The 285643-nt window shown below is 48.7% G+C and overlaps 5 protein-coding genes, 2 long non-coding RNA genes and 1 pseudogene across 22 annotated transcripts in view; 6 read left to right on the top strand and 2 right to left on the bottom strand.

The window, feature by feature from the left end:
* ALX3 (ALX homeobox 3) overlaps window positions 1-585 on the bottom strand; it is a 10582-nt gene extending 9997 nt beyond the window's left edge. Inside the window, exon 1 of the mRNA XM_005542426.5 lies at window positions 284-585. Within this exon, the coding sequence (XP_005542483.2) occupies window positions 284-560 (277 nt within the window). The 5' untranslated portion in view covers window positions 561-585. The remainder of the gene's footprint in view (window positions 1-283) is intronic.
* A 40398-nt stretch (window positions 586-40983) lies between these two features.
* Window positions 40984-43754, top strand: UBL4B (ubiquitin like 4B). The gene has a single exon (XM_015431497.3). It carries the CDS (start codon window positions 42214-42216, stop codon window positions 42736-42738), a length of 525 nt encoding a protein of 174 aa, XP_015286983.1. The 5' UTR covers window positions 40984-42213; the 3' UTR covers window positions 42739-43754.
* Window positions 43755-67853: 24099 nt separating this feature from the next.
* On the top strand, window positions 67854-70049 carry LOC123567557 (uncharacterized). The gene is made up of 3 exons (XR_006690569.3): window positions 67854-68189; window positions 69006-69113; window positions 69775-70049. It is a non-coding gene; the product is annotated as an uncharacterized lncRNA (long non-coding RNA).
* Window positions 70050-82473: 12424 nt separating this feature from the next.
* Window positions 82474-134227, top strand: SLC6A17 (solute carrier family 6 member 17). Of its 2 annotated transcripts, none has more exons than XM_005542424.4 (12): window positions 82474-82814; window positions 98680-99052; window positions 104201-104358; window positions 106098-106224; window positions 106904-107085; window positions 108783-108893; window positions 124051-124292; window positions 124577-124769; window positions 126664-126856; window positions 127663-127822; window positions 129510-129672; window positions 130159-134227. In XM_005542424.4, the coding sequence occupies exons 2-12, from the start codon at window positions 98767-98769 to the stop codon at window positions 130525-130527; spliced, it is 2184 nt and encodes a 727-aa protein (XP_005542481.1). In that variant the 5' UTR covers window positions 82474-82814; window positions 98680-98766; the 3' UTR covers window positions 130528-134227. The 2 variants fall into 2 exon arrangements, with proteins under 2 accessions (XP_005542481.1, XP_065404282.1); XM_065548210.2 differs by lacking the exon at window positions 82474-82814 and adding an exon at window positions 97869-97937.
* Window positions 131552-132625, top strand: LOC135971856 (uncharacterized; annotated as a pseudogene).
* Window positions 134228-135706: 1479 nt separating the features above from the next.
* On the bottom strand, window positions 135707-145543 carry LOC102134748 (uncharacterized). 3 transcript variants are annotated; one of them, XR_010588182.1, is made up of 4 exons: window positions 143078-143253; window positions 142324-142384; window positions 141898-142016; window positions 135707-136820 (listed from the first exon to the last, which is right to left on the bottom strand). It is a non-coding gene; the product is annotated as an uncharacterized lncRNA (long non-coding RNA). The 3 variants fall into 3 exon arrangements; XR_012416661.1 differs by lacking the exons at window positions 141898-142016; window positions 143078-143253 and adding an exon at window positions 145438-145543; XR_006690560.2 differs by lacking the exon at window positions 141898-142016.
* KCNC4 (potassium voltage-gated channel subfamily C member 4) lies at window positions 143312-230885 on the top strand. 12 transcript variants are annotated; one of them, XR_010588181.2, is made up of 5 exons: window positions 143312-145337; window positions 156137-157073; window positions 159141-159344; window positions 216194-216315; window positions 230525-230675. XR_010588181.2 is itself a non-coding variant. In XM_073999431.1 (4 exons), the coding sequence occupies exons 1-4, from the start codon at window positions 144669-144671 to the stop codon at window positions 230728-230730; spliced, it is 2016 nt and encodes a 671-aa protein (XP_073855532.1). In that variant the 5' UTR covers window positions 143312-144668; the 3' UTR covers window positions 230731-230851. The 12 variants fall into 12 exon arrangements, 11 of the variants coding, with proteins under 11 accessions (XP_073855532.1, XP_073855572.1, XP_045221566.2 ...); XM_073999431.1 differs by lacking the exon at window positions 216194-216315 and having other exon boundaries at window positions 230525-230851; XM_073999471.1 differs by lacking the exon at window positions 156137-157073 and having other exon boundaries at window positions 230525-230710.
* A 41159-nt stretch (window positions 230886-272044) lies between these two features.
* RBM15 (RNA binding motif protein 15) lies at window positions 272045-280160 on the top strand. 2 transcript variants are annotated; one of them, XM_005542409.5, is made up of 2 exons: window positions 272045-275787; window positions 279790-280160. In XM_005542409.5, the coding sequence occupies exons 1-2, from the start codon at window positions 272925-272927 to the stop codon at window positions 279834-279836; spliced, it is 2910 nt and encodes a 969-aa protein (XP_005542466.3). In that variant the 5' UTR covers window positions 272045-272924; the 3' UTR covers window positions 279837-280160. The 2 variants fall into 2 exon arrangements, with proteins under 2 accessions (XP_005542466.3, XP_065404257.1); XM_065548185.2 differs by lacking the exon at window positions 279790-280160 and adding an exon at window positions 279019-279244.
* The last annotated feature ends 5483 nt before the right edge of the window (window positions 280161-285643 follow it).

The following is a 285643-nucleotide window of genomic DNA, read 5'->3' as shown; positions in this document are numbered from 1 at the left end:
CCCGACTGGACCCCGGGCCGTCGCCACTGCACCTTCCCTCGACCTCCCGCCTCCCATTCCCGCCGCCGAGGAACGGTGGTTCAGCCTCCCGCCCCGCCCTGGCCTTTGCCTGACCCGGGCCAGCGCCAACTCGGCTTCCGTGGGAGCCGTGGCGAAAGGCGAGAGAGGCAAAAAGTTGAGAAATAGGCGAGCGGGAGAGATAAGCAGGAAGGCCCGGGTGGGCCCGGGTAAGGAAGAAGGAGAGAGGGTCGGGCTGCGCGCTACGCCCCTCGCCGCGCGTTACCTTCCGCGGAGCCCTCGTAGAAGTGGCCGCCGTTGAGCGCCGGGCCGAGCCCAAGGTCCTGCAGGTACTTGGCGGGCGGCTTGGCCGGCTCTGGGAGGTAGGGCTCCAGGGTCCCGCAGGCCGGAAAGCGGGTCAGCAGCGGGCCGCGGGGCGGCGCGGGGTGCAGGTGAGGCGCAGCGGCTGGGGTTCCCTGCGGGCCCAGAGGCTCGTCCCCCGAGGCCACATAGGGGCCGGGTGCAGGCCCCACGCGGAAAGGCGCGCAGTGCTCGGGGTCCATGCCGGCTCAGGGTACACAGGCCTCCGGGGCTCGCGTTGCCCGCGCGGCCTGTGAGCGCCCGCCAAGGGGGAGGGACCTGGGCGCGGGGGCGCGGAGCCCCCGGGAGCGGCGCGCGCCGCGGGGGGCGGGGGGCAGGCGAGGGGGCCGCGCCTCTGACTTAATGCTGGAACCATCCACGTCACGTGTGGCCCGGTGCGGGTTAACCCCTCGGAGCCCGGGAACCCCCTCCCCCCATTCACCCAGAGCCCAGTCCCAGGCAGCTCTGGAGAGGATGAAGCAGCCTCCTCTCTAGGGCGGAATCCCTTTGTCTACCCATCCAGGTGAGTCTTTTGCTCAGAGCACACCCGTGGTCCTGATATCCAGCCTAGAGGCTCTTGCCCCTAGAGGGGTGAGGCCGTGTGGGCATCCCCCCCAAACACTTTTAGGCCTGGACTCCGGACATCAGCCTGGGATGAGGGCCTGGGCAGGCAGGCAGGCAGGCCTTAGGCTGCAATTTTACCTAGGTCTCCACTGGGAGCTGGACAAAATGTTGCCTCAGCAAAAAAACACCTCCCTTAGAGATCTCTTGTTTCTCACAGTGAAAGGAGCTATTGGGAGTGTTGTGTGGGAGCAGATCTAAGCTGGGAATGGGGTGCTGGGGAGCTTGGGCCTGGACACTATCGTTCATTAGCTATGGGTCCTTGAGCCAATCATGAGTGTCCTCATCTGACTGTGGAGGTCGGGCCAAAACAACTCTGGGTCTTTCTATGTATTTGAGGTGTGTTTCAGAAGTAGAGGCAGGGCCAGAGCAGACAGGAGACTCCCACCGGCAGCTCAGGACTGACCAGTGTCCTGCGGGGGCAGCCTTTGGAACAGGTGGAGGATGAGCAGAAGGGCTGGTGTTTCCTCTGGCAGCAGCTTGGAGTGAATGCCTTTCAATGGGCAGATGACCCAAGTGTCTGGGGATCCACTGGAGAGACTGTCTGCACCTCAGACCTCAGGGCTGTGCTCCCTCAGGCCTGACGATTCAGAAGGGGTGAGAGTAGAACTGCATCTTCTAAGAGTTGAGCCTCCCCAGCCAAAAGGAAACAGGATTAGAGCAGTAGCTTAGAATTTTGGAAAAGAGAAATAACCACCACCCTACCTAAGATCTGGGGAGAAACACCCAAGGAGCCGAGGACCCTGCTCGCTTCCCATGGATTGAGGAGCCTGTAGGGCTGGGTTAAACTGTTTTTATTTTCAATGCCCCCGAGACTAGCAAGAGAGGTGGAGAGTCAACATCATTTGTATTTCATTTGAATTCTCAATTTTTAAAGGAATCCAAGAGTCCTGGTGTGAACACCTCCCTCTTCCGCTGGGGGCTTAGAAGGGGTTTCTTGGCTCCTCAGCCAGAGTTGGGCTGTAAATCAAGACCAAACAGGAACCAGAAGCCTTGCATCTCACAAGGAGTCATTAAGCCGTTATTAAACATACCATAACTTCTCTGAAGCCTTATTGGTTTCAACACCACATTGGAGGCATTATGGCCATTAGGGCCCCTAATCACGGAATGCAGACTGGCCAGAGAGATGGGAGCACCTGGGGCTGGTATTTCTAGTCAAGAGGGAGGTTTGACTTGAAATTAAGCTTCCCTTCTGGCCTCACCAGAGGGATCCTTTCTCCAGGATCTAGTGGATCCAGCTCTGGGCAACCAATTTCAATCGATCACCTTTGCCCATTAATAAGGTTTTTCAATAGTTGTTGATTGGATATCTTTTCTCTCTCTCTCTCTCTCTCTCTCTCTCTCTCTCTCTCTCTCTCTCTCTCGCCTGTACCTGTGAAATTGGATATTGTTGACTTTCTAGGAGGAAGTCAATTCAGGATACCTATTCTATTCAACAGAGTTATCAAGCAGTTTACTGTGGAGGATGCAAATATCACCCAGGAAAATGTCACCAACAATTTAAACAAGGCAGCCTGAATCAAAGGCTGAGTCTTTGCCTCCTATGACAACCTTGCTGAGCCTCAGTTTTCTCATCATAAAGGTGGGCCACACATGGAAGTAGGATATTTGCAACACATTCGTGTTTTGATGCACTATATTAATTTAACAGATGGTGGATGATTACCATCTCCAGTGGATTCCATCACTGATTAGGTAGAAGGCTTCTGACTTCAGACTGAATGGGCCTAAGGCTGGAGCTGAGCAGAGAGATGCAAGGACCTGCATCCACTTTCAAGCCCAGAAGTTTCTCTTGACATGCTCCCACTCTCTGAACAGAGCCAATTTCCATGCTGGGATGGTGTTACCAATTAAACTGAAGAGAGAGAAAACCCTAGACTACATGGGAGTTTTGTGGGTAAGTGGAGTTGCCCCTCCTGGGAGAGTTTTCTTCCAGAACCACACAAATCAGCACACTAGGAGGAGACTTTTCCACTGTCTTTTAAGCCATTTATGCAAACTTTTATCTATCTCTGTGTGGTCTGGAAAGAGTTTGATGGAGCAGGTGCATAGCAACTCAAAAACAGCAATCTCAGAGTTAATAAATTTTCCTTCTTAGGGAGGCTGGGAGATCATGGAGTGCCACAAAGGCCCTCATATTATAGGTAAAAACAACAGCTAACACATATATCTACAGTGTGCTAGGTGCTAGCTCATGTATTCTACATACATTGTTTTATTAATTTTTATTTTATTTTATTTTTTTAGATGGAGTCTCAGTTGCCCAGGCTGGAGCACAGTGGCCATGATCGCAGCTCACTGCAACTTCCGCCTCCCAGGTTCAAGCGATTCTCCTGCCTCAGCCTTCCAAATAGCTGGGATTACAGGCATGTGCCACCATGCCTGTCTAAGATTGCTTTATTTAATCCTCACAGCTAAATGAAATAGGCACCCTGTTTTCTAGAGAAAGAGCCTGAGGCCAGGAGGGAGCCATTTGTTCAGGCACAAATGGGGTTTCTTGGCTCTTTTGTGCCAGTTTGTGCCAGAACCAGAATTTATACTCAGATCCACGGTCCCCCACTCCGCATGACTCCTCAGTCCTTCTTTAGTTAACGAAGCTGAAATCTTCCACTGTGCACCCTCATTTTCCCAAGGAGAAAGCTGGGACTCCTTCCGGAAAGGAAGGCTGAGGCCAGAGTGGCCTGAGGACACTGCACTGCTGCTTTCACGATCAGCAGATGACATCTGTCGAGACTCACATGCCTAGCTTCGGCCGCTGGTACAGTAGGTGGAGGGTGGTTTCTGCTAAGCTGAGACCAAGTGAAACAGAGTGCTTAACACTTGAGAGGTTTATGACCAACACAGCCAGGTGTGGGGCAGAATTTCAAGATAATTTGTGAGTTCACCATTCATGCTGTTCAATAACCAATTGAATTATAACAGCATTTGTCACTGAAAAATTGTCCGTGGAGTAAGAGATGAGTGGATGGCAAGATCCAGATAATTCCAGGCCCTATAATGAAAAAACTGAACAAAACCCCTCTCCATCTGCTGAGAAGAGCTATCTTTTAAATGGAAATGATACTTACTAGCTGTTTTACACTGGCTGAATGTTTAATTCATTCATTTAATAGGAGAGCCTACCATGTGATCCCCATTTGCTGGTACCAGGATACAGTGGTACACACGACATGTGATCCCTGCCTTCACAGTGCTTACACTTTGCTGGAATGGAAGTGTCTCATCCACATTGAAGAAAATCATCATTTGGATGTGAATTAGAGTAGAATCTGGTCTTGTGAGAAGAGTTTCTGGCTCTGGGCCTCAACTGTAAGGTCAATTCTTCATTTAGAGAAACATCAGCCACGGCACCACATTCCCTTTCATTCTCTACTTCCCTCAGCCTGCACCACAGGAAGGACAATGCGCTCCTTTCCCCCCCAGTGGATTTCCAGAAGGGATCGGCACGATGAGAAAGAGGTAACCTCAGATCTGAGATTTGCTTGACATATACAAAACTTCTTTCCGACAGGGAAAACTCAGTTGCTTTTTTTTTCCTTCAAAGGAAAGACAGTTGGTATTATGTTTGTCCTGTTTAGATACTGAAATCCTAAATTGATTCATATAAAAATTCTGGGTTTGGGAACCCAAGAAGATTGTTTCTCATTAGTGACATTCTTCCTGGAAGGTCAGGCTGAGGAATGGTAAATAAACCTGTGGGTCTGGTGCTTCCTGCTCACTCATGATGAGAGAGAGTGAGAGAGCAAGAGGGAGAGCGAGAGCGGAGAGGAGAGGAGGAGAAGAGAGGAGAGAAGAGAGGACAGAGGACGGGAGGAGAGAAGAGGGGAGGGGAGGGGAAGTGAGAGGAGGGGAGGGGTAGGGAGGGGAGGGGACGGAAAGGAAAAGAAAAGAAAAAAACTTTGTGTTGTAGACACCCAGACTCCTTGGCTGTGATTCTAACAACCCAGGCTGAAGTCTGCTTTGGAGTAAAATTTCTGGGAAGTTTTTTCTCTTTCATTGATGTGATCTGATTCATTGGGAAAGACACTTAACCTCTCTGTGCTACAGGTTCTTATGCGAAAATGGGAAGAAATGGTTCTGTACTCCAGCTTTGTGGGAATGAATGTGATAGGAATGATACACATGTTTCTTGAGCCTGAATTCACCACTGAACCTATGGTTTTCTGCTCATTCTCTCTGCCCAGCTCACTGAGATTGGGTTGTAATGGAGGGAGGGGCCAGAGAGGCGGAGCTGTGTCTCTTCTGTGGTAGACCTGAGTTTGACCTGTTGCCTTTGTGTGAAGGTGAATAGATTCTGTGGCAAGTGCTGGCATGGACCATAGAGAAGTCATTTTGTAAAAGAGTTTTTTTTTTTTGTTTTTTGAGATGGAGTCTCGCTCTGTTGCCCGGGCTGGAGTGCAGTGGCACAACCTTGGGTCACTGTAACCTCTGCCTCCTGGATTTAAGCAGTTATCCTGCCTCAGCCTCCTGAGTAGCTGGGATTACAGGCATGTGTTACCACACCCTGCTAATTTTGTATTTTTAGTAAAGACAGGGTTTCACCATGTTGTCCAGGCTGGTCACGAACTCCTGACCTCAGGTGATCCACCTGCCTCAGCCTTCCAAAGTGCTGGGTTAACAGGTATGAGCCAGCACGCCCAGTTTTGTAGAGGAGTTTTTGATGAACTATTTCTTGATATAAAACAGACCCTTCTGTTTTAGGTTAGACTTTTTGGCAATTTTAACAGTTTGATTAATTTTTGTGCATTCCTTTATTCACCAAGCATTTATTGACTGCCTGCCATGTGCCAGATAGTGGGGTCGCACAGTGAGAACAGATCCTGAGAGAGCACCACTTACTCCCAGGGCTTTTCCAGATAACAGAAGAAAGACACAAAGCAACAGGCATTTACGCCATGGAGTGTGACTGTGCTGAGGGTGGGAGAGCACAGGGGGCCTGGGAGCTAGGAGAAGGGCAGCTGTCCCAGCTTTGGGCTGGAGGCAGCTGGTCATGGAATGCTTTAAGTTTGAATCTGGGAATCTGGAAAGTTGAGTGGGGGGTGCCTGGGTGGAGGAGTACTAAGGGGCAGAGAGAGAGGGCATTCCAGAGACAATGGCCCAAGAGTGAAAGCGAGGAAGCCAAGCTCAGGGAACTCAATTTGTTGAATATTCCTGGAGCCTGGAGAAAGAAGAGAGGTTGGGGTGGGAAAAGAGAGACAAAGTCCACAAGAATCTAGAGACTAAACTCTGGGGTGGGGAGAATGGCACTATAGGCATTGGGTCTGCAGTGTCTGCCAAGCACAGCTTGAAGTACCGACTCACTAGTGGGAGATATGGAGGAAGCCCCAGGCCCAGGGAAGCACCCCTACTCTAAAGGGGGGACCCAGGACCCACACCAGCAGGATACATTAAGAAAATACAAAAACAAGAACACCTCCAGGAAGAACAACAGAAAGCACGTTTGTTTGCTGGGAGTCACGAGGTGGAGAATTGAATGGATAGGGCAGAGATGAGTGACGTGGGCAGGGCGGTGCAGTCTGTGAGGCCTTTTGTAGCCATATTTTGACTCTTACAGGCAATGCTGGCTAGGGTACCCCTTGAACTCATTTCACCAGGAAATCCATTGGTTCCAGAGTGCAGATTCCAGATTTGTTATTTTACAGAGCTAATAAGTATGTAATTATCACATTTGGAGCCTTTCAAAGGAAATGCAAACACACACCACTGAACACCCTGAAAAATGTGAGTGAAACCCACTCCAGAGTTCTGGAAGGAGCTCCTCACCATGTCACACAGAAGCATCTACCCCAGCCCAGGGTCTGCTCCTACACTGGAGGAAGAGAGAGGAGGGAGATTGGGCCTGAACTTTACAAGGAACTGAAAGAAAAACAAGATAAGAGGGTAGAAGGGCCTCTGCCCAACTTCCAGACTCCTCTGGAGTCTCCAGGGAAGGAGAGGTAGAGGGTAGGTAATAATGATAAAATCTACTATTTACAGAACACTTACCATGTGCCAGGAAAACACCATCTCATCTAATCTTTACAGTGTTATAAAGTTGGTGTTCATATTCTCATTTTACAGATGAAGAAACTGAGATTGGACTGCGTGTTAGTTGTCTAATGCTGCATAACAAATCACCCAAAACACAGTGATTAAAACAACAATAGGCAGTGACTGTGGGTCAGAGATTCAGGAGCAGCTTGGCTGAGTGGTTCTGGCTTGAGGTCTCTTAGGACGGCAAGTTAAATCTTGGCTGGGCTACAGGATTCTGCAGGCTTGACTGGGCTTGGAGGACCTGTTTCCAAGGTGGCTTGCTCACATGGTTGGCAAGTTGGTGTAGGCTGTTGACTGGAGGCCTCCATCCTTCTCCACGTGAGTCTCTCCCCAGGGCTGACTGAGTGTCCCCACCACCTGGTAGCTGGCTTGCCCCACAGCAAATGGCCCAAGAGAGCAAAGTGGAAGCTGCAGTGCTGTTTATGGCCTGGCCTTGACTCACTCACCAGTACTGCTGCCATAGTCTGCTGGTCACACTGGCTGGCTCTACTTTAGCACGAGAGAGAGGATTATACAAGGTGAGGCCCCTTGAAGGTCATCCTGGAGGCCGACTACTGGTTCAGAAACTCCCCCGTATCCCACCACGGATAAGTGCTGCTGGGATTCAAATCCAAGTGGCCTGACTTCAAAGGCAAGGTTCTAATGCTAATTATTGGGTCAGGAGTAGCTATCTTGATGGGTTAAGAGGAGTCAAAGGTTCACAACTGTCACAAATAATTACTGGGCAATGACAGTCATGTTGCCTATCCTGAGAAAGACTGGGGAGACCCTGGAATTGGACCAAGGTGTGTCCTGGCTTTCTCTATGCTGTGGCTGTTCGGCTGTCATAGCAGGCAAACTCCTGGAGGGCTCCCTCAGTACTGAGAGCTGACCTCAGGGGTGCTTCAGGTCTTTCAGTTCATCTGGGAAGAGGAAGGAAAACCTACTTACCTTTTCTCTGTGCTTTTCAGAGGAGAGCTATGAGAAGTGCATTAGGATTCCGTATTTGCTCTGCTGTTAGCTCACCAAAGGGAACCCTGGCCTTAGACCTTGAACTGAATGACAGGGAAGGGAGATGTTGTTGAGAGCCCACCATAAGTTAGGTCTGAACTGGTCACTCTCATTTTAAAATTTCATATAATTATGTTAGGAGGTAGCTATTATTATTTCAATTTTACAGATGAGGATACAGAACTCAGGAAATTAAGCAAACTGTCCAAAGTGTCATACTCCTCCTAAATGACTGAACCAGGAGGGACCTCAGGCAGGTGGCCTAGTAGACTTGCACCTTTGCCAGAGTCCCATGCTGCCTTGAGCCATCTCAGATGGACAAGGACTGTGCCTTCCTTTCCTCCTGCCATTCAGGAGATCTGAGCATTCAATGGGGCAGAGACTGTGCTCAGCAGAATGAAGGGGCTAAAAAGGTGCCTCCATTCCACAGCCTAGGTGGATCCTTCTTACTACATTTTTTTTTCTCCTGGGGAAGCAAGATTTGGACCTATGAACAATTACCCAGAAATACAAGACATTTAATAAGCATGAGACGGCCTGCCCTTGCTGAGGGGCAAATGTGAGCAGGAAGGGGCTAGAGTACTCCCAGGTCACTTTCAGGTAGAGAAGGAAACCATTGTGTGGTCATGAGCATGTTAGTACCAATCGCTGGAGTCCCAGCTGTATGACCTTTGGGACCAAGGGAAAGGGCCATTCCCCCTCGCAAAGAATCCTCAGAGGTCTGCGAGCTGCAGCCTGAGAAAACGCCAAGGGCCAGGACAGTGGGGACAGATGGAGAGGCAGGCCGGTGCTGACCCTGGGAAGTGGCCTGGGGCGTCAGCACAGGGAGCTTGGTGCCTCTAGCTGGGGGTTCTGTGAAGGAGTAGCAGAGATGACAGCAGCAGAGACAGACAGACAGGGTGAGACGAAAATGTGGCAGGTGCAGAAAATGCAGCCAACTTTCTTTTGGGCAAGGAGGAGCCATTGAAGAGTGTTGAAAAGCACATGGGGCAGGGCCTGACCTGTAGTAAGTGTTCGATAAGTGTGAGTGTTATTACTGCTGCTGTTGTTATGTAGCAGGAGAATGAGAGCTGTGCTTTGGGAAGATAATTTTGGTAGCTTGACCAGAATAATGACAGTAAATGATAATTTATATTTGTTGAACACTTACCAGGGGCCAGGCCCTTTAAGTACATTATTTTATTTAATTTTAAACTCCTTAGGAGGGAGGTACCATTTTCTCCATTTTACAGATGAGAAAACTGAGGCACAGAGAGGGTAAGTAACTTGCCCAAGGTGTGGCAGAGAAGGGGAAACACTCAGCAGGTAAGGGATTGGTTCAGATGTGTGGTGACAAAGGCCTGCACAGATATGTGGTCGAGAGAATGGAGAGGGATGCCTGGAGGGAAGAGGTATTAGAGGGAAGTAATGACCAGACTTATTGCCAGATCCGGGTGGGATGGGGGCATGTGTGTGGGTGACCAGCAGCCCAGAGAATAGGGGCCACAGAGGCCCCACACTGGCATCAGTGGAAGGGATAGCATGTCTCCAGCGGACATCATGAATCTCTCAGCCAGATTTCTATGCAGGAAGAAGTTCTTCATCCAGTATTGTGAACTGAAAACTCAGGGCATCTACAAAGCCCCAGGCTACTCTCTGGACTTTGGGGATCTCTTTAAAGGAGCAGAGGGTAGAGGGCTCAGAGTAGACTTTCCAGGCTCAGGAATCCTGTGATTGGGACAGCACTGGGCATACTAAGTACTAAATGAGAGTGGGCCAGGCTGCTGGCTCTCCTGTCCCTCAGAGAGCATGAGCCACCCCCAGCCTAGGCTGAGAGGCCCCAAATGGGGTTAGAGAGAGAGAGCCCACCCCTGGGATTGGGATGATTGCTGGGAAGCAAGCAGGATGTTGGCACGAAGAAAAGGGAGATGAGGAGTAAGGGAAAGACCAGGCCTGTGGCTGCTTGACTCTTCCTGTGGAGGCTATGAAACACGTGGACGCTTTAACGGGGTGGGGCGGTGGCTCTCTCCACGTAGGTCCCAAACTTTAGGATTGAAGCAGTGATAATTATTCTATTCTATTCTATTCTATTCTATTCTATTCTATTCTATTCTATTCTATTCTATTCTATTTCAAAACAGAGTCTTGCTCTGTTACCCAGGCCGGAGTGCAGTCGTACAATCTCAGCTCACTGCAACCTCTGCCTCCCAGGTTCAAGCAATTCTCATGCCTCAGCCTCCCAAGTAGCTGGGATTACAGATGTGTGCCACCACACCTGGCTAATTTTTGGTTTTTTTTTTTTTTGTTTTTTTTTTTGAGACGGAGTCTCGCTCTGTCGCCCAGGCTGGAGCGCAGTGGCGCGATCTCAGCTCACTGCAAGCTCCGCCTCCCGGGTTCACGCCATTCTCCTGCCTCAGCCTCCCGAGTAGCTTGGACTACAGGTGACCGCCACCTCGCCCTGGCTAGTTTTTTGTATTTTTTTTAGTAGAAACAGGGTTTCACCATGTTCACCAGGATGGTCTCGATCTCCTGACCTCGTGATCCACCCGTCTCGGCCTCCCAAAGTGCTGGGATTACAGGCTTGAGCCACCACGCCCGGCCTAATTTTTGTATTTTTAGTAGAGACAGGGTTTCACTATGTTGCCCAGGCTGGTCTTGAACTCCTGACCTCCAGTGATCCGCCACCCAGGTGTGAGCCACTGGCTTTGCCCATTGATGATTTTAGAAGTGGCTCCTGTCTTTGGGACAGCCCTATGCCAGGCCAGTTGAGTGGAGGTGTAGACGGAGGCGAGCCTGCTGTGGGAGAGGGGGGCTCTGTTAGTGGGGTGCAAACAGAGCATGTACATGCGTGGAGTATCTGTGTCTGTGTCTCCCTATTTGGGAGATGACTTGAAGCCCTACATCTGCTTTGGGGGCCCCTTGCAGTAAGAAGCAGGCAAGCTCTGGATCGTGCAGGGTCCTCACAGGGGAGGTTATTTGTAACCACACACAGTCCCTGGGACGTCTGGGGAAAAGCAGCTCTGTGGGCACATTCACACCAGATTCGTTGGACAAAGATGCTGAATATTTTGCTGTTTGATAAACTTCATAAAACAGTGGAGCTGAGTGGTTTTGCTGTTGTCTGAATGGAAGTATCCTAAGAACCCATGCCAAGAAGATAAATAAAACTGTGGCTGCAGGAGAGGAGCTGAAACAAATGTGCGGCAAGAGGTACATCAAAGTAAAACTAGTTTTCTTGACAACTGAGTGCTCTGTATGTGGGGAAGTTTGTGTGCATGTGTGTGCATGCGAACATGTGTGTGTGCACATGTGTGTTTGTGTGTGTTGGGGCAAGTGTTTGGCAGATACTAGGCCATGTTGAGGGGCCCGGAGATGTACCCTGGGCTGTTGCCAACCCTTCTGAAGGCAGCCCTTTACACACCAGGCCTGCCTGGGATTTAGCTAGGATTAGGCCCAGCTACGCTTAGCATAAAAGAAAACCAGCATTAGCCACTGTTGGAGGATTTGGGCGCTGTAGTCAGCCAGCTGAAGGAGGAGGTCAAATTGGAATATCTGCCCTGAGAGGTCAAGAATCCCTCAGTGGGCAGGGTGACCAGTCTCTGTGGGGCAGCTGAAAGATTTATTCTGCATTGATGACAGGGGGCACAAGCTTGGGTGTAAAAACATCGGTCCTCTCATATTTGGCTCTAAACACTCCAGGGGGTGTAGGGGAAATAGAGGAGCATGGGATAGAACAAAATGTTAGTTCTGGATGGGAGCTTAAACATCATCGAGTCCAAAGGTTCTCAAAGTATAGGCCTCAGGCCAGCAGCAGAAGCAACAGCTAGGAACTTGTTAGGAAGGCAAATTGTGGCCAGGTGAGGTGGCTCACACCTGTAACCTCAGCACTTTGGAAGGCCAAGGTGGGTGGATCACTTGGGGTCAGGAGTTCATAGACCAGCCTGGGCAACATGTTGAAACCCCGTCTCTACTAAAAGTATAAAAATGAGCCAGGCATGGTGGCAGGCACCTGTAATCCCAGCTACTCAGGAAGCTGAGGCAGGAGAATCGCTTGAACCTAGGAGGTGGAGGTTGCAGTGAGCAGAAATCTTGCCACTGCACACCAGCCTGGGTGACAGAGCGAGACTCCTTCTCAAAAAAAAAAAAAGCGAATTGTTGGGCCCTACCCCAGAGCTACTAAATCAGGAACCCCTGGGGTGGGGCCCAACAATCCTTGTTGTCACAAGTTGCTTCCAGGTGATCTTAATGTACTCTAAAGTTTGAGAGCCGCTGATCTAGTTTGCCATCTTCACTTAGAAATGAGGGAACAGAGGCCTAGAAGGGAACTTTTGCCAAGAGCACACAGCTAGTTAGGATACAGCCGCTTTCCCCTTCACCCATATGGTCTCAGCTATTTATTTTGCAAATAACTTGGGGGGATTTTAATACATTTTTTCTTAGAGGCAATTGTTGTGTGGTTTATATATTTTCCATTTGTTAATCAGCTACTTAGATCAGTAGTGTCGCTGGGACCCAAACTGTGGAATTATTTTCCATTAAAGTTCAGGCTCTTTAGTGGACTTGGTAGCTACACGGTCCCTTTCCAGTCTGGCCCCAAGCTCAGGTGGACAAGTCATGCTTCCCTGGCTGCTCCCCAAGACAGTGGTACCATCTTCTCCTATCTGTCCCCAGATGCTCTCCCTGTAATGACATCAGTAGCACCATTCTTGCTCTGTGCAGATGTTTTGGTCAATAATCCCTCCCTTAATTTATCAGGCCAAGTGAGGGTGGATGTGGCAGGAATAGTTTTGCCCACTGGCCTTTGCTGCCTTCCTGGGAAGATCTGCCTCTTCTTCCGGCTCTCACAGTGGGCCCAGCATGTTTCCAATATTGCATCAGTCTTTTCCCCAACAGATTAACACTTTAATGGGGCAGATTTGTTTTCTGCACAGGAAACTTGTGGGCCCTTGTCAGATGCTGCATCAGAGTGAGTTGCCCTCCACCAGCTTCCTAGACCTGGCTGTGTGAGGAGGCATGAGGAGCCCTCTGAGACTTTGGGGTGAGTAACTCTTCTAAAAAAGAGCAGAACCATAATAGACTGTGTTTACATCAGTTCTGATTCCTGAGAAATTCATACAAAAGTTGTGTCGTGGTCTGAATTTTCTAGCAAACGGAGAAGGAAGCAGTTTGCTTTGTCCAGTGTAACTGGACCTTACTGAAGGATTTTTATATGTGGTGGGAAGGAAGAAACCCACTCCCTTCATCCTCCAAAAACTGGAATGGAGATGGTTAGCAAGGGGGTGTGGGAGAAAGCCCAGGGTAGGACAGAGTCGCCAGTCCCTCTTGTCAGTGAGAGCCTTCCTTGACTCCAAATCTTAATAAATTAGATCCCCACTCTCCTGGGAACTTGGTTTTCTTTTCCTGAGCCCCGAAATGCTGAAGCCAGCATTCCTCACCTCCAGGGAGCTGTGACACCCTGGGATAGTTTGTTTGATTCACCAACATCCTCTCTACTTCCCCTGCCCAATCAGGGGTCTGTAACTTGCAGTTAAATAATTAAAGTCAATTAAAGTTTATTTCATTTTGAGCATTTCCCAAAGCCCCAGAGAAAATTAGAGGCTCCCTGGAGTACTGCAAAGCCGGGTTTGGAAACCTCAGATGAAGAGAATGTTGGGCAATGGATGATGGAGGAAAAGGAGAAACAAAGAGAAAGAGGTCAGTTTCACTGGGTCTCCGCTTGGAGAGGATCTGGCTGGTTTAATGGTGATTCGATGCAAAAACGGTTGATTCCATTCTGATGTACTCCAGAACAGAGATGGCTGGAGACAGAGACAAGGAGAGTCGGAAAGCGACAGAAAGAAGGTCTCTCCGGGCCTCCCCACCCAGCCAGTGACAGTATCACCTCAGGAAGAGACACTCCCCGTTCCCCAACCTAGGTTCCCCTCCGCCAAAACCGTCTATTTTTAGGGAAGCCCCTCTTTATTCATTAGAAACCGGCCGCTTTGAGTTTGGCCCCTAAAAACTTGCCTCCTGCCCCGGAAGATTTATTTTATTAAGTGGTCCACACCTGAAAGTAATTGAGTCTCGGCGTGGGTGCGGGGACTGCGGAGGGGAGGCCCAGAAGCGGCGGCTGTGGCGGCGGCGGCTGCCAGCTCCTCTTCGCTTCGCACCCTGTGCCTCCGGGCTCCCTAGTCTCCCCGTCACGCCGCGACCTTGCACCGGCCTCCCGCGCACTCTTTGCGGAGAGGTCCGGGGCCCGTGTAGGGGAAGCAGAAAGAGGTATGTGGGGCGAGCGGGACTTGAGTGTGGATATGGGGAAGGGGGTGCGTCCTGCGTCGCCCCCGCACCCTCGCGTGGCCGGGCGCTGATCCCCGTGCCCGAGTCCCTCTGCGCACCCTCGCCAGCCCGCAGGGATTGTTCGCCGCGCTGGTGACTCCTTCCCAAAATGCGAATAAAAGATCAAAATAGCTGGTAAGCATGCGAAGTTTAATGTCAACCTCAAGTCTCTATAAAACCAGATCAAAGGGAAAAGGCGTTTGGTTTCTTCCCGGATCGCTGGGGGGCCTCGGGGCTCGTGGAGCCCCAGGAGTCCAGCTCGCGGCCGCTCACCGCGCTCTTCTCTCCAGCCGGGTCCAAAGGCTGGAGCACCGCAGTCTGCGGCCTGAGTTGGACCCGGGCGCACGCAAGGGAAATGCACGCAGTGCCCTTGAACTTGGGGCCTGGATAATTGATAGCAAACCGCTGGGTGCCCGTCGCGCGACCAGGCCTGCCGGGAGCCGAGCCGGAGGCAGCAAGCAAAAGAAACGCACGAGCCGGGAGCGCGGGCGCGCGGGGCCACGAAAGACAGACAGACTGTCCGATGGGCGGCGGGACAAGACGACGGATGCCGTGGGGGCCCCCCGGAACCCGCCGGCACAACTCCCGGCCCACGATGGTCGCAGCCGCCAGCCGTAGGGAGCTGCAAGAGCAGCGACGTTCCGCATTCCGTCGGGTTCCCGCGCCCTCCTAGGGCTCGTGCGGCGCGGGGCCTGCGTGTGCTTTCGTTTTCTCGAGTCCATTCTGATGAAACATACGTGGTGGTTCCCTTTCTTTTCTCAAAATGATTCTTCAAGGCGAATGACTCGAAATGGAGATTTCTTCTAACCTCGCGTGATCACCGACAACTTTTGCAGGACGGAATGAAACTCCTCTGGGTTTCCAGTGAGATGTGCGAGTGGGCTCTCTAAATTGTAAACCTGCAGTCTAACAGAGCCTTCAAGGTTATGGCCATAAGAAATGTGAGTGGAGATAAAACCTCACATCTTGAGGATTAACGTGGAGAATTTTTTTAGTAGCAAAATTATATTCTCTTTCATCCCACATAAAAAAAGAATTGTAAATTGTGGACTTTTTCTGCGTGTTATCAGTTTTATGTCCTGTAGAATTCCACCCTTCCTGACAAATTTCCATGCCTGCAGAGCTATGTCTATTTTCTGTGCCTGCATGTGCTGGCACAGTTATAACGAGGCAATGGACAGTTCTTGGTGATGGACCTTGGGAGAAGGGTCCCTAGATGGGTGGACACCTGGGAAAAATACCCAGGACTCCTATTGGTAAATAAATCAGCTGAAGAGGAGCTTCACCACTTCCACAGTCTGAAATTGCAGGAAATTCACAAGCAGAAAAAGGGCAGAAAAGAGGCCAAGGAAAAAAGGTTATTGCTGACAGAGAAAGAATACAAAATATAAAGACAGATACAATGCTAAAATACACAAAAAGGATGGAAATTCACAAAATAAGATTCTGAGAGGGAAACAGTACACAGAAAAAGGACAGAAAGATGGAATACTGTTAGAAAAAGAAAGAGGACAGGAGAAGAGACAAATGGAGAAAGAGAAGGTACAAAAAGATGTGGGAGAAGAAATGCATCAAGACAGATGAAGAGATAAAGAACCCCAGCCCAGACTAGGGGGAGGGAGGAAAGGATAGAAGCCTTGGAAGCTGGGAGCCTCCCCAAGACCAGGCACCTCCCCAGGGCCTTGCTTCTCAGGTTTCCCCAGTGCGAGGAAAATCCGGGGAAGCCTTTGTGGGCGCCGTTTGTTTGCTCCAGACCTGGATCTGATGATGCTGTTGATTTGGTTTTTAAACAGTGAGTTTGCAGCCTTCTGGGCGGGGGCAGGGGTCTGCTAGCCATACTTAAACCTGAAGATTGTATTGAATTTCGGCCACTTTGATGGTCCTGTAATTGTCTCCCAGTTTTCCAATTTCCAGTCCCCTCCACCCGGCTGGGGGTTGGAAGGGGACTTTAAAAACGCCTTTGATAACGTCTCACAGTTACATATTTCTATAACAATTTTCTCTACCAGATCGTTATGTTTGATGTTCTGGGGGAGAAAAAGGGAACCAGTTCCTTCTGTCCCAGCCTGCCAGGCACGGGAAGCAGGCGTGGGCGGCAAGCTCAAGTACTGCAGGATGAGACCCTCCTCTAGCGTTTGTCTCTCCCGCCACCCCTACTGCCACCTCTTTCTCAGCCACACTTTGACTCTTTCACAGGGCCAGAGACCCATCCTGTGCATGCAGCTGTGGTACCACTGGGGCCCTAGATGTCTCTTTTCACCAACTCTTCCTTTTCCTGGATCCCCTTCCATTCTCTCTGCTTGGTGACAGTTTGCTGTATATAAACTACTTCATGCTAATGTCATAGTAGGTCAAATTGGTTCCAGCTGCTCTCCTGGAGACACAGCGTCCTAAGGAGCATCAGAAGACCTTTCTTTCTTCCTCAAACATTTATGGAACGTTACTGTGGGAAGGCACTGAGATGGATGCCTAAGTCAGTCAAACATCTCCCACCCTGGAGCTGTGCAGCATCCACACCACTGGGGAAATGAGACATGTATGTCAGGAACTTAGGCAGAAGCCTGAGTGAGTGTGAAGGATGCAGGAGAGAGAGGTAAACAAGTGGCTACAGCGTTCAAGGGCAATGAGATGAGTCTGGCTGGAGACATCTGAGAAAGCTGTGTAGAGGAAGTAGTGTTTGCTCTGGGTCCTGAAGGACATGCAGGGTTAGGCTGCATGGTGATGGGGAATGTTAGACACTGCAGTAGGCTGATGGGGAGGATATCCTGAGGCAGAGACACTTTTTAGTGCCCCCTCCCCAAATCTGACCTGAGTGGTGTTTGGAACAAGTTCATCTCATTCAGTACATTTCACCCAGCATTTGTTGAAATGAGGAACCAAACTGGGCATGTGTTGGTCACTGGGGCATAGGAATGGAGGAAATAGGTTCCTGCCCTCCTGGCCCCTGATGGTGTCAGTCATATTCCACAGATCTGCCAGGGGCTAGTCAGGGCTGCTGGGGCAGTGGACTAGGAGGCCAGGTAGGCGGCGGGCAGGCCCCACCTCCACTTCAGCCAGACCAGTTTCACTTTTTCATTTTTCATGTACTGGGTTTCCATGAGGAGCTTCCTTTGGAAGAAAAGCATGGTTTTGTGGCAGAGAGAGCAAAAGAAGGAAAAGCCCTGGTCTACGGGCACCTGTGCATTATGAAAACTAAGTGAATAATCCCTGGTTCACGGGCACCTGTGCACTATGAAAACTACCTAAGTGAATAATTAGCTAAACGAAAGCACAAGAGCCTGTCAGTAACCAAAGACTATGACTAGGCCACAATCCAGTTCTGGACACAAGTTTCCATTTAACCCCCATCCCCACCCCACATTCCCCCTACCCTGTCCCAGGGTGTGTTCTGTGCCTTCCCTGTGTGTCTGTGGCCTGTGGATAGAGAGTGTACCAGATCGCATGCTGCCCTTTTCTCTGGCATGGTCTTCCTGAGTCCTGCTCTTTTCTCCCATGCCCCAGCTGGTTCGGAGTGGCTGGGTTCCAGCTATTCCCAGAACACTCAGGAGTCCCATCCTAATGATATCTCAAAACCAGACTCCAAAGACGGTCAGACGTCCACTGGGCTGAGCTCACACTCCCTCTTCTGTAATATCCCATGAGTTGCAATATGATAAAATGCCACCAGGGTGCAGGACAGAAGCATGGGGCTCCGCTGTCTGAGGGCCAGGCTTGTTTTCCACATAAAGTGTGGAGAGCTTACTATAAGCACTGCCCTGTGGCCCCCACCTGCAAAAAGCTGATGGTCCCTCAGTGGCTTCAATGATACAATCCCCTACTCCTTAACTGGGGAGAGGAGTCTTGGAGTTGTAGCTGGAACCCCCAGTCTCTTCCAGCACTGCTCCACTTCCTTGCCCCCACAGCAAGTCTCTGTGTGTTTCACCTACTTAGCATCTACCCAGGGTCCCCACTGGCTTCTCCACTGGCAAGGACAGAGGCCAAAGGAGCCTGGGCTTGGCTCTGCCTCCGCAAGGAGCCCCCAGGCACACATGGGGCACATTGACTCTTGTGGCTTCTCTTCATGTGCGACCTCTGAGGGAACAGGATGCTGGAGCCCAAGGCCAAGGCCTCTCAGCTCAGGGAAGACAAGCCAGCTCCTATCTCACTCCTCCATCCTAGAGACCCCCACCTCCACGCTAGACTTGGGTCTGCCCACGGGCCTGTCTACTTTCCCCAGCTGAGGAGAGGACAGGTCAGCCCCACTGTGCTGGGGCAGGGAGAATGCTGCTTGACAATGAGGCGTGCCCTGTGCATATGTGTGGGTGCTGGCAGTGGTGGTGGGGGGCTGCGAGCATTGACAGGTGACCGAGGGACCCCCATCTCCAGCTTGCCCTCAACACCTTAGCTCCTCAACCAAAAGACATGTATTAAGGACCTCCCTGCACAGGGCCCTATGCGAGGCACCATGGCAGGCGGGACAGTGATTTAGATACCGTCCCCACATGTGTCTGTGGACCCCACACGGGTGCTCCCATCTGACTCTGGCAGACAGTTGTGTGTGTGAACCACCTAAGACTGTTGAGGGAGGGCTCCCTAGAAACACGCCCCGGGGGATGGGCTGGGGAGGCAGGCAGCAGGGGAGTAAGGGTCCCATGTGGCTTTGAAGGATGGATAATCTCCAAGCTGTGGATCACAGAGGGCATGCCTGTCCTTTCACTGCTGAATTCCCAGAGGCTGGCAGCAGGCCGGACACACAGTAGGCATTTTGTTAATGTTTGTGGAATGAATAACCAAGGGGGAGAAGGAGGCATTGAGACAAGGTGGTGGGTGAGCCTGGGACTCTGGAGGGGGTGCAGGTGGCTGGGTTCTGACAGTCCCCGAGCCAGGGCTGCTCCCTGGGTGACCAACCATCCCAGTGTTTAATGGGAAGTTCCAAGTCCTGGGAAGCCCCTCAGTCTGGGGCAAGCCTGGGTGGCTGGTCACCCTGCTGCTCCTCCCCTTGGGAATGAGCATACAGGTAGTGCTCCCAGCCCTTTCCCTCCCTGGCCCTTCCTCCACACCCCTTTCTCTCTCTTCCCTGCCCAGCGGGTCTCATCTCAGGAGACCTAGCCTAGCCTTGCCCCAGCCACAAACTCCCCGGCCTGACCTCCGGGGCTGCCACTTCCCTTTCACTCGGCTACTCCTGATAAGGAGACTGGAAACAGGTTTGCCCTTTCACCTCTGCATATCTCTCCTCCAGCCTGCGGGTCCTCACATCCTGGGTCATATCCTGCGGGGGCCTGTGCACCACTGCATCAACCCCTGCTCACTTGCAGGCCACCAGCCCGAGGCTTTAGGTGGCAGAGGAGTGTGGCATGAGGGGCAGCAAGGCCATAGCCCTTGAGAGATGGGCCTCTCCTGTCCTGGCTGAGGACGGTCCAAGGGCCTGCTCCCAGGGCACAAGAACTGGCTGGATAGGAGGGCTGAACTGACTGATCCCTCCCTGGGATTTTGACTGACATTCTTGATGGAATTGGCCGGATGTTTCTCCTTCACAAGAGACACAGCCTCAGGCAGGACAGCTGTGCCTTCCTCGGCCCAGCTGCAGCTGGAGGTGCTGAGAACCCAGAACCCACACTTCCTACTTTTGGGATAACATTGCTGGGCCAAAAGGTCTCCTGAGAAGGGCTGTGGGGGCTTCTACAGGGTCCTGGAGAGGCCGCAGGAGTCACATCTGATTATCTCCTGACCTCATTCCTCCGGAGCTTTGGTCTCTGCTTGTGTCTGTGGACCCCACACGGGTGCACTCATCTGACTCTGGCAGGCAGTTCTGTGTGTGTGGACCACCTAAGACTCAGAGACCCCTCAGGGTCGGCCCTAGGCCAGGCACTGAAACGTGCCAAAACCCGCTCATTTTTGCAGAATGCACCATCTGGGAACGCTGCTGTCCAGAACTTCTGCTCCCATCAGAAGTGCGATTAGTTGCAGTTATTCTTTAAAAGAATAATCAGTAATCTTTGCTGATTCAGAAGTCATTTCATGCATTTGCAGCATTTAGGGGGATACCATTGGTAACAACATCAATTTTGTGGCCTTGAGATGGTAAGAACTGTTTATCAGAGAACTTCTCCCTTTGGTAAAATCCCTGCACAGCAAATCCCAAAGCGGCCTGGAAGAGGGGAAGTTATCCACCTGTGGCCTGCAGGGGGCCGTGAAGGGAAGGGGGATGTTCCCATCCTTGGTCTTAGGGTGGCTTGGGTGATTATGAGATTTGTATATGAATATGAGGCTCAGAGCATATATATATGTGTGTGTGTGTGTGTGTGTGTGTGTGTGTGTGTGTGTGTGTGTGTGTACAATGAGTTAAAGAAAAATGTTAATGATACAAGTGGCACTCAGATGTGGCAAAAATCGTGAAGGTTCTACTCAAGTCACTAAAGTCTGAAAAACATAGCTCTAAAAGATGCTAAAACAAAAATATGAGCTCTGTCTGTAATCCCAGCACTGGGAGGCCAACACAGGCAGACAGCTTGAGCCCAGGAGTTCGAGACCAGCCTGGGAAACAAAGTGAGACCCCCGTCTCTACAAAAAATACAAAACCATAGCCAGGCATGGTGGTGTGTTCCTGTAGTCCCAGCCACTCAGGAGGCTGAGGTGGGAGGATTGTTTGAGCCTCCTCCCTACCCATGTGCCGTATTTTTGGTGACCAGATGTAGCTATCATTTAAAGGGCGCATTATAATCAGACAGGAAAGAGGACGGGAGAAGAATGACTTTCTCACTCTGTGTTGAGGGTGCCAGCTAAGATTATCTCAAGTTCTGCCCAGGGTTACTGAAGGGTTCCATGGGCCTCTCCAGGAGGAATATTTCCCTGGCCACTGACCTAAAGCGTCCCTCTCAGCTCGTTCCTGACTGTCCTTTCCCCAGAGCACCCTGCCATCAGACATCTGCTCCACTGCAGCCACATTCGCCATCCCACAGGGGGAAAACGAATGGAGTTGCTGGAGATGGGGGGTACTGATATTGCTCAGAATATTCCATATTTAATGAGGCAACCCCAGAAGGATTGTTTCCACATTCCTCAGTGGAGCTACAGAGAACTTCCCAAATGACTGTGCGACAATCCCAAGCATGAGAACACGCAGAGAATTCAAGCAACGCTTCCTCTGTGGACAGTTGTTAAATGATTTTCTTAGTTCCACATACTCCCCTGCCTTCTAGACTTGAGTGTCCCGCTGTCCATTGGTCCTCCCCATTGGCAGGCCTAGTGGGCATCTCAAACTTAACCTGTTCAAACAAAGCAGCAACTTTGATTTTTGCTCCCTCAGGTCCCTTCTCAGTTAAAGGCACTGCCAGTTTCCAGATGCTCAGGCCCAAAAGGCTTACATGTCCTTTTATTTTGTCCCCACACTCCAGATCTAATTCAATCATCTGTCCTGTTGGCTCCACCTTCCCAGAATATCCAGAATCCAGAGACCTCTGCTGCCCTCCTGATCCAGTCCGTGCCCCCACCATCTCTTGCCTGGACTACCCCAAATTCCTCCCAGCTGGTTTCCCTGCTCCTCCCCATTTGCCACACACCAAAGCCAGAGTGATCTTTTGAAGACTTAAATGTGATTCTATCACCACTTGGCTCAAAATCCTCCAGTGGCTTCTTGTGACACTCAGAGCAAAATCCAGTCTCCTTCCATGCTTTGACTCTTGCCTGCCTTTCCTTCCTGACCTCACAACCTCTGTCCTGGCTCAGCACATGCCAGTCAGGATGAGCCAGCCAGGCTGGCTTCCTTCTGCAGCTCTGACACTCCATCCCACCTCAGGGACTTTGCCCTGCTGTTCTCTCTGCCTGGACCACTCTCCCCTGATCCTCACATGGTTCCTGCCCATCAGCTACACTTGGTTGGAATATGAATAATAATGGTGAACCATTTACTGAGTAACTACTTCATGCCAAATGTTATTTGATGGTTTTCACATGTGTTAACTCATTTACTCCTCACAAGAGCTCTTTGAAGTAAGTATGATTATTATCCTCATTTTGGAGATGAAACTGAGGCATAGAGAGGTTAAGTAACTTATTCAAAGTTGCACAAATACTAAGAGGTAGAGCTAGAATTTGCATCCATGACATATGGCTCCCGAGTCCGTGAGCTTAATGTCTGACTTCTGCTTCTGTTTACTTTTTCATTGAGATGCATCTTATGCAAGCAAGGTGCAGTGATCCCAGGTGCGCAGTTCAGCAAATATCTGCGTGTGTTACATCTGTGTATCTGCCTCCCAGACCTGGAGCCAGAACTTGGCCAGTGTGCCCCAGGCCGCCTGCTATCGCTTCAGTCAGTTGCCTTGAGAGTAACTCCTAGTCTAACCCCTGTCACTGTTGATTGATATTGGGAAAGACTATCTTTTATCTAATCCTGTTTGTTTTCTTAAAAAGTGCTGAAATACTTTGCTTTTGTTTGTTCTTTAATGCTCTTGCTTGATTCAATGAAAAGAAAATTAAAGTATTTCATGGACTGGACTGGGCACAGTGGCTCATGCCTGTAATCCCAGCACTTTGTGAGGCTGAGGCAGGCAGGTCACTTGAGCTTAGGAGTTCAAACCCAGCCTGGTCAACATAGTATTGCAACTGTCTCAACAATTTCTTTTTTTTTTTTTTTTTGAGACGGAGTCTCTCTTTATCGCCCAGGCTGGAGTGCAGTGGCACGATCTCAGCTCACTGCAAGCTCTGCCTCCCGGGTTCATGCCATTCTCCTGCCTCAGCCTCCGAGTAGCTGGGACTACAGGTGCCCGCCACCTCGCCCAGCTAATCTTTTGTATTTTTAGTAGAGACGGGGTTTCACCGTGTTAGTCAGGACGGTCTCGATCTCCTGACCTCGTGATCTGCCCGCCTCAGCCTCCCAAACTGCTGGGATTACAGGCTTGAGCCACCGCGCCCGGCTTTTTTTTTTTTTTAATGAGTGTAGTGACACCTGCCTATAGTCCCAGCTACTTAGGAGGCTGAGATGGAAAGATTGCTTGAGCCCAGAAGTTTAAGGCTGCAGTGAGCTCTGATCACCACTGCACTCTAGCCTGGGTGACAGAATGAAATCCTGTCTCAACAACAACAACAAAAATCTGTTAATACCAAATTTGGGAAGCAGCAGTTTAGAGCCCTCACCCCCACCCTGCCTACCTCAGCAGCACCGTCCTTAGTCTCCTAGATTGAGGGAGAGGTGGGCTGTTTGGGGACAATCCTGCATGTTTGTCACAGCGCTGGGCCCCTGGCAGGTGTTTAGAACACCTGCTGATGGGTTGACCACCTGTGGTAGATGGTGCATCGCTGCCCTTGGAGTTCCTGGAGATTGAGCTTTTTTTGTCTAAGGAGGAGGCACCAAATTGCGGGATGCTGAGGTTAGATGCTCCAGCCTGCCAGCCTTGTACCAGGAACTGTCCTTTCTTTCTGGGGGTCCCTGGGTGGACTCCCACTGTCACCAGCCCATTCTCACTCAGATGCGCATCACTCTTCCTCACTCCATCTCCATCTGGTGGCCCCTCCCCACATTCCACTAGACCTACCTCTACCTCTGACCTTCCTTGTCTTCCTGCTTGGGACAGTCCAGATTCAAAGCTATGGGGATGTCACAGCCTAGGAATGAGGGCTTTCAACTGGGGGGATGGGTGTAGTTCAGAAGGAAGAGAAATCCACAGATGTTTCTTTGCAAGCGGGTTGGGCTCAGCCACTTACAAGTATTGTACTTGAAAGCCCCAGAGTGCTCTGTGTCCCCGGTCATTCTGTCCATGTGCGTGCACACACGCACACACTAGCATGCATACACACATATGCATGCACGTGCACGCGCGTGCGCGCACACACACACTTCCTAGTGTAGAACAGGGAGCGGGTGGTAACAGTTGGGTGACCTGAATTCCCAGTCTGAGGATCCCTCCCCACCATCTGCCATTTACCCCCAGCCCCCTCTGTAGTTTCTTTCCAAATCTTTGAAATGCTCAGAGGTGCCTGGGAGCCAAGGCATGTTTTTATTGTGACAAATACAGCACAGAAGAGAGACAAGCGGGGAAGTGAGAGAGAAAAGGCTGGAGTACAGACCCAGGCTGAGGACATGGAGCAGGCTGCCAGGACATAGAGACAGGCCAGGGAAAGACACCATCCTCCGTAGGTTAAAGCTGCTGGGGGACCTTTGAGTGTGCACATGGCCCAGCAAGTGTGGGGCAGCCCTGGCTTTGCCCTAAAGGAGGCTGAGAAGCAAGTTTGTACAACTTTGGGGTTGGGGATGTGGAAGAGTCCTGGGTCCTCAGATGATGCTACCCCTTTCCCTCCATGCCCATCTCACCCCACGTGGCCAAGCTGGTCACAAGCTCCAAGGTTCCCCAGCCTCCTGGGGCGATCCCAGGAGGGACAGGACAAGGATGGAGAGACTCAGGGACCCAGCCTGCATGGCGAGAATCCCTCTCAGACCTATAGCTATCTCCCCTGCTCCAGCCCAACCTAGCACTTGCTTAGAACTTCACAGGCTCAGACTTCCCAATCCCTGGCCTCCCTACTCCTGGGGCCTTTCCCCAGGTGTCAGCAACAATTTCCTGCCAGGCCTGGTGACAGGAGCCTGAGCCAGCCCAGGGGAAACCCAATGCCATGGTGTCAGCAGCGAGCGTCCTTCAGTGTCTGGGGAATGGGGCTGAGAATGTGCAGATCTGAGCAGCTCGAGGGGGCAGGGAGGACGGCCACCGCCCCCACCCCATGAACCCCTGCCCCTTCCACACTTAGTGGAGAGCACTGTGCCCACTCCTCTTGCACCCAAGGACCCTGGCAGAGACACCTCTTTCCTGCCTCATAACGACCAAGGCTGGAAAGAATCACCCACACCTGGGAGACAGTGCCTGGGTGGGCAGTGTCCTGCTCTGGGCAAGCTCATCCTTCCCTTTCCATAGTGATATAAGGATGCTGCTTTGGGGTGGAGTCAGAAGGGCCTTACCCCATCCCCTCCCCTCCCCATTCTAATCTAGCATCAGCATCTGAGGGAAATGTCATCATCTCAGACTCCTTTGATGACCCGCAGTTCACATCTTCTGCCTTTGGTTTTGCCTAGTTGCTAGATGTGTGCAGGGCACCCACCTTCTCCTGGGGGAGGCCTGGGTCTCCTCTTTCCTCTCCATCCCCCTTAAGGTCAGCAGGGCTACTTTCTAAGAACTGGTCCTCAAGCATAGAAGCTGATCACACTCATGTGTGATCTGTACCCTGCTTCCTTTCCCTTTGCATCTGTGTGCTCTCTGTACCTGGAGCTGTGCTAAATACGGACAGAATCTCTGTTCTTGGAGGACCCATAATGTAGTGGGGGAATCAGACTGGAAAACTTATATAATAGAGTGAGAGAAAGGCTGTAATGAAGAAAATGCTGGCTTTAGGGCCAAACATTCACCCTGTAATAATGTGAGCTTGGGAGATTTGTCAATGGTACACATAACAGCATAACCCAAATGAGATATTTTATTTAGTCTAATTGCCTCTTAACAGGTTTGGATGCAATAGATACATTGAATACATAGATTCAAAATGTACATTTTGTATCCCTAATATATTCAGTCTTTTCCTAGATATTGAATGTGTCCCCCACCCTTCGCACAGAGTAGGGGCTAAGTCAAGGTTTGCTGCATTGGATTGGATTGACTTACCTACAGTGGAAGCAGAAAGGGGAGATGACTCATGATTGTAGGAGACACTCTGAGAAATGAGACTGGTCTCGGCCAGGAGGGGCTGGGAGATGCATCCGGAGGCTTGGGACAGTGGGCAGGGGGTCTGGTCCCAAGTCCTGGCTGATGTCAGATTAGCTCTTTTCTCTTGGTTGGCAGGCCTTTTGTTGTTGTTGCTATTAGAACTTCTCTTGCATAGGCTGCCTGAGTGAGTGTATCCCCTGCCTCCCTTCATCAGAAGCCTTCTGCCTGGGGCACAGCTCTGTGCTCAGTGCATGAGACTGGTCCGGTACCTGTTTTCCATGAGCTCAGCTGTGGAATGCTGCTGCTGGGATTCATCTCAGAGGTCACCTTATAGTCCTGTCTCCTCCTTTTGCAGAAGAGGAAACTGAGGCTAAACATAAAGTAATTTGCTCAGGCCTGCCCACTTGAGGTTCCAGATTCTAGAGCTCCCAATCCAAGGCCTTGCTGACCCCAGGTATGATGTTGCCCGAGAAAGTCATTCTTCTCCCAGCCTCTTGCCCCGCCAGGCCTTTATTCCATCAGCCTGGTCCTGACATTTATTAAGTACTTATATCACGCAGCACTCTGGACTGTGCTTCATGCTAGGTGAGAATGTCTTCAAATAAAACAATGTAGTTGTGGAAGAATCACCTGGGCCCAGACAGTCAAGGCTGCAGTGAGCTGTGATTGTGCCACTACACTCCAGTTTAGGCGATGGGATCCTGTCTTGAGGCCACCCTGGCCAACACAGTGAAACCCTTCTCTACTAAACATACAAAAATTAGCTGGTTGTGGTGGCAGGCACCTGTAATCCCAGCAACTCGGGAGGCTGAGGCAGGAGAATCACTTGAACCCGGGAGGCAGAGGTTGCAGTGAGCTGAGATCGCACCACTGCACTCCAGCCTGGGCGACAGAGCGAGACTCCATCTCAAAAAAACAAAAAACCAAAAACAACAACAACCAAAAAGAGAAGGAATGATATCATTTCAAAATTTTAAACTAAAACATATAAAATGTAGCTGTACAGAGGATTCACTACTTATTTTTCTGCTTCACCTCAGACTGGTACAAGCATTATCATGGGCCAAAACACTTCTGTGGGCCTGAATTAGACCCAGATCTGTCCCAAGGAGCCCATGCTCTGGTCTAAGGTGGGTCCCCCAGCCATCGCCACACAGTTCCCTCTGGGAAAGGGCTTCGCAGAGCATAAGAGTCAGGTTGGGGCATGGGTAGAGCCAATACAGGCCCTCCTCCTCCTATCTGGTAAGGGAATGGAGGGCTCCGGGAAGGGCCTCTAGGAGCTCTGCCCTCAATTGTATGACATCATTGTTTCTATCCAGATCCTTTGACCTGCACACTAACCCAAGGCCGTTCCACCCTGGGGTTGGGGCACTGGCTGGATATGGGCATTTGTACCAGCTGCTTTTCACACCGGCTGTGTGACCTTGGACCAGTCCCTGAACCTCTCTGGGTCCCTTTCCTTGCCTCACTGAGCTAATGTTAGGTTAACCACGAATGTAGCAAATGTACAGTTGTATGGCCATGGGGACTTTTTAAGAAGTGACTAAATGTCCCAGTATCCCACAGCACTTAGCTTGCACCCCACTGCTCTGTCTTACGGGTAAAGAGACCAAGGCCTAGAGGGGAACAGTGACAGAGACCCGCTGCTAGAGGCAGATACAGAGTTGATGCTGGGGCCCAGGTTCTTGGCTCCCACTTCAGAGCCCTTCTCCACACCCCACAGCCTCCAGGTTTCATCCAGCTTGAGATCTGCCCAGGAATGTAGTTTTTCTGCAAGCCTCTTGCCCTACCAGGCCTTTGTTCCCTCATCCTGGCCTTGACACCTTCCGCTTTCCACTGGATTCTGCATGTTCAGCTTACTCAGCTGTGTCCTCTCGGTGCCAGAACATCTAGGCACAGAGCTTGAGTCCAGATGCCATTGCTCGGCTGCCACTGGGTGGTGGAGACCATTGTTGACCCCCTCCTCACCTCCTTCCCATCATCCCTTATTCCAAAGGCCAGGAGGTAGCTCCTCCTCTGGAAAATTACTCTCCATTGGCTCCTCTAGGTCCCTGGGGTATCCCATGGCTTTCCATTGTCACCTCCCCTCCTGCCTCACTCCAGGACAGGGATTGTGGGCAGCCCTGGTCCCTCTGACTCTCAGGAAAACCCGTGTCTTCCCTCCCTCCTCCCCATTCTTTTTATCCTCCCTCTGCCCTTGGCCCCAGGTCCTCTCCCCCAGCCTTATCTGCCCAGGATTTGACCTGCAGATGCACTTACTGCTCTGCGTGCTCCTGACCCCAGGATGGCATCACCGCCCAGCCTGCCTGCCCTGGGGCCAGCTCCGGCCTGTTCTCCTTTCCTCTAAAAGCCCCCATGTCTTGAAGCTGATTAAAACAAACACAGCTCGTATTTTTGTTCTTAATCCAATTCTGTGCTGGGCTAGGGTCGGAGAGGGAGGATAGGATGACAGAAGCACATTCCTCACTATGCCAGAGGGGAGAGGCAGGGCCAGGTATCTGCCAGGAAGTACGCAGTGCTGGGGAGACCATGGTCCAAGTGGGGTGCTGGTGGGCAGAGGTAGATGGGCTCTTCCCTGGGCGGGACTCAGCTGCTGCTCCCCGGTGAGGGGAGCAGAAGGGTCAGAAGTTCTCCAGGGCTTTCCCAGCGGCGGGGGCAACAGGCCTTTCCAGGAACAGCCAGCAGGGGTAGGGGCTCCCAATAGAGGCCTTTATTCTCTCTTGTCTGGGAAAAAGACAGGATCCTCTTGTCTCAGCCGACCCCTTCCCATGACATCCCTCCTCAACACTTTGCCTTAGGGTTCCTCAGGACACACAGACCTGGATATGTGCCATGGACACCTTCATATCCTGTAGGCAGGGCTCACAGGCCTCTGAGTTGGAGGAGAGGGTATGCGATGGTGCATACAGGCTGGAGGCTCAGCATGTGACTGGGTTTGAATCTTGTTCTAAGACACTAGCTGTGTGACTGTGGGCAAATTCTTTAATCTCTTTGCACCTCAGTTTCACCATCTGTAAAATGGATGTGGTATTAGTACCTACCTCATAGGATCATTGTGGAGAAGTATGGACCTACAGCATGGACACTAAGAATAGTGTCTGGCATCGTACTGCAGACTATACTAAAAGTGCCCTCTGAAAATATAATAACAAACATGAGAGTGCCTGACACTGTGCATGGCACGTGTTGATTGGATCTTAAAGTTGTGTGATTACATTGCTAACTGGAACCTTAAGAGACATTTTTGTCCAAGAGAGAAGGGAAGAGATAGTTAACGCAGGTAAAAGGGAAAAGGAGAAAAAGAAAAATTTAAAGAAGTAGAGTGATTTGGAGGATAAGAGGAATGAGACTACAGAATATGAAAAGGGAAGAGTGAGGAGGGACAGGAAAAACTGCCAGGAAGGGAGGGAGGGAGGGGCCAGCAAGGAGGGAGGGAAGGAGAAGAAAGCAAACTAGATACGAGGATAAAGAGGGGAGGGGGTAGTGGGAGAAAGATGGGAAGGGGCCCAAAGAGAGGAGACTGCTGGTAAGGGGCCTCAGTGACTGCCTTGGGAATGTGCAGGGCTGGGATTTCTTCCCGTCCACCAGAACATAAGATTTCTTCTTCCCCATCCCCTGGAACAGCCTCATGCCCACCTCCAATCCTCCACCTCCACCCCTGCCTTGCACTTCGAGCCAGGATCCCTGCGAGAGGTTCCTGGACTAGCTAGAATCAGAGGACCAGCTGGGGAAAATCTCTCTTGGGCAGTAGGTTTATAGTAGGTTCATAGAACTGTAAATTCATAATCTTTCAGGGCTAAAAAAAAAATGCTGGCATTGATAGCTCACCTGCCTGGCCTCCTCCAGAATGGCCTGTGTACCTCTCAGGACAGGGCCCTCACCACCCATTCGGAGGTGTTTCCTGGGCCCCTTCCAAGGCTGAGCTACAGCTGCTGTGGCTGCAAATCAGTCCAACGATAAAAGTTTGTGAGTACTTATTTTTTGCCCCACGAGAAGGACAGAGGGCAAATCAGAGGGACCCTAGCATATGCTGGGTCCACAGAGGGGGGCTGCATCGTCAGCCTAACTGGTCATCCTTGCCTCCCAAGTTCCAGGGGTCTTTCGTCCTCCTTCCACACCCCATGGCTACTTGGCTTGGGCTGTGACAGTTCCCCACACCACAGCTGGAAACCAAGATGTGTCAGCAGGTCAGAGGAAGGGGGACTAGAGATGGCCCATAAAAATCTTGGGCTCCCTGTAAACAGAGAGAGTCTTTGAAAGCCCAAAGCACTTTTATGTGCTAGTTAAAGGGCCTTCCTGTTGTGTCGCCAGGATTTATAGGGACGTGGGTTGGGGAATGGGGGAAGGTGAGGCCACGTGCAGCCTCTACCTACTGATACACCTCACTCCCTGGGCTTTTTGGAGCTGCTACTCTCTGGGTTCCAGGGGAGAAGGGAGGAAGGGGATATCTTAGTAACTTCTTGGTTATCACACCCCACTTACCAAGCAGGGACTGTGAGGCTCCTCCTTGACGCTTTAAGATCCTGAACCAGCCCCCTGGGGCCACATTGATGACCAAGGCAGCAAGCACATATTCCAGGCCAGCAGTGTCTACAGCTAGGGGGAAGGAGGTGCCAAGACAGAGCCAGAGCTCTCGAGGCGGAGGCCAGGCTACCGTATGCGTTGTAAGGGTGCAGGACTAGGAGAATCCCACTGTTTCATGGCAACTCTTTCCCATGCCCTGTGCCTGGTGCTAGCACCAAGGGATCACAGGGAGTGACCAAGTGTCAGTCCCATCTTGATTCTGTCAGTTAGGGACGCCCATCCATCGACCTGCCTCCTCGTGACACTTCGTAGGAATGTGATATCCATGAATTTAAACTTAAAAAGACTGGGCACAGTAGCTCACACTTGTAATCCCAGCACTTTAGGAGGCTGAGGCTGGTGGATCCCTTGAGCTTAGGAATTGGAGATAAGCTTGGACAACATAGTAAGACCCTGTCTCTGTTACAAAAAAAAAGAGGAAAAAGCTCCACACAATCAATGTGTTATTCCAGCCCACTCTCCCTCTTGGAGTTATGAGCAGCATATTTACTTTCTTTCTGGGAGAGGAGGACCCTCCTGTCCAGTGTCACGGGAGGAAGCTGCCCCTCCCTGCTGTTCCACAGCAGCCTGCGCTTATACCCTACTGGGCCTGTCACAGTGTCACTTACAGACCATGGGTTCTCCTAGACTGAGCTCAGTGCCAGTGTTCACTGCTGTCCCCAGAGCCAGGCGTGATGCTGGGGGATTTCTGCACACGGCCCCCTTTCACCCTCCCTCTGCCCTGCCGGGGAGATGCTAGTATCCTCCCCATTTTAGAGTTCAGGATGGGGAGAGCTGGCACCTGCCAACCTCTTCTCCTTTATCAGCCCTCTTCAAGAAGCAGCACATGCATTATCTCCTTTAATCCTCTTGGCCTTCCCGCTGGGTCATATCCACCCCAATTTGTACATGAGGAAACTGAGGCTCAAGGAAGTTAGGTAACTGGGGAAAGTTCCAGCCAGGTGCGGTCCAGCCCAGAGCTGTTTCCCTGTCCTTTTATTTCATCTGAGCTGTAGGTTTCCTGATCTCCTCCTCCCAGGATGCCGGAACATGGAGAAAATCCCTGCTCCCGGCTGATATCAGAGGCGCCCCAGTGTTTGCCGCTCAGGCCTGCGTGTGTCTGTCTGTCCTGCAGCCCATGCCCTTGGTGGTCCACTCTGGCTGCTCTTCCTGACTTTCTTCGTCCTCATGGGGATCTCCCCTCCCTCCTGGGGAGCAGCAAGCAGAGCCACACTTGGCCTCCTAAGTCTGGGGCCCCGGGCTCTGTACCCAGGCTGGAGGACTTCTGTGCTGGCCTCACCGTGACCTCCGTCTCCAGCCTGCCAGCCAGGGGTGCCCATCGTGGCCTCAGGCCTCTGGCATTCTTCCTTGATGCTGCAGTTCCCCTCTGCTCCTCTGTGACCCTATTGAGTTTCCCCAGGTCCGGCCAACCAAACACTGCCATATGGGGGAGAGTTACATTTCCTGTATATGTGTCAAAATATCTGAGCGGATGTGAAATAGATCAGACATGTATAAAAATAAACTTTTACAGGGTGACTGACTACTCCCCTCCAGGGAGAACCAGCGATTCGCTCTTCATCTGGGGCCCAGAAACTTGGCTGGGGCCTTGGGGACCACTCCCCATGCCTGGCTCCCCACGGCCATCCTGCTTTACTTCCTTGGGCTGGGGGCCAGCTCCTCTCCTGGAAAGCATTCTCTCCAGTGCTCTGCTGGCATGGAAACCCCTCCCCAGCAGGCATGGAGTTAGCAAGTCACCTCTCTGGGCCCCAGTTTCTTGATGGGGGTGGTAGGGGTTGCTTTTTCAGCTCGCCGTTGTCTCTGACAATCCACGACTCTACAACCTGTGAGTCCCCAGTCTAGGCTATGGCAGGACCATCCAGTCACCTATTCTGGTTTGCAGGAAGCAACATCCCCAGCCTTATATCAGAAATTTCTCCCTAAATGTAATTCTCGATCATTCCGGACTCAGATGCCACCCCTTGTAGAGAAGTAGGGGAGCGGTCGGTTGTAAGTGGGAGCTTGAGGGGGTGCACTGCGGTTTTGGATAGCTCCGGAGATTCCTGCCTTGACCTCTCTGAGACCCTGAAGCAGCTTGGACAGAAGACCCTATCTGTTAACCTGTGTGATTCCTACCAAATCCCATTCTAGGGCTGTTTCTTCCTGTCTGGTAAAGAATCCAGTCTGGCCGTGACATCTGCCTTTGCCCAGCCAAGGGGCTGGAGGGTCCCAGTGCTGAGGACCCAATGCCTGGCACATAAACTTAGTCAGGACCCAGAGGCTGGGTGCTCATTTCTGTTTTCCTGCAACCCCATCCTGGTTGGAGGTCTCTTCTTCCTTCCCAACTGGGCTACCAGGAGGCAGGGAGGGAGGCCAGGGCTACCCCCATGACTCTTCCACCCTGCTTCCTGGCCTCTGGGACATCACTGCAGGTGTACCACTCCCAACAGAGACTGGCATTGATGGGCACCTGCCAGGAACGTGGTGCCCCCAGAGCTTGGGCTGTAGGACTGGCCCTCAGCCTCACTTCAGCCAGGCCTTCCCATCATCTGACCCCTGTCCACTGCCTCTCAGGCCTCCTTTGAGTACCTAGTGTCCAGGCCAATTGCAAATGCCAGAGATAACTTCAGGCCAGCAGTTACTGATTCTGGGGTCCAGGCTTCTGCTGGGTGGGAGACAAAGGGAGGCAGTATTTTGGAGAGGCCAAAGGAGAGGCAGGGCTGATAGCTGGCTCTCTTCTCTCTCTGTAGTTCTCTGCAGGGCAAAGACCCTGTGTAACATTCTTGCCAGCCCCTGCCACCTCCAATTCTGGTGCCAGATGCTCTATACACCCCACCTTACCGTGAGTCCTGTCCCTTCCAAGACACTTACCTCTAAATCAGGTCCCTGTTAATGAAAGTAATGGGGTGACTTGTCTGTGGGTCCTAGGAGCATTTATTAGGTAATATACTTAATGTACAAAAGGTAGTGCATTGTGATATTCTTGCAGTGAAGGAGGCACTTCAGGGCAGAAGCTTATATTGGTGACCCCTGGGATGGCCATCAGCTAGGATTTGAGGCTGCTGGTCCAACAGGTAGTCACTTGGGTTTTGATACCAGGAATGACTCCACTGAAGTAGTTCTGATGGTCTACTATGGAGCTTGAGGCAGCCCCTGATCAGGCCAGTTTTTCCATACAGTCCATGCTGCTTGTAGAATCATCCAATCAGTGGTTGGCTGGATTTAAGTATTCTCCGTCTTGCTTTTGGCTCCAGCTTCTTCTGATGAGTGGCTGCATGTAGTTAGTGCTACCAGCTAGAAGAGCAGGAAGTCAAACAACATAATAGGCCAACCCTAACTGTAACCCTAACCCAACATCCCACCTGCCAACTGGACTTCCTTAGGGTTAATCAAGCCTAAGTCAAATCCAAGTTTACTAGCACCTTGTTCAGCTGTAGTTCGGTCTCTCTTCCCTTAGCAGAGATCTGTCTCACAAGTAGCTCAGTTCCCCCAAGCCCAGCTTCACTCTGTTCCCAGCTTTCTCACTCTTTCTCCCTTGGTCCTTCAATTTGGTCCCAGCTTCCTCTGGGGCAGAGGCCATGCAGCTTGTTCCATGCCATCTTCTCTGGCAGGAGCCTGCTTTCCTCAACTGACAGAAGGGGTCTTGTTGGCAAGAATCTCACCCGAGGACTGGCCTTAGCACCTTTAGACAAACAAGAGTCAGGCTGAAAGGCTAGCACAAGCTGCCCTGGTGAACGCCCAGCCTTTGTATCTCGCCAGGAGCAACAAGGACTCTCTTTGGTCCTGCGCGATCCATGTGGCAGCATCTTTAGATTGGCCACAGGCTTCTCCACCCAGACCCGGCTGTAGACTTTCAAGACCAGCAAGAGCAGGAGGTGTTCCGGGTGGGGATTTGTGGGCCCCTTCTTGGTCCTGGCTTTTAATGCATCATGTTTGATCTTTGCCACATGGTGGAGGGTTCCTGTCACTGTGGTTGATGACACAGATCTTCAAGGAAGCAGTCACCCCTGTAGGAAGGGGAACATTTATCAAAGCCATTCCCAGGGGGGTGCCTGCCAAGTCCAGGCCCTCAGCTGGACCTGTGTAGAATGTCCAGAATATAGCTACCATTCTGCCTGGCCCAGGAGGCCCTCTGCTTCTCCATCTAATCTGGCCTAGATGGGAAGAAATCTTTTTTTCCTTATTCTTGCAACCAAGATAAAATTGTAGATTTTTCAGGAAACACTTTAAGAGGAAACAAAAGAGGAAACTAGTACTCAAGAACCAGATGGAGGCCAGTGGCTCATGCCTATAATCCCAGCACTTTGGGAGGCTGAGGCAGGATAATAAAATTGTAGTGATCCTCCTGCCTCAGCCTCCTCAGTAGCTGGGACTATAGACACACACTACCACGCTCTGTTAATTTTGGTATTTTTATACAGATGGGGTTTCACCTTGTTGCCCAGGCTGGTCTTAAACTCCTGGGTTCAAGCCATCTGCCTCTTGGCCTTCCAAAGTGCCAGGATTAGAAGTGTGAGCCACTGCACCCAGCCTGTTTGGTATGTTTAAATGCATGGCAGTCCCACGGCTACAGGTTGAAGCAGACTACTTTTTGTCAGCTGAAATCACACAGCTCAGAGTGCAGACGGGCACAGGAGATGCCCCTGTGTTGATCATGATTAAAGCACCCTTGACAGAGATAATGGGCCACCAGCCAGTGTCTCCTCCAGGGCACACCAGAGAAGGCACTGAGGGTGGGAGAAACTCACTCTTGGCACCATAACACTGGCTGGGGTCCTGGTGTTCTGAGAGCCCCAGTAGAACTCAGAGACTGTGTGGGAAAGAAAGCCGCCTGCTGATCCCAGTTTAGGTTAGCAGGGCATGTGTATGCATCCGTTTGCGTGTGTGTGTGCGTGTGTGTGTAAGAGAGAGAGGGAGCGATAGCTGTGGGCTGCTCCTTGGGGACTCCTTTGCTTGTGCACAGCAGGGATGCAGAAGTCTCGGCTCCAGGAAAGACTTTTGTGAAGGTGACGGCCCTGCCTGTTTCCTGGCTGCCTCGCCTCTCGCTCCTTTGCTGCACTCCCGCTCACCGAGTCCCACACTTCCACATGGACTTGCATGTGCTGGGTCCTCAGTCAGGGCATCCTTCTTCATCAGGGCAACTCCTGTTCCTCCTTCACACCCACCCAAGCTCCCTCCCAGGTGAAGCCTGTGATCAGGCCCCACCTCCTGCTAGAGTTAGAACCTCTTTGCCTCCATAGTAAAGTTTATGCATGGTGCTAAAATGACAGGTTTATGTGTCCTCCTACAGGGACGTGTCTTACTATCCTGTTCCTGCCTCAGTGCTAGGCGATGTCTGTGCTCAGACCATGGCCCCTAAAAGGAGGGCAGGTGGATGGCTGGTGATCTGCAGGAGGAGGGGGCTGGTCCCCACGTGAGACCTTGTGCCCAGGCCCCAGGCTCCCTTGGTTGGTGTCAGCCGCTGAAACTGGCTGGTGAAGTCACCAGTGACATCTAGTGGTCACAGCAGGCTACAGCCCGGCGAGGTTTTCCAGCAGTTGTGAATTCCATGTGGGCTCTGGAGCCAGGTTTCTGAGCTGCTCCCAGCCAGTGTCTGACTTCTCCAGGGCTCCAGGACACCAGCAGAGGGCAGGACTTAGGTTGTCTGGTGTGAGGACCGAGGACTTTCAGATGTTGGACTGCCCACTGTCAGCCAGCGAGGGCTAGGACTGTAAGTGATGTCCCCTCGGCTTCTGTGGTCCCATGGAGATCTGCTGCCTTCCTCCTGCTCCAGCTCCTTGGCCTTGCAGGCCCCAGGCTCAGGTTCACCTGGCCCTTGGCTCCCTGAGACCCGGGGAGGGAGGAGGCTTTAGGGCCCTCATGGGAGAAGCCAGAGACCCATTTTGGTGCAACTGCTGAGACAGCCAGTGCCAGTCAGTGGATGAGGGGCAGAGAGTGGGCCACACCTACTGAGCACCTACTGTGTGCCAGGCACTGTGGAGGGCAGCCTGGGTCAGGGGCCACCTAAAGAGCTCCCAGTCCTGTCCTGCGCTAGGCCTGACAGGGCACAAAGCAGCCCTTTTCCTCATCAGCAGCCCTGATGACAGCGACAGGAGGTGGCACAGGCTGAGTGGGGTCTCCAGCAGCAGAGTGGTGGGCCTGGGGCAGCCCTTGCCACAGGGCTGTGTCTGGGGACCTGCCAGTCTTCACCTCACCATTGCAGGTGCAGGCACATCATAGGCGTTCAAGACACACTGTTGAGTGATGTGGGTACATGGGCTGGAGGCAGCAGGCTGTGCTGGGGACCACAGCTTTGTGCTCTCAGCTTCCCAGATTCCACTTTCTCTGCTCAAGTTTCCCCATGAACCATTTGCAGACTGTAAGGAGAGCGGGGAGAAGGACTGTGTTCTTAGAAGGGAGGCCTGCAGCGCTACTGACTGCACTTGGTTTGCATGAACTGTCCCTTCCTGCTCCTGCTTCTCCCGCTCCCCTAACCCCGGTTCTTTCCTTTTCTACCTTCTTCCCTGGTGCTGCTCCCCTGCCTGAACTTTTTTATTTCATCCGCTTTTCCTCGTGTCCCTTCTGCTGTTCTCTCCTTTCCAAGCACTTCCTGTACTCAGCTTTCTTATTTTCCATTCCCTCTCTGTTTCTCTGTCTTGCTTTTGCCCTCCCCTGTCTCCCCAGGTTCTGCTCCATCCCAGGCACCTTCCTTGGAAGGCCAGCCTGACATCATAAAATACAATAACTTGATCATTTGCCAGGGAGTGAGGTGGGCAGAGGCCATAGTTTATCTTCCATATGAGCCTTTCCTGTGGCCCCTGGGAGTGGTGGTAAACTTCCCACCTCCTGGAGCCCCCTTAGCAGTCAGCAAAGGCCTCTCTCCCTGCCAACCTGTGCAAGCAGTGGGGCCACCCCGGCCTGTGGGGATTCACACTTTGGGCACAGTTCCAGGCACAGTGGAATCTTCCTTCACTATTGAGGGGTGACAGTAAGAGCTGCCATTTACATTTATAAATTAAATCTATACGCCTGGATGTCTTCATGGGTCAGATGCTATGTTAGGTTCTGGGGGCATGCCCTGCCTATTTTGACCCTCACAGCAACCCTGCAAGGGAGGCTGGGCAGTGACCACACTCCCGTTAGACAGAGGAGGAAAATGGGGCTCGAGGAACAGGATTGCTCAAGGCAGGCCCCAGGCCGGCAGCTGGACACTTGGCTTTTATCCTGAGGAGTTCATACCCTCAGCATTCAATGTCCAGTTTGTCTGCTCAGGAGATTGCAAAGGGCTTCTGAGGAACCCAGATGTTCACAGACCTATTCCAAAGCACCCTCCGACGCCCATCCATTTCCCTGCCAGACACTGTGCTTGTTTCCCAGTGACACAAATTGCATTTGCAGTTGTTTTCAAGAGGGGTCCAAGCCTAATACTATCCAGCACTGTCTGCACACATTGATTCCTTTCCCCAAGTCACCAGACCCACTCATTCCCAATAATCTTCCCCCACTAATTATGGCAATCATTGTCTGATTGCATGTTCCGATTACACAATTACATTTTCTAATGCTAATTGCATAATTATCACAAGCAATTACATGGGAAAACATAAAATTTCCAGGCTCCAAATGTGATTTGAGGGTCCAGCAAGGTGCCTCCACTGTCCCCCTTAGGAAAGGCAGTGGGGTCTCCTGGGCATAGACACAGGGGCTGGGTAGTGACCATCTCTCTTAGCTTCTCTAGGCACAACTAATTCTGAAGCTTCTGTCTTCATGGCCCAACTAGGACTCTCTAGAACAGGTAGCCTGGTTTAGAAAGTGTGACCCAGCAGATATAATTCTCTAAGCCCCGGTCACAAGGGCATCTGCCTGCACACAGCCGCTGGTCTTGGAGAAACAAAGCCTGAGCTGTGCTGCTCATGTGCTTCTAGAAGCCCAGGCCCAGTGTGTCTTCTTCAGTGGCTTCCAGTGTCCTAGGTAACATCTGGCTGGGTGGATGGGTCAGAGGAGGGGATGCTGGAGGCAGGCAGTTGATTTTCATCTTTCTGCTCTGCTCAGGGCATCACCCATGGTGTCACCCCAATCCTGTCCATCTGATGGTTTGTCCACCACAAAGTCCTCCCCTCTCGAGGCTGGGAGTGCCCACATGCCAAAGAGAAACCTCATCCATCCCCTTGCTCCCTCTGCAGGGAGGCCCTGCAATCAGAGAGTCCACAGGTCTCCCCCACACTGTATGTACAGGTACATTTACAAATTCTATCTTATTTCAAATGCACCAGAGGAGCTGGCTATTTAAAGAAATGCTATACAAGATCCTTTGGTAAAGACTGGCCTCACTTTCTGATTGATTTTTTATGTAATTTTGTATTTTCATCTCTCTAGGGCAGGAGGTGGGGGTGAGAGAGAGGCTGCAGGTGGGTTTATATCTTTCCACAGCCTGCTGCACTGGACCTGCCCTGCATGCCCCTGGATGGCTCAGCATGTCTCAATTTTATCTTCTTCATTTGACAAGCAGGTGGTATTCAAGGCATTCTGTGTACCAGGCTCATGGTGGAAATGTGGGATCCAAAGGCAGAGAAGACCTAGTCCCAGTCTCTGAGAGCTAATGAGCGAGACACAGATGTGTGCTAGGTGCATTCACATAAGTATGTTCAAGGGGAGCAATGGTTGCATGCAGGGAGGTGGGATTATCTCTTCCCAGGGCTGGGGAAAGCAGCGAAGCCTTCATGGAGGAGGTGATTTTAAACCTGAAGTTTCTTTTTTCTTTTTTTTGTCCTTTTTTTTTTTTTTTTTTTTTAAGAGGCAAGATCTTCTTATGTTGTCTAGGCTGGCCTTGGACTCCTGAGCTCAAGCCATCTTTCTTTCTGCCTTGGTTTCCCAAGTAGCTGGGACTATAGGCGTGCATTAACCTGAGTTTTGAAGGATGAGTTGGAAGAGTTCAAATGGGACAAGCAAGTAGAGGAAATGCAGATTGGTGCGGCTACAGTGGAGGATGCTAAGTGAGGAGACATGAGGCTGGGTGACAAGCAGGGCTCAGCCAAGGAGGTTGGTTTTGATCCCAAAAGCAGAGGAAACTAAACTGGATGGTGTTACTCAGAGGAGTACACAACCTTGCTTTTATTTTGGGAAGATCCCCTTGGCTGTGGTATGAATGAACCCAAGGTGGTAGGACTGGTGGAGGAGATGAACTATGTGCTGGAGGGAGTTGACAGCCTGAACCGGTGGGTGGTGGGGATGCAGAGGAGGAGGAGTGGATTTTGGAGGCATTTTCAGGGAAGAAGGGAAATAACACGGGGGCTCATTTAGTAGGGGAAAGGAGAGGAGGAAGTGACGAAGGGACAGAAGGTCAGGGAATTCCCGACTTGTGAGCTCTAGTTTCCCTATGGACTAGAATATAAGTCACCCGGCAAGAGTGAACATGGGGCTGGGGTGAGGGGTGAGGGCCAGCTGAGTTTGTGGCATCCATGGATATTTTCTCTTTTTCTTTTTTTGAGACGGAGTATCTTTCTGTCGCCCAGGCTGGAGTGCAGTGGCGTGATCTTGGTTCATTGCAACCTCTGCCTTCCAGTTTCAAGCCATTCTCCTGTCTCAGCCTCCTGAGTAGCTGGGATTACAGGTACGTGCCACCACGCCCGGCTAATTTTTGTATTTTTAGTAGAGACGGGGTTTCACCAGGTTGGTCAGGCTGGTCTCGAACTCCTGACCTCGCTATCTGGCTGCCTCGGCCTCCCAAAGTGCTGAGATTACAGGCATGAGTCACGGCGCCCGGCCCCATGGCTATTTTTACCAGCTACCCTTGGCTGCCAGGTTCAGAAGACAGGGACAGAGCTTGCAGCCACCTTTGGGCAGAGGTCAGGGCTGGGTACTGCGGAAGGGCAGTTCAGGAAAGTCCAAGGATGTTGACAACAGCATCATGCCACTGTAGCTTCCAGGCAGGTGGAAAAGGAAAGGAGGTTAGATGGGAGGGAGGGAGAGGGTGAGTGAGAAGAAGGGCACAGTCGAGCACAGAGCTGGTAAGAGTTGAGGGGATCCCTGACAAAATCAGCCCACTGGCTGTGAGATGTTATTCAGGTCTTCTCCAAGGTTGCTCAATTCTAAAATGAGACAATACTTTCCTCCCAGGCTTAAACGTGACAACATATGTAAAGGGCTTGACCCAGAAGGCCTTCAGCAATGCGTTGCACTGAAAACTGCCAAATGCAACAGAAGTTGCAGACACAGAGGAGGCCCAATCAGTATCCTCTTTCATATTCACCTTTGAGCTGAGGGTGCCTGCTCAGGGCCTGGGCCACAAAAGGCACTGAGCAGAGATTTGTTTAGGAGGCAACGTGAGGCACCAGTGAAGACATGAGCAATGCTGCCTGCTTGCTATAGGATCAGCCAAGCCTCCACTTTCTCCTCTGGCAGATGGAGATCATGGCAGTGCCTGCCTCGTAGGTTGAGGGGATTCAATTAGGCAGGCCTGTGATGCAGATGCTGTTGGTGGTCCTGCCTCATCACCTCAGCACTCACGTTCCTGAAGGCCCAATGGCTTCCTACTTTTCTCTGATCACAGGAGCATGCTGCTCACACCTATGGACCAGAAGTGCCAAAGAGGTAGCACTGCCATTGGCCAAAGACAGGAGTCAGGGCATAAAGACACAGCTTCAGCCACGTGCGATGGCTCACACCTGCAACCTCAGCACTTTGGGAGGCCAAAGCAGGCAGATTGCTTGAGTCCAGGAGTTCGAGATCAGCCTGGGCAGCATGGAGAAACCCGTCCCTACTAAAAATACAAAAATTAGCCAGGCATAGTGGCGTGCAGCTGTAGCCCCAGCTACTTGGGAGGCTGACACAGGAGAATTACTTGAACCCAGGAAACGGAGGTTGCAGTGAGCCAAGATTAAGCCACTGCATTCCAGCCTGGGCAACAGAGTGAGACCCTGTCTCAAAAAACAAAAAACAAAAAAACACAAAAATCCACACCTGGTGCAACTCAGGTGTGTTCCATGCAACTTCCCAGAGCTCCCCAGCAGGATAACATACTAGTTGCCCACAATGGCAGCCTGCTCATGAATGCACGTTCTGATTTCCCTCCATTCCTCATCTCACTTCCTCACTCCCCTCCTGGTGCCTCCAGGGATCACCTCCTAATTGAGTATTTGTGCCCAAATCCCTGTCTCAGGGTCTGCTGCCAGGAAGCCCAATCCAAGAGAGCTTGTAAAGTGCTTGACAGAAAGAGGACACTTGATAAATGTTAGCCGGCTCACTAGTGTGAAAGTGAAGGCAGAAGGCATCCATTTGAATACGACTGTCTCCCCAGGTCCAGGTGCTGGCACAGAGATGGCACCTAATACACATGTGTTGAAGAAATCGATAGACATGCTCCTCCCGCCACCCTTCCCTTTCCCGCCCTCCCTTTTCCTAGTCTCACTCTCCTTTCTCTCAGTCCCACATTTTCTCTCCTGGTGCTCTTTGTCTCCTCTCATGGAGGAAGGATGGTCTGGGCCCAAAACCCCTCTGCTGTCCCTAAAGTTCCACTCCGGAAATGAGCCCTCCTGCAGCATTGTGACATCACTGTGCACTAGCCAATGGCTGCCTGCCTAAGCTGGGTTCCTGGTCTCCTGGGACCACTAGCCCTCTGTTGATAGGGAGAAGCCAACATCTCCTGCAGGACCCCCTAATCTTCAGGGCAGCTCCCAGAGCATGGGTCCCTCCTGATTCCACTGTTAGCCTGATGTTCCTCACAGTCAAGCTGCTCCTGGGCCAGAGATGCAATCTGAAGGTGTCAGGGCAAGAGAGTGTATCCACGCTGAAGAAACTGGTGTCCAAGCGGCTGAAGGTGCCTGAGGAGCAGCAGCACCTGCTTTTCCGCGGCCAGCTCCTGGAGGATGACAAGCGCCTCTCCGACTACTGCATTGGGCCCAATGCTTCCATCAATGTCATCATGCGGCCCTTAGAGAAGACGGCGCTAAAAGAGGCCCACCAGCCCAAGACCCAGCCCCTGTGGCACCGGCTGGGACCTGTCCTAGCTAAACACTTTGAACCACAGGATGCCAAGGCTGTGCTGCAGCTGCTAAGGCAGGAGCACGAGGAGCGCCTGCAGAAGATAAGCCTGGAGGACCTGGAGCAGCTGGCCCAGTACCTCCTGGCAGAGGAGCAGCATGTGGAGCCAGCTGGAGAGAGGGAGCTCAAGGCGAAGGCACAGCCTCAGAGCTCCTGCGACATGGAGGAGAAGGAGGAGGCAGCAGCTGATCAGTAAACGGGCCATCCTACCCATTTGCACTCTAGAATTCTCCCGGCCTCATCCTTATGTGTTCCCTGGTGACTTTTCCTACTACTTCCTGCTGGTGTGGATGCGTCCACACCCCTTTTTGAACCTTCCAAGCAGCTGGAGGGTTTTTGGATCCCTGTCCCCTCTTGGGCCTGAGGTCCTTCCTCTGAAATCCAGAGTGACCCGACCCTCATCACCATCCTTCCCCCAGAAGGGTTCTGATCACCGGAGGGCAGCCCCAAAGGCCACAGTCCCCTCCTGTGCCGGCAGCTTTGCCCACACACACCCAGCAGCTCCCCAGGCTGAAAGCAGCCCTGGCCCAGGGTCTCCATGGTTCTAGGCAGACCCTCTTTCTCCTTTGCAACAGAAAGACAATGTGAGTTCGTTTTCCTCCATCCTCAGACCATGACGTGTCCCCTAGGCTCCCCAGCAGCCAAGAGGAGAGGAATGTCAGGTAGCTGCCCCTTGCCTTCTGGGTGAGGCTGTCCCTGATGTTCTCCTGCTTGTGCTTCCAGCTTAAGGGACAGGCACAGCAGAGGTGGGATTGGGAGGAGGGCATCTACCGGGTGCCAGTCCTGGAGCCCTCAGGGAGACAGGCACAGACCAAGAATAGCAGGAAACTGAGCCTTGGGCAGAAAAAGAGTTCAGCAAAGTCACACACTCCCTGTGGCCAGCGTGAACAGAGCCATGCCCCACCCTCCCAGACTGATCAGTCAGTAGGTATCACAGCTCACAATACCTGCCAGCGCTGCCAAAGGCTCCCTGGAAGGAAAAATGGTATCGTCAGTGAGGATCCTTGCCCTCACAGAGCACACAGCCTAGATGCAGAGAACTGGTATACACAAGAAAAAAGTGGTGACATGAAACTAGAGTCTAGCCTCTGTGACTGAATGCCCGGCGCCTCACAGGGCCCTGGGTTCAGCATAGAGGGGCCAGTCCCCTGCAGACTACAAGGAAAGCCAGGCCCTTTACTCTGTTCTTGGAGTGAGAGAGTGGCCCTTGCAGAGGCTGAGGAGTCCCACACTCTGTGTGTGGGTGGGAGGAAGCGGGGAGCTGTGGTCCCCTGTTCACTGCTGAAGCCCCTGAAATGCTGTTATTGCAAAAGTTTCAGCCCTGAGTGATGGGGATGGAGGGGAGGGGTGGAGGAAAATGTCTTGAACAAGCAGGGCCCCCTTCCCTAGAAAGCATTCTGTCCTTGGCCCGCAGGCCCCTCGTCCTCTCTTCCAGTCCTAGTCCAGCTGTGTGGCCATGGGTAACCTGCTTTTCCTGTCTGATGCTCAGGTTTCCCACCTGTTACATGGGTATCCTTATAATAGCATCTACTTACCCCATGAGGGTTTGTGAGGGGGGCAAAGACTGTCCAACTGGGAGGGACGTCTTCTAGCAGTGAGCTCAGCGGCAGTGACAAGGATGGATGCGGAAAGCATTCTGTTTGTGGGAGCCTGCTTAGCGGCCACCATTCCCTCACTTCCCAGAATAAGACAACCTCGTTCAGCTTATGGCCCAGCTCCTTTCCCGGTGTCCCACCCTCTGTCCCAGCCAAGAGAGGAAACCAGGGGCACTGAGGAGACTAATGACCTCTCCCTGGGGCACCAAGGACCCAGCACGCACTGGCTGCAACCAGCACTCCCAGGCTGGGGTTTAGGGAGCCCCAGCCTGCTCCTTGGTTCCTGTCCTGGTCCTGCTCCTGGGCCCTGCGTCCTCAGCAGGGGAGCCCTCTTGACAGTTCTGTGAGTGTTTTTATGCTGGGTCTGTGCCATTTGCCAAGGGAGACGAGCCTGTTATCTTTACATTAGGGGAACTAATAGCCCATTTCCCAGGAAATCCGTGAGCGATAAAAATAAGTGGGCCGTTTTATTCCTTTTGCTGAGAAGCTGGCATGAAGGACAGGGGAAGCCTTTGTTTTCTCTCTAGTTAGTGGGAGTGTCAGGGCTGGCTGAGAGCAGGCCAGGAGAGGCAGTCACCTCCACTGTCTGTCCCCAGCACTGCAGGGGAGGATGTCTCCAATCCCAAACAGGGAAGAAGGAAAGTTGGTCTGCTCTTCCATGCACCTCCCACTACTGACTTCCCCCTTCCCAAGGGCCCTGCTGCCTCTGTTCCTCCCTTCAAAAGCAGGAGACGATGCACTGTCACTTGGAACTTAGCAGGAACTTGCATCTGTGTGTCACTGCTCCTAGGAATAGTCTTACTCAGTGCTGTGTTTCTCAATGAGAGGTGACAGGTGTTGTCCCCTAAAGGATGTTGTTATAGTCATCAGAGAACAGAAGTTAGGGGTGTATTGAGGGGCTAGGGGCAGGACCAACCCCTAATACTCCAGCGATGGGTTTGGATCCCATCTGTGTTGAGAACCCTAGCTCTTGGGCTGCCTGCCATGGGACCCCTCACCGTGCCTAGTTTTGCCCTATTTCAAACTGAAGCCTGTACTAGTGCATGCGTTGAAGGCTCCCTATTTCCTTTCTGCTTCACTAGGGGGAAGGCACTTTTTCTAAACTTCAGCCTTGGGCAGAAACTCTTCCCCCTAACTCCCCACAGCACTTCTCCCCTACCTACCCTACAGATAACAATTTTGCTCATATTGGGGGCATTTCAGGACACCCACCACATCCAGTAGCCAGCTTTGTGTTTCTATCCACAAATCTAGCTTCTCATCCAAGCTCCTTCCTGGGTCACCTGCAGGCCAACACCCCTCAGTCCACTGGTCCATGGCAAAATAGTCTTTCTGATGGAAATAGGCAGAGCATCCTGGCCCATGTACTATTTAGTCAGTCCTTTGCTTTTCGATCAATAAACGTATATGGGCCTCTGTCTCAGTCTGTTTGCGCTACTGTAATAAAATACCTTAGACTGGGTAATTTACAAACAACAGAAATTTGTCATTCACAGTTCTGAAGGCTGGGGTTCCTGAGAGGAGGGTGCCAGCAGATGTGGTGTCTGGAGAGGACCTGTTCCTCAGTGACAACGCCTGCTGTGTTTCCTCACATTGCAGAAGGACAAACATACTCCTTTCAGTCTTTTTTTTTTTTTGATAGGGTCTCCCTCTCTCACCCAGGCTGGGGTGCAGAGGCGTGATCTCAGCTCACTGCAGCCTTGACTTCCCAGGCTCAGGTGATCCCCCCACCTCAGCCTCCCAAGTAGCTGGGACTACAGGTGCACACCACCACACTCAGCTAATTTTTGTATTTTTTGTAGAGACAGGGTTTCATCACATTGCCCAGGCTGGTCTCAAACTGCTGGGCTCAAGTGATCTGCCCATCTTGGCCTCCTGAAGTGCTGGGATTACAGGTACTAATCCCATTCATGAGGATGAGCCGTTGTGATTAATCACTTTCCCAAAGTCCCTACCTCTTAATACTACCACACTGGGGATTACGTTTCAACATGTGAATTTTGGGGGACACCAACATTCAGACCACAGCATCCTACCATGTGATAGGTTTTGTGCTGAGATTTAGGCTGGTAGACAAGAGTCCTGTCTCCTGGACAGACAGTAGTGCACCCCCTGCTGTCCCTTGCAGCATGGTGCAGCAGAGGGGCTTCGGAAACCCCTGACCTCCAGTCCTGGCCTCTAAATAGGATGCGGTGATGTGTTCGTAGGTAGCTGTGTTGCTTTTACCACTAGTCCTGAAAGATGGGGCAGGCAGTGGTGTGTCAGGATGAAGTCTTGCAGATACGGAAGAAGCTTTCAATGTTCCAGGGCCCCAGAAACCCCGGATGCCTGATTTTAGAAGCAAATCCAGTCCTCTCCTCTCTTTCCACTCTGACTTGCTCCCCTCCATCAGTCTTTGTTCAGGGTTAAATGAGATTTTAGTTATCATATAAAGCTTCCAGCCATTTTAAACTGGGGAAGAGAGGCCTGGGTAGAAGGAAGTGGAGGGCAGGGCTGCACCTCCTCAGAAAAACAGCAGACTCCGGTTGACGTGTCTGAGGGAAGACATGGTGACATTGTATTGAGATGTACACAGACAGGATGGGTGGGCCCTGGGCATCTTCCTTCTGTGCTGGATGGGCAGGCTCTGGGCATCTTCCTTCTGTGCTGGGAGAGGTGCTGTTATAATGGGCAAGGACTAGGGTAGAATGTTAGTGGTTTGTTGTTGTTGTTGTTGTTTTTGAGACAGTGTCTTGATCTGTTGCCCAGGCTGGAGAACAGTGGTGTAATCATGGCTCACTGCAGGAGCCTTGAACTCCCAGGCTCAAGCAGTCCTCCCACCTCAGCTTCCTGAGTAGCTGGGACTACAGGTGTGCACTACATGCCCAGATAATTTTTTTAAATTTTTCTTTCATAGAGATGGTCTTGCTCTGTTGACCAGGCCAGTTTCAAATCCCTGGCCTCAAGCAATCCTCCTGTCTAGACCTTCCAAAGTGCAAGATTACAGGTGTGAGCCACTGTACCCAGTTCAGTTTCTATTTCTCTATCTGGGGCTTAGCTTGAACACAACTTTGCTTTTGCTAAATGAAAAATATTGACGCCATAATAAATGCAGTAAGCTCTCTTGGACGCAGTTCTAAAACTGTTGAATTCTTCATACTGTGGGGTGGCCCCATTAATAAGAGAATCACTGCAAATGGAAGTCCAGAAGTACTGAGTCTAGGTCTTCACATCGGGACTAGTTTGACAAAAGCACTGGCTGTGAAATGGAATGATCAGGCCGTCCCCTGAGTAGGTGCACTCTGACAGCCAGAGATCCCAGTGTGGGAAGCCCTGCACTGAACATGGACCTGGGACCCAGTCTTGGCTCTACCATTTGCCTTGAGCCTCGGACAAGTCACTTCATATCTCTGGACCAGTGACTCCCTCATTTGCAAAATAGAAGAACGGATTGGACTTGACCCCTAAAGTACCTTCTGACACTAAGGTTCTGTGATGGTGTGAAGTCATGAACAGGAGCTGCCGATGCCCCAGGCTGGGGCAAAGAAACAGGAGCTGGCCCTCACGGGGGCACTGTGAGCCCTTGAACACACATCAGGGATGGCCGTTTATTATGAGGATAGACAATGGCAGGATGGTCAGGATGACTTGCTACCAAATAGCATGGACAATATAAATGTATTTTTGTAATGAAATATGAAGCTCAAAATCATACAAAACAACATTATAGATATTATTTAGGGACATATGCCTAAGAAAACTTAATAAATGTTTGGTAGGAAGGGAAATGCAACTAAGGAAACTTTCACGAGGGCTTCAGTTATAAAGTTTATTGTGTCAAGTGGTGGGTACATGGGTGTTAGTTTTCTATTACTGTACAACGAACTATAGTCATCCCTTAGTATACACAGGGGATTGGTTCCAGAACCACATCCCCTCCCCGCTTTATACCCAAATCCACACATACTTAAGTGGGCCCCGAGGAACTCGAGTGTACAAAAAATCAGCCCTCTATATACACGGGTTTTGCATTTTGTGAATATTGTATTTTAAATTTGCAGTTGGTTGGAAAAAATTCATGTATAAGCAGATCTATTCAGTTCAAACCCATGTTGTTCAAGGGTCAACTGTACTGCAAATTTAGCAGTTTAAAACAACACGCGTTATCTCGCAGTTCAGTGCCTTGTCTTACCTGGGTCCTCTGCTTAGGGTCTTAGGCTGCTGCTGTGAAGATATTGACTGGGCTGTGTTCTCCTCTGCAGGCCTGGCAGGGGAGGAATTGGCATCCAAATTCCTGTGGTTGGCAGAATTGATTTTCTTGCAGTTGTGGGACTGAGGGTCTGGGCTTCTTGCTGGATGTTGGTGGGAGGTCACCCACAGTTCCTAGAGGCTGCCTGCAGTTCCTTGCCACGTGAGCTTTTCTAGCATGGCTGCTTGCTTTAGCAAGGAAAATTTCTAGAGTTAGCTGGCAAGGCCAAGTCTTCCACAACATAATGTAATCATGGGAGTGACGCCCCACCACGTTTGCCAGTTCTATTAGTTAGAAGCGAGTCAGAGGCCCTGCCCACATTCAGAGGGAAGGGATTATACAAAGACTTGGATACCAGGAGGTGGAGATCACGGGGGCCCTCCTTATATTCTTTCCAGTGCCGTAGGTGTTGATTATGTCATTACATAATTTTGTATGTACAGAACCATGATTCATAAACCAATTAAAGTGGTCTGTGGCCCGGGAGCTGTGGGAACATAGCGTAGATGAGGAGGGACTGCTCTCAGATGTGGTCAGGCAGACTTCAAGGTAGCATCTGAGCTGGTGACTACCAAGTGACTTTTCCTGACACCCAGGGGCCCACATTTACACCTGGAGAATTGTTACTTGGCTCAACATGCCCAGCATATGACCTTGCTGGATGCCTCATGACACCCAGAGACATATGGACACACCCGAGGCACATATCCACAAACACACAGACAACCCCTCCCAACACCTCAAACCCGAAGCGTGGGGGTCTACAGTGGCAGAGCCGGGTTTGCCGTAGTGAACTTTAGGTTCAGCGGCATTTATGGTGTCAGTGGTCCAGACCTTGCCTTTTTGATTTTAGGCTGTTAGAGCCCCACTGACTCAGCCCAGCCCAGGCAGTCCAGCCAGAAGATCTCACAGAGCAAATTCAAGGACAGAAGAGGAAGACTTTACGGATTCAAGTTCAGGAACTGCTAGGGCTGCAGGAAGAGGTCCCTTGGACCACCTTTGCTATCTTCAAGTGATGCATCATGTAGTCAGGACAGGAGTGTTCATAAGAGTTTGCAGAGAGGTCTCCAAGCATATGGAGATGGATCTATGTGTGCACACATTCACGCATTGGTTTCTAGTAGACTTTCAAGGGTATCTGCACATGCACATCAGTCCATGTATGTCTGAGGGCAGAGACCGCCTTCTCTGTGTGAACTCTCCAAGGTGGCATGTTTGCTTTCCTGATTCCTGCTCCAGTCTGGCTCACTCTCCCTGTGCTCTGGGCTGGACTTGGGTGCTGCTAGCCTGTGGCAGAGGAGTGGCCAGAGGGCAGGCTGCCCTGGCTCCTGCTGCCGAGTCAGCTATAACTCATGGAGGCAGCTGAGGCATGAACAGCTGCAAAGCCCACTTCCTGGTGCCTCTGGAGCAGATGGTGCTCCCTACTGGCTGCCTCGCTCTACTTCTCTCTTAGGTCACCTTTCTCCTTTCTCTGTATTTTTTGCTTTTCTTCTTGTACCTCTTCACTACCATTTCTCTCCTGTCCTCTCTAGTCACATTTGGGGCTACTTTGGCTGCATTGTATGGCTATCTGGGTGCTTCCTTTCAGTTCTTTATCTTTCTGTTCCTTATATCACTTTCTATCCACGCCCTGCCCACCTTTCTTTCTCCCATTTCTTTCAGCCATCAGTAGCTGCCCTTCTGTTAAACAGCATCATCACCACCATCACCATCACCATCACCACCATCACCACCACAACTATCATGATCACCACCATCACCATCACCACCACCATCACCATCACCACCACCACCACCACCATCACTACCATCACCACCATCGACACCACCACCACAATCTCCACCACCACCACCATTACCACATCACCACCACCATCACCACCACCACCATCACCACCACCACCATCACTACCATCGACACCACTATCGACACCACTATCACCACCACCACCATCATAACCACCACTATCACCACTACCACCATCTCCACCACCACCATCACCACTACCACCACCACCATCACCACCATCACCACCACCACCACCATCACCATCACCACCATCACCATGACCACCACCACCACCATCACCATCACCACCCACTACCACCACCACCACCATCACCACCACCACCATCATGATCACCACCACCACCATCACCACCATCACCATCACCACCCACTACCACCAACACCACCACCATCATCACTACCATCACCACCACCACCACCATCACCACCACCACCATCATCACCACCACTATCACCATCACCACCACCACTACCATCACCACCATCACTACCATCACCACCATCAACACCACCACCACCACCACCACCACCACAATCACCACCACCATCACCACCACCACCATCATCACCACCACCATCACATCACCACCCACTACCACGAACACCACCACCACCATCACTACCATCACGACGACCACCACCACCATCACCACCATCACCATCACCACCACCACCACCATGATCACCACCACCATCACCACCATCACCATCACCACCCACTACCACCAACACCACCACCATCACTACCATCACCACCACCACCACCACCACCATCACCATCACCACCCACTACCACCAACACCACCACTACCATCACAACCACCACCACCATCACCACCACCACCATCACCACCATCACCATCACCACCCACTACCACCAACACCACCATCACTACCATCACCACCACCACCATCACCATCACCACCATCACCACCACCACCACCACCATCACCACCACCACCATCACCACCACCGCCACTGCCACCACCATCACCATCACCATCACTACCACCACCCACTACCACCAAAACCACCCCCACCATCACTACCATCACCACCATCACCCCCACCACCACCACCGTCACCACCACCATCACTGCCACCACCGTCGCCACCACCACCACCATCACCACCACCACCATCACCATCAGCACCACCACCATTACCACCACCACCACCAACACCAGCACCACCGCCACCACCAGCACCACTACCATCGCCACCACCATCATCACCATCACTACCACCATCGCCACCACCATTGCCACCACCAACACCACAATCACCACCACCACCACCACACCGCCGCCATCACCGCCACTGCCACTACCACTGCCACCAACACCGCCATCGTCACCACCACCGCCACCGCCACCACTATCACCGCCATCACCATCACCGCCATCACCATCACCACCACCACCATCACCATCACCACCGCCACTGCCACCACCATCACCATCACCACCATCACCATCGCCACCACCATCATCACCACCACCATCACCACCATCACCAGCACCACCATCACCACCACCACCGCCACCACCACCACCATCACCACCATCACTGCCACTACCATCACCATCACCACCACTACCATCACCACATCACCACCACCACCACCGCCACCACCACCATCACCGCCACCACCAGCGCCACCACCACCATTGCCACCACCACTGCCGCCGCCACCATCACTGCCGCCACCAGCGCCACCACCACCACCATTGCCACCATCACCACCACCACCACCGCCGCCACCACCATCACCACCACCACCACCGCCGCCACCACCATCACCACCACCACCATCGCCACCACCGCCACCATCACCACCACCACCATCACCGCCACCGCCACCATCACCACCACCATCACCACCGCCACCATCACCACCACCATCACCACCGCCACCATCACCACCACCACCATCACCGCCACCACCATCACCGCCACCACCACCATCACCACCGCCACCATCACCACCACCACCATCACCGCCACCACCACCATCACCACCACCACCGCCACCACCACCATCACCACGACCATCACCACCGCCACCATCACCACCAGCACTACCAACACTACCATCACCATCACCACCAACACCATCACCACCACCACCACCATCACCGCTACCACCAACACCATCACCATCACCACCACTACCATTACCAGCAGCAGCAGCAGCAGCAGCAGTAGCAGCAGCAGCAGCTCTTCTCCTTGTCCTCTTGTGTGTCCTCTTTGTTTTATTTTCCCAGACTCACAGTGAGCAGGCATGTGCAGGGATTCAGAACCCACTAGCTTTGAGTATGTGCCTGACCCCTCAATCCCCACTCACTTACAGTACTTGTTCGTAAGTACCCATAGCCAGCCCAGTGCTCCAGTACAATAAAAAATGGTCTTATTGTATGCATGCACCTATTTGCTGATGTATACCCCTGAACAGACGTGACACATACCCAGAGAAGGGGCACAGACACCTGCACATTCTGGGCCACACATACACTGGGGGCATCTGACCAGGCAATCTCCCACAGCGACAGCAGACAGCAGGGTGGGTGCTGGGTTCTTGCGCTTCCTCCCATGGCTCTGCCCCTGCCAGCCCAGCCCTCATTCTCCTGCAGTTCCTCCTGGTTCTTCCCCAGGGATGCTGTATGGCCCTGCTGGGTTCCAGGGCTGTAAATCCCCTCTGGAAGGGACTGTAACCTGAGGAGCCAGCAGGAAGCCTGAGCCCCCCGGATGGCTCCTACCTAACCCTCTGCTCCCTCCGACAGCATTTCCCATCACTGTGATTTAAGGGCTCCCTGGCAGCCTTTAGCAGTTCCCAGTGCCCTTGTAGAAGGGTGATAAATCTGAGGTAACTACTGTCGGTGGCTGGTCATAAACCCGTCACGGCCTGCTGCAGTGGGGCCAGGCCTGCCTGCTGCAGCCCGGTGGAGTCTGTCTTGTCAGCCAGTCGCCCTTGGATGAGTCCCAGGGCACCCGTGCCTGGGACATTATTTATGAGCCTCAGACCCCAGGATCAAAGTTGCTGTCCATCAGAGAGGGTAGGGCAGCCCTGCTGGTCCCTCCTCTCACCCAGACAACCTCAGGCTGCTGCTGCTACTTAACCTTGAACGGTAACACGTTAGACAAAGCCTCAGTACTCCTGGCTTCCCCTGAACCCACTTCCCCACCATCTCCAAGTGCACCCCACCTTCTGCACCCATCAGGACAAGGAGTCTGGGGGAACTTTGGTGACAGAGTTGGGGCCAGGGCTTCAGCTGGAGAGGGGCCTTTCCTGACCCACTGCTGCCTCTCCCTGCAGCCCAGCCTGGCTAGAAGGAGGGAAGCATCGGGCCCCCAAGGCCCAGGATTTTGTCTAAGCAGCCCTAAACTTCCCTCACTGGGCAGGCAAGTTTGAGGAGGAGGCACTCATCCTAAACAAAGAGAGGGGTGTGTCTCCAGACTCTAACTCTCTGGGCTGCCTGATTTCCTGAGGCCGATTTAGCTCCAGACCCTCCCTCATTTATGCTCGGAAGATGGCAGTCCACAAGGAGAAGGGGGCGCAAGGCGGTGACAGAGAACAGCATTAGACCTGGAATCTGAAGACTTGGGAGTCAGTCTTTAGATACTTCCTAACTGTGCAAATTTGGGTGGGTCACTTGGTCTCTGTAACCCTCAGGGGCCTCATCTGTACAGTGGGGATAAGAGGGCCCTCCTTGTGGAGTAGTTAAGAGCACCCAGTGATGAGGTATGGGAAAGTGTTTTGTAAATCCTACAGAGCTATGCAGAATTTAGCCTTATTTGTATCCTCCTCTTTCTCTACAGAAATCTCTACTGCAATCAACAGAATGCACTTAGGCCCGTTTATACATAGAATAATTTATTGCAGAGGTGGGTGGTTTATTGGGAGGGCCAAAGAACCAGACTTGGACACTTAGCCAGAGCACTGCAACCAAGAGGAGTGCCTGACACACCATGACCACCTCGCCTGCTGCTCGGCCCTGTGGTTCCAGGGGTGAGAGCCCAAAGCCCCCAGCACAGGTTCTTAGTGGACCCCAGTGGCCCAAGCAGCACCCGGAAGAGCCGTCTCTCACCTGACTTTCTTCCACCCAGAGGTCACATACAGCAGCGTCTGACTGGGAGCAGCCAGATTGCAATGAACCCTAGCTAAAAGGGAGTCCTGGAAATGTAACTGCTTTTTTTTTTTTTTTTTTGAGACGGAGTCTGGCTCTGTCGCCCAGGCTGGAGTGCAGTGGCCGGATCTCAGCTCACTGCAAGCTCCACCTCCCGGGTTTACGCCATTCTCCTGCCTCAGCCTCCCGAGTAGCTGGGACTACAGGTGCCCGCCACGTCGCCCAGCTACTTTTTTTGTATTTTTTTTTAGTAGAGATGGGGTTTCACTGTTAGCCAAGATGGTCTCGATCTCCTGACCTCGTGATCCGCCCATCTCGGCCTCCCAAAGTGCTGGGATTACAGGCTTGAGCCACCGCGCCCGGCCTGGAAATGTAACTTCTAACTTTCCAACAAACTGGAAAGGGCGTTGGGCTGTGGGAAAGCCTGTGCAACAAATGACCCAGTTTCTTCGTCAAATCAACTGCTATAGGAAGAAAGAGAGAGAGAGAGAGAGAGAGAGAAATCTGTAGATTAAAAGTAATTGAACAGACATAACAAATAATTGCAATGTGTGGAGTTATCTTCATTCTGATTTGAACGAACTGTTCCAGAAAAAAAAGCAAGACAATCAGGGAAATCTGAACATCGATTCACTATTTGATGCTAGTAAATATTAGTATGCATTTTTAAAATGTGTGATGATAGTATTATAGTGATGATTTTAAAAAATCATCTTTTAGAAATGCACAGTGAAATATTTTTGGATGAAATGATACATAAGATTTGCTTCAGAATAATCTGGTGAAGTGGGACAGAGGCAGTTTCTGGAGCCATGGAGTGTCAGTGTGATCACCTTAGAAGCTGGGTACAAGGTGCATAGGGTTGTTCATACTACTTTATTTTTGTGTTTGTTTGAAATGTTTGATAATACAAGATTTTGACAAGCTTTACCTCAGTGCTGCTCAGTCGCTGAAATCTTGCCTCTGACAGGTGCCATGCTACACAGCCTCAGTCCCGTCAGTAATGGTTTCATTACAGTGAGCCACCCACCACCAGCAGCCTGTCCTCTGACGCTGACCAGCTCTCTGTTGCCTCCAAATGCAACGTGTTCAGAAAACCAGTCCTAGATTCTCACTTCCTTGAGAGTTTCTTGCTTAGAATCTCTTCCGGTATGAGTTACTGTTCTAAACTGGGGACAACAGATTTCACTCTGGCTGATTTAAGCAGAAAGGAATTTATTAGAGGATATTACATAGAATCTTGGAGAGGGCCAAGACACTGCTACATGGCCCGGAAGAGCACAGTCAGGAGAAATACCCGAGCGTCTCACAGGACAGATCTGGTGGAAATACCGCTCTGCTGCCCACTCCTCAGGGGAGACATGATAGAAACCCCCACAGCTGGCCTGGGGGACTTAATCCCCTTGACCTACCACTGCTTTCCTTTTTTTTTTTTTTAAACTCTATAGTTCCTCTCTTCATCCCCTCCCCAGGTTCACATGGGAATTCTCTTGGTGGAACTTGGTCTCACATGAACCCTACCTGCAAAGGAGTCTGGCAAATGTGGTTACACTCTTTCCAGTCTCTTTGGTGCAGGAAAACAAACTCTGCCTTTGTCTCTAAGACAGCTTTTTCCTTGGTCCTCCAGCTCCCAGCAGAGGGACCTGCCCTCGCCACTGGGCGTTCTTTTGTTGTTGCCTGCCAAAGAAGGGGTTATTAAACCCAGGCATTGTCGGGGCAGATGTTCTGCTCAATGTCCTTAACATGTAACATCTTCACAGTTGTAGAGCGTATGAAGAGCTCTCCTATACTTTTTCTCTGTTAGTCCTCTCAGTAAGCTTGAAAAGTTGTCATTATCATCCCCATTTTATATTTGAGGAGATTGAAACTCAGGTTAAGTGAGTTCCCAAGATCATAGAGCTGGTACATAGCAGATCCAGTATCCAAATTCTTTACTTCCATTCCCTACTCCCCACTCACATAGGCGGAACAATTTATTGCAGCTTTAGTTTGTGGCTTGATCTCGCTTTTATAACTAATCATCCTTCCCCACCTCAGGGCTGCAGCCAGTCCTTTGTGCAGCCTTGCCTTATACCAGATTTTGGTGAGAGATGGCACAGAGTAGCAGTTAGGGCATAGGTCCTTGAGTTAGAATGCTGGGAGCTGCTTGTGAGCTGGCTGACCTTGGGCATGTTACCTTAACCAAAGTGACTAATAATAGTGGTGTTATGGTCTGAATATTTGGCCCCAACAAACCTCACATTGAAATTTGATCCCCAGTGTTGGAGGTGGGGCCTAATGGGAGGTGTTTGGGTCATTGGGATGGATCCCTCATGAATGGCTTGATGCTATCCTCATGGTAATGAGTGAGTTCTCGCTCTGTTAGTTCCATGAGAGCTGGTTGTTAAAAAGAGCCTTCCTCATTTCTTTTGTGATTTTGCTCTCTTGCTGTGTGATCCCTGCATGCACCAGGCAGGGATCCCACCATGAGTGGAAATAGCGTGAAGCCCACACCAGATGTAAATACCAGCACCATGCTTCTTGTACAGCCTGCAGAACCATGAGCCAAATAAACCCTATTTTCTTTATAAATTACCCAGTCTCAGGCATTCTTTCTATAGCAACACAGACTGAGAAAACTCATGATACCCTATCTTGTTATCATCCAGACTGAGACAAGTAGCATCTATTACCTTAGTGACTTATAGATAGGATTAAATGAATGATCACAAATGAAGAGCTTAGAACATAGTAAAAGTACAGTAAATTTTACTATTGCTACTGTTTGGGGTGGTAGAGCCAAAAGCAGCAATTGTTAATCGCTCAGAAGACTATTCTCACACATTCCTGGCTTTTGTTTTGCCAAATTCTAGGTTCATTGATGAGATTGTGCTGGATTATCTTGGAGAAGGGGGCAGTGGGAGGAAAGTTTGAAGGAAAGCAGACTAAAGGGACATGTTGGAGGGGGGTCCACGGTAGCTGGGACTGGAGCCATCCTTCCTTATGGGACCCCAGGGAGGTGACAGGGCCTTAGGGCAATGGCTGCAGGGTATCCCAAGAAGATTGACACTCAGCAGAGACCCTTCCCCAAATTGGCCCAGAAACAGGGACCCATCACCCTTCATGAATCATGAGAATTGGTCAATGAGCATACCTGTGTAGACAGAATGTGCAGAGACCAGCAGACTCTCCTCTAAATGTTCTGCAATGTGGGAGACCCCAGAGTCTTTGCTTGCCTCTGATGGTGCATGGACAAGGAAGCTTTAATATGGCAAATTGAATTTCCCTCTGGACTGGCAGGATGGAGGCTTGGAGCGGATTACATTTAATCTGGAGGAAGAAACGAGACTTTTTAAACATCATATGTTGGAGAGCAAAATCTCTTACTCATGATACCCTATCTGGTTATCATCCAGCATGAAGTCCCAGCAAAACCAAAATTTAGGCAAAGATTGCCTTGGAAACCTAGGTCTCTATTCCTCTGGCCTTTTCTGGGGTACAGCCAGAAACCAAAGCTCTTTTCTCTTCCCTCTCATTATCAGACTCGCACCCCAGTGAGGACCTGAATGAGTCAGGTAAACACAGATTCAGATCCCAGCTCTGCCACTTAGCAGCTGTGTGTGAGGTTAAGTCACCAGTAAAATGAAATAATTAAATTCCCTTCAAAGATCTGTCATGAGGATGGTGCAAGACGACGGAACTCAAATGCTGTTTGTAAGCTATGCCTGTAGGTCGACGTGCAGTGTGGCTACTGTGCTCTTGTGCAGATTTAAGCCAATGAGGTATGTGAGGGCTTTGCAGTGTGTTAGCTTGGCCGGGCAAAATTACATTATCCAGAATTCATTTTCCAGGGTGCTTCTGGATAGGGTGGGCCACAAGTGATAGTCTCTCATGGAAGTTGGGGGACAGAAGGAGGCAGGGCCATTTTGTTACATATACTCCCCTTCTTATTCAGTCAAACACTAATCTAGGTGCTGCTGTAAAGGGATTTTGCACATGTAATTACAGTCCCTAATCAGTTGACTTTAAATTAGGGAGATTATCCTGGGTGGGACTGACTCAATCAGTTTGAAGCCCTTTAAAAGAAGGCTTAGCCCTTCCCTGAGAGAGACTTATGCCTGTGGGATTAAGCCTGCCATGACTTTCCCTTCCTGACCACCAACTCCTCACTTGCATAAGCCAATTTCCTGCAACAAATCCATACACATCTCCTACTGGCTCTGCTTCTCTTTGGGTCTCTGACAGGTACAGGGTGCCTCTCCTGGGACACAGAGTTGTAGGAGGCATTGGGGAACAAGGAATCAGGTGTGCCTGGTGGAGGAACCCCTGTGGAAGCCCCTGCAGTGGTACCAGAGGGATGCATAGGCTGTGGTAGGGCAAGCCCTGCCTCTGCCCACATGTCTATAGCATTTGTGGCACCCTTGCTGTCCATCTGCTGGCCTGGCACAAACACAGGGCCACATTATGGCATTTAAACACTGAGTGAGATAGGCATCATTATCTCTGCTTTTCAGATAAAGAATCAGACTCCGAACTGAGTGACTGGCCTGAAATCACTTGGCTAATAGGTGGTGGAAGTGAGTCCTGGCTTACCCGAGGGGCCCTCACAGCCACCCAGCAGCACTGCTTGTCTTCTTAGCTGCTTTATAACTGCTCTGCCCCCGAGTGTCAAGTGTCTCTCATCCATGGGCCAGGCCGGAACTGGGGACGGAGACTTAATAATGTCGGCCAGACCCTTTCCCTGCCCTCCTGGGGCATCTAGTCCAGGGATGCCTCTCTGGGGAAAGTGTGGCTGCATCAGAGCTAACACTGGACCTGCAGGAAGCTGCAGAGCTGGCTGTCCTAGCTGGTCCTGGTTGCCCTGAGCAATACTCAGGCTTACTGCCTTCAGGTGAAGCCTCTGAGGAGGTAGATACTCTGGGCCTGCAGGAAGAATGGAGCCTCCTGGCACCAGCAGGAAGTGGGTGGCAGTATCCCAGGGTCCCCTGGGCCTTGTTAGAAGCACTGATAATGACTCTGGAAAGTGCCCTCGCGAGGGAGGCCTTGAGGAAGAGGAGTGCAGGATGCAAGGGATTACCTTCCACCTTTCCCTGCACGCTGCCTCCAGGTAAGCCCTCCTGCCCATCCAGCCCTGAGGGGGCCCTTCACAGATGTGGGGAAACTGAGGCAGGTAGATCTTCAGCATCGGTCAGAGTGATGTGTCTCAACACACATCACAGCAAAACTGACAAGAGAGTATTTCCTGATCTGGGTGGTAAATTGCTTAGTTTTAAAACATTAAAAGTTTATCTGTTCTGGCTATCTGTATAAATAAAAGACTAGCCCCTGGCTTCTCCTACTTAGTATGATATGTGTAGACCAGCTTCTTCCTCACTGACTCAGTAAATATTGTTTGAGGGTCCATCATGTGCATGCAGCCCCACCCAGGCAAGGCCCCACAACCGGCTGAGGTGCTTGCTGAGGGCAAAGGAAGCATGGACTGGCCAGTGGAAGCAGTGGTCATAAGCGCCTGCTAGGGCCACATGGCCAGTTGTAGAAACAAGGACTGTATTTCCTTATGAATATGTTTTTACATGTGTTTCCAGTAAGTACTTTTGTTTTCTTTCCCTCCCTCATTTCCTACCATTTAACATAAGATGCCTTGATAGTAGTTAAGTTTTTATCTGAGAACTTAAGTTACAGGATATTAAAGGGGGGGAGTGTGAATCAGGAGAAGAATGAGTGTCAAACAGTTAAAAGTTCCTACTCTGATTCAGCTTACATTCTAGTCAGGAAGAGAAATAAAGAAACAAATACATAAAATATATAGGTATCAGTTAGTGATAAATAATACAAATTAAAGCGGGGAAGAGGGACAAGGAGCATGCGTGTGCACATGTGCATGCATGTGTGTGTGTGTGCAAGTGCAGGTGTGTGCATGTACGTGTCTGTGTGTGTGTAATTTCAAACAGGGTGGGTGGGGAGAGAAGACCTTTCTAGAGGTGACATTTGAGCAATGGGAGAGAGCAGGTGCCAAGGTCCTGGGGGAGTGGTGTTAGAGGAGGCCTGCTGTGGCTAGAACAGGAAGAAGGAGGCAGAGCACAGCCTGGCAACAGCTGAGGGGTCATGGGGGCTGGATCACACAGGGCTCATGCTGAGGACTTTGGTTTTTTACCCCAGGTGAGACAAGGAGCAGGACAAAACTTTGAGCTGAGGAGTGGCATGCTCTGACTGACTTAGGTTTTCATTCTAATGTCGTAGCTGCCCTGAAGCCTGACCCTGCACATGGCCATCTAGATAAGGAGGACTGTCCCCCTGGACAGTCACATGGTACTAGCTGCCTCCTGCTTCCCACCCAGACCTATTGCAAGTGTGTCAGAGGCCTGAGGTCCATGGCTTTGTGGACAGGTGGCTAGAGAAGGGGAGTGTGGTAGTGCCTCTGCCTCCTAGCCCAGGGCTCCAGCCCTTTGTTGGCTTTGTAAGGTTTTTGAAAGGCTGATGTGCAAATGAACCTTGTTTGATTCCATTCCATGAACATGAGCCAGGGCCTTCTTCTGGGCAGGGCTGAGCTGAACACTGAGGTTGCAGAGATGCCCAAGGTGCCTCTCTACAAATCGGAGCCTTGTAGAAGGAGACAGACCTGTCTGTGATACACTCACATGCAGTGTGGCGGGGCTCTTCACATCAGAGGAGGGAGCAGCCATGGTGCTGGGGGTGGGGAGTGAGTGGGGGATTTAGAGAGTGCATCACGCTGGAGCGGGAGTGTTACAGGCTGACCAGGAGGGAACACCGTGAACAAGACCCAGACATGAACATGTGTAGAAGAGTCTCAACCTCAAAATAGATGGGAAGTCAATCAAAGTTCTTTATTTTCTAAAACAGCTTAAATTCTTTCTATCTCTCCCTCTTTTTCTCTCTCTCTCTCTTTCTCTCTCTCTCTCTCTCTTTTTTTAAGACAGAGTCTCACTCTGTCACCCAGGCTGGAGTGCAGTGGTGCAAACTCAGTTCACCACAACCTCCACCTCCCGGGTTCAAGCAATTCTCTTCCCTCAGCCTCCGGAGTAGCTGAGATTACAGACACGTGCCACCACGCCCGACTAATTTTTGTATTTTAGTAGAGATGGGGTTTCCATGTTGGCCAGGCTGGTCTGTAGCTCCTGGCCTCAAGTGATCCTCCCACTTCAGCCTCCCAAAGTGCTGGGATTACAGGTGTGAGCCACCACGCCCAGCCTAAATTCTCTTTTGACTTTGTTGGTTCAGGGGAGTGAAAACTTAACCTTGGTAATTTTGGGTGGGGACATTTGCCTTTGCCATCATCTGGTCCTGAAGGCCTGATCTGGTTGCCTTGTAAAGCCCTAATCCCTGACTAGCCCTTGCAGCCTGTGGCTCCTCTGCTCCTTTGACCCCAGTCCGAGGGGGATGCTGGGGTCTCTGAGAGCAAGAGGGAGGGAAGTCTGGTCTCTGAGAACCACATGCTGCAGAGGATTCAGGGTCCCTCCCTGACATCCACCACTCGTGACTCTTTGGGCCTTCGGGGTATGGTTTGGGAAATCCTGTCCCCAGCACACTGTGTCCTAGCCAGATGCCCTGGGCAGGGGGTGGGGGTGGGGAAGGGAGCACTAGACCAGCTCTGAGAAATTCCCTCAGGTCCCCTCTTGGTGCCCCTTCCTTCTCTGGGCACTGGCCGCTCTCAGGAGTGTGTGTATGGTGGGAGCATATGGGGAAGGTGGTGGGGGGAGCGTTTGCAGATGTTCTGGCCAAGGGAGCCTCTGAATGGGGCATTGGGGACCCCGAGACCTCTCAGCAGGCATTCTAGAGGCTTGTCGGCTGCCCCTGCTGTTTGGAGACTCTAAAGAGCCGGGATTTATGTCCCTTCCCCGCTCCCACGCCTCTGGCTGGGGAGGGTGGCTCATTTTTCACGAGTGCCGCGTGACTTTCCAGACTGTATTTTCAGCCTCGGTTTGACGTCAGGCTCTCACGGTCCCAAAGGATGGGCTTTGTACATTTCCAGGCCGCAGGCCGGAGCCTCCCATCCCTTTGGGCCTCTTGGGCGGTCCCTACGGCCACCTCCCGCAGCTCCCTGGGGGCGGGAGGAAGCTGGATGAGGGAGGAGGGGAGGTAATGCCGGGAAGGGGCGGTTGGTGGGAAGGAAGTCCAGGTGAGCCAGGCCCAAGTTGGGAGGAGCGTGCGCGGTGTGTCGGCCGGCAGGTGGGGGTGGTCCGGGCGCAGGAGGCAGGCGGAAAGCAGGAGCAGCAGGGGGAGCCAGGCTGGCCGAGCTGGGAGGTGGGCACGTTTGTCTCAGGCAGCTCATTGCCTGACACCCCCGGGAACGGGCTCTGCCCCGAGGCCTAAAATGAGGGGAGGGAAGATGAGGAAATGGGGGTGGGGACGATGGAGAGGATGGAAGGGGCGGGGGCTGCGGTGGTCTGCTCGGAGCAGCTGCGTCCCTGCGGGTTCCCCTCATTTAGTCCTCAAAACAACCTTGCCGCGGGTTGTGGTTGTCTCTTTTTCACAGACGGATAAAAATGTTTGCGGGGAGACTGCTCTTGGCCTCACCCCAGCTTTTGTTCAGCATTGAAGGGGCAACATGTGCTCTCTAGTTGGGCACCCAGGTGTGCCTGAATTTCATCACAGCGGCCCCAAAGTGCTGGCCATGCTGTATCTGGGTGTCTCCATCCTCATCCGTCTGTGAACTAGGGCTCCATCTGTGCCAGGTACCCCAAATACTGTCAGGAGACGTCAGTTCCAGTTTTTGCCCTAACACTTTCTGTGGGACTCCAGGATAGGCATTTACCTGTCTGGGCCTCGACCGCCCCATTGCTTTGTGCCTGATTAGGTGAGCATGTCCTGGGCTGAGGAAATTTTCTCTGCAGCCTAGGCCCCATGCTGCTCCTCATCCCACACCTGCTCTCTGGTTAATGTCATCCTTGGCCCTTGGCAGTCCCCAAGCAGGACCTGGAGTGGTCCTTCAGCCCTCCCCTGCCTTACCCAATCCAGGCAACTGCCAGGTGCTGCTGAGTGTGCCCCTTAAATACCCTGCATTCAGGGTCCTGAATGCTGCCCTCAGCCCGGGCACTCACGGCAGCCATCTGACTGGCCTCTCGCTTCACAGTCGCGCCCCTCTCCAACCACCACCCGCAGCTCATCCTCTGGCTTAAAAAAATTCTCCTGTTCACCTATGGAGTAAATTCATTACCTACCTCAGCAGGCAGTGGAGGGGATTAGGTGGGATGATGGACAGAAAGTACTGCACACCAGGCCGGGTGTTTGGTAGATGCCTTTCTTCAAGGCTAGTTTTTGCTTTTCTTACCAGTCCCTCTTTCTGCTATGAAAAGTATCAAGTGATCTGAAAATGTGAGTGTCAGCCAGGCGCGGTGGCTCCATGCCTTTAATCCCAGCACTTTGGGAGGCCAAGGCAGGTGGATCACCTTAGGTCAGGAGTTTGAGACCAGCCTGACCAATACGGTGAAATCCCGTCTCTACTAAAAGTTTTTAAAAAATTAGCCAGGCATAGTGGTGTGCACCTGTAATCCCAGCTACTTGGGAGTCTGAGACAGGAGAATCACTTGAATCAGGGAGGCAGAGGTTGCAGTGAGCAGAGATGGCGCCACCATATTCCAGCCTGGGCGACAGAGTGAGACTGTCTTAAAAATAAATAAATAAATAAATAGGTAAATAAATAAATAAATAAATAAAAGAAAATGTGAGTGTCACTGTGACACAGCCGGATTCCTGAGCCTCCCTTCTCACCTCTCTACCTGTCATGGTACCCCAATCCCCACCCCAGCAGCTGAGGCTTTAAAACAGTCTGTCACCCAGTTCCCATCACATGGCCTGGGGCCAGGCTCTAGTGGCCCCCTGGGTGGTAGTACGCCAAAGTGGTTAAGCACAGAGGCTTTGGACTCCAACCCCAGTTCTGCCACTAACTAACTGTGTGATCTGGGCCAAGTTGCTTAATCTCTGTGTGCTTCAGCCTCTTTACCTGTAAAATGGGAGTGATACTAGATACTATACTTCATAGGCTTGTTACACGAATTACGTTAATTTATATACATAAAGTAGTTAGAACAGTGCCTGCCCCCCCCAAAAAAAAAGCAACCCACAAAAAAGCATTCAACAAATATTAGCTTTTGTAATTATTGCCTAGAGTACAATAATAACCTCCCAAATGGTGTCTTCCTGCTTCCAGTTTTGTCCCCTCCAATACATTCTCCACTCAGTGCCCAGAGAACTTTCTCTGTTGGTCCCATGCAGGACTGCCAGATAAAACACAGGATGGTCAGTTCACATTCAAATTTAACTGGATGTCTGGTATTCTTATTTGCTAATTTTGGTAATTCTACACCCATGCTTAAAATTTTCCCCTGGTTCTCCATTAGCTTTAAAATAAATCTAAGATTTGTAGCATAAAATTCAAGCTCTCCATGCTTCAAGCCCCTGCCTTCACCATTTAATCTCGTCTCTTTATTTCTTATCACCCACAGCCCCCTCATCTTCTGCTCCAGCCACTTCCAGCTGCCTTCCTGGAGTCCCAGAGAATGAATCAGAGCATTTTGGAGCTAGGCAGACCACTCACCACATTTTCAGCTGAGGCAGTTGGGGTCCAGAGAGGTGAAGGGCCTGCCTAGTGCCACACAGCCAGTGGGTAAGGTCTATAGTGCTCTTACCAGGACCTCAAACCTTCATTCTGAAACACCAAAAGCCACTGTCAGGCCAGAGATGGACCCTCTTGAAACAAACATATTAGCTTTGAAATCCCTGGCCTCAGGAGGACCAGCCATGTGCTTCTCATCTGGGGAGTAGAGGGGAGGCTGGATCTGCTGGCCTGGAGCAGTTCCTAGGGACTGGCCTGGCAGGCTGGAATGCCCAAGAGGTTTTGAGGGGGCAGGAGAGATGACCTGGAAGTATTTGGGACTCAGGTAAGGACACACCTAGGGTATAGGAGAGTGCTTCCGGGACTTGAGGCTGGAAAAGCAAGGCCCTATTTGCAGACCTGTACTTGGGGGTTCAGCCTTAAATGGAAACTTATTTCCTTGACTCCAGGCAGCTGAGAGTGAGGACACGTTAGGCTGGGGATTCTGAAATGGGCAGAATAATCCTCAAGGGCAAACACTGAGTGGAAGTCATCCTGATGGGACTGGACGCCTTTCCCACTGGGCACCTGGGCAGGTCTCACCATTCTGCAGTCACCCCCAGCATAAAATATGAAGTGGAGCAGCTTCCCTGCCAGATCCCTGGGAGGCTCTGGCTCCGTTACAGCGACTCGATGAAAATATCTCTGCTCAGTGCTGAGAACTTGGTCTTAGTAATTGACTTGTATAATGTCCAAAGACTGTGCATATAACTGGCCCAAAGTGATGCATCATCTTTCGCAAAAAGATTTATCATGGAATCTGCAGCAGCCTCCCGTTTGTCTGGAGCAGAAATAGGAACAACTCCCCTTGCCAGGAGTCATCCTTTGTCTTCAAAGCAAATTCTTCCATGGTTGGAAGCTTCCTGGGCCCAGGCTGAGGCCTATGGCCAACTTCCTGGCCAAGGTCCCAGAGTCCCAGCATCTCTATCTGAGGAACCTCAGCCACAGGCAGCAGCTCCACAGAAAATGGAGCACTGGGTTTAGGAGTCCTGAGTTCTAGGACTGACTCTGCCATCAACTGGCTTGTGACCTTGGACAAGTCACTGAATACCCCCCGGGCTTTTCCTTCTCCATCCATAAGATGGAATTTGTGATTTCTGCTTGAACTATCTCACAGGAGAAATGGATGAGGAATTACCCACCACCCAGTGTGTAGAGGGCCCTCATAGAATCATGGTTTAGAGCATGGGCTTTGGGATCCGAAGGATCTAGGGTCAAATCCTAACTCTGTTGTTTGGTTATGTCACATTGGACAAGTTTCTTAACCTGTCGAGAAAGTGGGAACACTAACACTATCTACTTTGTAGCGTTGTAAGGAATAAAATGAACAGATGCACAAGGAGCTCTTAGATTATGCTGCTATGCACTCAGGTATTAGCTGGAGCTTTCATTGTGTACCCAGCTGCCTGGGAGCAAACAGGAAGCGTGAGTGCAAATGTTTGTTGTTATAAGACAGCTCCATCACTACATGTCATATCATTTAAACAAACCCTTCAGTAACTCTAGATGAGGAAACTGTGATTTGGAGAAGGTAACGACTCACACAAGGTCACCCACCCAGTCAGTGGCAAAGGCAAGCTTTCAATCCATTCTGAACTGACTCCAGGGACTGTGTTTTTCCTGACACACACTGGCTTATAATGTAGCTGGAGAGAGTCAAGGTGTTCAAGTGAGTAACAGTAAGGATGTGGAGCAGTGATGTGCAGCGTGTGTAAGCATGGGACTATGGGGGCTTGGGCTTATTTTCCACTTTTGCCACCTTTTAGCTGTGTGATCATGGACAAGTCACTTACCCTCTCCAAGTCTCATATATGTCAGGTTCTTGGCACAGTAAATGGTGTTCCATGCGATACTTCTTACTGTTGCTGTTAAAGGCAGGGTGTGCTATGTGCTGAAGGATGGTGCTGTGGCCACTCATAAGTGCTGGCAGAGTTGGCCTGTGGAACATCACTCTGGTTTGGAGGTGATCAAGCCAGACAGGTAGGAGTGACATTTAAATGGGACTTTGAAGGACAGAGAAGCTTTGGATGAGTGGAGCCAAGTGGAAGGACCTTCTGGGCAGAAGGGATGATGCACAGAAAGGTGCTAGGTATGAAGTCTCAGCAGAATTCGAGGTGAGGTGGAAGCTGGAAACCCACAAGGAAATGCTCCCATTCATCTGCCTACTGTAATAGAAGCAACTGCCTTCAAAATCACTTTCTACGTGCCACTTTGTAATCATCACGTCTACTGTTCACAGCCATTCATCAGGGAGGTGACATTATCCCCTTTTGCAAGATAAGCAGTTGAGGCTCAGATAGACTGAAGAAGGTCCCCAAGGCCATGAAAGTAAGTGACAGCCAGGACTGAGATTCAGGTCTGTCTCCAAGGTGTGCCCTATCTGCACTGGCATGCTAAATACCAACCCCTCCCAGGCCCACCCAGATGACTTTGTACTTCCATTCAGTGCCCCCTGTTACAAGCCAGAGGAGGGGTTTATAGAATTAGGTTGGGCATTGTCTCAGGACTCCAGCAGCTTGCAGTTCTGGTAAACACACACAGTGTGGGTGCTCAACTGGTTGAGAAGCACAGAGGAAGTGTGGCATTCACACGGGCTGGCACAGCCTCCCTTATCAGACTACATGCTCTCACCCTTCCATGTGGGAGGAGGCTGTGATGGTCAGTCTGCTGGCAAACAGATGGTGGGGTGGGGGCAGGTGAGGTGCTCTGCCCTCTGCTTCACCCCTGTCTTCTGACCTTACCCCTAAGATCCACCAGGACAATCTAAGTGAAGAAGGAGGGAGGCAGAACCTCAGGCTGGGACACTCTGGCTGCTACCAGGCTCCAGCATGGGGAATTTTAACCTCTGTGAAGCCTGCTGGACTGCTGTCTCAAGACCAGGTGGTGACAGAGCTCACAACTGCTGCTGACGGTCTTCCGGCTTAGTGATGATGTCTGCTTTGTTCTTGGTCTCTTTCAGGAATATTTCAAAGCAAGTGTTTTTTTTGTCTTCTATGAATCCATCTCCTCCTGGACCCTCACTGCCAGCTGCTTGCGCCCACGTGATTGAACCATATGAATCAGCTATGCGGTTGGCAGCCGACCTATCTGAAGGCTTGGTCACCTCATTCAAATATACTCTCCCCTACTCCGCCCACTCAATTCCTGCCCCACTATCTGGTACCCCTGAGAATGCTCCTTCTCATCCACCTGCCGGGCTACCTCCTTCTCCTCACCTCCTCCTGGAAGCCTTCCCCAACTCCGGTGGCCTGTCCTATTTCTAGACCTGAGAACTGCCTGGAGCATAGCTTGTTGGGTAACAACATTCTCTTCTACTTACTTATCCATATGTACATAAGCATGGGAGGTCTGTGAAGGCAGGAAGTGTTCTTTTCTTGCCTCTTCATCTTATCCCCAACACCCATCAAGGAAGGGTACAGGACTTGGTGATGTTTGAGGGATTCAGCAGTGGAGGCAGATCTGAGACATTCTGATCAAAAAGATTTCCATGGATTACCAAGGATGACAGCTAGCTTTGCTCAATAATGCAAGACCTCTCATGATGTGTTAGCCACCGTCTCCCACATTTATTAGCCAAGGGGCCAGGACTGAGCCTTGGCACAGATGAAATGATCTGTTTTCACCTTCTTTGGAGAACCTATGACTCCAACTGTGTTGAACCACCTGGTGATTCAAAGTCCCACTCATCAGAGTCACATTTAAATCTGTGGCCCACCACAGACCCCAGCCAGAGGCCCCAGTTAGATGGAGAGGAATCTGACAATGACACATAGCCTGGTTCTTGCCCCAGTTTTGCAACTGACTTGCTGTGTGACCTTAGAAGAGTTAGTCTACCTTTCTGGGTCTTCTTGTTTTCATCTATATAAACAAGGGTAGTGGCCTAGAGGATTGTTACGGTGCTTTCCAGCTCTAAACCTTTGATTCCCTGACTCAAAGGCAAGGCTTCTTGAAGAAATATATTCCTCTCCTGCCAGCCAGCCTGGGGAAATCGATAATTCTGTCAGAGCATCCTTGCAGTAAACCTAGAGCTCTGCAGTCTCCCCCAAGACTGGAAACTTTATGTTTATTCATTGTTCATCCTCGTTCTCCCCCTCCTTGGCCCTCCCTCCAGCCCTGCTTCACTACCCCACCCCCAATCCAGGACACTGCAACCTGCCATGAATGAAGAGTGGCTGGTCACATGGCCCGGTCACCATGGTGACGGATCCCCGCAGACGAGGTAGGCATCAAAGTCACATGAGAACCCCGGAAAACTGGCTGAGGTATTTATAGAAGCAGCGGCTGGTGCCTTTATGGAAATGGGTCTATATTTGACTCTGATACTGAAACCTCCATGCTGTCCCTGGGGCAAGGCAGGTTTTGCATCTGATTCTCTCTCCTCGTGCCTGGTGGGGCAAACATTCCCCTCCCCTTCCTGTTGTCTCCTGGCACAACCCCCCACCCCCACTCCCAGCTGATACCGGTCCTGCCAGAGCTGACTCCCCTAGTCTGTTTACATTGAATGATGCTTCCTTCCAGGCTGGAGTTTGGGGCCCCAGGATGCTGGGTGTGTTAGGAATTTGGGACACCCTTTTCCTCATGTACAAACTGGAGGAATGTCCTTGCTGCTCTCTAAATATTAGAGGGATACTGTTTTCCTCAAAGCCTTTGCCACTTGTTTCTTCCTTAAGAGTTTGGAGGTTGCTGGTAAAGGGAGGGAGGATATTTCCAAGTCCAAGCCACAGAAAGGTTCAGCCACCTCTGCCCTTCATGGGTATGACAGTCGTGTTCCAGAAAAGCGAGCCAGCAGGAACTGTTGTTTTTGAGCACTCACTTTATAAGTTATCTCATGTAATTCTTACCACACCCTATAACAGACTGCTTTTATCCCCATTTTACAGATGAGGACAAGGACACTCAGAGTCAGTGTGAGAACCTGGATCATCCAATTCTAAAGTCTATGCTCTTCCCACGGTCCCCTGCCGTGGAGTGTGGCAGATAGTGTGCCCAAAAGGAGGAGGCAGGAGGGAAGGCTGGCGCTGAGGACAGAGTCACAGAAAGGGCAGTCTAGAGGAGCAGGGAGAAATGCATTTTGTTATTTTAATGAACAGGTAACACATGCACATAATCAAGAAAAAGAAATCGAACAAAATTAAAATAAATCCAATACTAAGTTTCCCTTCTCATGGTCCTCTAGTGTCCGGTCCCCCTCTGCAGAGGAAGTCACTGTGGCTGGTTTCAGATATTCTCCTAGAGATCTCATGTGCATATAGGAGCAGATATGGATGGACTGAATATATATGGTAAAGACATGTGGCATGAAATTCAAAAGGTGGATGATGAAAAGTAAATCTTTCTCCCATGCCTGCCCCCACTCATGCAGTTCTTCACCCTAGAGGCAAGCACTATTATGTTTCTTATGTCCCATTCCAGAAGTATTCAATGCCTCTGTAAGTATATGTATCATATACAAATGGCCATACCCTCTCTGCACTATTCTGCTTTTTTTTTCACTTAACAATACGTCTTGGAGATGTTTCCAGATCAGAACCTATAGGGCAGACCTGTTCACTTTAATGGCTGCAAAGAATTTCATTCCTGGAGGCACCATAAGTTGTTTAAATGGTTTCTTGTTGATAGACATCGAATTGTTTCCTTTTTTTTATTATTACCAACACTGCTGAAGGGGTATCTTTAAATGAACATCTTTAAACAAACACATGTGCAAAATGAGCATTGACTTCATAATTTTGATAGATATGGCCAAATGATCAATGGATATGTGCCTGTATAATTTTAATAAATATGGCCTAATTATCTTCCACAGAGATTGTATAATTTAACTCTTCTCTCATTAGAAACATGTGTGTTATTAACTTTTTGTCATTTGTTTTAATTATTTGCCAACATAATAGGTAAAATGGAATCTCATTATTTTTCAATTTGCATTTCTCTGATTATGAATGAAATTGAACATCTTTTTACATGTGTAAGGGCCTTTATATTTCATTTTCTATGAGATTTCTATTCATATCCTTTTCTATCTCTTTCTTACTTGATTTTCAGGAGCTTTTTGCTCATTAAAGAAATCTGTCCCCCTTCTTTAACAATCACTCAGTGAATATTTCTGAACACCTACTATGTGTCAGAACTGTTTTAGGCGCTAGTGATACGGCTTTCATCTAGTTTGCTTTCATCTTCAAACAAATGAACAGGAAAGTGAGTGGAATGCCAGATGGTAATATGTGATTTCAAGAGCAATAAAGCAGGATAAGGCAAAGGGGAAACCAGTGATGATGTCATATTTAGAGAGATCTCACAACCCATTTCACCCAACATGATAACAATTTTTTGTTTTTTTCTTTTTCCGTAGTATTTTTATGATTTTTTTAAAAAAATTGGACTTTGCAAAAAACACACTTTTTTGACACAATTGTACATATTTATGAGGTACATGGTGATGTTGTAATGCGTATAATGTATAGTGATCAGATCAGAGTAATTAGCATATCCATGATCTCAAACACTTATTTCTTTGTGTTGGGAACATTCAATATCTTTCTTCTAGCTATTTGAAATCATATAATATATTATTGTTAACTGTAGCTATAGTTAACTATAATGCTATAGACACTAGAGCTTATTTCTCCTATCTAGCTCCTGTTCCTCCCTTCCTCTACCCTTCCCAGCCTCTGGTATCCCCTTTTGCAAAGAACAAACTTCTGACTTCGGTAATACTTTCTATTGTATGTTTGCTTTCCTATTTGATTAATTTCTGCATTCCCTCCTTCTATTTCCTTTGGGTCTATTTTGTAGTTCTTTCCCTGCATTTTTGAGATGGTTGCTTGGTTCATTGATTTCAACCTTTCTTCTTTTCTATTTAAAGCTATAAATATCCCTCTACGTACCGCTTTTGATGCATTCCTGTGGCTTAATTTTTTCATTTATCAATATTGATATATCTACAATTTATTTTGGTGTGAAGAGTAAGGTAAGGAGTCAAACTTATTTTCAAATGACCACATCAATATCATTGATTAAAAATCCATCTTTTCTCTGCTCGTTTAAAATATAACCTTTATCATGTTCTAAATGACTATATCTGAGTTTATTTCTGGACTGTGTGTTCTGCCTCTTGTATTTCTCATAACTAAGTCCATACTAATTTATTTATTTGTTTATTTTTGAGACGGGGTCTCACTCTGTCAGCCAGGTTGGAGTGCAGTGGTGCCATCTCTGAGTCCACACTAATTTAAACTTGTAGCTTTGTAATGTGCCTCACACTCTGGTAGGCTAATTCCTCACTTGACACCCACTAATTCTCCCTTTCCTAATCCCCCTGCTTTTTCTTTGTTTCTTTTTCTATATGAGTGTTAGTTTAACTAGCTTGTTTAGTTAAAAAGAAGAAAAGCTTTTGTTATTTTCACTGGGGTCATTTTAGAATTATGGATTAATTCTGAGAGAATTAACATGTTTCTTCTGTTTTGTCTCCCACTCTGAGGACATATAATTTATTTTCCTATGTTCACACCTTCTTCTGGATCTCTGAGTAGCATTTGGAAGCTTTCTTCACATAGATTTTCTACAAATCTTTTAAAGTTTATTCCTAAGTATTTTTCTTTTTTGTTGTTCTTGCTATTGTAACTGAAGCATTTTTTATATCTTCTCACTGGCTGTTGCGTATCTGAAGGTGTAGATATTTAATAAGTTAATTTTGTATCCAACCATGTTACTGAATTATCTTGTATAAGTTTTTTTGTTGTAAATTATTTTTTATTTTTATTTTTATTTTTTGAGACGGCGTCTTACTCTGTAGCCCGGGCTGGAGTACAGTGGCGCGATCTTGGCTCACTGCAGCTCCACCTCTCAGGTTCAAGCGATTCTCATGCCTCAGCCTCCCAAGTAGCTGGGATTACAGGCCGCACCACCACACCTGGCTAATTTTTGTATTTTTAGTAGAAACAGGGTTTCACCATGTTGGCCAGATTGATCTTGAACTCCTGACCTCAGGTGATCCACCCGCCTCGCCTCAGCCTCCCAAAGTGCTGGGATTATAGGCATTAGCCATTGAGCCCAGCCAGTTGTAAATTATTTTTTAAATGAAGCTTTCAGCCTTTAAGGGAACAATGCACATTATATTTAAAATCCCCAGGGTAAGTGGCTATTTAAGAATTCAATAAGCTGATGAATGTAAGTTGCTTAGAGTAGGGCCTGGCACATCTTATGAGCTATCGCTAATAGCAACAGTGATAATGCTGCCTTGAGTTTACAGAGTTTCATCTCATTTAATCTTTACAATGACCCCCATGAGGTTAGAGGACAGATTTTACTTCCATTTTCCAAATAAAGATTCTGAAGTTCACACATAGTGATATGTCAAAAGTCACCTGTTAGGCCAGACATGGTGTGGCTTATGCCTGTAATCCCAGCACTTTAGGAGGCCGAGGTGGGCGGATTGCTTGAGTCCAAGTGTTTGAGACCAGCCTGGGCAACCTAGCAAAACCCCATCTCTACAAAAAATAAAAAAAATCAGCTGCGTGTGGTGGTGTGCACCCGTGGTTCCAGCTCCTTGGGAGGCTGAGGTGGGAGGATTGTTTGAATGTGGGAAGTGGAGGATGCAGTGAGCCGAGATTGTGCCCCTGCACTCCAGCCTGGACACAGAGTGAGACTCTGTCTCAAAAAAAAAAAAAAAAAAAAAAAAAAGGGTCATCTGTCAAGGTAGTGCTTGGGTGAGAACCTAAGTTTTTCTGACTATATACATCACATTGTCTTGAGGAAAAGCAAGAAAGGGGTGAATCTTTTTGTAAAGTCGAGGGTCCCTTAGAATCACTTGTTCCAAAGGTCTGCTTTGATTTTCACTCTGGATGTTCACACGTAGGTATGTTTAGCTGGGGGCATGCCTGCTCTGCTCGATAAGGAGTCTGCGGAGTCAGATTCTCCAGGGGCAATGTGCTGTGCCTCTGAGCTCCAGCAAGCCAAAGAGGCATGGCTGCCTTGGGAGTTTGGGCAAGGGGGCCTGATCTTTATATGCGTGTGCCTCTTGCTCCTGTGAAGAGTTGTCATCTCCTTCATCATTGGGCATGGTGGTTCAGAGGCTCCTCTGAGTCACGCCGGAGGAAGGTGAGGTGGCGGGCACGGGAAAGGATTTGGAGGCACTTCCTCTTGTCCTCCAGGGCCTCTGACCCCTCTCTGCCCCTCTCTCTCCTCACATTCCACCCCATTTCTCCTCCACCTCCCCCAACCCTGCTCGCCACTGGGGTTTATTAGGGTCAGGAATCCTCCTCGGGCCCTGCAGGGAGGCTTCCATTTTGCAGTCTGAATGAAGAACTTTCTAGAAGTTGCTGTGAGGTGGAACCTGGGAGTAGAAATTGATGTCTCCTCTGAAGGAGCAGGGATGCTTCTGAAGGGTTCTGAAGTTTCCACCTCCCATTTAAGCCTAGATAGAAAGTCGTCCCCACAATGTCACTATCATGATCTAAAACTTTCAATGGCTCCCTATTATCCTCTGACATAAGTAGAGGCTTTCCATGTCAGGCTTTCCATGTCAGGCCTCCACATTAGAGAATCAAGATCACCTTCCAGCTTTAGTTTCCACTAGTTCCCTAAGCCCACAGCTTCTCAATGGCTCACCTGGATCCAGACCCAGTTCTGTGAGATCGGGGACATGCTGATCTTCCTGAGCTAATCCCTGCTTGTTCTCTGTTTCTTTGCAGTGGTTTCCTAGCTCCAGATAGGAAGCTAGATGTACTTGTTTAATCCTTTTTTTGTCTGAAAAAATGTAATTCTATTAATGCATCTCAAATTTAAGTTTGCTGTTTCAGTGGCTGTTTCACATTGTTGCCTCACTTTTCTTTAGCTTGAAATAAACTAAAACTCTAGGTAGTTTTCATATAAACTCTGATGGAATTGAGAGATGTATATGGAGAGAGAGAAAGAGAGAATATCAATTTTATATCCTTCTTCAAAGCAACATAATAAAGTCCCCTTGTCACTGCTTTAGGAAACATCAGGAAACATCTCGTATATCTGAATGAAGTTTATCACTGTCTCCATTTCTCTAGGGCTGCTTTGGGGCTCTTACTAGGCCCTGGTCCCTACAGAGGCAAGTTGTTTAGCTCCTTGACATCTTCCAAGTTGTCCTTGGATGACTATATAAACCTTTCCTCTGGATTCTGCCAGGGGCTGGCTGAACTTGGCACAGTACATGACGGACAGTAGATTTCCCCCAAATATGACTTGCTGGACTTGAAACCCAGACCACTGCCTGCAGACAGGAGCAGGTGGGCACGGACCTGTGGGAAGGGCTGCCACACCCAAGCTTGGCACCAGGTGGGCCAGGGGAGGAGGGGCAGCTGCCCACTCTCTCCTGACTCTGCCCAAGGAAGTCCCTGTCCCTTTTCAGATTTTCACTGCTCCCTGCTCAACACACGGCTCATGTTGGGACAGATGACCTTCTGGATGGCCTGGCTTGCAAGGCAGAGCTCCCTCTGTGAGATCAAAGTTCTGTTCTATCCACACAGGATCCCGGGATGAAGAGCTCTGACCTGAAGCACCCCTCCCCACCAACCCCCCGCCTTCTAAGCTCCTGATCCTGCCCCTCACAATGTTGTCATCTTCATCTTCATCATCATCATCATAGCAGCAGCAGCAGTTTACATATATTGCATCCTCATGGTGTGCCAGGCTGCTGTTATAAATGTGTTGCTTGGAAAAATCTCATTTATTAACAGCCGGTGAGGGAGGGAACTGTTATTATCTCCATTCCACAGGTGAGGATATGCAGGCCCTGCGACGTCCCAAGCTGCTAATAATAGGGTGAGACGATGAACCCTGGTGCCTCCACTCCTGGGTCGAGTTTTTAACCACACCCTCAGTGTGCTGTCACACTATGCTGCCCCCTCGTTCCTGCCTCTGAGAGTTGAAGCTTCATGTCTCCTCATTTTCCAACCCAGGATGGCAAACGTGCTTCATGTCTTCTGCTGACTCCAACTGATTGGTGACATAATGAGGCCAAGTAGGGTCTCAATGGGAAATCAAACCAAAATGTATTAGGGATGATGGCCATGGGCAAGGAAAGGGAATGAAGGAAACAGAAGTGTCATGGATGTGGGTTAGCCCTGCAGAAGCATGGAGCTCATGTTCCAGGTTCCAGTTTCTACTTCCCCCAGGCAATGACACTGGCATTTGCATCTTCCTTCAGGTAGAATGCCACCTACCCACACAGATCAGCTTTTTCGTCGGAGGCCACAACAGGATAACCATATCTCAAGGCACCACATAGCCTAGCATTCATTCTACAGATACATTTATACAGTAACGATGGTGGCTGGGGACTTTCTTATCAGCTGTGTTTGAGATTTCGAATGCTAATTTGGTGAGGTTTACTCATCCTCTTTGCTGATCTAACACAATCTAGGAGGATGGGGTTCCTATGATGGCTATGGGAAGAGGCCCCACTTACTGCTTCTAAGCCAGGGGTGAGGGAAATCTCAAAGGTGTGGAGGAGCGGGTGGATAAGTGGTCCCTGATGATCTTGCTACTTCCACACTTATTCAATGATTACATGGCTGTTCTGGTTAGTTACTGCTGCCTAACAAATCCTCGTACAGTGTAGTGGCTTAAAACAACAGTCATTTTTTCTCCCTCATAGTTTCTATGGGTCAGGTGTTTGGGAAGGACTGAAGGGCAGTGGTTTCTGCTTCATGCAGTGTCAGCTGTGAGGCTTGGCTGGAGGCTGGAGGAGCTGCTTCCAAGATAACTCACTCACATGGCTGGCAGATTGGGGATGGCTGGAGGTCAGGAGCTCATCCAGGGCTGTGGGCTGAGGGCTCAGTTTCTCTCCCATGGGCCTCTCCATAGGCTGCTTGGGCTTCCTCACAGAATGGTGGGTAGATTCCAAGAGCAAGCATACCAAGACAGGGATAATGGAAGCTACTGTGTTCTTATGATCTGTGTCCAGAAATAAACATGATATTAATTATCTTGTTTACATAGTCTCAGAGGGTAGATTCAAAGGGAGGGAATATAGACTTCACTTCTTGAAGACGGCATTGTCAAAGAATTTTGAGGCCATGTTTTAAAACATACACAGTGAGGAAACTCTAATAACGGTGCCACCAAAAACAAAGGAGAGGGCGTATCTTAGCATCTGTATGTTTAAGACACTCAGAAACACAAACACGACTTAGGTGAATTGCAACTTGGGTTGATTCCATGTCCTGGGAAAAGGCCAATATGTCCTCCTACATCTTCCTACTTAACATGTTTGGGAATAGTATCTTTGAGGCTTATGTAGAAGGAGGGAAACATTAGGAACATCACTTCAATGTCTTTCTTTTCAGGAAAGCAAGCTTGAGTGTATGGGGGATAGCTGGGAAGGAAAGGTTAGCCATACATGTGTCTCCTCTTTCAAGGAGGACCAGTGCTGGGATGAATGGATTAGGTCATCGTGTTGGACCCACCGTGTTTGACAGGGCTGCCCAGCGTGTAAGCTTTGAGTACCTACTGTATGTAAGTCACTGTGCTGGGCCTGTATGGCATGGAGCTATGAAAAAGAAAAGGTCCCTCCCCTGTAAGGAATCACACTCTGATTTGAGAGGAAGCCATAGACACGTGAAAGCAGACCTATGTTATAAGGCCCTGAAGGCCAGGATTGAGAACAAGGGCTTTAGACCCAGGATACATCTCACTGTATGACTTGGACAGATTATTTAACCACACTAAGCCTTGATTTCCCCTTTAGTGAAATGGGAATTTGAGTAATATTGACCTTATAATATTACACTGTATAAGTTTATGTATTTCCATATGCCATAGAAAAGGAAGAATTTGTATTCTAGATGCTCAGAGGAGAGCTGGCCACCGAGAGCTGGAGTGTTCAGGAAGATTTCATAGTGGAGGCCTTACTTCCCGTTTCCATCTCAGCCCCTTCCTGTGGCTTCAGGCCCACCTCCCCATGAGTGCTGTCACCGAGGACACCTCTCAGGCTTCATCTTTTTAACTTTGCTGCAGATTTCAACACTGTGAACTATCTTTCCTTCTTACAATTCTCTTTCTTCTGTGATACATGTCATCTTCTCAGCTCTTGACTCTTCTTCTCTGTCTTCTTTCCTGCCCCTTCCTGCCCCTCCTCCCCCTCAGAAATAAGCACTTCCTGCCAAGCCTCTATCCTCATGACTGTCTTCTGCGTACTTCCTCCAGAGGGTCTCACCTTCCCCCAACCCCTTTATGGTGATGACTTTCAAGTGTGTGTCTCCTGCCCTCTTTCCTGGACTTTCCACCCATATTTCTAACCACACCTTATGTATTCTTTCATCAACTATTTATGGACAGTCCACTGTGTGTTAAAGTTGGGCATGGCCTCTGCCCTGTGAAGCTTCCACATCAACCAAGGAGACTGTCCCTAAGCAACCAGTCATGCCATCAATACTTAATTACAATTGTGGCAAGGACTAAAAAGGAGGAGAAAAGTCCAACTGGGAGGTTGACCCAGTTCTTCTGCATGGTCAGAAGAGGATCCAGTTCAAGGTGAACTCTGTTGGACGAGTGGGCAGGCAGTGAGGGAAGAGGACAAGGGGGACTGAGCAGATCCCTGTCAGAGAGGGCTTATGGGCTAAAGTCTGAGTCAGGAAGGAGTGGGAGGGTGGGAAAAGCTGAGAGAAGGGCGGTGTATTAGGGGGCTACAGGAAGGCCATGGGGGGAAGGGTGCGAGATGAGGCTGGAGACAGGGAAGGTCCCTGAAGGACATGCTAAAGATGTGGGTGCAACTTCTGCAAGCTTGAAAAGGGTGCGATTATATTTGTACTTCTAAAAGATCACTCTTGCTGCTATGTGGAGAGAAGGGAGTAAGACTGGAGTTAGTGTCAAGAAGGGACTGTGAGAGTTCAGGTGAGTGATTATTATGGTTTGGAATAGACGGTTGGGGGCAGGAGCTGGTGGCAGCAGTATTAAAGAGAAACGACCAGATCCCAGAGGTATGTAGCGAGTAAGATCTCCAGGATTTACTGATAGATTTTATGAAGTGGGGAGTCTCAAGGGTGATTATTGGGTTTTGTCTGGCTCAACTATTCACAGAACCATGGAGCACAGGAGGAGGAGTAAGAAGCCAAATGCTGACTGTTCTGCAGGGTAGATCTTTGAATGGTGAGTTCATTTCTTGAACATGTGTAGCTCTGTGGAGCAACTGGAAAGGTGGAGTTGGAGGGTGAGTATGTGGAGCTCAGAAGACTGTCTGGAATGGAGGCAGACATGCAGAAGTCATCAGTGTAGGAGATGGTCTAGGAAGGGTACAGAGTGAGAAGAGGGTTGGGCTGGGAGATGTACAATACTTAAAGATCAGCAACGGAGACTGAGGGGTGAGCAGAAGGCTAGGAGGAAAACCTGGGAGTGCAGAGTTCCAGAAAGGGAGGGAAGAGAGTGTCAGAAGGAAGGAGCGGGCATCCATGATAAGCATTACAGAGAGGCCACTAAGATGAGGACTGGAAGATGTCCTGTGGATTTAGTGACACTGGTGACCTTAGTGAGACACTTCTTGGCAGCATGATGGGGCAGAAGTGTGTTAAGGAGTGTGTTGGGGTGAGGAAATGGAGGCAGAGAATGCGGAAGAAATGAGGGATGAGAGCCTAGTGACTTTTTTTTTTTTGAGACGGACTCGAGTGACATTTTAAAGGAAGACATTTGCATATGCTCACGAGCTGCTAAAAAGGATCCAGGAGAAAGGGAAAGTTGATGAGACAGACAGGAGACACTGGATTAACTAATGGGTGGCTGAGGTTCTCAAGAAGGTGTGGGGCCATAGGACCCAGGGGACAGCTGGGGGCTGGTCTAGAGAGGAGAGACTCTCCCTACTGTATCTGGGGAAGAGGGAGAAGAGGGTATGTGAAGATGGAAACGGTTTAATTCTCATTGGAAAACCAAGGGGTTTCCAAATGAAGTAAGGCAGTTCCTGAGACAGCAGGGAAGTATGCGGCATCGGCCGGGGGGCGGCGGGGGGGAAGTAGGATGAGTATTTGGGGAGAGTTCTGGTTGGAGCGGTCTTGATCAGAGTGGGGAAGTAAGTTGACCAGAGAATCATAGGGAAGTCCTTAGGAAGCATGAGGAGCCCACTTGAAGTTGGTGGCCATGAAGGCAGACGGAGACTGGGCTGTGGTGTGTTTCTGTCTAGAGAACTTGGCACATAGAAACCAGGTATTAAGTTCATTCAAGGTTGGGGTTTCACTGGGTGGATGTGATAAAAGGCAGTGAGACAAGGCATCTTCTGGTTGTCACCTTGATATCCCAAGGACATGCCATTTTCAGTATGTCCCAAATCCGTTATCTCTTTACCTTATTCTCCAAATCTGCTCCTCTTTCTAAATTCCCCATCTTGGTTAATAACAATACAATCATCTAGTAATACCCCTAATAACAGTTATGTATTAAGAACATGGTATCAGATATGATAACAGATATTTTACTATTTTTTTTTTTTAGAGATGAGCACTTGCTATGTTGCCCACGCTGGTCTCGAATTCCTGGGCTTAAGCAATCCTCCCAACTTGGCCTCCTAAAGTTCTGGGATTGCAGGTGCAAGCCACCATACCTGGCCAATACCAGATATTTTAGAAGAATCATCTCATGATCATCATAACAACCTTATGGGGTATGTATCATTCATTTTACAGACACGGAAACAGAAGTTCAGAGAAGTTATGTCACTAACTCAAGGTCTCTAGTAAATGGCAGTCAGGATGAAAACTCAGATCTATGAGCCTCCAAAGTCTTTCCCCTTTCCCATGGCCATACCACCTGTAAGTTCTCTTGCCTTAACACTGCCTGTCTCTGATAGGTTCCTTCCTCCCACCTCCCACACCACGTCCGTTGTCACATTCTATTTGTTCATCTCTGTCCTGTCTCTTGCTACTTCCTGCTATGCCATTCCACCCCATCTGCTTCCCTGGTTGGTTCCACCAGAATTAAACCCTATAAGGGCAGAGATTATTATCTGTCTCATATTTTGCTATCTCCTCAGGGCCTGGAACAGTGTAAAGTAACCATTAGGCTCACTAAATAGTTGTTGAAATAATCTTTCTATCGGGAGATAATTCTCTATGGGTGTCTTGTGTTCCCACAAGTTTTGTGGGCAGGCGCACTGATGGCTTTTTGTTCCCATTATCTTTTGGAGGATGTTTGCATAGCAAACAGCCTCCAACGAGAGCATCTCCCTCTAGCGGAGGGCAGTTCTGTTTGCTGTCTAGTATAATAAAGATATGTCTAGGGCAAATGTCGGCCAAGTTTGCTTGCAGCACATTATAAAAGATTGGGGTTTCCTAAACTTGGAGTTCCTCAGTGTGTGTGGTCCAGTCTCATGTCCCTCCCATGGGACTTCAGAGTTAAGGGAAGGTGATCTGAATGTGAAGCTCTTGCAGCCTGCTGTGCCATGAGTAATTAAAGTCCTTTGTGTCTGGCCCAGAGTTTCCTGTCTTCTGCTGGCATCCATGAAACTGGCAGGCTAACTTAGATTGTAAGTGTAAAATCCCAGACCATTCAGAGTTCTTGACAATGGCCCTTACCACCTTTCACTAAGACAGCTGAGACAACCTCCATCTCCCATTCCTCCCAAACACCTGCCTTGGATGCCAAAGGTCCCCTTAGTGTTCCCTAGAGGAGAGAGAATTCATCCAGACTTCCATAACAGCCACCCAAGGCCCTGGCAGGATGGCTCCTGTTTCCCTCTCTAACCTCACCTCTCATCATCCCCACCCCTGCTCCAGTTTAGGCAACCACTACCCCACCCCACGCATGTTTCTACTCTCTTGCATCTATGCCCTTGTCATACTGTCCACTCCACAGGGGTCATCCTTCTCCCCTTCTGACTGTCCATCCGTTAGGCCAGGATCTTCCAAGAGGCCTACTCAGAAACCAGTCAGAATTTCCCTGTCACTGTCTCCCCACTTTACTCATCTTGTACGATTCTCCAATCCTTTTGCTTTGTATTGTGAAGACCTGGGTCAACCCACATTGCCTCTCTAGGAGGTTCTATTCCCTCACCTCTGTGATCCTTTCAGCCTCTGCAGCCCCTGGCACACAGTAGGTGCTCAACAGATGAGTGATGTCCTGAAGAGTTGACCTGCACAGGGAACAGCCTTTCGGAATGGTAGGATGGATGGACAGAGGAGTGGAAGGACATCTCAAGGAAAGGGAACAGAAGCAGGGAGGTGGAAATGTCCAGGGCAGGGGAAATGACCACATGAATTGAGATTGAGTTCATGAAGGAAGGCCGAAAGAGGTGAGTCTGAAAAGAACAAAGTGAGGCCCAGGGTCCAGGAGGGCTTTAACCATTGGGACCCCATTCCCATCCCAGGGCAGAAGCCCTGGCGAGGGCTCCAGGGTCTGCATCTCCTGATGAGTGGCCTCAAGAAGCTAAGCCCCCTGGCAACTCCCTCTCCCGCCCCCCGCCCACCCTCTCCGCCTACGTCGGCCATCAGAGCCTCGGTAGCTGCCCGAGAGCCTCGCATTGACGCGGGCCCGCGCGTGAGTCAAGCCTGCGTCACGGCGCCCCGCCGCCAGGGTGGCCTTTCGGAAAGCGAGGGAACAGTGCGCGCAGCGCTCCGCCCAGCTCCGTTCCGCTCCGCAGAGCCGGCGCGGGCAGGGCGCAGGGAGGGCGGCACTCGGCCCCAGTTTTCGCAGCCCCGCGTGCTCTCTGCCGTGGGACCTGGGTCCCCGCGCCGCTCCCCTGAGCCCTGAGCGCGCGGCAGGCGGGTGCCGGGTTGGGACTGGCGGTGAGACAGGGAGTGAGGAGCGAGCGGAGTCGCGTGCGCCGCCGCGCAGCTCCGTGTCGCCCCAGCCCCAGCCGGGGGCCTGTGGCCCGCGGGAGGAGCTGTGCGTCCGCGACCTGTCGGGGACCGCAGCTGCTCTGTCGGAGTGCACGGGCCGAGTCTGCGCGACTACCCACGCGTGACAGGTGAGTCGCTGGCCGCGCCCCGCCTGGCTTTACCGGGCCGGCCACTGCAACTTTCCCTGTTCTGGCCCCGCCCCAGTCAGGGAGGGCTGAGAACCAAGGTGCGAGGCGGCGCTGCCCGGGTATCCGCCCGACCCTGCGCTGGTCCCGGGCTCCTCTCGCCGCTCCAGCCGCGGTTGCCTGGCGACGGAGCCCCGGGGCCCGCTCTCCTTCGCGCATCGGGGTGCCCGGCGGCGCACGCAGGGGTTGGACACCAGGCTTCAGCTTCTGGTGCTCAGAAGGGCCCAAGAACTCTGGAGGAAATTGGGCTGACCTGCGGAGGCAACCGCCCGCGGAGAACCGGGAGGGGGCCTGCCCAGCCCATCCACGGCTTGAAACTGCGCGCCCTGGGCGCAATTCCATTGGGAGCCTCCTTCGCAGCTGGAGACCACCAGCCCCAGCCGCTCGGCCTCAGGCCTGTGACCTTGACAGTAACATTGGCAAGCGAAGCAGAACTCTCACGTCCGAGATGAATATTTAATTCTCAGTCCTGGGGCTGGTCCTCGCTGGATTCGGAGCTAGCAGAGAGCCCTTCCTCCCTCGTGGGAAGCGCATCTGGGGAACAGAATGGCTGAGACAGGGGACGTGCGTGGGGTGCCCATCTGGAGGGGGCGCCGTCCTGGCCGGGCGAGAGGCCTCTGCTGCATTTGTGCCTGTGTGTGCCGTGTTCTGAAGCGATGCTGAATGCTCGCAGTACTACAGGGAGGGCCGCTCCCCCAGGGGCGCGGCCGCCTTGGAAAGAAGCGTAATGTTTCCTTTTAAAGCCCAGACAGCCCTGTCAGAAATCAAGTTCAGAAATCCCAAGGCCATTCACCTTACAGGACCTAGGCCCTGTCAAGTTGGCTTTAGAAAATATTTTTTGATCCCATTCCTCTCTCCTTTTTTTTTTTTTTCTTTTCAGAAATACTTTAACAGGCGTTTTGGATTAGGAGATTTCTAACCAGAGCTACCTTTGGGGCAATTCAGCTGTAAACTTGAGGCAGGTGGGGGTGGGTTGGGGAGACAGGGAAGTGGTAATGAGAAAGAAGATTCTTTTCCGGGCATTGTCCTTGTTAGCAGGAACTTCAGGAACAAAGACAATCCTGTAATGGCTCCAAAAAAATTCAACCAAAAGTTTAGTTAGCGCCTGTTAAGGCCTTGCTGGACACGCTCACTTATGTCTGGAGAACAAGGTCAGAGTGTGTTGAGGTTTACAGTGGGGAGTTCTTGTGTCTCGTTCTCTGCTTACGTTATCCCATGGCTCTGTGAGGCAGACCCATCACCTGGGCAGGAAGAGCTTTGAGGTCACACCTGATTGTCCTTGGCCATGGCCCATCCACGGGGACCATCAGAGGCTTTAGCTCCACTGCCGGATTTTTCTCTAATGGAACATCTGTGGCTAAGTAGGTGGTTGAGTTTCAGCGAATCCCTGCAGCTCAGCCTGGAGGGTGACTCAGTGCAGGAGGCAAATCATGCCCACCAGCTCTGATTGGAGTGAGTTTGTTTGGCCTGAGTCACACACAGAGTCGTGTGTCAGCTGTTTGTTAGTTGAATGGAGTTCTTTAGCAGGACTCGTGAGCAGGAATGACCTGAGCCCAAGTGTTTTGGGCAGAGGTGGGCAAGTCCTCTGAGGGAGCTAAGCACAGCTCTGGCTGCTGAGCAAGGGTCCTGGAGCTCTGACTCCATGGGAAGGTGAGCAGGGCCAGGCTGGTCTGGGCAGGGAGATGGGGAGAGGTGAAGGGAAGGGTGAGGAAAGGCTCTGTGATTGTGGTCAAAACTGGGCCCAGTGTTCTGCCATGTGCCAGTGGGGTGACCTTGGGCAAGTCACTTCACCTCGGGAGTCTCAGTTTCCTCAGTTGTAAAACAGGGATGCCTGTGATATTATTTCTGCCGGCTTATTTTGAGCCAGGTGCTAGACACAGCAGGTGCTCATTAGATGTTACTTCCCCATCCCTTCCCTTACGGGCCTTAACCAGAGGCAGTTCTTTCTCTCATTGCCCCTGCTCCATCATGAAAGGGGATGTGGGGAGACATGAAGGTTCCGTGCTTCCCATGTGATTAAGAAGGACCCATAACTCAGCTTCACATAGACCTGTTTCCAACCCTCAAGTCTCCCCATGAGACCCTAAATTGGGAAGCCTGATTAAGAGCAGGATTAGTGTTGGGGTAGGGGTGGGGTTCAGCTGTGCTGGGTCTGCTGGCTGCTCTTGGCCACCTGCAACAGCTCTCGGGTGACTCCAGCACAGACCTTGACTCCTTGGGGTTGTTTCTGACTGTGGCCTGGTCCCAAGCTGCTGCACCTGCTGGGTGGACTTCAGGAGTCATTTCTCTTTGTTCAGGTCTTGCCATCCTCCTCCCCACCCATTATATCCATAAAGAATTGAAAGTTACAAGAGAACTGTTCAGGAGAGCTGAGGCTGGCCTCTCCTGGAGAGGAAAGTGAGGTATGTGACTCCTGTTTTCCTGAAGGACCCTGAGTCCCTAGTTTTCTCTGTCTGTAAAATGTCCAGATTTGGTGCTGAGCTAAGATGTGTGTGCCTTAAGAGTGAAGGAAAAAAGGGGATCCCCACTGCAGCAAGAAAGAAGCCATGCTGGGTCAGGGGACTCCAATCTGCTACTGGCAATGTGTGTGTGTGTGCGCGCGCGTGTGCACGCGCGCACTCGCGTGCACGTGCATTGCATTCACCATTCATTCTGGAGCCAATGCCCTCCGCATTGGATCCAGGAGCAAATTCCAAGGATGACGGAAACAGAGATGAGAAGATTCCAGAGAAGCAGGTTCCTTCTGCCTGTATACCCTCCCTTCCTTTATACTCCTTTTCTGTCCAGGTTTGCTGCAGCAGGACAATTCATCATTAATCCCTTTAAAGCTGCTAAGATAAGCAGCAGAATAGTTTGAAGGGAAGATGGATTTAAGCTTTTTTGCTAGAACTAGCTCTGAGTTATCACTCGCTCCCAGGCTGAGCTACAAGAAGTCCTCACAGCCAAACATCTGGAGCACCAGGATGGGGGAAAAAACCTGTCACCTCAGCCCCTGTGTTTCCCTTCCCTGACTGATGTTGCTGGCTGCCAGAGGTCAGAAGCACAGTGCCATAGGTAGAACTGATTGCTAGAGCACTATCCCAAACTCAAGTGGGGCAGTGATCTGTGAGGAAATGCCTACTTTGCATGCTTTTAGGAGGGGCGAGTGCAATTCTGGATTCCAGTAGCTCACACTGTGCTTGGCACAAATTGATAATATCCAGTTGCTTATTGAGGCTTCTGTGCTGCGCTAAGTACTTTATTCCCAGACCATCTCATTTAATCTTCACTACAATCCCAGGAGACAGATATTGCTATCTCCAGTAAAATTTAAATTTAAGATTGTAAAATTTAAGGTTCAGAGAGGTTAAATGATTTGTTCAAGGTCACACAGGTAATGAGTGGCGACCAGAGAATTGGAACTCTATCAGTCCAAACTTCATGTTCCTAATCTGTATGTGATACTTTTCCACAATACATTCTTAATAAACGCTGACAACCTAGGCATTTACCCAAACAAGATTGTCTAGAGCTGTGGGTCCAGTTTTTTTTTTAAGTTAATGCCCCGGGAAAAGGGGAAATGGGCCTGTACTAATTGGAAATTGGTGGAAAACTAACATAACCAAATGTCCAAGGTTTGGGGAATATGGTATTTGGCTCCAGGTGGGTTGAAATCCAGAAAAAGATCCCAGGCTCCATCTTGGTGCTTTCTTGTCCTTTCCCTGTTCTTCTCTTCCTGACCTCTGCTGCCCTTGACTTCATTCCCTTAACATTTGTCCAAGCTAGGGGTTCGTGTGTAGACCAGTGAGAGGAGTCAGAGCCGGGTAGATGTTGCCCTGAGAATTTCTGCATATGCAGAATCAAGGACGGCCACTTGCTGATGGGAGCTTGGCAGGTCAAGTGTCTGCTGGAGAGTATATGCCAGGGATTTGTAGCCGTTTCTGGTGAGGCCCCAGACCCCAGAGAAAAACTGCGAACACTTCAAGGTTATTTACAGCAGCTGCTGGCAGGGCTGCTTGGGGAGATGCCACTTGCTTCTTCCTGGTCTTGTCCCATGGAGAGCCCACTTTCTCCTCACTCCAAAACTCTGCCACGCGTGTCCGTGGCCGTTCTGGGAAACATGGCACCTGATTCCTCCAGCTTCTCTGTCTCTTCTCTTTCTCTGAAAAATCGCCATCCCCAGAACAGGTCCATGCTGTCCTAGCCTGCCCATCATCTCCAAACCACCTGAGATCTCAGTGGGGAAGTTCCTGAAAGTGGATAACTGAATGTAAGTATTAATGTTCCTCACTGGCAGTGGACGAAGAGGACTTCCCAGAAACCCTTGCTTCATAGGCAGCCATTTTGTGGAGATAAGTCCGTTGATAATTCTCATTCTCTTCCTCCTCCTCCCATGAGTGATTCTTAAAACATTGCTCATTTATGGGCAAATCCAGTTTTTTTTTTTTAATATATAGTTAAACATTCAATATGTACAGAAAATTAACATGTGAGAACATAAGCTCAGATGCAATGTGAATTACTGTATACACTTAGTCTCATGTTCAGAACCAGGTGTGTTTTGTTAGAGAATAATTCTGGGTCAGGTGAGTCCTAGGCTTCCTGAGTCCCCAACTAGGGAGTTGAGGCACAAAGCCCTGTCCATTCTGTGTCCTCTTGTGGAGTGGGAGTGAGGCACATATAGAGTCAGGGGAGTGAGTACACCAGCTCACAGCTCATTAGCTGCAGTTGTCCCACTGAGCTGCCACTCTGCCTTCCCGAGCCTACCTAGCAGTTTATTTGAAGATAACAAGTTGCCTGTCACTGTATGCCATTGTTTCTAATTACTGGTTTAATTAGAATTTCTGCTGAATTCTGTGTACCACTAATTTACCACCTTCTATTTTGCTTACAAATGGAATTCACTGGTCCACACCCCAAAATTCTGCCAGTTACATTTTTCTTTAATTACAAGATTCCTGGGTTCCTGAGGCTTTGAATCCCACACCAGCTCTAAATGGGGCAGAAGCAATGTTTGCTAAAACTACCTTGCAAGAGGAATGAATAGTCACTCCATAGGGTGGTTAAAGAATGTACTGCCAAGTGAGTATTCATTGAGGACATGGGTCTCCCTTACTTTGCCCAGATCTAAAGGAAGAAGAGCAGATGTTCTGTACTGCGTGTGCAACCTGGGGCTGGCGCTCAGAATGACCGGGTGGGCGCTGTCCATGGTCCTGCCACACTACGGGGGCCATCTGCCTGCTAGTAATTTGGGACTCCAAAGAACAGCTGGAAGGAATCTCCTTGACCAGTTCCCCAAATTGCTTTATATTGTGAGTTTTGGAAGAGAACTCAGTCAAGTGAGGAAGATCCTGATCTCTAGGAGAAATGGTAGTAGATGGGTTCAGTCCACGGTTGACTTCCTGAACGTATCATTTTGCAAGGCTGCGTGGAGCACTGCAGAACTTCCCAAACAGTGCTACAGATGGGTAACATGTGGCTCAGAAATAATGATGCCCTCATTCCTTGGAGTAGCCTGGGATGGCCTACCATGGTGGCGTCCCCTCTATGTACCCCAGTGTGCCATGCTAATGTTATTTTCTGTGTCATGACATGCAAAAGATCGGAACGTACCAGTATGTCAGAAAGAAAATAGCTACAGTTTGGTAGATGACAGTCTGAATCCCTGCTCTTCCATTGTATGGCTGGGTAATCTTGTACATGATAGAGGCTTCTTTGTCTTGAAGATAAGAATTGTATTTTATCTCAAGTTGTTGTGAGGATAAATAACATATGTAAGCACAGTGGGTCACCTGTGGCTTGTCCCAGTAGGATGCTTTTCTGCCCAACACTCTACAGAGCTTCACTGAAGGCTGGTGAGGAAAGAGACATAAACCCTTCTCATTTTCAGGAAAGAGATATCATGTTGGGACTGTAATTAAGGGTTTCTGATCACTATTCCTTCAAGAGCTCTTCAGCAGTCCGTTTGGTAACTCAGGTAATTGGACACCCTTGGTTCCCTCTGTCTCTTTCTGAGACAACAGAAAATAGTGGTTTTAAGACAATCCGGGTCAGATGATTTTTGGCAGATGCCGTGAGGAGTCATCTGTCCCCATGGTGGTCCCCCCATGAATGAGGAAAGAAGGGAATGAGGCTTTCATTAGTTGTTCCTGGACTTTTATATGCATATCTGGTCTTTAAAATTTTTCTTTTTCCAAACTGGTATACTCTCATGGGTCCTTTATCTGTCTGAGACCTGGTGTGCCCCTCAGCACCTCAGGTCCTCGGTTTCCCTTTCTCTTCAAAACTCAAGTCTCATCTACAGCCTGATCCACATCACCAATATTGCTTACCTACCCTCCCTGTTTCTTCACTTGTCCTACCAGCAGCCATTGATCCCTATAAAAATAGTCAGGTCAGGCGAGGCGTGTTGGTTCATACCTGTAATCACAGCACTTTGGGAGGCTGAGGCGGGTAAATCATGAGGTCAGGAGATCCAGACCATCATTGCCAACATGATGAAACCCCGTCTCTATTAAAAATACAAAAATTAGCCAGGTGTGGTGGCCTGCGTCTGTAATCCCAGCTATTCAGGAGGCTGAGGCAGGAGAATTGCTTGAACCTGGGAGGCGGAGGTTGCAGTGAGCCGAGATTGTGCCACTGCACTTTAGCCTGGGCAACAGAGCAAGGCTCCATCTCAAAAAAAATAAATAAATAAAAATAAAAATAGTCAAGTCACGTTACTCCCCTGCTTGAAAACCTCCAATAGCTTCCTATTAACCTTGAAAGAAAACCCTAACTCCTTTCCATGCTCCATGAGTCCTGCCTGCTCTGAACACTCACTGTCTTCCTAGCCCAGCACCTCCCACTCTTCTGTTTTTCAGGGTACTCTAGGCACATGGCCGTCTGTCTGTTCCTTGTACTCACCAGGCATTCAGGTCCTGCCTCAGGGCATTTGCACTTTCTGTTCCCTCTGCTCTGAATGCTTTCCCAGGACATCCACATGGCCCACTCTCTCACTCTCTTCAAGTCTTTATGTCACCTTATCGGAGCATGCTTCCTTCGCCCCATCTCTGTTGCAGCATCCCTGCTGTGCTCCACCCCCTCATACTCTATACTGTATATGCTTATTTGATATACTTATATATACTATCAGATATAGTGTATGTTTGTATGTATAAATTATATATTTGTCTGATTTCTATTTGTCCCTCTGCACTAGAATATAAATCCCATGGGGCAGGGACATTATTTGCTCTGTTCTCTGTTGCACTAGAACAGGGCCTAGCACGTAATGTTCAGCAAATATTTGTTGAAAGAAGTAAAGGAAAAGAAGGAAGGAAAGAGATTTAAAAAACAGCAAGAAGAATATTTTAAAATCTCATATTTTAGCAGTACCTCTAGTTTATAGGAGTCGCTGGGCTCTATTCTCCTTCCAGGCCAAAAGGGGAGTAGAAGTCAGAGAACTGAGCCTCAGCATCCCCTGTCAGCCCACTGTGTCCTTGGGCTCACACGTGCATGTCCCACCCAGCTCCAGGGCATTGTGGAATGTGGGTGAGTATGCCTTGATTCCTGGCTAAGCCCATTTCCCACATGTTCTCACGTGAAGGTGGTAGTTGGCACTGGTTGATGGCATGCCCAGAGGGCTTGGCCTGAGTTGAGCACAACTCTTGTGTTACCTCATTTTATACTCATGACAAGCCCACAAGGTGTAGCATCCTTCATTCCTATCTCTTCGGGTCCAGAAGGTAAAGCCAAGAGGGGTTATGTGTTTTCCCAAAGACTAACATCTCATAAATGGCAGAGCAGGACTTTAGGTTTTCCTGGCTCTGAAACCCATGATAGCATTGAGGTTGAGAGTCAGGCTCCAGGGTCAGTCTGTCAGTGCAGATCCAGGGGCTTTGGATGACTTGCCTTATTTCATCAATTCCAAAATGTGTATTTTTGCACATTACCACATCTTAAAATCAGGACATGACATGCAATCAATAGCTGTTTCAACATGGCTGTGGGTCTATGACAGCTCACCCTAGTTGGGTAGAAACCTTCGATGGATCCTTTCTGGTAAGTTCAAGAAAGTGCTAGCATCACAGGATCCTAGATTCAATGAAATATAGGTAATTATCCCTCTGAGCTTCCATGTCTTCGTTCGTAAAATGGGAATAACAGTGGTATCTACCTGTTATAATTACTGGCAGGATTAAAGGAGCTAATATCTGTTTGGTGCTCAGCATGGTGGTTGCCACAGAGATGGGACTCAAGAATTATGGCCTATGTGCTGTGTTATCATTGTTATCCCACACTGCCTTCAGAAGTTCCCCCAGTGGATCCCTCAGCACCTGAATTCCAGTAAAGAGAGAATGCATGGATTGCCGGGGGGTGGGTCCTGGGGCTGCCCTTGTTTACATGCACACAGAGCATGCGTTCTCCCACGTGAGATGGTAAAATGGAACCACAAGATCTGTTTGCACTGGCCACACCCACATTTTTCAGTGCCAGTTCCTCCCCCTCTGGACCATCTGCCCCCTTTCCTGCTTCCCTTCCTTCTTGACTAAGAAAACAAGATATCGACTGAAGAGAACAGACTCGGCAAATGCAACAGGAAGGTAAGAAAGGGCTGCATAAGGTGCCACTGGCTCCTTGGCTAGATTTCTTGTTTGGAATGGTCCCACAAGTCCCAAGCCATGCTGTGCCCACCCAAAGATGATTTCCCTGAGGTGAGGATGGATTCTGTCTACAAAGTAGGGAAGGTACAGCACAAATACTGGCTCTTTTGAAAGTGGCAAAAAGTCACAAAGGGATGGCCAGGTTTCTTAGTGTATCCTGGCTTTCAAACTGTCACTTGGGGCATCCTTGGGGCATGATATGGTCTTGGCATCAGAATATCGCATCAGGAAATGGAAAAAACTGGGAGCTGGAAAAACACATCAGACTCCAGAAACTTTGGGGAGTTCAAAAATGGATCAATTCATTTATGCACTCATTCCATTCAATAATGTCATATTTATCATGCTCATATTATAATAAGATACCAGAATTTGGCCTTGCAGAAGCAAAGATGGTGTCAATTGAGGTATGAGATGGAAAACACAAACCCAACAAATCTGTGAAATGGAGTAAAAAAAATCACCACTCTGTTCATTTGACTATTCAATGAGCTTTTGTTTCTCTTTCTCCTTCCATCCATGTGGTAACCAGATGCAGCTGGTAGGTAAGCAGGCAAGCACAGCTCCTTATTTTACAGATGGCTTCCAAGTCTTGGGGCTCTCCCCATGTGTGCTACAGGGATGCACTGGATTAGAGTCCCCCTGACTGGGACATGCAGACTTCCGGTAGGTTCAAATGTCTCTCTAGTCACTGCTGTTAGTGTTTTACCCTACCTCTTTGTTTCAAAGGTGAGGCAGTAGTAAGATTTCTACATGAGAAGCAGGTTGTTCTCAGAGGATTGGAAGGCAGGGACGCTGGAACACCTGTAAATACCATGTTGTGCCCACAGATAATCTGTGTGTGTGAGGCACTGGGTGGGTAGGAGCAGTGAAGGGTGGGCACCAAGCTGAATGCACCTTCGATTCTGCCTCGAGGAGCTTGCTGTTTAGAAAAGGGATCAGGCATAACGACAACTGGTTGTACCAGACAGCCAAATAGTAAAATAGTGTAAAAGAGTGTTACGAGGAGTGTGCTGAGAAGGGCAGAGCGTTAATGCTCACTCACAGACTCGCAGGAGCTGTCATAGAGGCGAGGGGACCTAGAAGGCTTCAGCTGTCAGGGGATGGGAAGTGGTTAGTCTAGAGTGAGTGGTGAGTGGGCTGGGAGGAAGTGGAAGCTGAGGCCCAGGAGATAGAGCGGGCCCAAATGCCTTGGAAAGGGCCTTGGGCTCCCTTCAGTAGGCAGTGGGAGTGGGGCAGCGTGGCATTTCCAGAAGATGCCACCAAAGGCAATGTGTAGGATGCTGGTGGGGAAAGTGAGCTGGGAGCCTGCTGCAGGCATCTAGCCGGGGAGCAGGCTTGAACTAGAGCAGGGGGTGGGAAGAGGACAGAGCTGAGCACACTGACAGGACTTGTGACCTGGGTGGGGGTGGAGGAAAGAGAAGTCAAGAAGGGTGTGGGGTCCCTGCCTGTGTCCTGGGCCAGAACATCCAGGGGCAGAAGCCTCCAAGTCAAGGCCAGGCTCTGTCAGGAGCAGTTTGCCCCAGGTGACTGTCAGAAGTTTTAATAAAACAATTAAAAATAATTTGTGTCTCTGATAACAGTCCGGCCTGTTTTGGGCTCAGTAAAAGCTCAGAGGCTCTGAGGTAATTAGGAGAACAGTTTGGGCCACAACTGCCTGTCATGAAGAAACCAGGAAGCTGCCAAGCATTCTCTGACATGGCTCCTACTCACTGCCGATTCTACCTGAGTTAGATGTTGGCTTTGAGGTCCTGAGCAGGGACCACTTCCACTGCTCTCCTCTTCTTGGGGGCTCTTCAGGGTGCCTGTTGGATCACCCTGAAGAGGTGCTTTTTAAGGACGTGCTTGGCCACAGCCACTCTTTCCAGAGCCACAAGACCCAAGGGTAGCAAGGTCAGGAGCATGGGCAGGGGCTGGGCAGGGTGGGCCTGTGGTGTCTGGTCGTTGTAGTTAGGTGACTGCCTGCTTCCCCAAAATGGTGGCTCCCCCACTCACCTCCCCTGGGGTGTCTAACTCAGAAAGTAAATGATTCTCTTTGTCCTTTGAGTTACCTGAACCTCCCTAGCAAGAAACACCCCAGGCCCAGGAGGCGGGTGCTCAGGGAGCTGCCTCCATCATTACAGAAGGGCCCCGCTTCCCTTCTCCTCCGTGGCTGCTGTCGGCTCCAGGCTTTGTCCTGGTGCCAGCGTGAGAGCAGCCATCCCCCACCACCTTGAGCTAATTGCCGGATACTGTGCTTGAAAAATTTTCATGGAGACCTCACCCCTCTGGCAGGAGATATTTTTACCTGTCTGCCTCCCAGTCACACTATTTTTTCTCCTTTCAAGAAGATTCGCAGTTCACTTGCTCCGACCTGTTTCTGTCGCAGGAGCTATTCTGAGCTGCAAGCCACCTCTGTTGCTAAGTGACAAGCTGGCACCGAGGGCTTGCTCGGCACTCGCGCCCCTCTGCGCTGTGCTTTCAGGGATGGAGGCACTCCTTTCAGAGAGTACCTTGCAGCTTCATCATCCAACGTGTTGCTCATGAAAGTCACTTCACAACCCACCCCAGCTACTACGGGGGGATAATTAGAATACAGCTGGGCTGTCTGTCACCACATCTCTACCGTGCTCCAGTGGGCTCTCAGCTGATGGAGGGCGGCAGGGCAGATAGAACTTACCTTTCGCATCCACTGTTACAGGTGCCTGGGGCAGGTGGCTCCTTGCTCACACCCACAAGCAGGAGGGACTCTCAGTGGATATATGCTAGAGCTGAAAGGGGTCTTGGAGGCCATCCGTGCCAACCCATTTTACACACAGGAAAACTGAGGTCTGGGGAAGTTAGGGCAATGGTAACAGTTTGCACAGTAGGTTGGTCAAGCCCAGTACCTAGCTGGCCTGCTGATGTCTGGATCGTGGCTGGTTCCATGAGATGCATGGATATGGAAAGAGAGGAATCACCCCTCTCAGGGTCCTTCTCTGATCCTGATGCTCCTCACAGACAAGGCTTTGGGGTCATTGGCTGGGTACACTTAGGATTTCCAGGCCCTGCCTGCTGTAAAAGCTGACCTTTCACCGGCACATGGCTTCAGGGAACTGGGGGTGGGGCAGGGAGGGTTGTTCTAAGTCACAGCCTCCACTGGGGTATGAATTGAATGAGAGCTGAAGAAACGGTACCATTTGTGAGCGCCTCTTGGGTGCTGCAGGGTTCTAAGACCAGTACAACGTATCCTCCTCACAGTACGGTGAGGTAGGCACCACTGGCACCCTCCCTTGACATGAGGAAACTGCAGCTCAGGGAGGCTAGAAAAGTTGCCCAGGCCAGGTGGCTGGCACGCAGTGAGCCAGGGTTGGAACCCAGGTCGTCTTACTCCCGAGCAGGATCACCAACCCAGGTTGTAAAAAATAAAAAATGGTTTTAAGTGGTCTCAAGCTATTCCAAACATGAGGTACATTTTAATAACAATAATGCTTAACTTTTATTACAGGCCTTGTTTTTATTAATAATAATATTGCTGGTCTTTCGGATCCAAGCTGGGAGCCATGGGACCTTTGTCTGGCTTTCTTTGACACTGGGGTATGGTGTGTGGTAGGACTTTCTAGGGGCTGCCCTAGGTGGACACCAGTTCTGGAGAAGAAAGTGGGCATCACTGAGGTGGTGCAGGATGCTTCTCTCCACCCGCCTCCGCCCCCACGGTCAGCTCTCTTTGGCCTTTCTTGAGAAGAAATGGGATTGACGGGATCAAATATCAATATGGGGACTTACATATTTTTTAAATTTATAAAGGTAAACAATGCAAGACTTCCAGGCAGTGGCTGCTACCATTTGGGTCCTTTCTGTGTGCCAAGCTCTGTGCCAGGCACTCTGTGTGTGGCCGCTCCTTGGACCCTCACAGCAGCCCTCCCTGGGAGATGAGAGGCGTCATTAAATGCAACCTTTTCACCCATGAGGAGACGGATGCTCACATAATTAAAGTGCCGTGTCCAAGAGCACACAGCTAGTGTGTGGCCAAGGCCTCAGGGCTGCCCACCTCCTTCAGAGAGCCAGCCCTAGTCCTCACACACAGCACGGCCATGCTCCTCCCTCCCCAGCACATTTCTCCCCGTCTCTGCCTCTCATTCTGCCCCGCGGCTCTGGCCACCTTGCTGTTCCTGGAATTCCCAGGCCTGCTTCCTTTTTGGGAGCTTTGTGTCTGCTGTTCGCTCTGCCAATGCTCTTTCCTGTTATTCATGCCTCTGCTCAAATGTCACCTCCTCGGAGATGCCCTTCCTGACTGCCCCCCCAATCCCCGCATGCAGCATAAAAGAGCTGCCTGCCAGCTTGCTGCACCCCTCCGGTGTGATTTTCTTTACAGCGTATATCACCCCTGGCCATTATATTACACATCGATTTCTTTAATATTTGGCCCTTCCACATGAAATGCAAACTCCACAAGAGGAGACACTTTGCCTGTTTTGTTTGCTGCTGTATCCCTCACCTAGAACAGAGGCTGGCATATAGGAGGCACTCAGGAAATGTATGTCAGGTGAGTGAGTGAGTGAATGAACTCTCAACTCCAGGCCTGTCCGGCTTCACAGCCCATGCCTCACACTCCCACACCCAGTGGTCTTCTTCCTGTGTCCCCCACCCCTACTGAGTCTGACTGTGTCCCAGACAAGGCTCTGATCAGGGTGTTAGGAGAACCTGAGTAGCTTCGGGCAATTCAGTTCCTCTCTCTGGGCCTCAGTTTCCTCAGAGATAAAATGGGAACATTGAGCTGGACAATTGCTAGGTCCCTTAAGCTTTAATTTCTGAGTCTGACCCTGCTGTCACCTGGGCATATTCACTGGACACAGAGGGTTCCAGTCATGACTGCAGCCCAGCCCAGTGCCTCAGCCTGGAGGTTTGTACAAGCCCTTTGCATCCTGCAGACCTAATGGCACAGGAGTCCTTGGGCCCCCATCCCTCAGTGTGGGATGCGCATGGCATCAGTGACATCTTGGGAAAAAGGAGGAAGCTCCTGTTAGCTGATGCTCTGTGGTTGCCGGATGCTGCTCTAGGTATCCTTCTCTGGTTTACCAGAATGTCCTTGAGTCCTCCTTGTTTAAAATGATGCGCTTTTTTCCTCCCAGCCCTTTCTCATCTTGGTGACCGAAGCTGCCATTCACTAGGCTATTTATGGAGAAACATGTGCTCCGATTGGTCAGCAGCAAGATAAATTCTGCAGACTTGCAGGAAACCCCCTTGGTTTTCTCTAGTTGTGGCTTGATGATCAGTAAATCATACCTAATGCACTGCAGATTGCTCTGCTCAAACTGTGCTGCAGGCAGAGCGGCCGAAGACAGGCTCTGAGCCAAGGAACCCTAGTGATTTGTAGGCTCCAGAGGGACCCCCACCCTCTTCCCAGATGTCATCTTTAGTAACAGCTCTGGATGTAAGCTGTAGGGGAGGGGGGAGATGCCTTGACAAGCAGCCATTTCTCTGTACGCCCTGCAGACGGGGGACCTGCTGAGTGAGGAGAGGAGCCCATGCTGGCAGCCCAGGCAAGGACACAGGCCTCTCCATTGCGTAACTCCTAGGGCCTCACTTCACTTGTGTAGCACAAGCAACACGGCAGCCCTGGGGGGCGGGGCTGAGGGCTGAAAGTTCTACAGATGCACAAGTGCCACCCATGGGGCACCCTTTAGGACACAATAGAGTGTTCAACTTACCCGCTGTGAAGTGAGTCCCAGAAGAGAGCTTCTTATAGGGAATTCTGTGGTCCTCTAACCAGGCTGGCCCTGTCATCGATACTCCAAAGCCGAACCCTGTCTATTCTTGAGGTGTGAGGGGGCAGTCACTAAAGACTCACTGTCCCCTTGGAAGAGGAGGGTAGCAGGTGTCACCTGCTAATGTGGTCCAAGACCTGGCCGAGGGAGGGCTAGCCAACCCCATAAACCTCCCAGCTTCATTACATGTGTAACAGGGCCTGGCTGGCAGGTCTCCTTGACAGTCAGGCCTTGGCTGTGGTCAGCCAGGAGGTCTGGGTTGAGGCTGGCAGGAAGGACAGGCCTGGCCCTTGTACTGCACAGCAACCTTGCCTGTGCCATTCAGGTGGCACGCACCTACGAGGAGAACAAACAGGGAGCCCAGCTTCCAGAGACAGCTCTTTCCCTTAATAAAGTAATTACAGAGCTGGGTAAGTTACATCCCTAGAAAGATGCAGGGCAACCGCAGGCTGGGGTGTGTATGTTTAATTTTAAATCCTCCAACCTTCCCTTAATGAGGGGGTGCTTTGAAATGTAACAGAATGGTGGAATTCTTCAAAGGCTTCATTTTCGTGGTGCTTTATTTCTTTAAGGGAAAGCATGAAAGACAAATGAGGACTGGCAGGAGCAGGGGAGGGTTTTGCCTCCCCCGCCCGTGTTGTGCAGACATTATCTGCTGTAAAACTGTCGCCGAAGGATGGAGAACCAGCTCTTGGCTGCAGAAGTCCTCAGATAATGTCAGTGCTGAGCAATGACCCAAGATTCGTTGGCACTGAGCAAACAGCTTTTGGCTTCTGGTGCCAGAATCTTTAGCTGAGCCTGGTCAGCCACTCCGGCCAGGGGAATGGAGATGCCATAGGCACTGGTGTCCAGGAACCCCACGGTGATGGCTCAAGAGCCCTTTTTTTTTTTTTTTCAAATGTTAATATCCCTTTTAATCACCTGGGGATCCTGTAAAAAGGCAGAGATTGATTCAGGAGGTCTGGTGCAAGCCTGAGATGCCGCATTTCTAACCAGTTCCTGATATAATCCCTGCATTTTGAATGAAAAGGCCCTAAGGAAGGCAGGCACTGGCTTCCATGGCTCCCACCAGGTGGTTTTGGCTGAGCAGAACACCTGGAAAGGGAAGCTGTATGGGCCTCCAGAGGGGCTTGAGCACTCTAAGCTCTGCAGTATGGAAGAGAGAAATGTCTTCAAGAAACGATCTACTTGGGTTTGGCGTATGGCTTTGCCTCTTTTGCCCCTTTAGGTTTACTTTTCAAATAATGCTCGGGTAAAGCCTGTGGAGAAACTGAGTCTGTAGGCCTTGAGCTCCTCACCGGGCAGCCCCTGATGGGGAGGGAGGGCAAGCTCAGTATTTGAGGCCCTTGACCTGCCTCAGAGTGTGATGGGGAGTTGATTTGGGTTGTGTCCACGTCGGGCTCCTGAGCTTCCTAGTGTGGTCAGGGATAATCCTCTCCTGCTCTCCTGGTTTCCTAGGTCCCTGGATGAGAAGGAGCTGACAGCAGCTGAATTGCATCTTCTCTGTGTGCTGGGGAGCAGGGCTACACGCCCCAGGTGGCATCAATGCCGAAGAACAGCAAAGTGACCCAGCGTGAGCACAGCAGTGAGCATGTCACTGAGTCGGTGGCCGACCTGCTGGCCCTCGAGGAGCCTGTGGACTATAAGCAGAGTGTACTGAATGTGGCTGGCGAGGCAGGTGGCAAGCAGAAGGCAGTGGAGGAGGAGCTGGACGCAGAGGACCGGCCGGCCTGGAACAGTAAGCTGCAGTACATCCTGGCCCAGATTGGCTTCTCTGTGGGCCTTGGCAACATCTGGAGGTTCCCCTACCTGTGCCAGAAAAATGGAGGAGGTAAGAGACAGCTCTGCCTGCATCACGGGTCCCCTGCAAATAGGCCGGGCTGAGGGTGAAAAAGAACACCCCTTTGCTGAGGCAGAACTGGAGCCCTTGTAGGTTGGAGCTCAGGATTCCAGAGTAAGATGCCCCAGGAATGGCTATAATGATGGTTAGTAGCTACCAAGAGACTACAGGACATGATAAGAAAGTGGGCTCTGGCTCCAGACTGCCTGGGTTCAGATTCCAGCCCTGCCAATCAAATTTTGGACCTCCTACAAATTGCTTAACCTCTCTGTGCCTCATCTGCAAAATGAGAATAATAGCAGTTCCTGCCTCACAGGATAGTTGGGAGGATTAAATGAGCTTTACGTGCAGAATGGGCAACACACGACCGGACATGGTAAGGGGCACCTGTTGGCCATTATTACTAAATGCTTACAAGGTGCTAGGCACTGTTCTAAGGGCTTAATGGATATTAGGGCTAAGTGCCTGAAGCTGCTGATATTTAAGCATCTTAGAACAACCAAAGCACCAATTTTATGTGATTCAACCATCGAATCTTCCCAACAGCCTTATATGAAGGAGTTGTTAGCATCTTTGTTTTAGAGACTACAATACTGAGGCACAAATTGGTTAGATAACTTGTTCAAGGTTGTGTGTGACCAAGGTTACAGCTAGTGATAAAGTCAGGATTCAAACCTGGACAGGCTTGCCCAGAGCCTGGGCACTTAGCCTCCACACCTACTGCCTCTGGGTAAGAGGGGCCTTCACACTGTCCCCTAGGCTTGAATCCCTCTTGAGGGTGTTGCCCCTGGTATCAAACCACTACCACCACTTCCAGCCCCCAGGAATTGTCCAAAGGCAGCTTTTCCTGAAACCAGGGATCAACTAACTAAAAATAAAGAAAACCCAATAGGCTGGAAACAAAGAGATTTGCAAGCCCAGACCTCTGGTCCTGAGGAAGTCAACTAGCGAGGGCTCTTGTGTTCCTGAGTCCCTGTGCCTGGCGTGGCATGCTCCAGCCTGTTTGGTGGCCCCAGCTTGGCAGGCATTTTACTCCAGCTCCTTCCTTCCTTCCTTGGTTGTGGAACTCTTGCCATGTAGCCTCTTCCAAAGACGCAGTCCCCTCCTCTCCAGGATGCGCCTTTCCCTAGTTCAGAAGGCCACGTTTGACTGGGAGGCTTCTCCTCCTTTCCAGTTTCTTTTGAAGGGCAGGGAGTGAGAATGCCCACCTGAACTCTTGTGATTGAATTAGGCCAAAGGCTTCCATCTTTCCCCCATAGCAAGCTATATTAGCTGCATAGTCTCCTTGCTTGAAAGATCTTTTTTACTTTTTAATAAGTAGCTGTCGATCAGAGCTTGTGGCCTGCGTGGCATGATAACTGAGTTGATATAAGACTAGCCCAAAGCAAAGATATAAAAGTGTATGGTTTCCTTATGCACTGTGAGATGTCGAGAAGAGCTCCAAGGCGCCTAAAATGACTTCAAAGGACATGTGGCATTGGAGGACTTAGCTGGGAATCTCTAACCTTGTTCTTTCTAGCTTAGATGATCAGTTCTGCCTGGGCACTTGGTGATGAATTAGAGTCCCTTTCTATGCCACACACAAGCACTCACACCCAGGGCGGTGTTCTTGCCACAGTCTGACTGTTCACAATGACACCAGTGGTCACCATGGCACCAGACATAAAGAACTACCCTAGAGGAAAAGCATTGTCAGTTCTCAGAATTCTGAGCTTTCCATTCCACATTCCTGCCTTCCTTTTTCTATCTTCTCTGATTCCTGCAATCCCTTTTTATCTCTACCTTTAACTGTCCCATATTTTTACAGGTTTTTTTTTTTTTTTTTTTTTTGAGACAGAGTCTTGCACTTTCCGCCCAGGCTGGAGTGCAGTGGCCGGATCTCAGCTCACTGCAAGCTCCACCTCCTGGGTTTACGCCATTCTCCTGCCTCAGCCTCCTGAGTAGCTGGGACTACAGGTGCCCACCACCTTGCCTGGCTAGTTTTTTGTATTTTTTAGTAGAGACAGGGTTTCACCGTGTTCACCAGGGTGGGTCTCGATCTCCTGACCTCATGATCCGCCCGTCTCGGCCTCCCAAAGTGCTGGGATTACAGGCGTGAGCTACCGCGCCCGGCATTTTTTTTTTTTTTTTTTTTTGAGGCAGAGTCTCGCTCTGTCGCCCAGTCTGGAGTGCAGTGGCGGGATCTCAGCTCACTGCAAGCTCTGCCTCCCGGGTTTACGCCATTCTCCTGCCTCAGCCTCTCGAGTAGCTGGGACTACAGGCACCCACTACCTTGCCCGGCTAGTTTTTTGTATTTTTTAGTAGAGTCGGGGTTTCACCGGGTTAGCCAGGATGGTCTCGATCTCCTGACCTCATGATTCGCCCGTCTCGGCCTCCCAAAGTGCTGGGATTACAGGCTTGAGCCACCGCTCCCGGCCCTTTTACAGGTTTTTGTTTGTTTGTTTGTTGAGACGGAGTCTATAGCAAGTCGTCTTAAATATTTTTTAGGAGGAGGCAAATTATCACAGGAAGAAGACAGCTGTTTGGTCTGAGAGTTGAGTCTGTGCTTTTGAGCCATAGTCGATCTAATCAAACTTTGCATAGTTCTGGACAGAAACTCTGGAACACTCTCCTTAGCTCCACGAAATGTTGACATCTCCCTAGTTTGCTTTTCCTTCTGTTTATTTTTATGAGAAAAAGGCAAGTGTTCAACCATTGCTTACTATGGGTAAGCCACTCATTCAATCTTTGCAACAGCCTTGTGTGATAGGTGTTGGGTCAAAGCTTATGAAGTGGCCATTTTTGTAAGTCAAAAATGGTCAAATATCAGCAATTTTATATGTAACATTTTCATCCTCTTCAACCAGATGAGAAAACAGCAGCACAGAGAGATCAAATATTTTCCCAAAGTTGCACAGCTAGTAAGTCTTTAAAACCAGGAGGTCTGACTTCAGGACCTGGCTCTTACCACCAAGATGGTCTTTTAAACCCCAGGAATAACCTCAGGGTTTGCCAGAAGTGAGGCTTAGAATACTGACCGAGGCATAGATGATAAGAGATCCAGAAGGTCTCAGAGATCCTGGATCCTGGCCCTGTCCTGATAAATCTCCTAACATCCTGAACAGTGCTCCCCGCTATTTGGATGAACAACTTGAGGCTCCCAAAAGCTGTTGAAACATAAAAGGAAATCCAGTTGTGTCCCCAGGTTGTATTTTCTAAGGCAGAAGAGGGTGCCGTTGCATTTTCTAGTGATTGCAACAAAGGTTGATAAGAAAAAGTACCTCTGATTAACCACAGATTCTGCCTATCTTGACCGTGGCCCCCTGAGCGCTCTGGTTAGTTTAGGCTTTGGAGTGGTAGAGAGACCTGTAGTCAACTCAGGGCTGGCAGCCTGCCTGAGGTGGACAGAGCCTGGATGGTGAGGGGCCAGTACCTTGTCTTTGCACTCCCACCCCTGTCACTCTTTGGCAGCAGTTACCTGGAGGCTTGCCCTGATTCTTTGGGGAGAAAAAAGAGGCATCCATAGTAGGTGCCAACCCACTTTGCAGACACCCTGAAACTCACCTCCCTGCACATCTTGCCCCACCCAGAACACTGGGGCGAAATACAAAACCAGTGCGGCTGTCTCCCTTTGCCCTCCTGCAGCAGATCACTTAGCTCCTCTTCCATTTCCCCACACCCAAGACCAAGAGACTGAGTTAAAGACAGACCCAGGGGTCTAAGCATGTGGCCCTTTGGGCCCTCTCTCCTTTGAGCACCATGATGGGACTGCTTGTTAGTGACGAGTTGAATGTATGTGTGCATGTGTGCATCTAGTGAGTGAGATGCTGTCCTATAAAGCTCGGTGGGTTGCCTCCCCAGAAGGTTTTCCTGATTAGCTCCATGGGACCCTGGCCCTTTCCTCAGCATGTATGTGCTTGGTTGGCCTGTGTGACTAGTCTTTGCGGGGGGTGTGTGTGTGTATACACATGCGTGCTCATATTACTCATGTGACTCTGCCTGCCTCCCCGGCAGATCGTGAACCGTTCTAGGATGGTGTCTGTGCCTTCTGTTACTCCACTGTCCCCTGCTGCATGTGCATGGCACAGAGTGGACCTGCAGTAAATAGTTAATTGTTGCCAAGTGGCAGAATTTGTGCCTAGGAGATGCCCGATTGCCAGTGTTCATTGGCAGATTGGGCACATGTTGGTGAATATGTGGGATGTTATGTTATGGGGTCAGAGCAGTGTATCTGGGGGCTTCTGGAGGCTCTCTACTGGCAAGGCTTAGTCAGAGAGTGCTGGGTGACCATCAGGGCCCTGGTGACTGGGGCTGGCCTGACAGTGTTTGACAGATAGGCAGGGCCTTGCTAACAGGACTAGGTTGTTGGCACAGCTCTCAGCGGGGTGCACTCATCTGTGTCCAGACATGGTTTTAATTCTCCTGCTAAATGCCCTGTCACTTGGAATTGAGATTGTTTCTGCAGTGAGGCCCAGGACAGGACAGCAAGATTAATTTATCATCTGGAATCTTTAGCGAGACCCATTCTATCCTTTATGATCCTCCTGGCCACGCTTTTCTGAACTGCTAATTTCTCTCCCGTTCCTCTCAATTAGCTGGAGATTAATGGCAAAACTGGTCAGGCCCCCCTCTCCCTGGAGAGCTTCCAAGCTCTGCTTCCCTGGAGCTGCCCAGTCTGCTGCATCAGCGTCTGGTTCAGACTCTGGGAAGGCTGCACCCAGTGTCTGTGCGTCTGGGGGCGAGTAAGCCCCCATGCCATCTGCGGCTGCTTCTCTGTGGGCAGCAGGGGGTGTGAACAGGTGTCCACGGAGCACCTCATGAGGTGAGTGTGTCTGCCGCTTGTGACTTGACATGTGGATTCTGGAGAAGCAGTGCAATGTCTGTCTGTTTCTGAACCTAGCCTTGTGAGTTGACATACATACACTTCCTGCCTTAGTGTTTCAGGTCAGGGGAGCCAAGGGGGAGAAGGTGGGTCCCGGTGGGCTGCTGTGTGGTAGGCCACGCTTAGGGCCAGATCATTCACGGAGGAGCACCGGGACTGGTGACAACTTGCGGATGACCAGAGATGTGGCTGAGACTGGAGGACATGGCTGCAGCGCCTTCCCTCACTCTGCTGCTGTGCTCCAAAGCCCCTCTGCCATCCCTCTGCTCTCCCTGCAGGTGCTTACCTGGTGCCCTACCTGGTGCTGCTGATCATCATCGGCATCCCCCTCTTCTTCCTAGAGCTGGCCGTGGGCCAGAGGATCCGCCGCGGCAGCATTGGTGTGTGGCACTATGTGTGTCCCCGCCTGGGGGGCATCGGCTTCTCCAGCTGCATAGTGAGTCAAGGGCTGGGGCAGGCACTGAGCGGGAGGCAGGGGGCTGCTCCTGGGCATTGGAGAGGAGGTCACCGAGTTTCCAGGCCAGAGTCCTACGTCAGGACAAGGGCAGGGAGGGGGATCCTCAACATGGGAATTACAGCTGGGGTTCCAAGACCCCAGTCACCATGTTTCCTAAACTGAAAGTCGACCACATTGCCTGAAACAGTGTGGAAGATTTGCCACTGGTGCTAAGGAGGAAAAGCTGGGACATATTCACGTAGGGCCGCCTGGGACAGCTCAGCCAGAGTTCTCTGGGGACATATGGACTAGCCCAGATGCCCTTCTCTGCTTACCAGTCCCTCAGCTCCCCATGAGGGAGGTCCTTCCTCTTTCCTTGGTCAAAGAGTATTTTAATCAGGCAAGTAGGGAGCTCAGGAAAAGGCAGACCTGGGGCTCTGGGTCTCCTTGCCATTTTGCTGTGCCAGAGAGCAGAGTTGGAGAACTCACACAGGAAACTTAAGGTCAACCCAAGGCGGATGACGCTTTGGAAAGTGAGAGACAGGGAGACTCCCGTGGCCCTGGATGGAGAACTTTGTGAGGTCTCCAGGCTCGTCCACAAGGCTACAGACGAGACCCTGCTCAGAGCTCTAGGTGAGGAAACAGCATCCCTTAAGGACAAAGCCTATAGGGGCCCATGCTTACTGCTCACACCTGGAATAAAGACTGGAATGAACTTCTGGAAGGGACTAAGGATTCTGCCAGGCCTGGCAGTAGGGCCAGCCCAAACTTGCCTCAGGCAGAGACTGGGAGAAGGCCTATTGCAGCCCCCTGCTCTCATGTCAGCCATCAGCTTTGCACTGGCCAATGCCATGTACTCTGCTGGGGCTGGCTGTGTGCTGATACACAGGAGTGTGTGTATGGTCTCCCACTTGTACTGAAATCACACAAGTAAAGGAAGTGGGCGTCTCACTCTGTCTATGCTCCCAGAAAGTTCTGCTGTATGAGCAGCTGCGCCTGCACACACATGCTCAGGTGAGACTGATGAAGCAAGTGGCCCTCAGCTCTCACACTGACGCCCGTCTCACTGCCGCAGGAGACAGTCATGGCTCTGGAAGGGACCACTCCGTGTCCAGAGTGGATGCAGCAAATCCCTGCCCATAGAAACATTGCTTTCAGAGAAGCCCCTTGGACCCTCAGGCAGAGTCCATGCACTCCTATTTTAAATAAAATTCGACTAACGTTAGTGTTTCCAAGAAATGACAAGAGCCATCTTTCTAGAGGCGGGCTGCTAACACGCCCAAGAGAGAGTAGAATCCACAAGAAACACCCAGAGAGTCTCTAAAAGCACAGCAATCTGGATCTGTTTACCGTAGGGGTCAAAGCTGTGCGTGCCTTCACAGTCCTGGAGGGCATCTCTGCCATTACCATCCCGAGTCATCAGGAAATGAGGAGGAGAAAGGACTTCAAGTATCTTAGAAGAATTTCAAACTGGAAAGGATTAACATTTTAAGAGTTTGTTGCTTAAAAGAGAGAACTTTAACATCTGAAAAATTCCTTTGTGGATTCCCTGAATACCACCAGATCAATGGAGCACGAGGGGAGCTCCTCCACGGCCCACACCCCATCCCTCCTTGCCTCCCTTGAGGTTGTGCTGCTGTGTTCTGTGTTGCTGCCCATGCGCTGGGCCTCGGGTTGGGCGCGGGGGCAGGGTGGAGTTGCCTGCAGCCTCAGTGACCCCGCAGCGGGCTTGTCCCCAGGTCTGTCTCTTTGTGGGGCTGTATTATAACGTGATCATCGGGTGGAGCATCTTCTATTTCTTCAAGTCCTTCCAGTACCCGCTGCCCTGGAGTGAATGTCCTGTCGTCAGGAATGGGAGCGTGGCAGGCAAGTATGGGGCCCAGCTGGGGATGCCAGCCAGCCCTGTCCCAGGAAGGGGTCTCACAGGCTTAGCGCACACATTTGGAATTTCAGACTTGTTGTGTCACCTTGGATAAGTCACTTAACATCTCTGATCCTCATTTCACCTTCCCCAGTGGGAATGCTCTCTTTTCCAGCCTATTTCTGACAGGATTGAATACAATAATGAGTGTAGGTGAAACTCTGGAAAGTGTGACTTTAATTGTTATTACTCACCCTGTTATTCCACTGCACAGATGAGGAAACCGAGGCCCAGAAGCGACTTTCCCATGTTCACACCACTCATCTAACCAATGATCTGGGATGAGAATCCAGGTCTCTAGCTCCCAGCTCAGGACCTTCCCCAAGGAACTTTAGGCCAATTCAGCCTCACGTTTCCTCCCTTCCATGGAGAGACGTGGGCAGCGGGAGGCATGGGTGGGAATCAGCCAGGCCGGTGTGTCCTGAAGCCTCCCAGACCCCACTGGGAGCCTAGGATTCCTCAGGGTCTGCCAGATCCTGGCTAACCCAGAATGAGCACAGCCCCTCCCAGCTGCGCACCCTCAGCTGCTCCCTCACCCACTACTGCCCTGAGTGGGGGTCCAGCAGAGGAAGTGACCCCATAGTCCCCGCCACTGAGGCCCTGTGACCTTTGCTGCTATTTCAGTGGTGGAAGCAGAGTGTGAAAAGAGCTCAGCCACTACCTACTTCTGGTACCGAGAGGCCTTGGACATCTCTGACTCCATCTCAGAGAGTGGGGGCCTCAACTGGAAGATGACCCTGTGCCTTCTCGTGGCCTGGAGCATCGTGGGGATGGCTGTTGTTAAGGGCATCCAGTCCTCGGGGAAGGTGAGTGCTGGGGGGCACCCAGGACCCAAATGGGGAACAGCAGAAAGGCACAGAGGGCACAGGGCAAAGAATTCCAGGCTGCCCCTTACAGGGTCTTCCAGGGGGGTTTGGGCCGTGGATGGCTCTGGATGATGACGCAGGCCCCCAGAGGAGGGCGTGGAAGTATCATTTCTATAGTATTGCTCACCATGGACAGCCCACCCGGAATGGAATAGCTAGAAAGTCATTGCCCTGAACCCCAGCCGCTTCCATGCTCAGATAACTCAGGCCTGCTCTAATGCAAACATTAGAGAAGAGGAAAACTAGAAGTATTGACCCAGGGACATCTATCTAGATTCTAGACCCTCAGGTTCCCAAGAGCAAAAGCCCTGGAAGAACCAGCTTTGAGCAGTTTTTGGTGAAAACCAGCAGCTTGCCATGACTACAGCTAAAGGGCCCTTTGAGCAGGTAGATGCTATAAGTGAAAGGGGCCTTGGAGGTCTCAGGGGGCAGCTCCATAGCAGTCTCTGAGGGGTAGACCAGCCAAGCCCCACACCTCTTCCCAGCATTTCAGATCCCCTTTAAATAAGGGCCCTTTCTTACTTGTCACCTATCAGTATTCATGTGCTGCCAGGGATGGAAAGGACTGGATTAGAGGTCCTGTATCCCAGGCTACTCATTTTACAGATGAGGAAAGTGAGGCCCAGAGAGGGGAAAGCACCTCAGCTAACATCACGCAGCCAGTCAGTCTCAGAGCTGCAGCTAGAACCCTGGCTGTTTGAGGCTTCAGGTTCTTTACTGGATTTGATGAGCAAGGAAGCTAAGCTCTTGAAAGGTAGAGTGACCCCAGCCACTGACCTCTTCTCTTTCCAGAGGCTGAGATAGTAGCTGATGCTTCATGGCACTTCTCAGGTGCTGCCACCCATGAACGCATTTGGTCCACAGCAACGTTATGAGTTAGGGATGATTCCACCTATTTTAGAGATGAGGAGATGGAGGCTCACGGAGGTTAAATGAAATGCCTGAGGTCACATGTTGGTAAATGGTAGAGCCAGGGTTACAAGTCAGGCAGCCTAACACCAGACATGCATTCTCTTAGCCTTTACACCACCCTGCCCAAACAGCCCTCTTCCTTTGTTTCAGTGCAGCAAGCATTTTGTGAGCATCTGTTTTGTGTGAGGCTGTGTACCACGCACACAGGGATATAGACATGTGCGAGAAATGCGGTGCTAGAGAAGAGCACACGATTCATCCTCACAAGGGGCTAGGGACTTCTTCAGATGTCTTCTGCTTGGGAGCCGTGTCTATAACCTCCTGCAGGTCTTCCGTGAAAGGAGCTCTAAGGACAGGGGAGATCCTTAGGAGGCCCACTGCGGGAGTGAGACATGGGAGAATCAGGAGGGGACAGCAAAAGACTCCCTCACCCTCTTGGCAGCCCTCTGGGGTGAGGAGGCTGTTAGCTCAGCCCTGCCAGCTCTGGAAAGGAGAAAAGCAACCCCAGGCACAGCAGCCATGTAGACTCCAGCTTGTCCTGTTCCTGCTTCTGCCTTGGCTCCCTGCCAGATGTGTGGCAGGCTTGGCCCTATGCCCAGGGGTTCCAGGGCTCTGCTTTCTGCTGCCATCAGGGGCAGCTCATGTGCCCCAGATGTGAGCAGGGATGGGGGGTGCCAGCTGCAGGAAGGGCTCTGCCTGATGGGGGGTGCCTGTCCTCTCTGCAGGTGATGTATTTCAGCTCCCTCTTCCCCTACGTGGTGCTGGCCTGCTTCCTGGTCCGGGGGTTGTTGCTGCGAGGGGCAGTTGATGGCATCCTACACATGTTCACTCCCAAGGTAAGGGTTTGGGGCTCCCACATGCTAGGGAACAGCAACAGGTCTACTGGGCCTGGTCAGCTTCATGCAATTTCATGGAATTTAATGCACTCCAAATACCTGCTATATGTTGGGTATTGTGCCAGGCCCTGGAGAGATGCACAGGGAAGGGGCATGGGCCCTGCCCTCAAGGTTCCAAAGAGAGGCATGTCTTCGATTTGGGTGAAATTAGAAAAGCTTCAGAAAGGTGGTAACAACTGAAAGAGCCTTAGGGAACAGGTAGGATTGCAGTGAACTGCCAAAGGACATTATAATCAAAGGGAACTGCATGAGCAGGGGTGTGGAAAAACACTGGACATGCTTGAGGCAACAGTGGGAAGTCAGGTTTGGCTAGGGCATGAGAGTAGGGAGCTTCATTCATTCATTCATTCATTCATTCATTCATGGGGGCTTTCATTGTGTGGCAGCAGGAACCAAGAAGATGCCTAAGAGAAGAAAGCTCCTAGGAATCTCCCCTTGTATCCAAATCAAAGGAAAGAAGTTGCTATTTTATTAAAGATAATAGACTACATGAGTGGTGATTTTAACCTTAGCAAAGCCGTTCACACTTCCTCTTAATTCTCTCAATAGCCCAGGGAGCAAGATGAGCAGGATTACTGTTCACATTTCATGAAGGGTGCAGCAGAGGCACGGGCATCCTGAAGATGTATATGCAGGTTCCCTAAAGATGGTCTGTCTCCACCCATGGCCTTGCCTGTCTATGACCCTTCAGACCACTGGGCACAACTGGCATGCCTCAGTCCATGGACGAATAAAAGATTTTCAAATGCAGATTGGCATTCCCTTCAAGTTGCCCCAAGCCATGTACACTGGCAACCCCAGCTGGTCAGGCTGAGAGTCCATCTCTAAATGCCAGCTGATCAGTAGCAACCAGCAGGGACCTGGTGAGATTATAGCCCATGGGCACAGGGTCAGAGCTCAGCCAGGCCAGCTTGAATTCTTCAGTGTTCATTGGTGCCACCTTGCACATGTGTGTACACACACACACACCCCTTTACACAAACAGTTTGTGCAGGATGACACAGGAAGAAGAACCCAGATCTGATAGGGTTGAAAATCCCCGTAGGCTCCTGATGTTTCAGGTGTAGCACTGGTTAGGGCACATGCCACTCCATAGTCACCAGACAGTGCCTAAATGGTCCCTCAGCGTTCTTGGATATATTATCTGAGGTTTACACATGACCAACTTCAAAGATCCACTTTATGAAGCACTTAATGAATCTCCTGAGGCATGAATGTGAATCCTGAGCCATGTGGCTGGCCGTAGGGTTGTTGTAAACACATGATATCTGACAAAGAAAAAAAAATAACCTGGTTTCTTTGGGAGAAAATAGCCATGAAAAGAAAGCCAACTGTTTGTAACAAATTACAACTGTATCTCTAGAACCATGATCAGTCTAAAATGTTCACTTCAGTTTTCCAGTTCTACTTTACTAAACTTTAGGAGGAAATTATATGCTCTGGTGTTGTTCCTAAGTGTGGAACATCACAAAGGTCTCCAGATGGGCTCCTCAATGGTGTTAAGAGCCACCTGTATGTAACTCTAGGAGCAAGAGGAACAGAGTCATAGGAGCAGCTGCTGGTCTCAACACACACAATACTGCTCCCCACTGGATTCAGACACACTTTAAATTATCTCTTTAATTATGAAATATCTCAGGCATATAAACACATATCTAATAATATAATAAAAATTCTTAGGAAATAAAATATTACAGATGCCATTAAATTGCCAGTGTAGCTCTCCCTGATCCCATTCCCTTCCCTGCCCAAAGATAGCAACTGTCTTATTCCATTCCTGCTGCTACAACAAAAATTCTTTTTTTTTTTTTTTTTTTGAGACTGAGTCTGGCTCTGTCGCCCAGGCTGGAGTGCAGTGGCCGGATCTCAGCTCACTGCAAGCTCCGCCTCCCGGGTTTACGCCATTCTCCTGCCTCAGCCTCCGGAGTAGCTGGGACCACAGGCGCCCGCCACCTCGCCCGGCTAGTTTTTTGTACTTTTTAGTAGAGACGGGGTTTCACCGTGTTAGCCAGGATGGTCTCGATCTCCTGACCTTGTGATCCGCCCGTCTCAGCCTCCCAAAGTGCTGGGATTACAGGCTTGAGCCACCGTGCCCGGCTAACAAAAATTCTTTAGACTGGATAATTTATAAACAATTGAAATTTATTGCTCACAGTCCTGGAGGTTGGGAAGTCCAAGATCAAGGCACCTAGCTTCAGTATCTAGTGAGGACTCTGCTTCAAAGATGGCACTTTCTCACTGCATCCTCACATGGCAGAGGTTCAGGGGAACTCACTTGAGCCTCTTTTTATAGGGGCACTAATCCTGTCAGGGCTCCACTGTCATGACCTAATCACCTCCCAAAGACCCCCACCTCTTACTTAATACTATCACACTGAGTATTAGGTTCTGTCATGGGAATTTTGAAGGGATACTAACATTCAGATTATAGCAGCCACTATCCTAAATTTGGGATTTGTCTTGATCATACATTCTTTGAAATTTGTTATACATATATGTGTATCCATAAACAATGTTTAGCATTTCTGCATACTTTTAACCTTTACATAAATGGCATCATATTATATGTATTCTGCAACTTGCTTTTATTTTTGCTTCACATGAGTTTTTAAGATTTACCAATTTTGGTGTATAGCTCTAGTGCATCAGTTTTCATGGATGCATAGTATTTTGCTGTAGGACTAAACTGAAATTTGTTTATTCATTCTCTAGTTAATGATCATTTAAATTGTTTCCAGTTTTCACCATTGCTAATAATGTTACAATAAACACTACGCAGGTCTTCATGCGTACATGTTTCTCTACGGTATCTATGTTTAGGAGTGGAATTGCTGTCTCAAAGGGTATGCACATCTTCAGTCTTATTCGATGTTGACTAAATTGCACTCCCAAATGGTTGTATCTGCTATCACTCCCACAAGTTGTACATGAAAATCCCAGTTGTTCCACATTTGTCAGTCTTCAATTTTTGCCAATTAGATGGGTGCAAAATGGTTTATGTACACTTTCCCTTCCCTCTCCTCTCCTCTCCTCTCCTCTCCTCTCCTCTCCTCTCCTCTCCTCTTCTCTCCTCTCCTCTCTTTCCTCCCTTCCCCTCCCCTCCCCTCCCCTTCCACTTCCTTTCCTTTCTTTTTTGAGGCGGAGTTTTGGTCTTGTAGCCTAGTCTCGAGTGCAATGGCGCGATCTTGGCTCGCCGCAACGTCCGCCTCCCGGGTTCAAGCTATTCTCCTGCCTCAGCCTCCCGAGTAACTGGGATTACAGTCATGTGCCACCACATCTGAGTAATTTTGTATTTTTAGTAGAGACAGGGTTTCTCCATGTTGGTCAGGCTGGTCTTGAACTCCTGACCTCAGGTGATCTGCCTGCCTTGGCCTCCCTAAGTGCTGGGATTACAGGCGTGAGCCACTGCGCCTGACCTTGGGGTGCATCTTTCTAAAACGGTTTCCAGGATGTTCAGGAAACCATGTGAATCCACTTTGGCATTTGCAGAGGCCAGGGTCTTCATGAGACTTTAAAAAATCAAATCCAGGAGCCAGGCGCAGTGGTGTGTGCCTGTAATTTCAGCTACTTGGGAGGCTGAGGTGGAAGGATCCCTTGAATCTAAGAGTTAGATACCAGCCTGAGTAACAGTAGTGAAACTGCATCTCCAAAAAGTAATTAATCCATTAAAAATCAACATAAAAATAAAGTGACTCTCCTGAAGCTACACAGCTGGCAAGAAGCAGGGGAAAACCTGAACTCATGTCCACAGACTCCACATCCCATGCTCTCTAGCTGATAAACTGGCTTCATGAAAATTGGTGGCTGAGAGCCAGGTGGCAAGAGTGGAGGGTTAAATAAAAATGTCCCCTACCTTACAATTTCATCTAAAACCGATCCTTCTTATATTCCTGGGAATGGCTAAAAACAAACCCACATTTTGGGAGATGGGCAGGAGAGGTTTTGCAGGAACAAAAACCCCAGCACACTGCTGCTAATCTGCCTTTCCCCATCTCATACCCCATGATTGAGCTAAGCTGGCTGAGAAGGAAGCTCTGGGGGGCTCCATCCAAGCCCCCTCAGGGAGTCAAGCAAGTGAGGCCAATGGTGATGGCTGGGGTGAGGTTCCTATTTACAAATCCCTCCAAGTCATCTGCAGAAGGATGGGCCAACTCTCAGAAACAAATGCCTGACAGTCTATATGTGGCAAACTACTGTGGCAGAGCTGTGACTGTTTCAGCACAGAAGTGGGGAGATATGAAGGGTCTTAGGAGCCATTTCGAGTTCTTGCCCTAGAATGGTGCTATAAAGTACCAGGTCAATGCCCTAGCTGCCCATGCTGTGCACTGCTCCATTCATATAGACTATAATGTAAATGACATCCCCAAGGGTCATGCTGTCTGGTACCTCTGGCAGAGTCCAAGAGTTTTTGGCCAGGGCATCTCAGAATCCCTGTGGGAGAAGCATTGGCTTTCCATAGATTATGCTCAATGACCTGGAAGGTCTTCCCTTCCATAGAGCCTTCCAACATCGGAAATTATTCAGGCTATCAGATTTGGACTTTGCAGTCCATGTCTTCAAGCAGTTACTGGGTATGATGAATCCAATGTGGCCAGGCTGCCATGATGACCCACTAGCATCATTGATAGGACAGTAACTCGTGGTGACGGCTAATGAACTTCTTGAATTCCTTGGGCAGCTTTTCTCCTGATTACTTTCTTTCCGTGTAGGTAAAAACCCAGGTCAGCATGGGGTACCATGCAATTAAATTAATCATGTGATTTGTTCAATATAAAGTGGTAGACTATGGTAGGATTTTTAACCATCAAAATGTTCAGAGAATGTTTATCAAAATTACAACTGTTTGTGTCTTTCAGCCCAATTTAACTTCTACATATTTGTCCTACAGATGTACTTATACATAAGCAAAATGATTAGTGTACAATGTAATGTAATGACCAACATTGCTCATTACAGCATTTGTTTTAGTGGAAAAATATTGAAAACAACCCAAATAACCACCATTCACCTACTCATTCAACAAAGGTTTATTGAATGCCTGTAACATGCACTGTTCCGAGTCCTAGGATCCAGCAGTGAACAAAGCAGACAGACTTCCTGGTCCTCATGGAGCTTACGTTCCAGTGGAGGGAGACAGATGTTGTCAGATAATATAAGATAAAGAATTGTCATTAACTGTTGATTCCAAGGGGAAAAATAAAGCAGAGAAAGAAGATTTAGGGCATTTGGGGAGAAGAGTTGCACTTATGGACAGTACGGTCAAGGAACGCCTCACTGAGCAGTGACGTGTGAATGAAGACCTGAAGGAGGTCAGGGAGCAGGCTATGTGGATATTTGGAAGTAATGCATTCCATCCCGAACAGAGAGAACAATGAGTGAAAAGGGCTTGAGACTGGCTGTGGCTGGCATATTCAAGGAGGCCAGTGTGGCTTGAACAGGAGGGGAAAGAGGTAGGACATATGGTCAGTGGTAATGTACAGCCAGTTTGACATTTACTCTGGTGAAAAGGGAGCCATTGAGAGTTCTGAGCAGAGGAGCAGCATGATCTGGCTTCTGTCTTAGGATGATCATTCTAAGCCTCTTAAATGGCTTCTATAGAAAATCTGAGGGAATAAGGACAGGACAGGGAGACCTGCTAGGAGGTCCTCCGGGTGAGAGATGACTGGGGTGTGAGCCCAGGTGATGGCAATGGGAGTGATGAGAGTTAGTTTAATGGAAGATACGTTTCAGAAGCAGAGTCAACAGGATTTGCTGTTGGATTGGTTGTGAGGTGTAAGAGGAAGAGAGGAGTCAAGGATGACTGTGGCCCTTTATGTGAGCAGTTGGAAGGATGGAATTGACATTTATGGAGATAGGGAAGACAGTGGAGGGAATGGATTCAGTGGGGAACATCAAGAGTACTCTTTCAGACAGGGCAGGCTTAAAATATCTAACAGATCTCCACATGGAGATGCTGAGGAGGCAGTTGGATGTATGGATCTAGAGGTCAGGTGTGAAGGTCTACATTTGGGAGTCTGGGATAACAGAGAGAATTTAAAGCCATAGATTGGTTTCCAAACACCTAGAGAATGAACAAAGACAGAGAAGAGAGCTGAGCACTGGGGCCCTGGTGTTTAGAGGTTGAGGGAGGGATAGCTCTGGGGGGGTTGGTGGGGGGGTCGAAAAATAGGAGCAGAGAGAGAGACAGGCAGGCTGACAGACAGACAAACATTCTAGACGCAGAGTGAAGAAAATGTTTTAAGAAAGAGGGAACCATCAGCCGTGTCCAAAGCTGCTGAGAGGTCAGGCGATGAGGTCTGAGAATTGACCAAGGCACTTGGCAACAGAGGGGTCACTGGTGACCTCAACAAGAGCTACTTTGGTGGAGTGCTGAAGACAAATCTAATAACAATGGGTTGAAGGGAAAATGGGAGGTGGGGAATTGAAGGGAAAATGGGAGGTGGGGAATTGGAGACAAGTAATAGATACCAGTTATTCTCAGGAGTTTTGCTTTAGAGGAGCAGAGAAATGAGAAATGGGATGGTAACTGGAGAGGGCCATGGGGTCAAGGGTGTTATTTCACAATTTATATGATAAAAATAATCCGTCATACACCACTGGTGGGAATGTGAAATGGTATAATGGCTTTGGAAAACAAAGCCTAGCAGTTCTTCAAAAGGTTAAACAGGGTTAGCATATGACCCAGCAATTCCACTCCTAGGCACGTATCCAAGGGAACTGAAAGCACGTTCACACAAAAACTTGTACACAAATGTTCATAGCAGCATTGTGCATTATAGCCAAAACGTAGAAACAACCCAATGTCCGTCAACTGATGAATAAATTTTTAAAATGTGGTATATGCATACAATGGGATATTATCCAGCCATAAAAAGGAATGAGGCAGTGATACACATTGCAACATGCAACTGCTGAAAACTTTAAGCTAAATGAAAGAAGCCAAACACAAAAGACCACACACAGTATGATTCCAATGATATGAAATGTCCAGAATAGGTGAATCCATAGAGAAAGAAGGTGGATTAGTGGTTAGTATTGGGCTTGTGGGGGGATTGGGGGAGACATGCGGATTGACTCTACGTGTTTGAGTTTTCTTTTGGGGGTGATGAGGAGGTTTTAGAAATTGGGTGTGGTAAAAGTTACACAACAGTGTGATTATGCTAAAAACGATTCAATTGTGCACTTAAAATATTCAAAAAAGAGGAGGAAGTTTATGTTATAGGAGAGGAGAAATAAGCAGGAGGGAGAGACTGCAGTGCTCAGCTGGAGGAGTTGGTCTCAACTAGGACCACACATAGTCCCCATAGTAGCAGGAAGGAAAGGCCAGGCTGTGGCACATGGACGCTGGCAGGTAAGATGGTGTGGGGAGGAACTTTCTGCCAATTGTGTCATCTTTTCGCTGTGAAGTAGGAGACAAGGTGATCATTTGAGAGCAGGAAGGGAGGAGGAGGACTTGGAGGGCTAAGGAGGAGTGAGTGTAAAGTAACTGTGTAAGAGATGGGGGAAATGTGTGGGCAGTGGCAGCATGAAGGGCCCCCTGGAGGCTAGGGGTCAGGAGTGTGCAGTGGACTCTCCAGCATGGAGATCGCCAACACTTCTGCAACTCCAAGATGGACAGTTTTTCACATTTGAACATCTCTGAAAGCACGCTGTTTCCAACCATCAGTGAGGTAATTATACAAGCCTGTTTTTTTGTTGTTGTTTTTGTTTTTAGGTGGAGTCTTGCTCTGTTCCCCAGGCTGGAGTGTGCAGTGGCGCGATCTAGGCTCACTGCAACCTCTGCCTCCCGGGTTCAAATGATTCTCCTGCCTCAGCCTCCCGAGTAGCTGGGACTATAGGCGCGTGCCACAATGCCTGGCTAATTTTTTGTATTTTTAATAGGGGTTTCACTGTGTTAGCCAGGATGGTTCAATCTCCTGACCTTGTGATCCGCCCGCCTCGGCCTCCCAAAGTGCTGGGATTACAGGTGTGAGCCACCGCGCGCGGCCCACAAGCCTGTGTTTTACAATGGATGGTGCTTACTCTGTGCCAGGCACTTCTGTATGCACTTTGCACATATTAACCCATTTAAACCTCCTAACAACCCTGGAGAGGTCGGTGATCTCATCACCACTTTGCAGATGGGAAAACTGAAGCACAGAAAGGGTGGATAACTGTAGGGAGGAGGCTGTGAGTGGACAAGAGCAGAAGGGGCAGTGTGCCAGGAGCTCTGGGACTCTGTGGGTTCCCAACGTAGCATGTTGAGGAAGTGCCGAGGCTGGGAGCAAGGACAGTGGCCCCGGGAGCGTGGAGAGCTCCATGACAACCCTGGTGTGGATGGCAGGGAAAAAAAGGAACACACCCACACATATTCATGTGTGTGTATGTATATGTGCATGTAATGTATGTGTGAGTGTATACTGCTGGTATATGCATAAAATACGGGGGGTACACAGGAAACTGACATCATGTGTACATCTGGAGGAGAAGAACCAGGTGTTACAGGATACAGGGATGAGGAAAAGGAGACCAAGGGATCTGGGGTGTGCATCAACTCCTAGAGAAGAGAAGTGGGATCTCTGCAAGTTCTAAAGGCCCAGGGGTGGAGGTTAGGGGTGGAGCTTCTTGACTCTCACAGTTAGAGAGAGGGCTTCTCAGCAGGATGATGAAGGAGGCCCAGCCTCATGACCAGAGCATGGGCTCTGGAGCCAGACAATCTGGTTCAGACTCTAGCTCATCACTCAGCAGTTGTTGGGCAAGTTCCTTTGCCCTCAGGGCCTCAGTTTCCGCAATGGCAAGATGGGGTGGACAGTGGCACCTCCCCAACAGGGTTGTTGGGAAAGTGCTTAGGACTGCTCCTGGCAAGTGGAGAGCATGTGGTAAATGTTAGCTATTATTATCCTCGTCCCTTATGAAGGTGACACTGTTCTTGGGCAGCAGGAGTCTGGTGCTCCAGTGCCATCTGGTGCCTCGTGGCCCTGGCTGGCTCCACACCAGCAGGTGCACAGCAGTGCTGAGAAGCAAGGGCGTGTGCTCCTGTCACACATGCGCTCAGGCTAGGGCTCAGCAGCTGCTTGTGGATTCAAAAGCATCATCATGCCCGTGAGTCAAACCCCTTGATACACTTTGTTTCCCTGCGTGAGGAAGTAATTCAGCCATGGTGCTGAAGAAATGGCAGGAAGCTGTTCCTGTTTTAGAGCAGACACCCCGAGGAGGGGGTGAGCCCTCTTTTCTGAGGGAAAAGCCCATTGCCCATCCTCCTCTTGCAGTCACATCCTGATGCCTGGAAGAGGGGCGGGGTTTTCTGAGTCTGGCCAAGGGTTCATCCTCTGTTGTTGCTTGTTAGAGATCATGCACCATCACCCCAGGAATCCTGGAAAGAGCCCCTTAAATTCATTATGTACTGAAGGTGCCAGGCTCAATTTATCCCCAGATTAGCGCTGGGCATCTGCGGTCATCTCCATCAGCAAGAGTACCCCTCCAAGCTGCAGGCTGGAAGGGAGGACCACCTGCACCAGGCACTTTTCTCCTCAAAGGTCAAGTTCACCCTCAGATGCTTTCCTGGGCCCTATCAATGTCAGATTTGGTTCCATCAGTTTGCTGGGTGATGTGTATGTGGGTGATGGGTATTCATTATACTATCTTCTCTACTTTTGTACATTTTATAATAAATATTCCATAATTTTTTAGTGGAAAAAGAGCAGTCTTAACAAACAAACAAATTTTTGTTCTATCCAAAGTTGTTGAATATTCCATCCTCCAAGAATTCTCCAAGCTATATAGGGCCGGCTCTGATCTGCAGTTTGGCACTGTGATATCCTCCCAGGAGTGGCTGCCTCCATTTATGAAATTTGGCCCTGAACTGTGACTAGGCTGAGGAATTGATTCACGTCTTCATTTATCCTAAACCTTATAGGTTTAGGGAGTGATGGAAATCCTAATGATGGTATGAATTTGAGTTTCACAGGTAGTCTGGACCTTTTTGTAAAAATGATTGACGTAGATGAAAAAGGAAATAATTACCAAAAAAAAAAAAAAAAAAAAACCAGAAAAAAGAAAGAAAGAGAAGAGGAAAGGATAACAAAATGAAGCCAGTGTTAAAATAGCCGTGTTTTAGAAAGTAGAAGTTTGAAGTCCTAAGATCATCCTCTTGTTCTAGAAAACAGCGTCTTAGCCCAAAAGGCTGGTACGACTTTGCAGCCCCTTGTCTGGTCCCTCCTGCTCAGCTCACAACTCATAGAAAAAGGTCAGCTTTTGTCCAGTCTCTCTCTCTTGTGCTCCTGACTCTTTCCTTCTCTGCCACGTGCCAGGCACTATTCATACAAACAGGAGAGGAGATGGGCACCACCCCTAAGCACAAAGTGGTGAAAGGAAGACTAGACACATAAAACTATGATGCGGGTATTGACAAGAGCTGTGAGCTCAAGGACCAGAGGCAATCAGGAAAAGCTTTAAAGAAGAGATGATATTCATGCTGGGTTTTGAGAAATATGTAGGAATTTACCAGAAACTGAGTAGGAGGAAAGGAATTTCAGGAAACAATTACAGCCTAGGCAAAGGCCAGAGGTGTGAAAGACTACGGTGCTTTTGAAGAGGAGTAAGTCACCTGCATTTAGAATGTTCAGAATATAAAGGAATGGAAAAAGATTTTCTAGAAGACAGTGGGGAACCATCAAAGATTTTTCAGCATGCAAGCGACATGACCAGAGCTGTGTTCATCTTGTTAAAACACACCACACACACACACACACACACACACACACTTCAGCTGGATTAAATTTAAAAGTTTAATTGAACAATGAACGATTCGTGAATCGGGCAGCCTTCTGAGCCAGAGTAGGCTCAGAAACTCCAGTGCAGTCATGTGATGGAAGAAGACTTAAGGACAGAAAAAGGAAAGTGACTTATGGAAAACGGAAGTGAGGTACAGAAACAGCTGGATTGATCACAGCTCGGCGTTTGCCTTATTTGAAGTCGGTTCGAACAGTTGGCCACATTTGATTGGCCAGAACTCAGTGATTGGCACAAGAGTAGGCTACAGTCTGTTTACACCTCCACTTGTTATAGTTTATGATATACAGAGAAACCTTTAGGCCAAACTTAAAATATGTAAGGAGGCAGCTTTCGGCTAAACTTGATTTAATCATCTCAACATACCTTCTCTTAGAAAATTTCATAATTCTTCCTAGTTAGAACTCACCAAACTGCTCAGAGCCACGAGGTCCTGGTTTCTAGCCTAGGAGAAGCCCAGGCTCCAGCAGATTGCAATAGGGCTGCTGTGATTGACATTTGTGAATACCAGAGACGGCCAGCCAGCATGCCTTCCAGGCATAAGTCACCCTTATGCCCATTTCTGGAGTATGCTTGAAAAATTATTTTTCAAAAACTCACCCAAGCGATGGGAATTAACACAAGTCCTTTCCCAGTGGAACTATGATTATTTTCTTCTCCTTTTCTATTCTCCAAATTTCTACTAGGCACAGTGCAGGCCCCCATTTCCTTATCCACAATACCAAAATCCAAAGAGCCCTGAAAAACAAAAGTTGGTTTGGTTTGGTTTTGATCCTCCAGAACTCACTTGGAAGCAAAGTGACCTGCACAGATGTGAGGCTATTTATAGTCTTTATGGATTCACTTGGTGTGAATATTCATATTTTGCTGCAGAAATACTAATGTGTTTGATGACAGGGTGCTGCCCCAGACCCCGCTGGGGGTGTTATGTAATTACGTAGCATATGCATCACATTACCTCTCTAAAATTAAATTAGAAACAAAAGCTTGCATTCCAAAACCAGTCAGCCCCCAGGGCTTTTAGATAAGGAACCGTGGGCCTGTATTACTTTTGTAAAGAAGGTAACATTTCATCTTACTTTAAAAACCAGACATCCGCCTATGCAAGGGGGTGCGCCCCCAGCAGTACAGGACAGCCCTGCCCTGTTTCTCTGGTCACCTGCTCTCGCATGGCTCTCGCATGCTCTGCTGTGGCTATTCTAAACCCTTCCGATCCTCCACACCCTCTGACCTTCCTTCCGGCATACTCATCCCTAGCAGATGATTTTGCCTCCTGCTTTACAGGGAAAACAGAAGCTGCCAAGAAACTCCCTCAGACGACAGAGACAGAAACCGACCATAAAACCTGCCTGCAGCTGCCCCATCCTGTCCTCCCTCCCTCCTCTCTCAAATGAGTAGCCCAAGGGTGGTCCTATAGAGGACAGCTTCCCCCAACCCCGCCCCACCCAGCATCCCTACCCTCCAGCTTTTCAAGACACTCCATTGAAAGCAAAAACAAAAACGAAATCAAAACATACGAAAACACAACCCTTTGTGGATTTCGTAGCCGCCTTCTGATTCTGTTCTTCTGCTCCTGATCCGAGGCTTGCTTCTCCGAGGACCTGCTTATCCACATTGCCTCCATTTCCTCCCCTCTACCTCTCTCCTTTCTTCACTTCCCCTGGCTTCTCACCAGGGAGCAACTCCAAGGAAGCCCCTGCAGCCTCCTGTGCCGACTCCCTCAGGGTCTGTCACTGGCAGCGCTGACCCTTCCTCCTCCGTGCTCTGGGTTTTCTTCTTGCCTCTGCTACTTCTTCTCTGACTCCCTTTCAGGAGACTCTCCCTCTTCCCTGCATTCAGTGTTGGAGATAGGAGCAGGCTCTCGCTTCTTATCCCTCTGTAACTATATAGCCACAGCCTCAGCTCCTGCCGGCACACCTGCTACTCAGAAAGTCTATCTCCAGCTTGCCTCTCTCTGACTTCAGGTTCATCTGTCCAGCGGACCACTTAGCATTTCATTTTAGATGTCTTAAAGACACATTCAGCTCAACCTTTCTACAACTAATGTCTTGATCCTCCCTGCCCAACACCATCAACCTGTTCCTCTCCCACTGTCCCCATCTCCACCTGCTCAAGTATGCAGGCCGGAGACATGGCCCTCATCTCAGCCTCTCCCTCTCCAGCATCTCCCATCTCTAGTCCATCCCGAAGGTCTCCTTGGTTTGTCCTGCGAAGATCTCTCCATTGGCACCACCCGGCCCCTTAGCAAAGCCACTGTCCCCTCCAGCCTGGACCCCAGAAGCTGCTTCCTTGAAGGTCTGCTGCATCCACTTACTTCTTTTGGAAATGCACATGATTGTGCCGCCACTTCTTTAAATCCCTTGGTGGCTTCTCGGGTTACATGCTTTCTTAGGGTAAAGACAAGATCTGTACAGGCCTTTGATCTAACTTCTCTCCTCTCCCAGCCCCACCTGTGCCGCCCCCACCTCGCCCTCACTGCTTCAGCCACCCTGGCACCTTCCATTCTCTTTTACACACCATCCTCTGTCCCATCTCAGGACCTCTGTCTACGCTTCTTCCCGGATGCTCTACCCTCCCCTCATGGCCTCGCTTTCATCAGCTTTCAAATGTCAGCTTGAGGACCTCTTCCTCTGGGAAGCCTTGCCTGGCCTCCCAACTTGTCCAAATCCCCTTCTTATGGGCTCTCAGAGCACTGGGTGCCCAGCCTTCACAGCCCTTGTCACATTTGCAATTTAGCATTTGTTCGTGGGATCATTTGACCAATGTGTCTCTCTCCAACTAGAGTGTAAACTCGGAGAGCCTGCTTGCCTCTGTTCCCCATGGTTTCTGCATTGCCTGGCACCAGGCCTGGCCCACAGCAGGTGCTCAGAGATGGCGGCAGGTGGGCCCTGTGTCCTGGATGTTATTTAGGGCTGTGATATTAAAGACGGCTAAAGTCCAGATGGACCCTAAAGTCCAACACCTCACTGTTCAGATGTGGACTTACCCACAGGTACTCAGAAGGGGGGTGCCAGTACCCACACAGGGCTTGTCACCACAGGGAAGTGAACTCTCTAATTGGCTCCTTACCTCCTTAGTCTGTCTGGAGTGAGGTCACTTAGGTTCACCTCAGCAGCACAGGTTGCAGGGGAAAATGCTTTAAAGAGTATAAGTGATAGGCAAACTGAGTCAGGAGTTGGTGCTGGGGTCGGGGGTGGGGGCCTGGCCCAGAATATCTATATTTTAGTAACCACTCTGCCCCGACTAACCAGCTCCATTACCTTGAGCAAGCAATTTCATCTTTGGGGTCTCAGTTTACCCTTTAAAAATGTGAATAGTAATCCTTGCTTCCTGCACCCCCGCAAAACACAAAACACCCTGTCCTGACTAGGCCAGCATTATTCTGTTAGGATTGAGTGCCACTATGTACAGGCATTACTTGTTGCTATACATTTGATCCTCACATTCACTCAGAGCCTCTATTACCATTCCCTTTTTTCAGATGAGTAAACTGAGGCTCATAACACAGTCACTGCCACTTACTGAAGGCTTCATAGCCATTTAAACATGGGAGTCAGGATTTGGATCTGGATCTGTCTGAGACTCTAAAGCTCCATGCTGGGTCCAAGGCTTGGTCCCTGCCCCAAGGAACAAACAGTAAAAGGAAAATGGGTTGGAAATTGCTCCATGCCATCCAAATGCTGTTGCAGTTCAGGCTCCCGTCAGGTGTGAGGGCAGATGGAGGCTTAGGCGGGGGCCCTTTCTCCAGGAATTGTCTAGGCTCTGTGCTTCCGCTTGGGTGGTGGTGGGGAGAAGCAGGTGGTTTGTTTTTTTCTTCCATGAGGTAGAGGAGTTTGAGGTGGAGAAGGCATCATGGACATTCTGGTATCCTCAGTTTCCTTGTGCTGCTGTGCAAGCTATTCACTGCAGGACTCTAGGAGGCATCGGTCACAGCGTAGTCTAAGTGAATGGCACTCTCTAGAGCTGTGCACTACATGACCGTATGTGATGGCCTTGATGATGTTCCTTAGTATGATGGCTGCATGGTAAGCCATGGTAGCAGTTAAATTACTGTGGAAGCACTCGGCATGTATGTTGTCTTACCAGGGCTTCACAATCATCCTCTGAAGTTGATACTCTTGTGATCTGTATATTGGGGAAACTGAGGCTCAGAGGAGTTAGGGAAATTGCCCAAGTTCACACAGCTTCTTACCACTATGGGCTGCTGCCTCTGAACCCTGTTGAGGCTGAGAAAGGGGGTGTGCATGTGAGAAAGGGGGTGTGCACATGAATAAAACCATCTTCTCTGTGTCTCTTTTCTTCCTCCTGCCTTGGTCCTCTGCCACAGCTGGACAAGATGCTGGACCCCCAGGTGTGGCGGGAGGCAGCCACCCAGGTCTTCTTTGCCTTGGGCCTGGGCTTTGGTGGTGTAATTGCCTTCTCCAGCTACAACAAGCAGGACAACAACTGCCACTTCGATGCCGCCCTCGTGTCCTTCATCAACTTCTTCACGTCAGTGTTGGCCACCCTCGTGGTGTTTGCTGTGCTGGGCTTCAAGGCCAACATCATGAATGAGAAGTGTGTGGTCGAGTAGGTGGCATCTCTCCTCCTGTCCCTCCTCCTCCCTGTCTACCTTACTTGGGAGTAGGGGGCGGGTGTGTGCATGGGGAGAGAGGTCCCCTCCACTCAGGCTGAGGAATGGAGCTCAGAGGAGCATTCTGTCCCCACCAGCTCTGGGCTACAAGGACAAGCTCAGAAATGCCTCTGTCAGTGGCCCATGAGGGTCCCACCTGGGTGCCTGGGAGGAGCCTCCAGGATCTCACCCATTGCCCATCCCTTCCTTCTTACCTGGCTCCCTCGGTTTTGTACTGCAGGAATGCTGAGAAAATCCTAGGGTACCTCAACTCCAATGTCCTGAGCCGGGACCTCATCCCACCCCACGTCAACTTCTCCCACCTGACCACAAAGGACTACATGGAGATGTACAATGTCATCATGACCGTGAAGGAAGACCAGTTCTCAGCCCTGGGCCTTGACCCCTGCCTTCTGGAGGACGAGCTAGACAAGGTGCGGGGATAGGCTGCCCTTCCCAGGACAGGCAGGAACCCAGAGAGCAGCTGTCGCTGGCTGGAGCTTGGGCTCAGGCCTCAGGATGCTGACAGGTAGTCATTAGTTTACTTAGTAAGCAAGGATCTGCTATGTGTCCAGAGAGAGTGAAAGGGAAGAAAGGTATTGGCCAAAGTCCCTGCCCAGAGGTAGGCTTGAGCCTAGACAAAGAGTAGGGCAGACACACACCTCTCAGAAGTCACAGTAAGTGTATGGGATGATGTTTCCATTTACTGAGTGGGCTTCTCGTGCACCATCACTGCCATAGGTAATGCACTCAGAACAGTGCCTTGACTTGGTATGCATCAAAGAAGTGTTGAAGTTAGTGTTTGTCCGTTGCTATCTATCTCCTTTGATGCTCAAGGCAGTTCTATGAATTGAGTATTCATAGTGTTCCCTACCTTACAGATGAGTAGCCTATGAGGTGGGGGCTTGATCAAGGTCTCACAACTAGTAAGTGAGCAAGGCAGGGTTCAAATCCAGTTAGTTGGGTCCAGAGCCCATGCTCAGAACCACTCCTTCATGCTTCTAGCCCTCACCCCACTGTCCCCATTCCAATCTCACTGCCACGATGATACTTAGACTTTAGGGTGGTGCTGGGGGTGCTGACTCCTCCTTAATGCTCAGGCCCAAGTTAGGACACCTTGCTTCTATTTATACTTACATAGCTGGACACTTTCAAAATGACTGTTCTCTTAGAAGGGGTAACAGGAAAGGGACATACCCACAGCGTCTTCGGAACCAGGCTGGAGCCAAGGCTTACATGGGGCAGAGCCAGCTCCTGTCAGCCTGGGTCAACCCTGTCCTTCATGGGACCAGGGAAGAGGGTGCTTTCCCTGGGCTCCATGTTAAAAGTCAGCTCCATTGGACTGGCACCGTCCTAATGCTATGGGAGCTGCATCCTGCACCCTAACCCCTTCCTCGGGGATCAAGAGCAAGAGAGCCCAATCTCGGGTCCCCTGCCCTGGTTTCTTCCCCAGGTGACTGGCAGCATAAAGGACCTCCCCTTTTCACGTTCTCTAAAACCCTGCCCAGTTCTCATGGGCATGGCCTGGTTCTCTGAATAAAACTAAATTTATAGCAGTGTTTTCATAAAATACAACTCCGATAGCATTCAAATGACAAGAATTATACACTCACTTAGTGGGGAAGAAATGTTCCCTTATAATCACTGAATATTACAGGGCAATGTATAAGTGACAGGGGGCAGTGTGTGTCACCTGAGCCACAAGCATGGCCCAGTCATTAAAGCGGTGATTCTCTACCTTGGCTACCCATTAGAGTTCCTGGGTTTTATTTGTTTTTGCTTTTTAAAAAAAAACAAAAAAACAAAAAAACAAGTCCGACACGCAGCTTCACCCCAGACCAGTCTAGTCATTGTCCCTGGGGTGAAACCCAGGTGTCGGTGTTTTTAAAGGCTCCAGCGTGCCTCCATTGAGAGGCGAGGCTGAGACCACTGCATGAAGATCTGCAGTTCCAAAGTTCTGAGCTGGGAGCGGCCACAGTGTGGCTGGAGCAATCAGGAAAGACATCTTAGAGGAGGAGGGTCCTGAGCTGATGTATTTCTAAACATGAGCATCTTCATCTGAATCACCTAAGTTTCTGGTACAACCTGTAGATTCTAGGCCCCATAGGTGAACTCTCAAGTTGGTGTTTTTGAGCTACCTCTAGGGGATTCCAATGCCTGCTAAAGTTCGAGACCCACTGGCCAAAATCAACAGGATTTAGGTGGAGGTGGGAACCCCTGTGAAAGAGGGAATAGTTATTCCAAAAGTTCGAAGGGCAGAGGAAAGGCAGCAGCGGTCTGCCCGGGGAGGGGTGACCTCACAGGTCCTGCTTTCCACCCCGCCTTCAGTCCGTGCAGGGCACAGGCCTGGCCTTCATCGCCTTCACTGAGGCCATGACGCACTTCCCCGCCTCCCCATTCTGGTCCGTCATGTTCTTCCTGATGCTCATCAACCTGGGCCTCGGCAGCATGATCGGGACCATGGCGGGCATCACCACGCCCATCATCGACACCTTCAAGGTGCCCAAGGAGATGTTCACAGGTAACTCCTCCCTGCCCCCACGCCCGGGCTCTGCAGGCTGCCCTTGTGGACAACAATCCCGTTCTGGCTTCTGACTGGGTCCTTCATGACCCCACACCCAGAAGGCTCCACCCCGCACTGGGACACAGCTGGAGCCTGGCTGTGCCGCTCAGTGACGAGCACTCAAGCCAGGAAGAGAAAGCTACTTGGAAATGTGGAGCAAACATGAGCTGGGAGGCCTGCACCTAGGCCCCTTTGTTGGTTCACTTACCCCTCTCCCCAAGGGTCTGCTGAGTCATCTCAGGCAGGGGTGCTGAGTCGTCTTGGGCAGGGGCGCTCACTGGCCTTGCGCCCTATTCCATCTTTGTCACTCTGGTCCCGGGTTGTGTCCACAGTTCCCTTCGGGGTCTGCTGAGTTGATCTAGGGCCCATACAGGGATACCTCTCACCTGCATCCCTAGAGCGGGTATCTTTCTGTTCTCAAATGGGGAAACCGAGGTGGAGAAAAAAGACTGGGAACAATCAGATGAATCATTTAAGTTAAATGCAGCAATTAAGTAGAGCACCTGCCGCCAGGCACTGTTCTGGGGCAGAGGCATGGGATGAAAGTTAGACACAACGCCTTCCTCAGTTGCTCCCCGACTAGTAGAGCGGGGCTCAGAACCTGAGCATCTGGATCCCTCGTGCAGGACTGGGCCTGCTGGCAGGAGGGCTGCAGGCATGCGTGGGGGAGGGATGTGATGGGAGGGGCCTGGGTGCCCCAAGACCCCCAGGGCCCCACCCACCCTGCACCTTTGCCCCCACACCGGCCTCCCGGCTCTCTGTAGTGGGCTGCTGTGTCTTTGCATTCTTCGTGGGGCTGTTGTTCGTCCAGCGCTCCGGAAACTACTTTGTCACCATGTTCGATGACTACTCGGCCACCCTGCCACTCACTCTCATCGTCATCCTTGAGAACATCGCTGTGGCCTGGATTTATGGAACCAAGAAGTAAGGGGGACATGGGGGAAATGTGGGACGGGAGGAGGGGTCTGTCCTGTCATGACTCCCTGGAGAGGCAGATTATAGAGTCACAATGGCAGAGCTGAAAGTGCCCTTACAAGTCATTTAGGGAAATCGAGGCATAGTGCAAGGACGTGGCTGCCTAAGGCCACTTGTCCAGGGAGAAACAGAGCCAGTCTGAGGACTGGGTGTCCTGGGTGCAGGTCCTGGCATCATCCTTAAATTACCATAGCACCTTTCCTGGGTACCAACTCTTCAGAATTCTGTTAAGTTTTTATGAAGGGCTTAGTGGGTCTACAATAGGCCCTTGCCCTTGGAGAACGTGTAGACTTCAGCAGCCTGTTCACAGTTGTAAGGGCCTAGATAGGGGTATGAGATGAGGTGTGGTTTTGGCCCCAAGTCTGGGGTCGTGAAGAGTAAGAGGATTCAGCCCCAAGAAAGGATTGGGTCTCACAGCCTAAGCCTAGGGCAGTCGTATGCTTACTGTAAGCTCTTGGCCTCATCCCTCATGTTAGGGTAAATACGTGTTCCCAGGAGTTCTAGAACTACGTCTCTCTGACTCACTTAGCATCGACCGTGACCACATTGTCCTTGTCCTTGGCAAGACCCACCTCCACTAACCCTCTCGGTCTGACCCTCCCTGATGCCTGGACCCGGTTTGGCAGTGGGGCTCTTTCACAGGGGCCGTCTGCTTCCTGGGAGAGCACAGGAGGGGACAGGGAGTGGGGGAAAGGACACTCCTCTGCTTCCACCTGCTGTGGGCCAGGGCTGTAAGACACTGCCACAAGGGACTCTGGCTGATTTTTGTGTCCCGGACTCCTTCGGCAGTCTGGTGATGTCCCTGTACTCCTTCTGTTATTTTAAATGCATAAGATAAAATGTGTAGGATTATATAAGAAACTAATAATATTGAAAAATAGCGAAATATTGTTTAAAATCTGTGATATAGTAATTATGAGCACTTTATTTTTAATGCATTGTTACAAGATCTAGCTATAGATCTAATAACAATAGTAACTTTGAAGTAGTGACGAAAATCAACAATGACGCTATCTTCAATAGCTGGGATGTAATATGAAAATATCTGTCATCTATTGGCGACAGTCACGGGTATTGTTAATACTACTGTGGTTGCTTGCATTCATAATATAATAGAAAGTAATGCAATATTTCAGTTAGGGGTTACTGAGGTAAAGATGATTCTTTTGTATGCCATTCAAGCCTGCTGGCCGTCGGAATTCTGCTCACCCCTTGGTGAGAAACCTTTGAAAGTCAGGGCAGCTCTCTACCTTTGGACTCTAGAGAAGTGCACTTCTACGCTTTTCCAGCAGGGGGAGCCTTCAGCCAGGCCAGTGTGAAAGGGCTAGGCACTCCCTAAACACACAAGCTGTCTATACATAAAACAGACGTGCACCTGCCCAGGGTGTGTCTGCTGGGCCCTATCATATCTCTGGATGGGGTGTGATGTGACGGAATCAGAGGAGGTTAGAGGAGGACAGTAGAGCCTTCCCAGGGGCCAGGCAGACCACACACAATGAGCGCTGAATGTGAAGAATAGAAGAGCCCAGGAGGGAGGGACTGGGAAACGAGGACTTTCTGGAGGAGATGGTGAAGGGGGAAGAGGGAGGTGTGACTGAGGGATGCCAACTGCTGGACCCTCTGCTATGCCTGGCAGGTTCATGCAGGAGCTGACGGAGATGCTGGGCTTCCGCCCCTACCGCTTCTATTTCTACATGTGGAAGTTCGTGTCTCCACTATGCATGGCTATACTCACCACAGCCAGTGTCATCCAGCTGGGGGTCACGCCCCCGGGCTACAGCGCCTGGATCAAGGAGGAGGTAAGGGTTGGGGCCCCAAACCCCAGGGACATTTGCATCTTCTCAGGCCTTTAATGCAACCACAGATAGGGATACACCTTTCTAGGGCAGGTGCTATGTGCCAGGCCCTGCCAGGTGCCTCACACCTAAACCACAATCCTACAACAGCCCAAAGACAGAGGTGGCATCATCCCTGTAGCACAAATGGGGACACTGAGGCTTAGAAAGATTAATGCACTTATCCAGTCTTTCTAACCCATATTCTCTCTCCATGCCTGTGGAGTGGAATTAGTTCATTTTATAATAGTAGAAATCACCCTAGACCCTTTCACCAAGGTGACCAGGTAAACCCCTGTCAACCCCCATCCTTGGCTGTGCCTGGCCAGGATAGTGGGAGGGGAGAGGAGTGGAAGGCCATGGGTGAGGGCAGGAGAGCAGTCTTGGAGGGTTTGGGAGGGGAGGGCTGTCACAGTGCCGGCAGCAGCCCTTAAGGCAGCCCACCCGCAGGCGGCCGAGCGCTACCTGTATTTCCCCAACTGGGCCATGGCGCTCCTGATCACCCTCATCGTCGTGGCGACGCTGCCCATCCCTGTGGTGTTCGTCCTGCGGCACTTCCACCTGCTCTCTGACGGCTCCAACACCCTCTCTGTGTCCTACAAGAAGGGCCGCATGATGAAGGACATCTCCAACCTGGAGGAGAACGATGAGACCCGCTTCATCCTCAGCAAGGTGCCCAGTGAGGCACCTTCCCCCATGCCCACTCACCGTTCCTATCTGGGGCCTGGCAGCACATCGCCCCTGGAAACCGGTGGTAACCCCAATGGACGCTATGGGAGCGGCTACCTTCTGGCCAGCACCCCTGAGTCGGAGCTGTGACCACTGCCCCAGCCCTGCCCGCCTCTCCCCCCACACTCAACCTGCCCACTCGTCCAGGCCTGGCCTCTTCCTCGAGGTGGCCACCAGGCCCAGGCCAGGCCCTTTGCCCAAGAAGAGAGGGTCTGCCCTGCCTCACTCCCCTCTTCAGTCCCAGAAGACTCTGCTCCCTAGCCCTGAGCAGGAGGCTGGGAGCAGCTCTGTTTCCCAATTCAGGACCCCACTCATCTAGCCCTCCAAGAGCCTCCACCAGATTGCAGCCATGTAATTGGAACAACCCATCACTCCGGCTTCCCAGTCCCTGGGAGATTCCAAGTGGCCACTGCAGGAGTCACTCACCTCCCTCTCTTCCTGTAACTTGCCACCTGCAGTTCTTAGGGCTCTGGGGTGCCCTGAGCCACCAGATGGTGGTGGTGAGAGGCCTTGGGGCCGGGGAAGGAGAGTGGACTTTAGCTCACTCTGCCATGAGAGCAGGACACCATCCTGCCCAGCCCAGACGGAGTTGCTCCTAGTCTAAGAGGCTACCTGCTTGAAGGCAGAAGGGCTCAGGGCTCAGAACTGGGAGGGCGTAGGCAGAAGCCCCAAGTTCTGTTGTCAGAGGTGGGTGCTGCCCTCGGCTTGAGCATGAGCCTTGGTAGCAGAAGGTGAGGAACATCCTCTGCCCTGGTCCCTGGGTGGAATCTTCCCATGTCCTTGGCCCTGGCTGGGGTGGGTGGTGTGTGCTCCTGCATCTTGTCTGGGAGTGCAGTGACTGGGACCAGAACCTCCCCCACCTCAATTAGGGCCTAGCCATCTCCCTGTCCCCAGCACCCCTCCCCAGCCCACAGTGGTGGCCTCTGCCTCTCTCCTGGAGACAGAAGGAAACGGTGCAAGGAGAGGTTTCCAGAGCACACATTGTTGGTTCCCAGCACAAATTAGATGGTTTGGAGCACAATTGTGAAGCACACTTCCCGCCCTCCTCACCTGGGGTCCAATGTTCTGTCTAGTGGCAGCTTTTCCCCTGGAACAGGGGTCCCCGGAGTTCAGGGGCTTATCACTCCTGGGGAAAGACAGATAATTTCACTGCCCCTTTGAGCCGCCACTCACTCTCCTTATTACACAAGCACAGCCACCCAGTGTGCACATCATGTACAGACACCTTGGAAACCTTTCCCAAGCCTTCCTGGCCCATAGTGGCCAGTACCACAGGCAGTGCTGTGGACAGTAGAGGCTGCCAAAGACAAGGGCTGGTCGTCAGAATGGAGGCCAGCCTGTGCAGAAGGCTGCAGTTGACAACAGCGACCCCACCCTCCATTACCTTCAGGGCCTCCTCTGGAAGAGAACCCATTCTCAAGAGTGCAGCCAGGGAAGAACCTGACCCAAGAGTTAATGTCTGCAGAGGGATGGATGGATGGATGGATGGATGGATGGATGGATGGATGGATGGATGGATTGGGGGGTGGGGTTGGATGGATGGGTGGATGGATGGATGGATGGATGGATGGATGGATGGGGTAGGGGAAGGAAGGAAAGGAGGGATAAAGGAGGGAATACTGGCTCCATCTTTCGGAGAGCTCTGGTGGGCAGGGCAGAAACAGGCCACAGTGCTCAACCCAGACACCCTCACAAAGGGTCACAAGTCACTCTTGTAGCTCAGATTGCTCTTAGGACCTGGAGGGACAGACCAGAATCAGGGTGCCCTCCTTCACCCCCGAGTTCCTTACTGTCCCCCCAAGCCTGGGAGTGGTCTGTCCCCCAGCCCTGCCATCTCCCTTACACATCCCTCTTCCACACCTTCCCCTTTCTAGCCCCCTCTGCCCTACCTGTCTTTCCTGAGTGTTTGAGGGGAGAGAGAGACCCACCTCTCAAAGAGATGAGCTTTTGGGGCACAACATCCCACCATAGGCCCCCTCACCTGACCACACCTCCTACCTGGCCCCTTGCCAAATCCCAAGCAGAATTAGCAACAGGAAAAGCAAAGCCCCAGGAGAGACACTCTACTATATATACTCTTCTATATATTCTGTTTCTATTGTATATTCACTCTGTACATGTGGGTGTAAATGCTGTTAAATGACAAACCCAATATTATACTGTGGCTGGTGGACTATTTTCATCCTCAGTGCTGTACAGATCTATTTTCATTGTATATTTGATATATTTTTAATTTTGTAGCGTGTGGCTGGGCCAGGCCCCAGCGGGAGGGGCTGAGCTGGGGCTGTATGCTTGCTAGGTGTGGGCGCGCTAGTGCTCCCTGTAGCTTTTGCTGTGTCTTCGCTGTGTGTTAGACGTAGGGCCCAGAGCTCAGGGTGTGTGTGTGCGTGCGTGTGTGTGTGGTGTGCACATACGTGAGTGTGGGTGTGTGTAGCGTGCTGATCTGTGACTCCCAGTGTTCACCACCTTCCTGAAGACCATGCTCCCTCCCCCTGCCTCCTCCTCCTCTATCTATCGGGAGCCTCAGGGCCGGCAGGGTGCCTCGGGAGCCCCCTGCTATGGGGAAAGGCATGTGTTTCTTGCTGGTGACTCATTGCCTTCACACCACTGGGTTTGCCAGAAACAGGGAAGGAGGGCGTTAGGGGAAAAAAAAAAATCCTCAAATGTATTTACCAGTCAGCTTCTTGCTGTTCCCAGTAGAATCCCTAGCTCTTCTCCAGAGGAAAAGTACTAGGATTCTTAAGATGGCGAGACCCCAAGAGGGATCTCACAGCACTGCTGCATTTGCCCTTGATGCAGTCCTGACAGTGTTTGGAAAGGGCCGCCTGCCCCCTCCCCACTGTACTTCTGACGCCTTTGGAATCAAAGGCAGGTGGGGTCACCTGATGAGCTAAGATCCAGCCCCAGAATCCTGGAGGAGCAGGAGAGGACCAGGTCCCCAAGTCCTTTCACAGGGTCCCCACCCCCACTGGCTTTGGTGCTGTCCAAACAGTGCCCACCAGAAGACAGAGGGAACTCCAGGGCAGGGATGTGCCTGAAAGAGTCAACAGTCTCCTGATCCCTTACCTGTGCCTGCCCTCCAGCCCCATCACCAGCTTCTTGCTCAGGGAGCCTTCTGCCCTCCTCACTGAGGCAGCATGAAGCCCGAGGCCCAGATGGGGGCTGAACAGGTAGGGCACATCGGTGAATGCCAGTGAGGTCGGCTTCTGCCCTCCAGCAATACATGTGCAGGGGCTGCTGCTTTCCCAGTGCCAGGAGAACCCCCACTCTGAGTCAGCCTGTGTGGGTCATGGGACTGGGATGCAGGAGCCATGGTCCCAGGCACTGCACAGGTCTACGGTATTACCAGGCGGAAGGGCTGCTTTCCTGCCCTTCCTCACCCCAACTTCCCCATCCCACCCCCCCAGAGTACTCCCCACTGTGAAAAGAGCTGGAAACTGAACCAGTTAGAATGAACCTGGCTCCCTGAGCACCCCTGTATCCTTCAAATAGGCCCTGAGATGTGAGGTCTGCTGCTTCACTGGGGCCTGATGACTTCGGCTGGGGGAGGGGGCCTAGGGCCCCTTCTCATTGAAAGCTCTGCTTTGTACAGACCCAAGCACAGACACCAGGCTGTCACTTTGGGTTCTGGCATAAGTTCAGAACAATTCAAGTCCCTGTGTCCCATGGCTGGTCAGAGCCCTGGGTCAAAACCACTCAGCCCAGGAGAGGGGATGAGGCATTGTCACCCTAGACCCCTCTTCCTCTCTCCCCCACCATGGTGTGCAATAAAGTGTCTGTTCTTACCAAACCCTTCTTGCCTTTCTCACCTGCTCTTGCAATGAGGGAGAGGGATGGGTGGCCAAGGATCCTGTGGGAAGCTTTGGGGGGAAAAGCTTGGACTGGGATGGGTGGACAGGACTGCTGAGGGGGTTGTGGGTGCTGGCTGGCTGAGGAGCAGCACGGGAAGTGTGGGCAGGTTCACCTCTCTATTTTCCTAGGAACTGTCATAGGTATTAATAATGCATACACTTCATCCTGGCTAACACGGTGAAACCCCGTCTCTACTAAAAAACACAAAAAAGTAGCCGGGCAAGGTGGCGGGCGCCTGTAGTCCCAGCTACTTGGGAAGCTGAGGCGGGAGAATGGCGTCAACCCGGGAGGCGGAGCCTGCAGTGAGCTGAGATCCGGCCACTGCACTCCAGCCTGGCAGAGCGAGACTCTGTCTCAAAAAAAAAAAAAAAATAATAATAATAATAATGCATACACTTGCAGAGGGCCCTACTGGGGTCCAGCGATTCCACGTATCTAATTTCCTGTCATCTTTGCAACCATTTCCTGAGGGAGATCCTTTGCTGTCTAGATTTTTCCAGGTGAAACTGCATCTGAAATGAGGATGGTATTCGGTGGTCTTTTTTTAAGGACCTTTTTTTTTTTTTTTTACGCCCTTCTCCTGCCTCAGCCTCCTGAGTAGCTGGGACTACAGGCGCCCACCGCCTCGCTCGGCTAGTTTTTTGTATTTTTTTTAGTAGAGACGGGGTTTCACCATGTTAGCCAGGATGGTCTCGATCTCCTGACCTCGTGATCCGCCCGTCTCAGCCTCCCAAAGTGCTGGGATTACAGGCTTGAGCCACCGCGCCCGGCCTTTTAAGGACCTTTAACCACCTTAAGGTAGTTTAAGTTTTCTCTGTAGGGAAAACTCCTGTCCCGCCTGACTGCCAGGAAAAGCCATACTTGTCAGCCTGGCAAGGGCAGGGTGTGTGGAGGCCCACCCCAGGGAAGGACAAGGGTGGGAAGGTGCCAGTGTTCAGAGGTCTGAAAGCGAGGACTAGGAGGCAGGGGACTCCTGGGTGCTGCGGGGTGGACTCCCCTGGAATAGGCATAAAGTTCTGCCCCTCTCTTCGATAGCTATCCCTTTTGCAAACTTCAGTAGAAGGTAAAGATGAACTAGGGGATCTGACATCACCCCGTTCTAACATTCCAGCCCCAAGTATTCACTTATTAAACACCCACTGAATACTCAGCACTGTGAAGAACGGAATGTGCTGGGGCCTGGGGAAGCTCTTCTTCCTGCCTCACCCTCTAGGAGCACCGACGTTGAAAGAGGCAAGAAGTCAGACTCCTGGAGGAGGCCTCACCCCCACCCCACCCAGCTCCAGGCTGGAATGATGCTGCTTGCACTCACACACATACACACACACAGCCAAGGACCCTGACGAAACCTGTCATTTTCTTCTCTTGCCATAGAAAGTGTTCTTCCAGGAATAGCCACCAGATGGCAGGAAAAACGTTTCTTTCTTTCTTTTTTTAAAAAAATTATTATTATTATACTTTAAGTTCTAGGGTACATGTGCATAATGTGCAGGTTTGTTACATATGTATACTTGTGCCATGTTGGTGTGCTGCACCCATCAACTCGTCAGCACCCATCAACTCGTCATTTACATCAGGTATAACTCCCAATGCCATCCCTCCCCCCTCCCTGCTCCCCATGATAGGCCCCGGTGTGTAATGTCCCCCTTCCCGAGTCCAAGTGATCTCATTGTTCAGTTCCCACCTATGAGTGAGAACATGCGGTGTTTGGTTTTCTGTTCTTGCAATAGTTTGCTGAGAATGATGGTTTCCAGCTGCATCCACGTCCCTACGAAGGACACAAACTCATCCTTTTTTATGGCTGCATAGTATTCCATGGTGTATATGTGCCACATTTTTTTTAATCCAGTCTGTCACTGATGGACATTTGGGTTGATTCCAAGTCTTTGCTATTGTGAATAGTGCCGCAATAAACATACGTGTGCATGTGTCTTTATAGCAGCATGATTTATAATCCTTTGGGTATATACCCAGTAATGGGATGGCTGGGTCATATGGTACTTCTAGTTCTAGATCCTTGAGGAATCGCCATACTGTTAGGAAAACCTTTCTCGCCAGATCGTAGCCTGCTTGCCTTCCTTTCCTCTCCATCATTTATTCCTTTGTGGGTCAATTTATTTGTTGAACAAACATTTATTACGTACTCACCCTGGACAGGCTCCATGCCAGCTATAGATGAATAAAGATAAAATCAGCCCCTGCTGTCCTGAGTTTGGCAGAGGGAGGGGCCCTGCCCTATGACTCCACATCTCCCCATGTATCTTTCAAACCGGGAAATGGCCTGGTGCTAGAAAAGTCATTTCTTGTAAAGTATCAGTCTTTTGGTTGAAGATAATGTTTTTGGTTGAGATGTGAGCCCTTCTGCCAGGAGGGGCACACAGACCCGCCAAGATGCAGCATAACAAGGGATTTGGTTCGAAGGAGCTCTAGAGTCATACTTCTCAAGTTCAAGTTCAAATGCCACCCAGCTTCCTGCTTCCTGGGAGGCCTTGAGCAAGTCACGTAATCCCTCTGAGCTTAAATGTCCTAGTCTGTAAAACAGAGATAATAGATTCAGTGAGATAACACATGTTGGTCCAGTTATCTATTGCTGTATTCCAAGTTACCCCAAATCTGAGTGGCTTAAAACAACCATTCTATCACGCAGTTTTGTGAGTAAGGAATTCAGGCAGGACTTGTCTGAGCAACTCTTTTGGTGGCAACCGAGGTCACTCAGTGATATTCAACTAGCAGCGAACTAGTCTGGAGGGTCCAAGGCAGCTGCCTTCACATTCACTCAAATGCCTGGCACTCCAGTGAATGGCTGGAAGACTGGGTTCAGCTGGGCCTGCCGGCCGGAGTGAACAGCTACCACTGCCTCTCCAGCATGGCTACTCGGCCAGACTTCTGACTGAGGGGCTCAGGGTGCCCAGAGAGACCATCTCAAGAGACAGGAGGTGGAAGCTGCCAGGTTTTTAAGGCCTGGGCCTGGAAAATGGCGCAGTACCTCCACCATCTTCTGTGGGTCACAATATCTGCCCAAATAAAGGGGAGGGCACACAGAAGCCCCCACTTGTTGATGGGGGAGTGGGGAAAATCTGGCTGCCCATGTTATGGGCCGATTCTAGAGTGTTAGGGATCTTTGTCATCAGTCACCAGCACCTGGGCGGAACTTCCTCCTGAGGGGCTATCAGCTTAGAGACACAGAACTGGACACACAACAGGTCATTTCTGGTGGGGAGGTGAGTGGCTAAGTTTGGGCCCTGGGTGGAGGGAGCAGTCAGGGAGGAGGATGAGAAGGGCATGCGGGAGGACACGTGAGGCCGCCGCTTCTGCCTCAGGTTTGCCCCAGGGCAGGTGGCATGAGTGGTTTGAATCATGGGTCTGTCACCAACCATACCACCTTGGGGAAGCCACTTAAACCCTGGAACCTCCATTTTCTGATCTGTAAAAGGAGGATGACAATAAAATATCTTCCTTAGAGATGGTATGAGGGAAAAATGAACTTCATCAGTAACATCTACTGGAATACAGTATCGACTTCTTTCTATATGGGGATACAATAGGTGCTCATTAAATATTTCCTCCTTCTTGCCATCCTGGGCAAGGCCATGGGGCCTGCTTCATTCTGGGGCCCCATCACCCATGCAATGAGCCATCTCCTAAAGCTATTCACAAAGGACAGTTTCAGCCTAAAATCCAGAGAAGCCAAGGAAGGAGGGGAGGAAAGGAACTCTCTCCAGGAAAGGGAGTATCAGAGTGTGGGGGTCTCACTGATCCTGTACATTATCGTGTTCACCCCAGCAGTCACCACCAGACAGCTCCAGTCATAGGGACTTGGGCCAAGGCTAAAGTATTCCACAGACCACAAGGCTATGGTGGGGTTTTGTTTTTGTTTTCTTTGTTGTTGTTGTTTTAACAAAGAAAAGGCCCCAAATTCTTTTTAATACTTCTCCCATCAAAAGTGGAGTCTATCCTCCTCCTCTTGAATCTGGGTGAGCAAATGCCTCCTCTGACCAACATGGTATAGCAGAAATGATGCTATATGACTTCCAAGGCTAGATTCGGAAAGGCCGTTCCACTTCCACCTGGTGTTCTAGGGATACTGGTTCTAGAGGCAGCCAGCTGCCATGTAAGACGGCCAACCGCCCTGAGACTGCCATGGTAGGGAAGCGATATGTTTGCAGATGCTTAAGTTGACAGCTTCAGCTGAGCTTCGAGCCAACAGCCAGTGTCAACTGCCAGCCACATGAACACATCATACTGAACGTTTAGCCCAGCTGAGCTTCAGATGTTTGCAGCCCGCTGTCATCTGATTGTAGCTGCACGAGACCCTAATCAAGAACTGTTCAATTGAGCCCTTCCTAATTTCCTGACCCATAAAATAATGAGCAAAATAAAATGACTGTTGGGTTTATACCACCACATACTGGGGGTAATTTGTTTCATAACAATAGTAACCAGAACATGAACCTTACGGATTATCTGGCCAAACCTCCTTGTATAACAATGGGGAAAACTGAGGCCCAAAGAGGAAAAGACCAGATTTCCCACAACCAAGCAAGGGGAAGACTGGGGGCCAATGCCTGGGTTTCTTGACTCCCAATCTAGTGCATTCTCTGCCACACAGCAAGGAACCGACAGGGAGGACTCCTCCCCCGCCACCCCCCGCCTCATTAATTCCATGCATCAAGCAAGCATGAATCAGGTATTCTGAGTGCCTGGGATTGTGCTGAGCACTGGGAATATACAAAGGACTAGGCAAGAGTCTCTGGCTCGCAGAGGCAGTCACAACCTGACTTGGGTGTCTCCCCTCCTGGCACACTCACTGGTGCCAGGCACGCTGCTGCATTCTTTACTTACATCATCTTAGGTAGGAAGAAACCTGTGAGATTGGGAGACTATGCCTGTCGTTCAACCACAAACCCTTACAAAGATGGATCCACGCCAGGCACAGTGCTGGCTGCGGAGCATAAAGACTCAGTGGGGATCTGCTCTCTGTCCCTGGGTCTGAGCTGCCTGGGTTCTGGGTCCCTCCATTCTGCCCAGGGCTGACCCAAGCAGGGAAGAATCCCTGGACTTCAGGGGCACCCAAAAGGAACCTGAGTTTGGCCTGCCTCGCCAGACAGCTGCTTCCCCTTTCCCCAGGACATTGCTGGAGGGAACCGGCCCATCAGGACTAATTAACTACTCTAATGGAATGAACCAGTTTTTCCTGGAACTTAGCCCAGGTGGGAGGAATCTGTACTTTTATAGATGGAGAAATGCTAAGTGTCAAGGGGTCTTGCCTGCCGGACCCTGGGCTAGCGTGTGTGTGGTGGGCGGCCGGCGGGGACAGGGGGGTACTCTCTGGATGCAGGCTGAGTTCCCAGCCTAGGAGCCTTAAACAAGGAGGCCTCTAGGGTCCACTCAGCTGGTGGCCCCCACGTCGTTCTCTGTCCTTGGCCCAACCCCAGCCCTAGCTCAGTCTCTCAGAGTTCGCTGCTGCTGCTTAGGCCTGACATCCCTAAGTGGGGGGAATGTGTCCATGAGCTAACACTCAGGTCCCCTCCAACCCTATGACTCCATGTCCATAGTGTATGAGGCCCCGAGCCCTGCCCAGGCCTGAGCTTCTGGTCTCTTCGCTTTAAGAGCAGGGCCCTCAAAGGTTGCCTTTGAGCCCCAGATACAACTTCACTGGGATTATATTATCCCAGCAACCCAACCCTGCTTTCAGTCCTGAGGCAGAGCCCTTCTACTGATCTTCACAAGACCTGAATCACTGGGGCTAGATTCTCCCCAGAGCCTCCTCCGACCTACAACCCCTCCCCCCGCCGGAAGGCTCTCACTTTTGATTTGGAGCCTGCAAGTCTCTGCAGACTGCTTGGGGTGGGGGGAGGCAGGATGACATGAGCTGAGACGCAGACAGGAGGCTGCCAGCCTGCTCTTGCCTTCCCTTCTCTTGTTCCCCCCTGAACGGTGAGGCCCTATCACCCTCCAATGACTCTGATAAAGCAATTCAATTTTCCAGGCTGGGAGAGAGCAAGGTGTGCTGGGAAAGGATGCTGGCTCCTTGGCCTGGACCTGAAGGAGGAGGGTCAGTCCCTGGCAGGAGCTAGAATACCAAAAAGGGAAAGTGTGAGCACCACTGGATAGGACCTTGCCTTGGCCTACAGACCCTCACCACAAATGGGTTTCAAAGAAGGAAGATGGAGAGGAGATTGGATGGCTCCAGTAATTCTAAAGAGGCTGAGCCCATACAAAGCTCCCAGTGTGGAAAGGGGAAGGGTAAATGGCTTTGATTTCAGGCTCTCAGCTTCCTATGGACAGGGTCAGCCTCAGCATTCAGAGGGTGAGGACCTTATTATGGTGGGGGGGGGGCGGTGGGCCTGGAAAGGGTGCAGGTGCTTGACAGCCTCCATCGGTGCCCCTTTAGAATCTCCCATGGCCCTCTCTTCCTATTCTTTCGCCACACCCTCACCCCTGATGAGGGAAATCCGCTGTGGCTGACACTGTCTGTGAACTGGCTCTCAGACAGGTGCTCTTCCCTGACAGCCTGAAGAAACCAGGACACTCAGGAGAGGACAGAAGAGAAAAGGTGAAACTGAGGGAAAGAAGCTTGGGGAACTAGGAATTTCCAATAGTGGTTGCTTTGTGGTCTTGCTTAAGCCTGTCAGGCATCAAGGTTCTTGGAGGAATGAAGAAGGGAGGGGGTAGGCAGAGTCCCAATGGCAGAGTTAGGCTAGAAGAGGTACCTGAGGTCCTGGAATCAACAGGAAGCCCAGAATCAGCTGCCACCCCATCTGCCCACATCACAGCCCCCAGAGATCAGGGCAAGGTCTGGAGCCAGGACATCCTAGCACCACCAGGGGGCAGCACCCTCACATCCATAGGTTGTATCACAGTAGCCTGGGCAGGGGGCTCTCCTATCTTTCTCCAGCTGGGCTCTGCGTTTTGAGGGAACAGGAAGACCTCACACAAAGAACCGATGGGAACAAGTCCCATAGTGCTAACTGCAGCATAGCGACTCGCAAAGAGAGGCACAGGTAACAGGTGAGCCCAGAGCTCTAGAATGAATCTCCAGTAAGGGTGAGGCATTCTCTAGAGGCCTTGGGACTGAGCCTGAGCTCCCCTCTCCGGAGCTGGTCAGTGCACAGAGCCAGGAGACCTGGTCCCACGCACCTTTACCCAGCTGCCTCTCTCAGGCTGGGCCCTCTGTTTTTGTCAGCTCTTCCTAGGTTCCCATGCCCATGTCCCAGCTTTCTGATCTCCCTCCCTCCCCTCCTGGCCTCCTTTTTCCCTGGAAACTTTCTCCCTCTACCCATCTCCCCAGGTGCTCATCACCATCCACGAGCACTGCAGAGTGGAAGCACCAGTTGGGCAGATTTACTAGGGCGAGTGGCTGTTTTATTCACTGATGTATTTCCAGTGCCCGGAACTGCTTCTGGCATATCGTAGGTATTCTATAAGTATTCACTGAGTGAATAAGTCAATCGGGGTGGGATACTATGGATTTTTTCCCCTTACCCACTACACTCCCTTTCTTCCAATGACGGAGCTCAGTCATCCTGATTGACAGAAAGCAGGGGAGAGACCCCAAGGGACTTTGCCAGGACACAGACCAGATAGGACTTGAAAGGTATTCATTACATTAATATTCTGTGGTTCTTTCTTCCTCACTCCAGCTTCTGGCGTGTCCCGGGTCTTCTCTTCCCAGTTACTCTTGGGATATTTCTTTTCACTGCAGCAAATTCAAAGCCAGCTAAACTCTGAAATACAAACATCAGTTTCGAGGAGCAGGGACTGGGCACAAAGGGGGTGCCAGAAAATGTGTGTTTCTGATTAACACACCACCCCTGTGTATCAGTACAGATCATCAAAGATCATTGCCATTTTGGTTTTCTGGCCTCATTAATAACGAGACTTGCTTGTAAAACTCCCTTGCATTGGCACTGGGCTTTTAACCTTTCCTGAGACACACACAGGCCCTTGTCTTGTTATTCCCAGTTGAGCTAGGTACTGCCTGATCTGGAAATGGGAAGGTGCACAGCTGTCCAGGGTAGGTGTGTCATTTACCTTTCATTTCTGCCTCAAGATCTCCTTACATCATCCAGACAGGCATGGAAGCTGCCTGAAGCTGTAAAAAAATAAAAAAAAAAAACCATTGGGGATTAATATGAAGATGTAAAATAGGTTCTGGACTTAACAAAAACAAATGAATCTGGAAATTGCTCTTGGGATAGGGCCAGTAAAGTCCTGTTGGTGCCTATGTTTTGGGTATGGCAGCTTCTCAATCACTTAGCAAACAGGTTCTCAGAGGCAGGAACTGTGGGAGCTATCAAGATGGAAAAAGCACAATGCCGCCTGCAGGAGCTCAGGGTTAGGGAGGGGAGAGGAGGCATATACACAGGCAAAGTCAAATTTTAATGGGTGGAATAAGAGTAGAAGCAGGAGGGGGTCATGAGGCAGGACACAGGCACTTCCTATGTGGACCCCAGAGCAATGACGAGCAAAGGCTTTAACTAATGACTTTTCAGGGCTACCCACCCACCCACCCCACATCCATAACACGTTTCGCGATGAACAGAGCCAGAGCTACGGTTTCCTTCCAACTAGCACAAGAGGCGTTTCTCTGCCCAAGGCCACCCGTCCCCCATTCCATCGCGGGGGCTTTGGTGGCTGGGACAGAGGCGAAGAGCATCAAGACCATGGGCGTCTTGGGCTCCGCTGGGCCTCCGAGGCGCAGGATGCGGGGCGGGGTGCTCAGAAGGCCCCAACACGGTGCCTGGGAAAGGAGAGGACAGCCTGATCCTCGCGACAGCGTCTCTACCTCTTTCTTCCTTGGCCTTCCATCAGCCGCAGTGAAACGGCAACAGTTCGACCAGCTTGGCGGGGAGGGGGCGACGGAGCCGGGCGGAGGTTAGAGGTCAGGGGTCGAGAGCGCTTCGGTGTCTGCGGGTTGCAGTGGGAGGAGCTGCGGGCCCGGGGGAGGCGGGGAGCAAGGCCGAGGGGGGCGGGAGGGGCTGCCGGCGGAGGCGCGCAGGGGCGGCGCGCTGGGCTGGGCACTGGCGGCGAGGAGGTGACGCGCTTGGTTTGGGCTCGGCTCCGGGGAGGAAGACTGCGCTCGGTCGCCGGGGCCTGCAGCTAGCCGGATCGGCCCCGCGCCGCGCCCCGCCCACCCCGCCCGCGAAGGGCGCGCCTGGGCGAGGCGGGGCCCCGGAGAAAAGGCGCCACTGGAGCGTGGCGGCCGCTGCCAGCGCCGGAGGGAGACCAAGAGCCCCTAGGGCCCCAGCCCACCAGCGCCGAGACGCCCCCTCCCCTATGCCACCTCGCGCCCGCCCCCTGCCGCGCACGAGCCAAGGCCGGCGCCCCGCCCGGAGATGGGCAGACGCGTAGATGGCGTGGCTCCCAGCGCCGCCAGATCGCAGGAACCCGGCGCCGGGGCGTTGCGCTGAGGCTCCCTCTCCGCGCGGCGCGGGAAGCCTGCAGGTGTCCTTGGCAGCTCGGCCGCCGCCCCGGGTACTCCTTCGTCAGTGCCCAGAGCCCCGCTCCCCAGAGCGGCCCCGCCCCCCAGGCGCCGCGCAGCGCAGGACGCCCCGTCTGAGGCCCCCCCGCCCCAGCTCGGCCCCCGCAGCGCCGCGCCGGGTCCGGCTCAGCTCCCAGCCGCGGACGCAGGACCCGAGGCTCGCTCCTGCGGGCGCGCTTGTTTTCCAGCTGCCGCCTCGCCCTGCGCAGCCCCCGCCCGCCTGGCCGCCGCGCTCTGCTCTGCCCCGCCTGCCTTCCTCGCCCGGCGCTGGATTTATGAATGGGGGGAAGAGGCTACATGCCGCCGCCGCCGCCTCGTGTTGACCGCAAGCAGCCCGGGCCCACGGAGCTCCGGCTGCCGTGAGAGTGTCAGCACGGCCCCGGCAGCCACTCGGAGGACTTGTTGCTGCTGCGCTGCCGCCGCTGCGGGGAAGCCGGCTGCTCCGGGGCTTGGTGCGGTCTGGGAGCCGGAGGGTGGCCCGTGTGAGTGTGAGCGCAAGCGCCCCGGACCTTCGCGGTGCGCCTGAACTGTGCGCTTCCTTGTCTTTGGTCGGGGTGACGGCGGGGGCGTGTCCCCGGCCCAGAGCGTCTGTCTGTCCCGTCCTAGCGGGGGACCGCGTGTGTGCTTGCTTCTACTTCCCCGCGTCCTCCCTCTCTCCGCCTCCCTCCGGAGCTTCCTGCCCTAACCCCAACCACCTGTGCACCAGAGAAATCCAACTCCTCCCGCTCCGCGTCCTAGGGGGGATAGGCAGGGGCAGGGCCACGCCGCAGAGGGGGCCGCCGCCGCCTCCTGCCTCTTCTTCGTCTCCTCCCCCTCCCCCGTCTGACGCTGCCTCCTCGGGAAGGGTGTTTGGAGGGCAGCGGCCGCCCCAAGCCGGAGCCCCGCAGCGCTTCTTATGATCAGCTCGGTGTGTGTCTCCTCCTACCGCGGGCGCAAGTCGGGGAACAAGCCTCCGTCCAAAACATGTCTGAAGGAGGAGATGGCCAAGGGCGAGGCGTCGGAGAAGATCATCATCAACGTGGGCGGCACGCGACATGAGACCTACCGCAGCACCCTGCGCACCCTACCGGGAACCCGCCTCGCCTGGCTGGCCGACCCCGACGGTGGGGGCCGGCCCGAGACCGATGGCGGCGGTGCGGGCGGCAGCGGCGGCGGGGGCTGCGAGTTCTTCTTCGACAGGCACCCGGGCGTCTTCGCCTACGTGCTCAACTACTACCGCACCGGCAAGCTGCACTGCCCCGCCGACGTGTGCGGGCCGCTCTTCGAAGAGGAGCTCACCTTCTGGGGCATCGACGAGACCGACGTGGAACCCTGCTGCTGGATGACCTACCGGCAGCACCGCGACGCCGAGGAGGCGCTCGACATCTTCGAGAGTCCGGACGGAGGCGGCAGCGGCGCGGGGCCCAGCGACGAGGCCGGCGACGATGAACGGGAGCTGGCCCTGCAGCGATTGGGCCCCCACGAGGGAGGCGCGGGCCACGGCGCCGGGTCTGGGGGCTGCCGCGGCTGGCAGCCCCGCATGTGGGCGCTCTTCGAGGATCCCTACTCCTCCCGGGCGGCTAGGGTGAGTGGCAGGAGCCCATGTCTCCCCATCTTGGGTCTGCAAGGGGCCGTGGTGGGTGGCGTGTAGGGGCTGGGAGGAGCAGGGACCGAGCCTGACTTACCTTACCACCGCAGATTGTTCCCGCCTTCCTCTCAACCCCCCTCCGAGGCCTGCAGGGGAATTACACACTCCCACCCTCTCCCCTGCACGCTCCATCAGGAGATTGCACACACTTGACTTACTACTTGGACCCAGTCCCAGCTGCCTGCTTTGCCGCATCCCCTCCAGTGAGTGGGGTGCCCAGCTCAGCTCCTCCACCACCTTCTTTGGTCTGCACAGGCCGCCTTATCTTCAGCTGCCCTCCACTCCGCACAGGACTACGGTCCTGGAGAGCTGAAATTTGGCCTTTTGCTGGGGGCAGGCAAGGTTGAGAGGAAGGAAACTAGGGTGGGTTTTGTTAGATGCTTCCATGCGATGCCACCTCATTTACATCCTCCCAGCAGCTCAGTGTGCCCACAACTATGCACTTGGAGAGAGGAGGATATAGGCTTCAGCATCTTCAGCTCAGAAGAGGCAAAGCTGAGACCACAATCCGGCCTCCTTTCCAGGTTTAGGAGAGGCCTTCTTTCTCCCAGGGAGAATGCCATGCCCCCCAGGCTTCCTGCACACCTGGGATGTCCTGGCCTCAGCTGGGGTGAGAAGAAAATTAAACAGAAAGGGCCTAATGTTCTAGGCCCTGGAGGCTCCCACGGCCAGTGGCCAGCCACAGGCTTGCTGGTGATTATACCAGATTTTTGTTGCCGCTTTTCTTTCTGCTGCAGCACAAACTCTTTCCAGAAAGCCCTAGTTCAGATTACTGCTTGAAATGGGTGTATGAAGGAAGGGGGAAGCACAGGTTGATTTAGGCAAGACCTACCACCTCCTCCCCAAGTAAATCCAGTTTCCCTAACCCCTTTAGGTGGAAGGGGAAAATGGGGGAGATGCTTGCCCCATTATGCTTGGACAGCTAAAAAAAAAAAAAAAAATTCCCTGAAGGATGGCTTTAGATTCTTTAAAGAAAGAAAACTCTGGGGGCTGGTGTTGGATCTCATGATCAGCAGCCTAAAGCCTGGTTGGGGGTCTGTCTGGGAGACAGGAAAGAGCAATGTAACTTGTTGGGTCTGGGGACTGCTGCTTGCTGTGGAACGTGGTTGGTTCTTCTGGCATCCCAAATTGTCATGTTAATGAGTCTCAGAGTGCCCTCCCTTTCGCAGCACTCCTGTGCTGGACTCCGTCCTAGACATAGAAGAAGGCAGGGTAAAGAATTGGGGAACAGGCCTGCAGGGAAAAGCCAGGCTGGCATAAATGCCAGGCCAGGGCAGATACATCTTCTGCCTGGAGGAGAAGGGAGGAGCAGAGGTCTCAGGGGCCGTGGCATACTGGGCTGGGGCTGCAGGCAGCCATGAGAAGGCAGGGATCTTTCGCAGGACTGAGAACAAAGCTAGAGGCAACTGCCTGGGGTTCTTTCCTTGTAGCCCTGAGACCGGCTCAGAAGGTGAGGGCACAGTGATGTCCCTGGTCTGGGTCTGCTGTGAGTTCTGCGGCCTTCTTGTGTAGATCACTAACCTTGCTAGTGTTAGCACTTGGCTGTCTGCATTAGGGGAGAGAGACAGGCACACATCATTCAGACTCTTTCAAAGTTGGGGGTGGGGGAGGAGAGAGAGAGATAGAGATGGGGAAAGGGGACAAACCAGGGAAGCAGGCCTGGGATGAGGTGGTTAGGGGAGCTAGGCCCTATTTCTGAGCATTCTGGGATTTCTGGGGGCTTTTCACCTACTCTTGTTCCTCTCTGGAATTCTAAGTGGCACCCCACATATCACTGAGTTTATTTTCTTCCTAACACTGCTGAATGGCCAAGCCGGGGGGCCTCTTTGAGTAAGCTCAGAGCCTGGCCTGCCCCTTGAAGTCTTCCAGGAACCCAAGGTGTGCTTCACCCCTTTGACATGGAATCACATCAGCCCAGGCATTCCAGTTGCGGTCTTGAAGTTTATGATGGGGTAAGGTTAATTCTTTCATTTAAACATTGAGAAAACCAGGATTCAGAGACAAGTTTCTTGCCAAAGACATTTAACTAATAGCAGAGCCAGGAAACCACCCCTAGTTTCCAGCCTTCTGGTTGTTCATCCTGATGTGAATATCTGGATGGAGTTCTGGCCAGCGCATGTGCCAAAAGAGGACTTGCCTCCTGCTGAGGAGCCCAGGCACAGGCAGCCCTCACCTGCTCCCGGGACACACAAGTGAGAATACATAATTTTTAAAAATTAATGAATAACTGCTCATTATTGAGCACCCCAGACAGATACATTGCTGTGTATACTTTACATTAATCTCTAATCCTCCCAATAAACTTAAAACCCAGTGATTATCCCTGTTTAATGGATTGAGGCTGTGAGAAGGTAAACAGTTGCCTGAGATCACATAGCCAGATAGTGGCCAGGCTTTGAATCAAAGCCAGAGTCCCTGACTCCCAAGCCCTTGCTCTTGTGATTACAACACCTTCTTTCCACTGAACTAGGCTGTTTTTGAGGCAGAGAGCTTGTTTCTTACTCTGGCCTGAGAGGTGTCCTTCTGAGGTTCTGTAACTCCTGTGGATGGCATCAGAAAACCCAGGGGCAGATGGAGACGTCAGAAGGAAGACTTACTGTATTACCCCTCCAGGCCTGAGGGTACTGTGCCATGCGGGGAGTTCTGGGGCTGCACTTTCCCCCCTCCATTTGCCCCTGGCTAGTCACGCTGTCCGTTTCTTCCCACCCCTGTTCCCCTGGGTATGTGTGCTTCCTTCCCTCGCTCACAGCTACCTCCTTCCTAGAAGGGCCCACAGCACTGTGGGGTGGTGGGCGAAGAGGGGCAGAGGAGCAGTGCTCTGCCCTGAGGCATCCTTTCGCACACATCAACCTGGTCATTCGAGTAGTGCATTGTGACAGGAGCAAAATGATACAAATGGAAAGTGAACTGAGCTGATTATGAGAGCTTGTTGCCTAGCTACAGACCTGGCCCAAGGAGCTGTTCCGCTCAGGCAGGCTCCTGGGCTGGTATGCTCAACCCTGCTCTACTGTGCTGGGCCCATGGGCGGCTGCTGCTGTGGTTCTGTTTCTGTGGCCTGAGCTGGGAACAGGCACGAGGGGCAGACTGGTCCTGTCCCCACCTGCCTACTGCCCAGGGCAGAGTGAAGGCTCACCATGGAGACTTCACAGCCTCAGGGGGCCCAGTGGAGGTTTGGCAGCGTCCAGAGCTTTAGAAACCTGCACCTTCTTTTCTGAGAGCGGACAAGAGGCCTGAAGAACGGGGCCAGGACGCTCTTCCCCTACGCAAGTCACCAAGGTCTCCGGGCAGGGCTGGCTTTAGCTCAGCTATCAGCCTTATTAAGGATTACAGTTCCTCTCCTTTGGCTAAATCAGCGCATTTTTCCTGTGCTGTTTCCCTTTTGAGTAGAGGAGGGGACCCACAGGAACTCCCTGCTCCATGAAGGCAGCTCCAGCAGGGTCCTCCCCTTTGTTAAGTGTCAGTTACTATGTGGGAGGCTTGGCCTGTGCTTTCTGCTACTACTCATCTGGCCTAGGTGAGGAAGGTATTGTTAACATCTGTATATCAGTATACAGATGAGGAAACAGGCCTGGCGAGGCTTTCTCAAGGTCGCACCGCTTGTGGTAGAAGTAGGATCCAAACCCAGGTCTCATGAATCTAAGTCCGTGCTCCTCCTGTGGCCTCTGGCTCCTGCCCAGAGAGGATCTCTGGCTTCCAGAGGGTGGCTCCTCACTGGAGAGCTTCTTCCTCCACTCTGTTCTTATCTCTTCCTTTACTTCTCACTCCCTAGAATTGCTCAAGTCTAACCTCTCTTCTTACTGTGGTATTTCTATAGGAAAAATGAAGGGAGGCATGGTTAGGAGAAAAGACTGAGGGAAGCTCCCTTGCCCAGGCAGAGCATGAAACCAAGGCCGCCTAGGAAAGGAGCGGAGCTGCATTCCTGCCTGCCGCTTCTGAAGCTCCCTGGCTTCTCTGGTCTGGGCATTGCCTGGGGGACAGGTCAGTGGTCACAACAGGCTTTAGAGTGAGGGCTAGTACTCACTGATGCTGTGCCCTGTGAGCTGGGGTGAGCCAGGAACGTGAGCGCAGGAGGGCAGTACCCTGGCTTTCTGAGCTCCCCAGGAGGGCAGTGCCAGCCTGCCCTGGGCAGCCTCTCCACCTCCTTCCTGAGGAGCAGGCAGGGGCCAGGCTGAAGGCTGCAGGACTCCCTGCACACCCTGCCCTCAGGGCAACCTCCCGGTTTCCTCTTGGGTTTGTTTTCTTCTCTTGTTCTGAACAAACCAACATTTGTCTCTGAACATCTTTTCTCTGAATGCTGAGGTGTTTCTGGTTGTCACATTTGGGGTGGGGTGTGGAGTAGGGGAAGGGGAGAAAATAGACCAGCTATTTTAGAGACTTGGGGGAAGAGCAGGCAGGCAGGAACAGAGCCAGGCAGCTTGGCCTTGAGGGTAGGAGACTCTGAGCCCTTCACCCCCACCCATGGGCAGTGTCAGCCTGGGATGCTGGGCACCAGAGCTCTGTGCCACCCTTATTCCCAAGCGTAACTGACTTGCCATGACCTCTGGCCCTGCTCCCTTCTGGAATTTTCTTCTGGCTAAGGGGTGGTCACCTGGTCTCTAGCAAGGGTCCTTATCAGGAAGTGGACCTGGCTCACCCTGGAGGGCAGCAAAGGTCCTAGGGCCCCAGTCCCTAGAGGTATTACTGGGCGTATACCCTTGTCACTTCGTCCCAGTCAGTGGGTCTGACGACCTCTTCTTCTGACAGGCTCACCAGGACCAGGAGAGAGAGCAGGGGGTCGGCTTGGCCCCAGTCATTCAGAAAACACTTACTGCACACTTACCATACATATGCCATACACACGTGGGGTTCTAGAAATCCAAAGATGAGTCAGAGGGGGTCCCCTGCTCCTGACGAAAGCCAAGTCGGGTGGAGTAAGTGGCGGTCAAGGGAAATTAGGTGACAAGAAATGGCAACAGTAATACAAGATGGATCAGGAGAGGTGCCACAGGAGTCATAAAAAAGTAAAGTTCAATAGGAAGTGAGAGGAGGAATCAATATATCCCACCTCTATGTGGGATGAGATGTAGGAGGTGTTCAGAGAGGCTTCCACAAGGAAATAGAAGTTGAGTTGGGTGGGCCTTGTAGGATACTGAATTAGCACCTTAAATAATTTTTTAAAAGAGGTACATTATAAATAAATACATAAATAAATAAAAGTTCAGTGTGGGTAGTGCTAAAGCACGCAGTAATAGGGAGAGGGGGAATTTTCTGGTCAGGCGACCAGCCCAAGCAGAGCTAGGACATTTTGGGGCCCAGATGGGCAATAACCAGGAATTTTGTTAGACTGAATAGTGGCTTCTTAGTTAGTGATTCGGGCTAACCTGAATTCCTTCTGGGGTAGGGACTCATCTGTTCTGGGCAACCCAGAGGCCCTGAGAGGCCCCAAGTGTGGGCTCATCGGAGGGTGAGCATAGGTAGAGGTGGGTTCTAGACACTGGGACCAGAAGGTCCTGGCTCAGCATGGGGTGGGGGCAGGGCCAGGTCCTGTTCCAGGGCCACGTCCTGTTCCTAGCGGGGAGGAGGGGATGTTTCTCTACTGGGACCTGGGCCTTAGTGCGGGCCCTCAGCTAGGAACCAGGGATAGCTCAGAGATGCTTTGTTTGGCAGACCCTCTCATTTCCTGCTTCTTACCCCCAGGACTGCCCCACTGTCTTCCAGCACTGCCTGGGCATGAGGATCTTGCTTCCCCGGAAGGCTCAGTCCCTCAGTCCCTCACCCCATCCCCACAGATCTTACTCTGCTAGTGTCTTTGGCTGTGTTCTCAATTTTCCTTTCTCCTACACTTCATCCTTAATATAGGTTTTTGGGCCCGAGTCTCCTTATGTTTATCTGTCCATCTGTCTCCCTGGCCCTTCTTCCCTGGGCTCTCCTCCCCTGCCCCCGCTGATTGTATTCAGTTCCCAATGATTGGTGTCTATCACCTCTCCCCTCGACCCAGCCTGTGCCAGATTCCTGGAACGCTGTAGGCTTTGTGCTGAGTTTTACAAGTATCATTCCTTTGCATCCTCAAAACAACTGTACAAAGTAAATACTACCCTCGTCCCCTCAAACATAGCAAGCAGATTGTAGCCTCAGGACCCTTGCAGTACTCATCCCTTCTGCCTCGAACTTTCTGGGTCTTCGTATGACTCACTTCCTCACTGTTCAGGGCTGTTCAGGTGTCACCTTGTTGTTAAGGCCTTACCTGATCTCTCTATTGGAAACAACTCCCCTATCCTCACACCCCTTATCTCCTTTTTCTCTTTATTTTTTTCATAACACTTAGACCACCTGACATACTGTGTATTTTGCTTGTTTATTTGTTAACAGTCTGCCTCCACTAGAATGTAAGGTCCCAGGGGCAAGGGTGGTTGTCTGGTACTTTCCCAAACACAATGTCTGGTACTTGGTAGGCACTCCCTTTTCCGTTTTATAAATGAAGACCTTAAGGCTTGGAGAGGTTAAGGAACTCATGGAGGTCTCATATGCAGTCAGTAGCAGAGCCCAGCTTGAACCCAGAAGTGTGTGACTTTACATTTCTAGGGACAGTCCAACGATGGGGTTGGTGGAGGAGGCTGGTAATAGTGCTGAACACCTGTGCCTTTGGAGATGGATGGGTTTTCAGCAGGACACAGCCAGGCAGTGTGTCTGAGGAGCCCAGGGGGCACAGGGAGTTGGGAGGAGAGACACTCTCCTGCTTGGGTGATGGGAGCCTGCTGTCCAGGGTGCTGAGACCCCCCTGCATCCTCCCAGCAGGAGAGGAGCTGCCCCCAGTGGAGCCTGTTCACCGGCAGTTTTCTACTTGGGAAGTTTTGACTTCCAGCAGAATCCATGCCCTTTGTGGTGGAAAGAACTAGCAGCTTCAGCCGTGAACATCAGGACAAGCCACTCCTCCCTGGGCCTCAGTTTCTTCATCTGTAAAACAGCAGAAATGGAGTTGAACTGGGTAACTTCCTCAGTCTTTTTCACTTCTAAAAAGCGAAGATTCTGTGATATTTTGGCTCCAGATTCAGCTTCACCTCCAAAAGCTGCACGCAGAGGACCCTACCCCTCCTCAACTCTTATTTCCATTTTATGGAGCACTTATTGGGTGCCAGGCATTTACCATACAGAAGCTCATTTAATCCTACCGTAACACTGTGAAGGGAGTACTAGTACTGTCCCCATTTTATATAGAGGAAACGGGTACAGAGGTTACCATTCATTTACCTGATTGAGTGGCAGGGCCAGGATGAGAAATCCTGGAAGTCTAAACCGGGGCCCAAGGCTTCTAGTATAGGGTTCCTTAGCTGTTCTCTGCCCTTAGTCTTTCAGCACAGGAGCCCATGGGAGGGAGACTCAGATCTCCACTGCCAGCTCTGTAGGATGGCAGGATGGTCCAGTGGGGAATGAATAGAAGACTCGAGGCTGAGGCTTTGGCCTCTAAGCAGGGTGGTGTTGCTGCAACCACCTCTTCTTCCCTTGGCCCTGTTTTGTGCTAGGAAGCCCTAGTCAAGGGAGCTGTGTATCCCTGCCTCCAGAGGGGAAGGCCTGGGGAAAAGCACCATTTGCAAGCAGGGTCAACCACTTATGAAATGATTCAGTTTGGGGAGCAACTTAGGTCAGAAAGGAATAATTTGGGCCCTGAAGGGGAACCTGTAACCTCAGGGCCCACCTGGAGCAATGTGCCACAGTTCAGGCCGCATCTCTGTCTCCTTGGGGAGGGAGGGCTTCTTGGGGCCTGCTGAGTGCCTGCTGCCCCAGCCCTGGAGAGGCCACAGTGGAGACTGAGGCCCCACTAAGGTTTCAACAAAGGAGGAGGGGATTATACCCACCTGCTTGGTCAGAGGTGCCAATTGGAAAGAGCTTTGAGCTGAGAGTCAGGAGACTTGGCCTCAGTGTGATCCTGAGCAAATCATCTGCCTTTTCTTGTGCCTCTATTTCACTTAAAAAATGGGCACACATGACCACGCTTTAGCTCCCCTCCTCTTCTCAGGGTGGAAGTGAGGGGTAGCAGTTAATAGTAGACGGAACAGTTCTGTATTTTGAAAAAAAGTAAAGGTGAGCGGGTAGACAGGAATCCAGAGGGTAGTTCCCTAATCCAGGATGTGGCTGGTACCCACGGGGCCTGAAGGACTCTCTTGCCTGCTGCAGAATGAGCCCGTGGTGGTGGCAGGTGAGGAGGGCAGCGAGGCAGGCTCGCTGGCCCTGCTATGAGAGGATGGCCAGGGCCACGCCGTCCTCCCTCCCTCCCTCTGCTCACCCTCTTGGCAGCTCTTCCTGAACTTGTTTTTCCAAGTCACTAATTAACTTTACGCTCAGTCTCCCAGGTGGGCCTACTCTCCTGGCTAACTTTTCCTCAGAGAGCCAGCTTCTGCTTCCCATGGTTCCTGGCAGAATTGGGATATGCTGTCCCTGCCCCTTACCTCAACCACTCTGTTTTTCAGGGGAGAGGGTGGTGCCGGGTCTGGATTCCCGGCATGACCAAGGCCATGGACAGGCACTTTTGCCAGCCCACCTATGGATGGCCATGGAGAGCCCACAGGCTGGAGCCATTTACTTAATGCCCACATCAGCCTGTATTGACTTGGCAGCCCCTTTCTCAGAGGAGGAAGAATAAGGCCAGAAAAGGAACTTAAACTTACCTTCACTGGGGAGAAGCAAGCAGGAAAAACTCCAGTAATGTTGTAAAATAGGGAAAGTGGGTCTGTGTAATTGTTATTACACACGCATTTCATCTCCATTCATCCCCTTGGGCCCAGCCTTCTCCTTCCGTGCTGTTTCTGATCAACCCATCCAAGTTAAAGTGTAAATGAGGTACATTGAGGTGTGTGATGGGGGATCTGTCCTAAGCCCGAGACACACATTCCCATGGGTGAAATAGCAGTCGTCAGGGAACTAACTGGGAACAGGATCAGTGATTCAGAGACGGCTTTCCCAGGCCTGTGAATTGACCCTGCCTGGGAGGTGGTGAAAACATTGTGGTATGAAGAAAAGGTACAGCCTTTGAAGTTAAACAGTTCTGATTTCAAATCTGGTTTTTACCCCTTCCGGACTGCGTGACCTTAAGCACGTATGTAACGTCTCTGATGATCAGTTCATCCTGCATAAAATGGGATGATGAGGCGTGCGTTACAGGGTCGTAGGGAGGACTGAAGGCCATTGAAGCATATACAGAGTGCTTAACAGTACCAGGCACGGAAGAGACAGCTGAGGACTGTTCATTCCCAGATCTCCCCCCTCAAACTTTCTCCTGCTCCAGAAGCCCTGGCGGTGCTGCTGCTTGCTTCATTTTCCCAGGTCCCCTTGTATTCTTCACTGGTGTTTTGCAGTACTAAGAACAAGGTATGCCTTCCCCATCCCAGTGCAGACTCCCAGGGCGGAAAACCTCTCTGAGTCCTCACTGGATAGGGGATGGGCACATGCCAGTGCCTGCCCACGCAGCCAGGTGGAAATCAGGGTGGGTCAGACAGACTTGGGGATTACCAAATGGTACCATGAGCCCACAGACCTCCTTTACCCACCTATTTAGGCACAGCCATATCTGGTCAAGGAGGAAGCCCAGTCCAGCCATCACGCAGGATAGGCGGCAGCAGGAGGCATGAGACTGGATGTCATCAGTGGGCATCCTGACAGTGGTGGATGGCACGGCATGAATAACACATGAAGGCTCCATAATTGGTGTTATTACACATGCATTTCATCTCCATTCATAATGATTGGACACTTAAACCCAGCCACCGTTCCTCTGCCGAGTGCTGCTGTCATCCTTCTAGCTGAGATCCCAGCAGCTGTCGGGATTAGCCCCTGCCACTCTGATGCTGATGGGTGTGATTCCTTTTTCTTTGGAGCTCAGAGTTCCAGGAAATGTCAGTTTGTAGGAAGGAGTGAGACTAGTTCTTGCGACTAGACCACCCTCTCCACTGCCATGGTGCGCATGTTGTCTGCCTTCGGGGACTTCCTCACCACCTAGGCAGTCAGAGGGGACATCCTAAGGTGAGAGGCAGAAGAAGAGACTATGGCTAATAGGCTCAGCCAGCAGAAAGTGGTCCAGGGTCATTCCTTGCAGCATCCTGCCTCTGAGCATCCCTTCATACAGTGGACCTCAAACTAGTGTGCATTAGGATTACTTAGAAGGTTTGTTAAAACATTGCTGGATGCTACCCCTCGGCATTTCTCACTCAGTAGCTTTAGGTAAAGTTTGAAACTTGCGTTTCTAACCAAAGGACCAGAGACCTAATGCTTCTGGTCCAGGACCATACTTTGAGGACCATTGCCTTAAAGCCCAGTTACTGCAACTGTGGTGCATGGACAAAGAGCCTCACCTGGGTGCTTGTTACAAATGCAAAATCACAGGACCTGCCCCAAGCCTCTGGATCAGGAGTGCATTGTAACAAGATTCCTGTTGCAGCTTGACAAGCCTTAAAATGCATATGGGTCAGAGGTGGGCAAAGCTATCGAAGGCAGGTCTGGCAGCTGTAGATCCCTGACCAGTTGCTTCCGGCCAAGAGCAGCTTCGGTCTTCTGTAACAAAGATTGGGAATCATTGCCTGAGAGCCCCCAAGCATATGGATAAAGACCCTCTGAGGAGGGACTTCCAGCCCTGTCTCCACATGTTAATCCCATCTCTCACCCTGGAATGCCCTTTCTGGTAACCTTCATGCAGAAGTCCATGTCCCCAGCTAGGCCCATCCATCCCTATCTGACAGCTGCCCCCTGCTCTCCTCCCCTGCCCATAGGTAGTGGCCTTTGCCTCTCTCTTCTTCATCCTGGTCTCCATCACCACTTTCTGCCTGGAGACACATGAGGCCTTTAATATCGACCGCAATGTGACAGAGATCCTCCGCGTGGGGAACATCACCAGCGTGCACTTCCGGCGGGAGGTAGAGACAGAGCCCATCCTGACCTACATCGAGGGTGTATGCGTGCTGTGGTTCACGTTGGAGTTCCTGGTGCGCATCGTGTGCTGCCCCGACACGCTGGACTTCGTCAAGAATCTGCTCAACATCATCGACTTTGTGGCCATCCTGCCCTTCTACCTGGAGGTGGGGCTGAGCGGCCTGTCGTCCAAGGCAGCCCGAGACGTGCTGGGCTTCCTGCGCGTGGTGCGCTTCGTGCGCATCCTGCGTATCTTCAAGCTCACACGCCACTTCGTGGGGCTGCGCGTGCTGGGCCACACGCTGAGGGCCAGCACCAATGAGTTCCTGCTGCTTATCATCTTCCTGGCCCTGGGCGTGCTCATCTTTGCCACCATGATCTACTATGCTGAGCGCATCGGGGCCAGGCCCTCCGACCCTCGGGGTAATGACCACACCGACTTCAAGAACATCCCCATTGGCTTCTGGTGGGCTGTGGTCACCATGACGACACTGGGCTATGGAGACATGTACCCCAAGACGTGGTCAGGCATGCTGGTAGGGGCACTGTGTGCGCTGGCTGGCGTGCTTACCATCGCCATGCCGGTGCCTGTCATCGTCAACAACTTTGGCATGTACTACTCCCTGGCCATGGCCAAGCAGAAGCTGCCCAAGAAGCGGAAGAAGCACGTGCCACGGCCGGCCCAGCTGGAGTCGCCCATGTACTGCAAGTCTGAGGAGACCTCCCCCCGGGACAGCACCTACAGTGATACCAGCCCCCCTGCCCGGGAAGAGGGTATGATCGAGAGGAAACGGGCAGGTGAGATTAGGGGTTGGGAAGGAAAATCCCTTTTCCCCCAGTGGCCTAGGGAGTTTCCAAATGAACCTCGGCCCTTGGGATTTGGGCATGTGTTTTGTGTGGGGCTTCCGTAAGCATAAGAGGTGCCTTTATGAGGGCAGGGTGTTGAGGCCGAATTTCTCTATCCTCTGGCTGGGTCTCTAATAGCTTCCCAAACATCGGATCTTTGGACTGAGTATTCCACCCAGGGTAGGGTGTGATGAGCAGTACATGGGGCTGTATATTAGACGCCCTGGTTTTAAATCCAGTCTTGGCCACTGTGCTGTGTGCCCTGAGGCCGGTCACCCCCCATCTCTAGGCACCTGTAAAATGGGAATAATATCATACCCTACCCTCAAGATTTTGAGAGACCCGAATGAATGACAGATATGAAAGTACTTTGAGAAGTTAAAACCACTTTACAAATGTCAGGCACTGTCAATATTAGCCAATGAGCAGGGCAGCTGTTCTTCCAAGGTACGTCAACACATGAATCACTTCTTTGCAAACGTTCGAGTCTGGTATCTCGGCCTAATAAATGTGATAACGTAATAGCAGTGGGAGGCTGCCTTCTGTTCAGCACAAGCTAGATTGAGTCCTGGGCTCAGGGTTTGACATGGGGTGGAAAGGAACTGAGGAAGGAGTGGCCCAGACAGTGTTGGGAAGGGGAAGAACATGGAATAAACTAATATCTGTGCCCTGGAAGGGGAGAGCCTGGGCATCTGAATCCTGTCCCTCAAGGATGGGAAAGGCCATCCCAAGAAAGCTCATCTCCATCCCTGAATCAGGAGTTGGGGAATGGAAAACAGCTTAATCCCCAACAACATGGATTTAGGTTGGAGAGAGGGAAAAGCATCCTGACTGTTATGTGTAGGCTGGGCTCCTGGGAAAGGTATGGAATTCCTGGTATGGGGAGCTGGACTGGAGCCAGGAGACTATGGGTAAGCTCTGGGGCAAAGTGGGACTGACCCTGCAGGAGAGGCGCGTAGCTTGGGACACTCACCTGTGGCCTTTGGCATGTGCCTATCATACATGCCCGGGTCCACTTATTCCCTGGGGTCATGTCAGGGGCCTGGGTCTTCCAAAGGCCTTGATAGAATAGCACCCATCAGGCTTCCCATTTCTCCCCCACCAAAGTGGCACTGCTTCCTAATTTGTGAATATTAATCTCCCGGGGAATTTCAGCTGCACTCTGAGGCCCATTCAGCGCATAAAGAGAATCCCAGTATTAAAATGTAGAAGTCCTTAAGTCAGCTCCTCAAGGTACACTTAACTGTGGCCCTATCAGCCTTGCACTTAGCCTAACCCTGACAGCAGCCACAGTAAGGGCATGCCTGGCCAATGGCAGGGCCACTGTCTTCAGATAGAGTAGCACCCCCTTCTCCAGATCCAAGGGCCCAGCTTCACCTGTGCTACTGCCTGACAGAGGCAAGGGGTGGGGACTAAGCCCACAGCACTTGCGAGCTGCGTCGGAGCTTTTCCCATGGTATCCTCCTCAAAGGTCAGCCCTAATTGCAGAGGGCTCTAGGCCTTTTGGGCACAGGACTCTGGCCTAGATGCCCAGTGAACAAGAATGACTGTCATCCAGGGAGAAAGCATGGATACTACTTTATAGGTTTAACCCTTGCCATGCCACCCCTCACCCCTAACAAGCCAGGTATTCTCCAAGGGAATGCAGACTCATCCAAGAGTCAGCCTGAGCCAGACCCAAGGAGGAAGTAGAGTCTGCGGCCTGCTTTGGGCTGATCTCCTGGGGCAGCCGTCAGCAGGCAGATTTGAGGAGTCGCTGCTGTAGGGCCTCTGCGCTGTGGCTTCATCCCCGAGGAGAGACCCTAGGCTGAGGCTGGGAGGGAAGTCATTTTACACCAAGTGCAGCATCCTGCCTTTTGCCTTCTGCTCCTTGGCTCTGACAACACTGCCTCCCAGGTAGATGCTACGCCCCTCCTGAGGTTGAGGAAGTAACACTCTGGGTCTGGGAGACCCCAGATGACTCACGAGCAAGGCCCGGGTGGCCCCTCACGCAGCCTCCTTTCTGTGTGCCCCCTTCAGACTCTAAGCAGAATGGCGATGCCAATGCAGTGCTGTCCGATGAGGAGGGAGCTGGCCTCACCCAACCCCTGGCCTCCTCCCCCACCCCTGAGGAGCGCCGGGCCCTGCGACGCTCCACCACTCGAGACAGAAACAAGAAGGCAGCTGCCTGCTTCCTGCTCAGCGCTGGGGACTATGCCTGCGCCGATGGTAGTGTCCGGAAAGGTATGGTTTCCCAAGCTGCACAGGGGGGGAGCCCCCACAGAGCTGAGTCTCCCGAGTCCCCCCCCAAGAGCTTGAGGTCCCCGCCTCCCCTGAGACCATGGCCGCCATCTCCTCTGCCTTGGACGAACTCTCGCTTTTAGAATGGGTACCCGATCTCCCAGTCCCTGGATTAGAAAGGCCTCCTTCATCTCAAAGGGCACACGGCTCCCGTCCAACTGCCCATGGGAAAGAGCAGCGCTAGAGGGTTGAGAGCACGCAAGGCCAGGGTCCCCGCCCGATGCTTCCATTGCATCTCTTTCTACCTCTCGTTCCCACTGCTGCCTTCAGGCCCCATTTCACAGGGTCACTGCCAGCCTCTCCCTAGGCCTCCCTTAAACACAGCTAAGCCTTCCCAAGTAGGTCACCCCTTGAGGTACCAGCAATGTTCAGGAGTCAGGGAGCCCCACACATCCTCCCATCCTGTGCCAGGGGTCCTGGAGCACAGGATGGGCAGACTTCCATCTGCAAGCACCTAGGGGGTGACTGTCCTCTTGAGGCAGTGCCAGAGATGACCAGGGGGTGGGGTAGGTGGGCAGGAAGAGTGGGTCCCATCTGAGGAATGTTCTCAGTATTTGGAGACGTAGAAGGAGCAGTCCATCCTCTGCTTGTCAGAAAAGGCTGAAATTCCATCCCCAGGCCCTAAGCCTGCAGCAAGGCAAGGGCAGAGGTTAGGCTGTGGAGCTAGGAATGACCAAAGATTGTGGAGGGCCCGTGGTGGCTGAGAACCAGGGGTCTTAGGACCGGGCCCTCCTACCCAGTTTTCGATCACTTATTCGTCTCCCTTGCCCTGTCCCTGTTACCTAACCTCCCTCAACGTTCTGCCTATTGCTAGAGTAAACCCTGACTCCCTCCAAAACAGAGCTCTTCCCCAGGTTCTCCGCCACTTCTTAACCAGCTGGATTTCCCATCCCCCACTTCCCTCTGTCCCCAAACTCCAGACCCAAACTAGGTTGAGTGAGGAAAGGGCAGTGGCAGCTACAGGAATAGCCTGTGATGCCTCTGTCCCTCTGAAGATGTCCCGTGGCCTGCCGGCCCACGCAGGCTCTGTGGGCACCTTCTAGTTTCTTTCTCAGCCCTTTCAGTACCACTGTTCCCATGGAAGCCCCAGGCCACCCTGAGTCTAACCAGCCCCTGAAAGGTGTGTGTCCAGCTGTGCTGGGCATGTATTCTGTGGACTGGCAGAAACAGGAATCGCGATCTGGTGCCTAGAAGGAGGTGGTCCAGCAACCCCAACAAAAGGCTGCAGATGGAGGGTGCTCAGACCTCTACCCTCGCCTGTGTTCCTTTGTTCACCGCTGTGTCCTATCCTTGGGCCCTGGATTTGGCCTTCTCTCTTGCCTACCATCCCAAACAGGCAGTGGGTTCCACTGTGTCCTGTTCAGGCCCAAAGCCTTGCTCTGGCTGGACTATGCTGAGCGGACAATCTGGAAGGAGCGGTCACTGTGTAGGACTTGAACACACAGAGCTGAGTGCCACACACACCTGCTTTCCTCTCTGGGCTGTGAGGGGCTCAGTGGAAATAGGTGTGGAAGAGGCCATGAGGGTACCAGTCAGGAGGGACCACGAGGTGCTGGGAGTGGACTGCACCTGGGGAAGGAGTTTCATGTGCACGTGCATGGGGCAGGGGAGCCAGCATCCCACTATCCAATATCCCTGGGGTTCCTGTGGGGCCTGGCTGCTCTGTTTTCAGGATGCCTCCACACTGCTTCTTGGCAACAAGCATGTAGCTCAGCCAATTAGAGTGACCTTCGAGAGGAACAGGTGGGTTGCTGGGAAACAGGCCCTGCTAAGCAAGCGTGGCAGTTAACATCGCCAAACTCCCAATGTGCACTCGGCAACTTTCCCCACACTGTACTGTGCCGCACTTCTCCACACTCAGGTTACGCTTAAGACCAGGAGTGAGTGGGCCTGGGCCTCCTCCACGCAGGCCCGTGTGTCAGAGTGTCAGTTCCCTGGGAGGATGGTGGTAGGTGCTAATTATAATTAGGGCTTCTTAGAGTCAAGAAGGCTGATGCTGGAGCCTGTGGGGTCTTTGTCTAGCTGGACTATCAAGGAGCTAGTGGGGAGCTTAACTGGGGGCAGGACAGGACAAAAGTCAGCTGGGTGTGGGCCTCTGGAGTCTGTCCTCAGGAGTCCAGGAGACCTAGAGACCAGGGAGAGTCAAGGAGGGCCAGGCCCCTCCACCCCAGCCCAGGGCCACTTGCCCTGCAGTGTCTCCTGGAGCATGGACCCTGAGGAGCTGCGCCCACTGACCCATGTGCCTTTTCTTCACCAAGGCTGTGGAAAGTCCCGGAGTCTAAACAACATAGCTGGAGCGGCTGGAACCAGCCTGGGGCTGTCTCCACTGGCATCACGATACAGCTCGCCCTACCCTCTGAGAAAGTTCCTGCTCACCCCCTTCCACCCCCTCACCGGCCCAGCCCCTGGTCACTCTGCCCCTTAGCTGCACCTTCACCTCTGGGCACATGCGCACAAACAGGTGCCCTTCCATGCCCTCAGCGCGGACTCCCCAGGGCCCACAGGGGCAGCAGGAGGGAGCAGTCAGGACAGAGGAGAACTTAGGCCCTGAACCTCTCCTCCATAGCTTTCAGCTTCCCGAAAGGTTCAGCTCTGGAACCGGAGAGCAAAGGGGAGAGCGATCCCAGAGCTTCTCCCCATATTGGACTCTTCCTGGGCTGTAGGTGCACACCCCGGACCTGCCTCTCAGCCTTGCCTCCCTCTTGGGGTCCCACCAGGGCCAGTCTCAGCCACCAGGCGTGTATGTGTGCACAGTGGCCTGGGGCCAGTCGGCCTTGCTGAGCAGTCAGGCCTACGTTAATATTTTTAATCACTGTGAATGTATTTCCATTCCTCATAGCCTTTAACCAGTAGCCAAACAGCCTGTCTGTCTGTCTGTCTGTCCACCCCACACCCAGACCAGCAAGGAACAAGGCTGTCACGTGGGGCATCTCTGCCGGTGTAAAGGTGCTTTGACTCCTTGGAAGGGCAGTGCCTATGAGCAGTGCTGCCCTGGGAGAAGAGGCCTGATGGTTTCTATCTCTGGCTTGGGGCGCAGGTGGCGGTCCCTAGCGTTGTAGCCTCAGGCTTGGTGGAGGCCGTGGGCGGGCTGCCTAGGCGAGGGAGGCCCTTCCCTCAGGAAGCCTCTGCCCAGATTCAGTGGTGACTCCCACTGGCAGCACCTGGTGTCCCTTCTGCACCCCGAGCTGCGGCATCGCTCTCCACGTTGCTTCCCCTGCTTCTGCGACAGTTTTTCTTCTCTCTCCCTCTCCCTCAAACTCCCAGCCCTGCCTCTGAGTCACCTGCCGTTCCCACCCAGCCTCTGCGCTCCGTATTCCTGCCAGAACCGGAGGCTCATCTAATTTCTATAATTAAGTGTATTCATTTACCTAACGAGCCCAGGAGCACAACAGGTTTGTGAGTCACTGGGTGAGCAGGGGTACACCTTGCGCAGGGGCAGCTGAGGGGAAGTGTGGGGACAGAGGCCATCTTGCCCCCACCTGCTCCTGCCACTCCCAGCCTGAGGAACAAGGTTGCCTCAGCCAAGACGTTTCCTGTTTCACCTGATGGGAATTAGACCTGACAGCAGAGCCGTGCGCCTGGCAATTTTTAGAGTCAGATTATGCAACTTTGCGGAGAGAATGACTAAGTAAGGTCCAGATCGGCTCCTTCCATGGTCGGCAAAGATAGGATGGCAGGGCAGCATCAGGGCTGGGCAGAGGCAGAGCAGATTATTGCATGGGGTTGGGGTGTTGGGTAAAGCCTGTGCCGGGAGTGTCCCCATCTCGGCACCTCCCTCAGTCTTGGGCAGACGCAGAAATGTCCTTCTGGAAAGGTCTGTTCAGAGTGGGTGCTAGGACTACCCCTACCCTGCAGTGGTTTGTGGGGCCTGCCTCCCACTTGCTCTGAGAATGAAGTGACCTGACTCCTAAGAGTTGAGAAGAGGGGATGTGGGGGCCTCCATGCAACTGCCCTTCAGGAGGGAGCAGGCCCTTGAAGTGACAGGGATGGGGAAGCCTGTGGAACAGGATGGAGATGCGAGGGCCACTCCCCCAACAGTGACAGGGCTCTCTGGCACAGAGGGCCTGGACTCTGACAGGGACACCACAAGCCGGGTATGCAGGTTAGCAGGGATGCCACTGCTATTTTCTCCTCTGACTTGCCTTTCTGATTCAGGGAACCGAGGCCGCTATTTCTGTGGCAGCCCTCAAGTTGTCAGGAGCCCAAGTTTCCACGGCACCCACCGCCTCCTTCCCTCTCTTCCCTCCCACAGGGCTGGGCCTGTTCATGGCACCCCTATGGTGGGCACAGATGTCCCTGGGCGACAAGATGCAGCAGTGCCAGGCTGGAGCCCTAATGCCTCGGGGAGCTGGCTCCCACACATCCCTCCTGGCTCTCTGGCTTCATCTGGGAGAGATAGAACCCAGATAGCAGGCGGACTGAGTAGACTGTCTGCCCTTATTACCTCTTAGCACCTCTGGGCCTGCCCAGGGCCCTGGGAAAGGGCAGGGTGAGCCCAGGAATTTGCAGAACCCCTGCATACCAGGCACTGCCGCAGGAAGTGGCCGCCTGCACAGGCGTCAGGCTTACCCAGGCCTTGGGCCTCCCTCCTTGGGAGAAGGCTCTCTCCCACCCACCATCTGAGAGTAGAGTTTGTTTTCCTTGGACTAGACTTGGACCTGCACCCACTACTTTGCTGTCAGACGCTTTTCCCCTGCAGCTGGAGCTCAGCCCCTTCCCACAGAACTGGGAGGCAGTCTGGGTAGGAGTTCACAACCTCACCTTCCAGTCTGTAGCAGGGCTACTGGCAACCTAGAGGCCAATTTTCAGGGCTTCTGAGAGGTAGAACCAGAGGGAAGAGCACTGCAACCTAGTGGCTGGCTGACAGGAGCCAGAGGGGAGGCCATGGTCTGGCCGCAGGGCCTAGGCTGCCCTTTCGCAGAGCTTCCTGGGAGAGGAGAGGAGGGCCTGCTCTGCTCTGGCCAGTGCCACCCTCTGAAATCCCTGCCCCACCCCTGGTGGGTCAAATAGGTAAGAATCCAGGACGAGATTCCTAGGAAGACCCTTCCCCAACTCTCAGAGGTCCCTGAGGATGGAGAGTCCATGGAAGCCAGTGGAAAAGCAATCTAAGGCCTTTATCTCAGTATGGGCTGCTCTGCTCCCTGGCTTCTGGGACACTTGACAGCCTTGCTGTGACTCCTTCTGTCTCATACAGTGCCCATCCAAGTCCCCTCAGTAACCCAGGCATTCTCACCAGTGCATCTTAGGGCCTAATTGCCTGCAGGGAGCCCAGAGGCACTCCCCTGTCCCCTAGTGAGTGGGGATCAGTGGCAGGTGTTGCTTAAGTTATGCAGACGGGTGTCCAGGGCAAGACCACAGCTCTGTCTGCATGTCCTCAGAAGTGGGGCTCTGAAGAACCCTGAGCTCCTCTGATTTCAAGGATAGCACTCAGAGGCCCAGAACACTCGTAGCCAAAGGGGCAGTGTTTAAGGAGGTGGCTGGGGCATACAGTCTTAAGAAGATGGAAACAGCATCACCCCAAGATGAGGACACCACTTCCCTAGAAAGGTGATAGAGGCACCCCAAAGCCCAGGATGGAAACTGTGAGGTCTGGATGCCACATCTGCACTCTGCCTTAACAGGAGGCCTAGCCCTAGACCTCAGACCCAAGAGCTACAGGGGTTGTCCCAGCAGGTCTGGAACTCCCACCTCCACTGTTGACCCAGATCTGCAGCTGGGACAGCAGTACTCCTACCTGCCCTACCTGTGCTCCCACCGGTAAGGTAGGGGAAGGAAAGACCCAGGTCATAGACATCCCAGGCTGAGGATGGGATCCCAAAAGGGCTCTCTGAGGGGTCGGGTTTCTCAATAAGGTACTATTTCCTGACCTTCTCTCCTGAGACAGGCACATTCGTCCTCCGTGACCTTCCCCTTCAGCATTCACCTGAGGCTGCATGCCCTCCAACTGCTGGGACTCTGTTCCTGCCACATTGAGGAAGGGGGCTGGGCACGACATGGCATCATACTCAGGAGCCTTCTTCACCAGCTCCTTGGGACAATGGAATATCCCAGGGTGGTGACAGCAGATGGAGCTACTTGGGGGAGAGCTCGAGTTGGTCAGGCAGCAGCTGGGGTGATGGCCTGTGAGCCACAGGCCACACCAGGAACTTTCCTCACTGCCTCCATGCAAGGCTGCAGAGCTATGGTCCCTTTCTCCACTGCACTGGAGCTTTGAAGACCTAAGAGGCTAGTGGTTCCTGGAGCTAGTGGTTACCTGAACAGATATGGCGATGAGCTACAACATCACCTGAGTCACCAGAGTTGGGTTGGCAGAGGGGTGAAGGGCTCACCCCATTCCCTGACCCATCCATGCTCTTCCTGGCCTTTTAGCCCTGGGTTCCTCATGCCTTCCAGCTCTGCTCCTGGCCTGCTCCTCAGCCCACACCCTGTGGGTCAGCAGCTGACTTCCTTCTAACATCTCATTCTTTGTTTCTCCCTTACTTTTGCTGAACTCCCTGTCCCCCCAACCCAGAAGGCAATGTTGAGCCGAAAGCGTGCGTCCCAGTGTCTCACACCTGTGCTCTTTAAACACAGAGACCTGCCAAGACGCCCTCTCATCCAACTATGCCCAGGCTGAAGTCCTCACCCTCTCTTAAAGCGGCACCAACATGAGAGAGACAGGCAGACAGACAGAAAGCCAGAGGCTTAGGGAAACTCTGGAACCCAGACAAGAATCATTTCGCTGGGAAAGACTCAGATATCCTTGTTTGCACAGGACTGGTGGAAAACCTCCCATGCGACCCTCGGGGCCCAGAGCCATCTGGGTCTGATGTTCTGTTCTACTGTACATTGAAGAGATATATATGCACATATAGTATCTATATTCATACATACTATACTCTTGTGTGTAGTGCACGTGCTATTGGTGGTTTGTCTTCTTTGTTAGGCTTTGTCTCCCTAAGCCCTTGCCCCACCCAGAGTTTCCCATCCCCTTCACTGATTTCTGTTGTTTCTGCTGACTGTGTGGGTGGAAGGTCCCAAGAAAAGTGCATCTGGGAATTGCCAGTCCAGCTGGGTGGTCCCAGGCTCCTGTCTTAGGGGTGTTTCCCCTGTCAGCAAGTAACCTGGTGAAGTCTATTGAAGGACAGACTTCCCCCCATGGTCACTGCTTCACTAGCCCCACCCCACCCCAGACTGGGGTTCTACCTCCCACCCCACACCCTCGTTGTGGGGGGACTTCCAGGGGGCTCCTCTGCAGCCTCCTCCACTCCTTCCTCCACCCCATCTATGTCCTTGACTTAGGGGGGGCATTTTGTCTTTTTTATTTTTGATTTTGTTCTGTCTCTTTCGTCTGTTTGTTGTCAAAGATGCTGCTGGGCAGATGGGCAGGGAAGGGATCTGTCTGCCCATCTGTCCCAGGGGGTCTGAGAAGGGAAGCCTTGGGCGAGAGGAAACCAGTTGCAATACTGTACTTCCTGGCCAGTGGCCAGAGGATGCGTGCAATAGCAGAGGCCAGGTGACCCCTTCAGCCTTGGCCTCTGCCCCTCCCTGGGCCCTCCCTCCCTGCTCCTCCCTGGTGTTGGTCAGTCCTTTTCTAAAGCTGTCCTCTCGTGTGTGTCTGGGGCATGCTCAGGCTGGGCCCTGTGCCCTGTCCGCATGCCTCCAACTGTCATGCTGTGCTCGAGCCCCAATAAAGACATCTGGAGCATCCTGCTGCTCCTGCTGTGTGAGCACCTGCCTCTGCCTCTCCTTTCTGGCTCTGTGTCTATCGGGACCTCCTGGGGCTCTCACCCCTGACACCTGAGGAGTGCACACACTCGGCATAACCCCACTCCAGCAGGAATCGTCAGTGCAGCCTGACCCCTGCATTTTACAGGGAGAGACTAGTGCTCAGAGAGGACAAGTCATCAGCCCACAGCCACACAAAGAGGACTAACCCAGGACCCCGAGTCCCAGACAGTGTTCTAATCTCCACTGCTGTCCCTAAACCCCTGCCATAACATGGAAGAAAAGATTGTTTTTTGTTTAAGGAATTCTACTGTATTCTGTTTGTGCAGCGGGCCTCCCCTCCTCCCTGCAATTGTACCAGTTCTAAATGGGCCAAGGCTCTGGGGATGCCAAAGTTATTGACTGGATGGCTGATGAACTGAGGCCAACTAGAGACTGGTGGCACAACTGGAGACCAGTTACAGATGGAGAGTGAACACATCCTGGGCCTAGATAGGACAGGGAGATGGCAAGTGATGGTCAGATGTGGCCCTTGGCTCTCACTGTTGTTATCCCTCTCACATTGACGTAGGGGCACGTGCAGGGCCAGCTTCATGGGTGTGCAACCTGTGCAGCCACTCAGAAGGGCCCCACGCTGGGTTTAATGCTTGGCTGTCACCATGATGAAGTTAATAATGGTTGAAGAGGGGCCCTGCATTTCCATCTTGCACTGGGCTCTGGCGGGTCTGGTTGCCTGCTCACCTCTCCTTATTCTTGTCTTACTCCTCACTCTTACTCTGGGCATCCACGTAGGGCCGTAGGGGCCTTAATTTGAAGTCTTGCTTTGCTGCTTGCTAGCTGGGTAACTTGGGGGTGACTCACCAAACCTGTTTCCCTGTTTGTTAGAGGATAATGATGGCCCCTGTTTCAGAGACAGAGTGAAGAGCCTGACCTGGTGTCATGTGTCTACCTGTGACATGACCTATAGTAGTGGTACAGTGTCAGCTCCCTCCCTGCCCTGTTCCCGTCACTCTCAGACTTTTCTCCACAGATTTCTGAGATCTCCGTGTCCAGCTGCACCACGAAAGGATACGAACACACCTGGGAGCTGTCTCGGGCAGTGTAGAACAGCAGGGTGAGGAGGGCATGGCCGAGGAGAGGGGAGCAGCCAGGGGAAGCCTGTTCCTGAAGTGTAAGGAAAGATCGGACTTGGAGCCTGGGCCAGCCGAGGCAAGGGGGTGGCAGACAGCCAGTGTCAATTAAAGATAAAATCTCTTCTCCGGTAGTGGAGGGCAAACAGCAGCTGTGGCCCCCCTAGACAGGAGAAAGCCATTTGCAGCCAGGCTGGCCTTGGAAAAGCTTGGCCAGGCGATAATGGGACGGGATGCGCTGCTGACTCCATAATGACATTATGCATCAGGGCCCACGGCCAAAGTGGCTGTTTTTTCTGTAGATCGATGTGGAACCATTTCATGGTCAGGGGCTGAGAACCCAGCCAACAGCAGGGGTACCAGATGCCAGAGTGGTCCTGAGGGAACTGAAGGGGTGGCAGCTGGGGTCCCTAGTGACCCTTTCAGGCTGACAGAAGAGGAGGGGGCAGTGTGCAGGAGGGTGGAGGGGTGGGCAAGAGAAGCAGCAGATCGCCCCTTCTCCCCACCTCACGGAAACAGCAGGCCGTGCTGTCAAGGAAGAAAGAGCTCTGGCTTCCTCCTGTCCCCCACAGCTGGAGTCGAGCCCAAGGTAGGGAGCTGGTTAAAAGAACAGGACATTGTTTAAAAGAACAAGACAGACTTTTGGAGTCAGGCAGACTTGGGTTTGAGTCCTGACTCCATCACTTCCTTGTTGTGTGACCCTAGGCAAGTTACTCAACCTGTTTGAACCTCTATTTCCTCATCTTTTAAATGTAGTTTCTGCCTGAGGTAGTATCTCCCTCATTGAGCCATGAGGAGAAATGAGCCGGGGCCTGCAAAGCCTTGAGCACAGCGCCTAGCACATAGCCATTGCTAGAGGGAGGGGGGAGTATTTTGGGGCAATTCACTCTAGTAACAGATGACCAGTTTGGTTTGATGTCCTCACTTTTCAATGAATCAGCCTCATTTCAGTGAAGTCCTTATCTCCTTGCGAAGGAGTAAGAGGGGATGATTATGCCTAACAGCGAACATTTATTGAGTGCTGGGCAGTACATTTCATGCTTATAAAGATGCATTCCAAGACTGATGTTGTCGTTACCTTTGTTTTACGAGGAGAAAACCAACACAGCAGTGTCAGGTCATTTCTCCAAAGTCACACAGCCATTAACTAGCAAAGCTGGGATTCGAACTCAAAACAGTCAGGCTCTATGGGTCCAATGCTTAGCCACTGTCTGAACTGAATGGGCTCGTGAGTCATAACCCCCAGTGTAGGAGTTTGTACTTTTTATGTTATTTCCTTAACTACAGATTCTCATAGCAAAGGTATTGTTTTCCCCCTTTACAGATAAGAAACCAAGGCTTGGAGAAGTGAGTCATTAAACTCACTCTCCCTTTTACGTGTATATACCACACCCCACACACACAGAAAGAGGAGGAATGACCTCTTGGGATCCATTCATTAATTAGCAGCAGGTAACACCTAGCTCAGTGACTGCTTGGTTCCTTCCCTCTGCGACCCCACTGGAGTTTTATTCTGTGACACACAGGAGTGGGTAAGAGGGGTAGGGCTGCTCTGGAACCCAAGTTACATGAGGAGTGGCTCAAGCTGGAGAAGTCTTGGAAACCTGATCCCAACTACCAGGTGTTTAAAGGGTACCTATGGGGAAGTGGGTTTAGATTATTCTCTGATTGCAGAGAGCAGATCTGGAAATAATAGGTGGAAATGTTAGGAGGGCAGATTGGGTTTAAATTTTAAAAAATCTTTTTTTAATGAAATTTTTGATTTGTAATTTTTGTGGGTACATAGTAGGTACATATAAGAACCTTATTTTCTGTTGTTTCCCTTGCTATGATAAATTTAATACTGCCAGGCATGGTGGCTCATGCCTGTAATCCTAACACTTTGGGAAGCTGAGGAGAGTGGATTGCTTGAGGCCAGAAGTTTTAGACCAGCCTGGATAACGTAGCGAGATCCCCATCTCTACAAAAAAAAAAAAAAAAAAAAAAAAAAAAAGAAAGAAAAAAAATTAGCCAGGTGTGATGGCATGTGCCTGTAGTCCCAGCTTCTCGGGAGGATCTCTTGAGCCCAGGAGGTTGAGGCTACAGTGAGCTATGATCGTACCACTGCACCCCAGCCTGGGTGACAAAATGAGACCCTGTCTCAAACATTTATTTAATACAAGGTATTGGAAACCATCCCCAAACCAAATCAACAGGGAATCCCCTGTCACCCTTCCACAGTCCCACTTTCTTCCCCAGAGGTGACACTGTTAACATCTGGTGTGGGTCCTCCCAGGCTTTTTGAAAAAGAAGCTTTCTAACAAAATTACCAAATCAAAATGGGCTTCCCTGCGGGGTAGTGAAGTTCCCTTCCCTGAAAATGTTTGGAGACACAGTGGATGATCATGTGCTGCACCAGGGTTTGTGGGAAGGATTTCTGCTTGGCGTGGGAGGTGGAATTAGAAGACTGTTTCCAATCCTAAGACTTTCTGACTCACGTGGCATGCACAGCTAGTTAGTGGTGGAGGCAGGTCCAGAACACAGGTATTCAGACGGGGTTCAGATGAACTCCTTTCCTAGCAAGATTTTCCTTAAATTCTTCTCTGCCTCTTCCCAGCCCATCAGGGGTATAGGGCAGGGCAGAGAAACATCTGTGTCTCCTCTAGTCTGGGGTGACAGGAGTGCCCTGGGCCTGGGTCGTGATGTCATCCAGTGCCTACCCTCGTGGGGCTCCTGTGGCATTATTGCAGTGAGCACTTTCCTTCCTTTCCTGGCTCCAAGCCCTGTGTGTGCATACACTGGTACCCACACAAGAGGTAGCACGTGAGCTGGCTCAGTCACTTGGGGCTATGGTAACCACATTCAAAATGCAGCATCACGCTAAAGGGCTGCCGGGGACTCTGGGGACAAGGCTGTCTCCTGGACAGCCTCAGTTGGGCCTGATCCAGCTTTAGGGGCTGAGGAGAGGGAGCCAAACGGCTATAGCTGCAAGTCAGAGGGGTCAGAGGCCTTCTGATGTTGGTGCTGGAAGCCTCTCCTTTCTTTCCCCACAGGGTTGTGGGGGCTCCTCCACTCCCTGCTCTTACCTGCCTGCTTCTCCAGGGATCCCTAGAAGAGCAGTGGTTAGCAAGCATATGCTATAGCCATTTAATACAAGTCTACCAGAAATGTAGGCTTCCACTTGGGGCTGAGTTAGGGTCTCTGCTTCTGAAATTAGCAGAGTTGCTAATTTCTGGTTGCTGGTAGGGGCTAGGGCTTGCTCCCTTTCTCTCTCCACATACTCTTTCCTGGGTGACCTCATCCCCTCCCATTGCCTTAAACATCTTCCAGGTGCTGATGTCATCCACAGGTATAGTTCCAGTCCAGAAATCCCCTATCAGCTCCATTCATTCATTTTTTCATTCATTCAGCAAACATATGTAGCATCTCTGTCCCAGGTACTGCTCTACATGCTGGGTGTACAACAGGGACCCAAACAGACACCCCTTTCCCCATGCTCTCCCTGCTCACAAACACGCCTGCGTGGCTGTGCCTGGGTGTCTTCACAGCTCCCTGATGCTGAGCTGTGATCCCACCCTTCTGCCTCCCCGGTCGCCCTCAGTGTGCTGCCACCATCCACCTTGAGGCTGAGACAGATGTTGTCAAAACTACCCTCTCATTCCTTAATTCACTCACTCATTTTTCATGCATTAAATCTTTATGAAACATCTGTACTCTGTCGTTAGGGAAACAATGGTGAACAAGACCAACAGGATCCCTGCCCTCATGGGACTTACATTCTAATCAGGGAGAGAGGCCAGAAGACCAATAGACAAAAAATGTCTCCCACCCATATTCCAACCCGTTACCAAGTTCTACATTTCTAGCTCTGAAATACATGTTAGGGATTTCGCATTTCCTGCTTTTCACCCCATTCCTGCAGCCGGACTCCTGCAGGAGCCTCCTCCCAGGTCTCCCTGGGTCCCATCTGCCCTTCTGCCACCAGTCGCCACCCAGCCACCAGAGAGAGAGTGTCTTCAAATGGAAACTGGATCAGATCATGTCACCCCTGCTTATAACCCTGTCAATGGCTGGGTTCCTACTTCGTGTACAATCTAGACTCCTTAGGAGGGCCTGTGAGGCCCTGCTGCTCCTCAGGCCCTTCCTGCCTCCGCAGACCTATTCGTGCCTCTGCTGTCAGCCCCTGAGACCAGCAGCTCACTTTGCTATCAGTTTCCCACACATCCCCAGCTCTCTCACCTTCAGTGGTTTTGCACTTGCTGTTCTCTCACAGGGACCACTTTACCCCTAGCCCAGCCTCACCCCACCTCCTTCTCTTGACCGAGAAGACCTGGCTGTAAATTTCACTTTCTTGGTGAGGCATTTTCCCCTCACACATCCACGCCCCTCTGCCTCTGTCAGTTTCCATCACTGCAGCCAGTGCATTTTCTTCATGGTACTTACAGTCCTTTGTAACTATAAATTGTGTATTGCCTGCTTCCCTGTAAGTTGCTAGGGCCTAGAGGGGCTCAGTAAATATTTTATGAACAAATGAATGAATGGGCTGGAGATAGGCCTGGCACAAGCAGCTGCTGAACTCCATCCTCTCTTATCCGTCACAAGCCCTGTCTCCAGCTGGCTTTTGCACCTCACTTCTAGGACATTCCTGGGAGTCCTTGGGGAATAACGTGAAAGCTTTTTTTACATTATGCATTTCCTGCCTGAGAAACTGTCAGAATAATGAGGAAGCCTTAGAGAGAGAGAGTTCCCATAGCCCTTCCTCTCTCTTCCTTTTAGAACCTACCATTTTTTCTACCTGGTACTTTTTGGTACTTGTCAAATTCCTCTTCCCACAGTGGCGAGTTGCTCAGAGGTGCTGGTTCATCCCAGCTCCCACTCGAGGGCCTAGCTTGGTGGTCCATAAAGAGTAGGTGCTCAGCAAAATGTTGAAGTGAATGAAGAAGACGGTGAGAAAGGAAGCAATGAATAAGAAGGAAGAGTGAGAAAGAAGGAAAGAGGAAGAGGAGGGAGGGGCAAAGGGGTTGATGAAAAGTGAAGAAGAGAAGAAGGGAGGGCAGTGAGGTCAGGGAGTGGGAAAGAGGGAAAGAGAACCCTGGCCCGGTGTCCACCCCAAGCCAGAACCCTACCCCACGCCTTCTCAGAGCCTCCTGGGTCTGCCCCAGCCTTAGGTGGGACAGCAGGGCTCCTCCAGCCTGCCACTGACACCGAGGGCACCCTGAGCTCTCAGCTCACAGACCCCGGGCTGCCTGGGGCAGGAGAGACTGCTCCTGCAGAGACTTCTGGAGGGACCAGAGCCCAAGATTCCTTAACCTGAGGCCCAGTTCCATCTCTGAGATCCCTGGAGACTCCCCTCAGCTCCCTTCCCCTCAGCTCCTCATTTTGAGCCCCTGGTCTAAGGACGATTAACTCCAAACCTAGCATCAGTGATCAAATGTTCATAGCAAACGAAGGAAGACAAACACCGGTTTTCCTCCATGCCTCAGGCCTGGGGCCCCAGAGGCCTGGCTCAGAGACAGGTGCCTTGCCTCCTCCCCATGCCCGGCCCAGGCCTGCCAGCTGCCCTCGAGAAGACCAGGGGCCAGCCTCAGAGGCCCGGAGGATCTGTTCCCAGAGTAGCCGTTGCCACGGTGACCCTCCCTGGGGTGGCGGCTCCTAAGCTGCCATGGGAAGCAGAGTTGTGCCACTACCACGGCCACCACCACCACCACCAGGGCTGCCACCACAGCAAAGCTGCTCCTGGGGCCTCCCTCCTAATTAGACTGCTGAGAGACCAGTCTGTGCTATCCTCTCACCGCACCAGGCAGCCACAGTACCAGGGAACAGGAGTCACAATCAGCCCCCTTCCAACACCCCGGCAGCATCCCGCTGTGTGCCCCAGGACGGGCTCCACCCCTGAGGGGATGACACTATTTGCCCTCCTAGAAAATCGATTAGGGACCTCATTTCAGCACCCCACTAGAGATGGCAACCAGCTCCCAGGGCGCCCGGGGGCGGGATGTTGAGGGCAGCAGTGATACCAGGTTCCCTTTGGGCCTCAGTGTTAGGTGGTGACAAGCTGGGTTTCCCTGGACAGGACTGGAGAGTTGCTCTCTAATACTATCCATCTTTCTCTTGCATTCTTTCCCATCCCTGCCAGAGGCTCTTGCTAACTACTGTCCCCTTACGTACTGGCCCCCAAACATACACACACATTGCCAGAGTCGTCCTGCTCTCTTCACTCTCTTCATTTTCTGATCTATGCACAAGCAAATATCTTGTGTCAGTCATCAGCACTCTAGTATGAATTTAGTATGCAAATATTTTATTTCCCAGGAGACAGGACTGTTGACCTTCTCTCAACTTGTGGAGTAAGAGCCTTGTTCTCTGTGATAGGAAGTCCTAGCACTAGAGGGCTCCAAGCAGGATAGATAATTTTTTGATTAGGAGAGGAAGAAATCCAAAACTTCCTGTGTGGGTCAAATTAGAGGCCAGAGCTCTGCAAGGAATTCTGGCCTGACTCCAATGAACAAAGAAGGACGTGGCACACAAAAGAGAAATCGAAAGTGATATGCAATAGAAGCTGCCTCTGTCTGGAAGATCTTCCTGCTCCTTGTGCTCCCCTCTTACATTCCACTATTGTGTCCTCAGCCTGGCAAACTCTTACTCATCCCTCAAGACCCACTCAACTGTCACCTCTGAGAATCCTTCCTGGGCTCTCCCAGGGAGAATTCCTCTGTCTTTTATGCTCTCACAGACCCTTGTATATTCCTCCATTATAGCACCTACCGCCGTGATAACTTGTTGCTTGTTTACTCATTTATGGATGCCTTCCTTATTGATGATTTTACCTCCAACCCCTGCTCAGTGGTCAGGAGCTCAAAGGTGAACAAAGGAATGAGTGAGTGAATAAGGACTGAATGAATTAGCTGCGCTTTGCTGACTTCTGTCCTTCACCCCTATCATTCTAGTCCATGGTTGGATCATAAGATTTGTCCAGAATAATTATCTGGGATCCTGGGCCTCTCACTCTGCCATCCCACCACCATGTGCCAGCCAAGTTTCCTCTCACCCATGCCACCCTCACCATCAGTGCTCCCTTCCAAAGTTCTCCATTCCCCTCAACTCTCCAGGCTTCAGCCATCTGGGCCTTTCTTTCCTGATGTTAGTAGCTACAATTTATATCACAGTCAAGTTGGAACAGCGGCAGGGCTCATGTCCTGGGTACTTTCTGCCTCCATCTTCTTCCTTCTCAGTCTTCATTAGTGGTGTTCTGTGAGCCTCGCACCCACCCCAACTCTCTGAGTGCTAGTTAGGTGCTCAGGTTTGTGCTCTTGGACGAAACTCCGGCTACATAAGTGGACATAGAAAAAGAGCCTGGCAAGGGTTGTTTCCAGAGGGGTCGGAGCTAATCCTGTGCTATTGCTGGGCTTGAGGTTCCACATCTGTGAATGGGAATTAAGCTTCCCCTGCCTTCATCCAAGGTGGGATGATAATTAAGTGAGAGTGGATGGATGGGTCCTTTGGAACTCCTGAAGCACCACTGGAGGCAAAAGGTTATCATTCTTCTGGCTTTCTCTCAAGGACTTGGGTGTTCCTCCGGAGTCAGAGGGCAGGTGCCTCTGGAAGTTATAATAGCTAACATGGATTGAGTGTTTACGACCAGCCCAAGCCCCCTACATGGCTTAATGGATCAGAGCAACGCCAGGAGGTAAGGGCTGTTTTTATCACTCACATTTTACAGGTGAGGAAACCAGAGAGTAACTTGACGGAGATCTCACAGATAGATTTCACAGGCAATTTTGACCATGCTCCTACGCTGGCTCTGTGGCCAGCCGCTTGGCACCAGCACCACCACTGCCATCGATTCCTGGTCCATGGCCAGATTGCTAATTCTTGCTCCACTGGCTTTGCCACTTGTGAGCTACGTGACCTTGGGCAAATGACTTAACCTTTCTAAGCATGGTCTGTGAAATGGAGATAATGATATATCTAGAGATTTTGCCCAGACGAGTAAATGGAGGTGGCATATGTGAAGTGGCTCTAGACCCAGGCAGTAAACAGTGCTCAGTGTGTGTCCTTCCCCATTGACACTGAGAGACCCTGCCTGGCAAGCCTGACTTGCACAACAGAAGCACTAGAAACCCTTTTCCAGAAATTCCTTGCTAGGGCCACTCACTGTTGACTGAGAGGATGGAGGCAGGTCCAGCTTAAGGCAGGGCCTTGGAACACCAGTGCTCAGGAGGCAACTCACTGTCATGGCCATTTCCCCCTTGGTGACCCAGAAGTGGTGACACCTGTGTGCTTCCCGAAGCAGTGAGAAGCCAGAGGGAGACCCACACAGCTACTGGCTCGAAAGGATGCTCCCTGTGCGCGGGCACCTTGGCCCCATCTTCCATTCCCCTCTCCCCCCACTTCCCGAGGACCAGGGGCCAGGAGCTGCCCCCAAGTCCTTTCTGCACATACTTGTGAGCTCCTGGGAATGGGATTCAAGGAGGCAGGTAGGTGAGAGGAAGCACAGGGGAAGACTGAAAGCAGATCTCAGAAGCTGAGAAGAGGAAGACGAAGAGCAGGAGGAGGGGGAAGGGAGAGTGGCAGAGAGAGGAGCAGGAGCCACGGAGCAGTGAGAGAAAAAGCAGGCAGGGAAGGGGGAGGGGCAGAGAAGGGGAAGGAGGAGGGACTGCACCCGGCTGTGGGCAGAGGCTGCGGGGCCTAAAATGAACTGAACAGGCTGGAAATAGAACAGCTGGGCAAACCCCAAACGCTTTGTTTGGGTGTCTGCTGAGCAAGCACGTGAATGAGCAGAACAGGGGCAACAATGCAAGGAAGAAGTGGCTCATTTCACTCTGGAGGTGGGTCAGAACAAGAGGCGTGTATTTGCATTTCTCTGATGGCCAGTGATGCTGAGCATTTTTTTCATGTGTCTGTTGGCTGTATGAATGTCTTCTTTTGAGAAATGTCTGTTCATATCCTTTGCCCACTTCCCAAATGTCCATCAGTGACAGATTGGATTAAGAAAATGTGGCACATATACACCATGGAATACTATGCAGCCATAAAAAAGGATGAGTTTGTGTCCTTTGTAGGGACATGGATGCAGCTGGAAACCATCATTCTTAGCAAACTATCACAAGAACAGAAAACCAAACACCGCATGTTCTCACTCATAGGTGGGAACTGAACAATGAGATCACTTGGACTCAGGAAGGGGAACATCACACACCGGGGCCTATCATGGGGAGGGGGGAGGGGGGAGGGATTGCATTGGGAGTTATACCTGATGTAAATGACGGGTTGATGGGTGCAGCACACCAACATGGCACAAGTATACATATGTAACAAACCTGCACGTTATGCACATGTACCCTACAACTTAAAGTATAATAATAATAAATAAATTAAAAAAAAAAAATAGAACCTGACAGGGCTGGAAAAAAAAAAAAAAAAAAAAAAAGAGGCGTGTATTCCAGTCCAGCACAGGTTAGTCGGGGTTCTTTTTCCGGGATGTTTTCTTTATGTAATCATTATTTTTAACAGGCTGGCTTGGTGGCGGGATTAGCCTGACGCCACCCCATCCTTGGCAGGTGGAAGGTTTGGGTTACTTTGAGACCAAGACCACTCTGGGTTCTTACTCTAACTGTGGATGCCACTGGCTTTGGGAGAAGAGATCTTAATCCACTTTCTAAATGGAGGTTTAGGAATCTAAGCTGTGTAATGGAATATCATTTTCCTTATTAGAACAAACCCTAACTCGGGTGCAGTGGTACACGTCTGTAGTCCCAGCTCCTCAGCAGGCCGAGATGGGAGGATGGCTTGAGCCCAGGAGTTTGAGGTTGCAGTGCACTATGATAGCACCTCTAAATTAGTCACGGCACCACAGCCTGGGCAACACAGCGAGACTCTGTCTAAAAATAATAAAAAATAAATAAAGAACAAAACCCAGTTTCAGGATGGGTCAGGAGTAGCCTGAGGGGCTCTGCCTGTCTCAGCTCACAGAACTGCACCATGCCTCACACACACAAGCACACTTCACCCTGGGAGGTGCCCAGGCCACCTGAGGCTCTGCCATGGGCTGGTTCCTTCCCTGATCACCAGCAGCACCATCTCTGTGTTTCTCCCCTCCTCTCCCCACAACCCCTGACACACAATATGAAGAACCTTCAGTCTAGAAATTAGACAAGGGACCAGCAGAGGCTATGAAGATAACTGGAGCCAAGTGGCCCCAAGAGCTGCCATTTAACCCAATCCAAGGTATCCGCACTGTGGGGCATTTGCTCCATCACTGATTTCTCTAGAATTCAGATCAGCTCTACTTGGGACTGAATGTGGACAGGAATTAGGGAGCCTGAACTCTAACCTCGCTTCCACCATGGGCTATGCGGTCTTTGGCAACTTGCTTAACGGCTGAGCTTCAGTTCCCCGTTTGTAAAATTGGGGATAATACTGCCCACCTCAGTGGGTTCTCATAAAGCTCCAATGAGATCCTGTGTCCCTCCTACTTAGCTCAATAACTTGACATTTTGTAAGGTTTAATTTCCTTCCTTCCTCTCTCCCTTCTTTTCTGGATAAGCTCTAAGAACCTTTCCCAATTCACTAGAGAACCTTTGAGGAAAGCTAAATTGAGGAGAAAAGGAACACAGCCCAGCCCACAGCCTCCCCACAAGGGGCTGGAGGGGTAGGTCTGGCGGAGGAGGGAAGAGGAGAGATGAGTGATCAGAAGGTCTCAACCTAAGTGCTGGCGGCTTCTGTGACAGAGAGGCAACTGAACCTGTGTATGGTATTTGGATCACAGCTGGAAATCAGACTGGATTTTGGCTTTAATAAAATATTTGACATTTTGTGGAGCTCAGTTTTAAACATGGGGCTGAGAGCTGGCAGACCTAGATCCATTCCTCAAGTTCTAACTCAGTTCCCCCTGCTGCTGTGGGCTTCAGGATTCTCTGCTCTCTCTGTCATCAGAAGGCATTCACATGAAGACCCAGCTGGTGATCGGTTCATGGCAACAAGTGTCAGAAGCAGGAAGACTTATCTCTGGTCAGTGTTTTCGACTGGGTAGTTATCCTGCACTTGGTGATTGTACAACCCTAAATGGAAATAGGACCCTAAAGTCCACTCTTTTCCAAGACTAGCCACTTAGAAACACATCAGCAACCATAAGGAAGCTGATTTAAGACCCCTTGGCCCTGCTCCCATAACACACCCCCAACAGAGTTGGCTTGACTATGGAACCATACCAAAATCTCTCCTCCACACTGCCTCTTCTCTTCCTGTTAGGCAAGTGCTCTTGGCCTGAAGAAGCTTGCTTAGTGCACGTATCTTGTCTCCAGGTAGAACTAGAAGTTGAGCAAGTCAGTTTCCTCTTTCTGACATTGAGAGGGTGGGGATCAAGAAGGATGTTTCAGAGAACGAGGAGGTTCTTGGCTCTTTGTACTATCTGTGCCTGTTCCAGCTCTGGCTGCCCTTGTTTGACCTGCTTCTTGCAGGAGATAGTGACCAGCATCGTAAGGAATGCCCATGAAGTACTCTGGGCTTCTCAGATGTAAAGGGCAAGAAAAATCAAAGCCAGCTCTTATGTCCATCCAGATGATGGGGATAAAAACAGCCCAAGCCCATTTCTTGCCTCACTTGTTCAGTGGCTAAGCTAATGCCAAACTGGGATTTCTCTGACCTCATGTTAACCCGCCCTCAAGGCTGCCAGAGTATCAGCTACTAAATCACCAATCTATAAAAGTCATCTTGCAGCCTTTTCCAGATCCCAGAAGGAGATTTTACTCCATCCTGACCTCAGAAGCCACCTTGAACCCTCTGCCAATGCTTTCTTCTTCCTGTATTTAGGAATCACATCTATCATTTGGGGTCCAGAAAATATTTTTAGCTACCAACCATGACTCAGACTTCATCCCCATCTACAACCGTGTGACTAGAGGGTAGGGAGTTGGAGAAGATTCCTCCAGCCACAGGACTAACAGCTCCTTGAACAAGCTTGTTAAAAGACAAGTCTGGTCATGCCCTTCCTTTTCTGAAAAGTATTCTCTGACTCCCTGCTGAATAAAGGTTAGATGCCTCAGCATGGCTTCCCCAGAACCTTCACAGTCTGGTCAGCCTCCCTTTTGGGCCTCAGTCAGTCCCTGCCCTCCCTCCCACACACTCACACTCCAATTCCATGCACATAGAAGTGTTTGAATGAATGTACTTTCCTGCTTTGGGTCACATGCTTCCCTTAGCTTGGAGTGTCCCCTGGCTTTCTTCCACCTTGTGAATCTGCTCATCCTTTGTGAAGTCTTTTCTTTCTTTTTCTTTTTTTTTTTTTGGTACACATTTATTGGGTACAAGTGCAATTTTATCACATGCATAGTTGCACAATAGTCACATCAGGGCTTTTAGGGTATCAGTCACTCAAATAACATACATTGTACCCATTAGGTAATTTCTCATTGTCCACCCCTCTCCCACCCTCTCTCCCTCTGAGTCTCCATTGTCTGTCATGCCACTCTCTACATCCATGTGTACACATTTTTAAGCTCCCACTTACAAGTGAGAACATCAGATATTTGTCTTTCTGTGTCTAACTTATTTCACCTCTTGTTCCAGCTATGTTGGTATAAAAGACATAATTTCATTCTTTTTATGGCTGAATAGCATTCCATGTGCATGTGTATCACATTTTCTTTATCTACTAATCATCTGTTGGTAGACAGGGCATTTAGGTTGATTCCATGTGTTTGCTATTGTGAATAGTACTGCAGTAAACATACGAGTGCAGGTATCTTTTTTTTTTTTTTTTTTTTTTTTTTCAGGCAAGGTCTAGCTCTGTCACCGAGACTGGAGTGCAATGATGCCATCACAGCTCACTGCAGCCTTGACCTCTCAGGCCCAAGTGATCCTCCTCTGAGTAGCTGGGACCACATGCCATCATGCCCGGCTAAGTTTTAATTTTTTGTAGAGATGGGGTCTTGCCGTGTTACCCAGGCTGGTCTAGAACTTCTGGGCTCGGGCAATCCTCCCAACTCAGCCTCCCAAAGTGTAGGGATTATAGGTGGGAACCACCAGGCCTGGCTTTCTTTTTGATCTATTGATTTCTTTTATGAAGTCTTCTTTTTTCTTCTTTTTCTTTTTCTTTTTTTTTTTTTGAGACAGAGTCTTGCTCTGTCACCCAGACTGGAGTGCAGTGGCGCGATCTCAGCTCACTGTAACCTCCGCCTTCTGGGTTCAAGCAATTCTTCTGTTTCAGCCTCCCGAGTAGCTGGGACTACAGGTGTGTGCCACCACACCCGGCTAATTTTTGTATTTTTAGTAAAGACGGGGGTTTCACCATATTGGTCGAGTTGGTCTCGAACTCTGACCTTGTGATCCACCCACCTCAGCCTCCCAAAGTGCTGGGATTACAGGTGTGAGCCACCACGCCTGGCCTTGTTAAGTCTTTTCTAATCTACCCTGTCCCACCAGCAGAATGTTTTGCCCCTCAGCCAGTGATATGCCTTTACAAGAGCATTTGTTGCACTAGATGTTTACTCGGCTGCTTTCCACAGGCCCTTTCAAGGGCCATAGATTAGACCCACCTTTCCTGTAGCCCTGGCCAATTAGATCACAGGGACCTGTGTAGATATGGTAGGAAAAATGATCCAAAATGTAGCTGTGACCTGGAGGATGCCTGCATGTTCCTTCAATATCATACTAAGGCTTTGTCTGTCATGAAGATTATTAATTCTCTAGAAGTTTGCTTTCAACAGATGGCTGTTGGACACTTGAAATGTGGCTAGTGCCTCATGTCAAAATGACAATATTTTGAATGTGTTGAGTTAAATAAATTATTAAAATGAATTTCACCTGTTTGTTTTTACTTTTTCATGTGGCTACTAGAAAAATTTAAATTATATGCCTGGTTCACATTATATATCCACTGGAAAGTGCTGCAGTAGAAGACAATAATTGTTTGACTTTGTCATTTGCTATTATTAATGAAGGACTCAGAGTGTGAAGTTACATATTAACTTATAGGTTTTTTGTTTTGTTTTTTTTGTTTTTGTTTTATTTTGCCTGATAGAGATTCAGATGATTTGTATCCAGTAGGAAAAATAACCCCAGTTTTATTTCCCTGTAGGACATTAACTAGATTTGTATTTTAAAAAAATTGTTTTGGTGTGCCTTTCTTTTAAATCCCAGTTCTTCAAATGCTCTTTGAATCAACTTTATTATCGTATTGTTTCCCTTGTCAGTTAATGAGTTCAGTAAAATCTGTGATACATATTCATACTTTAACTGTATGAGACTTGTGTTTCTCACTTTTTAGAAATTATACTTTGACATATCTCTGTCTCCTGTTTGGCTAGAGGGCAGAGACTCAATTATTAACATACCTAGTATTAAGTAGGGACTCAGTAAACATTGAATGAATAAAAAGCACTTGGTTAGAATTGAGGCCGGAAGTTTAAACTGCCAGCCAAACTTTGTGGTGGGATCCCTATCAGCCACACATATGTGGAGAGTGGCAGATGTAGGAAAGATCTCTTTTCAGGATCCTGCACTATTCGGGTGGTTCCCCAGTTTGGGGGCCCGTGATCCCAAGGGGATGCTGGCCAAAGCGAGTCCCTTCTATTAGCTCAAGGGTGAGGTCCTCTCAGGCTCCCCACCCCGTCCACCCACCCTGGGTGCTCCAGGAAGTATGGAGCCCAGATAGGACTCTTGTACCTTCCTGCCCCATGGCCAACTACATCACTATGAAGATTCTGTCAGACAACCCTAACTGCTTCTCACCATGTGGACACAGAGGCACTTTTGTTGTTAGAGGTCAGTAGCAGAGTAGGCCCCTTTTTTCTGGGGGCCCTGGAAAAAGTTCTTTCGGTCCTGCATCCTGGCAGACAATTGCAAGTATATGTCTCTTCCCCTTTACCCTCCTGTCCATCTCCACGATAGGGGATGGCAGGCTGGTAACTGAGGCTGAAAGTTGCTTGCAAATTTCTTGAGGACAGAAGCTGTTGATTTGTATGCCTGGCACCTGGTTAGCACGTTGCGTGGCATACAGCAGACACTCAGTGAATGCTAATCTGCCTCCCCTCCCTCGGCCTGACTTCAGCACCCGAGCCAGCTTCCTTCCAATGAACCTGATATATAGATGCCTTGGCCTGGACAGAACACTGATTCATCAATCCCCTCTCTGGGAGTCTGAGCAGGATCAGCTGATAATTAGGCATCAAGCTCAGGGTTGGTGACCTTTTAGGAGTGTCACTGCTCTTGTCTGCTCCCTTAAAAGAAAAGAGAAATTGGTAGAGGCTTTGCTTCTGGAAAAGGAAGCAATGAAAAACATTGCTTTAAAAAAAAATTGTTGTCAAGTAAACATAACCCAAATGTGTTATTTTAACAATTTTTTTCAGTGACATTAAGCACATTCACATATTGTGCAACCAGTACAGTCATCCATCTCCAGAACTCTTTTTATCTTCCCAAACTGAGACTGTGCGCCCATTAAACAGTAACTCCTCATTCTCTTCTCCCCCAGTTCCTAGCAACCAGCATTCTACTGTCTTTGTAAATTTGACTATTACCTCATGTAAGTGGAATCATACGTTTTCAAGTCCCACCTTGAAGCTGTTATCAGTGAACACTTTCCTTAATTAACAATTAACACCTTAGCTAGAATTAGTTGCTGACAACAGGAATGGGTCATCACTCCTTTTCTCATGCCAAATGAAACACCGTCTTCCATATGGTTCCCAGACACAGCTCCTCTTTCCCGTGCTCCCCCACCTCCTTTCTCCCATATGACCAGGCCTTGCACACTCATCTGGCTAATGCCTACTCAGCTCAACCCTCATCTCCAGCCAGAAGTCCAGATAGACCTCTGGGTGGGGGGGTCTCTCCTCCCTCCTCCATGTCCTCCAGGCTGCCGTCTGGTAGGCCACCCTGTATCTTGCCCTACTGCCTTCTACACTCACTCCCTTTGGCCACAAGCTCCCTAAGGGCACAGTTCCCATCAGTCTCTTTGTATGGCTTGCACCTACCAAACCTTTGAGTTGCTTAGAATAATTCATGTGTCACGTTTGGCACCACTGCACAAGCCTGGGCCACTTTGTGGTTGGAAACTCCCCGGAAAAGAGATGGAGTTGTCCTCTTGGAGAAATATGCCTGCATGGTTGGTGTAAGGAAGGGCCAGGGGCACTGTCAGTGTGGATAGAGATTCCCGTCCTGAGGAAAAGCAAATTGCCAAGGGGATGAATTAGTTTTGAGACCTTCAGCACAGTTATTCCTTCCTTTATTCACTCAGTCATCCTACAAACATGCAGTGGCACTTGCTCTGACTGAGGCACCTGGCAAGGCCCCCAAGGGAAAAGAGGAAAGGAAGAGAAGACCCCTTTGGAGGTACTGTGTGCTCATACACAGCCAGTCTTCTGGGAAAGGACCAGTCTCCTAGGAGAGGCCCTGGGCTTCTCTGGGAGGAGGAGAGGAGTGGCTGGGGTAGGGAAGGCTAGGCCAAGCCCATCAGGTGGGGAAGAAGGTGGCTGTTCCTAAGCCTCAAGCCCATGGACTGCCTTGAAGCCTTGGCCTCACCTCCTGGAGGCTTAGCTATACTCTAGCTTTTGGTCAGTTCTGGGGGACGGGACTAAGGCCATGTAGCAGGCAGAGAGGGGAGACAGGTCCTAGGCAAACAGGAACAGTCAGGTATCCCTTGTGGCAGCTGCTTCTACCCAGAGGGTAGCAGGGGAGTGCCTACAGGGTAGTGTGGTCTGCTGGCAGGAGTCCCTATATGACCCCCATGTGAGGGGCCCCAATGTCACTGCATGCTAGTCCAGTTTGGCTTAGAGAGACCACTTAGAGGACTTCAAGCTCCACAGGCCCAGAACATTGTTGTGGTTTGGCTGTGTCCCCACTCAAATCTCATCTTGAATTGTAGCACCCATAATTCCAATGTGTTGGGGAGGGACCTGGTGGGAGATAATTGAATCATGGGGGCAGGTCTTTCCCATGCTGTTCTCATGATAGTGAATACGTCTCATGAGACCGATGGTTTTATAAAGGGGAGTTCCCCTGCACACTCTCTCTTGCCTGACGCCATGTAAGACATGCCTTTGCTCCTCCTTCACCTTCTGCCATGATTGTGAGGTCTCCCCAGCCATGTGGAACTGTGAGTCCATTAAACCTCTTTCTTTTGTAAATTACTCAGTCTCAGGTATGTCTTCATTAGCAGCTTGGGAACAGACTAATACAAACATGAAGTCTATAGTAGAAAGTGACAGAATTTGAATCTGCTCAGAGGGCAAGCATTTGGGATTATTTACCCGAGAGAGAAGGAGGAACTTAAGTGACTTGGTTATCATGATTACTTTTAAGGTGTTAAGCTGACAACATTAACTCAAATGGTCCTCACAGTAACCCTATGAGAGGAGCAGGGCAGAAACAGCGATCCCATTATGCAGGCAAAGACAACAAGGCACAAAAGGTTAAGGCCCTTACTGACCACTCACTTCATCAGTAGAGGAGTTGGGGTTTGACCCCAGTGTTTCCATCTTTGGTCCAGGGTCCTAGCTTAACCAGCCTGCCTCTCCTTACTTCATGCGTCTAATGGGGGCCCCACATTAGGGGGACTTTGAGAACAAGCCCATGATGGTGAACGCTCCAGCTGCTCCAGGCAGCCCTTCTGATGAGGGGCCAAAGGAGGGAGCAAGGGGTGGGGCAGGCTCTGAGTCACTCCAGGCCTGCACAGCTCACCAACTTCTCACCCCCATTCCTAATCAAGGTGCCCAGAACCCAGTAAGCCTGGAGCTTGAGTTCATTTATCTTACCAGGCATTGGCAGGGGAAGCTTGGGGAGCTCAGAGGCCTCCTGGCTAGGGAAGGATGTCCAGGTTCTGTGACTCTCAGTGTGCCCATAAGAAAATAAATCCATTAGGCCGGGCGCGGTGGCTCAAGCCTGTAATCCCAGCACTTTGGGAGGCCGAGACGGGCGGATCACGAGGTCGGGAGATCGAGACCATCCTGGTTAACACGGTGAAACCCCGTCTCTACTAAAAAATACAAAAAACTAGCCGGGCGAGGTGGCGGGCGCCTGTAGTCCCAGCTACTCGGGAGGCTGAGGCAGGAGAATGGCGTGAACCCGGGAGGCGGAGCTTGCAGTGAGCTGAGATCCGGCCACTGCACTCCAGCCTGGGTGACAGCACGAGACTCCGTCTCAAAAAAAAAAAAAAAGAAAATAAATCCATTAAAATGATTTCTTTTTCCTTCCAACCAAGAAATGAGGTTCATAACCCATCCTTGGCTACCAGAGCACAGCTCTCTCCGAATTCCTTCCCTACCTTGGTTACAGCTGTTAAATTGGTCATTTGGGTTTCATAGGATGAAAGTCTGCCCTGCAAAACCTGTGGTTGGGCCTGGTTAACTCACTGGCTCAGGCCTGAGAGAAGGGTGGAGAGAGGCTTAGCTTCCCACTGGCTGGCTGTCTTGGGCACAGATGGAACTTGCCTGGATGGAGCACTTAGAAATGTTCTCCCTTGATCACCAGAGATATGTTGGATGGCTCAGCTGAAACCCTGCCTTTCTGCTCAAGAAATTTCCCAATGCCCTGCCTCCCGAGAATGGCTCTGGTACAATACCACGTTCATTGAGCGTCTACTCTGTGCCAAATATTTTACATATCTCATTCAATTCTAACACAATCCTTCAAAAAGCTATTATCTCCACTCTAAAAATGAGAAATGTGAGCATCAGGGAAGTTAACTTGTCTGGGTCAGGCAGCTAGTGAGTTGCAGAACCATGGCTTGGATCTATTGTAATCTCACCACAGTCCCTTCAGGTATGTGTTGTTATCAACTTTTCATAGGAGAAGAAATTGGGACTCAGATAGGCTAATTATAGGCCAACTATACTTGCCCAAGGTAAGCAACTGCCCAATGTATGTTTGTGATCTTATCTCCCTGCTCTCTTAGGCAGGCTGATTCCCTCACCCCATGTTTAGTGGGGCCTCCACGCCTTTGCTAGGTCTCCTCCACTCAACACTATTCCCCAGCCCCATCCTCTCAGCCGACTCTCTGAAGCCGGTATAACTTCCCAGTTCAATGCACAATGGCTCCTTCCACAAAGCCTTCCCTAGCACTTGGAGCCATGCTGACCCCATGCTGATCATCCCTTCCTCCCCTTTCCAATCTCCAAACACGTTTACTGACCATGAGGGCACTTCATTGTTGTCTGTTTATGCGTCGTCTTGTTTTGCACATGTATGCCTTGTTCCTGCCCACTCTGGTCCTTCCCTAGAGAATAACAACCAATCATGAGAGACATCTCATTGCTTACAGCCCAGAGATGTCAACTCTAGATTCTACAAGTGTCTTCGCAGTGGGGGCCACATGCATGCATCTGCCACAGCATCTAGCATAGTGTCAACCACAAACAGAGTGTTGAATAAATTCCACACATCTGTATGTTATTATTCAAAGCACTTGAATGTCCCTTATCTTGATGCATACTCCTGAGAACGGTGGGAGGTGGGGCCCAGGCTCTGAGGGGCTAGCGCTGTAGGTACGGTCAGTGGGAGAGCAGGACCAGGACCCAGATTTTCTGATCCTGAGTCTAGGGCTCTTTCCTCTGCTCAGGCCACAGATAATCAACTGTTTCTTGGAACATGTCCTAATCAGCTTATTTTCTCCACTGTTCCTTCTTCCACAGAGCCATGAGAAAGGAGCCTTCCTTGTTGACAGTGTTATCAGACTGGCTCTGAGGGCAGCAGAAGTCAGAGAGCAGGGGTGGTGAAAGCATCTCAGGTGAAGCTCTGAATGACTCAGCCACCTGGCTAGGCTGAGGTCCTGGTCAAGAGAGGACCTTTCCAGTTCCCCTTAGGGCTTCTTGGGTCTATAGGGCCCCTGCCTTACTTCATGGCCATGCAGACAGCCACCAATAGAGGCAGGTGATCAGTTGCAGACCAAGCTCCAGGTACCTTCAGGATCTTTCCTCTGGCAGGAAGGGGAAGGAAAACCCTCAGAGGCCTGTTACTGCCTCATAAGAAGGAAGAAATAGGCAGAAGTTGGGGGTGGGAGCAGTTGCTGTTGTTGTTTTGCCTGCAGGGTTCCAGGAGGGAGCCCCAAGCAGCTCCGCTGTGGATGTCCCCACCAGACATATCTGGAGATGCTTTGTCAGAAAGAAGGATTTGGTTGCATGGAACCCTTCCCATTCTCAGCTAGACAGCCTGCAGGATTTGGGTGCATCCAGGAGCCCAGCCCCTTCCCTCTGCTCTAAGCCAACCAGCCAGCCACAGGATCTGACCCCTGAGGCTCGGGAGTATGATCGGGGTCATTGTGGCATCTTCATGTGATCCAGTGCATCATTTTCACCTCATATTCCTTCATAGCACCCACTGCACATCCAAGAACATCCCCAGAGAGTCATGGTCATTTTCAATTTCTCCATCTTGTGGCTTATCTGCCATGTGGAGGAGGCCAGGTTGGAGCTAAAGACAGACTGAGTGTGTGACACCTGCTTTTTGAGAACAGCCCTGGCACAGGCTGCTTTCTCTAAACTCTGTACAGCTTCCTGCCCTGGGAAATGCAGAATTAATTGAATGACATGTGCAGTGATTACGGGAAGAAGGAGATGAGTTGGGGGGAGGACTGTCTGTAGATCCTGCCAAGGAGACTAGGAATAAATTCAAACCATCACCTTATACTGAGCTCCCTTAGCAGGTGTCAGTGTAGCAGTCACCTCGTCTATCCCAAATACAGCACCTTACAGCCTGGGCATGTACTTTGCAGAGCCAGCCAGAGCCTCTGGGAGGCCCACAAGAAGGCTGCAGCAGTGCTGTAGAATAGGCCACAGCAGTTGTAGCAATGTCATTCCAGTCCATCCCATTCCATTCAATTCTGTGTTAGCTCACCACCTACTACGTTCTGAAAAGGGTGCCAACATCATAAGTAAAATAATCTTCAAGTTAAAGAAGCTCCTGCATAGCAGAGGAGACATCCAAGTATATACAGATAGTATTTCTGAACTTGCAGAGATGATTCTGATTTAAGACATTTGGTAAACTCTGGTGAAAGCAGGGAACATACATTCTCTGTTATTCACCCCTGTAATCCCAGGGCCTGGCACAGAGCCTGGAGCAGAGTAGGTGCTTAATAGATGGTTGGCAAATGAGCAAATGCCTAGATCGTCTGAGTTGGACAAACAAGTTCCCTAGAGCTCTGCAGGGAGTTAAGCTCTGCAGACTTGCTCTCTGCTGGCTGTCCCCCTGGAACCCCCTGGTTTCCTCTCAGGAGGTCCTCCTCACTTCACCCTCTTCTCTCCAACACACGCCCTCAGACTTGGGCTCTGCAGTTTTGCATTCAACACCCTACTCCATGTCCCCAAGCACAAGTTGCCAAAGATAACTAATATTAGCAGGTTAGAGTCAGCACAGATATACTTTAAGATGCTTAGTGGGGCTGGAGAGCCCTAGACAGAGCTGGGTGTATTTTTAGCTCTTTGGGTATCTGGAAAGATATTGAGATGCAGTCATTGTTACAGACACCCAGGCAAATCAGTATTCTGCTACTGGCCTCCCTACACCAGGCAGTTTCCATTCAGTGTCTCAAAAGCAAGGGTTGCCATGGAGATTGAGTGCCAGGACAACCGAACTTCCTCTCAGGAAACAACAGCACAGGTGGAGCTCTGGGCCAATGGGGATCAAGAAGCTCCTCAGATGGCCACAGCTTTCTCTCCTGAAGGCAAGTGATGGCAGAGGTCCCTGGCACCCTTGGAAGGGGTCAGCCAGAAGATGGAGGACACTGTCTCTGGAACTTCATTCAGGGAGGGGTTGATTCTATTTCTCACTCACACTTGCTGTGGATGGCTTTAGTTCTCTTCCTGGCCCTTCCTTCCACAAAGGGATCTGGCCACCCAAGAAGCAGTCTGGAAGCTGCTCAGGGAGGAAGGTGGCAGGGTCTTTTTGTAGTAGAGGCCAGTTCTGGCAGATACGTAGAACACAAGCTCTGCATGAGGCTGGGGGAGGCTAGGTCAGTCCTGCAGCCATCAGAATTACAGTAGCCCACTCTTCTGGGTGGCACTGTACAGGACCATCTTATCCTCTTCTTGCTATCATCTGGGGAAGCAGCCAAGACAGGTGGCATGATTCCCACTTTCCTCCTGCATTCAACAAACATTTCCTGTGTACCTGACATGTTAGACAACTGAGATGAAAACCCAAAGCTCCAAGAGGCTATGAAACCCTCCTACAGTTACAAAGCTATTAAGGGTGGAACCAGAAGAGCACCCAGATCTCTCCAGTCCATAGATTCAGAGGGATACGAGCCCAAAGAATCTTTTAGAGAATATTTAGTGTGACCCTCACACTTCAGAGAAAATAAACTGAGGCCCCGAAAGAGCACATAACTTGGTCACTCAGAACTTGTAGTGCAGCAAGGCCAAGATCCTTTTGCCCACTCTTCTCATCACCCCTAACTCTTTCCAGATGTTCCAGCTTTTACTGGACATCACCCTGTGTCAGGCAGTGGATCAGCTAAGAATTACATTTAGTTGTGATTAATGAAGACCTGACCACAGTGACTTAAACAGGGGCTTACGTCTCTCTCATAAAAGTCCAGCGGCGACGGGGGCCTCACTCGCTCCCGGCCTGGTCGCAGCGGTTGCAGTGGAAGAAAGTCGAGTCCGCAGTGGACGGGAAGCACCGTCATGCCCCAGTATTACAAGGACAAGCTGGAGGACCTGTGTGTGTGTCTGTTGCAGTCGAACTGTATGGTCCAGGAAGGAAAATCCACTCTGCGGTGTTTGAAGGAAGGATACTGCAAAGTTTTGAAATACTCATTTTTTGAGTATAAAAGATCAATGTTGGATACCAGGTCAAGAATCAGAGGAAGAAAGGGATATTGATACATTATGTTGAAGCCAAGATGAAAACAATAAAGGATTTTCTCTGGTCATTAACACAAAGAAGCCAAAACAGGAAACATACTTTTTACTACATCTGTTTGGTTGGAACAGTTTTCCCCTCCATGGAACACTGAAGAAAATGAATGAGTTCTGTTTTTGAATATGTATAAAGTAAATGATTCTCTTGATCCAACTTATTTTTAGAAGAAAAACCTAATTAAACAGTTATGGGTTGGGAGCATAATAAATGTGTTTTGAGAATTGTTCTAAAGCACAGAGAATGGAAAGATGGTTATTTGCAAACTTGACTCTTCAATCGAATTACACAATTTGTACAGGCCACTGATGTGAATGACACAGTTGATAACATGGAGCCTGTACAGAAGATGTCAATTGGGAAAGTTTAGGGTAAAACTTTTTCTTCAGTTCAATCTTTCCTATCTAGTTCTAAAATAAATTGTGTTCGATTCCACCCCCCCGGCCCAAAAAAAAAAAAAAAAAATCCAGGGTCCGGGTGCGGTGGCTCAAGCCTGTAATCCCAGCACTTTGGGAGGCCAAGGTGGGCGGATCACGAGGTCAGGAGATCGAGACCATCCTGGCTAACATGGAGAAACCTCATCTCTATGAAAAATACAAAAAATTAGCCAGGCGTGGTGGCAGGCACCTGTAGTCCCAGCTACTTGGGAGGCTGAGGCAGGAGAATGGCGTGAACCCGGAAGGCGGAGCTTGCAGTGAGCCGAGATCATGCCACTGCACTCCAGCCTGGGCGACAGAGTGAGACTCCGCCTCAAAAAAAAAAAAAAAAAAAACAAATAAAGTCCAGAGGCAGTGTTCCAGGGCTAGTATGGCAGCTTTAACCAAGTCATCAGGGATGCAGCTTTCTTCTAGCTTTTTGCATCACTGTCTTTTGCACACAGCTTTAATCCTAAAACATCCAAGACTATTGCTGGTGTTTTAGCCGTCACATCCACATTTCAGGCAGGAAAAGTGAGAACAGAAAGGAATAAAAGGACATGACGTGCATGCCTGACCTGTCTGCCCCGTTAGGAGTCTTTCTGCAATCCCATCCAAGTTCTACTTATAATCCTTTTGCACTTGCCAGTAAGGGAGGTTAAGACATGTTGTCTTTTACCTGGGCACACTGCTATGCTAAACAGATTTGAGCTTGTGGTAGGAATGACGAATGATATTGGGAGCAAGCAGAAATTTCTGCCATAAACACTTTCCTAGGCACTGTATGGAGATATTATTCGTATATCTAGAATCTGTATTTCTCCTAAGATTTATGAAGGGTTTTTGTTTCCTGCTTTTTTTTTTTTTTTTTTGAGATGGAGTCTCTCTCTGTTGCCAGGCAGGAGTGCAGTGGAGCGATCTCAGCCCACTGTAACCTCCACCTCCCGGGTTCAAGCGATTCTCCTGAGTCAGCCTCCTGAGTAGCTGGGACTACAGGCATGCGCCACCACTCCCAGCTAATTTTTGTACCTTTAGTAGAGACGAGGTTTCACCATGTTGGCCAGGATGATCTTGATCTCTTGACCTCATGATCCACCCGCCTCGGCCTCCCAAAGTGCTGGGATTACAGGGGTAAGCCACAGTGCCCGGCCATTTCCTGCTTCTTAAAATAGTTCCGTACTTTCTAAATTTTCTTCAGCACGTATATGTTGATTTGACAATGAGAGAAAAAAAACCCATCCATCCTCCTTCAAATCATTCACACAGATGACTATTAACCCTGCCCAGAGTCACCTAGGCTATGCTGCTTTTACAAGGATGGCACAAAAATTCTTAAAACAGGATTTGAGCAAAATATCAATTCTATTCAGCTTGAATGAAATCTACCATATCACCCTTGGAGGAGGCATGGAGCAGAAGTGGCAAATCCTCCAAGGCGCTGATGAGAATCACAGCTTCACGCACAGCCAGCTCCCCAGCCCTCAGCCTCCCCTCTTCCTGCTCCCATCTTCTCTTGTCTGGGAGCGCCTCCCACACAAGGTCTTCTCCACACTGAAATCCAATGCCCTCAGGGGCTGCTGGGCTGCACGCCCATCTGGACTCAGAGCTGAATAGCAGGGGTGGATGCTGTGGCTCAGCGGGTGAGGCTTAGCCTTTGCACAGCCTATCACAGATGGCTCCATTTACTTGTAAATCGGAGGTATCCTCCTCAAGCACCCAGAAGGTAGGTCAAGGACCTGGAGGAGTCTCCTTTTCCTCATAGTAAACCAAAGGCTGGGCCCACGCATCCTGACCCCTCCTGTCCACAAGGAAATTGTTGAGGAATGAATCGTACGCCAGATCAGCAGGTGACTAGGGCACATGAGGAACCCACTCGAAGACTTTCTCTCAGTGTGCCGCTTGTCTAAGGCATGATGAACAGGTGTTTGAGAGGGGATGGCGGACAAGCAAGGATCACTCTATTCCATATGGAATTGAAGCACGGGTGCTTAATTCATGAGATGAGCCCAGACATTCCTACTTATTCCAGAATCTTTCCTCCCCTTCATCTTTCTAAATGGATGTCAATTTTATTTGGGGCTGTACTGTGCTCAGTTGATACCTGATCTCTCAGGCTCTCTTACAGATGTTCACAGTGCTGGACCATGAAATGTAGGAACAGGACTCTGGGACGGGTATGTATGCCTGCAGAGAAAGGCCCAAGAGGAAAATAAGGCTGCATTTGACCTTACCCTTTCCCTTCTTGGAGGAGGAGATGCCTGGGAATGAAGCAGCTGTCTCACACTCCTAAAAAGGAAGGCCCCATGCTAGGATGGTGGGGCAGGAAGCTAGAAGGATCTGAGGTTCTTCTTGACTTTCTTGACAACATCTCTAGACTATCTACTTCCTGATTTCTTGTAATATGACACAAATAAAAGCCTCATTTGGGTAAGCCAGCATGGTTGGGTTTCTAGTACAGGGAGCCAAATACAATTTTAAGTGATGCCTCAAGATTGTCAAAGAGGGTGCCTTTTTGTGTGATTGCAGACTCGCCAACCAACGTGCATTTCCTGTCCAGGTTCTGTCCTCAGGCTCACTTCCTCCTAGGTTGGACCTGGCCAGGCTGCATTGTCCCAGCAGAACTCCCAGCAGGCCTGGGCATGCATCTCGGATGAGGCTGAGCTCTTTGACTGTTCATCTGTACTTATCACTCTGGGAGAAAGTGAAGAATAAAATACCATGGATTGTTTTTACTTCTCTCAAGAGAGAATGTGGCATACAAGAAAATGCATCTTGGCTGAGAAGTCCCTGAGAATTAAAAACTTGATCTTCCTGAACTAGGAACAGGGGGGCTTTTCCCTCTCTTTATCAAACCATTTAGGGCATAACGGTGCTTCCCACTGATAGCCCCATGGATTGTAGATCTTGAAAATCCTTTGGGATCTGTAAGATCTTAGGACTTTGTAAAGAGGAATTGATGATCTTAGACTAGGTAGCATGCAAAAAAAGAAAAAAAGAGGAAATGATGAATATATCATCTATCAGGTTTCAGGCTTTTCTCAATCAATCAACATGTTTTCCAGTGCCTACCATGTGTCTATATAACCTTCACAAAATGAACAAATGTCTTTAAAAGATTCCTGCAAAGAAATCCGAGTTGGAGATAATATCAATAATAAAAGCATAAAAAACGAAAAGAATATTTCTGGGGTGACCCTTTTCCTTCTTTATAAGTTCTTTATTAGCCACTTCATAAGGCAAAAGCAATGAGAATCCAATCAGATCTGAAAAGAAGTTGACAAAAAAATGCAACATTTAAAAAACAATTATCTCTTTGGGAGGCTGAGGCAGGTAGATCACGAGGTCAGAAGATTGAGACCATCCTGACTAACACGGTGAAACCCCGTCTCTACTAAAAATACAAAAAATTAGCCAGGTGTGGTGGCGGGCGCTTGTAGTCCCAGCTACTCGGGAGGCTGAGGTAGAGAATGGCGCGAACCTGGGAGGCGGAGCTTGCAGTGAGCCGAGATTGCGCCACTGCACTCCAGCCTGGGCAACAGAGCGAGACTCCGTCTCAAAAAAAAAAAAAAAAAAAAAAGACAATCCTCTGAAACGTGGTTGCCATTTATTATTGTTAATGAAGGGTATTGTCCTAAGAGTTTTTGTCTTGAGATATTAGCTAATGATAGCAGAAAATTGCCCAATTAGTAAGATATTTAAAAATTAAGCATCTAGACCATGAAGAAAAACTTTCTCAATTTTTTCATTGATGCTTAAAGTCATTACAATGCTTAATCCGGTATTTAACAACATTTCATTAAATCTAATGATAAACATATGCATGAATCCTTTGCAGTTCTTAGTAACTGCAAAACACAAAAAGCCATATGCCCTTAGGGAAACACTTGCTTTTTCTGCCATGAAAAATGGCTGAAATAAGACATGAAAAACAATATGGCAATAAAAATTGCAATCTTTTGTCAGCAGGCCTTATTGAAAGATGCACTAAAAACATTGCTGAAAAAAATTTAAATGAATATTAGAACAAAGTGTGCCTGATAGGAAATCTGCTATATATTTTGTTTAAAGTATAGAGATTTCTAACATCTCAGATAATGGAATTTGCTACATTTTGTTGAAATACGAGAATTATATGAGAAAGCACTATTTTTGAGCCACTAAAGGGAAGATGAGTGGGAAAAGAGTAAATGACTTCCTTAATAAAAATGCTTTATAGAAAAAGTATTGACTGGAATAAAAAGAGGGATCTGGTGTGGTTACAAAGATAGAACCACACTTAATATTCCTTTATTGGGCAGCAAAGAAGTTAAAGCCATAAGTGTGCAAAATGCTGTGTTGTCATTGATAATGTTAATTTCATAAAAAGAAGGTCTGTAAAATATAAAAGAATTCTTACAACACTTTGTAATGGGATATGGAGTGACCAGGAAGGTCTTTTGATTCCCATAAAGGTTTACCAATTTTCTCATGGCAAGTACTTAAGATTTATCAAAATTAAAAAGTGACTTGTTTTTCTTATACGAAACAACAAGCATTCCATTTTAAAGGTGATGCTTTATCATCTTTTAAAAATTGACGACATGCTAAGGAAAAAACATTTGAAAACAGATGTTTAGATGTTCCCATCATTACACAATTTTGCCCAAAGCACTGTTTTGTAATACCTTTAAATCTCTCATACCTGTGCACTTAGAAAAGAATTGGAAACAACATTTTCTACCTTATTTTAAAATCTTGTGAATGAGGCCATAGGTTTTGATTCCATTTTATTAAAACTATAAAGATATAATTATATAATAAATGCTTATAAAATATAAAGTTATAAAAATAGTTCTGTTTGCTTAAAAGAACAGACTCTGGGTGCTATAGCAATTATGTGATGCTTATTGTGTACTGTCTTAGACCTCTGGCTTCTTATCTCGAACGCCTGACCTCAAGCCATCCTTGAGTACTGGGAGTGCAGGTGTGAGCCGCTGCACCCAGCCAACCTGGGGCTTCTTATCATAGAGCACTTTGTCTTTTGATGCAACTGGGAGCTCAGTGACTGCTTCTTCTTTCTGTGCCTTTCCTCTTCCCTAACTTCCCCAACCCTACCCTGCCCCAGCGCCTACCTCTTTGATCTGCAGCCGCTGCATTTGTGAAAGTGAATTTAAAGTTCAGGCCAATAGAGAGTTTCCGGTTCTTGTAGAATACATTTTAAGGCCCATTTACTTGTCCTACTCTGGCTCCCAGAAGCCCATAGGATAAGCTCTAATTTCTTAGCAATACAGCTCTGCTTCTGCCTCACTGTCTCTATCAACCTTGTCAAATCCATCTTTCCCCAATACTTCTCCAGAAGCCCTTCCTCTCCCCTACTAAGTGGAGGTCTAGATTTGTGACAAGGTACTTCTCAGGTCCCATTTCTTTGGCCCTGACCCCCTCCTTTTGGTCTTTTCCTCCTCTGAGGGCTTTCCAATAGTGCTTACCTGCACAGTCGGGCTTGATAATAAGCATTTGTCATGATGAGGATGTCCTGTCTTTCCTGCCTGTCAGGCCTTGAGCACCTGTGGTGAGATTCCGCGTAACCCCATCACCCAGGACAGCCTTGGGAACAACAGAGGATGCTGTGCACAGGCCCTGTCAGGAAATGCTCATTGGTGACAGCATGACCTCTGGTGTCTGCTTCATGACCTGTTTGCATCTGTCACTTGCACATTTTTCTGTAGTGGAGGGAGTTGATGTGTGCTGTGGTTCTAGAATGGCTGCCTGCCTGGTGGCAAAGGGGACATGTGGGGTCAGCAGTGGTGGGGCTTTTCAACCTGTTTTGGGGACAGCCAGCTATCCTGAGCCCAGGAAACTGAGGGCTGGATGCTGGCTCATCCCTTGGGTAAGAGATACGGTAATAACAGCTGTTCTGGGCCAAAATACATTTAGTGACATCCTGGGAGATTTTGGTGCATGAGGCATGCTTTAAAAATACATGAGAACTTAAGGGTTTTTTTCCACACCTGCTGGGGAAACATGTCCACACATCTAGGCTAATATTAGGGCTGTTTATTTCCTAGGGTTGACATTTCCTTGGCTGTCTAAGATTGCTGCTGGAGATAGAATGACCGATATTCACTTTGGCATCCTTCAGCCAGAAAGGACGATCAAGGTTAAATAGGAGCACGTCTGGGCAACACAGACAGACACCCAGAAATATGTAGGCCACTCCAAACAGGGTCATCAAATGACCCACAGTGCTGCTCAAAGTGGCCCTTACATAAAGGACTCCAGTTTACAGTATACATTCATATGGGAGACTGATGGTAGGTTCAAAAATCCAGTTTTATACATAGAATAAGAAACAGCTCTTCCAGTGGGAAAGACTACTTTGGGGAACAAATTGAGGCCTGGAAGGCAACCAGCCTTCCTCTCTTAAAAAAAAAAAAACCAAGCTCTTGCAAGCTTTCAGTGAGGAGGGGAGCTGAATGGGGGTCTCCATTTGGGGAGAGTCCTTCTCAAGCATCTCTACCTCTGGTCTTTTTCTCTCCTCTGGGTACAAATCTCTCCCATTCTCGCTGGTCAAATGGATGGGGTGCAGGAGTCTCTTTCCAATGTTATTCTTGGAGCAACTGAGGAATTCCAAAAGGGACTTTGCATACAAAAAAAAGAAAGTTTTTCTTTTTTTTTTTTTTTTTTTAACTGAACAGGTGTCTTCTGACCCAGGGTAGCAAAGCCAAACACTGACACTGGGACTGCAGTGAGAGAAACCAAGACATTTATTGTAGGGCACCAAGCAAAGAGAATTGGGCAGCTAATGCTTAAGCCCTGAAGTCTTCAGTGGCTTACAGGTAAGAGTTTTTAAAGGCAAGGAGGCAGAGGTTACAGGCAAAGTCATAAATCAACACATAGAGGTTGTACATTGGTTTGACCTAAAACGGCAAGACATCTCAAAGTGGTGGAGAGAGGAACAGGTCATAGGTGGATTCAAAGATTTTTTTGATTTGTGATTGGTTAAGGAGTCTTTGTCTAAAAATTTGGGAGCGGCAGAAAGGAATATTAGTTCTGGCTCATGGGCATGATCTCCTCCAAGCCCTTCAGGAAGAAATTTAGAAGAAAGAACAGAGGTCGCAGTTCAGTCCTTAGTACCCCCTTATCTGAGGTTGACATGCCAGCGGATCCATTTGGTAGGGGTCCAGGTTTCTGAAAAAAACTCAGGGACATTTGTTGAGATGTTGTCTTTAGTTTCTACAGGGAACCAAACAGGACTTTAACTTCCTTGGCTATTGTTTTAAGCCGCTGTTACCATCCTGCTTACCAACTTGCTCATTTACTTCTCAAGGCTAGCCAGGAGCCTGCAATTTTCCTGGAAGGAACTCAAGATTTTTCTTTATTTAGGCCCCTAAGAGGGATCCCTGCTCGTCTCTGGAGAAGGAGGGGGAGAAAGAAGGGGGAGAACAGGCAGGGTCCGGCGGCTCATGCCTGTAATTTCAGCACTTTGGGACACCAAGGCAGGCAGATGGCTGATGGTCGGGAGTTCGAGATCAACCTGGCCAACGTGGTGAAATCCCATCTCTACTAAAAATACAAAAATTATCCAGACATGGTGGCACGCACCTGTAATCCCAGTTACTCAGGAGGCTGAGGCAGGAGAATCACTTGAACCTGGGAGGCAGAGGTTACAGTGAGCCGAGATTGTGCCACTGCACTCCAGCCTGGGCAACAGAACAAGACTCCGTCTCAGAAAAAAAAAAAAAAAAAAGAAGGGGGAGAGTGAAAAAAAATAAAGTACAAAATCACTCGCAATCAAAATAGAATTTATTGATGCTATGCTAGTGACTTCTTTTACCTTGTCCATTCCCCGCACTCTTTGAGCATCTTCAGAGAAAGATCTCCTTTATGGTGTTTAGGTTCTTCCTAGGCTAGAAGCCTTGGAAAATAAGTTTACAAGTGACTGATGAGTGAACAGTAGAACTCGCAGGCTCCCTGAGTTTCCAGCAGCAGAAATAAAACATAAAATAAATAAAATAAAATAAAATAAATTTCCCACCCAGAGGATGGCCCCTAGCAATCAGGTTTTAGGCTGCTAGGCTGCTAGAAGAGGGCTGTAGCCAGAGCCCAAAGGACTTTTAGAGAGGGCTGCCCAAGAAGTCATCCAGGACTCTGTTCCCAGGCAACACTGAGGAACTCTGCACTCCTCTGGGCTGCTTGAGTTTCTTGCATTACATCAGTACTTATGTCAAATGTTAACCCTCTCTGGTTTGGAGAAAGCCCCAGTAGTCATCATCTTCCATTTTAGCACCAGGGAGCCTGTTCTGGGGCCCCTGAGGAACTCAGAGCCAGGGAAGAGGCCCTTGGAGGTGGGTAGGACAGGGTAGCTCCTGCTGAGCACTAGACCCTCTCCTTCTGAAAACACGGAGAAACTGGACCGCTGGTACTCTAGCCCCAGAAAGGCCCTTGGTTCCTTTGTTGACCTTCCCAAGTGACTTGTTGCACCTACCTTCCAAACTTGTTTGTCATTTGTTCACTCATTCATTCTTTCAGTATAGATAGACCCAGCCTACCATGTGATAACATTAAACCTCAGAGGACAGCAGGAATCCAAAATAAGTACATGTAGCCTTGTTCCCCTTTTACATGGAGAGCTAGGGACAGGGTGGGGACTGGCTCTTGAAGTTCTATGAAGGCAGAAGAGGCTCTGTGGAGCATTTAATAGATGCAGCCATTCTTCTGCTTAAGTACAATTCACCCAATTCCCCCGATAGCCCTGTGGAATAATGGGCAGGAAAGCAAGTTAAGTGGCTGATCAGGGACACAAGTACCAGCTTTGTGGCAACCAGATCCCAACACTGTTGCATGGGGAGAGAGTCTCAGCTGACTGAAAGGATCAGATATTGAAACATTCATAGCCACAACACTGAAACTGCACGCTGGAGGGCTGAGTGAGGAGGGGAGGGGCTGGAGTGCAGAACAAACCTGGTCCCACAAATAAATCCAGTCCCAGGACATCACTTTCCTAATGAGAAGCAGCAAGAATTTCTGCAAGGTTCTTGGAAGACCCTCTGGAAACAGTCATTCATTGTTGGTAACCCTCATTGAGTGCTTAGGAACAGCCAGGCTTGCTCTAAGCACTTTACATAGGACAACTCCCTTAGTCTCCCTAGCAACCCTAGGAAGTAGGTACTATTACTATCCCCATTTTGCTAATGAGGAAAGGTAAAACGACTTGCCCAAGGGCACAGAACCCATAAGTGGCAGGGCTGGGATTTGAACCCAGCCTAGCTCCAGTCTCTGCTCCTAGCTATAAGTCTGCCACAGCTGTTGTTACCATTCTTGACCCAGATTGACCCCCTTGCTCTTCGTATGGGCCCTATTTCTTCCCCTTAAGCCCTTGGCATTTGTACCCCAGGGGACCCGAATACCAGGAGAGACCTAAAGTCTGTGTTCCCCAGACCCGAGGACCCTGTGCCTTGATGTGCCATTGTTATGGGGATGTTTGCTCCTTCTGATGTCTCCTTCTTAGCTCCTGGTTAGTTCTCCTGAAGCATCCCACTTTCTCACTTTGGCTTGCTGGGCAGGCTGAGCAAGCACCATCTGCCAAGGGGCCTGCAGCAAAACAAACTGCAGCAGCCCCAGAGGTCTTGTAGCTTCCACTTAGCAGGCAGCCCGCACGCCTCTGTGGGCAGAACCCTTGGGGAGAGGGCTGCTATTCATCACTTGTTTGGCTGTGGGAGGCTCAGGAGTCTGTGTAGGGTGGGCTTTGCTGGAGAGAAAGGTGCTGGTTTTCTGGGAGCTAAGGAGGCCACTGGGAGGGGTTGGGGCCCAGGAGGGCTGCTGCTGGACTCCACGTTGCTCAGGACCAACGTCTTTTCTCCATTCTGATGCAGAAGAACATTGTGCTTGCTTGTTTGCTATTTATACTGCAGTTGCTGTCTAGGGGTTTTCTTTGAAGGGAACGAATAGACTCTGAGGCTCTAAGTACATTTCTGGCTCAGTGCTGTGCTGCACACACCCCAGTTTAGCTGATATGAGGCCCATCCTTATTCCCGCTGCCTCCATGTCCTTCTGGAATCCATACATTCCAGATAGCACCACTACCCCAACACCTCCACCACCCACATGAACACACTCCTAAGGACATTTAGAATCCGGCTCCTGCTTCCTTCCCTGGCCAGCAAAACTTCATTTCAGCCTCTCTTAGGATTAGGTTATACCCTTAGTCATCATCTTATTCTGTTGCTTTTAGCAAGATGCGACCCTCTACCTTGAGTCATTCTTAATCCTCCTTGCCCCACTTCCTATGTATCTCACCACCAGGAAGGGACTGAAATCGCCTTTGCAGAATTGTAAGTAATGAGAGAAATCTAACATGACAGACTGCATCTTGCTTCTAACCTCACAGGCTAAATTGGTTTTTTGCTTATTCTAGTCTGGAGGCCAATATAACTATGAGAGGAATATGGTTTACAGTTAAACTTTGAGCGCAGAAAAACTGCCCCTTCCTTGTTCGGAGATTGAAGTCGCATTCGTAATACGTGGTTAGAATCATGGTAAGGGCTCTAACTTTGCTGAAGAATAGGCATAGTTAAGCAATAACCTGCCATGGCTTAGCATGTTTTTCTTGAAGTGTTTTTACTACCCCAGAGTCATGTAAGCAGGGGTCGCAAGATTTATAACTTCCCCAGCTATGCCTATAGATGACATCACTATTGTGAATCCTAAAGAACTTCCCCATATGTATCTGGGGTATTTTTGAGATTTTTTTTCAGATTTGGCATTTTGGCAGACCAAGAGATGCCACCTGGTCTTGAGACCCCCTCCCAGTACCTGCCTCAGCGGCACAAAGGCAGTTTTAGACACCCCTGTGATCTCATCCCCCGCCAATCAGTTGTTTCAGTTTCTCAGCCCCCTGGCTGTCAGAGTGCCCTTAAGAAACCCTAGCCTTGGAATTCTCGGGAAGACAGGCTTGAGAAGTTTCTCCCGTTATGCTCGTGTGGCTGGCTCTGAGATTTTTAAACTCTTTCTTTGCTGCAACAACCTGCTGTTCTCATTGTTTTCTTCAGGGCAACGGGCAAGAAGAACCCATCAGGCTGTGACAGGGCCATCTTTTCAGAAAGCAAATCTCCCCGGGCCTTCCTGTAGCCTGGTACCTAAACTACGTGGTATTTTGTTTTGTTTTGTTTTGTTTTGTTCTGTTTTCATTCAGGCTTATTAAAGTGCAATTTACACCAAGTAAAATACAACTCAAGATTTTTGACAGACACATCAGTTGAGTAGCCACCACCACAATCAAGATACAGAACAATTCCATCACCTCAAAACATTCTCTCATATACCTGTAAAGCCAACAACTTCCCCCATCCCCAGCTTCTCACAACCACCAACCTAATCTGTGGTGGTTTTATTTTTCTCCCCTCTGGTTTCGCCTTTCCCAGAATGTTACATAAACGAATTCTGGAGTCTGGCTTCTTTCACTCAGAGAGATTCAGCCATGGTGTTGCAAGCAGCAGTAGTCCATTGCTAGGTAGTATTCTGAAGCATGGATGTACCACAGTTTATCAATTCACCAGTTGAAGGACATGAGAGTTGTTTCAAGTTTGGGGCAATTATGAATAAAGCTGCTATAAACATTCATGTAGAAATTTTATGTGAACATATGTTTTCATTTCTCCTGGTAAATACCTAGGAATGGGATTTCGGAGTTGTAAGGTAAGTATATATTTAACTTTTTTTTTTTTTTGCCAGATCTCAGGCAAGAGGATATATTTAACTTTTAAGAAACTGCCAAACTGTTTTCCAAAGTGACTGTATTATTTTGCATTTCTCCAAGCAGTGTGTGACAGATCCAGTTATTCTGCATTTTTACAATGTCAGGTATTGCCAGTTTCCCCATTCCAACCTCCCTCCATTCTAAAGATGTGCTACATGACACTTTTGTGATCTATTTTTGTGCTTCTTTTTCTCAAGTGGCAGCCCTAGAAGGCAGGAAATGGGATTTGTTTATTTCTATATTGCCTACACAGAGTATATCAGGGTAGGAGCTCAATATATCTTTAACACATATATGAATGAACAAATGAAGCTTTCTAGGCTACTTGGCAGTTTCTAGAGGACAGACTACTGATGCTCCATCCTTCTCACCTGGAAAAACACTGACGTCTAACCGGCTTCCCTTGGTCATGAGCAGTTCCTGATCTACCTCTGTCCTCACCCCTCCTTGAAGTCATGCCGCCCTCAGACTCTCCTCTCTGGGTCCTTTCTGTTTGGATGTTGCCTGCTGCATTGGCCTCATTCCTCTAGAAATAAGCTGAGTGCAGAGAGGACCTTCCCCTCCAGTACCAGGTTATGATCAGCAGATCCCCCAGGGAACAAGCTACTGGAAAGATTTAAGGACTGTGTGATTAAGAGAGGGAACAGCCATGAAGAACAGTTGCATCTGCCTGGAGATCAAGCCAAAGCTAAGGAGTTAGATGAGGCTATACTAATAACATCAGGGTGGACTTAGAGGCAGCCTAATGACCCTGTCCACACAGGCACTGTGAGTCCTACAAGAGTCATGTAAGCAGTCGCCATATGTGGCTACTGAACTTCTTTAGGGAGATAAGCTGCTGACTGGTGGGTGTGAACCAGGAGGCTGAGCGAATGACCTTCAAGAAAGGAACAGGTGCGAGGGAGCTGGTTGTGAGGAAGATAAATAGAAGCAGTATGTGTGGGGAAAACAAGGCTACAGAGGTGGGAAGGGATTGCCTCCACAGTGCGCCTGGCTCTTCTCACCCAACCACACCACATCAGAAGTGAGCAACCTATCAGGTGTCTGAACACAGGATGCCTGGCCTACCCTCTCAGTCACATTGCATTTTTCAGCCCCTGCAGACTGGCTGTGAGATGGCCTCAATTCAGAGGTACACATTCCAGGACATTGGAGGAGTCTGTTGATGTGGAAGTTCAGCTCTTCAGTAGATTTAGACCCTGGGGGGCTGAATGGAACCCTCTTGAAAGATCTCTTCAGGCAGGCTTGGAGGCAAATGGAAGGATCCTGAGGATGACAGTTCCGGAGAGGGTAGAAATAGAAAACAAACAAACAGTGAATGACTCTCCAGAGTCAAAGGCATATGCAGTTCTCCTTGTGTGAACTGGCAAGGGCCAGATGCCACTCAGACCCTGGAGAAATTGAGCACAGAGAAAAGAGAGGTTAAACCTTCAGAGGTGGGAAGGTTGTGAGAGTTCAGAGCACTGATGGTGTGGTTGGGTAAAAGCTGGGTAACAGAAAGTCAAGAAGAAAAGAGCATTAAAGATCATCTACTCCAAATTCCCTCTTTATACAGGGGAGAGATCTGAAGCCTGGGATCTCTCCCAGGTAGGAAAGGGATAGCCCACAGTTACATTGCTAGTTAGTAGTAGAGCTAAAACTGGAGCCCAATTCTCTGGACTCTTGAGAGTAGTTTTGAATCCTGGCAGCTCATTAGAAAAATCTAGTCTAGAAAATTTATCTTAAAGAGCAAAAAGCTAAGAATGGGAAGCAAGACTCATGTGAACCCAGATCTGTTTGGACTGGTTTATTCCTATCCCAAATACCTGCACTTGTGTAGCCTCCGATTATAGGGGCTTAAGCTTGTGAGTTCAGTGCCAGCAGACAACTTTCTCGTTCTTTAGAAGGCCATTCCAACAAAAAGTGGGCTAGCTGCCTCTGGAAACATTTAGGTCCAGTTTCGCTAGGAAGCAAACAATCATGTGGGGGCTGTTTCTAGTGCAGGGTAGGGAAGAAGGGGGTTGGGGTGTGGGGTTGGGGAGGAGACTGTTCCCATCGCATGCTTTGGGAATCTTCCCTCTTGCTGCCAACTGTACAGTGACTCTGAAAAGCGGCTGAAAGAGGAGGAGGAGGAGGAGGCTCTGTTCACACATGAAAGGCTAAGTCACTTAGGTTGTAACACACACTCACCCATAATTACCCCATATTCCTCTAAATTATCCACACCAGGATGGACAGATCCCTCCTTCCTGCCACAATTTTCCCTAAAGTTGTGGACCTCTGATGACATCGAAACTGATCTAACATAGTAATTTTGTTCTGGGGTAGCTGGCCCACTCTTGTCTCCTTCTGTGATCTGTAAGCCCTACTGAAGGGACCAACTTGACTGCCTTATGTGTTCTATGTGACCATCCAGCTACAGCTGGTTGAACCAGAATCAGATCCTGTCTCAATGTTGAACAATCTATTGGCTGGTCAGCAGCCAATCAGATTCACCCTCTTGAGAATTTCAAGTATGTGCTGCACAGCCAGAATGCAATCAGAGCTCAAAGGTTACTGAGAGTTAGGAACTTTACCTACAGTCAATGCTGTGAACAGGCTGAAGTTATTAAGAGGCAGAGATGCTTCTTGAACAAGCTGCAGAGAGAAAAATGGCCCAAATGTATAAATAGATGAGACCATAGAGACACCATAGAGGCCCCAGAGAAAGAGAATCAAAGGGAGGGACTATAAGTCATTTCAAAGAGGGCTTGGATGGCTATGAAAACAGAGCTCTTAAGGTTATAATAAGATTGAAATTTTCCGTAGGATGCTGTAGTCATGCAATAGTGCTGTTTTCTTGTGGAGATAGAAGACTTAGCCACTCATAATCATGACATTTCATTCATAATAATCCATGATTGGAGGTGTGGGAACGTGAATAGGTATCTCACAGTTTAAAAAGGGAGAGAGAGGAAAAGAGAAAAAGAGGGGGTGGGGGGGGAGAGAGACAGACAGAGAGAGAGAGAGAGAGAGAGAGAGAGAGAGAGAGAGAATACCTCGAGCCCTAACAGTTCAGATTTCCCAGATTTAATTTTCAAAAGGAGACTGGCTGCACTTTATTTCCACGAGCTGTCTTAGAACCTTACATTGACTACTTCGTTCATTTTGGTTTGCTTTTCTGTCCTTTGCATGCAGCAAATTCATCCTAAAATTCATTTATCTTTATGTAATCTGATTTCCTTGTATTATAAAAATGCTCACTCCCAAGTCTCCAAGGGATAGTCCTGGAGTTGGTTGTGGTGTCTATCTAAATCTCCACAGTTCCCCTGACAATTGGCCTTGGCAGAATGAAAGACCATTAAGAAGCTGAGCAAGGCGAGGAAGGAGGAAAGCTTCACCTCTGTAACTGCATGTAATGTTTCCTGGAGAAAATGAGCCCCGGAGCTGAAAGAGGGCATCTAGTTAGAGCTACACAGTGCCTTTCACTGACCTGCTGTGGTCCCCAGAGAGAAAGTGCTGTGTGTTTCCTAAACAGGTTCCTTTACTCATTCCATAAACATTTACTGTACATAGATATGGGCCTGACCCTGGGTTTGGCGCTAAGGAAGCAGATAAATACAACACTAAACCTTCACTAAATCATGAGTTTCTTCTCATGGTTTAGTGGAGACACTTTGGCATTCTGTTGGTACTGCAACAAAACGGTCTGCCTTCTATGAGAGTTATTTATCTCTGTGTCGGCCTCTTCTTTGAGACAAAGGGTCTGGAAAGAACAGAGACCCTGGGTTATCATCTCTCCTTCCCTCCGCTGAAACTAATGCTGAGCCTGGCACTCAAAAAGTGACTGGAGAATTGGCTACCAGGTTTGGGCTGTGGATTTGAACTGTGTTGCTCCTCCCCGCCCACTGATGGCCACCCTGGCCCTCTCCTCCCCGCCCACTGATGGCCACCCTGGCCCTCTCCTCCCCACCCGCTGATGGCCACCCTGGCCCTCTCCTCCCCACCCGCTGATGGCCACCCTGGCCCTCTCCTCCCTGCCCGCTGATGGCCACCCTGGCCCTCTCCTCCCTGCCCACTGATGGCCACCCTAGCCCTCTCCAGCAAATCATGGAACTATGTGCTCCTGGTCACAGTGGGAGGCTAAGGAGCATTGAGGAATGTGGATAAACCACTCAAATTCATTTTGGGGGAAGAGCTCAAAGCACATGACCACTGGATATGGGTTAGTGGTGTCTGTAGGGAGGTGCCCTGGAACTTATAGATAAAGCCACTCACCTAGAAGTAGAGCAGGTAACAAAACTAGTTGTCCCTAAGTTCTCTGGATGCCATGAGTTTTCTGAGGGAGCCATCCAAATTTCAGAGTCGGCACTGGTAGTAGAGAGGACTCTAAACACTCCCAGAACCAACCCGGGAACATAAGGAGCTTCCTTAGGACTAAAATGTTATTAAGAACTTAATGTGGAAGTCAGAGCCAGAGCAATCAGGCAACAGAAAGAAATAAAAGGCATCCAAATTGGAAAAGAGGAAGTCAAATTATTTCTGTTCACTGATGATATGATCTCATATCTAGAAAGCCCTAAGGACTCCTCCAAAAAAACTCTTCGATTTGATAAATAAATTCAGTAAAATTTCAGGATACAAAATCAACATACAAAAATCAGTAAGATTTCTATATGCTAGTAAATCTCAAGCTGAGAAGCAAATCCAGAACACAATCCCATTTACAATAGCCACCAAAAAAATGACCTAGGAATATATTTAACCAAGGAGATAATACTATTCAGCCATAAAAAGAATGAAATCTCAATGAGGAAAACTACAAAACACTGATGAAAGAAACTGTAGATGATATAAACAAATAGAAAAATATCTCATGCTCACAGTTTGAAAGAATTAATATTGCTAAAATGACCATGCTTCCCAAAGCAATCTACGGATTCAATGCAATCCTTATCAAAATGCCATTGTCATTTTTCACATAATTAGAAAAAACAAGCCTAAAATTCATATGAGACCTAAAAAGAGCCCGAATGGCCAAAGCAATCCTAAGCAAAAGTAGCAAAGCTGGAGCCATTACACTACCTGACCTCAAATTATACTACTGGGCTATAGCAACCAAAACAGCATAGCATGGGCATAGAAATAGACACATAGATCAATAGAACAGAATTAAAAAACCCAGAAATAAAGCCACATATCTACAGCCAACTGATGTTTGAAAATGTCAACAAAAATATACACGAGGGAAAGAATACCTGGGGAAATTGGATTGCTACATGCAGAAGAATACAACTGGACCCCTGTCCCTCACCATATACAAAAATCAATTCAAGATGGATAAATACTTAAATATAAGGCTTGAAACTACAAAAATACTAGAAGAAAACCCAGGGAAAACTCTTCTGGACATTGATCTAGGCGAAGAATTCATTACTAAGACCTCAAAAGCACATGCAATAAAAACAAAAATAGACAACTAGAACTTAACTAAAAAATTTCTGGACAGCAAAAGAAATAATCAACAGAGTGAACAGATGACATGCAGAATGGAAGAAAATATTTGCAAACTATGCATCTAATAGGAGACTGATGTCCAGAATTTACAAGGAACTCAAACAGCAACAAAAGCAAAAAACAAATAACCCCATTAAAAAGTGGGCAAAGGAAATGAATAGACATTTTCAAAAGAAGACATACAAATGGCCAAGAAGCATGTGAAAAAAATGGTCACTATCACTAATCATCAGGTTTTAATGCAAATTAAAACCACAATGAAGTATCATCTTATGTTAATCAGAATAGTTATTATTAAAAAGTCAAAAAAATAGATGTTGGTGAGGATGCAGAGAACAAGGAATGCTTATACACTATTGGTGGGAATGCAAATTAGTACAACCTTTATGGAAAAGAGTATGGCTATTTCTCAAAGAACTAAAAACAGAACTACCATTTGATCCAGCACTTCTACTACTGGTTATCTACCCAAAGGAGAAGAAATCATTATATAAAAAAGATACTTGCACTTGTATGTTTATCACAATAGCAAAAATAGGGAATCAACCTGAGTGTCCATCATTGGAGGGCTGGATAAAGAAAATGTAATATGTATATACCATGGAATACTATTCAGCCACTTAAAAAAGAATGAAATTGGCTGCACATGCCTGTAATCCCAGCACTTTGGGAGGCCGAGGCAGTTGGATCATGAAGTCAGGAGATCAAGACCATCCTGGCTAACACAGTGAAACCCCGTCTCTACTAAAAATACAAAAAATTAGCCAGGCATGGTGGCACAGGCCTGTGGTCTCCACCCAGGAGGTGGAGGTTGCAGTGAGCTGAGATCACACCACTGCACTCCAGTCTCGGTGACAGAATGAGACTCTGTCTAAAAAAAAAAAAAAAAAGAAAAGAAAAAAAGAAATCATGTATTTTTCAACAAAATGGATGGTACTAGAGATCTTAAGTGAAGAAAACCCAGAAACAAATTCAAATACCACATGTTCTGTTATAAATGGGAGCTAAATAATGTTTACAGCTGGACACAGAGTGTGGAATGATAGACATTGAAGACACTGAAGGGTGGGAGTATGGGAGTGGAGTGAGGGATGAGAAACTGCTTAATGGGTACAATGTACATTATTCAGGTGAAGGTTACACTAAAAGCTCAGACTTCACCACTACATAATATATCCATGTGAAAAAACTTATATCCTTTCAATTTATTCAAAAAAAAAAAAAAGATAAGGAAAAAAGGACCTTAATGCTCTGTGACCTTTATACGTGAAGAATGGGTTAATAGAAATAGCTGGGTTTTCATGGTGTTCAGGCAAACAGGACACCTCGACCAGAGAGAGGAAGAGAATTTCAGTGTCTCCAGCTTTTTCAGAAGGAGAGGGAGCCCTGACTAGCCCCCATGGGTACCTGGACTTCTTGAAAGGACTTTTCTGGAGTGAAGACATAAGTACCTAGCTCCCATGGCATAATATATTGACCATCAAAAGCATAAACCAACCCCCGTGCCCCACATTCTGCCTCGGGACCACCCAGTTCAGCCTGTTTGAGTTCTATTTCTCATGACAATTCTGATTTACCATTAATCTCTTAGGAGGCTCATTGGCATGTGTTAGTCCTATAGTGCATCTAAATGCAAGAGCATCATCTTCAGGCAGAGAGAGCAGGACATTTTGCATTCAACACATCTTAGAACAGCCCTAAGAGCTTAGTATCTCACGCAGGAATAGTGCCTCATGTCACCAAGCCAGAAACAAATTAAAGACTGACAAACACGGGCCTTCAAGGGGAAGACTGCAAAAGTGAGTTGATAACAGACAGTTGCCACCAGAAGTTCTCAACAGTGCTGAGAGCTGGGTCATATGTATATACCAATACCACCCACACATTTTTAATTATTAGAGACTCAAATTTCACCAAATTGCAAAGGACATGTAAACTGTCTTCTTCTGAAGCCTCTGCTTTCAGCATTACCTTCTACCCCACATCCCGCTGAAATCTAAATTTAGCCATCTGTTTTCACCATTCCAATAATCACAGGGACTTAGGCTTACTTGATAGCGGTGATAACGTAAGTGAAGTCAAGAAAGAACACACATCATTAAAAATGTTCAGGGCCAGCCAAATGCCTTTGAAATCACTTGCTTTTTAGCTGGAAATGTGAAATAGCATAGTGGCAGCTTGATGTCCACAACATCAGGAGGATAATAGAAATGTAATGCTATTCCCTGTGTCACTTTTAATGCCACAGGCAACTCTGGGCTCTAACAAATTAACATTGGGAAGTTCTTTTCTTTAAGAAAGAAGAAAATAAGTTTTATTGGTGAAATGGACAGCCCACCACATTTCTTATTCCATCACCTTACCTGTCCCTGAGGTAGCCCATCTGCTACCCACCTTGGAGCGCTTCCTCTCCAAATGAAACTTACGGCCTTCATCTTCTTTCAAAACCAAGATCTATAAAGTCTGACATTCAAGTCAGTGGCACTGCCATGGGAGCTGAGAGTGACAGTGCTCCTATCTCCAAAACCTGGTACACTTTGTTCTAAACCAGATTCCAGGAAGGTCGGAGTGAGAAGTAACATCGTAAAAGGCCCCAGACCCAGCACCCCCAGGAAAGGGGACAGGAGCAGAGCCCTCTTAATTAAACGTAGGCTAACTCTAAAAGGTTTTATATGGCTCTGTGCTATAAGTTGTATGACCTCACTAGGTGCAGATTTATAAGACCCTTTCTTTTTGTGTGCAGTGTTATTAGAAGAATTCTTGGCCTGGGCATGGTGGCTCATGGGCCAGGCACACTGGCTCATGCCTGTAATCCCAGCACCTTGGGAGACTGAGGCAAAATTGCTTGAGCCCCAGAGTTTGAGAGCAGCCTGGGCAGCTGGTGAAACCCCATCTCTACAAAAATACAAAAAATAGCCGGGTGTAGTGGCTTATGCCTGTAGTCCCAGTTATTTGGCAAGCTGAGGCAGAAGGATCACCTGAACCCAGGAGGTCGAGGCTGCTGTGAGCCATGATCGCATCATTACCCTCCAGCCTGGATGACAGAATGAGATCCTGTTTCAAGAAAAAAGAAAATAAAAGAACAGAAAAGAAAAGAAGGAGGGAGGGAGAGAGGGAGGGAGGGAGGAAGGGAGGGGAAAAAAAAGAGAATTCTCCAGCGAGAGTCACCAAAGAACATACTAAATGTCCCTTGGGCAGATCACCTTTCTGGACCTCAGTTTCTTTATCCATAGATTGAGATGATATGAGTCAGTGGTTTTGAACCAGGGTGACTTTGCTTCCTGGGGACATTTGGTATCATCTGGAGATGGAGGTTTTTGGGTTGTAACAATGAGAGGGAGTATGCAGTGCCTCTATCATCCACGGACGCTGCTGATCAGCCTACAATGCACAGGCTCTGTGTGCCCCAACAAGCAAGTATTTGGTTTAAAATATCAATTGTGCCAAGGTTGAGAAACCCTGGAGTGGATGATTTCAAAGTTCTCTCCCACCTATAAGATTATCTTCCCTTTGGTGTATTAAAAACCCATGTGAACATGTATAATTGGGATTCCCGGGTTTTAATGGCAAGGCCCAAAATGTATTCCAGGTGCCAGGAAGGCGCCCTGCTTCTGTGCCCATGCCCTGATCTCACCTTCCTAGCAAAGCAGACCCAGGGCCATCAGCTGCCATCGTATCTGTCACCCCAGGGTCAGCAGAACACCTATCATCATGGAAGGCATTCCCAGCTAGAGAAGCTTGATGGGAAGTGGGGACAGAGGTATCACTTGTCACCGGGCTTTTCTAGCTACCAGGTTCCTCTCATTATCTGGTGAACTCTGTTCCTGTCTGTCAACATGCCTGTCAGGGGCCGAACTGCAATCTACCTTCCGTCTCACGTCTATTTCTTTCCTTTTCTGGGACTTAGGTCTGCCAGCTCTGAAGACTCACCTTCCCCGGTGGGGGGACTCAAGCTCTTCATCACTCCACCCCTCAGGCTCGGCTTCATAGTCCTAAAGAGATTTGAGCTGTGGGCTTTTCTTCCAGGATACAAATGCAAGGAAAGGCTTGATGTACATATCAGTGGAACATCTGTGCCACTTCTCTTTCCTGCACCCATGGCAGACATCACTAATCACCACAAAACTTTTCCCCATTGAGCTGGAGCATGGCTAAACATGGCTGTCTACAAAGCCACTTCCAGTTGATAGAGTCGACATTCTGATTTTAACCAAGTCGCCATCCTATTCTCTGAACCATCCAAGTGAAGATAATAGGGGTTGGGAGAGATAATGAATGAAATGAAATTCTCAACTAGATTGTAAGTTCCTTGCGGGCAAGGGCAAGTTCTATCTCATTCACTTGTCTATCCCCAGTATACACAGGAGAGGCCCAATAAACATTTGTTGAATGAATGAAGAGCCTCCCAGTTTGTGGTCTCCCTGAGATGCATGCTCCCCACCTGGATCCCTAAAATTGGAATGGACTCCAATTCATAGCTTGCCATCTGGACTAATGCTGGGTAGAGTTATCCTGGGAAAGGAGAGATTTGAAAAAGCAAAGACAATATAGTGAGCTCTGTTCTCAGGTGTAAACGGGGAATGTAGGACTGATGCTTTCCTTTATTTCTAAAAGAGCGATAATGGCTGTGAGAGAGAGCTTTGAAAGAGTCTGGAACCTGTGTCACTTCCCCATGTTAATTTTTTTTTTTAATTATCCCTGTCTTGGTTCCCTGTGGTGATTTAAGGGCTTTAGGATTTTTTTTTTTTTTTTTTGAGACAGAGTCTCATTCTGTCGCCCGGACTGAAGTGCAGTGGCACGATCTCAGCTCACTGCAACTTCCGTCTCCCGGGTTCAAGTGATTCTCCTGCCTCAGCCTCCCGAGTAGCTGGGATTACAGGTGCCCGCCACTATGCCCAGCTAGTTTTTTGTATTTTTAGTAGAGATGGAGTTTCACCATGTTGGCCAGGCTGGTCTCCATCTCTTGACCTTGTGATCCACCTGCCTTGGCCTCCCAAAGTGCTGGGATTACAGGCATGAACCACTGCACCCAGCCAGAATTTTTAAGCTATCATTTATTGAGTGCTGTGTCCCATCAGCTTTGTAAACATTGACCCACTAGATGATCGCAATAGGTTGGTTCTCTTTTTAACCATTTCTTAGAAATCGAGGCACAGAGGGGTTAATTACATACCCATGATGCCCAACTAGGGGGTGACTAAGTTCAGATTCATACCCAGGCCAGTGTGCCTCCAAAGCTGGTCTTCATAAAGCCCTTCAAACAGAGAGATTCTGCATGCTTGTGCTTGGTGGCCACAGGGTGGGAGGAGATTGTGCTCTGTCTCTCTGCCAAGTTTGAAGACAGAGAGACTCTGGGGGCGGGAGTGGCAATGGGAGAAGCTAAGGCAAGGTCTCTTCCCTGAGACCTTAGGCAAGGCAGAAACAAGTCCCATGAAATTGGCGTGGGTAGGAAACAGGTCCTGAGTATACAACTCTGCGAAACCCCTGAGGGGAGAAGCCCAGCTCAGAGGCCCGGGTGAGTCTAGCTCTGGTCCGCTGCCCACAATCCCCTAATCTCCTGCTGCACCATCTCCTGGTTGTCTCCCTCAACATTTGGGTGGCCAGATTTAGCAAATAAAAATACAGGATGGCCAGTTAACTTTGCAATTCAAATAACAACAACATTTTTTTTTTTAGTGTAAGTATGGCATATTTAGGACAAATACTAAAAAATTATTTGTTGTTTATCTGAAAGTCATATTTAATTAGCTATCTTGTATTTTATGCAGGAATTCTATCTACCATCCTTGGCCACCTCCCACACCATCCCCTGGTCTGCTGCCCTGCTATTCCCAGTGGAAATTCCTGGCCCCACATAGACCAAATTGCTGTGTCACATTCCCTGCCCAGAGCTGCACGGTGATCTTTACCTAGCTTAGTTTCTCCAGGAGCCCTCCTTGAAGCAAACAGTTACATCCCTGAGGACAGGACTGAGAGCATCCCACCCAGAGTCACTCAGATCCTCCTGGGGGTATTAGGTTCAGGCTCCCTGTGGTGGTGGTGGTGGTGGTGGTGGTACGGGGGGTTCTGGATAGCAAAGTAAAGAAGCTAATGAGACAAGAAACCTTGCCTCATAGTTTGGAAAACTTCATCACTTCCCTGGGTCTGGGCCAAAGCAATCATTTTAAGGTGCTTGGAGCGGGAAAGGGGGACTGAGAGGAGGGTGGTTTGCTGCGGGTTTCTCCTCCCAGACTTGCCACCTGCAGACAGGATAGGTTAATGAGCTGTGGAAGCAGAATTCACCCAGGAAATGATGTGGGGCCACCCTACACCTGTTCCCAAAGGCTGTGGAGCTCCGGGCTTGGAATGAGTGAAATCTGAACACTCACTACCTATTTGGGGGCTCCCACTCCTCTCTTCAGACATAGAGAGATGGAAAAGGACTTGGCAGGAACCCATGGATTGAGGAGGATAGCAATGGGGGCGGAAAGAGGGAAGGAGAATTAGAGGAGCTGTGCTTTATCTGACTCCCCACATAGGTACACACACACACACACACACACACACACACACACACACACACACTGCACTTACAGCTCAGGAGCTGGGGAGCTGAGTTCTCATGCCTATTCTGTGGCTCATGGTGAGCCAGTTGCTTCCCTTGTCTAGGCCTCAGTTTGCTCATGTATACATTTTAGGAGAAGGGCTAGAATCTCTCGGGCCCTGCCTGCAAAGGTCCAGGAATTTGCTATCCCCACCCAAGTATGAACTCTCTGAGAGCAGGGGCTTGGCTTCAATCTCGTGGATGACTGGTCACCCAGAACCCAGCCAGCCTCAGGGAGGGTCCAGCAATGCTGGCTTCTGCTGCTGCTGCTGCTGTCCCTAGAGCTGAAGACTGGCCACAAAACCAGAGGCATTTCCTAATGTGTGAGCCTCTGCACTGGCAGAGGCTGCAGGGGGACCAGAAGCCTAAATTCCCAAGCAGGCAAATTACCCAGTGAGCACCCTGCACCCTAGTGCCTCAGGATCAGTCCAGGAGATGGGGCAGAGGAGGACACATCTGCCAGGTGGCTCCCAGGGTCCCACCCCCGAGTCATTCTCATACCCAGCGCCACTGTGAATGTCTTCCGCTTTAGCTTAATTAAGCCATCTGCCCACATTAAATGGTAAATTATCTCAATCACTCCCTGGATCCCAGAGGGGAGAAAGAGATGAAAGGGAAATGCCATCCCTTGAGTGGAGCTGGAGGACTCTGCCCCGCCTGTGATGACTTCTCCCTCAGCGAGGACAGCCTCCAGTGTTTACAAATCCTTCTGTGTCCTTGAAACTCTAACTCCACCTGTCATCTCTCTGCTTCTTTCTTTTCCTATAGGGAAGAGCGAGGCTCTTGCATGTCTGACCATGGGTAGGAATAAAGATGAGAGCTTTTCTGTTTTTCCTCTACCTTAGGGGTGCTTGAGTGTCTGTAATGTTGCTCTCTTCCAATAAGCCTGTTATTTTTTGCACCCCTGTCAGCTCTCAGTTCTGCTGAGGAAGCCCTGTGCTCCCAGTGAAGTGACCTGTGAACACCACTCTGCTCTGCAGGCATGTGGCCAGAGGCTGGAGGATGGAGGGATCTCATTACAGGCATCTGTGGGGTAAGTGGGGAGGTGTCTCCTAGGGTAGAAGCACCTTCTTCGAAGGGTTGCTGTGGACCAGGGGATGGCCCTCGCTTGGCTTTGCAGTTCCAGACATTGGATATATAAGCATGCTCATAGTTGTTCAGGTTCAAGAATCATTGACTTACAGTCACTAAATCCCTAAGAGACTGATGAACCTGAGTCCAGTAAAAAACTGGGGGACGTGACTTAAAAGAGATTGACTCACAATCACAAACTTCTAAGAGACTGAGTGTCTTAGTTCATTTTGTGTTGCTATAGCAGAATACCCAAGGCTAAGTAATTTATAAAGAAAAGAGGGTACATTTAGCTCATGGTTCTGCAGGCTGGGAGGTTCAAGAAGCATGGTGCTGGCATCTGCTTGGCTTCTGTGTGGGCTTTCCTACTGTGTTAAGACATGGTGGAAGATCAAAGGGGAAGTGGCCATGTGCAGAGAGGCAAATTTCAAGGAGTGTCCTTGTTCTATTAAAGCCCACTCTCAAGGGAGCATTCCTGTGAGAACTAGTTCAGTCTCACAGAGAGCAAGCACTGACTGCCACCAAACCATTTATAAGAGATCTGTCCCCACCTGTCACTGAGCCCCACTTCCCAAGACCACCACATTGGGGATCATTTTCAACATGCATTTTGGTGGGGTCAAACTCAAACCATAGCACTAAGGAGCCCAAGGTAAATGTAAAATGGTGACAATTCCTACCAAGTATTCCCTTTTTGGTATCAAGCTTACCCAGAAAATAATAACCAGAAGATTGCTTACTGAGTTCAGAACAATGAGACATTAGGTCAGGGGATAGGAAATTATGATTAGCTATGTCTGGTCCAGAGCCAGTTGTCTCTCTCAGTGGAACTGGAGACACACTAACTGGTCGTATTATTTGACTGCCCCTTTTCTGGACACCCAGCAGACCCAGATCTTCTAGTTGCCCTACACTTCCTTCAGTCAGACTGGGGACTACTGACTGGGCCCCAGCTCTCTTTAGCTACATTTAGTCCTGATGACTTTTTCTGCACTTAGATACTTCTCAGTCTCTTCATTATGCATTTATAAAGCATCATTTAGAGTGGGTCTTTTCTAGGTATGGCTAATGCTTAGCTGTTGTACTTTCTTGAAAATGACTGAAGTCCCAGGTTCTGTCAATCTCTTTCTGTAGCTCCCTAGCTACACAGTTATTTTCAAGAATCATTTCTGTAGCTCCCTAGCTACACAGTTATTTTAAAGAATCATAAGTCATGCCCCTGGATCTCAGACAGACTTCGTATGCTGTTTCAGGGCACATTGGGCTTCTGCTGAAGCATCACTCAATGGAGCCACTTGCTAACTGTGTTACTTTGGGAACAACACTAAGCCTCCATGAGCCTTGGTTCCCTTGGGATAAAATGGGGATATTAATGATGATCTCACAGGGATACAAAGATCAAGGGAAATGGTCAAGTGTTATATCTTGATCATGTATCAAAATGGGCTGTGATCTCCTTACAGTGACTGTCATCAGTCAGGAGCCTCAAGGGATGCTTTCCCAGACAGAAATGGTCTTGGGAATATGCTTAATTTGTTTATTCATGAAACATTTATCAAGCACCTACTGTGTGACAAGCATGGCACTTGCAGTGATAGAATAAATTTTCTTAAATGCTGAAATAATTACTTTACCATGAGAGGTGAGGATAGTACATTGACAACTAATATGGGGAACTTATTGTGTTCCAGACAGGGAACTAATTGCAGATATCATTTTATTGAATTCACACAATAGTCAAATGAGGTAGACACTTTTACTATGCCCACTTTGCAGATTAGCACACTGAGCTAATCAAATTCTTTAAGGTCAGACAGCTTGTATGTGGTATAATTAGAACCTGATCTGAGTGGCTGCAAAGATCATGCTCTCAACTAAACTCCAGAGAGGGATAGATTACAAGTGCAAAATCGAGATTGGTACAGACTAGACCCTCTTGCACGGTGTGTGTGTGATTTTCTTGCATGGTTATTAAATGTAATGTGTTGTATTCAAACATGACTGTGAGTTTAAGGCTACAATGTTTGGGTGGGTAAAAGGAGGATCTGCTTCAATAGGGTGAATAGTGAAGAAAGAGCCCATAATGGAGACAAAGAGGATTATCAGACTAGAATTCAGGAGGCAGAGGGAATTCCCCATGTAGGTGTGGCCTCCTGGAACGTTAAGTGCAAAGGCAGCATCCACCACTTTGAGGTAAGCAGGAATCAGGAAGTGGGGAAGGGGTGGTAGGTCAGGGAGACCTGCCATCTCTCTTAATAAAATCCCAGACCTCCGAAACCAGCATATAAGGAGACCTGGGCCTCACTGCATCCAACCCAGGGATTCAGACTCCCCTCAGGGATGTTGACAATGCTGCCTCTCTCATGGGGCCTCACATCTAAAGGTCCAGCCCTTGTGTCTAAAGGACAAAAGATTGTCTTTAAAGCCTATTGCTGAGCGGGTAGGGTGTCTTGAAGTCATGTTCTATGGTCATATTCTATTGCCTGCATTTAGTTTTTCTCTGTTATTCCTAAGCCTTTAGTCAAGTCTCATGTAACTGGCCCAGCCTGATTTCACCAGACAAAAGGAAAGGTCTTGTGTTCAGGCTCTAATGGGAGCATTAAAGAGATTGCAGGCTCCCTTCAGCTTTGTGGAGAGAACGTATTCCAGGTTAGGGTGTCATCTGCATCCTCATCAGGAGATGTGCTGGAATGGCCTTGTCACCACAGGACTGCCATGAAGCCTGTGAAGTTCATGGAATCAGTCTAAGGCCCCAACCCACCCTCAGGCCCCGGCAGCGGATGCCCTGCTCTCAGATTCCCATAATGGTTCCAGGTGGTGACTATTACCCAGTACCACACTTTCCAGACTGTGCTCATCTCAGGGGCCAGCCTGACAAACTCATCCCTAGAGTTTGTCAAGAATGCAGAGCCTCAAGCCTACTCCAGACCTCCTGAATCAGAATCTGCATGTTAACAGAGCTCAAATGATTCAGAAGCACATGGAAGTTTGAGAAGCACAGATCCAGGGCAGGGGCTCTTAATCTGGGCCCATGAGCTCAATGGGGGAAAAAATAGTATTACATCTTTATTTTTTAATTTTTATTTTTATTTATTTATTCATTTATTTTGAGACAGAGTCTTGCTCTCTTGCCAGGCTGGAGTGCAGTGCCACTATCTCGGCTCACTGCAACATCTGCCTCCTGGGTTCAAGTGATTCTCCTATCTCAGCCTCCCAAGTAGCTGGGACTACAGACACGCACCACCACGCCCAGCCAATTTTTGTATTTTTAATAGAGATGGGGTTTCACCATGTTGGCCAGGATGATCTCGATCTCCTGACTTCATGATCCGCCTGCCTCGGCTTCCCAAAGTGCTGGGATTACAGGCGTGAGGCACTGCACCTGCCCACATCTTTATTTTTACCAATCACTAACCAAACATTAGGATTTCCTTCCATTTTGGATGTAGGTTGCAAATCACAGAAGTGTGTGCGATACTTGTGGCTTTGTCACCAATAGAAATCATGGATATTTTTGTAACACATTACAGTTGTTTTAGACATCTCAAAATAGCATATATGTTCACCACTACTTCAAAATAACAATAGCTATTAGATCTGAAGTTATATTACACTATATAATATAATAGTAACCAAACTTATGTTATTATATCACAAAACTTGAAAAATATTTTTGGTAAGGATTTCAAAGGACTTGACTTCCCTTATTATCCCATGTGTTTTATTTTCTGCATTAGAAACTTTATTCTGAGAAGGGCTCACCAAGTTGCTGAGGGATCCATTACACTAAAAAGGCAAAGAACCTGTGCTCTAAGAAGCACAGCAGGGCCGGAATAGTGTTTGGAGAATTTAAGACATGTGGGGCGAGCATAACTCAATCTGGAAAGCCCCAGAAGTCACATGCCCCCACAGACAGGCAGCCTTCAGAGCAGACCTGACTGGCAGCTAGTGGTCTGCTTCGATGGCTTCTTCATTCTCCCTTCATTAAAAAGTGGGTTTGATAAGGCCCGTGCTAAGGAATAAAACCAAGATTCCAGGTAGGGAATATTGCTCTTGTCAGCCTAGCAAGAAAATCAGGGACCCAACTGAAAGAGTATCAAAGATTGTTCCTTTTATCAGCCCCTCTCTATTTCCCTGCAGTGATCCACAGAAAAACACTTAAAAGGAAAATCACCTGTGTGCCTGTCTTTAGGGGCAGAAAGGAAGGAGCCAGTAGGGACACCAGCTCCCTTTGCAGCCAGAGGGGTGAGGAGAGTCCTGGGGAATGAGAGTGGGTGGTGGTAGCTTTAAAAAGAAGATCCTGGCCAGGAGCAGTGGCTCATGCCTGTAATCCCAGCACTCTGGGAGGCTGAGGCGGGTGGATCACCTCAGGTCAGGAGATTGAGACTAGCCTGGCCAACATGGTGAAACCCCATCTCTACTAAAAGTAAAAAAAAATTAGCTGAATGTGGTGGCGCACCTGTAATAATCCCAGCTACTGGGAGGCTGAGGCAGGAGAATCACTTGAACCTGGGAGGTGGAGGTTGCAGTGAGCTGAGATCGTGCCACTGCACTGCACTCCAGCTTGGGTGACAGAGCGAGACTCCATCTCAAAAAAAAAAAAAAAAGAAAGAAAGAAAAGAAAAGAAAACAAATCCCTTTACACAGTGTTAGGCATAAGTAAAACATAAATAAATAAAAATAAAAAGGAGATCCCATGGTGGGGGAGCAGCATCCCTAGGCCTGAGGGAATGGTGGGGGTGTCTGGGTGAGATGTGACCCTGAGGCCAACAGCAGGCCTGAGCTGGTTGGTCCCCAGAATTCTCTTGAGGAGGGGGAAGTGGCCACTCCTAAAAAAAGCTCCTCTGGCAAGAGTGTAATGGAAAGGATATTAAGATCAGGGGTCAGTGCTTCTCCCTGGGTCCTCAGCTGGAGGCAGGGCAGGCACAATGAACCATTCCAGGAGCTGGGATGGACCAACAGCCCTGTGCTCATTGAGGGCCTTGAAAACATGGTCCTATAGGGCTCCTGGCAAAGATGCTTTGGGCCAACAATGGGGCTCTCTATGGTAAGACTAACCTCATGCTGTCCTTTATGAATAATGATAATAACTTCACAAACTGTTTAATATTTTAGACTTTTCAAAGTTGCCTTAAGGCAACCTGATATGGGAATGGAAAAAGACCAAAACTGAAATCTACTTCTGCCCATGGAAAAAAAAAAAAAAAAAAAAAAAGAACACCATAGCCAAATTTATTTGGCCGTCTTGAGCTTCAGTTCTTTCCATCTGACTGATGGGGATAATAATAGCTGAGGAACCTGCTCAGTGATTTGTGTGCAGATCAAATGGCGCATGGGCATGAAAGATGAGGGCTTTGCCATGGAAGTGGAAGGTCCTGTTTTATGTGAGCACTGTCACCTCCTGTATGAGTTTCCTAGTGCTGCTGTAATAAAGTGCCACAGTCGGTGACCTAAACCACAGGAATGTATTGGCTCGCTGTTCTGCAGGCTGCAAGTCCACGACCAAGGCATTAGCAGGGTTGGTTCCTTCTGAGGGCTGTGCCTCTTCCTTCGCTTCTAGTGGTGGGCTGGCAACTGTTGGAGTTTCTCAGCAAGTGGAGGCATCACCGTGACCTCTGCCTTCATCTTCACATAGTGTTCTTCTTGGTAGGGTGTCTGTGTCCAATTTCTCCTTTTTATAAGGACACCAGTCATACTGGAGTAGGGGCCTACCCAAATCTAATAAGACCTTATCTTAGCTAATTACATTGCAACAACCCCATTTCTAAACAAGGCGATAGAGTGAGGGAGGGGTGGGACTTCACAATTTGAGTTTGGGGCCAACACAATTCAGCCCATAACACTCCATTAGCCCACTGATGCTCCTTGGCCGTGGTTAGCCCAGAACACACAGGTCAGGTACAGAGGATGGAGCAGGGTGGAGAAGTTCCAACTCTTCTAGGCAGATTCTGCTCTCAGATGAATTGAAGTCTTCTACCATCTCTTTTATTAAACACTTAAACATTTATTAAACATCTACATTATGCCAGATATAGAGAATATAAAATGAATAAATTATTGTCCTTAACTTCAAGGGAAAAGAGAGATAGACATGTAAACAAATCATTGCAAGGCAGCATGATTCACACAATAAGAGATTTATGTGGCAAAAAAGACGGAGTCCAGGACAGGATTGTCAAGGAGGGTTCCTAGGAGGTGGCAACATTGGAACTAAATCTTGAAGACAACTAGGGATTTTCCAGGCAGACAAAAGGCAGAGACATTTCAACTAAACTGAAAGCACCACAGCACAGAAGTGTAAGAGCCTGGCTTGGGTAATTGGTTGGGCTAGAGATGGGAGCAATGGGAGACAGAAGTCAGAGGTAGGTTAGGGCCAGGTTAAGGGGGTTGTCCACCAACCTAAAGAATGCAAACTTTAGAATGGAAATCCTATAGGATCCCCATTGAAAACTTATTATGCTGTTAAGTTCTGAAAAGGCAATCATTTCATTGGTTGTGGGAGATGAGGCCAGAGTGCTAACATAGCAGACACTCAATATATACGCAATAAACACATGAATGAATGAATGAATGAATGAATGGTTTTAAGCAGCAGAGTGGTATGAGAGTCTTAAGAGTAGGGAGCACATGAAAGCAGATAAACACAGGATAATTCGCTGTATACCAGGCAAGTGCTGTGAGGACCTAAATAGCCTCCAAGAAGAGCAGAAACACGTGGCCTTCAATGGGGTAGGAAAAGGTGAAAAAGGTGAAAATAATGGTACATCTGTAGGGGTCTTAAGACTGATTTTTTTTTTTTTTTGAGACAGGGTCTCACTCTGTTGCCCAGGCTCGGGTGCAGTGATACGATCTTGGCTCACTGCAACCTCTGCCTCCTGGGCTCAAACAATCCTCACACCTCGGCCTCCTGACTAGCTGGGACCACAGGTGCACCAAGAATACAAAAATTGGCCACCATGTCCAGCTAATTTTTGTATTCTTTGTAGAGGTGGGGTTTCACCATGTCACCCAGGCTGGTCTCAAACTTCTGGGCTCAGGGGATCCTCCTGCCTCAGCCTCCCAAAGTGCTGGGATTATAGGTGTGAGCCACTGCACCCAACCTTAAGGTTTGAATTTGGAGGACTTCCTGCCCCAGACCTCGGCCATCTCTGGGGAGATACTTCCTGAGGGAAAGGAAAGAAGAGGCTGTAGGAGGCGCTCTTGCTGAGGAGCACTGAGACCAGCAAAGAGCAGGAGGAGCTAAGAACAGAGCTCAGCTGCCCCAAGGCCAAAAGGGAGATAGATGCTCGACTGTGGGCCTGCACTCAGCTTGGGGAATTTGGAATGCAATAGAAGGAAAAAGGGGGCTATAGTGGGTTGAATAGTGTCTCCTCAAAATTCATGTCTACCCAGAACCTTGAAACGTGACCTCATTTGGAAACGGGGTCTTTGCAGATGTGAAATGAGATCATACTGAATTAGAATGGGCCCTAAATCCAATGATAGGTGTCATCATAAGAGACAGGAAAGGATGCAGACACACAGGGAGGAGGACCATGTGAAGAAGGAAGCAGAGACTGGAGCTGTGCTGCCACAAGCCAGGGAAGGCCAGGAGCCACCAGCAGCAGGAACAGGCAAGGAAGCGTTCTCCCGCAGTGCCGTCACAGAGAGCACAGCCCCACCAACACCTTCATTTTGGACTTCTGGCCTCTGGAACGATGAGAGAATACATTTCCCATTGTTTTAAGCCCTTGAACTTGTGGTACTTTGTTATGGCAGCCCCAGAAAACTCATACAGAGTCAGAATACAAGGGGCTGGTGAAGGTTAGGTCAAATGGTCAACCATGGAGTAGGGACCCAGGCAGGAAAAGAAGGGACATCAGGAGGGACTGGTAGACTCAGAGAGGTTTAGGGCTGAAGGTTTTGAGGAAGAATGACAGGTTTGGGGAAAAGCTGAATGAACAGATTTATATCCTGAGGGTGGTATATTTAAAATTAAGATTTTAGAGGTGTCTGTTAGACAAGAAGTTGTAAACAACAAAAACAAAGATTTCAGTAGTGTAAAAGTTCCAGGCGATTATAGGTGTAATCAGATTAATCTCTTTTTTAGTGGAGAAAAGCTACCTGACCAACAGATTTACCCAACCTGGCAAGACAATTTACCCTCTTTGGAATCTGCGTTTTAAATCCAAGGACTAAGAAGAGCCTACGTTCTTCTGAGAAATTACTATTAGCTCCCTTCATGTCGAGGCTTTCAGACACTGCCTGGGAGTTTTGTGTTTTAGGAAGGTCATGGGGTGGGGGACAAGGTCTCAAATTTCAGTCTGTGGGTGAGTCTTCCCAGGCCTGGCCCAGGCTTTCAGAGAAAGGCACCCCTGGAGGTTTTCAGAAAAGTGTGTTTGTCTGAAGACCCCTGGGACATTAGACGGCAGAGAAAATAAAACCCACCAAAATGGCAAGGCAAAGCTGGGCCATTTGAGGAAATTCAGAAGGAAAAACTCCCAACAGAATCTTAAGGTAATAAAGTGACACCTTTGGTGCAAGCCAGAGAAATTCTCAGAGTTGCCCTGGGGCCAGGAATTACTCAATTAAATAGCAAAAGCCCAAAGGGAAATGGAGAAACAGTACCTCTTCCTCCTTTACCTGAAGCTCTGCTCCCCCTATTCCCTTCACCCCATATGCCCTCTGCCAGCAGCTTCTCCCAGCAGGCCCTACCCTTAGACCAGTCTGCCATCACATCCCAGCTATCAGTACATTCCTCCTTTCCGGCGAGGACACCAGCACTGATTGATCTTCTCTCCTCCTGCTCCTCTCTGGCCCTGGTCCAGGCTGTTTCCTATCACTTTCTCCTTGGAGCATTCTAGCTGATCTTTCCTATCACTTTCCCCCAGGGCGGGGAAGGGTCTCATTTCCACCTTCTTAAGATATTGTCTCCTATGATATATTTATTTTTTTCTTTTTTAGCTATCTCCTACCGAGAGGGTGGTCTCCTACTATTTAAACAGAAAAGAGTGTTTATTTTGAGGGAGAGTGGACAGGCAATAAGGAAGCTACATTTATTTCCTTACACAGTGCCTGAGCCAAGAGGACTCTGGCCCTAGTATCCACGTGACCAGAGCATCCTCAAGCCCACCCTTCAGCCCCTGCACTGTCCCCCACAGGCGTTTGCATTTGCCAGCCCAAGACTGTCAGGGGCATAACCCTCTGACTACATCCTCACACTCTACATTTAGCTCATTCTCCTCTCCCTGTGGCATCCTGGGCACCACTTCGTCCTCTCCCTCTCCCCAGCCCTTTCTCCAAATCTCCCAAGTGGGAAGGATAGTTGGGAGCAGAAAGCAGTTTAGCTTTTACAAGCCCGGTGCAAGGATCTGCTAAGAGCTATTCCAAGGACCATGTTTGCCAGAACAGATTTTGTATTTAATCAATGAAGGTGTTTCTCTCCCAGCAGACAGCTAATCGCCAAGAGCCTCACATTCATCTTCTCTTGGTATTTACTCAGATGGGAAAAGTGGCTCCTCTTACCCTTACTGCCTGAAGATCATTCTTCCTTTCCCCAGCTTCTCCCCATTCACATCGGGGAATTGTACTATTCGACCAGCTCTCTCCTGTGGGAAGAGTCAGAGGCGGGTGAGAGGATGATGACCTGGGGAGGCAAAGTGACAGAATATGTCAAAGAGCAGTGACAGTCTCTAGGTTTTAAGCTGCCTGGGATGGCATGGGGGATGGTGATTATATTGAGTCACCACTGATGAAATATTTATTGAGCTGTGAAGGAAACACTCCAGGGTAAAGCAGAGAAGCAGTAACTGATTTAAGATGCAGAAGTTCAAGTACTCACACCATTGCCTCACTGTGCGGAAACAGCAAGTTCTTTACCTCCTCTGGGTGTCAGCTCATAGGCCTGGGCTATCAGGGCTGGAAGGGAGCAGAGAGAACCTTTATTGGAACCTCACCTATTAAAGATGGGGCATTGGTGCGTTGCTGATGACAGAACCTGAAAAAACCTACTCTTCTGCAGCAGGTTGAATTCATGACCTGAAGCTGAATGCTTCCAGCATGTTCGTTCAGGGTGTAGATGGGAATAAAGTATCTTTGCAGTGCTCTGTTCCCTCCGTCTCCCCAGACATCTGACACCCTAAAAGCCATCCACAGCTATGGAGCCTGAGTGACACCTTGATTTGTGTTGTCACCTGACCAAGCCTAAAGACCTCTAGCTCAGTCCCCTACCTTCATCCCCACCCCCCGGATGATAAAATTCAGACCTCTCTCCTGAAAGGCAGAGGTTAAACATTCAGGACTGTTTCTGGCCGAGGACTTCTTCCAATTAAAATCCCCACCGTGGGCTGTCTCCCCTCATTTCACTTTTCTAAAGGGGCAGAGGCTCTAAATAATAACATGCAATGTGTATGATTTACTTTTCTGATCTCTTTGAGAAATATAAAAATGTGTTCTTAACTCCAGAACCACTCTTTTTGCATAAATACCTCATCGGGCAGCTTTCTAAGTGTGATTTTCCTGAGCCTCCCTTTGTTGGATCTGCCGGAAGATTTGTCGGGGAACCTTTAGTGAGGGTACTTCTTCCTATTTTTCTTCTGTTTTTGGAGGCATACACATTATGCACAACCGAAACAATGGCTCAGCTGTGTTTAACTTTGTATTTTGATTGTTGAGAATAAAAACAAAGAGTATCAATGTGTATGTGGCTGTTTGTAGTGAGTTCATTGCAGAATGAAGTTGTCTGTGTCCTTAACAAGCCAAGGGGCAGGAGGCACCCTCTCTTATCCCCTCCTCCAAGAGCAGTAGAGAATTTAAGCACAAGCCTATTTGTGAAATAATATTTTGCTTAAGTGTCATTCACTTTAGTCTTGGAATTCCTTCACAAACGTCAGGGGGTCTTTTAGCTTCCAAACTAGCATACGTATCCAGCACCTCTCCTGGAAGGGCTCTTGGAGAAGGAATTGTAGTTGCGTACAAGTGACCTAAAGGGGAAGCTTTTCTTTCTTTTTTTTTTTTTTTTTTCAGACGGAGTCTCGCTCTGTCTCCCAGACTGGAGTGCAGTGGCGCTATCTCGGCTCACTGCAAGCTCTGCTTCCCGAGTTCATGCCATTCTCCTGCCTCAGCGTCCCGAGTAGCTGGGACTACAAGCGCCCGCCACCACACCTGGCTAATTTTTGTATTTTTAGTAGAAACAGGGTTTCACCGTGTTAGCCAGGATGGTCTCAATCTCCTGACCTCGTGATCCACCCACCTCGGCCTCCCAAAGTGCTGGGATTACAGGTGTGAGCCACTGCGCCTGGCCAATGTGAAGCTTTTCTAGTTGAGATTGGATTAAATTCCATGTGATTTCTCTTTACCTTTAGTTCAGGTTGAGACTCGTTTCTTTCTGGTGGATCACAGCTGCCCAGATGTTGCAACTGATTTTTATGTTTCTGTAGAGAAGTATTTTTCTTGCAGAAAAAAAATCCTTCAGGATTTTTTTGCCACCAAAGGAAAACATGGAACTCTGTGTTTCCTCTTGATTGTGATTTCCCAGTGTTGATAGCTAAGTCCTTAGTGTCATAGGTCCCAGCCCACCAATACTATATCAAACACTGTTATGCACATAATGCAGTACTGTGATCTAATGTAAATAATACTTTTTATTATTTACACTACTATATATAATATACATCAACACTTTTGCTATATAACCTAAGTGATAACCCTCTTTTAGTTACCTGCCAAACTCTGGACTTGGTTTATATTGCAGTTAACACAGTTACAAAGTTGTAATGGTGTCTCTTTTTCCTTTGTCATGGAATGTGTAAATCAAAGTATATACATTGTGTGGTGTTCCTGTTTCTGGAGTTTCATGAGGATTTACACATGGCATTCAGTGTTCTGCATAGGTCTGCCTACCTTTGTGAATTCATCTGTTAAACCCTCTTCCTTTGAGAGAGCGCCGGCGATGGTGGTTAACTCCTTGTATTTTCTCTCTCTCATACTGGTTATTCTTGAATTAAGCACAGACTTGTCAGTTCGGTTGCTTTATCACGAATAATGTGTGTGACCTTACAGTTCTGCCACAGTTCAACAAACAACTGCTAGCTTCACTGACCAAAAATTAAGGAAGGAAAACACAGTTTTTAAAATGATCCATCTTTTAACAGCCAAAACCGATGTGTCTATGGTACTGCATCTTGCTGTTGTACTTCTGAAATCAGACCTGTGTGAATGATCATTTCTGACTTAACCGTGAGATGCTCATGAGTACCTTTCCCGTTGTTTTGTTAGCGCTGAAATCAAGACGGTTTATTTGGAATATATACAACAGTGTTTTTCCACTGTATTTCATTTGCAAAAGCTGAGAACTGCTTTCTCTACCTTTTGCAAAATAATTGATATTCCATATTGGATTCTCAAAGATTTCAATATGGTGAACCTATTAAACCTAGAACTTGTATTCATCCTTTCATGACTGTGGCCTGAGTTCCCCAGCCCCTCTCCTCCTTTTTTCAGATGAGATTTAGCACACTCTCAGTTATTTAAACATGCAACATTTCTTGAGTATGTATGTTGAGGCCATCTGAGCTCATAGCTGATTCCATAACCAGTTTCATGCTGTGTCATCCACACTCACTACTTAATACTGCCATGGTGAAAATGTGGAGGAAAAATGTATCCATGTGTGTCTGGGAAGCCTATACACTCGTGCAGTTTTTAATACTCTGATTCTGTAACACTTCCGAGTTTTGTTTTGTTTTACAGACAAAATGAAGTGATAAAGTAATCAGAAGATCAAGAGGTTTACTATTGATGCTTAGGGTCATCTGACCTTGGCTAGCCAATAGATCTACACAGCCAATTTAATTTACGAGAGTAATAATTTTTCAAAAGTCAATTTTTTTCTGTATTTTCGGTATGAAACTGCCAATATCATGAATAGAAAGGGAGAACCATAAAGGAGAAAGAACATGATGTTCAGTTATGTTCGTGTGAACCTAAAGAAACAATGTGGAGGCAGGCACTATCAGCCGAACTCTAGGGACTAGATGGTGTTGCTTGGAAGGCATCCATACCTGCATTTTGGATTCTTCGTATGTAATCATATTGCCAAAGACAAACTATTTCATCATTTATTATAAACAACACTCTTCCCCAGACCTACCACAAAGTTTCTGTGATGTATTGTCTTCCAGGTGCAATAAAAATTACTGAGTTACATCAATTGGGGAAAAAAAAAAAAAAAAAAAAAGATGATGGGGCATTGGACTTGGAGAGGCTGAGCTGCTCCAAACTGTAATTCCAGATGGATGGAGGCAGGGACAGCATCAAGAGCCAGCCTCCAGTCCCTGGCCACTGTCCTGTCTATCTGCTAATTAGTTTGGGAAAGACCTGAACCTGTTTGATCAGCAAAGAAGCCATTGGCCTTCCTTCCAAGAAGCTCCAAAAAGAGCAGCCTCAGATGAACATTAGGAGGCTTGGTCAGGTCCTGGCAGGAAATAGAAGGATTCTCAACCGGGATTATGAAGGTAATTGCATAAGGGAACCATTTGCAGAAGTACGGCAAGGTTAAGGGAATCAACAAGGAATACTGAGACAGGTAGGGACCAGCAACAACAGGAAGCTCTTCCTACTCTCAGCCTGAGGAGATGCATGGAAGAATGGAGTCCTCAGGACCCAGAAAGTGTGGGAGCTATGCAAGGGGGCTGCCCAGAAGGAGCTGTAGTTGAAGAATTAAAGCAAGGCAGGGGAGGAGGGAGCAGAAGAAACTCCCTGACCTGTCTCATGCCTTTGATCTCCTGCCAAAGCTTCCTGTTAATCTAACCCAAACTGGAAGACAGAAGACAGGAGAGCCCTGTGATACTATCCACAGAGATTTGTCTCCTGGAGCATGGAGCAGGCAGAAAATGGATCTTGGACTGGGTGCAAAGCAAAATTGCAAAACCAGCAGATGGGGTGTTGTAGATGGTGCACCCCAGTAGAAATAACAAGTCCTTGGAAACCAGTAGTCAGTATGAATCCTGAGTTTCCCGCTTACTGACTGTGTGATCTTGAGCAAGTCACTTTACTCTCTGAGCCTGGGTTTTCCTCTTGGGGCTAATTATACCCTGTTGATGGAGTAGTTGTGAGGATTAAATGAGACACCTTATGGGAAAGCAATGACCATGTACAAGGTTCTTATAAATATTGTTTTTCCTTCCCTTCAGAGCCCCTCTTCCAAGCTCTGCTGGACTGGAGGCACTGGATTAGAGTGGAATGGAAAAAATACACAGACTTTGGATTCAGACCCTGGCTCCACAGCTACCAGCTGCATGACTTTCCGCAAGTCACTGAACTGCACGACCAGGGGCAGGTTATGTATCCTCTCCAACTTTGTTTTCTTAATGGTAAAAAGGGAATACTCGACTCATAACATTGTTGTGAGGATTAGAAATGATGTAAGGTACCTACTAAAGTATTGGGCTCATTGTAGGTAAGCCCTGGAATTAGACTAATTTCAAATCCTGTTTCCCTCCTTATGAACCATGTAATCTTGCACAAGTTTTTGGATCTCTCTGAGCCTCAGTTTCTTCATCTATAAAATGGGGATAATAAAAGCACCTCTTTTTTAGGGTTGTTGATAATGAAGTGAAGTCATGGGCACACAACGACCCAGGCATAGAGTTGGCCCTCAAAAGTTTGTTGTTATTGATCATTACTATTATCAGTCTTACAATGTTTCTTGTGTATCTTTCCCCAATCAAGCATCCAACCCTTCTACTCAGACCCCCAGAGCCTTTGCTGGAGAAAAGCAAGTAGGGAATGGGACCAGGGGAGACAACTAATTCAGAGGGGATGGGTTCATGGCATAAGGATGGCTCAGCCTGCTTGGCAAATGCCTTTGCACACACATCCAGACATGAGGCACAGTTGAACACCCGGCCTGTAACTCTTTGGCCTTCCTCTATCAGGTCGCCCAAACAAGAGGATGGCCTATCCTCCAGCTTTCTCACCCTCACCCTGGGCTGCCTGATGTCATGTTGAGACTGACTGGCTTTCAGTTGGATGAAAACAGAGGGAAAGGGGGAGTGTGCAGACCTGACACTGTATACCACAATCATAATTTGCCGAACCCTTACTATGTGCTAGGCATTGTGGAGACTTAACGTAATTAGCTCATATCAATTTCAACAATATTGTGAAATTAGTCAAATTGAAATAGTAACATTAGTAATATTGGAAGCTAAATCTCAGAGAGGTTAGGGAACTTGGCCAGCATCACACAGACAGTAACTGGCAGAGTCCACATTTGAAATCAGTTCTAATTGTTCCCAAAGCTCAAGCTTGGGCTGCTGTGCCAGGTGGCCTCCCGGAAGGATGGCTCATATGTTGAACATCAACATAAGGGTTTAGGGAGAGAATGGGAAGACAGGAGTGAGGAATGAGCCTGGAACAGATGTGAGAACAGCATTATCTGCCATTGCCGGTCACTTCCCTAGGAGGCCTGGAGACTGAGAATTGCTGAGGCTCCTTTCCCTCTGATACTCTGAGCCGGACCCTAACTGCCAGGGTCCTGGAGAAGAAAGACAAAAATCCAGCTTCCCAAGGCCCCAGAAGCTGGCCTCTTTCCCTCCTCCCCATTCTAGTTCCTTAGGGCTCAGATCACCTTTTCCTACCCTGAGCTCCAGAAAGCCTCTTAGCTAATGGTTTAGTGTGCCCCAGAGGGTGCCTAGAAAAAGATGGTGGACTTTCAGATGGGGGCCAGGGACGAGGGGGCTTTTCCTTACATCATAATGCCCAGGTGCTTTTGACCCCTTAATCTGCCAGCCTCTCAGGCGAAATCTGTGGTCATAAGTGTAAATGGACTGGCCAAAGGGTTGTGGGGAGCAGCAGCCAGACTGCTACAGCCTCTGTTGGCCTCTTCAGAGCATACATACTCTTCTTGGGACTTCTGCAGCCAGGAAATGTGGGGGCCCAGCACAGTGAAGGAGCTCAGCCATGAGGTGGGGGAACACACAGCCCTGGGTGCCCCTCAGAACTGGAGCCCCCAGGATGTTCATTGATTTCTTCATGGATTCCACAGTTTCTGAGAACTTACTTTAGGTGAGCCCTGTGTAGGCCAAATCAGATAGAATCATGCCCTCCAGTTGCTTAGATCTCATGGGGGAGATAAAACGTGCAACACAAAAATGCCAAAGCGCTGGGCATGGTGGCTCACGCCTGTGTACCCAGCACTTTGGGAGGTTGAGGCGGATGGATCACCTGAGATCAGGAGTTCAAGACCAGCCTGACCAACATGGTGCAACCCCGTCTCTACTAAAAATACAAAATTAGCCGGGCATGGTGGTGCATGCTTGTAATCCCAGCTACTCAGGAGGCTGAGGCAGGAGAATCACTTGAATCCAGGAGGCAGAGGTTGCGTTGAGCTGAGATCGCGCCATTGCACTTCAGCCTGGGCAACAAGAGTGAAACTCCGTCTCAAAAAACAAAAAACAAAACAAACAACAACAACAAACAAACAAACAAACAAAAAACCGAAAGCGTGGAATGTTATCCAAACCTCTTCTTGGCATTTATAAGTGTTTGAAGGGTTCAGAAAGACAGCAGGTAGGGGGAAGGGGATGCTTCCATAGCACTTACTATATACCAGTCACTGTTCTAAATGCTTTGCATACATCAACTCTCATAATCCTCACAACCACCCCATCATTCTACAGATGAAGGAACAGGCGTAGAGAGGTGAAGTGACTTTCCTCAGGGCCTGAAGCTGGTAAGTGGATTTCACCCAGGCTGTGTGGCTCAGAGTCTGTGCTCTTACCTAGGTTATTGTGCGGGGTTCCTGCCTTGCCCTCAGGTCTTATCACCTGATTGTTAAAACACAATGATAAAAAACAAGCAGTAATATTTTCACCTATGTTATGCTCAGTTGTTAAAAATCAGTATATCTGCAACATATTAATATGTGTCATTGTTAGATTATAAGCTACAAAGAATCTCATTCAGCTATACTCATTGAGTGTCTGCCAAGAGCCAGACACTGTTGTAGCTGCTTAGCATATTCTAGGTCAATTCACTTCTTGCAAAAGCCTTGGGAAATAGGTGGCAATTTCCCCCTGGGTTCCAAAGGAAGAAAATGAGAGACAGACCGCAAAGATATTTGCTACACCAGTAACTCCTGGAACTAAGCTTTGGACACAGTTCTTTTAACACCAGTTTTAACTTTTACTGCTTTTAATTTTAAAGATGAATATTAATATGGTTAATCTTCAGTATATAGAACCACATACAGTGTAGCCTATACCTAGTATCTTTTTCATTTGTTTTTGCATGTGAAGTAAGCTTTATTTAATTTTTTTTTTTTTTTAGCACTAGCATCTTAACTCCTCATATTAAAGAGCATGGAATGTGGGCTTTGAGTTTGGCTCTGAGTTCAAGTTTTCTGGTTATCAGTATGAGGATGTAAACTTGGGCAAATCTCCTCAAATCTCAGTCTCTTCATCTATAAAATGGGGATTATAATAACCAACTCCAAGAGATTATTGTGAGGATTACATTAAGTTTCATATAGAAAGAGCCCAGAATTGTGTATGATACCCTATAGACTCCCAGCAAACATAGCTATTCTTTATAGATAGCTACATAGCATGGGTCCAATAAATATGTCATGGAGTGATGGGTCTTACATAGTCCTCTAATACACATATTCATTTCATCCCATCAGTATTGTTGGGAGAAAGATATTCTCATTTCAGAGATAGATATCCCACATCTAGTAGGATTTGAGATTCTGCGTATCTCCTCAATCTCAAATGCATATCTCATGACTCAACATTCCAGTGAGCTCGCTGCCTTCCCTCATCTGTTCAGTGGGGACAATGGCAATGCTAGTCTTACTGTCCATTGTGAGCCTGGGAGATTTGTGTGATGGGACAGTTGCCCAGAAGGATCACAAAACGTTAATGGTGACCATATAGTGCTTATGGTGCTGCCTCTCTGATGGTGAAGACAGATGAGGGACTCCAAGGCACATGTACCAAGGTACTATCCTAGAAATATCAATCCTATGAGGTGTTAAAAAAAAAAAAAAAAAAAAAAAGGTTCTTAGCTAAATTTGTTGGCTATGGCCACTGGCTGTGGCCAGTCCTATCTCAGAAAGCCCCTATTGGGCAAATAAGTCCTGACTTAGAAAATTCCTAGGTCTGCAGCTTAGTTAGAAATTCAGTATCTGGAATCCAGCTGTTGCAGCCAGGTGTATGTGATTTGAGTGAAGGTTTTTTTGGTTAAGATATTGATGATGGCCCACTACCTCCCTGGGTTGAGAGGAGATAGGCACCTGAGAAAGGAGAGACTCCTGTTCCCCTCATCCTATCGGACTCCCATTTAGCATTAACTCTGTGATTCAGAGTGTATCTGTGTGAGGTTGGATTTACTTGTTGATCTTACCCGAGTCTTTGTCTAACCCGCTGCCTTCCATCCTACACTTGGTTTTAGCCATAAGGCCAAGAAGTAATGCCTTCTAACCTTTATCTGAGATAAGTAGATGCTCTCCACCATCCTGAGCACTGTCAGGATTCTGTATCTGGTTGCCCTAAGCCATGTTGATCTTGACTTCCCACACCTTTCTTCTTGGAATATCACAGCGTTCACTAACATATTAGGGCTCTAAGAAATGTGCTTTAGTTAATCATGGGTCTCTTTATCCTACAACACCTGTTAATAGCCTACAGCCCATAGAACACACTTTGGGAAACATTGTCCTAACGAAAGAGAACCGAGGTTCCATTGCCTAACAGAACGGAACCCAAATTTCACACACCCCTTAATGAGCCTCCACTTCTGAGTAATCAATAGAAGGCATTAAAGCTTACCATGTGCAGGGGTCTGTGGGAGAGCATGGAGAATGTGGGAGGCTACAAAGCTGTGCTGAGCCCCCAGGCCCGCTCTCGAGGAATCCACGGCATGATTGAGAGAGATAAAACGCCCACACAATCAATGCTGAAGGAGGCCGAGTGTGGTTTAGTGCCAAGGATGGTGTAGGGAGGGCATCAACGTTGCTCTAGGAGAACTCACCCAGGGAGCAGGCCGGGGGAGAGAGAAGGAGTTGGAAGGTAAATTGATGATAGTCCTGGCACCATGGGTGTTCTTTCAAAGGAGAAGTTGGTCCCAACTTGAAACCAAAGAAAGCAATCTCAAGTGAGGCTGAGGACCTGGCCAGGTATGCCATCAGGTGGAGGCTTGGCAGGGCTCTGGCTGAGCAAGCAGCAGAGCGGTGGAGGAGCAGCTACCACCAAAGCCCTGCACAGCAGGAGCATCCATGAATACGATGTCTCGGCTGCTCCTGGGGATGGAGGAGGCTGTGGGAAGTGGGTCCCAAGACAGCAGTCCAGAGATGGGGGAGAACATGCTGGCCCCAGCTTTGGAGTCTGTGACTCTTAGGTTCATAAAGGGCAGAGTGGGTAGGGAGAAAGGGCATATACCAGTTGTCCATGAGACTTCTTTGCATGGTTCTGTAGACCAGAAAACAAAGAATAAAACAGTAAGGACGGCCGGGCGCGGTGGCTCAAGCCTGTAATCCCAGCACTTTGGGAGGCTGAGACGGGCGGATCACGAGGTCAGGAGATCGAGACCATCCTGGCTAACATGGGGAAACCCCGTCTCTACTAAAAAATACAAAAAACTAGCCGGGCGACGTGGCGGGCGCCTGTAGTCCCAGCTACTTGGGAGGCTGAGGCAGGAGAATGGCGTGAACCCGGGAGGCGGAGCTTGCAGTGAGCTGAGATCCGGCCACTGCACTCCAGCCTGGGTGGCAGAGGGAGACTCCGTCTCAAAAAAAAAAAACAAAAAAAAACAGTAAGGACAATGAAACTGAAGTCTGAGCTCAGCTTCATCCAATAACTATATACGGAGCACCTACTCTGTGAAAGAGACTGCACCAGCCCCACCTGGGTCTCTGCCCTTCTGAGAGTAGAGGGCTAGGGGTGGAGGCCACACATGGGAAACAACAGCTTTTAATACCAATTTGTAAAAAGTGCTTGGCAAACTCCACCAACTGTAGGTCCTGCATTCATTCTCTCATCTGGCTTTGGGCAAGAGAAAGCCTCCTGGGCTACTGACCAGGTGGACTTCATTCCATTTAGCCAAACTGATATGAATGAGCCCAACATGTGCTGGTTGCTAGGCGTGGGTTCAGGGACAGATAAGGAAATTAAAATTGTAAGACCTCACTTAGGTGCTGTGATAAAACCAAAAAGATCCTAGAAGTGTTTGATGGGCCCTTTTTGGTTCTGTCAAAGCACCTATGCCTGGCGTTAGGGAGACAAGGGCTATGCCACAGAGGTAGTATGCCCGAGCAGATCAGAAAGGCAATGTAGACTAAGGGCGCTGCCTGGGGAGAACAGAAATGGGCAGACTCAGAGGTAGCTCACAGGGAACTGTGAATAATCTTGGCCAAGTCCAGAGGACTAGGCCTTCCATAGGACCATCACAGCTCAGTGTGGAGTAGAGGGGAAAAGGTGAGTAACCCAGCCTGGTTAGAGTGTGGGCTGGAGAAGAGGAACAAGCATGACAGATCTTCCAAGGCATGCTAAGGAGTCTGGCCTCTACTGGGGAGCCACTGAACATCTATTGGTGGATGTTGCACGGGGCAGGATACCATTAGCTTTGCCCTTTAGAAAGAGCTTTCTGGGCTGGGTGCAGTTGCTTATGCTTGTAATTCCAGCACTTTGAAAGACTAAGGCAAGAGGAGTGCTTGAGCCCAGGAGTTCTAGACCAACCTGGGCAACATAGTGAGACCCCATCTCTATAAAAAATACAAAAATTTTCTGGGTGCAGTGGCACGCACCTGTAGTCCCATCTACTCAGTAGGCTGAGGCGGGAGGATCTCTTGAGCCTGAGTTTGAGGCTGCAGCAGTGAGCCGTGATTGTGCCTCTGCACTCCAGCCTGGATATGAGACTCTGTTTCAAAAAAAAAGAAAAAGAAAAGAAAGAAAGAAAAAGAAAAGCTCTTTCTGGTGACTCAGCTGGTGCGGCCAGAGGCAGAGGACTCCAGTGAAGCTTAAACTGGGACCTGAGGGTGGCTACAGTTCTGGTGTATGGAGAGAGTGGGTCAGCCTTCAAGGCTGGGAGAAAACCGTGGCCTTAAGGAAATGTTGACTCCGGGGATGGAAGTAAAAAGAAGGCTAGACCCCACTTGGCCCCTGGTCCATGGCCCCTGTGGCCACGCTGTGCTCCATCTCTTTCCTATCAACTCCCTTTCACCACTTTCAAATACTGTTTTGGGACCAGCCAACCTTGTACCCTGTAGAGAGGATAAAAACCAGCTGTCCCCCAAAGGGGAGGGAGGATAACAGAGGAGAGAAAGAACTATGAGTCAATAGAGGAGGGGAAGGATTCAGTGTAGGTTCTGCCCCTCTAGCTTGGTGCCTGGGCCAAGAGGTGGGCAGGGGGAAGTCTCAAGGGTAAAGCAAGCTCCAGGGACTCAGATGTTGGCTTTGAAGCACTGGCAAGGCAGCTCTGGGCCTAAAGGTCTCTCAGGGACCAGAAATGGACAGTCATGTCTGTTGATAACGTTCTCCTTCAATATTTTGAAGTGACAAGAGGATGCAAGATGATGACAATAGGCTTCGAAGCAGAGCTGATTCAGCTGATGTGGGAACCACATGTTAACATATCAGAGATGACATGTTAGATTCAAAATGAAGCAGGGGTTCCAGGACACCAGAATTAAAGCATTTATAGTATAGGTAGTCTGGTTACGGAGCAAGTGAGTGGCATTAGACAGTCTAGGCATGTACTAGGTGAATGGCAGATGAAGTTGTATTTCCCATCCTTGTGCTATGACACTTTTCCCCGAGCATCTTGCAGAATGCTACCACATCAGCCAGACCTCAGTGCCTCAGGTCTTCCTACTGATGGCAGGGCAGTGACCAAAGCCCTATGCCTGGAAACCAAGGGCAGAGAACACAAGGCCTAAGCCCCTTTTGGAGCTGCAGAACTAGGACCATGAAGATTCAGTGATGCTTCCTGGCTGCCTAGCACTCTGTCCAATCTCTCTTCCCTACATTGTGCTGCTCAGTCTCAGAGACCCACAGGGATAAATGAGAATCTCAGAGTCCAAAATATGCCCAAGCCCAAGGGTAGAACTACATAGGCATCCACCAGGGTTCATCCACAGGGCAAAGCTGGGATGGAGCTGAGGGCCCAGGAGTGGTAACAGGTAGAGAATAAGGATGTTCGGCTGAAATGACTATCAACTACTCTACTTCTACTAGGCTGAAACTATGCCTCTGCTGTCTAGTACAGTAGCCACTAGCCACATGTGTCTGATTGGATTTAAACTGGTTAAAATTGAATGCAATTACAAATTCAGTTCCTAAGTCACACTAACCACACTTCAAGTGCTCAGTCGCCACATGTGGCTAGTGGTGACCTTATTGGATAGCACAGGTGGAGAACGTTACCTTACTGGATAGCATAGGTGGAGAACATTTCCATCACTGCAGAGGTTCTGTTGGATAGGTCTGTGGCACTCCAAAGTAACTTCCTCCTTTCTTTCTCTGGTCCCCTCCTCCTCAGATGCCTGGGGCTCCCTGCTCCATTATGGCCAGACCTTTGCAGGCAGTGATATTCCTTGCCTGTTGACCTCTCGGTTAGTTCCTCCTCCTAGACCTTGGCTTCCTGGCCCCCTTCCACAAAAGTGGAGCACAGGAGAATTGCACACGGGACACTGCAGTGTGGAGTGTATGTTCTGGGCTCCTGCCTTTTTTCCTCCCCTGGTGACTTGGACTGGACCTAAGGTTGCCTGAACCCACCTCATCTGAGCCCAGAGCTGGCCCTAGGTTACCAGGCCTCTCTTCAGAGGGTCCTCTAGACCTTGAGAGCGCCCTTCCCCTTGACCAAGAGCTTCTCAGTTCTTTGAGCCTCCAAGTCAAATACTCCTAGCACATCTTCCCTGCAGGACACCATGCTCCTAAGGTGACGAGATGGGTGCCTACTAATGCTACCCCATGGTAGCATTGGGATATTGTCCAAGCTCCTGTGTCTTTTCCATCTGTTCCATTCTCAGGTGCTTTTTCCCAATCCTCTATCACCAAATGTCCTCTGTGCTTTTAGGCATGTGACAGAGATTGCTGATTGATCACCAAATCCATCTCACCTTCTCTGGCATTTGGTTAGGCTTCATTTCCCAGGTTGCCTTGCAGCTTAGCTGTGTTCTTGGGAATGAGTTTTGGTCAGTGGAATGTGAGGTGATGTGTGCCACTTTCAGACCTGACGATAAAAACATCCCAGTGTGGTCTCAATGTTCTTTCTGCATCCGCTGGACACCAAATCCCAGGGCAGCCTTGGTTAGAGATGGCGAAACCATGGTCACCCAAGTCCCTGAATAACTGAGTAGAGCACAAGCCCCTGCTACCAACCCGGACCTGCCCTGGAGTGAAAGGGGCCAGGAGACATGGCGCATTCACACGTATACATGTATGTGCACAGGCTATCATCACATCTGGCTGGGGGTGCTCCTCTGGGCTCCTGGCCTGGTACCATTTCTAGTTAACAGGCAGGGCATGTCTGCCTCAAGGATCTGTGGATGAGGGGCCTTCTGCTTCCCCGGACACTTTCCTGTCCATGTCGCCTTTCAAGTTAGTCTGTAAATTGCTTTGGACAATCTTGCTCAGATCCTGAGGCCAGAAAGAACATTTCTTTTCCTGCAGGCTGATGACTTGGCTCTTGCCACTTGGCAAGCTTCTTCCTCTCACTGTGGAGAAAGGGGCCAAGTGATGGTCAGAGGAGGGACCAAGGACTCTACCTGAGACCAGATCTGATTCTAAGCAGTCAAAGGAGGCCCCTAACCTTGGCCTTCCCTGCCTACCTCTTGCAGATAGAGCCTCTGTGTCAGCAAATTTTGATTCAAGTTTCAGAGACTAGATTTGATGCACAGAAAGACCCTGCTTGCTTTACCAAAGAGGCACAGGACAGAAGGCCTCCCTCAGGCTGTCTCTGGCAACTTCCCGCTGTCCTGCCCTAGGGATGAGACTGTGTCCATGGGTCTGGGGGGCCTTCCCCTTCCCCTACTCTGTGATGCCTGCTGGGTGGGGTCGTCGGTGAGGCGCATGCTCCAGCTAGTCTAAACTGCGTTAGAAGTAGTTTCTTAAACTACTTCTTAGTCAAGTGCTCATCAAGCCACAAATGAACAGCTGCCTCCTGCCTTGAGCCTGATGCCTGGATTATTCATCCTTTTTGGCTTTCAGATCCTCTTTCTGGATGCAGACAGATACTGCTCCTTCCACAGCCACCTTAGTTTGTAATGTCATCCTCCCAGTCACCCCCTCCCCACTCCTGGCCCTTTTCTCTTTATGGTTTGGTGCATCTACCTCTTCTCCAGTCCCCTCCTTTCATCCTGGATAGAGTCTCTGGGGCATGGCTCCAGGCTTCTCTTGCTTCTAATCAATTCCTTTCCCCCTTATCCCAGCAGCCTCACATTCATTTTGTTGGCTCCTGTCCATTTTACTGAGCTTTCCTTAAAATATCTCCTTCCTTTTTATCTATCTCTGTTCCATCCCCTTGGAGGTGTGGTCTTTAGTAGTCCCTTGTTTCTCGTGTCTCCTGGGGCTCTTTCCTTCCTCATTACGACCATCTACCTTGTCCAGGTACCATCCTGCAGCTACTAGAATACATATCACTGATGGAGTGTGGAATATGTGCCAGGCACTATGTAAATGTTTTTTCATTTCATTTCCTCACAATAACCCCTTGGCAGCAAATACTATCATCCCCTTTTAGAGTGAGGAAACTGAGGGAGAACCACAGAGGTTGAGTAATTTGCCCAGAGCCAGACAGTCCTTGGGAGGAGGAATTCCAATCCAGCTCTCTCACGTCCCCTGCTCACCCTGCCTCACACACAGCTCAAGTCAGCAGATATTTATGAAAAGCCTACTGCATACAAAGCGTTGTGGGTAATAGTTATGTGGGGGGGAAACACAAAGAACACAAGATTCTGTCTATGCCCTCAAAGAGCATCGCCTAGTGTAGGAGACATGCATATGAATGTATAACACTACATGGAAAGCCTAAGGGTTAAACATAAGCACAGTTTCTGAGTGCTTAGGAGAGGGAATGGCCTAGCATGAGAGATGGGAATCTCCCTCAGGAGGCTCTTGCTTCCTTGAATCAAAAACCTAAACATGGAACGAGAGTGTATTTCAGGCAGGGATGCTCCAGTCACGACAGGAATGCAGGATTTGTTGCAGAGCATCTTAGATGTTCAGTACTTGAGCTCTGCATCAGATTCCTGATCACGTTGCCCTTGGACAGGGAATCTAACATCTTGAGGTATCAGTTTTTTAATCTGCAAATTGGAGGATGCATACTACCTGTGTCATAGGAGTGCTGGATTAATTGAGATAGCACATTTTGAGTAAAGAATTGAGCATCATAACTGGTATGTTTTAAGTGCTCAGTGATTATCATTCCCATAACCTTTCTTCTTGCCACAAAGTTTCCCACTCCTATGCAGTGAAAAAGGGCATTTATTGAATATCTTCTTAGAGTGAGGTGGCTTCACATGGGTTAATTCATTCAATTCTCAGAACAAAGCTGTAAGTTTTGTTTGGTGTAGCTGGTTGTCATCATTTTAACAAATGAGGGAACCCAGGCCCGGAGGGCTCAGCAATTTGCTCAAGGTCATCTGGTTAAGAGAGCCTTCATCAGGACTCCAGTGGCTCTGCCTGGCTCTGCAAGGCCATGTATTTTCCCTCTGCATGAGTCACCAAAAAGTCCTGGAGTGGAGTCACCAAGCGGAAGTGGAGGCATCAAGATCCAGGGGGACCTCAGAGTATATCAGGCCCCAAGATGTGGGTCTGTGGAAGGAGAGAGCCTAGTGGACTACTTTAAGGCAATGCTGGGCATTCTCCTGGTGACCCTGTGAATACTGAGCTATTTTCCTGCTCACAGTGGGGACAGGCAACCAGAGCATCTGGTTTTCCCTGAAAATGTCTACATTTCCACCATAATCTGCCCAGTCTGCATGTGGAAAAGGTAGCAGGACGTTGTCTATCCTTGCTACAAGGTAATAAGAGGACACTGGGAGTTGGCATCTTGCTGTAATAGACACAGGATTCGAAGATAAATAGACATGGATTCCAATCTCAGCCCCAAGCCTTGGAAGCCGGGTGACCCTGCATGAGGCACTTCTGACTGGCCCTTGCTTTTCTGTCTCTAAACACGGATGATTATAATCACACCAGTCTCCACTGACTCCAGACAGTGGTCAGTAGATCCAATGAGTCAACGCATGGGAGTACACTTTACAGAGTCAGTTATAACCGGGCATTAGTTGTCAAATGAATGAATCGGGTATTTGGGAGAGTTCACTGCCTGAGGAAGGAAATCCAACCAATCCCCTGCCTGAGAGCCGAAAGCAGCCAGCTCCAAGATACCTCCTGGGGGGGCTTGCAGCCCTCTGGCACTGAGTTCTTTCTTCTCCAACTGCCTAGCCCCAACATGTTCATAGTCCACACCACATCCATTTCTCACGGTTCAGAAAGTCTTCCACGCCAGCCCATCTGAATCCTTTAATGACACCCCCACAGCTGTTACCCAGCACCACACACAGAGCAGACGCTGAATCACTGCTTACTGACTGAATCAGTAATGGGGTACCTGCTCCTGCCCTGCTTGCTTTCCTTTGCAGAGCCTCCTTGTATCAATACTTTTCCCCTCACATGGAATCCATCCTCACACAGGTCTTTCAGCAGGAAACTTCCCCTGGGCCCCGGCCAGTGTTTCTTTTCAGAGCTTCATCATTTCCCAGGTGGCTGAGGTTGTAGATTTCAAAGCAAGGCCATAGAACGTAAGCTCCAGGCTGGTTTTCACTGCTTCTGCCAGCCCTGCTTCTTACCCTCACACGTCCCTGAAAAGCTTTGGCTGGGACCAGATGCCAATAGGCTAAGGTCCCTGTTGCCTGGCCCTCCACAGCATCCAAACCAGCAAACCAGGGGCTTCCCTAGGGCTGAGTGACCTTCTCTGGGAAGTGGGCCAGAGCTCAGCAAAGTGCTGCCTCTTCAGCCACTGTGACTGTGTGAGGCCTGGGCTGAATCCCAAAGAACGAGGGCCCAGCTCTGCGGCCGAGAATCTCAGTAGGGGCAGGGCTACAGGACCTCCATGGTCAGCAAGCTCAACCTTGTCATTGTCCAGAGGAGGATCCTAAGGCCCAAAGAGGCTTGGCAATGTGGATGAGGTAGCAATCTGAGAGCAGAGATATGCTAGGCCATGTCTCCCAGTCCGGGGCTATTCGCACCACCCAACAGCTCCTAGTGCCTGGACTAGAAGATTCCAAAGCCCAGCTTCCAATTCTTTCCTTTTGAGTTGCTCTTTGGCTTTCCCAGGGAAGAAGATGGCTGCTTAATTTATTCATCCTTCCAATTTCAGACTAAGAGGGACTGGAAAGAACAGGGGCTATAAGGTAAATACTATTATTCTCCCTATTTTATAGATGGGGACACTGAGACTTGGAGATATCAAGTATCTTGCCTAAGGTCCCACAGGTAGTACATGGTGGTGCTGGAATTGCAATGGAGGTGACTGGCTGTATCACATTATGCTGCCAACACTACACACCTGGCAAATTACCCCTCAACCTGAGAAGCACTTGCTGCTCCTTGGAGCCCTAAAGGTTAGGCTGGAGTGAGAAAAAGTCTGTCTCCCACCTAAGGTTGGGTAACACAAGCAGTGGCTAGAGTTTAGTAGAGAGGATGTAGGCAAAGAGAAATTCCCAAGGCAGAGAGACTCCAAGATTTGAGCAGCTCACCCACCATAGGGTTCCAGCCACTTTCTCCAGATGGTCACAGATGAGGATTCTAGCAGCAACTGCAAATGACAGGAACTTTCCTTCTCCTGGTTCCACTGTTCTCTGAGCCTCAGTTCTATTTATTTTTTAATCAGTAAAACTGGGAACTCAAATTACTTGTCCAAGATTCCTTCCTCATCAATAGCCAACAAGTATTGAGCAAGGTGCGGAGCCTTTACACAGCAGCATCAGTATCCCCCATCCCTCCTGGAGAGGAATGGGCAACAAAGTCCTCGCTCTAAGGTCTTAGATTAGTTGAGAAAACACATTTTGAAGAGTGCATAAACTGGCCCTTGATTGCAGGTTCAAGTTTCCTTTCTAACCGTCACAGTCCATAAGGGAAATGGGAGTTTGGGGAATGGCTCCTTCCCATTCCATCCTCCAGTTTCCTCCCATTCCAGGCCTGTTTCACCTCCTTGATTTCTTAACCCTCAAAGACTTCAAGAGGCCACGCGAGACTTCACACACTTCGCATCTTTCAGCAACAGGACTCTATGGGGTCCAGAGAAGCCTGGGGAGAGGTGGCCCACGTGCTTTACCTAGAACAGCATTCCTTCAGGTTGAGTTCACCCTGCCCAGACTGACAGCACAGTGGGCATCCGCTCCTCACTTCCATTCTCAAAAAAACATCTGCTTCAACTGTTATCCCAGGTACACAGTCCCCCGACCAGGATGGGAGAGAGCTGGGAAGGAGAAAGAATCGTAATCTGCATGCTTGCTTCATTCTTCCACTTAATACTCACAGTAGCGCCACCAGTTTAGAGAAAAGGAAATCAAGTCTGAAAATGACTTACCCAAGGTCCTATGACATATAGATGGAAAACCAGGACACAAAGGCAAATCTGACTCCAAACCTGCCTCCTAATCACTCAGATATCAGATTTGGCATTCACCCATTCATATCCAGCGTTTCATATCCAGCGAGTTAGCCTTTTACGCACCTCCAAATGGGGGTTTCAGCCCAGCCTAAGGAAAGCCTCAAACTCCTTAAGTGAAGTCCAGGAATTCTCTGAAGCAAACGGCCCCACCCGTCCACTGTGGTAGGCCCGGCCTCCCATGGCTCCTCTGTAACGCGTAGACTGGGCTGTCCCTGCTACATGAAACACTTTGCTGGGAAGAGATCCCTCCAGCCTTCTCCCTGAGCCATCGCGTATTATCAGCCTCAGCCTTCCTTCCTTCCCCATGCAGGAGGGAGCGAATTTGCCAGTCCAGAGGTCTGAGGTCTCAGCCTTGCCAGGTGACATCTGGGGCCTCATAGCCCTTGCTGGAGAGGCTGTTGCCGGAGAGGCCCAACACGCCCACACCCCTCGGAATGTTTGCAGCTTGGCAGGACTGAGTGACCCAGTTTCCCCGGCGGGGAAGCTCACTTGGCTAGTGGGCTCTGCAGGGTTTGGCATCTGCACGTCTCTCCTGCCCTCTGCTGGTCACCAGGCAGGAGGCTTGCCAGGGCAGGCAATCCCACGCTGCGTTCGCTGCGGGAATTGGCTCTCAAGCCTGTAAATATTTGCTGAATTAACTGAATGAATGAGTGTATTGTGTATAGTTCTAGGCTTTAGGGCCTAAAGTGGCCGAAGAGACAGGAGCTACTCTGGGAAAAGAGTGAATTCTGCTGAGCTGGGCCTGTGTTCCCAGCAGGCCTCCACCTATACTTTCCTCCTGCCTCCCTGTATAACCAGCCCTCCCCTCCCTCCCAGGCCCTCCCCTCCCTCACAGCGTGCTGCCACCCTAGGATGAATGAGATCTTCCCAGGTCCAGGTCAACTAGTTTCATCACCACCTGACTCATTACATTTCCTCTACCACATTCCCATGGAGTGGTCTCAAATCTCTGTCTGAATGCCTCCAATGGCAGGCACTCACTATCAAGCAGCCCTTTCCACTTTCTGAGGGCTGTAAGCAAAAGAATGCTCTTCTTTCTTCAGACCAAATCAGCCCTGACACTTCCACTTAGAGACCCAGTTCTTACCTGTTGGTCACTCAGAAGTCTGACCAGGCCACCCTATGACAGCCTTTCAACTCCTCGAAGACAGCAGTCATATTCCTGAGACTTCTCTTCTCTCCCTGCAAACACGCTGGGCTCTCTGCTTCCTGCAATTTATCTTAGTAAGTCTGGAAGACTCGGACAATGACTCTCCAGTGGTGGAATTCTAAAAGATGAAGGGATTTTCAGTCTGAAGACCTTCTGCACTTGATCTTAGCCAAAAGGCTGAGAAGCGAGTCTGAAGACCTTCTGAAAGGCAACTTTCTGTCTACTCTAGGAGAAGTCCTAAATCGCAAAATGGGATAATTCTTTCGTCACAGCTTGCAAATTTACAAAGCTCTTTCATAGGCCACCATCTCAGTGAGGTAAAGTATTTTCATCCCAATTTTAGGGATGAAAACAGCAAGGCCTCACAGAGAAAAAATGCTTTACCGGTGATCATGCAGGAAGCAAAAGCTAAATGGTACTCAGACTCAATCTTCTGATTCCAAGCCCACCATCCTTTCTACATATGCCTTGTTGCTTCTGCCTTTTGAGAACGTAAAAAGGAAAAAAAAAAAAAGGCAGTAACAAGTCTTGAGCACTTACTATATGCCAGACATTGTTCTAAGGGGCTTAATATCTATTAACTTCATGTTCAAAATACCTTGTAAGGTATATACACTTATTATCATTCTAATTTTATTTTCCAGGGTTAGTGAATTCAAAATCCAGGACACTAACCAGTGCGATTCAGCTCCAGAACTGACACTTAGCCACGTCACCGTGGCTCTCCATGCTTGCCTAAGTTTATACGTACATCCATCTTTGTTTCTCTCCTTGCCTGTCATTTATCTGACCAATGATACTGTGGAGAAAGTTAAAGAAGAGTTCCCCAGCGGTGGGAGTGGGGAGACTTTCCTTCCTTCCAAGGCAGTGAACCAGAGGCAGTGAATCCTGGCTCTGCCACTGTTCAGCAAGTGACCTTGGGCCAAGTTATTCAAACTCCCTCCACTCCTCGGTTTCATCATCTGTAAAATGGAGGTGCCACCAGCACCAACTTCATTGGCTTTCTGTGAGTTATGAGTTAATGTTTTTGTAAAGTGGTTAGAGAAGTCTATTTCTATTACTAAATTTGGGCCTTTGGCTGTTTGAGGTGACTGGGGCAAAGTCTAGAGGGTGGGTGAAACCAGGCACCATCCTGGGGGAACACAGAAGGAAAGAGCCCTGGATGGGCTGGGGGAGGTTGGGTGGAGAGAGAAACTGATGGAGAATCGGGATGACTTTTGGTGGGATCTGACCCTTTCAAGGAGTCACAGTTTCTCTGAGTTAAAAGTATCTTTCTAGGGCATCTAATCCAGTCAAGCAGTGGAGCAGACACAAGTATCTAGTCTCAGCCAGAGGCCTTGGAAGATGAAGAATTCCATTTCCTAAGACTGGGGGCACACTGCATTAAAATAAATGATACTTGGCAGGCTGGAGTTGAGGGAGGTTCTCTCTGGCCTCTTGAAGAAACTAGACAGCAGGGATATAGGGTCCAGATGCCTTTACACCTGGCCTCAATTTGGTCTCATATTCTGTTCTCAGGAACAATACAAATTTGTAGCAGAACTGTATGAGTTGCAAGCTGATGGCACACTGATAATAATAGCTAACACTTATGAGGGATTCCCATGCACTAGATGCAATTCTGAATGCTCACTTGTGTTAACTCATTTACTTTTTACATCATTGCTTTAATGGTATTAGCCCCACTTTACCCAGGAGGAAATGGATGCACTCGGAAGTTCAAACACTTGATCATCCTCATGCAGCAAGTTATGAACCAAATCACAGGATGAGAACCAGACCCTCTGACTCCAGGAGCAGTATTCCTAACTGTTATAAAAAGTCAGCCATAGGTGGATCACTTGAGGTCAGGAGTTCAAGACCACCCTGGCCAACATGGTGAAACCCTGTCTCTACTAAAAATACAAAAATTAGCCAGGTGTGGTGGTGGGCGCCTATAATCCCAGCTACTCAAGAGGTTGAGGCACGAGAATTGCTTGAACCCAGGGGGCGGAGGTTGCAGTGAGCTGAGATCGCACCACTACATTCCAGCCTCGGTGACAGCGAGACTCTATCTCAAAAAAAAAAAAAAAAAAAAAAAAGCCAGCCATTACCCTCATTTCAGAAATTATTGAAATTGTGTATTAAATAATATTCATTTTGAAAATGTAACCAAATCTTTAAAGGCTTCAGAGAAGCAGATTTCTCTTGTAGCTTGTGGCAGCATTTTCTCAGAACTGGACAGGGCCACCAGTAGCATCCTTCATTCCTCCAGCACATATCTGGGTGCTTGTTCCATGCAGGCATGGTATTAGGTTCTGGGGATGCTGCACACAGTGACACACACTCCGTTACTGCCCTGATGGGATTTTACCACCTGGTGAGGCAGAGAGATACTGGTCAAATAGTCACACCAACATATAATCCACAACTACAATAAATGCTATGAAGGAAAAGTCTAGAATGCTGTAAGAGTGCATTATGGGTAGCAAGAACTGCCCCAGACTGGGGTGCAGGGTTGGGGAGGGATGTGTCAGGAAAAACTTTGCCTCTAGGTTTTTATGTAAAAGAATGTCTTTGGGCTGGGTGCAGTGGCTCACGCCTATAATCCCAGTGCTTTGGGAGGCTGAGGTGGGAGGATTGCTTGAACCCAGGAGATTAAGACCAGCCTGGGCAACATAGTGAGACCCTGTCTCTTAAAAAAAAAAGAAAAGAAAATTAATTAGCCAGATGTGGTGGCACATGCCTATAGTCCCAGCTACTTGGGAGGCTGAGGTGGGAAGATCACTTGAACCCAGGAGGTTGAGGCTGCAATGAGCTAGGATCAGCCACTGCACTCCAGCCTAGGTGACAGAGTGAGACCCTATCCCTATTTAAATGTATTTAAAATGTATTAAAATACATTTTAATTGTTTAAAAAATGTATTTTCTGGCGTAAACCCAGGAGGCGGAGCTTGCAGTGAGCTGAGATCTGGCCACTGCACTCCAGCCTGGGCGACAGAGCGAGACTCTGTCTCAAAAAAAAAAAAAAAAAAATGTATTGTCTCCTAAGGTTATTTCTGAGTTACATGGACTCAAGTTTCACTTAGAGTTTCAATACTTAGACACAGGAAAGCTTCACCAAAAAACTTCTGAGACTGCATAGTCCTGGGGTAAAGAGGGTCAAAAATGCTTCTGGGGTGTCCATAGTGAGCTGGCATGAAGGAATCTTCATTGATCTCAGGAACTTACAGTGCTCTGGCTCTTCTTTCTAAAAACAACAATCCCTACAGATTCACAGCATGCCCCACCCAGCCTTTAGTAGCAGAGTGATGTTAGGAGCCATGGCTCTGGAGCCAGATGGACACATGTAGTAAATTCCTTAATTTCTAGAGTCTTCAGTTTCTACTCTGTAAAATGGGTTGATAATAATATCTACTTCCAGGGTTAATGTGAGATGTAAAGGAGATAAGACATAGGAAGTACCTGAGGTTTATGTGGATCGCAGCAAGTGTTCAATCAATGTTAGCTAGTATAGCCTCCAACTCTAACTACAAACGGGCAGGACCGTGAGATGAACCTGTATTTATCTCAAGATATAACAAGGAATTTCATTTCTTTCTAAGCAAACCACTGCTTATTTCCACACAATTGTTTCCTTCTTTTCTTCCTTCCTTTCCTATTTACCTGCCAGTTTACGTTATCTAATTCTATAAACCTTCATGGGAAAAGATCACATGACAAAAAATTGCTTGGTATTTCCTATGTGAAAAGACAAAAGAGAATCAATATGGAAATTGAATTCTGTTCAGCATTCCCAATGGTTATTTATAAAATTTACCCAGAGGGAGAGAAAGAATTCTAAATATAAAAATCACATAGAAATTTCCATTTAGGGATCTCCAAAGTCCTTTTGATGTATTATTATGACTGCAGAGGCTATTGTTAAATTTCAGATGCTGTGGTAATGCTGTGGGGGTGGCAAGAAAACCTGCAGGTGGATTTCACCCACAACATCTCTGGGGTCCAGAGGAAGACAGGGTCTTCATGAGTGGCTTTCAGAGCGCAGCCACACTCTAAGAAACTACCTTGATGGTGGCTCCTGGCAGTGCACTTCAGAAATGCTTTTCTCTCTCCCCAATTTGGAAATGAATCTATAAAGAAAAATATGACCCCACGGGGGATTCCTGCCTAGGTGTGTCCTGTGTGTGGGTGAAAGCTGCATCCAGATTCCTGACCCTCTGAGGGCAGGAAAGCAGCTCCTGCTCCCCGAGTCTCTAAGAGAATACTCTATCACTTATCTCCCTCCCTCGACAATGGCTGGAATGCTGCCTCTCCAGGCAAAAGTAATTGCTAACCATAATTATACTCGACATTTAGACAACACTTTATAGCCGCTCATTAGTTAAATGCACACAGCACCCCGTGAGAACAAGAAGGATCCCAGCTCTACTTCCTGAAGGGAAAAGGCCGGGTGGGGAGTAGGACCTCAGGTGCAGCTCGAATCAGAGAGGCACTGTTTCCAGGCACTACTCCCACTCCCTGCCCAGCACAGCAAGCTCTGGGCAGCTATTAGTAACAAGGATGTTAGTTTTCTTCTCCCTCAGAAAGACAATGAGGTGAAGGTCCCCTAAAACATTTCTTCTGCTACAGTAATGGTAATACAAACATTACGGTCAGCAATCTCTGCATCAATCCAAAGCCCTGGTAAACTGATTACGAAGCACCTTTTGAGCTCTGACTATACATATATCTGTACTTCACCTGTGCTGAACATCGTGGGGAAAAGGCCGGCCTCCATTCCTTCCCTCGAGCTCATAACCTAGCTGCACTGGAGTGGGGCAAAATAGCGGCCATGAAATAATCAGAGGGTAAGTCAACATGGAGAGAATGATGTGGAACAAAGTTTGCTGAAGACTGAATGAAGGAAGGACTTGTTGCTCCAGCTCCTGGGAGTGCCATGAGTGGACAGCCAGCAGCTGTCAGCCACTTGGGGATTTCCTCAACTGCAGAGAGCTGCCTTGCCCAAGTTCATGCTCCTTTCCATGGTGGCCCATCCAATGACTGGACAATGCAGAAACATAAAGGCTCATCCGTCTTAGCCCATTGTGGGACAACTCTGAAGGAACATTGTAACTCCAGAGCTCCCCACTGAGTCAGCTGAGGCTGTGTTGGGCCAATATTGCAGCTCCACTTTTTCTCCTTCCCAATCCTAGTTCCTTCTCTTCCCTGTCACAGGTGTCCATCTCAAAATAACTCCTTAAGAAAAACCATGCATGCTAAGCTGTGCCTCAGAGTTCACTTCCTAGGGAACCCAATATTAGAAATTTAGGTAAATGGACTTCAGTTAGGGGCCCACTCCAGAATTAGGGAAGTGGGATGTGGAACCAACATAAAGGAAGAAGAAAAAATAGGACCTTGTAGCAGATTATTTTCAGAGAGAGAAAAGTCAAACATAAAAGGTTTTAGTCAGCCTACGCAACATGGAGAAACCCTGTCTCTACAAAATATACAAAAATTAGATGGGCATGGTGGCGTGCACCTGTGATCCCAGCTACTTGGAGGGCTGAGGTGGGAGGATGTCTTGAGCCCAGGAGGCAGAGGTCACAGTGAGCCGAGATGGCACCATTGCACTCCAGCCTGGGTGACAGCAAGGTGCTGTTTCAAAGAAAAAAAAAAAGAGAGAAAGAAAAATGTTTTAGTCTATGTTTTTTAAAAAAGTTATCATATTACAATAATAATAATAATAATGGGATGGAGGTTTGTTGTGATAAATTCTCCTTTAGACTTGAGTTGACAACAAAACTTCCAAGTGGAGAGATCTTGGGGGCAATTGTGTATATAAAATAAGTCAATTTGGGAGCTATATCAGATTGTTTTTTCCAAAGATGGCCACAACACGTGTTCCCATCCCATGTGTTCTTCTATATTGTCAACTGGCCATTGCCCTCATCAAGAAGTGGAGTCTAATTCCTCCTACCCTCCTTGACTCTGGACCACTTGATACTGCTTTGACTAATTGAGTACAGTAGAGGAGATGTTGTGTGACTTCTGAAGCTAGATCAGAAAAGGCCATGCAACTTCTGCCTGGTTCTCTTGAAATGAAGCCATATGCCACGTAAGAAGCCTGACTACCCCCAGACTACCCTGCTGGAGAGGCTGTGTACAGCAGATGACAGCTGGCATCAACTGCCAACCATGCATCTTTATTTATCTTCGCACAGACAAGATAAATAAAGCCCCAACCAACATCTGACTACAACTAAGAGGGAGACCTCAAGTGTGAATCACCCAGCAGAGCCCTTCCCAGATTTCTGACCCACAATTGTTTTAAGCTACTAAGCACTGGAGTAATTTGTTATGTAGCAATAGTAAGGCGGAAAGGGTCATTAGCAGAGAAAAGAATAGAACCTCATCATTCTGTCCTGCACAATACCTTCCTGTCTTCCAGTCTTGCTCCACCCTACCCTGCCCTGATTCACCTATCCTACCCTATCACTATCTACCTTCCACATAGTCACCAGGGATCCTTCTTAAGTATGTCCCAGCTAATCTGATCAAATCACTTTTTTTGAAAACCTTCCATGTCCCTAATGGCCTATAAAAGTCCTCAGATTTCAGTGTGCATTCAAAACCATCTATATGATACACAGTATGTATCAGTAACCATCTGTGTGATGGCTAATTTTTGTGTCAACTTGACTGAGCCACAGGGTGTCCAGACATTTGGTCAAATATTATTCTGAGTATGTCTGTGAGGGTGTTTCTGGGTAAGACTAACATTTGGCTGGGCGCAGTGACTCACACTTATAATCCCAGCACTTTGGGAGGCTGAGGCAGGCAGATCACTTGAGCCCAAGAGTTCAAAACCAGCCTGGCCAACATGGTGAAATCTCGTCTCTACAAAAAATACAAAAATTAACCGGGTGGGCATGGTGGCAAGCGCCTGTAATCCCAGCTACTCAAGAGGCTAAGGCACAAGAATTGCTTGGACCTGGGAGGTGGAGGTTGCAGTTAGCTGAGATCGTACCACTGAACTTCAGCCTGGGTGACAGAGTGAAGCTCTGTCTCAAAACAAACACACAAACACCTAACATTTGATCTAGTAGACTGAGTAAAGCAGACTGTCTTCCCTAATGTGGGTAAACCTCATCTAATCAATTGAAGACCCAAATAGAACAAAAGGGCTGAGTAAAAGGAAACTCCTTCTGCCTGACTACTTGAGCTGCACACGGGTCTTTTCCTGCCGTCAGATTCCCACTAAAAAATGGGTTGTTCTTGGGTCTCAAGCCTGCCAACTTTCAGAATGAAACTAACATCGAGGCCAGGCACAGTGGCTCACACCTGTAATCCCAGCACTTTAGGGCTGAGGCAGGCAGATCACCTGAGGTCGGGAGTTCGAGACCAGCCTGACCAATATGGAGAAACCCCGTCTCTACTAAAACTACAAAAAAATTAGCTGGGTGTGGTGGTGCATGCCTGTAATCCCAGCTACTTGGGATGCTGAGGTAGGAGAATCACTTGAACCCAGGAGGGGGAGGTTGCGGTGAGCTGAGATCTCCGCCGTTGCACTCCAGCCTGGGCAACAAGAGCAAAACTCCATCTCACAAAAAAATAAAAGAAACTAACATCATCAGCTCTCCTGAGTCTCAAGCTAGCTGACTGCAGATCTTGGGACCTCTGAGCCTCTATAATTGCATAAGCCAATTCCTTATAATAAATCATATACATATGTATACACACACACAGAGTCATGAGCCACATAATGACATTTTGGTCAATGATGAACACTGTCTTATAGGACAATGGTCCTATAAGATCATAATACTGTATTTTTGCTATACTTTTTCTAGGTTTAAATATGTTAGATACACAAATACTTCTGTGTTACAATTGCCTACAGTATTTAGTACGTTAACATTCTGTTCAGGTATGTAGCCTAGGAGCAATAGGCTATCCATATAGCCTAGGTTTGTAGTAGACTATGCCATCTGCGTTTGTTTAAATACACTCTATGATGTCTGCAGAACGATGAAATCACCTAATGATACTTTTCTCAGAATGTATCCCTATTATTAAGTAACCCATAGGATCCAGGAATTTGCTTTTTAAAACAAGATCCCCAAAACAAAAACAATAAATAAACAAAAATAAAATAAAATGAAGATAAAAAAACAAGATCCCCAGGTGATTTTGATTTTGATTCTGACGCCAGCTGACAAACCTTAACTTACAGAATACAGTCCTTCAAAACCCATTATTCCACACCCCCTTTTGTTAAACATAAAAATCTCACCGCCATTCTCAAGAGGACAATGGCTTTGCTGCAGAACCTCTGGAACTTCTATATTTACCTATGTTTATCCAGCTTTCCTAGTTCAAGCTTTAATTTCTGTAATTCATATTATGAAAATAATTTTATTCTCATTCTTGATATATAAATGCATAAAATTGAATCTATAAACATTTTGTGTAATGTGGTTTTAAATATGCATGTGTGTAAAAATTTTAAGTTAAATAGCAACAGTAGGATACATTTTTCATATGCAATCCCCCTTCAGATACACATTGTTCCCTTCACCATCCCTTCCTTGCCCCCAGAGAATGTAATACTCTGCCTCACTGTGTTGAAAACCACTACTTTAGCTAGTGAGGGTTCCTTGGAGATTCCTGTTTGTGTTATTCTCTCTGCCTGGAAGACTATTTGTCTCTTTGACAAATATTTGTTGAAAATTTAGCACACGCCAGGCATGGTGCTATGCAATGTACCCCCTCTCCCCATAGAGAAGTAATTGATTATTTCTCTGAGGGCCACAGGCGCTGAGTGTGCACTTCTATAACAGCCTCTCCACTCCATGATATAGTGAGCTGACTCCTTCACTACACTGTGCGGCCTCTGAGGTCAGGGACGACAACTTGTTCATCTTTGTATCCCATCACTGGAGCAGTGCCCAACACCCACTAGGAACTCAATTCATGTTGATGAATGAGTTAATAAACCAATGATGGTAGTCCAGTGTCTGGCACAGCGTAGATGATCAATAAATATTGGTTGAAATAAAACTGAATTGAAAGTGCAGGCCACAGAAACAAGGGCAGAAAGAATTGAAAGAAAGAGGAGTTGTGACACTGTTAAAAAGACACCAAAAGATCAAGGAGGGTAAGCTGGGGCGAAAATGAAAAAGAAAACATTGGATTTGACAAAACTGAAGTTAATATTAAGTCCTAGCATTAGCAGCGATGGACAAAACATTTATCACAAAACCAACAAGATCAGTATTTAATTGTCTTCAGAGTGTTCATGGTACTTCTTTAAATCCAGTTACTAGGTTTGTAAGTTCCTGTGAATGCTGCAGGTTTATTATGCCTCACTCTTCACTACATAGCCAGAAAAAAATGCTCACATATAAAGATTTCTACTCACACTTGAATTTTAGATTTAACAATATAATTATATTTTCTTTGAAAAGATGAGACCACCAGCTAAGATGTGATCACCCCAGATACTTTCTCTCTCCATTCATTCACCAAACAAATGTTTACTGTGCTACATACCATGCTGAGCAGAGTCCATTCTTCAGCTACTTGTGCAGGTTCTATTTGTAGAACTTGTTTGTGCTTGTGGCACCATTTAAAACATCTTAAATCCTAGACTTGCCTGGATTCCCAAGGCAGCTTGACTCTTGTGAAATTTCTCTCTCTCTCTCTCTTCTTTTTTTAAACAGACTCTCACTCTGTCACCCAGGCTGGAGTGCAGTGGTGCGATCTCAGCTCACTGCAACCTCCACCTCCTGAGTTCAAGCAGTTCTCATGCCTCAGCCTTCCAAGTAGCTGGGACTACAGGTGTGCACCACCACACCTGGCTAATTTTTGTATTTTCAGTAAAGATGGGATTTCACAATGTTACCCAAGCTGGTCTCAAACTCCTGATCTCAAGTGATTCACCTGCCTTGGCCTCCGAAAGTGCTGGGATTACAGGCATGAGCCACCATGCCTGGCCAACTCTTGGGAAGTCTCTTTTACTACACATTTAGGATATTTCCTGCCGTTTGCTGCTTCCAGAAACAGCACTAGCATGGGTATCTAAGTTGTCTCTCTTGAGTAGAAGTGTTGCCCACAGTATGTCCTGGTTTATATCCTGTGGTCAAATAAGTTGAGGGCTTCTTTACTGCAGGATTTGCCAGTCTTTTATATGAAAATATGTGTGGGGGGTAGAGATGGAGGCTTAAATAATGCTGCGTAAAGTGTTTTCTAAAGTCATTTAACTTTTCACTCAACTTCATTTTATAGGATATTTGAAAATACCATCATAGATTAGGTTCATTCATTCACTCAGCAACAATTTTTGTGTACCAGTTATGTGCCTGGCAGTGTGCTAAGACTGGATAAAATAGTGACTAACCAGTCATACAGAGCTGACATTATGAAGACTTGGGGGGAGATACACATAAATCAAATGCACTAAACTGTAAATCAAATAATCATAAGAAATATAAAATTGCAATTTTGACAGGTGCAATAAAGAAGAGTCACATTCCATGGCCAAATGAGAGCCTGTACTAGGGAGCTTCAGTCTGGTCAGGGAAGGCTGCTCTGAGGAGGTGACCTGGGGCTGATATCTAAAGTATGAGCAGGAGTTCACATGGGGATGAGGGTGGAAAAAAGCATTTGTCCCAGGATGGGATAGAAAGAAAGCCAGTGAAAGAATGGAGAGCAAGATGAGGCTAGAATGATAGAAAAGGTCACACCATATAGGGTCCTATAGGCCATGTTGGGAATTTGTTTTTATCCAAGGAGCATGGAAGCCATTTAAATTGCTAAGTGGAGAACTCATCAGAGGTGAGCCAGAGTGAATCTAGGTGAGCCATTTAAAAAGCTATTGAAGTGGTTCAGGATGGTGGTAACTTGGCCTAAGATGATGGTGGTGGAAGAGATGCTGAAAAAAAAATCATCTCATGTGTCTAGACCAATCCCTCTTCTACAAAGCAGCTGAACCCACACAGAGCTGGCTTTGTAATAACTCATAGATACCCATTCACTTCTCCAGAAATCTCCCCTCTGTACCTAAAGGATTGGGAATGGGGAAAGAAGTGGTCTGCTCTCACCTCAATTCACTCAAGCAAAGCATTGTGTAGAAACATGTCTTAAAATTAGAGATGTTCTCTGGAACATCTATTATTAGGACCCAAAAAGAGCCACAGGACTCTCTTTCCAGCCTAACACCCACCTGTAACCATGCTCTTTGGGGCCTACCATTTACTCTTCATGACTGCAAGTTTGATTTATGTATCTGGGAATTTCAAAGCTGGGAGGGATCATCGAAGTCATCATCACTCTCAACCATATGCAAAAATTCCTTCTTTATTTCTGTAAAACATCTCAAATGAGAGTCAACTTATTCTATTCCCAATTATACTAATTATTAGAATCCCAATTACAAGTCTTTCATCCTGTCCCTAAACCTCTGGGGTCTTTAGAGTTTAAGCATCATCTCACAACTGCCCATAGCAATTCCTGACATTCTTACAGTTACCTACTCTCTTATTTACTCACAACAACTCTAGTTTACAGAGAGGTTAAGTGCCATGCCCAAGGTTACACACTAAGGACACTTAGAGTCAGCACCCCTCATAAAACATTGCTTGGAATGTAATCAGAATTCTTTTTCTTTTTTTTTTTTTTGAGACGGAGTCTTGCTGTGTCGCCCAGGCTGGAGTGCAGTGGCCGGATCTCAGCTCACTGCAAGCTCTGCCTCCCGGGTTTTTACGCCATTCTCCTGCCTCAGCCTCCCGAGTAGCCGGGACTACAGGCGCCCGCCACCTCGCCCGGCTAGTTTTTTTTTGTATTTTTTAGTAGAGACGGGGTTTCACTGTGTTAGCCAGGATGGTCTCGAACTCCTGACCTCGTGATCCGCCCGTCTCGGCCTCCCAAAGTGCTGGGATTACAGGCTTGAGCCACCGCGCCCGGCCATAATCAGAATTCTATACTGTGCATTCTGTACTCTATGGAATGTTACAGTGAACACATATAACTGGCCTGGTTTCCCTAATCTGTGTTGATCTACTTTCACTAAATTTTTACACTTGACAACTTTTTTTTTGACAGATAAAATTTTATGTATTTATTGCATACAAGATGATATTTTGAAGGCTTAACTTTTAAATATTTATATTTTAATTATTCACTGACTAATTTTTAAGTGTACCTGGTTTTTGTCCCCCTATAAGCAAATTCTGGGTAGGAATCATATCATGATTTTCTCCCTGTATTTTAACTGTACTAGGCACATAAAACATGACTAATAATGATTAATTTGTTGATTTATTAAAGGAAATCACAATTTTTTTTTTTTTTTTTTTTTTTGAGACAGAGTTTTGCTCTGTCACCCAGGCTTGAATGCAGTGATGTGATCTTGGCTCACTGCAACCTCTGCCTCCTGGGCTCAAGCGATTCTACTGCCTCAGCCTCCCAAGTAGCTGGGACTACAGGTGCCTGCCACTATGTGTGGCAAATTTTTGCGTTTTTTGTAGAGACGGGTTTTCGCTATATTGCCCAGGCTCGTCTCCAACTCTTGATCTCAAGCAATTCACCCACCTCAGCCTCCCAAAGTGGCTGGGATTTCAGGTGTCAGCCACCGTGCCCTGCCTGGAACTCACAATTTTAAGATTTCATGGTAATACTGCTTTTACCCATGCTACATATATACAAACATTTGCAGAAATCCACTTTTTTGCTTTTTTTTTGGAGACAGAGTCTCTATCTGTCGCCTAGGCTGGAGTGCAGTGGCTCGATCTCAGCTCACTGCAACCTCCACCTCCCGGGTTGAAGCAATTCTCCTGCCTCAGCCTGCTGAGTAGCTGGGATTACAGGCACATGCCACCACACCTGTATAATTTTTGTATTTTTAGTAGAGACGGGTTTCCTTATGTTGGCCACGGTGGTCTTGAACTCTTAACCTCAAGGAATCCGCCTGCCTTGGACTCCCAAAATGCTGGGATTATAGGCGTGAGCCACCGTGCCCAGCCAAAACTCCACTTTTTTTCTGTAAGAAGATTTACAGCTGTTTCAAGAGGCTGGATTTCTCTAAACTTGGTCTCGTCTTGCTAATAGTGGGCTCACAGAAATAGCTTGTGAGATCTCAGAAGTTGATTGCATTTGACAGACTTTATGTGCTAAAACACCCCAGAAAATAGCTGAATCTACCACTTTTTGTCCAACACAGTTGGCTGGGAGCAGTGGCTCATGCCTATAATCCCAGCACTTTGGGACACCAAGGTGGTCTTCTATTTAATTAATTTTAAAACCATAAAAAAAAAGAGGAAAAAGAAAAAAGAAACACAGTTCGTAACAGATGTATTCATATTCTAACAACTTTATTACCATACCAGTTTTTATAGGTGGGTGGAATTTGAGATGTGAGAGATAGGAAGACTGCATGGAATATACTCTCAAGAGCTCTTTAAATTGGAATCTCCACCAGACACTAGAATCAGCAAGAGAATTTTGCCTAATACCCAACAAACAGCTGCAAATCAAACTTTTACTGTCTCTGACTGTAGATGCTTTGCCCAATAACTGAGAGTCCCTGAATCTCCATCTCCTTTGCAAGACGCCTAATTTTTTTGTCTTTAAACTGTCCACAATCAAGTGAAATATTCTCTTGCGGTTGCTATAAACCACTGAGGTTAAAGTACCACTCTTGAAGCAGGCAATTAATAACATGGTTACTGTATATTTCTATAGAATTGTCTGTACCACTTGTTATCAAATTTCCCCTGTTAAAGTATTGCACTTATTCACAAAAAAGAACAGGAGAATGGATATTGGTTAGGCAACAAGCAGTGTCATCCACAATATGGAAGGATGACTTAAAATCAAATGCTTTGCACAGACTGTGGTGGCGGCCAGGGGACCAACCAGGGTACACCTATTATTCTTCTTAAATATTTGTAAAATATATTAGATCTCTAAGCCTCAGCTTCTTTTTCTGAAGAAAAAGGGATTATAAGCCTACCCGTCTCCTGGGGTTGTTGTGAGGGTAAGGTAAGCTAATGTGAGGAAAGTTTTAGTGGAGTGCCTGGCATGTAATATGTGCTCAATAAAGGCTGGATTTTATTTGTCAGTGAATGGATCATGTGATGATTTATTTGTTCAAATTTCTACTTGTGGGAAGGAGAGGCAGCTGCTCAAGACCCATGTCATTTCCAACAACCTGTTTCACATGGGATACAGTGGAAAGTGTCCAGTGGTGGTAGTCAGTGGATTTGACTTCTGTCCCTTGCAGACTTACGAGCCAAATTGGGAAAGTCACAAAACATAGAATTACAGGGCTTGACGGGGAGAGATTCTGTCGAGAGAATCTGAGGCTCCTGAATGGTACTACTGCTCCTTTCCCTTCAACTCTACTGTCTCCCTCTTTAAAAACAAAACAAGGCCAGGTGCAGTGGCTCACGCCTGTAATCTCAACACTTTGGTAGGCCAAGGTGGGTGGATCACCTGAGGTCAGGAGTTTGAGACCAGCCTGACCAAAATGCTGAAACCCCGTCTCTACTAAAAATACAAAAAATTAGCCAAGCATGGTGGCAGGTGCCTGTAATCCCAGCTACTCAGGAGGCTGAGGCAGGAGAATCCCTTGAACCCAAGGGGCGGACGTTGCAGTGAGCAGAGGTCGCGCCATTGCACTCCAGCCTGGGCAACAAGAACGAAACTCCATCTCAAAAAACAAAACAAAACAACAACAACAACAACAACAACAACAACAACAACAACCAAATACCACCACCCGGCTGGGCATGGTGGCTCATGCCTGTAATCCCAGCACTTTGGGAGGCTGAGGCGGGCGGATCACGAGGTCAGGAGATCAAGACCATCCTGGCTAGCACGGTGAAACCCCATCTCTACTAAAAATACAAAAAATTAGCTGGGCGTGGTGGTGGGCGCCTGTAGTCCCAGGTAGTCTCAGCTACTCGGGAGGCTGAGGCAGGAGAATGGCGTGAACCCGGGAGGCAGAGCTTGCAGTGAGCGGAGATCGTGCCACTGCACTCCTGCCTGGATGACAGAGAAAGATTCTGTCTCAAAAAAACAAAAACAAAAACAAAAAACAAATACCACCACCACCAACCATAATTACCTGAATTTTAGTTTTCTAATCTGCAATTAAGATATTCATATTTGTCTTTACTCATATCATTACTGTGAGAATAGAATTAGATAATGTAAATCAAATCATGAAATGACATGCTATAACTGAATCCTACTAAGTACCATGGACTTTACATGCATTGTGTCATGTAATTCACCCAGTGCAGAGCTGTGGAAAAAACTGCTGCTTGGCCCCAGTGTCTGCTCTTCTCCTTTTCCTTAGATATAAAACCTCTGTTTTTCAGCTGGGCTAAAATAAATTTACAAATACGCTTTCCAGCCTCCCTTGCAGCTAAATGTAGCTGGATGTCTATGTTTTGGCTAATGAGATATAGGTGGAATTTTAGTGTGTCACTTCCAGGTAGTGTTGTAAAAGGAAGCCAGCATGCTGCTGTTCCTCCCCTCTTCCCTGTTGGCTGACTGGAGTGCTTATTGTGGCTGGAACTTGAGAAGCCATATCAGATCATAATGCAGTAGAAGTGCAGAGCAAGAAAACAGAAGGAAATAATCTGTTCCTTGAAAGTTTTCTGAGTCATTTAGAGGAAGTTGGAGATATTCCTTTACGCTTTGTGAAACGGAAGTATCTGAGATAGGTCTCAGTCAATTAGAAAGTTTATTTTGCCAAGGTTAAGGATGCATGCCCGTGACACAGCCTCAGGAGGTCCTAACAACATGTCCCCAAGGTGGTCAGGGCACAGCTTGGTTTTATACATTTTAGGGCGACATGAGACATCAATCAATACATGCAAGATGTACATTGGTTTGGTTGGGAAAAGTGAGACAGCTTAAAGTGGAGAGGCAGCTTCCAGGTCATAGGTAGATAAGAGACAGATGGTTGCATTCTTCTGAGTTTCTGATTAACCTTCCGAAAGAAAGCAATCAGATACGCATTTATCTTAGTGAGCAGAAGGATGACTTTGAGTTCTTTGTCCGCAAGGAATTTCCCTGTGGACAAATTGTGAGTGAGGCATGTAGCTTTTTTATCTTAGTAGCTACCTTTTTTTAGGACTAGAATGGGAGGCAGGTTTGCCCTAAGCAGTTCCAAGTTTGATTTTTCCCTTTGGCTTAGTGATTTGGGGATCCCATGATTTATTTTCCTTTCATACCTTAAGTATTTCAGCATGTATTTCTGACCTTAAAGGCATTATCTTAATAACCCCAGAACACTGATCAAAATCAGGAACTATAACATTGGTACATTACTATTCACTAATTCATAATACATATTCAAATTGTATTAATTGTCCCAGTATGGGTTGAGCATCCTTAACATGAAATTTCAAATGCTCCCAAACCCAAAACTTTTTGAGTACCGACATGAAGCTGCAAGTGGAAATTTCCGCAAATAAACATTAACACAAACTTGGTTTCATGCACAAAATTACTATTATTTTATTATTTTTTTTTGAGATGAAGTCTTACTGTATTGCCCAGGCTGGAGTGCAGTGGCACCATCTTGGCTCACTGCAACCTCCACCTCCCAGGTTCAAGTGACTCCCTGTCTCAGCCCCCTAAGCAGCTGGGATTACAGGCACACACCTCCATGCCTGGTTAATTTTTGTATTTTTAGTAGAGATGGGGTTTCACCATGTTGGCCAGGCTAGTCTTGAACTCCTGACCTCAGGTGATCTGCCCGCCTTGGCCTCCCAAAGTGCTGGGATTACAGGTGTGAGCCACCATGCCCAGACAAAAGTATTTAAAATACTGTATAAAATTATCTTCAAGCAATAAGGTATATATGAAACATAAATGAATTTCATGTTTAGACTTGGGTCCCATCCCCAAGATATCTCATTATGTATATGCAAATATTTCAAAATCCAGAAAAAAAAATCTGAAATACTTCTGGACCCAAGCATTTTGGATAAGAGATACTCCATCTGTTTTGTGCTTTATAGCATCTTTTCCCATCTAGGATATAAGGTAGCATTAGGCATTGATTTTATTGACATGTCTTTTACTCTGGAAGAAATTCAACTTCTATAATTAAAAACTTGATAGCTAACGGGAATAAAGTGAATTTTCTTAAGGTAAGGATAATAAGAAAACAAACAAAATGTGTAATGAACATCATCTTAAATGGAGAAACATTAGAAGTACTCCTTTTAAAATCAGGAATAATAGGCCGGGCGTAGTGGCTCACACCTGTAATCCCAGCACTTTGGGAGGCCGAGGCGGATGGATCACCTGAGTTCAGGAGTTTGAGACCAGCCTGACCAAAGTGGTGAAACCCTGTCTCTACTAATGTAGCAGGACGAGCCGCAGACAAAACCCCTCAGACACTGGGTTAAAGAAGGAAGAGGCTTTATTCGGCTGGGAGCGTAGGTAGAATTGCGTCTCAAGAACCAAGCTCCCCGAAGAAAGATTTCCTGGCCATTTTAAGGGCTTACAGCTCTAAGGGGTCCATGTGAAAAGGTCATGATAGATTGAGCAAGCATGGGGTATGTGACTATGTCCACATTACAGTAGCGGGGGGAGTAAGCAAGGCAAGTATTTCTCCATACCGTTGTCTGTGATCTATAGATAGCACAAGCGGTTAGGGTGGGGGGGTAATCTTTTTTTTTTTTTTTTTAAGATGGAGCGTCGCTGTGTCACCCAGGCTGGAGTGCAGTGGCGCAATCTTGGCTCACTGCAAGCTCTGCCTCCCGGGTTCATGCCATTCTCCTGCCTCAGCCTCCCGAGTAGCTGGGACTACAGGTGCCCGCCACCACACCCAGCTAATTTTTTTGTATTTTTAGTAGAGACAGGGTTTCACCATGTTAGCCAGGATGGTTTTAATCTCCTGACCTCTTGATCCGCCCACCTTGGCCTTCGAAAGTGCTGTGATTACAGGCATAAGCCACCATGCCCGGCCAGGGTGAGGGTTAATCTTTAACCTACAGGCCTGGCCAATGGCACTGCTCAGTCTGTTATTTTTCAATTTTTACTTCCTCCTTTTCTTTGGAGGCAGGGGACAGTAGGAGAAACGGCCTCCCTCCTCACTAAAAATACAAAAAATTAGCCAGGCGGGTGGTGCATGCCTATAATCCCAGTTACTCAGGAGGCTGAGGCAGGGGAATCATCAGAACCCAGGAGGCAGAGGTTGCAGTGAGCCAAGATCGTGCCATTGCACTCCAGCCTGGGCAACAAGAGTGAAACTCTGTCTCAAAAAATAAATAAATAAACAAAAAGTAAAAATAAAATAAGGAATAATAATGCTTACCATCATTCTTTCTATGTAACATTATATCAAAGATTCTATCATCAAAGTCAGCACAGTAACACCAGAAAAGCAAAATCATAAGGATTAGAAAGGAAGAAATACTCTTACTATTTGTAGATGATATGACTGCCTACATAAAAAACTAAAAGAGGGTCAGGCACAATGGCTCATGCTTGTAATCCCAACACTTTGGGAAGCCAAGGTGGGGAGATCGCTTGAGCCCAGGAGTTCAAGATCAGCCTGGGCAATATGGTGAAACCTCATCTCTACTAAAAGTATAAAAACTGAGGTGAGAGGATCACCTGAGCCCAGGGAGGTCGAGGCTGCAGTCAGCTGGGATCACACCATTGCACTCCAGCCTGGGCAACAGAGTGAGACCCTGTCTCAAAAAAAAAAAAAAAAAAAAAAGGAAATTTAGCAAGGGGCTGTATTTCGAATCCTGACAACAGACAAATAAAAAGCATAATTTAATTTAAAAAGACACCATTACCAATAGTAACAAACCATACTAAAAGAGATGCAGGAGTACTCATCAAGTGTACAAATTTTGCTGAAGGAAACGAGATAAGACCTAATTAAATGAAAAAATATCCATATTCACTAAAATACTTTTTTAATAAGGAAAAATAATTTTTTTTTTTGAGGCGGAGTCTGGCTCTCTTGCCCAGGCTGGAGTGCAGTGGCCGGATCTCAGCTCACTGCAAGCGCCGCCTCCTGGGTTCAGGCCATTCTCCTGCCTCAGCCTCCCGAGTAGCTGGGACTACAGGCGCCTGCCACCTCGCCCGGCTAGTCTTTTGTATTTTTTAGTAGAGACGGGGTTTCACTGTGTTAGCCAGGATGGTCTCGATCTCCTCACCTTGTGATCTGCCCGTCTCGGCCTCCCAAAGTGCTGGGATTACAGGCTTGAGCCACCGCGCCCGGCCAATAATTTTTTTATAGGGAGACTTTTTTTGCCTTTTTCTTTCCTTTTTGTGGAGAATGGGGTCTCGCTATGTTGCCCAGGAAAGTCTCAAACTCCTGGGCTCAAGCTATCCTCCCACCTCTGCCTCCGTAAGTGCTGGGATTACAGGTGTGAGCCACTCTGACTTATAATTTATAAGAAAGAACAAAAATTTCATATAGTCAAATACTGGCAGGGTTGGGGAAAGTGATGAGGATGTCTTAGACAAGATACAGAAAGTGCTAACTATAAAAGGTTGATAAATTCAATCTTATTTAAATTAAGAATTTGTTTCTTAAAAATCAGCTTAAATTGTGTGAAAAGATAAGCTACAACTAGAAAAAGATATTTGCCATACATACACTCTATGAAGGATTAGGATCAAGAACATGTGAAAAACTCATATACCTATAAGAAACTTATAATTCAATAGAGGAGCAAAATACATGAATAGATATTTCATAGATGAAGAAATATATATGGCCAGTAAATTTATAAAGAGATATGCAACCTCACTAGTAACCAAGGAAATAAAATATCAAAACCACAGAGACATGCTATTTTATGTCCATTTGATTAAAAAAAGTTATAAAATGTTAGTGACAGGGATCAATAAGATCTCTTATACACTACTGATGAGATTGTAAATTGCTAACACCACTTTAGAAAACAATTTGACATTATCCTGTGAAACTGGACATTCAATATAACCCTTTTTTTTTTTTCCTAAGAGACAAGGAGGGTTTCACTATATTACCCAGGCTGACCTCCTGGGCTCAAGTGATCTGTCCACCTTAGCCTCCTGAGTAGCTGGGATTACAGGCCAGCTTCAATATAACTTTTTAATCCAGTAATTCCACTCCTAGGTATCCTTCACCTCCCACCTCTCCATCCTATCCCAGGGGAATTCTTGCATGTGTGCCTCAGGACATATGAATAAGAATCTTCATCATAGCACTGTGTTAGGCCATTCTGCGTTGCTATAAAGGAATACACAAGACTGGGGTAATTTATAAAGAAAAGAGGTTTTAACTGGCTCACAGTTCTGCAGGCTGTACAGGAAGCATGGTGCTGACATCTGCTCAGCTTCTGGTGAGGCCTTGGGCTGCTTACAATCATGGCAGAAGGCAAAGGGGGAGCCAGCATATCACATAGTGAGAGTGGGAGTGAGAGAGAGTGGAGTGGCATTTACTTTTAAACAACCAGAACTCTGGAGAACTCACTCACTATCACAAGGACAGCACCAAGCCATGAAGGATCCTCCCCCATGATCCAAATGCCTCTCGCCAGGCCCCACCACCGACACTGAAGATAACATTTCAACATGAGATTAGAGGGGACAACATTCAAACTATATCAAGCACTCTTCAAAATAGCACAAAAAGTAGAAAATATTCATAGCCCAAATCAAAAGAAGAATGGATATATACGTAGTAGTATATTCAATATAATGGAATATTTTACAACAATGGAAATAACTATAGCTACTATGTATGATAACATGGAAGAATCATAGTAACACAAAAAATAAAAAATGGAAATCTCAGAAAATTATGTATAGTATGTTGTTCGAATACAAGTTTGTATAAAGTTCAAAAACAACCAAAATGAAAATAATATACTTTTAAAGTATGTGTGTGCACACATGTGCAAGCACACACACATATGAATTGTTTAAAATTCTTTTAAAAATTCTTTTACAAGGCAAGGATTGTTAAATGCTAGATTCAGGATATCTATGAAGGTGGGCAGTAGACAGGATAGAGGAGCAGCATTTAGGTAGATGTAAATTACTAATTTTCCATTTATTTGAGTGCTGGATTGAGTGCTGGGTTCATGGATATTCATTATGTTATTAATAAATAATAATGTTGAAGGGCCCATATATGGACCATTGATGATTATATACCATGAATTAAGGATTACTATTAATCCAATTCTATGTACTCAAGTTCAAAAAGAAAATATATTAATAATAGCAATCAATTATATAGTGCTTACCATGTGCCAGGCACTGTTCTAAGTTTTTTATATGGTTTAACCCATTTAACCTCCCCAGTGAGGAGAAAACCAAGGCCCAGAGAGGTTACCAGTAACTCGTCTGAGGCCCATAGCAGAGCTGGGATTTAATCCAGGCTGGCAGGCTCCAGAGTCTGTACTCTTAATCATTACACCTATAAGGTGTCTAAATAAATAAAAGAGATAATTATATTAGGACTTAGTCATGAAGAAGTTATAGCAGAGTGCTTTCTATAAAAATATGAAGGGAGAAACCACATGGACGGCTCTGTAAGGATACTAAAACCCCCTGAATTGTATTACTTTGGATGGGTAAACTTTATGGTATATAAATTACATCTTAATAAAGCTGTTAAAAAAAAAAACCTCACAGACCACAAATAGTGATTTTGTAACACAAACTGGTCCTGAATGACTGTTTGCTACTTTTGGGATTTAATATTTGCCTAAGGGTAAAAAGATACACTTTTTCTGCAGACCAAACAAAATAAACCTCACTGTCAAGACACTACTCACTTTATGGAGGAAGATGAAATAGAAAATTTTAATCTGCTATTATCGGTGGGAAAATTTTTTCAATTCCCAGCTTTAGCCTCTTTTTTGCATCTGCCAGGAAATTGGATGGCTCTCAACTCCGAAGATAGATTTTATATTGCAGTTGTAATTGTGTGTATATTGAGGATACACAAACAATAAAACCTAGGAAAGATGAGGGTGGAAAGAAGACATTTGACTGAAAACATACACATAAGTTTAAGATGCCAGTATGTTTTCAATCTTTATTAAGCTTAATTTATATACCATAAAGTTTATGCATTTAGAGTATACAATTCTAAAGTTAGCTGGGTGTGGTTGTGCATACCTGTATCCCAGCTACTTCAGAGGGTGAGGCAGGAGAATCCCCTCAACCCGGGAGATGGAGGCTTCAGTGAGCCAAGATTGCACCACTGCACTCCAGCCTAAGCAACTGAGCAACACTCCATCAAATAAATAAATAAATAAAATAAAGTATACAATTCAGTGGTTTTTTAGTATCCTTACAGAGCTGCTCTGATGCTCAGGGAATCTGCTGTTTTCTTTTTTCTTTTTTTTTGAGATGGAGTCTTGATCTGTCCTCCAGGCTGGAGTGCTATGGTGCCATTTCAGCTCACTGCAACCTCTGTTTCCTGGGTTCAAGCGATTTTCCTGCCTTAGCCTCCCCAGTAGCTGGGATCACAGGCATCTGCTACCACACCTGGCTAATTTTTGTATTTTTAGTAGAGACACAGGGTGGGGTTTCACCATATTGGCCATGCTGATCTCCAACTCCTGACCTCAAGTGATACACCTGTCTTGGTCTCCCAAAGTGCTGGGATTACAGGCGCAAGCCACTTTGTCCAGCCCTGTTTTCATGACCACTGAAGATCCTCCTCACCTAGGTCAGCTCTCCTCACAAATCTGGCCATTGATCACAAAGAGATCAAATGAAAGCTCGGGTTGCACCTTAACAATTCCATCATCAACAGCAAAAGAAGGGTTCAAACTCCTGGCCAACTGAACCGTGGGTCACTTTTATCCACTTTTACACATGTGCCCTCTCTAAAGCACATATGTAAACTGAGGATAAAACCTAACTTGGTTGGGTACAGTGGCTCACATCTGTAATCCCAGTGCTTTGGGGAGGCTGAGATAGGAGGATCACTTGAGGCCAGGAGTTTGAAATAAGCCTGGGCAACACGGCTAGACCCCATTGCTACAAAAAATTTAAAAATTAGCTGAGTGTGGTGGTGTGTGCCTGTGGTCCTACCTACATAGGAGGCTGAACCGGGAAGATTGCTTGAGCCCAGGAATTTGAGGTTGCAGTGAGTTATGACTGCACCATTACACTCCAGCCTGGGTGACAGAGCAAGTCCCTGTCTCTAAAACTAAAACTAAAACAAAACAAAACAACAAAAAAGAAAAAAAAGAAAAGAAAAAACTCACTAAGCAGCTTTATGCTTTAAAGCAGGAGTTCCCAGCCCCCAGGCTGTGGACCAGTAATGGTCAGTTGCCTGTTAGGACATGGCTGCACAGCAGGTGAGGGGCAGGGGAGGGAGCATTACTGCCTGAGCTCCACCTCCTGACAGATCAGCAGAGGCACTAGATTCTCAGAGGAGGGCTAACCCTATTGTGAACGGAGTATGTGAGGGATGTCGGTTGTGTGTTCCTTATGAGAATCTAATGCCTGATGATCTGAGGTGGCACAGTTCCATGAAACTGGTCCCTGGTGCCAAAAAGATTGGGGACCACTGCTTTAAAGAACACAAAGGATTTTCAGGTAGTATCTGCTGGGAGCCAGGGAAGGGGGTAATTTTGGGGGCAAGAATACAAAGGAAATGAAAACAAATCATTTAACTACAGCATGGATCCAACTTATGTCATTATTCAGTTGTTGTGGAAACACACACACATGTACACACATACACATCACAGACAATATTTTGGCTGTTACTGTAATAGAATCTAGGCCTTTTCCATCTAAGCATAAAACTTACTAGTCCTCTTGGCTCCAGGCAGATTTTCAGTCCCCCTTGGCAAGCCTTTGTACTATAGCCAGCCGCGGGCAGTAGCTTCCATCAAGCTCTCCGGTATTTGAAGTGGCAAGCCACTAAGCTTGGCATGCCTCTGGTGCATGTTCACACAGACTGGGTGTCTGCTTGTCTCCCTGAATTATTTCTCTCAAATCTTGTGCTCCCTCAACCCCTATCATGAGGTCTGGAAAACTACTGATTTGGTCATTATCTTTTTCTTTGATCAGTGAGTCACCTTAGCAGGTCAATTTAGGTTAAAAAGTCACTCTAGTGCCTGGTTTATTATCTCGATTGGCTGTTATATTGAGTAATTAGATAATGGCTTAACTTCAATTTCCATTTGTGGTCTATTAATATAACCTTGAAACATTTAAACCCAGGTAAAACTTTTTCTTTTATTTCATGCTTTTACAAATAATATGTTCATGTATTTTTTATCCTCCAGCATCCAGATTTTTATCTTTAAATACCATTTCCCACTAAAAGGAACCAGAGCTCTCTGGAGAAATGGCTGACTCCACAACTGGGGCAGGAAATGTATATCAGGTAAGTCTGGAAGAAAACAATGGAGAAAGGAAGAGTGGGAAGAGTGATGCAGATGAAACAAGATTGACATGATTTGATAATTGTTGAAGTAGGGTGTTGGGTACACGTGGGAGTTCTTTATTCTTTTATGTATTTTAAACTTTTTCTATAAAAATAGTTTAAGGAAAGTTAAAAATGATATTTTCTAAACTGAAGGAGTAATAGTGCGCCCTTTGTAGAAACAAAAGATTTCTACAAAGAAAAGTGAAGTCTCCCTCCGACTCCAGATCCTTACACCCCTCCTCAGGGCAATCCTGGGAACAATTTCCCACGTAGTTGTCAAGAAAGTTTCCACGAAAATATTTTTAAATGTACATACTCATAAAATACAAATATTTTTAAAACCACAAATGGTAGCGTATTATACACGTTATTTTATGCCTTCTGAAGTTTTATTTCCTATTTTAATACAATGAATATGTCTACACATTACAATATTGTGGATTTTTATGCTTTACAATTGAGCTTCTTCCTTCAAGTTTCTTTGATTTATTCAAGAGATAAAAGGCCTACAGCTTCATATTCCTCAGGATTATTTACAAAAAGAAGGATGGCTCAGCCAAGGCTAAATTTAGGTTACAGTTCCTAATATTAACAGTTTTCAAGTTTAGGTTTCAGCTTTTGGGACATTATTGTTACCCTGAAAAATGTCATGTTTAAAAACACCTCACACCTCTACTATAGATTGGATCTTGGGAAATAGGGTTGAGGACGGGATCAATATAACCTCCGCCCCGGCGCATACCCGGGAGAGCTGCAGACGGTCTAAAGGATGTGGTGACCTCAGCGCTGCGTCCCTGCAGCAACCGGCGAGTGCTGAGGCACAGGCCATATCCCCCTAAGCTCGGCATCGCCTGCACCTCTCACAGGTGCTCTGTCCGCCACAGTAACGCTCTATGGAAATTAAAGTTGTAAGGCGAACGACAGAAGGAGCCAAACGAGGTGGATCCGGAGCCGCCACAAGGTGCCTGTGCTGCTGGCTTTTAACACACAAAAAGAGGAGTGCCAAGGAATACAAGAAGCCACAGGGGGAATAAAAAGCGACATATCTGCATGGAGCCTAAATTTCGCTCGATGATTTTCAGGGAAGAAGCATTACATATTAAAAACAAACATTGCTATTTTACGGGAATACCGGATTTAAAAATCCACACAGATTCGCAACATAAAACAGGCAGCCCAAAGACACGTCCGCGGTGTCCTGACAGTTCCGGCTCCGCCCGCGGGCCACGAGGCGGGGATCGACGGTCACTCCCCTCGGTTGCCCAGAGTACTTGGGCGGCAACGGGGAGCGCCGGGGGGAGACAAGCTCCTGGGCTAGGGCTGCGTCTTAGCCACCTTGCTTAGCTCTCGAGGTCCCGCGTGTTACGTGTTAGCACCGCCCCGGGGCGTCAGCGTGACCCGGGGCTGCAGGAACCGTGAACTCCCTGCCCCGCGGGCCCAGGTGACCGCGGGCATCGCTCTCCCGCGCGCGGGGGGCGGGGCTTCCCCCGGCTGTGCACTCAGCTACCACAGCGACATAAGATGGTGTCCGCTAGGCGTCCCAGGACGGCTTCCTAAGGGACTGGAGGGCCCCGACAGCCGGAGAGTCTGCCCCGCCCCTTGGCCGGCACAGGTAGGACGGCGGGGAGCTCAGAAGTTTCGAACTCCAAGGGCCGAAGCACAGCCAAATACCCCACGGAACTTAACAAATGTTTGTGGGGAGAACGCCAAAAACGCGGGGAGGCGGGGCTGGCGCACAGTCACCCTCTCGCGACATCTAAGTGACGTCGCATAGCAAGCACGTGTTCTAGTCTTTCACCTTCAGTCAGCCTCCTCCGTTATATGGGCCTGCCCCTTTAAGCGAGTGATGGACAGTTACTTCAGCCTATCAACTTCCTTGCAGACATCCAATCAGATTTAAACTTCTTTTAGCCGCCGGAGGAGTTGGAAAAAGGGGGTCGAAAGAGGGAGCTCACCGTCTCTCGCGATATCGCTGTGAGCCTGCCTCTCGGAAAAACGCCGAAACTTGGCCCCACCTCCCAAATAGTGGTTTAAAGGACGGGTTTACAAGCCAATGAAAGGGATGAGGAGGCGGGGTTGCTGCTTTCACTGAGCAAGAAGTACCGTTACAGGGCAGACTTTTTGTCCAATCAACACAGCTACACTTTGGGTCACGTGACCGCAGAGTGCGAGGGGCGGAGCTACAGCCTGGCGCGAGGAACCGTTAAGATAGACAACAAATGTAACCAATGAGGTACTCTGACTAGGGGGTTGGGAACCCAATAACAGTGGTTGGGCGGGCGCCTTCCTGGAGCGCGGGGAGATGTAAAGATAGACAAATAATTTTCCCAATGAGACTGTAGAAGAGAGAGCTAATTGGCCAATGAGGACTGCGGGGCGGGACCCTGTGCCGCGGCGGAGTCCAAGATGGCGGCGTGCGGTTCCGCTGTGTGAAACGAGCGCGGGGCGGCGGGTTGATCAGCTCCGCGGAGACGACCTCCGAGGACCCGCAACAATGAAGGGAAAAGAGCGCTCGCCAGTCAAGGCCAAACGCTCCCGTGGTGGTGAGGACTCGACTTCCCGCGGAGAGCGGAGCAAGAAGTTAGGGGGCTCTGGTGGCAGCAATGGGAGCAGCAGCGGAAAGACCGATAGCGGCGGCGGGTCGCGGCGGAGTCTCCACCTGGACAAGTCCAGCAGTCGAGGTGGCAGCCGCGAGTATGACACCGGTGGGGGCAGCTCCAGTAGCCGCTTGCATAGTTATAGCTCCCCGAGCACCAAAAATTCTTCGGGCGGGGGCGAGTCGCGCAGCAGCTCCCGGGGTGGAGGCGGGGAGTCACGTTCCTCTGGGGCCGCCTCCTCAGCTCCCGGCGGCGGGGACGGCGCGGAATACAAGACTCTGAAGATAAGCGAGTTGGGGTCCCAGCTTAGTGACGAAGCGGTGGAGGACGGCCTGTTTCATGAGTTCAAACGTTTCGGTGATGTAAGTGTCAAAATCAGTCATCTGTCGGGTTCTGGCAGCGGGGATGAGCGGGTAGCCTTTGTGAACTTCCGGCGGCCAGAGGACGCGCGGGCGGCCAAGCATGCCAGAGGCCGCCTGGTGCTCTATGACCGGCCTCTGAAGATAGAAGCTGTGTATGTGAGCCGGCGCCGCAGCCGCTCCCCTTTAGACAAAGATACTTATCCTCCTTCAGCCAGCGTGGTCGGGGCCTCTGTAGGTGGTCACCGGCACCCCCCTGGAGGTGGTGGAGGCCAGAGATCACTTTCCCCTGGTGGCGCTGCTTTAGGATACAGAGACTACCGGCTGCAGCAGTTGGCTCTTGGCCGCCTGCCCCCTCCACCTCCGCCACCATTGCCTCGAGAGCTGGAGAGAGAAAGAGACTACCCGTTCTATGAGAGAGTGCGCCCTGCATACAGTCTTGAGCCAAGGGTGGGAGCTGGAGCAGGTGCTGCTCCTTTCAGAGAAGTGGATGAGATTTCACCCGAGGATGATCAGCGAGCTAACCGGACGCTTTTCTTGGGCAACCTAGACATCACTGTAACGGAGAATGATCTAAGAAGGGCGTTTGATCGCTTTGGAGTCATCACAGAAGTAGATATCAAGAGGCCTTCTCGCGGCCAGACTAGTACTTACGGCTTTCTCAAATTTGAGAACTTAGATATGTCCCACCGGGCCAAATTAGCAATGTCCGGCAAAATTATAATTCGGAATCCTATCAAAATTGGTTATGGTAAAGCTACACCCACCACCCGCCTCTGGGTGGGAGGCCTGGGACCTTGGGTTCCTCTTGCTGCCCTGGCACGAGAATTTGATCGATTTGGCACCATACGCACCATAGACTACCGAAAAGGTGATAGTTGGGCATATATCCAGTATGAAAGCCTGGATGCAGCGCATGCTGCCTGGACCCATATGCGGGGCTTCCCACTTGGTGGCCCAGATCGACGCCTTAGAGTAGACTTTGCCGACACCGAACATCGTTACCAGCAGCAGTATCTGCAGCCTCTGCCCTTGACTCATTATGAGCTGGTGACAGATGCTTTTGGACATCGGGCACCTGACCCTTTGAGGGGTGCTCGGGATAGGACACCACCCTTACTATACAGAGATCGTGATAGGGACCTTTATCCTGACTCTGATTGGGTGCCACCCCCACCCCCAGTCCGAGAACGCAGCACTCGGACTGCAGCTACTTCTGTGCCTGCTTACGAGCCACTGGATAGCCTTGATCGCAGGCGGGATGGTTGGTCCTTGGACCGGGACAGAGGTGATCGAGATCTGCCCAGCAGCAGAGACCAGCCTAGGAAGCGAAGGCTGCCTGAGGAGAGTGGAGGACGTCATCTGGATAGGTCTCCTGAGAGTGACCGCCCACGAAAACGTCACTGCGCTCCTTCTCCTGACCGCAGTCCAGAATTGAGCAGTAGCCGGGATCGTTACAACAGCGACAATGATCGATCTTCCCGTCTTCTCTTGGAAAGGCCCTCTCCAATCAGAGACAGACGAGGTAGTTTGGAGAAGAGCCAGGGTGACAAGCGAGACCGTAAAAACTCTGCATCAGCTGAACGAGATAGGAAGCACCGGACAACTGCTCCCACTGAGGGAAAAAGCCCTCTGAAAAAAGAAGACCGCTCTGATGGGAGTGCACCTAGCACCAGCACTGCTTCCTGCAAGCTGAAGTCCCCGTCCCAGAAACAGGATGGGGGGACAGCCCCTGCGGCAGCAGCCTCTCCCAAACTCTGTTTGGCCTGGCAGGGCATGCTTCTACTGAAGAACAGCAACTTTCCTTCCAACATGCATCTGTTGCAGGGTGACCTCCAAGTGGCTAGTAGTCTTCTTGTGGAGGGTTCAACTGGAGGCAAAGTGGCCCAGCTCAAGATCACTCAGCGTCTCCGTTTGGACCAGCCCAAGTTGGATGAAGTAACTCGACGCATCAAAGTAGCAGGGCCCAATGGTTATGCCATTCTTCTGGCTGTGCCTGGAAGTTCTGACAGCCGGTCCTCCTCTTCCTCAGCTGCATCAGACACTGCCACTTCTACTCAGAGGCCACTTAGGAACCTTGTGTCCTATTTAAAGCAAAAGCAGGCAGCCGGGGTGATCAGCCTCCCTGTGGGGGGCAACAAAGACAAGGAAAACACCGGGGTCCTTCATGCCTTCCCACCTTGTGAGTTCTCCCAGCAGTTCCTGGATTCCCCTGCCAAGGCACTGGCCAAATCTGAAGAAGATTACCTGGTCATGATCATTGTCCGTGGTGCGTCCTAAAGTCCATGTGTAACTTGTATTTACTACTTTGACATGGTTCCTGTTTTGTGATGTGTAATGGGATACAGCATCAGATGCAATTTTCTTTTTAGTTGTTAGTTGTAGCATTTTCTTTTTTATATTTTTATAAACGTCTTTAAAATAGAAATCAGGACAGTTTAGCTATTTTTTTGTTTGTTTAGCTATTATTTTAAGTGAAAGGGATGCCCTAAAGGTAGCAGGCAGACAGATTTGCTTTAATTAGGAGTTCCCACCCTTACGAGTAATTTTTTTCCTCTATTCAGTTTTTTTTTTTTTTTTAATCTTGAGCCTAAAAAATCCTCTGAGTTACAAAACCAAAACTTTGAAAAGTCAGAATTTGGAGAAAGGAGTCCACTGACCATACAAAGAGAGTAATAGCCACCTAAAAAATGACTTGATTGGTGTGTAGGTAGATAATTCTTTTACCAGAAATGTGTGTGACTGAAATTTGATCAGGGATCTCAAAGGTATGCTGGTAAATTGTTTAGCAATGTAATTATTTTAATCAGGTATTTGAATATTTCTTAAGATACAGTTTATTCCCAGAGAGTTTGCTTTAACATGCATTTTTAAAATCATTTGTTCTAGAGTTCTGTATCCCGTGTATGCACTTTTGGTTTGTAGCAGTAACTGTTCAGTAAAAATTAAGGACTGTGTTACAAACCATATATGTCTTATGCTTACACTAGTATGCAAGAAGTGAGTAGGTGCTTTTAAAATCAGAATTCTTTGGTCAGTTATTGGTGTGTGGTGATGTTTTTACTGACTTTTTCAGAGAGGTGTAGCAGGTACAGTTCTAATTGTGCATCTTTCAAAACTGTTCTTCATCAAAGATGAGTTTTTGATTTTGTATCCATTCAAATTTCTGGTTTCAATAATAGAAAGAAGAGTTGTCTGCAGGCTCGTAGTCATCTTTTATTTCAGTGGGCATTTAAAGCAGCCATATTTGGATTGCAGACTTTCTTAAAAAGTCATCATAAAATGCCTTTGACATGCTCTCTTAAAATTTTGCTTGTCTTTTTATTTTCATATTTAAACAGTAGTGACATTACTATTGGAAATGTTTTGAACATTTTGGAAATTTTATGTTTAGTATTCTCACTGCTGTCCAGCTACGGAATTGAAATGTCAGTGTAGGAAAATCTTTTTTTATTGTTTTATTTTCCCAGACACCTGGAATTAATACAGGATCATTTAACTTACCCTCACAGTTTTTTTTTTTCAAAGGTGATAATGACATCAACCTCTGGTTCTCAACAAGGACTTTTGCTGCTTAACAGTAATGGATTTTGTTTTTTTTTTAAATCTATCCCCTCTGTCCCACCCCTAATTTGTCAGGTCATGAGTAAGTATATTTTTCTCCCTTGATTTAAATGCTGAAGACTTCAGCTAAGGCCCTTGATATTTAATTATGATTAGAGACTTTTGGACCTTCTGGATCATGGTCATGTTTCTGTTCTGTGAAAGTGACTTAACTTGAAGCCTGGCAGAACCCAACTGTTTTCTTTCTGTTATCAAAGCTGGAAGTTTTGAAATAGCACCAATAATAACCCAGGGAAATGTCATGTAATTTTTATTTTCCATTATGACAGGTGTCTAATGCATGTCAGCACGAAAGTGTCATCACTGCTGTGTCATCCCTCTTGGTTTTCACTATGCATTTATAATTTTTTTAAGTTTGCAGGTTTTGTGGGGGTTTTTTTGTTTGTTTCTTTTTAAACTGGAAAAACTAGCCATTTTGAGAGAAGGAGGGTTCTAGGCTATGAGCATGAAGGTCCTTGTACCTCTTAGGAAAATACTATGCTTCTTGCTTTCAAAAAGCAGTGCTTGGTTTGGAGTAGACACCTGTTCAGAAACTAATGCAAGTGTGAAGTCTGTGCATACATGGGCTCATAGTATAATTTGTGGCCAGCTACATTTTTCCAGTTTAAATAATCTCACTAACCATTAACTTTTGAGTATCTTTTGTTGAGATAAGTTGGACAAATGATTTTGCTCTTTTGGAGAGTGAAGTCCATGACATCTAATTTTACTATCATCCAAAATGTGTGTTTTATTTCTTTTCTTTTTCTTTCTTTCTTTTTTTTTTTGTTAGTGTGACAGCTTACAGAAGAGTACTATGGTTTTGCTCCATGTTTGTTTGAATCTTTACCTGACATTGCTACTTTTGTTAGGTCTGGGCAATTTGTGCTTCAGTGTTTTTGAAACAATGGCTTGATACCATTTCTAAATGTATGTATTATAAAAAACTAATTATGTTTAGTTGGTCATTACCTACGAGTGCCATAGTCCACATGAACCGCTTATTTGTACTGCCTATTCTTTTGTGCGGGTTCATAATATCCATAAAGTATCTAGTTAAACCTTAAGAATTCGAATGAAAACAAAAGTCTACAACTGGTTCTACTTCTCATTAGCCAGGATTTAATAATCCCAACGTTGGATGTTCTTTGTAACAACCAATTTTTTTCTTTTTTCTTTAATTATTTTAATGTAGTTGATTTTTCTGAAACTCAGTTAAAATGAATGGAAAGAAAACTTCAGGATATCATTTAATGACTATTAAGTATTATTGGTAAAAATGTGAAGATAAGACTTTTAGATCACAGCTTCCAATTTTATGGGAAATTAAGCAATCAATACCTAGCCAATAGTTCTGCTTAACTTACTGGTTAAGTATTTTGTTGGGATTCCTGTAAATAATTTTTCACACAAAGTTTTAAATTCCTGGTGTACTTTGACTCTCAACTGAGAGTGGATAGAGTTTTTCTTTTGAGGATTACATCTTAAAATGTCCATCCCCTGACTGGTTATAAGCATTTGTCACCTTTTGAAGGTAAAATATACTCTGGCCCTTCTTGACTCACTTACAGGTCATTTTAGGTCCAGTAGTAAGAGTCAGGTGTTTGGTTTTTGCTTTCAGAGTCAAACATTGTTTAGGTTTATTTAAAAACTATTAGCAGGTTTTCACTGACAATGCTTTTTTAAAAATAAAAAATGTAAATCCAGTTTTTAAAGACAGATTTTTCATTATGCATATACAGCTTGAACTATAGTTTGGGTCCATATAGGAACCATTCACCAAAAACTCTGGTAACAGAATTAGGAAATCCTCTTGAGAAGAGGGCCTTAATGACCTTTTATGTGAAAAAAATTTTGGAGAGAATTTCTGGACATTTTTTTTCTGTCTCTGCCACAGTGTTTGGTTTTGAGATAGGAGTTAGGTATGAGAACAAGAAGAGAGAAAACATGGCGCTGACCTTGTTACAGTGGTTATAGTGGTGTCCCTAAAGGGAGAAAATGATTTCAGGTAACCACAGTGAAATGTTAAGCTTAATGAAGAGTTTTATATGTATGGTTTAAAACAGAGTTGAAAAGTGAGAGTCCTGAAGTGTTCTTTGGCTGTTTAACAATTATTTGTATGAGTGTTTTCTTAAAATAATGGCTGTTGTCTTTGGTAACATAGATGAGGGTGGATTTTTAAATGGCTTTGTATCGACCCCTTTCTACAATAATGGAGTAGTCTGTGTTGCTCCATATAAATTACAGAACGAAAATAGATGGGGCAAAAGTTTGACTAAACTTCACCTTTTTATAGTTTCACTTTTTAAGTTATATTTAGAATATATTGATAGATTATAAATTGATTGTGAAACTTTTTTCTGAATTTTTCCGACATGTTTTACTCAGTTACATGAGTATAAAGGATATTTTCAGTCCTGTTATCTTCAATTGCAGTCTTTAAAAAAACCCACCCTATTGTTCTACTTGTTATATGTCTATTCATACAGTAAATTCATTTCAAGGTTTATGCCAGTGGGTATTATTGGTGCTTTTTGAAGTTGAGGTGAACCATCCAGGAAGGTCTTGTTAATGTTATGTTCATCTATAATGGCATAGGGGAAATATATATATTTTTAATATTGTAAACATTTGTACTGAATAACCTTTTTTTCCCCCCCTCCGCAAGCAAAACTGGTTGAACAGCGGATGAAGATATGGAATTCAAAGCTCTAATGGACCTTTTTGAAGAGAAGTTGTGGCTTATGTGGAGTTTACATGGGCCTCTGATGGAAGAAAGCTAATCTGTTTAGTATTTGTGCATTTTACTAAAATGGCAGCTTAAAGTTGTGTATCTGCTATTGTGATGCCAATGCCGGTGTTTTAAGTGGAAAAAAAAATGACCTCTTTGCTTTGTGCTGTGTACACAAGATTTCTGGAAAAGTAAAGAAAAACCCTTTTTATGGCTCACACAGCTTAAGAGTAGCTGTCTCTCAAACGTGCGCTCACAGTTGAGCTGCTTTTGTTTTATTCTAAATAAATTGTTTCTTTTGAGGAAAATGTTTTTCTGCCTGGAAGTGAATTGACGGCAAACCTTTGACCCCTTTGTTTGCAGCCGAGGGGGTACTTGCTGCTGCTCAGATCTTGTATGTCTTGAGCAAGAAGCAGGGAGACCATCAATTTCATTTTGACTATCACGGTGTGTCAATTCTGAAGGATCACTAGTGTTACTGTTGACCCCCTTTGTTTGCAGTGAAGGGGATCATTTGCTTCTCGGTTCTCAACGTGATGAGGAAATGGTGCTGTTTGCTGGCACGCAAGAAGCCGGGGCAGGCACCCTAAGCCTCACCACAGTGCCTGAGTCGGGGGCTTTTGCTGGTTTGAAGAGCTGGAGTTGCTGAAATTTAAGTTTTGATTTATTTTGTTCACCCATCACGTTTGGCCTTAGTTTCATTTTTAATTTGAAGAAAAGTTTGAAATTGCTTTATCTTGCACTTAACATTTGCACCAAATTGCCAAAAGAAGGAGAAATACTCCGTTTGCTTTTTAAATGTTAATGATGATGTTAATAAAGCCTTTCCTGACACATTTGAGGAGCTCCTCCGTCTCCAGGGGCTTCTTACCAGAGTTATGCAGTGATGGGTTTAGTTCTGAATGGATGAAGAGTTCCTGAGAGCTAGCGTTTGTAATTAGAACCGTTACTTGGTATCTGTGCCTTATTTGACCTTTGGTTCTACATGCCTTGGATGTGCATGCACCGTGACGGTTTCATAGGTACGAACGCACACTCAGGCCCAGTCACTTCGGTTGGTAGTACAGATTGTGAGGAAAAAGATGGAGGCATCCTTAAGGAGGAAAAATGTTTGCCTTTAGTTCCTGCATTATCCTGTACAGGGGCTCCTGAGTTTTGGAAGCCTGTTCCCAGTACAGGAGAACAACTCCCCTGTTTGCAGCAGCAGACTTCGGTGCACAGTGACAACGCTGGAGTTCAAGAGGAAGCCAGCAATGCTGCACCATTGGCTTCAGACACCATTGTTGTTGTTTGCCAGTTTTAAACTTAACTAGTTGCAGACGAAGACCACCTTGAAATGCAGGCTTGTTGGGCTTGTTTTGAATTTTAACCTCGGATGGAAGAGCCCTAGTGCTGTCTGTCTCCATGCGGGATGATGATTGCTAGGCAACAGGTGATTATCAACAAAGGATGCCACGGTTATACTCTGCAAGGTGGTGTTCCAGTGGCAAACAGCTGTATAAACTCTTGTAAACAGGTAAGAGGGTTTTTAGAGGTCAAAATGCATTATAATTAATAGGGTGAGGGCTTTTAATGTTTTGGGTCTGTTTCTCTAGATGGAAGCCTTAAGGCACTCTGCTGCCATTACTAACTTCCTTCACCGAAGTGTCATATTTCAGGTCAGAACTTCTGCTTTACTTGATATTTTTCTTTTTAAGTTTATTTTTAACATTAAAAAAATACTTTTAATGTGGCAGCCAAAGTTTTAAGATCTTGGTTATGGATTTGGAACCTATAGTCTTGATGTCCTTTAAAATTTGACATTTGCTATTAACCTTGGCCTTTACCCTTAGTCATGATTTAATGATGCAGGAGGACTTACTGCTGTAAAAACGTTGCTTATTTACAAATACTGATTTCTAAACTTCAGAGTTAAGACATTACAGTGTGTAACAGCAACAAAAGAAAGTATGCCATCAGATTGTGAATGATACATATTTTAACCAGGATTTTTTTTTCTTTCTTTTTTTTGTCCCACAGAGAGATTATAAAATTAGGCAACCTTAACTTTAGGGAAATTAACAAGCAGTGTTGAGAAGTCTGCTTTTGTCTGCCCTTAACATTTTCAGTATCTATTTAGTTTTACCAGCCTTCTGAGCCCTTCTCCCCTACATTAATCAAGTTTGAAGCTTTGGCACTTATCACAAGCACAGCTTTGTTAGTATGTACTACAACTTAGGTTTCCTTGCTTTATTTCAAATGAGATCAAAATTTGTGAATAGAATTGTTATTTTTTCATCTCTTCTGGAAGACATCCAGTATCTAGTAACTACAATAGCTGATCTATACTAGTTAGTTTTTCCACAAGATTGAGCTCCTTGGATTGTTTTGCTAGGCAGCTTATGTACCTATACTTTGATAGAGTAAAAGGGAAAAAATGAAGTACAGTGGAATTTTTCAGGTTCTCAGTGTGTCATAAGAATTTTTAAAACAGCTGGTTATGAGATGATGGCTGCCATCTGAGGCTTTTCTAAATGGTCTCTCCCCTGCATTTCTTTAAACATTTTATACTTGTTGGAAATGTCAGTTTTCAGTGTGTTTTCTTTTTCTTGCTAATTCACACCATGAGGCCGCTGAGTGGTTTTTTTCAGTTAGTAAGCAAATATTTTAAATCACTATGGAGATTTAGAAAGATTATGTTACACTTTCTACATATTTCTATATGTCTGGTATCTTTTTAAAGTTTCAAGCTTCATCTCTCTAGTAAGAACAAGAAAAAAAGTTGCAGACAGGGCATTTGTTTATTTGTATATAAAGCCATGTCATAAATAATGGGAAGGTACACAGCATGACAATTTTTTGAAATTACTCATGAAATCATTTTATTTATTCCCAGCTGCACTGTGGAAAAAAGTTAACTGGATTGAGTGTTAGATTCAGTGTTCTGGTTTTATAAATTGGAAACTTCCCTTTTGAAGTATTTGTGTGGTTTCCCAGTGTCCTTCATATGATCTAAATTTAGGGTTCTGTAAAGGAACTGCTTCCAGGAACACCTCCAAATTGACTTGGGCTCAACTTGAAAAGCTTTGTTGTTAGTACTAAAATTGAAAATGAGGATTACCCTGATTTCAGTAAAACAACCTAAATTTTATGAATTGTCACTTCCATAGCTTAAGTTGTATAATTGTTTGTAAGCTGTTTATCTGAGGCAATATATTTAGTATTTACAGCTTATAGAACATCTATTTTTCTTTTGACAATAGTATATCTGATTATGGCTTCTGACCATCACCTCTGTCTCCCATTTCAGTTTAGTCTTTTTGAGCTTCCCTGTTTAAAGATCCTTTAACTTAATAACTTGAATTATAATCTAGTTTTAAAATCTTGGCAGAGGAATTTATTGAATAGCAAAATTTCTTCAAACCTCAGACAAGTTTGGTCTTAGCAACCAGTAAGTTTTTTTCATCTATCTGTTCTCTTCAGCAACTTGTACTCTTAACTGGAGAAACTATTAAACAGGTGAATAGTTAATTTCTAATGAATTTTTTTTTCCCGTTGCCCAGGCTGGAGTGCAGTGGCATGATGTCAGCTCACTGCAACCTCTGCCTCCCGGGTTCAAGCGATTCTCCTGCCTCAGCCTCCTGAGTAGCTGGGATTATAGGTGTGTGCTGTCACGCCTGGCTGATTTTTTGTAATTTAATAGAGACAGGGTTTCACAATGTTGGCTAGGCTGGTCTCGAACTCCTGGCCTGAAACAATCCTCCCGCCTCAGCCTCCCAAAGTGTTAGGATTACAGGTATGAGCCACTGCGCCCTGCCTCTAATGAATTTTTATAGGTGATATAGGTGTATGAATGAGCATATGAACAGGTTACTTAAAACAGGGATGGTCAAGAAAGGCTTTACAAAAGAATTTGTTAGAGTAGGACATGGAATGGTGGAGAGAGGTTGGGATGGACGTGTCAGGCAGACAAGCATGAGTAAGAATATAGCAGCTTGTGGATTGATGGAAAAGATAAGATGCAAACTGAAGCCTGGAATACTAGTAAAATGGTTGGGTCAACAAAAATAGGGAATCCTGAAGGGTAGGCCCGTTTGAGGGGTGGAGAGTGGAAACAGATCATTTGGGGCACATTGATAGCAGTCATTTATTGACTGTCTACTTCAAGCTAAGGATTCTGCTAAGTACTGTACACACATTGTCTCATTTAAGTCTCACCACGGACCATAATTTGACAGTTTAGTGATAGAGCCACAGTTCTAACCAGGCCTTTGTCCCAGCTAAGGCTCTCTTGGTTACCTACTTGTAGGAATGAGATTAAGGCTGCAAACCTGAAAAAATGGGCAATGGATTTCAAACTATAGTTTATCAACATTGGCAGTACTTGGGAAACGTGCAGGCCCTTGGTACCTCCCCTAGACATTCTGGAATGTGTTAGGACCAGCATGACCTAGGAGTCTTTGTTCTTTTACAAACCCCCCAGGTAATTCTGATATATTCTGTGGTCAGTGGGCCATGTGTTGAGCAACACTGGCCCATAGAGAGTAGAGTACTAAGGTAAACTTAGGATAATGTCATATTTGAGGCATGGGAAGAGAAGATGGTGCTGGAAAAAAGCCTAGATAGGAAAATAAGAATTGTGTTGTCTCAGAACCTGAGAGGGGCTTCTAGAAGATAACTTTACAACCGTTGCAGCAGACAAGGAGAACAAAACTGCAATTGCCATGGAATATATTACTTAAAATTGCCACTTAAGTAACATAACAGTTTTCTAGTCATGTAATTATTTCTCCAAGAAACTCAATCTAGATTACTATTTAATTTTGCCTCATAACAGTCCTGAAGATGGGCCCCTGTTTTGTTTATGAAATGCTAAAGGGACACCAGAAAAGTTTTGTGACTAACTGAGGGATACACAGCCAGGGACTGATTGAGGTATCTTTGAGTTTTCAGATGGCAATCTAAAAATACTGTGACTATAGTCTTAAAATTGGAAGTGATGCTGGCATTGAGTGTGTACACATGAAACTTATTTCCATTAATGGACCATCACCTATATCTACTACTCCTAAGTTACCAATAGGATTGAGACAAAGGCATTATAGGTAAAGTTTAGTGTATCTTTGTCCTGTAAATGATTATTTATATCTATACTGCATTTGTGTTTGATAAGTATAGCCAATGAACTATTCAAATATTTGAGTACATATTATGTATTGGACATTATTCTAGATCTTGGGAGTAAATTTGTGAAGAAAAAAGAGACGTGTTTCTCTTTTCTCATGGAGCTTACAGTCTGGTGGAAGAAAGGAGATGATAAGCTATAAATTAGGGCCTTTAGGCTCCAGATAAAGGTTTGGATTGTATTCTAAATGCTGATTGCTATGGGAAGCCGTTGTAGGTTTTAAGCAGAAAGTGATAGGATTTGATCAAGATTTGACTACCTGTCTGAGGAAAATAATAAATTTCCTTCAAATGCCAAAGAAAATAAGTTATTAACATTTCACAGATTCTCTGTCAGACTGTAAATATGTTCCTGTTCAGAGATCAGTACTGTTCTTTTATTTAAATACAGTAATAAAGGTTTTATTTCTTTTTAGGGCTCATAATTGTTGACCATCCTGAACTTTCAAAGCAGTCTTCCTTCTGAAGATGCCTCATTTTCTGAACATGCCGCTTTGTATTTTCTGCTTTCAATAAACTGTCGTAACAGTTTCCACTGTAGTCATATATAGACTGATATAACACACTGACTATGCTTTCTATATTTCATAACTTGCAGTTTTTCTAGTGATATTTAACCAAACACCCT

The sequence above is a fragment of the Macaca fascicularis genome, chromosome 1 (genome assembly GCF_037993035.2).
Source record: "Macaca fascicularis isolate 582-1 chromosome 1, T2T-MFA8v1.1".
NCBI classification, from domain to species: Eukaryota; Metazoa; Chordata; class Mammalia; order Primates; family Cercopithecidae; genus Macaca; species Macaca fascicularis.
The sequence above is the reverse complement of the archived record's forward strand: the minus strand, read 5'-3'. Positions and strand labels throughout refer to the sequence as shown.

Bases quoted from the DNA above. Each gene is read 5' to 3' on its own strand.
- KCNC4 (XM_073999431.1), top strand. From the start codon at position 144,669: ATGATCAGCTCGGTGTGTGTCTCCTCCTACCGCGGGCGCAAGTCGGGG. The intron at 145,338-156,136 runs GTGAGTGGCAGG...CCCTGCCCATAG, and splicing joins ACTCCTCCCGGGCGGCTAGG to GTAGTGGCCTTTGCCTCTCT. The intron at 159,345-230,524 runs GTATGGTTTCCC...CCTTCCCTTCAG, and splicing joins CGATGGTAGTGTCCGGAAAG to AGCCCCTCTTCCAAGCTCTG.
- RBM15 (XM_065548185.2), top strand. From the start codon at position 272,925: ATGAGGACTGCGGGGCGGGACCCTGTGCCGCGGCGGAGTCCAAGATGG. The intron at 275,788-279,018 runs GTGCGTCCTAAA...TCTCTGCCACAG, and splicing joins GGTCATGATCATTGTCCGTG to TGTTTGGTTTTGAGATAGGA.
- UBL4B (XM_015431497.3), top strand. From the start codon at position 42,214: ATGTTCCTCACAGTCAAGCTGCTCCTGGGCCAGAGATGCAATCTGAAG.
- SLC6A17 (XM_005542424.4), top strand. From the start codon at position 98,767: ATGCCGAAGAACAGCAAAGTGACCCAGCGTGAGCACAGCAGTGAGCAT. The intron at 107,086-108,782 runs GTGAGTGCTGGG...TCCTCTCTGCAG, and splicing joins GCATCCAGTCCTCGGGGAAG to GTGATGTATTTCAGCTCCCT. The intron at 124,770-126,663 runs GTGCGGGGATAG...CCCCGCCTTCAG, and splicing joins TGGAGGACGAGCTAGACAAG to TCCGTGCAGGGCACAGGCCT.